General features: G+C 39.0%; 2 protein-coding genes and 1 long non-coding RNA gene across 3 annotated transcripts; 2 read left to right on the plus strand and 1 right to left on the minus strand.

Annotated features, from left to right (window-relative positions):
• The first annotated feature begins 6,110 nt into the window (after positions 1-6,110).
• Positions 6,111-6,725, plus strand: LOC117331253. The gene has a single exon (XM_033889854.1). It carries the CDS (start codon positions 6,111-6,113, stop codon positions 6,723-6,725), a length of 615 nt encoding a protein of 204 aa, XP_033745745.1.
• A 4,882-nt stretch (positions 6,726-11,607) lies between these two features.
• LOC117330988 (DDB1- and CUL4-associated factor 1-like) lies at positions 11,608-236,694 on the plus strand. Its single transcript, XM_033889585.1, has 37 exons — positions 11,608-11,715; positions 12,149-12,263; positions 14,094-14,170; positions 22,695-22,768; positions 23,989-24,108; positions 25,714-25,857; positions 30,183-30,858; positions 33,204-33,337; positions 44,115-44,216; positions 46,097-46,255; positions 64,826-64,866; positions 66,188-66,326; positions 70,025-70,234; positions 73,032-73,201; positions 74,133-74,252; positions 75,961-76,063; positions 80,404-80,523; positions 98,059-98,130; positions 121,885-121,966; positions 122,982-123,121; positions 126,729-126,810; positions 130,545-130,660; positions 134,807-134,995; positions 152,316-152,515; positions 157,627-157,702; positions 163,152-163,213; positions 164,467-164,533; positions 169,669-169,740; positions 170,763-170,819; positions 172,751-172,842; positions 174,286-174,367; positions 182,043-182,276; positions 189,441-189,531; positions 196,306-196,407; positions 219,170-219,246; positions 230,794-231,004; positions 236,427-236,694. Exons 2-37 carry the CDS (start codon positions 12,166-12,168, stop codon positions 236,531-236,533), a joined length of 4,698 nt encoding a protein of 1,565 aa, XP_033745476.1. The 5' UTR covers positions 11,608-11,715; positions 12,149-12,165; the 3' UTR covers positions 236,534-236,694.
• Positions 236,695-273,507: 36,813 nt separating this feature from the next.
• Positions 273,508-282,116, minus strand: LOC117330989. Its single transcript, XR_004533434.1, has 5 exons — positions 281,976-282,116; positions 281,099-281,186; positions 276,804-276,904; positions 274,365-274,589; positions 273,508-273,730 (listed from the first exon to the last, which is right to left on the minus strand). It is a non-coding gene; the product is annotated as an uncharacterized LOC117330989 (long non-coding RNA).
• Positions 282,117-285,134: the final 3,018 nt, after the last annotated feature.

Here is a 285,134-nt window from a genome sequence, read left to right on the forward strand (position 1 = left end):
ATCTACTTTTACCTAACAAACGACGGGAAACAAATGTAATTGTATAGATATATTCATATGTGCCCATATGTATTTATAATTGGGACTTACGACGTATGTTGTATAGATATATGTGTGAAACGAATGAATGTAAATATTGTGATTAATAAACGATCTGTAGCTGTATAGTCTTGCTCAAGTCCTTGAATATGTATGTGTTTGTAAGAGCGATTCTGATTGGTTGATTCCATCCTGGCCGAGGGTATAAATAGAGGCTCCATCAGACGGGCAAGTTCAGTTGTTCGGTTGTTCTCCAGCTTGCTCGGATGAAGGAACACTCAGCGTTACAAAAAGGTAAATAAAGGTAAACAGTGACCGAGCTGAATAAGTTTGGGCCTAGCTGCATAAGTTAGGGTTGCACTGTTGTACCAGTATCACGTATCGTTACAGGGTATCACAGTACAGGGCGACGTACTGTGTTACGGTGACTGTGACAGGTACCGAGACAAGTGTTTGCCGTGTTTTGGTAAACGGGTGACTTGGTCAAAGGGTGTCTCGGTAAAGGTACGCAGTCACGGTGTACGTGTGTCGCGGTCAAGTTGTCGTGATCACCTAGTGTTGCGGTACAGGGTGTACGGGTGTAGGTACATTGTGATACAGTTGGTTTATCTAGGTAATAGGTTGTATTCAGGCTATCATAGTGTTAGATATTTACCAGGCGTAAATTAGGTAATTGTTACATATATATTGAAGTCAGGTAGACTAGCCATTGTTTTGTATATATTGTCGGCAATGTTTATGTTTTCTTACAACAGTTAGATATATATTGGGTCCAAGATGGAACTTGGTAACGGACTGTAGGCACGCAACCGTTACATAAATTGGTGGCAGCGTAGTGGGATCCAGTCACTGTTGTCAGAATATTGTTTTGTGTTATTTTAATTTCTACATGTTTGGTATAGTTTTCGTAGTAAGTTAGTTACGTTATTCAGTACAAGTACGTAGGTATAATCTGTTTATTGTGGTAGCTATATTTCATTTATATATCTCAAAATGGATAACATTGATTTAACCGGAGAGATCGCCGATTTAGATGCGAGGATAGCTGCATTAAAGGACACTAGCATTAGGTTAAAGTCACAGTCAACTCCTCTGTCTAGTAAACATAAGCAGGTGAAAGGTAGTGGACCTAGGGATTCTGGTTTGGATTCTACGTGGCCGTCTGGTAAAAGTGTTGGTTACAAAAACACTAGGGATACTATGTATATGGGTCCGCGGCCTTCGGTTAGGTTTGATGATGATACCAGTAACACACGCGCCCATGATGACGTTGGACTGGGGTCACGGAGTACAAAATACGAGGACTACGGGGATTCGTACTCCAGTCAACAGGGGTCCACACATGATAACCCTCGCACGGACAGAAATAATATCGACGACGGTGTTACCATACGGAGACGGAAAACAATTGACCATGAAAAGGAAATACGTGACGAAGCTGAGATTAGACCGAAACCCATGACTAATTACATGAAGCCAGCGACATACGATGGAACGGGTTCTTGGTTGGATTATCAGGCACATTTTGAAGCTTGTAGCAGTATCAACCACTGGACGGAGTCACAAAAAGGGTTATATCTCGCAGCGTCATTAAGGGGTCACGCACAGACTGTATTAGGTAACATGTCAAAAGACAAACCGTGTCAATATACCTCGTTAACATCAGCACTGGAGGCGCGATTTGCTCCGAAAAACCAAACAGAGCTATATCGTTCGATGTTGAAACAGAAGAGATTGGGACCATCAGAGACAATTCCTGAGCTAGGTGAAGGAATTAAAAGACTGACATATCTGGCTTACCCTACGGTTTCTCGAGATGTAGTAGAGATGATGGCTAAGGATAATTTCATTGATGCCCTACCCGATGGCGATATGCGACTGAGAATAAAACAGTCCAGACCAAAGTCACTGAATGAGGCTGTTGGTTTAGCTGTCGAGATAGAGTCGTTCTGTAAGGTGGAAAGGGATAGACGGGATGAAATGAAATATGTTAGATCTGCCTCGGGTGTAGACCCTGATCATAATCCCAATCACGGAGATGAGGCTATAGAGAACCTTACTAGTATGCTTGGGTCGTTACAGAAATCTATCAAGAAACTAGAGAAAGATATGCATGACTTAAAAGCATGTAAAACAGACACAACGAGGAAGCAAACAAAGGAATCGGACGGCACTCCCGATGACTCACAAAAGGGAAGGTACAATGTACAGTGTTACTTTTGTAAGGAATTTGGTCATATGAAGAGGAAATGTCGCAAATATCTAGCAACTTTGGCTAAGAATACGAACGATGACACCTCAAACGCCAGACACTTAAAATGTGTACAGGAATACAGTGGTGCTGAGTCGGGGCTTTTTGTACACTTGGATATCAATGGAGTCCAGGCGAAGTTTCTGATAGATACAGGCGCTACTGTGTCATTGGTGTCAAAACAGATATTCCGGGACATTGATAGTAAACAGAAAGTAAAGCTTCAGCCCATGACACGAGATATACTTGGAGCCAATGACTTGCCCATGGCTACAGTGGGTAAAGGACGCTTCCAGATAACTATAGACTCTTACAGCTGTGAGTGTATGGCAGTAGTAGTTGATATGAAGCTAGATGGAATTATAGGCTTAGACTTCCTGAAGGAAAGCAGAAGTGTTATCGACTGTGCTCAAGGGAAAATGAGGATTGGTCAGAAGGACAGCACATTGACTTGGCAGGGAACACTGGGATGTTACCGGGTTAGCATGAAAGAAACACTAAGTATAGCTCCGAGATCAGAGGTAATTTGTGAGGGAATTGTACAAGTTCCAGACAGCGAACAACTCCCAGACGACACATTTATCATGGAGTCAAGTGAGAGGTTCATGAAGAAAGGACAGGCTCTGGTTGCAAGGACCATTGTCAATGCAGGTGAAACGGTTCCTTTACGGCTACTCAACCCATCGGATCAAACGGTGAAAGTGTACCGTCATACACATGTCGGACGAATTAGCCCAGTTGATAAGGTACTGGACAATGATGAGTCTGAAATTGGACAAAAGTATCAAGAGTTACCGGACCATCTCGTACAGCTTTATGAAGAAGCTAAAGAGGAGCTTACACCGGAACAGGCAAAACAGGTCAGACAGCTTTTGTTGAGGACACAGGATCTATTTGCTAAATCTGATGATGATTTGGGACGAACGGACATGGTCAAGCATAAAATAGATACTCAGAATGCGAAGCCTATTAAACAACCTCCACGACGGTTTCCCCACCACGCAGCAGAGGAAGTGGATCAACAAGTGCAAAGTATGCTCGACAGAGGAATAATAGAGCCATCGTCTAGTCCATGGGCATCGGGTGTTGTGTTGGTGCAGAAAAAGGACGGAAGTCTTAGGTTCTGTGTGGACTACCGTGCCTTAAATAAAGTGACAGTCAAGGATGCGTACCCTTTGCCCCGAATTGGTGAATCATTGGACAGACTGTCGGGAGCAAAGTGGTTCTCGACATTGGATTTGTTTTCGGGATACTGGCAAGTGGAGATGGACGAGACTGATAAGCAAAAGACGGCATTTGTCACCAGAAGCGGATTTTACCATTTCAATGTTATGCCTTTCGGGCTTTGTAATAGTCCGGCAACATTTGAACGGCTGATGGAGACAGTGCTGGCCCAGCTGAATTGGGAGATATGCTTGGTGTACATTGATGACGTCATTGTCCTAGGGAAAACGTTTGGTGAAGCAATCGCTAATTTAGAAAAGGTTTTCAACAGATTGACCAAGGCAGGATTGAAACTCAAGGCGAAGAAATGCCATTTATTTCGTAAACAAGTGTTATTTCTCGGTTACATTGTTTCAGCAGATGGTATATCAACAGACCCAGAGAAGGTAAAAGCAGTAAGGGATTGGCCACTTCCTGTGACACAAACGGATGTCAGATCATTTCTAGGACTCTGTAGTTATTATAGGCGTTTCATTCACAAGTTTGCTGAGATAGCCAAACCCTTACACCAGCTGACGGAAAAAGGGACAGCTTTCACATGGACAGAAGGGTGTCAAGATGCATTCGACAGACTTAAGAAATGCTTGACCACAGCACCAATCCTAGCGTATCCAGATTTCACAAAACCATTCATCTTGGACACAGACGCAAGTCAGTTTGCTGTTGGTGGAGTGTTGTCACAGTGCATTGATGGTAAAGAACATGTTATAGCTTACAGTAGTAGGGCACTTAGCAAGAGTGAGAGGAAATACTGCGTGACACGGAAGGAGTTATTAGCAATGGTATACTGTATTAATCAGTACCGTCCATACCTGTACAAACACAAGTGCCTAGTACGAACGGATCATAGTGCGCTGAAGTGGCTGATGAGATTTAAAGAGCCAGAAGGACAATTAGCACGTTGGCTCGAGGTCATTTCAACATATGACTTAGATATTCAGCACAGAGCTGGAAAGCTACATCAAAACGCTGACGCTATGAGCCGAATTCCGTGTCACCAATGCGGATTCTATGAAGATTGGGAACGCGACCAGGAGGGAAAACAAGTTCTCGTGCGAACAGCCCAGAAAGATGACAAACCAAATATTGCGGTTGACAAACAAGAGGATGAAACAAACGCACTGCAGAAACAGCAATTGGCTGATAGTGACGTGAAACTCGTTGCCGATTGGGTGAAAAATGGGATCAAGCCCAATTCGGATTCCGTGAGGCGTCGAAGCACCGTGGTGAGGTCACTTGTCGCCCAATGGGATCAATTAACTATTGAGAATGGATTGTTATGCAGGCGTTGGGTAAACCAGTCCAAGCAGAAAAAGTGTCAAGTAGTCATACCATACGGAGAGAGACGAAACATCCTGGAGATGTGTCACGATTCGAGGACTAGTGGACATTTGGGAGTACACAAAACTCTAAGCCGTGTGAGACAGAGGTTCTATTGGCCTGGCTTACAAAGAGACGTACGTCAATACATTGCAGGATGCAAACATTGTACATGCAGGAAGGAATGTGCGAAACGGCGAGCACCTATGCAAATAGAGCCTACCGCATATCCTATGGAGAGACTAGCTACCGACATACTCGGACCCTTACCGGAATCAAGAAACGGTAACAGATACATTTTAGTGGTCAGTGACTACTTCTCTAAGTGGACCGAAGCATTTGCCATGCCAAATATGGAAGCTTCTACAGTTGCTGAGCTGATCGTGGAGGAGGTTATTGTCCGTTTTGGTGTACCAAACACTATTCACTCTGACCAGGGCCGACAATATGAAAGCAGACTCTTCCATGAAATGTGTCTGCTACTTGGCATCAAGAAAACAAGAACTACTCCATATCACCCGAAATCGGATGGTATGGTCGAGAGATTCAACCGTACTCTTGCAAGCATGCTTAGCGCGTATGTCCATGACTGCCAGGATGACTGGGATGAGCATTTGCCATACGTAATGATGGCATACCGGTCTACTGAGCAGGAAAGCACAGGGTTTACGCCAAATATGCTTATGTTAGGCAGAGAGGTTTCAACTCCGGTAGATTTGTTTTATGATGTCCCTAGTGAATCCAAACCAGTCTTCCATAGTCAATGGGCTTGGGAACTTAGAGATAGACTAGTAACCGCTCATAGGGTGGCTAGAGAAAACCTAGAAGGGGCAATGTTAAGGCAAAAACACTATCATGACCTGAAACTGAAATGGGATCATTATGAGAAAGGAGAGTTGGTTTATGTGTTTTTCCCTCAAAGGAAAGTTGGTAGGACGCCAAAGTTGATGAGTTTTTGGCAGGGTCCATTCAGGATAATTGATAAGGTGTCTGATGTTATCTACAAAGTTATCAGTGATGAAACTAAGAAGGAACATGTCATACACGTTGATAGAATGCGCAGATGTCAAGCACAGATTCTGAAGGGTGAAAGTGAGACTCCAGCAGGGCCAGATGTTATCGAAGCTGACGGTAACACAGTAGAGTTGGATGTTGATTATATTCCAGATCTTCCAGAAAGCACGAAAGGTCGTGTCAGGAGAAGACCAGTCTGGATGACTGACTATGTGCTTTAACATAAAGAAAATGATTATGTTCATTTATGTGTTGCAGGAAGATGCCTCAAGTTAAGACAACTCCTAGGAAGCCAGGTTTAGTGTGTCCACTGTGCTCGGAGAGACTCCCTTCTAATGAGGAATGGACAGCTCATTTAGTGAAGTGCGGTACAAATGCAAGAGATAAGAAAAAGTTTGAATGCGACCAATGCAACTTTGTCACAGAGAAGAATGTATGTCTGAAAAGACATGTGGAAAGGAAACATCCAATATGCAATGAACTGGATGAACAGGATCCAGGGAGTGTGCTAGACATACTGGGGTATGTGTCTGAAGATGAACCTGAACCTCCATCCAAGATATCCAAGCAAGGTGAGATGGTCACTATCAGAAAGCCGTGCCGCCCACAGCCGGTATATACACCAAGACAGCCAAGCATTCATAAGAACTCTGAACGTGTCTCAGATAGTGCTGCTACATCCGTCACAGGTAGTGCACGGGAGCAGGAGGTGCAGACCAGGGAGTTCGGGACCCAGTTGGGTAACATTAAAACTTTTGTGGACGCGGCCGTACAAACGAACCTTTTCAGTCACAGACGAACCGTAAAGACAACATCCACGTATATGGAGAATGGGAAGTCGGTGGTGAGAGTTGAAGAAGAGGAATGGTTCGATTAAGACAGTACATAAACTATTTTTGTTTCTGATGTTCACATTTGAAGTATATGGGGAAAAAAAAAAAAAAAAAAACTTTGATGTTTTGATTAATGTGCAATGCGGGACGCATTGAATCAGAGGCGTGGGTAATGAAACGAATGAATGTAAATATTGTGATTAATAAACGATCTGTAGCTGTATAGTCTTGCTCAAGTCCTTGAATATGTATGTGTTTGTAAGAGCGATTCTGATTGGTTGATTCCATCCTGGCCGAGGGTATAAATAGAGGCTCCATCAGACGGGCAAGTTCAGTTGTTCGGTTGTTCTCCAGCTTGCTCGGATGAAGGAACACTCAGCGTTACAAAAAGGTAAATAAAGGTAAACAGTGACCGAGCTGAATAAGTTTGGGCCTAGCTGCATAAGTTAGGGTTGCACTGTTGTACCAGTATCACGTATCGTTACAGGGTATCACAGTACAGGGCGACGTACTGTGTTACGGTGACTATGACAGGTACCGAGACAAGTGTTTGCCGTGTTTTGGTAAACGGGTGACTTGGTCAAAGGGTGTCTCGGTAAAGGTACGCAGTCACGGTGTACGTGTGTCGCGGTCAAGTTGTCGTGATCACCTAGTGTTGCGGTACAGGGTGTACGGGTGTAGGTACATTGTGATACAGTTGGTTTATCTAGGTAATAGGTTGTATTCAGGCTATCATAGTGTTAGATATTTACCAGGCGTAAATTAGGTAATTGTTACATATATATTGAAGTCAGGTAGACTAGCCATTGTTTTGTATATATTGTCGGCAATGTTTATGTTTTCTTACAACAGTTAGATATATATTGGGTCCAAGATGGAACTTGGTAACGGACTGTAGGCACGCAACCGTTACATGTGTTAGAGAAGATATAATTCTATGATGATATATGCGTTAGAGAAGATATAATTCTATGATGATATATGTGTTTGAGAAGATATAATTCTATGATGATATATGTGTTTGAGAAGATATAATTCTATGATGATATATGTGTTAGAGAAGATATAATTCTATGATGATATATGCGTTAGAGAAGATATAATTCTATGATGATATATGTGTTTGAGAAGATATAATTCTATGATGATATATGTGTTAGAGAAGATATAATTCTATGATGATATATGTGTTTGAGAAGATATAATTTTTTGATTTATTGGTAACGGAGCAAAATCGTATATCTACTTATTAATGTATTGGTATGTGTATATATGTATATGTGTGTGTGTGTATGGATACATCTGTCTGCCTATCATGTATGCATGTGTCATGTATGTTCGTACCTGGGTGTATGTATGCATGTGTGCCCATATATGTACATTTATACACAGCCTGCTGTCCAGAATTTAGGTTGTAATCTCACAGCTGTAAGTTTTTTTTAAGTATACCGAACTTTATTTTATGTCTAATAATAATAAATGACTAATGAATAATTTCTGATATCCAGAAACATATATACTAGTACATGTAAATATATCATATGTATGCTGTAACAAAATCTGATTGGCCGACAGGCCAAAGGAATCAATGAATTGAATTGAATTGATTCTTGATTCTTGATTATGAACTATAAAAATGTGTCATGGTTGAATTAACTGATATTAGTGAAGTAAAAAAACATTTAATTTAAAAATATTTTTGTCTGATTAAATAATAAATATTAAAATATATGTACATACAGTTGAGTTTTAGCTAACCTTTACACCTAGTGCACTACATTTAAACTACAGGTAAACTAGTAGTGCACTACATTTAAACTACAGGTAATTATATAAACTAGTAGTGCACTACATTTAAACTACAGGTAAACTAGTAGTGCACTACATTTAAACTACAGGTAACTAGTAGTGCACTACATTTAAACTACAGGTAAACTAGTAGTGCACTACATTTAAACTACAGGTAAACTAGTAGTGCACTACATTTAAACTACAGGTAATTATATAAACTAGTAGTGCACTACATTTAAACTACAGGTAAACTAGTAGTGCACTACATTTAAACTACAGGTAAACTAGTAGTGCACTACATTTAAACTACAGGTAAACTAGTAGTGCACTACATTTAAACTACAGGTAAACTGGTAGTGCACTACACCCTAAGAGGCGATGGACAGCCAAACCCCCATACAATGTCTGTGATTTTTACCTGTACTGTATATATAAGGCTATCTAGTAGTTATATTAAAAGAGTTATTAAAAAGGTTTTGGAAGTTTAGTTTGATGTTATATTTCAACCTTGTTAATTATACACTGTAACTAAGTTAAGATGAATTTACTTTATAAATCCTTTAATTAAGTTAAATTGTTCAAGCCAAGTTTCATTTATCTTTTTGTACTTTATATTTTGTATTGATTAATCAGTTATATATTTCACATGTTTAATTCCAGTAATTTTGTTTTCATCACAAGAAATATATAATGAAACCTTTGAAAACAATTATCGTTACTTGAACATTTTCAATTTGATACATTTAATTTTTATTGTAGTTTTAATTTCAGGTTAAATTCAACCGCATATTCATAATTTCCTTTTTGATGCGATATTATGCTTATTAAAACCTAATTCAGCCCATAATTTATGTTGTACATTCTATCTGTATACATCCAATGCTTAAAGTCAGAAACCTGGACACAAAAAGAAATTAATTAAACATTGATTTAACATGTAAATAAAGAGATTCTTTGAATGTACTGGTAATTAAGTGATCATAACAGTTCTACATTTCAAAATTTTAAGTTTATCAAAGGTACATGTTACTTGTAATACACCTTCCATCTTCCTTTACTGAAAAAGTTAAAATTTCAGTACATGTACCCGTGTGCAGGTATCTAACACTTTGAAGATCTAACACATTGGATCTAATTCCAGGTACATGTATCAGTTACAGGTAACACAGAATGAGATAATGGCCTGAGGGAACAATTAATGTCATTTTTGTTATGAAATACTGGCAAACTTGGGGAGGGGAAGGGCAACAGTTTTAAGCTTATATAACACACATACATGTTCATGTATCTGGAGCTGTACTTGTCATACAACACTTAATTGAATTATACAACACCTATATTATACAACACTTGTATTCGTAATTTCATAATTTTCTTCTATAAAGTTACCTGCTAACAAATATATTACTCCTACATGTGGACCTTAAGTTTTTTATCAGTTGATGCTAACGTGTTTTTCAGCATAGCCGTCTAATTTTGTTTTGGCCCCGGATATGACAATTATACATACAGGTACATAACAATTATACATACAGGTACATAACAATTATACATACAGGTACATAACAATTATACATACAGGTACATAACAATTATACATACAGGTACATAACAGTTATACATACAGGTACATAACAGTTATACATACAGGTACATAACAATTATACATACAGGTACATAACAGTTATACATACAGGTACATAACAGTTATACATACAGGTACATAACAATTATACATACAGGTACATAACAGTTATACATACAGGTACATAACAGTTATACATACAGGTACATAACAATTATACATACAGGTACATAACAGTTATACATACAGGTACATAACAATTATACATACAGGTACATAACAGTTATACATACAGGTACATAACCTGTTGTGTAGATATCATATGTCTCTTACAGAACATAAATGAGAATATATTCGAAACTTCAGATTCTTGATTATGTACTATGAAATGATTTCATGGTTGAATTAACAGATATCAGTGAAGTAACAATACATTGAATTTAAGAATATTTTTGTCTGATAAAATAATAAATATTAAAATATACATACATATACTGTGTACTTGAGAGAAAAAATCTACAGTCATCAAGGCCAAAGGTAGAATTAATCATCAATATAAAATGTATATTAATTACATCTAAAAAAATAAATGAAAAACATCAAAATTTTGAAATCAGAAAGATAAACCTTAATTTTACACAATAATGAAATCTTAAAAAAAAAATAATGATAAAAAACCCACTACAAATCCAATTGATAGAGTGTTTTAATTCCTCTTGTGCAATATATCATATAAGAACTGCAGCCAATTTTATTTTGAGTTAACATTAGATGAAATTTTATCAACATTTAAATATACCTGGTAAAGTCAGGATGACAGGTATAAGGCAGTCAATTTACACAGGTCTGTATATGTAACACAGGTGTCCAGTGGCACTGTCTATTACCTGTATAGAGGGATTTGTGGTCACACCTGACTGGACGTAGTGCACTACTAGTTTACCTTTAACTTAAATGTAGTGCACTACTAATTTAAACGTAGTGCACACTCTACTGTATATATGCTAATATTTTTATAACCAGTCTACAAATTATCCCGTCGTGGACCCCAATAGCCGTCCGGAACTCCTTGTTTTTTTCTTCAAAATACACGGTAGCCATCCCGAGGATGATCCGAATGCGCAATGGGCATACGTTATGGGTGAATTATTGTATCTTGAGCACAGACTGAGCTCGTACCCCAAGTCCGAGCTTTGGTCACATTCGTTTTTCTCCGTAACGGCTTAATTGATAAGGCATTTTTTCGACAAAAAAAATAAATTTTTAGCTAACACTGACAGTGAAAAGTATTATAACATTAGAAATCGACGATTTTGAGTTTACAGGGGTGATCTTGTGCCGCCCGCACTCAAGCGTCACTAATTATGTGGTTTTTTTTTTGCAAATTATTCGAAATATATGCTTAGGTTTTATGATTTGTTTTACATATACAACAAGTACGGTGAGTATTGCTGGTCTTCAACATACTTTTCATGTGATTTCGTGTCAAATCATAGCCCGAGCTCGGGCGCGGTTCGGGATACATAATTTCATCCCCGCATGTTGTTCGAAACTGTGGCTGTTATACTATCGACTCTCTTTACATAAAAATGGAAGACGCATGGTTGAATGCAGGTGGACGTTGTTTTGATTTACTGTTTCAGTAAATTCTTTGAAAAGTAAGAGTCTGCTTTATGATGGAATATGGCAGGAAACGAGAAATGATCTTCTGATTATAGTTTCACACACTAAAAATGGTGTCGATAAGGCTGATTTCACAACGCAATGAAATATCAACACTCGTCGATTTCAGCAATTGATACCAACGAACATGGGAAGATTAGGTTGTTTTTATGGGACACGTCTAAATATGCTCCCCGTTACCAACTCAATAATACAATACTACCCAGTATACTACAATACTACCCAGTATACTACAACACTACCCAGTATACTACAACACTGCCCAGTATACAATAGGATGTAATCTAAAACATGGCGAACTAGTAAATACCGATATTTGAGTCAAAGTGACTTACAGATGTAACTAATAGATTGATGTCATTCATTAATGCACCAAACAATTAATAAGGATAACACTTGCGATTTCAGGTAATATTTGAAGCAAGATGGCGGCATTAGATTCAATGGCAGAACTCACTGGCTTATTGGAACAATGGTTGAGGGAGCAGACAACAGCAACAAGTCCTATTCCGATCCTGACAAGGTATATAATACCAGAGACATATATAGAGAGATAAGTAACATTGCTATTCCGATCCTGACAATGTATAATGTTTAATATATTTGCCTATAAACTGATATTATTCTTACATGTGTCAGATGTCTAGCCATATCAGTGTCTGACAGTGTGCACGTTAAAATGTAATTGGAATCACTGCCTCACCTAGAAATCGAACCCAGGACCTTACTCCTATACGTATATGAGGTCTTATTCCACTTAATTACATTGGTGGATATTGCGACTTCATATCCCCTCAGCGTGTTTTTCTTGAAGCTGCCAGCGCCCTGATTCTGGGGCGCAACGAAAAAGTGTCATAAACATCTAAAACGATAATTCATGTTAACAAATATGTGTATGCTTACTTGTTGATGAAGTATCAATCCATTTATACATAAACTGTTGATGGACACCTCTTAAATATAATTCTATCCATAATAATTCACTTGCAACCTACTGTGTTCAAATATTGGGTCACTAAAACAACTTTGCTGTTCCGGTTATTATAAAATACGGAATACAAATAAAACGGGTAGCGTAACCTAATTTTTTCACAGTGTTTCGTTTGTTTTGTCTATTTCAACTCCAAAATTGGATAAACCGGAAATAAACTAGAGAGGTCACAATCAAAACAAATCTGGCGGTATATACAAATGGGAGCTACGCTAAAACGACAAAAGAGGCTAATAATCACTGATCTTGGATATAGATATGGACACATGTTGTGTAACTTTATAGAATTAGGTAAGTCAGATCATATGAAATGTGAGTAAAGATAACTTTTAAACGACTTTAATTAGGTGGGTCACAGCAACAGGTTTTACGTGCGGTGGTGATTAGAGGTTACATGACAGCCTGTCGAAAGTTTCCTGTTGTGTAAACCTCTAATATTATGGGAGTTCCAGGACCTCTGGTTTACTAGTCTTACGCTCAACTGATCAAAGTGAAGATCTCTCTAACCGAGTTGTATATTATGTCTAGTGTTTACACGATTGTTTTCTAATTTAAGCAGTAGGTTCACTGTTGGGCCTATTTGTAACTCAACATCCTTATAATGATGGCATCAGTGCTCAGTATGTAAAACATCCTTATAATGATGGCCTCAGTATTCATTCACAGGGGTAATATGTCTTTTCGGTACCTGGTCGTTTTGGTACTTAAAAAAATATTGTTTCAACACTTTTTGGAAGTCGGTTCAGCATTTCTTTAAAAGTCATGTCTGTACTTTAAGTGTTGTTTCAGTATTTTGTTTAAATTTCATTGATTGTTGTGTAACATATAGAAGATGAATGAGCGTGTACTGTTCTATATTTATTGTTTGTTTTTTCATAGCTTAACCCGGTATAATTTTGAGGATGATATAGTAATGGACATGTCTTCTGACCCCTGACATTTGTTGTGATGGATTTAAGATGATGATAATAGGAGTGACTTTAATGATTCAACAATGAAGCTTTTCTGTTTACCTCCAACGGAATGAATATAGAATTACATACGTAGTCTATCTCAGGGACATTTATTATTAGAGTTATCTCCCTTTGTTCAGTAAGAATACTGGATAAAATTAGAATTACAATTGTCTAATTCATACAAAAAACGGTCTTAAGATGTTTATTATTGATAAAAAATATCACTTCTAAACAAGTACCGAAACTATTTTGGTAAAAGTACAGAAAAAACTTCTGAAAGTACCGAATCAACTTCAGAAGGAACCAAAACAACCGAGTAGCGGAAAGCTTTCACTGGGTACCGAAACAACTTCCACTTACATAGCCAGTATCCACATCCTTACAAAGTTTATATCAACAATTTCAGAATTTCTGAGTTGATGGAAAAGGAGACAGAATCTTACTACAAGATGGACCCTGATCCATTTGATGATCGCCATCCAGGTAAGTCATTTTACTTTGTTACTAGGAGAAAATTTTAATTTTATTCCTAAAACAAAGTTTTGGGGCATATGGTTTTTGTTTATTTTTTATTATTAGCTCACCTTCCCTTTTCTGTGGTCAACGTTTTCTTTAAATCACTTGTAAAAAACTGTTAAAGAACCATAAGTTGACAGACGAGACATTTATTTTGAGATTTTTTCTCGTTCACCTGAACTCATCATGATATAATGTGATGGCAGTTTTCATCCATTTTTAACGATCGACATACATAAGTTTTCTAAATATGATTTTAAAATATCTTTGATGTAATAGAAATGAACTGTAACTTTTACTTTATCAAAAGATCGACCTATGTATCAAAGAGCCATGAAATACAAAATTTAAGTTTTTCAGCAAACACCTTTGAAATGTCCTACTTGGTGGGGAAAATGTGTTTAATACTTGCCTGCAAAAACTATTCTGATTCAATAATGGCAGAAAGATTTAAGAATGGATTCAAATATGTATATATATATGTAGAATAAAAAGTCGAACCCAGATCTACTGTTTCCCACTATGGTCTACGGCACTCAATCGCCAGAAATACCCGCAGCTTATACCACTACGCCACATCAGCATTCTTAATAAAGAACATTTCAATTGATTGGGTGCAGTAGATCGTGAGTTATAGGCCCGGTCAAGGTACAAGTCATAGAACTTTGTCTTCCTTCGTCAATTGTGTTACTATGTTATACAATGAAACCTATCTAATTCGACACCTGACTTTTCCGACATCCTGTCACATTCGACACTGTACCGTATTCCAGTGAAATTTCATTCTTTCTAATGTATAAAAAACACTGATATGGCCGGGCACTGTCAGTTCCGACACATATTTTGTATAGGTGTCGATGGATGGTCAGTGCAGCAGGGTACAAATTACTCCTATACGTATATGAGGTCTTATTCCACCTGATTACCTGATTGACTTTTATTAGGTCACCTGAGACAAAGTCGTGGGTCGTCCGTCGTCCGTCGTGCGTCCGTAAACAATTACATTTTCGACTTCTTCTCCAAAACCCCTAAACCAAATTCAATGAAATTTGGCAGGAAGCTTCTATGGCTAAAGATCAACCAAAATTGTAAATTATATGGTCCCCACCCCCCAGGGACCTGAGGGGCGGGCTAAAAAGGGTCAAATTGACTAAAACTTCAAAAATCTTCTTCTCTACTCTCAGATATGGTGGAATCAAACACTCTTCATAGATGGAAGGGTCTTAAGGTGCTTTACCAAAATTGTAAATTTCATGACCCAGGGGTCTCACGTTTGCACCTGGGGAGGGGTTAAACTTTACTATAGTTTATATTGGGAAATCACATTTTTGACTTTTATTTGTTTTATTAGCTCACCTGGTCCGAAGGACCAAGGTGAGCTTATGCCATGCATACTGTGGCATCCGTCTGTCCGTCCATCCGTCCGTCAACAATTGAATTATTTGACTTCTTCTTCATAACCGCTGATCGGAATTTCACCAAATTTGGTCAGAAGCATCCCTATGGGTAGGGGACTCAAAATTGTACAAATGATGGGGCTGACCCCCTGGGCGCCTCTAGGGCGGGGCCAAAAGGGGTCAATTTAGCTATTTTGATATAAACGACTTCTTCTCTGAAACCGAGCAATGGATATCGCTCATATTTGCTTGGTAGCATCACTATGGGGTGGGGATTCAAAATTGTACAAATGATGGGGCTGACCCCCTGGGGGCCTCTGGGGTGGGGCCAAATGAGGTCAATCGAGCTATATTGATATAAATGACTTCTTCTCTGAAACCGAGTATTGGATATCGCTCATATTTTCCTGGTAGCATCACTATGTGGTGGGGATTCAAAATTGTACAAATGATGGGGCTGACCCCCCAGGGGCCTGAGGGGCGGGGCCAAATGTGGTCAATTGGGCTCTATTGATATAAACGACTTCTTCTCTGAAACCGAGCAATTGATATCGCTCATATTTGCCTGGTAGCATCACTACTGAGTGGGGACTCAAAATTGTACAAATGGTAGGGCTGACCCCCCCGGGGCGCTGAGGGGCGGGGCCAAACAGGGTCAATTTGGCTAAATTGATATAAACAACTTCTCCTCTGAAACTAAGCAATGCATATCTCATGTATTTGCCTTGTAGCACCTACTTGGGGTAGGAATTCAAAATTGTACAAATGGTGGGGCTAACCCCCTGGGTGTCTTAGGGGCGGGGCCAAAAAGGGACAGTTTGGCTAGATTGATATAAACGACTTCTCCTCTGAAACAAAGCAATGGATATCTCACATATTTGACTGGTAATATCCCCTTGGGGTAGGGATTCAAAATTGTACAAATGATAGGGCTGACCCCCCTGAGGGCTGAGGGGCGGGCCAGAAGGGATCAATTTGGCTAAATTTACATTTTTAGAATTACAATAAAAACAATTTTCATGTAACCATATAAAATGCATATGATATATACTGACATAGCAATACCAGTGGCAAATATACTTAAGCATAGTTCTTGTTTCATATCTCATGAAACCAGGTGAGCGATACAGGCCCTCTGGGCCTCTTGTTTCTATTGGAATTCAATCTAATTTGGTAAACATTGTCAGCATGGGATGACAGTTTGATGGCATGCACATGTTGGCCCTGACTGACCCCCAGGGGCTGATGGGCGGGGCTAAAAAGGGCCAAATTGACTGAAATTTCAAAAATCTTCTTCTCAAGACCAAAATAAGGTGGAATCAAATACTCTTTAAAGTTTGAAGGGTCTTAAAATGCTTTACTAAAATTGTGAATTTCATGACCCTGGGGTCTCAAGTTTGCCCCTGGGGAGGGGGTAAACTTTACTATAGTTTATATAGGGAAATCACATTTTTGACTTTTATTTGTTTTATTTCTATTGAAATTCATTCTAATTTGGTAAACATTGTCAGCATGGGATGACAGTTTGATGGCATGCACATGTTTGCCCTGACTGACCCCCAGGGGCTGATGGACGGGGCTAAAAATGGCCAAATTGACTGAAATTTCAAAAATCTTCTTCTCAAGACCGAAATAAGTTGGAATCAAATACTCTTTATAGTTGGAAGGGTCTGAAGGTGCTTTACTAAAATTGTGAATTTCATGACCCTGGGGTCTCAAGTTTGCCCCTGGGGAAGGGGTAAACTTTACTATAGTTTATATAAGGAAATCACATTTTTGACTACAATTTGTTTGATTTCTATTGGAATTCATTCTAATTTGGTTAACATTATCAGCTTGGGATTGCAGTTTGAGGGTATGCACATGTTGGCCCTGACTGACCCCCAGGGGCTGATGGGCGGGCTAAAAATGGTCAAATTGGCTGAAATTTCAAAAATCTTCTTCTAAAGACAGAAATAAGGTAGAATCAAATACTCTTCATAGTTGGAAGTCTCTTAAGGTGCTCTACTAAAATTTATTAATTTAATGACCCGGTGGTCATAAGTTTGCCCCTGGGGAGGGGTTAAATTTTACTATAGTTTATATACGGAAATTACATTTTTGACTGATTTGTTTGATTTCTATTGGAATTCATTCAAACATTGGTTAACATTTTCAGCATGGGATGAAAGTTTGATAATATGCATATGTTGGCCCTGACTGACCCCTGAGGGCTGATGGGCGGGTCAAAAAGGGTAAATTAAATTAACTGAAATACAGTGTATTTCAAATCTCAGGTGACTGTTAAGGCCCATGGGCCTCTTGTTCTTGAAGCTGCCAGCGCCCTGATTCTAGGGCACGACGAAAAAGTGTCATAAACCATCTAAAACGATAATTCATGTGGTGATTAGGGGTTACATGACAGCCTGTCTAATATTATTGGAGTAGGTATAAAAGTTGGGGGGGGGTTATTGTACCGTCTACACGTATGAGTTTACCTGTTACAGTTATTATCAGATATATATACAGAATCATAATTTGGCAGTGTTTGATTTGCATAAAGTTGTGAACGGACGTTCGGAAATTAATGGATGGTTGGAGAGGTGAAAAACCCGCTATTCTATTGGTTGTTTCAAAGTTTGTGGAGAAAGTGCCGATGTCGATAAAGAGTCTAAATGATTACAAGTGCAAAGTACCGAGTACCGAGTCATCAAGATGTCTTCCTTCGTCAATTGTGTGACTATGTTATATATATCACAATCATATACACTGTGTTTTAGTGATCCGAAGAGAAACATTTGAATTTTCTGTCATGGTTGTACCTAATGAATATATATATATACAGTGGAACTTTGTTATCTCGACGTCGACGGGACCACGAAAAAACTTCGAGTTATCCGAGTGTTCTGATTAAGCGAGCTATCATTTTTGGTGAAGAGTTTGCATTGGTCAATATTTGTCAACATTATATAATCATTATAACTCTGCTCTGTCGCTCATCAGTTTAGTGTGAAGACTGGTCAATACATGTAAATATATGTAATGTTTCGTTCTGTCACTTGTAGTTTGGTGTAGTTTTGCCAATATACAGTCACGATAAAGTTTCTTTCACTTAGTCACTTCAATAACGATCTGATGTGCAAGTCATGTTTGCAAAAGGAATAACGATAAAACGGAATTCCACAGAATAACAATTTATTCATATCAAATCAAATAACCGTTTAAGTTTGACACAGATTGTATGTAAAACGTACGTAACAGAACCATTACCTTTTATTGGACATATACAAATGTAAAATACTTTTTGATAGGCCTACTTACGTTTTATTGATAACCACGCCATTTCCATGTGTATTAGCACCGGAAGTTGGGCTGCGCATGTGCGTATAAAATGTTACTGTTACTGAGTTAGCATGTCATCCGATTTAATAGACTGCGCTGACCGTTTCAGTCTTACTCTGAACACCTCGGCAGTAATTACGCTATTGTTTCAGCGGTTTAAAGATTTAATCGGCACCAGTGACGGTTCTATTTCTACACCTGTAAAAACATCAGCCGAGTAGATCTACCGGTGTGTCAGAGATTAGTTCCGCTTGAGCAAGCGGGTAGATGAGTTGTTGACTATCGTGTGTACTAATATCGGCGACCGCCTTAGGAAATTACCTGATGTAAGTAAACCAGTACTTTATATCACCAAGAGTTGTTGTTATAAGATTCCACCGACAATTTCTTTAATAAATTTATGAAACACTTATAAATAGCATGTAGGTTAGTAGTGCCGATATATTCAGTATTACAAACAGAATTTAGCTGTTAAAAATGTTGGCGTTTAATTACCACCGATCTTTGTCGGACATGAAAATTATACTTCGAGTTATTCGATCATTTCAAATAGGAATTTTTATTGTTGGGACCAAATTTTCATTTCGTATTATCCAAGTTTTTCGAGTTTTGCGAGTTTTCTTTACTAAGATAAAGAGAGAATTCGGCCGGGACCGACGAAGTACTTCGAGTAAAGCGGGGTATTCTAGTTTTCCGAGTTCGAGTTAACGAAGTTCCACTGTATATGCTATGTGTTTTTAGAAATCATGCAGTTAACAATGGATTTTAATTCACTGATATAATACTTGATACAGTGTGATATGTGTGACAATAAGACGCTGATCAAAGTTGTGCTGAATTACAGGCTAAAAATTCACACATGTAGTTGTCAACTTTTATGTTTACGTCTTGATTATTTGCACAAAGACCTTACGTGTAAGACACCACCTGTATACATGTGTCAGATCTAATGACCTTACCTGTATGACCCTACCTGTATACCTGTGTCAGGTCTAATGACCTTACGTGTAAGACACCACCTGTATACCTGTGTCAGGTCTAATGACCTTACCTGTATGACACCACCTGTATACATGTGTCAGGTCTAATGACCTTACCTGTATGACACCACCTGTACACCTGTTTCAGTTCTAATGACCTTACCTGTATTACACCACCTGTATACCTGTGTCAGGTCTAATGACCTTACCTGTATGACACCATCTGTATACCTGTGTCAGGTCTAATGACCTTACCTTCATGACACCACCTGTATACCTGTCAGGTCTAATGACCTTACCTGTATGACACCATCTGTATACCTGTGTCAGGTCTAATGACCTTACCTGTATGACACCATCTGTATACCTGTGTCAGGTCTAATGACCTAACCTGTATGCTTGTGTCAGGTCTAGTGACCTTACCTGTATGACACCACCTGTATACCTGTGTCAGGTCTAATTACCTTACCTGTATGACACCACCTGTATACCTGTGTCAGGTCTAATGACCTTACCTGTATGACACCACCTGTATACCTGTGTCAGGTCTAATGACCTAACCTGTATACCTGTGTCAGGTCTAATGACCTTACCTGTATGACACCATCTGTATACCTGTGTCAGGTCTAATGACCTTACCTGTATGACACCACCTGTATACCTGTGTCAGGTCTAATGACCTTACCTGTATGACACCATCTGCATACCTGTGGCAGGTCTAATGACCTTACCTTCATGACACCACCTGTATACCTGTGTCAGGTCTAATGACCTAACCTGTATACCTGTGTCAGGTCTAATGACCTTACCTGTAAGACACCATCTGTATACCTGTGTCAGGTCTAATGACCTTACCTGTATGACACCACCTGTATACCTGTGTCAGGTCTAATGACCTTACCTGTATGACACCATCTGTATACCTGTGGCAGGTCTAATGACCTTACCTTCATGACACCACCTGTATACCTGTGTCAGGTCTAATGACCTTACCTGTATGACACCACCTGTACACATGTGTCAGGTCTAATGACCTTACCTGTATGACACCACCTGTATACCTGTGTCAGGTCTAATGACCTTACCTGTATGACACCACCTGTATATCCTGTCAGGTCTAATGACCTTACCTGTATGACACCACCTGTATACATGTGTCAGGTCTAATGACCTTACCTGTATGACACCACCTGTATACCTGTGTCAGGTCTAATGACCTTACCTGTATGACACCACCTGTATACCTGTGTCAGGTCTAATGACCTTACCTGTATGACACCACCTGTATACATGTGTCAGGTCTAATGACCTTACCTGTATGACACCACCTATATACCTGTCTCAGGTCTCATGACCTTACCTGTATGACACCACCTGTATACATGTGTCAGGTCTAATGACCTTACCTGTATGACACCACCTGTATACATGTGTCAGGTCTAATGACCTTACCTGTATGACACCACCTGTACACATGTGTCAGGTCTAATGACCTTACCTGTATGACACCATCTGTATAGCAGAAAATCTTGGCAGGGTGCACGTGAAATTAAATCATTAGACACAAACACATCCATTGTAAATCTGATATGTAACAACGGCAGCCTGAACAATGGCGCATTGATAAATAAGTAAAATAATAGCATGTTATTTAATTCAATGTCAATTGATCGTTAAATGTTCTTCATTTCGCGATAATTATGATGGTTATAGCTCAGAGCTGCTCGGGCAATGCGTAGCCATAGGCCCCAAAACAGTACAGTACACGTTTCTTTTGAGACACAAAAGTGAAACATTTGTATGGTATAATCTCCTGATGGTCATATTTTTTTTATTTGAATCAGAAACTACCACTTTATTATTGTAATAAATGGTCTCTTTAATACATCGAAAGCATAGTCTACATAACCTGTTGTGTATATGAAAGCACTACTGTAAAAATAGGCACTATATGTTGATAAAATTAGGTCAGAACATCAACATGTCTGCTTTTAAGTATGCCCAGTCGTATTATCTACCAAACATAGTTGATACCTGCAAAATTATTCATCAATAATTTAGACACATGTGGATTGTTTCCACTGGATACTTATTTCCGAAAGAGCAGGCGGCCGATCCTTTCAACTTTACCGCAAACGACACCTCGCATGGCCTGCTTACCTAAAGTAAGGTCGCGGGTTTCCAGGCAGTACCTTGATCGGCAATAATTAAGAGATGTCCTGTCAAAATTAAATAATCATAATGCTAAGTGAACACTATAGTTGAAAATACACGGATGATTTCTTAGTTTGCCATACAGCGCAAATACAAATGTCACATGGTATTTATACATTGTTGGGGCCTAAATTTGCAATCAGCTGTCTCGTGCGTGGTGTATTTTGCGATTTAAAAATTGAATTAACTCTAAAATATGCGCCATATATTAAATCACAGACAAACTCCAGTGATCACGCATACAATCTTAAACATGACTGTTGATCAAATATAAGTCTTGACATTTTTTCTGGGCCGGCCATCGGGGCTGGGTCGTCGTGAGCTTTCAATAAAGTATGCCGAAAAAAATCTTAATTTATGTTCTTCATTTGACATGTTTGAACTATTCGAAATAGTGTCAGTTATAAACATCCAGAGTTTGAACTATTATAAGCTAAAAAATATTGTTTTTTCTAGAGAAAAACGTGTGTTTGAACTATCCGCGTGTTCGAACTAACCGGAGGTTTACTGTATGTATAAAAGGTAAAATATGAAGGTTGATTAAGAGATGTATTTACCATCTTTAACTTCATATTACAGGGCGAGCCAATCCTACATGTGCTCTAGGACACCTGATGAAAGCCCTGTTTAAAAATGAAGACTTCATGAATAAGGTATTTATCATTAACCTGAGTCATTTGTGTTAGCATTTTCTACTGTTGATAGACAAAAATAAAATTCACAGTAAATTCTGACTGGATCGAATTATTGATTATTCCTTTTAAAGTTTTTAAACACTACAACTGTTAGATACTTCAGTATTGATTGAAAAAAAATGAACGAAAAATGTGTAAAATTATCAGTGCTAGTGTTTAAAGTGAAGAAACCTGTGAAATATTGAAATTTTACAAACGTTAGATGTTCAGTATCTGATGCACAGTCGTGATATAATGTTTATTATTTCAGTTTGTCAGTCAGTATCTGATTGACTGTCGTGATATAATGTTTATTATTTCAGTTGGTCAGTCAGTATCTGATGTACTGTCGTGATATAATGTTTATTATTTCAGTTGGTCAGTATCTGATGGACTGTCGTGATATAATGTTTATTATTTCAGTTGGTCAGTCAGTATCTGATTGACTGTCGTGATATAATGTTTATTATTTCAGTTGGTCAGTATCTGATGGACAGTCGTGATATAATGTTTATTATTTCAGTTTGTCAGTCAGTATCTGATGCACAGTCGTGATATAATGTTTATTATTTCAGTTGGTCAGTCAGTATCTGATTGACTGTCGTGATATAATGTTTATTATTTCAGTTGGTCAGTCAGTATATCTGATTGACTGTCATGATATAATGTTTATTATTTCAGGTGGTCAGTCAGTATCTGATAGACTGTCGTGATATAATGTTTATTGTTTCAGTTGGTCAGTCAGTATCTGATTGACTGTCGTGATATAATGTTTATTATTTCAGTTGGTCAGTCAGTATATCTGATTGACTGTCGTGATATAATGTTTATTATTTCAGTTGGTCAGTCAGTATCTGATTGACTGTCGTGATATAATGTTTATTATTTCAGTTGGTCAGTCAGTATATCTGATTGACTGTCGTGATATAATGTTTATTATTTCAGTTGGTCAGTCAGTATATCTGATTGACTGTCGTGATATAATGTTTATTATTTCAGTTGGTCAGTCAGTATCTGATGGACAGTCGTGATATAATGTTTATTATTTCAGTTGGTCATTATCTGATGGACTGTCGTGATATAATGTTTATTATTTCAGTTGGTCAGTCAGTATCTGATGGACAGTCGTGATATAATGTTTATTATTTCAGTTGGTCATTATCTGATGGACTGTCGTGATATAATGTTTATTATTTCAGTTGGTCAGTCAGTATCTGATGGGCAGTCGTGACCAGCAGGTTGACTTACAAGCTGCAGCTTGTCGGCTCCTCTTGGCGTTACTTCCAGGGCTTGAGCCCTCCATAGTGTTTCAGGAGACGGTAGGTTGTCTGTTTTATAGAATTGTAATGCTGCTATAATATCTCAGGATGCTAGCTTTATATTTGATCGCTGAAATATTTTGGGAGGGGATGTAAAACATGTGCAGGGGTGTACAATTCTGAAAATTTTCCAGTAGCCCAAGGGCTAGTAGCTTGTTTTTAGCTCACCTGGTCCGTCAACAGTTCCTTCATATCGCTACTAGTCAAAAAGTTCTTATTGGATTTTGACCAAATTTGACCGGAAACATCCTTGGCAGAAGGGGAATAGGGTACATAGAGGCACTTCCTTTAAATTGCTACTGGTCATAAAGTTATGAATGGATTTGAACCCAATATAGTCAGGAACATCCTTTGAGGATGGGGATCAGATTTTGCATAAATGGTGACTTTGCCTCCCAAGATGAAAAAGGGGCAGGGCCGAATAGGGTACATAGAGCAGGGATAGACACTAAGTTAAAAGCCTTAGTAGCCTGTAGGGCTACTTAAAATAAATTATTGGTAGCCCGGGTAAAATTGTAGTAGCCCGAACAACAAGTGCCAAAAGTCCTAGGGGGGTCCGGGGGGGAATTTTGATATGTAGATGCTCTGTGGTGCATTGTAGGCTCTTTTTGGTGTATTCTTGAGCTTTTGTATTTGAGATAATTTTAGGATATTTTTTGCTTAAGATGTTTGCATAATTATAATTTGTGGTCAGTCATTTGGGGAAGGGGATCAGATTTTGCATAAATGGTGACTCTGCCCCCCCCAAGGTGACAAAGGGGCAGGGCCAAATAGGGGAAATAGAGGTAATTTCTTTAAAACGCTACTAGTCATAAAGTGATGAATGCATGTTCTAAAAACAATTCTTGAGGTCTTTCAGACCTTAGCGAATCTGGACTTCATTAATCTTTAAAGCAGTTCGGATTCCCACACTATAACCATATATAGCATTGCTAGAGATTTATAAATAAAACAAATTGAAAATGAACATTATTTTGACATTTGGTCTTATCCAACCAGGTGAGCGATACAGGCTCCATGGGCCTCTTGTTTTCACACAATTAGATATAGGCACTAACTGGGAATATTTTGTAGAATACGTACATTTGACTACAGGTAGACTGGGAATTTAATACAGTAGATTACACTTTGTGGATAATATTGATAAAGTCTATGTTTTGTATAGACTGCCGCTATCACTTGGTCAAGCTGTTTGAAATTATACTTATTTAACGTACCTATGTACGTAATTCAAGTGTAAATTCCCGCGTAGAGAATCACAAAGGTTCATGTACAAGCCACGCACAATAATTATAAAAATGTCTCCTGCTGATCGATGAATCGACACAAAAACATATGTCAAGTTAAAAGTGAAAGTATGATCTTTAACAGAGACAAGCTTAGTCTAGGTCAAGCAGACTCTTATTGACTATGCCACACGTCAAGCATCTTTGAGTGAGTCTAACTACTAAGTCGGAACTCATCTGCAGTTATCCTTTAAATACACTATAGCCACATGTAATGGAGTGCTGTGGTGCAAAATGGCACAGGTCACACTCCAGTCATTTTGGTAGAAAAACTGGAACATTAATTAAACCCCCCTGAATTGAGTGATTATTTCTGCAGGAGGGGTTGGTGAGGCGTCTACTACACTGGGCCGAGACGAGTGAGGACCCACTACGTTCCTACGCTATTGGAGTTCTGGCTGGGGCCATGGAAATACATGATGTTGCTGTCAACTTTAAGGATGTCAACAGTGGCCACAAACTTGTGAGTTGTATCAGGTCAAAGTCACCCTAGACATAGTGGCTACAAACCTGTGAGTTGTATCAGGTCAAAGTCACCCTAGACATAGTGGCTACAAACTTGTGAGTTGTATCATGTCAAAGCCACCCTAGACATAGTGGCTACAAACCTGTGAGTTGTATCAGGTCAAAGTCACCCTAGACATAGAAGCTACAAACTTGTGAGTTGTATCAGATCAAAGTCACCCTAGACATAGTGGCTACAAACTTGTGAGTTGTATCAGATCAAAGTCACCCTAGACATAGAAGCTACAAACTTGTGAGTTGTATCAGATCAAAGTCACCCTAGACATAGAAGCTACAAACTTGTGAGTTGTATCAGATCAAAGTCACCCTAGACATAGTGGCTACAAACTTGTGAGTTGTATCAGGTCAAAGTCACCCTAGACATAGTGGCTACAAACTTGTGAGTTGTATCATGTCAAAGCCACCCTAGACATAGTGGCTACAAACTTGAGTTGTATCATGTCAAAGCCACCCTAGACATAGTGGCTACAAACTTGTGAGTTGTATCAGATCAAAGTCACCCTAGACATAGTGGCTACAAACTTGTGAGTTGTATCAGGTCAAAGTCACCCTAGACATAGTGGCTACAAACTTGTGAGTTGTATCATGTCAAAGTCACCCTAGACATAGTGGCTACAAACCTGTGAGTTGTATCAGGTCAAAGTCACCCTAGACATAGTGGCTACAAACTTGTGAGTTGTATCATGTCAAAGCCACCCTAGACATAGTGGCTACAAACTTGAGTTGTATCATGTCAAAGCCACCCTAGACATAGTGGCTACAAACTTGAGTTGTATCATGTCAAAGCCACCCTAGACATAGTGGCTACAAACTTGTGAGTTGTATCATGTCAAAGCCACCCTAGACATATTGGCTACAAACTTGTGAGTTGTCTGTTTTGTCTGTCAGAGCCACAAACTTGTGAGTTGTCCGTGTTGTCTTTCAGAGCCACAAACTTGTGAGTTGTCTGTCAGAGTCACAAACTTGTGAGTTGTCTGTCAGAGTCACAAACTTGTGAGTTGTCTGTTTTGTCTGTCAGAGCCACAAACTTGTGAGTTGTCTGTTTTGTCTGTCAGAGCCACAAACTTGTGAGTTGTCTGTGTTGTCTGTCAGAGTCACAAACTTGTGAGTTGTCTGTCAGAGCCACAAACTTGTGAGTTGTCTTTTTTGTCTGTCAGAGCCACAAACTTGTGAGTTGTCTGTTTTGTCTGTCAGAGCCACAAACTTGTGAGTTGTCTGTGTTGTCTGTCAGAGCCACAAACTTGTGAGTTGTCTGTGTTGTCTGTCAGAGTCACAAACTTGTGAGTTGTCTGTCAGAGTCACAAACTTGTGAGATGTCTGTCAGAGCCACAAACTTGTGAGTTTTCTGAGTTGTCTGTCAGAGCCACAAACTTGTGAGTTGTCTGTGTTGTCTGTCAGAGTCACAAACTTGTGAGTTGTATGTCAGAGTCACAAACTTGTGAGTTGTCTGAGATTAGAGGTCAGTGATGAAAAGTGGTCAGTGATGAAAAGTGCTGGGATTAGGGGTCAATGATGAATAGTGCTGGGATTAGGGGTCACTGATGAAAATTGCTGGGATTAGGGGTCAGTGATGAAAAGTGCTGAGATTAGGGGTCATTGATGAAGTGCTGAGATCTGGGGGTTAGTGATGAAAAGTGCTGAGATTAGGGATCAGTGATGAAAAGTGGTCAGTGATGAAAAGTGCTGAGATTAGGGGTCAGTGATGAAAAGTGGTCAGTGATGAAAAGTGCTGGGATTAGGGGTCAGTGATGAAATGCTGGGATTTGGGGTCAGTGATGAAAAGTACTGAGATTAGGGGTCAGTGATGAAGTGCTGGGATTAGGGGTCAGTGATGAAGTGCAGGGATTAGGGGTCAGTGATGAAAAGTACTGAGATTAGGGGTCAGTGATGAAGTACTGGGATTAGGGGTCAGTGATGAAAAGTGCTGAGATTAGGGGTCAGTGATGAAAAGTACTGAGATTAGGGGTCAGTGATGAAATGCTGAAATTAGAGGTCAGTGAAGAAGTACTGAGATTAGGGGTCAGTGATTAAGTGCTGGGATTAGAGGTCATTGATGAAAAGTACTGAGATTAGGGGTCAGTGATGAAGTGCTGAGATTAGGGGTCAGTGATGAAGTGCTGGGATTAGGGGTCAGTGATGAAGTGCTGGGACTAGGGGTCAGTGATGAAGTGCTGAAATTAGAGGTCAGTGATGAAGTGCTGGGATTAGGGGTCAGTGATGAAAAGTGCTGAGATTAGAGGTCAGTGATGAAAAGTGCTGAGATTAGAGGTCAGTGATGAAAAGTACTGAGATTAGGGGTCGGTGATGAAGTGCTGAGTTTAGGGGTCAGTGATAAAAAGTGCTGAGATTAGAGGTCAGTGATGAAAAGTACTGAGATTAGGGGTCGGTGTTGAAGTGCTGAGATTAGGGGTCAGTGATGAAAAGTGCTGAGATTAGAGGTCAGTGATGAAGTACTGAGATTAGGGGTCAGTGATTAAGTGCTGGGATTAGAGGTCAGTGATGAAAAGTACTGAGATTAGGGGTCAGTGATGAAGTGCTGAGATTAGGGGTCAGTGATGAAGTGCTGGGATTAGGGGTCAGTGATGAAGTGCTGAGATTAGGGGTCAGTGATGAAGTGCTGAGATTAGGGATCAGTGATGAAAAGTGGTCAGTGATGAAAAGTGCTGGGATTAGGGGTCAGTGATGAAATGCTGGGATTTGGGGTCAGTGATGAAAAGTACTGAGATTAGGGGTCAGTGATGAAGTGCTGAGATTAGAGGTCAGTGACGAAGTGCTGGGATTAGGGGTCAGTGATGAAGTGCTGGGATTAGGGGTCAGTGATGAAAAGTACTGAGATTAGGGGTCAGTGATGAAGTACTGGGATTAGGGGTCAGTGATGAAAAGTGCTGAGATTAGGGGTCAGTGATGAAAAGTACTGAGATTAGGGGTCAGTGATGAAATGCTGAAATTAGAGGTCAGTGAAGAAGTACTGAGATTAGGGGTCAGTGATTAAGTGCTGGGATTAGAGGTCAGTGATGAAAAGTACTGAGATTAGGGGTCAGTGATGAAGTGCTGAGATTAGGGGTCAGTGATGAAGTGCTGGGATTAGGGGTCAGTGATGAAGTGCTGGGACTAGGGGTCAGTGATGAAGTGCTGAAATTAGAGGTCAGTGATGAAGTGCTGGGATTAGGGGTCAGTGATGAAAAGTGCTGAGATTAGAGGTCAGTGATGAAAAGTGCTGAGATTAGAGGTCAGTGATGAAAAGTACTGAGATTAGGGGTCGGTGATGAAGTGCTGAGTTTAGGGGTCAGTGATAAAAGTGCTGAGATTAGAGGTCAGTGATGAAAAGTACTGAGATTAGGGGTCGGTGTTGAAGTGCTGAGATTAGGGGTCAGTGATGAAAAGTGCTGAGATTAGAGGTCAGTGATGAAGTACTGAGATTAGGGGTCAGTGATTAAGTGCTGGGATTAGAGGTCAGTGATGAAAAGTACTGAGATTAGGGGTCAGTGATGAAGTGCTGAGATTAGGGGTCAGTGATGAAGTGCTGGGATTAGGGGTCAGTGATGAAGTGCTGAGATTAGGGGTCAGGGATGAAGTGCTGAAATTAGAGGTCAGTGATGAAGTACTGAGATTAGAGGTCAGTGATGAAGTGCTGAGATTAGAGGTCAGTGATGTAAAGTACTGAGATTAGGGGTCAGTGATGAAGTGCTGGGATTAGGGGTCGGTGATGAAGTGCTGGGATTAGGGGTCAGTGATGAAAAGTGCTGAGATTAGAGGTCAGTGATGAAGTACTGAGATTAGGGGTCAGTGATGAAGTGCTGAGATTAGGGGTCGGTGATGAAAAGTACTGAGATTAGGGGTCAGTGATGAAAAGTACTGGGATTAGGGGTCAGTGATGAAGTGCTGAGATTAGGGGTCAGTGATGAAGTGCTGGGATTAGGGGTCAGTGATGAAAAGTACTGAGATTAGGGGTCAGTGATGAAAAGTACTGAGATTAGGGGTCAGTGCTGGGATTTGCCCATGAAGTGCTGAAAAGTACTGGAATTCATACTTTAATACACGCTTTTTAAAATTACTTTAAAATGTGTAATTTATCAAAGACGTTTATAAAAAGATTTTAATCATAAGCATTATTTACTTTATTTTTTTTGATAGCCTGTATGTATTTAATTAAATTCTAATTTTTAGCGAATTTTGTAGTTTGCTTAAAACTTGCTTTAGGTATACTGAAAAAACTGGACAGACAAGACAATATCATTAAATGTAATTCTTTATATACTGAAGGTTTCTATGATGCTGGAACGACTACATGAACTAAAGGGTCAGATGGAACAGGAAAACAAGGAACAGCCTTGTAAACAGGAGGACAACCATCGTTATTTCTCTATGTTTGATGTACACAAAACAGACGGCACTGCTGACAGAACGGACGAAGCATCTGGCAAAACAACTCGCAGTCAAGGGAAATCTGTCTGTGATACATCTAATGATAATTATTGTAGCGCTGACTTAACTGAAGAATCCAATTTAAGGAAAACCAGTGGTTCTAGTATGCTGATAAAACCTGACAGTATTGGTAATGAGCCAGATAAATCTTTGATACCCTCCAGTACACCCATAACACATAATACTAACCAGGAACATTTAAATGTGTCAGTAAATCTAAAAGGTTCTTATATGGCGGCCTCTTCTTCAAGTGGGAGTGCTGAGACTCATCAAGATGACTTAAAATTTGTAAAACCAAATTGTCAGAGAAATGACAAAAGCAGTGTGAAAGGCAGTCCAGAAAAACAGAAAGATGGTAGAAAGGATAGTAAAGATGGTAGGGAGGAAAGTAAAGAAAAGATAGGACAAAAACGATTGTACCGCCAAACGGCCATGAAGAGGGCTCTCTCTCCTAGCTACTACAGCGAAGACATTTATAGATTTAAACGCTCGAGAACTCGAGAGGACTCTGTTAGTGAGTAACTTATCTCTCCAGACATTTTGTAGCCCACCATCATCAGATGGTACAGGATGGTCCGCTCATCCATCTGTCCCTCTGTCCGTAAACAATTCTTGTTATCACTATTTCCCAGAAAGTACTGAAGGGAACTTTCTCAAATTTTCTATGTAAGTTCCTCTTGGTCCGTATTTATGCATACCATTCAGTGGTGGATGTCTCTTGGATCTCAGTCACTGAATGTCAATATCTCTGATATGTCAACATCTCTGATATGTCATCATCTCTGATATGTCATCATCTCTGATATGTCAACATCTCTGATATGTCATCATCTCTGATATGTCAACATCTCTGATATATGTCATCATCTATGATATGTCAACATCTCTTGGTATGTCAACATCTCTGGTATGTCAACATGTCTGATATGTCAACATGTCTGATATGTCAACATGTCTGATATGTCAGCATGTCTGATATGTCAACATCTCTGATATGTCAACATCTCAGATATGTCAACATCTCAGATATGTCATCATGTCAAAATCTCTGATATGTCAACATCTCTGGTATGTCAACATCTCTGATATGTCAACATGTCTGATATGTCATCAATGTCTGATATGTCAATATATCTGATATGTCAACATCTCTGATATGTCAATATCTCTGATATATCAACATCTCTGATATGTCAACATCTCTGATATGTCAATATCCCTGATATGTCAACATGTCTGATATGTCAACATCTCTGATATGTCAACATGTCTGATATGTCAACATGTCTGATATGTCAACATGTCTGATATGTCAATATCCCTGATATGTCAATATCTCTGATATATCAACATCTCCCTGATATGTCAACATCTCTGATATGTCAACATGTCTGATATGTCAACATCCCTGATATGTCAATATCTCTGATATATCAACATCTCTGATATGTCAACATCTCTGATATGTCAACATCTCCCTGATATGTCAATATCTCTGATATATCAACGTCTGATATGTCAACATCTCTGATATGTCAACATGTCTGATATGTCATCATCTCTGATATGTCAATATCTCTGATATGTCAACATCTCCCTGATATGTCAATATCTCTGATATATCAACATCTCTGATATGTCAACATCTCTGATATGTCAATATCTCTGATATGTCAACATCTCCCTGATATGTCAACATCTCTGATATGTCAACATCTCTGATATATCAACATCTCTGATATATAAACATCTCTGATATATCAACATCTCCCTGATATGTCAATATCTCTGATATATCAACATCTCTGATATGTCAACATCCCTGATATGTCAACATCTCCCTGATATGTCAACATCTCTGATATATCAACATCTCCCTGATATGTCAACATCTCTGATATGTCAACATCTCAGATATGTCATCATGTCAACATCTCTGATATATCAATATCTCTGATATATCAACGTCTGATATGTCAACATCTCTGATATGTCAGCATCCCTGATATGTCAACATCTCCCTGATATGTCAATATCTCTGATATGTCATTATCTCCCTGATATGTCAACATCTCTTGGTATGTCAACATCTCTGGTATGTCAACATGTCTGATATGTCAACATCTCTGATATGTCAACATCTCTGATATGTCAACATCTCTGATATGTCAATATCTCTGATATATGTCAACATCTCCCTGATATGTCAACATCTCTGATATGTCAGCGTCTCTTATATGTCAACATCTCCCTGATATGTCAACATCTCTTGGTATGTCAACATGTCTGATATGTCAACATGTCTGATATGTCAACATGTCTGATATGTCAACATGTCTGATATGTCAATATCTCTGATATGTCAACATCTCTGATATGTCAACATCTCCCTGATATGTCAACATCTCTGATATGTCAACATCTCCCTGATATGTCAACATCTCTGATATATGTCAGCATCTCTGATATGTCAACATGTCTGATATATGTCAGCATCTCTGATATTTCAACATCTGATGATATACAATATCTAGTTTTGTCACATCAATCCAGTATTTTTGAGGGTCAAAGGTTCAGGTCAGTTATATTTCAGTCCTAAATAAGTCAAGGCCATTGGGTCAGATTTTAAGTCACTTGATGGCGAATATGTGATGTTATTAGTGAAGTCCAAGGTGATGAAAATTTAAGAAATGAGCAACATCTTTGGGTCAAAGTTCAATGTGTCTGCCATCTTTGATTTCTACCCAATACCTACCTAAAAGTGTGGGAATGGTAAATGGGTGATGTCAGACAAACATAAAGGAAAAAGAATAAATTTTATATTGTAATGCAAGCTCATAGTTTAAATGTTGGTTACAGGTGAATTCAGCAACAGTAGTTGGGCCGAGATGGAGCCATATGTGATTGGAACATTCTGTCTTTCACCACTCTCTACAGCCATGAAGCAAAGATTGATCTTACAGTACCTCACTCCAATGGGGGAATACCAGGAGGTAGGTTTAATGGATGTAGAGTGACTAAGATATTTAATGGATGTAGAGTGACCAAGAGATTTAATGGATGTAGAGTGACCAAGAGATTTAATGGATGTAGAGTGACCAATCAGTTTAATGGATGTAGAGTGACCAATCAGTTTAATGGATGTAGAGTGACCAAGAGATTTAATGAATGTAGAGTGACCAAGAGGTTTAATGGGTGTAGAGTGACCAAGAGGTTTAATGGGTGTAGAGTGACCAAGAGGTTTAATGGATGTAGAGTGACCAAGAGGTTTAATGGGTGAAGAGTGGCCAAGAGGTTTAATGGGTGTGGAGTGACCAAGACATTTAATGGATGTAGAATGACCAAGGGGCATGTTTAATGGATGTAGAGTAACCAAGAGGTTTAATGGATGTAAAGTGACAAAGAGGTTTAATGGATGTAGAGTGACCAAGAGGTTTAATGGGTGTAGAGTGACCAAGACATTTAATGGATGTAGAATGACCAAGGGGCATGTTTAATGGATGTAGAGTGACCAAGAGGTTTAATGGATGTAAAGTGACGAAGAGGTTTAATGGATGTAGAGTGACCAAGAGGTTTAATGGGTGTAGAGTGACCAAGAGGTTAAATGGATGTAGTGACCAAGAGGTTTAACGGATGTAGAGTGACCAAGAGGTTTAATGGATGTAAAGGGACGAAGAGGTTTAATGGATGTAGAGTGACCAAGAGGTTTAATGGATGTAGAGTGACCAAGAGGTTAAATGGATGTAGTGACCAAGAGGTAGGTTTAATGGATGTAGAGTGACCAAGAGGTTAAATGGATGTAGAGTGACCAAGAGGTAGGTTAATGGATGTAGAGTGACCAAGATGTTAAATGGATGTAGAGTGACCAAGAGGTTTAATGGATGTAGAGTGACCAAGATGTTTAATGGATTTAGAGTGACCAAGAGGTAGGTTTAATGGATGTAGAGTGACCAAGAGGTTTAACGGATGTAGAGTGACCAAGAGGTTTAACGGATGTAGAGTGACCAAGAAGTTTAATGGATGTAGAGTGACCAGGAGGTTTAATGGGTGTAGAGTGACCAGGAGGTTTAATGGGTGTAGAGTGACCAGGAGGTTTAATGGGTGTAGAGTGACCAGGAGGTTTAATGGGTGTAGAGTGACCAAGGGGTTTAATGGATGTAGAGTGACCAAAAGGTTTAATGGATGTAGAGCGACCAAGAGGTAAGCGTAATGGATGTTAGTTAATTGTTAGTGGTTGATTAAAGGTCATAACGTAGAGCTAGTAATTTTCGCATGTAAAAACATTCATGGTTTTCATTAAAAACAAAAGAATGAAATTTTGATGATTAAATTTGTTTTGATCTGAGGATGTCTGATTTTAATGATATAAAGTTTTGAACTGGCTCTAAGAGGATGTCTGGTTTTAACATGATTTTAGAATTACATATGATTTAATTAAATAAAATATTGTTATGGAGGTAGATGTGACCATTATATAGATAAAAGTTCACTTTGGAGGTAGATGTGACCGGTTGATAAATTAAAGTTCACTTTGGAGGTAGATATGACACGTAGATAAATTAAAGTTCACTTTGGGGGTAGATGTGACCAGTAGATGAATTAAAGTTCACTTTGGAGGTAGATGTGACTGATAGATAAATAAAAGTTCACTTTGGAGGTAGATGTTACCGGTAGATAAATAAAAGTTCACTTTGGACATAGATGTGACAAGTAGATAAATTAAAGTTCACTTTGGAGGTAGATGTGACACGTAGATAAATTAAAGTTCACTTTTGAGGTAGATGTGACCGGTAGATAAATAAAAGTTCACTTTGGAGGTAGATGTTACCGGTAGATAAATTAAAGTTCACTTTGGAGGTAGATGTGACACGTAGATAAATTAAAGTTCACTTTGGAGGTAGATGTGCCAGGTGGATAAATAAAAGTTCACTTTGGAGGTAGATGTGACTGGTAGATAAATAAAAGTTCACTTTGGAGGTAGATGTTACCGCTAGATAAATAAAAGTGCACTTTGGACATAGATGTGACAAGTAGATCAATTAAAGTTCACTTTGGAGGTAGATGTGACCGGTAGATAAATAAAAGTTCACTTTTGAGGTAGATGTGACCGGTAGATAAATAAAAGTTCACTTTGGAGGTAGATGTTACCGGTAGATAAATTAAAGTTCACTTTGGAGGTAGATGTGACTGGTAGATAAATAAAAGTTCACTTTGGAGGTAGATGTTACCGGTAGATAAATAAAAGTGCACTTTGGACATAGATGTGACAAGTAGATCAATTAAAGTTCACTTTGGAGGTAGATGTGACCGGTAGATAAATAAAAGTTCACTTTGGAGGTAGATGTGACACGTAGATGAATTAAAGTTCACTTTTGAGGTAGATGTGACCAGTAGATAAATAAAAGTTCACTTTGGAGGTAGATGTTACCGGTAGATAAATTAAAGTTCACTTTGGAGGTAGATGTGACCAGTAGATAAATAAAAGTTCGCTTTGGAGGTAGATGTGACCGATGGATAAATAAAAGTTCACTTTTGAGGTAGATGTGACAAGTAGATAAATAAAAGTTCCCTTTGGAGGTAGATGTGACAGGTGGATAAATAAAAGTTCACTTTGGAGGTAGATGTTACCGGTAGATAAATTAAAGTTCACTTTGGAGGTAGATGTGACAAGTAGATCAATTAAAGTTCACTTTGGAGGTAGATGTTACCAGTAGATAAATAAAAGTTCACTTTGGAGTTAGATGTGAATGGTAGATAAATTAAAGTTCACTTTGGTGGTAGATGTGACCGGTTGATAAATTAAAGTTCACTTTGGAGGTAGATGTGACACGTAGATAAATTAAAGTTCACTTTGGGGGTAGATGTGACCAGTAGATGAATTAAAGTTCACTTTGGAGGTAGATGTGACTGATAGATAAATAAAAGTTCACTTTGGAGGTAGATGTTACCGGTAGATAAATAAAAGTTCACTTTGGACATAGATGTTACCGGTAGATAAATTAAAGTCCACTTTGGAGGTAGATGTGACCATTAGATAAATTAAAGTTCACTTTGGAGGTAGATGTGACCGGTGGATAAATAAAAGTTCACTTTGGAGGTATATGTGACCATTAGGTAAATAAAAGTTCACTTTGGAGGTAGAATTGACTGGTAGATAAATTAAAGGTCACTTTGGAGGTAGATTTGACATGTAAAATAAATTAAAGTTCACTTTGGAGGTAGATGTGACAGGTGGATAAATAAAAGTTCACTTTGGAGGTAGATGTTACCGGTAGATAAATTAAAGTTCACTTTGGAGGTAGATGTGACAAGTAGATCAATTAAAGTTCACTTTGGGGGTAGATGTGACCAGTAGATAATTAAAGTTAACTTGGAGGTATATGTGACCAGTAGATAAATTAAAGTTCACTTTGGAGGTAGATGTGACCATTAGATAAATAAAAGTTCACTTTTGAGGTAGATGTGACCGGTTGATAAATTAAAGTTCACTTTGGAGGTAGATATGACCGGTAGATAAATAAAAGTTCACTTTGGAGGTAGATGTGACCGGTAGATAAATAAAAGTTCACTTTGCAGGTAGATGTGACCGGTAGATAAATAAAAGTTCACTTTGGAGGTAGATGTGACCATTAGGTAAATAAGAGTTCACTTTGGGGGTAGATGTGACCAGTAGATGAATTAAAGTTCACTTTGGAGGTAGATGTGACCGGTAGATAAATTAAAGGTCACTTTGGAGTTAGATGTGAATGGTAGATAAATTAAAGTTCACTTTGGAGGTAGATGTGACCGGTAGATAAATAAAAGTTCACTTTGGAGTTAGATGTGAATGGTAGATAAATTAAAGTTCACTTTGGAGGTAGATGTGACAAGTAGATAAATTAAAGTTCACTTTGGAGGTAGATGTGACAAGTAGATAAATAAAAGTTAACTTGGAGGTATATGTGACCAGTAGATAAATTAAAGTTCACTTTGGAGGTAGATGTGACCATTAGATAAATTAAAGTTCACTTTGGAGGTAGATGTGACCGGTGGATAAATAAAAGTTCACTTTGGAGGTATATGTGACCATTAGGTAAATAAAAGTTCACTTTGGAGGTAGAATTGACTGGTAGATAAATTAAAGGTCACTTTGGAGGTAGATGTGGCAAGTAGATAAATTAAAGTTCACTTTGGAGTTAGATGTGACAAGTAGATAAATAAAAGTTCACTTGGAGGTATATGTGACCAGTAGATAAATTAAAGTTCACTTGGAGGTAGATGTGACAAGTAGATAAATAAAAGTTCACTTGGAGGTATATGTGACCAGTAGATAAATTAAAGTTCACTTTGGAGGTAGATGTGACCGGTAGATAAATTAAAGTTCACTTTGGAGGTAGATGTGACAAGTAGATAAATAAAAGTTCACTTTGGAGGTAGATGTGACAAGTAGATAAATTAAAGTTCACTTTGGAGGTATATGTGACCAGTAGATAAATTAAAGTTCACTTTGGAGGTAGATGTGACCATTAGATAAATAAAAGTTCACTTTTGAGGTAGATGTGACCGGTTGATAAATTAAAGTTCACTTTGGAGGTAGATATGACCGGTAGATAAATAAAAGTTCACTTTGGAGGTAGATGTGACCGGTAGATAAATAAAAGTTCACTTTACAGGTAGATGTGACCGGTAGATAAATAAAAGTTCACTTTGGAGGTAGATGTGACCATTAGGTAAATAAGAGTTCACTTTGGGGGTAGATGTGACCAGTAGATGAATTAAAGTTCACTTTGGAGGTAGATGTGACCGGTAGATAAATTAAAGGTCACTTTGGAGTTAGATGTGAATGGTAGATAAATTAAAGTTCACTTTGGAGGTAGATGTGACCGGTAGATAAATAAAAGTTCACTTTGGAGTTAGATGTGAATGGTAGATAAATTAAAGTTCACTTTGGAGGTAGATGTGACAAGTAGATAAATTAAAGTTCACTTTGGAGGTAGATGTGACAAGTAGATAAATAAAAGTTAACTTGGAGGTATATGTGACCAGTAGATAAATTAAAGTTCACTTTGGAGGTAGATGTGACCATTAGATAAATTAAAGTTCACTTTGGAGGTAGATGTGACCGGTGGATAAATAAAAGTTCACTTTGGAGGTATATGTGACCATTAGGTAAATAAAAGTTCACTTTGGAGGTAGAATTGACTGGTAGATAAATTAAAGTTCACTTTGGAGGTAGATGTGGCAAGTAGATAAATTAAAGTTCACTTTGGAGTTAGATGTGACAAGTAGATAAATAAAAGTTCACTTGGAGGTATATGTGACCAGTAGATAAATTAAAGTTCACTTGGAGGTAGATGTGACAAGTAGATAAATAAAAGTTCACTTGGAGGTATATGTGACCAGTAGATAAATTAAAGTTCACTTTGGAGGTAGATGTGACCGGTAGATAAATAAAAGTTCACTTTGGAGTTAGATGTGAATGGTAGATAAATTAAAGTTCACTTTGGAGGTAGATGTGACAAGTAGATAAATTAAAGTTCACTTTGGAGGTAGATGTGACCATTAGATAAATTAAAGTTCACTTTGGAGGTAGATGTGACCGGTGGATAAATAAAAGTTCACTTTGGAGGTATATGTGACCATTAGGTAAATAAAAGTTCACTTTGGAGGTAGAATTGACTGGTAGATAAATTAAAGGTCACTTTGGAGGTAGATGTGGCAAGTAGATAAATTAAAGTTCACTTTGGAGTTAGATGTGACAAGTAGATAAATAAAAGTTCACTTGGAGGTATATGTGACCAGTAGATAAATTAAAGTTCACTTGGAGGTAGATGTGACAAGTAGATAAATAAAAGTTCACTTGGAGGTATATGTGACCAGTAGATAAATTAAAGTTCACTTTGGAGGTAGATGTGACCGGTAGATAAATTAAAGTTCACTTTGGAGGTAGATGTGACAAGTAGATAAATAAAAGTTCACTTTGGAGGTAGATGTGACAAGTAGATAAATTAAAGTTCACTTTGGAGTTAGATATGACAAGTAGATAAATAAAAGTTCACTTGGAGGTAGATGTGACCAGTAGATAAATTAAAGTTCACTTGGAGGTAGATGTGACAAGTAGATAAATTAAAGTTCACTTGGAGGTATATGTGACCAGTAGATAAATTAAAGTTCACTTTGGAGGTAGATGTGACCGGTAGATAAATTAAAGTTCACTTTGGAGGTAGATGTGACAAGTAGATAAATTAAAGTTCACTTTGGAGGTAGATGTGACCATTAGATACATTAAAGTTCACTTTTGAGGTAGATTTGACCATTAGATAGATAAAAGTTCACTTTGTCCAGTCAGTTATTTTATCTATTTTAATTACTCAATGTAGTTTTTAGGTCACCTCATGTCTCAGGTGACCGTTTCTAATTGCCTTTGTCCTTCGCCATATGTCGTGCATCATGTATCATCCATCGTGAGTTACATGGGTGAAAGGCTATCAAAATTAAAATTAAGTGACCTTTTCTAATCGCCTTTGTCCTTCGTCATACGTTTCTCTTGAGTGAAAGGCTATCAAGATAGTTCAAGTTCACAAGGGTCAAATATACTAAAATCTTTAAACAACTTCTTCTCATTAACCAAGAGGCCCATGCAGATACACTATTGAGCCCATAGCATGCTTGGTTGAAGGGCTATCAAGATTGTTCAAATGAATCCCATTGGGTGATCTTGACCTTCATTGAAGGTCACAGGCAGGGGTCGACATTAACGCTTGTCCGATTGTCCGGTACCAGACGAAATTGATGTCGGACAAATCATTAAAGTACTTGTCCGACGGGACAAGTAACAAATCTGTCTTTGTGTTTTATTTATGTTATATTCTGAAGTCAAAACTGATTCAATACTCACTGTAAAATGAGTAAAAACTCCTTTAAATTGTGTTAACCATCGAACGGAAGTGAGTTGATCATGCTTAGTAAAGCTTCATTCGGAACTACATAGAAATGATGGTAGACTTCCGAGGGCTCTCGAAAACATGTAATCGGTATCGTTAGTATGTTTGAAACGCATGCGAATGCTGTACATGTGAGAGCATTGATACTACGACAGATACCGTCTGCTGGAATCGTAATAAAAATGAATCAGTTTTGATATAATTAAGGAGGCTACAGATGAAGCAGACTGCCTTGCCCTAGAACACGGTGACATGTTTTAATGTTTTCACAGTAGTAAGTTTGTTTATAGTTTAGTCCAACAGTTCTTCATGAAAGTTAATTATTTTAAAGTACTTCATTCATCTGCTTTTAGGTAAAAAAAGGATGGTTTTGTAAAACTTAAATAACTTTCTTGCTGTTTTATTGTTGTTAGTAATTATTATGAGTCGAAATTATGGCTTGCAGTGCTTACCTCTACTTTGTAATAAATCATCTCGCTGTTTACACATAACAGATGGAAAGTAGAAACACATGTAGGACAAGTGATTATGTCATTCGGACAAGTGAATTTATCTTATCACTTGTCTGAAGGGACAAGTGCAGAAAAAAGTTAATGTCGACCCCTGACAGGGCTCAAATATGCTAAAACTTAAAAACAACTTCTCATTAACCAAGAAGCCTAGAAACCTGATATTAAGCCTACAGCATGTTGGGGTAAAGGGTTATAACGATAGTTCAGATGAATTAGCATGACCTTAATCTTTATTTATTGCCACCAGGCTCAAATATGCTAAAAACTTTGAAATATCTCCTGGAGTACCATTTTAACACACTTTGAAATCTGATATTTTGTCTGTAGCATGCTGGAGTGAACACATTGACCTCAAATTCAAGGTCACAGAAGTCAAATCTACCAAAATACAGTCAAACCTGCCTTAGCGACCACCTGAATTAAACGACTTCCTTTCATATGCGACCGTATTTTTTCCTCCCAACGTTATTTACTATTCTAGTGACCTGAATTAAGCGACTACCTGTCAGACGCGACTAACGACCATCATTTCTGTGTCCCAAATGCTGAAAAGCGACTTTTTTCAGCGACTTTCCGAGTTTTAAAACGGAAGCAGAAGTCCTAATCAAGAAGAAACCGGACGAACTTGTCTGCTTTTAATGATTAAAAAATACTTCAGAAATGCATGAAATGTCTTATTCTGTCTCAAAAAATGTATTGAATTTATTATCTTTGCCCTGATAACACCCAAAAACGAACGAAACTGTACTTTACTTCTAAAGAATGAAAGAAGGAGATGGGATATGGCGAAAAAACGTCCTCGCCATTCAGACGATTTTCACGAAATTTTGATAGATATAAATAAAAACATTTGCTTGGGAAGTATGAAAAAGAGTGAATAAACAGTCAACTTACTGTTTAACTGAAATTTATGTTCTTTTTGAGACATTAGGACAGATATTTGCCAGTTAAAAACGTCTCCATCGTTATGAAGGAAATGCAGCTACGTGACTAATAATCCGGAACTGAATTAAATTAAAAAAAATAAATATTTTACTACATATGTAGAAATGGGGATATTTTTATATATTGTCCATTATTATAAGCATTTTATTTTATTAAGTGAATGGTGATTTTTCTTTCTTTTCTTTTTTTTCTTTTTTTCTTTCGTTTTCCTCAAGAGGTCTCTTACAGATTTGATTATATTCACAATCTTAATTGATGACTGAGGTAATTCCTTTTCATATACATGTATGTACTAATACTTGTAGCTGATAAATATTACATATGTGGCAGAATAATTATGAACTTTCCTTTTCGGGTCATTTTCTTTGAACCTGTATTAAGAGCCCACCTGTCATATGTGACCTTTTTTATTGACTCCCTTGGAAGGTCACATATGACAGGTTCGACTGTATATCAAAATTCATATGAACGTTAAGTCCCATGCGCCTCTTGATTTTCTTTATCTAATTGTTTGTTATTAACTCCCTCTGTTTAAGTAGGATATAAAAATCCAGAATTTTTAGGTCACCTGAGACGAGGTCTCAAGTGACCTATTCTAATCGCCTTTTGTCCGTCGTCGTCCGTCGTGCGTCCGTAAACTATGTACATTTTCGACTTCTTCTCCAAAACAGCTTAACCAAATTCAATGAAATTTGGCAGAAAGTTACTATGGCTGAAGGTCAACCAAAATTGTGAATTATATGGTCCCCACCCCCCAGGGGCCTGAGGGGTGGGGCCAAAATGGGTCAAATTGTCTAAAACTTCAAAAATCTTCTTCTCTACTCTCAGATATGATGGAGTCAAACACTCTTCATAGATGGAAGGGTCTTGTGGTGCTTAACCAAAATTGTGAATTTCATGACCCTGGGGTCTCACATTTGCCCCTGGGGAGGGGGTAAACTTTAGTATAGTTTATATAGGGAAATCACATTTTTGACCATTATTTGTTGGATTTGTATTGGAACTCATTCTAACCTGGTCAACATTATCACCATGGGATAACAGTTTGATGGAATGCACATGTTGGCCCTGACTGAACCCCAGGGGCTGAGGGGCAGGGCTAAAAAGGATCAAATTGACAGAAATTTCAAAAATCTTCTTCTCAATAGCTATATAAGATAGAATCAAATACTTTTCATAGAAGGAAGAGTTTTATGGTGTTTTACTTAAATTGTGAATTTCATGACCCTTTGGGTATCACATTTGCCCCTGGGGGTAAACTTTAGTATAGTTTTAATATATAGGGAAATCACATTTTTGAATATTATTTGTTGGATTTGTATTGGAACTCATTCTAACCTGGTCAACATTATCAGCATTGGATAACAGTTTGATGGTATGCATATGTTGGCCTAACTGACCCCCAGGGGCTGATGGGCGGGGCTAAAAAGGGTCAAATTGACTGAAATTTTAAAAATCTTCTTCTCTACTCTCATATTTGGTAGAATCAAAAACTCTCCATAGATGGAAGGGTCTTATGGTGCTTTACTAAAACTGTGAATTTCATGACGCTTGGGTCACATGTTTGCTCCTGGGGAGGGCGTAAACTTTACTATAGTTTATATAGGGAATTCATATTTTTGACAATCATTTGTTTTATTTCTATTGGAATTCATTCTAACTTTCTTAAAATTATCAGCATGGGATGACATCGTAATGATAAGCACATATTGCCCCTGACTGACCCCAAGGACTGATGGGTGGGGCCAAAAAGGGTCAATTAAATTAACTGAAATATTTCAAATCTCAGGTGACCGTTAAGGCCCTTTGGACCTCTTGTTATGATTTCCTTCTCTAAAGTTAACATTACCCTTGGCCTATCAAGATGGCTGTCAGTAAAAATGTCTTGATATACTGTCAATATCATGTTTCCACATTCATATCATTTTCATGTGTGTATAAATCATTGTCGATCATTACTTAGTATTTGTTTTTGAAGTGATGGTTTTTAATTATTATCACAGACACTATTAACTGTGTCATTGTGCCGAGAGCGTACGAGACACCGAGTCTGGCCTGGCCGTGCCGAGAGCGTACGAGACACCGAGTCTGGCCTGGCCGTGCCGAGAGCGTACGAGACACCGAGTCTGGCCTGGCCGTGCCGAGAGCGTACGAGACACCGAGTCTGGCCTGGCCGTGCCGAGAGCGTACGAGACACCAAGTCTGGCCTGGCCGTATTATGTCCGACCTCCTTCTTATCGTTGTGGATTCTGAAGTATCACCAATATATACAAGAATAAGAGTGATCGTCTGTAACAGGAGGACCGCAGGTTAAATGTTGATTTCTGTTGTAGCTTATATCTGTACGACCAACAGGAGGACCACAGGTTAAATGTTGATTTCTGTTGTAGCTGATATCTGCTGCATTTGAACACAATGCTGTTGACCTGATTTTCTACTACATTGACTTGAAGTGCAACAAAGACATCAGATTAGCTTTCGTAGCATTGAAGGTGAGACAAGCTTCTACACTTTTTATAAACAGTTTTTAGTCAGAATTCATGTAACATTTGGACTTTTATAAACAGTTTTTAGTCAGAATTCATGTAACATTTGGACTTTTATAAACAGTTTTTAGTCAGAATTCATGTAACATTTGGACTTTTATAAACAGTTTTTAGTCAGAATTCATGTAACATTTTGACTTTTATAAACAGTTTTTAGTCAGAATTCATGTAACATTTGGACTTTTATAAACAGTTTTTAGCCGGAATTCATGTAACATTTGGACTTTTATAAACAGTTTTTAGCCAGAATTCATGTAAAATTTGGACTTTAATAAACAGTTTTTAGTCATAATTCATGTAACATTTGGACTTTTATAAACAGTTTTTAGACAGAATTCATGTAAAATTTGGACTTTTATAAACAGTTTTTAGCCGGAATTCATGTAACATTTGGACTTTTATAAACAGTTTTTAGCCGGAATTCGTGTAACATTTGGACTTTTATAAACAGTTTTTAGCCAGAATTCATGTAAAATTTGGACTTTTATAAACAGTTTTTAGTCATAATTCATGTAACATTTGGACTTTAATAAACAGTTTTTAGCCGGAATTCATGTAACATTTGGACTTTTATAAACAGTTTTTAGCCAGAATTCATGTAAAATTTGGACTTTAATAAACAGTTTTTAGTCATAATTCATGTAACATTTGGACTTTTATAAACAGTTTTTAGACAGAATTCATGTAAAATTTGGACTTTTATAAACAGTTTTTAGCCGGAATTCATGTAACATTTGGACTTTATAAACAGTTTTTAGCCAGAATTCATGTAACATTTGGACTTTTATAAACAGTTTTTAGCCAGAATTCATGTAAAATTTGGACTTTTATAAACAGTTTTTAGCCAGAATTCATGTAACATTTGGACTTTAATAAACAGTTTTTAGCCGGAATTCATGTAACATTTGGACTTTTATAAACAGTTTTTAGCCAGAATTCATGTAACATTTGGACTTTTATAAACAGTTTTTAGCCGGAATTCATGTAACATTTGGACTTTTATAAACAGTTTTTAGCCAGAATTCATGTAAAATTTGGACTTTAATAAACAGTTTTTAGTCATAATTCATGTAACATTTGGACTTTTATAAACAGTTTTTAGACAGAATTCATGTAAAATTTGGACTTTTATAAACAGTTTTTAGCCGGAATTCATGTAACATTTGGACTTTTATAAACAGTTTTTAGCCGGAATTCATGTAACATTTGGACTTTTATAAACAGTTTTTAGCCAGAATTCATGTAACATTTGGACTTTAATAAACAGTTTTTAGCCGGAATTCATGTAACATTTGGACTTTTATAAACAGTTTTTAGCCAGAATTCATGTAAAATTTGGACTTTAATAAACAGTTTTTAGTCATAATTCATGTAACATTTGGACTTTTATAAACAGTTTTTAGACAGAATTCATGTAACATTTGGACTTTTATAAACAGTTTTTAGCCGGAATTCATGTAACATTTGGACTTTTATAAACAGTTTTTAGCTGTAATTCATGTAACATTTGGACTTTTATAAACAGTTTTTAGCCAGAATTCATGTAAAATTTGGACTTTAATAAACAGTTTTTAGTCATAATTCATGTAACATTTGGACTTTTATAAACAGTTTTTAGACAGAATTCATGTAAAATTTGGACTTTTATAAACAGTTTTTAGCCGGAATTCATGTAACATTTGGACTTTTATAAACAGTTTTTAGCCGGAATTCATGTAACATTTGGACTTTTATAAACAGTTTTTAGCCAGAATTCATGTAAAATTTGGACTTTTATAAACAGTTTTTAGCCGGAATTCATGTAACATTTGGACTTTTATAAACAGTACCTGGCCACCTTGATGTGTCATAAGAAGTTTGCCATCGAGTTTCTACAGATGAGTGGGTTACAAAGACTGCTGAATGTGTACCGTCCATCCATCGCCGCCACAGGAGTGTCGCTCTGTCTCTATTACCTCTCCTACTTCGAGGATGTCCTTGAACGGGTATTTCTCTCAAATATTACTCTAGTCAAGCTCTATCTGTGTCAAGTAATACTGATTTAGGTGTTACTTGTGTCATGTAATACCGGAGTGAAGTGTTACTTGTGTCAGGTAATAGTACTAGTACCGGAGTGAAGTGTTACTTGTGTCAAGTAATACCGGAGTGAAGTGTTACTTGTGTCAAGTAATACGAGAGTGAAGTGTTACTTGTGTCAAGTAATACCGGAGTGAAGTGTTACTTGTGTCAAGTAATACCGCAGTGAAGTGTTACTTGTGTCAGGTAATAGTACTAGTACCGGAGTGAAGTGTTACTTGTGTCAGGTAATACCGCAGTGAAGTGTTACTTGTGTCAAGTAATACCGGAGTGAAGTGTTACTTGTGTCAAGTAATACCGGAGTGAAGTGTTACTTGTGTCATGTAATACCGCAGTGAAGTGTTACTTGTGTCAAGTAATACCGGAGTGAAGTGTTACTTGTGTCAAGTAATACCGCAGTGAAGTGTTACTTGTGTCAGGTAATACCGCAGTGAAGTGTTACTTGTGTCAAGTAATACCGGAGTGAAGTGTTACTTGTGTCAGGTAATACCGCAGTGAAGTGTTACTTGTGTCAAGTAATACCGGAGTGAAGTGTTACTTGTGTCAAGTAATACCGCAGTGAAGTGTTACTTGTGTCAAGTAATACCGGAGTGAAGTGTTACTTGTGTCATGTAATACCGGAGTGAAGTGTTACTTGTGTCAAGTAATACCGGAGTGAAGTATTACTTATGTCAAGTAATACCGGAGTGAAGTGTTACTTGTGTCAAGTAATACCGGAGTGAATTGTTACTTGTGTCTGGTAATACCGGAGTGAAGTATTACTTGTGTCAAGTAATACCAGAGTGAAGTATGTGTTACATGTGTAATTTGAAATTTGAAATGGTGTATGTATCAGCAATTACATGGATTTACACTGTACACATGCAATATCACCTGAGTAAATTACCATATTCAGGTCTTAAACGATGTATAATGACTCAATTAACATCAAACAAAACTTGAAATGATATGTCAGTACTTAGTTAATTCATAATTGAATTAAATTAAAATGGTGGCCAGTGTTACCTAGCCTACTGTACTCAGCTAACCAGTCAATCTTGATATAATTGCATACTTGCCAACTTTTTAAAATTCTCATGGGGGAGAAAGTGCGTGAGTGACATTTTTGACTGGAAAACACATTTCACGCGCAACACATTTAGCAAACAAAAACTAATTTGCTGTTGGAAAATAAATTTCTTGCATGAACACTTAAGCTTCATTCCCTCACTGAAAAAAAAGGGGAAAAAAACTTATTTCAAGATTGGCCAATGATCTTTTTTATTTAAGTTTGGAAAGATAATTATATAAGCAACAAGTCACAAAAAAATAGCTGCAAATTTACATCATTTTTAATTATTTCTTGAAATTATTTAACTCACTGTTCACTCTAAATAAAAGTATTTACTTAGATATGTTATAAAAGTTATGTTGGAAGATAGATGTCAGTCAATTAAATGCAAATTATCACAATGATATCACTTTCTATCAAGCTTTCTCTCCAGCAGTAAACTTCAAAAGAAAATACCGAAAATGTCACAATAAATATCTAGAGTACAATATAATATCTGAATGAAATTTCAAATGTTTCCTTTAGTTTACAGCAAAGACAATAATACAAAAAAATAAAAAGGGGTGTACCAGCAGTTGAAATCACTATATATATATACACTGTAGCCTTATAACTTAATGCTTTGTAGGTGGGGACTGATACTTAAATCAATTCTAAGTTTTACCATGGCATTATATAGTTTAAGAAAGTGAGTATTTGTGGACATGTTTTTGTTTTTCAAAATGTGAATTGGGAAAGTTTCTGTCAAAATAAGTCTCTGCTAATTGACACTAAGTATGCTGATGATACGGTGATTGAAACGACATTTTACCTACCGGCAACCAGGCCTTCGGTCTATATGGTCGTTATTGTGAATTTATTTCCTTGTGCTAATTTTCTAAAGATCAGCCAATGTTTAAATGTAGTTAACATTTCAATAAGTAATCTGTCAAAGGGCCTGTTTCCAAAATGGCCCCTTCTCTGATTCAAATTTCCTGTTGGTGGTGCATTGCCCATGCCGTTGTGGTCACAAATCTATAAAGTATAAAGATTTAGGTCACTTGGTTTGTTTTTTATGGTTCCTCAAAGTTGTACCTTTCAGAAGCTGTCTAAGTGTTGATAAAATGTGCATGTTATGTAAAATATTAAAGAAAATCTAATCAAATGATGGTCACCGTAAAGAATACATTCATGGCATGATTGTGACAAAAATTCATGTTTCCATCGCGCCATTTGGCTGTTTTATGGAAGAAACAATCTCAAAAATGCCATTTTCGATGATAACATTTTAGACACAAAAACTGTGTTTTTTAGAGAATACACCCTTTTATGGGCATTGGATGCAAACCAATTTTTATCCTATTAAACAGTACATAATATGCTATATATTGATGAGAGGAAAAATCATCAACATGTAAGTGGTGGAACATTTTCAAATCTTGGGTTGAATTAGCCTATGGTTGAATTGCCGATTTTCGACTTTCTTTAGATAATTAACAAAAACACAAGAGTATTTGCTCGGTATGTTGAGAATATGTACACAGATATGAAAAATAGTGAGAGAAACACTTTTTCATAAAAAAAATCCAAGATGGCTACTTCACAAGTCCCCGTGGTTGAAGACATTGGCTGACAAATAGACAGAACAACAAACAAAACGTGTTCCTTATGATTTTGGTTGGTTTTCGCATTTACGGGAGTGTTCATAGCTACGGGCGATTGTATAATACCTATATTTATAAGTTTGGTTAGTCACATGGTAACGGGGATCTTTCATATCGAGCCCCAAACATACTTTCGACATATGCACTCCGTTGCTGCATGGAAAACTATTTCAAGTTTTGTCGGAATTTCTTCACCTGTGGTTGTAATGGTCGAGGGTTTTCCAGCGCCCTGTAATACCCAAGGTAGTACAAGATACTGGAGATGTGCGCACACATTCCCATCGTTCTCTCTCCAACTGGGCACTGGCAGTAGTAGTCCTTTATTTGGGCCTCATCATCGGGTGAAACGGTGAACCGTATCCAAACGTTATATTTCGTTTGGCTTTTGTGTCAAGAATGTATTTGACATCGGAGAAGGTATGGGGAGTGCTGGTAAAGCCACACCTCGTAGTCTCCGTCATCACTTAAATGTTCGGCGATGTAACCAGGAGCCAGAGATATCTGATACGTTCCACACGTAATGGTTCTCAAGTAATCGAGATCGAGACGGGGAAACAGTACGGAAGATGCATCCATCTTGACAAACTCGGACCTTGCCCGTCTAGATAGATCCGGATCTGTCTTGACTCTCTGAGCTAAACCATTCGGTGTTGTCAAACGGTCCTTCATACGTTCAGCCATTAGCATATCTTTGGCACCTCTCTCTGGAGATCTCTGGTAGATTGGTCATCTAATACCATTCAGACAGGCTGTGACTGTTCGAAGCAAAGCCTCGATGACATTGATAAAGCTGTTAGACACTAATTGCGTTCGGAAGAACGTCCATTGTTTCAGACGACCATGATAGGATTCCACAATCAACCTCGATTTGGTGATAGTTCTGTCAAGATTTGATTGGACGTCAGAATGTTGACTTTGACCGGGTTTCAGGTATGACGGCATGCTAGCATTGAGGCCAGAGGCTTCGAGAACTGGTAGGACATCTCTAAAACCTCGGTCAACGACAACATTGTCATCTGGTTGTAGCCAAGTAACTAGCTTGTCCATGACTTTTTTTGTAATTGTAGCATCATTTTCGCTGCCAGTGAATGGTCCTACTGTGTCCAGAATGTAGCCATCTGGTAAGGCGATGCTCATGAATTTGAGATAGTTTCTCTTCTTCTGGCCACAGTAGGACATTCTCTGGAGCTTGTGGTTGGAGCTTTTCTGGATATAAATATAGGTGCCATCTAATATGGCAGTGGCTTTATCTCCAAAAATGCCTCTGAAAAGACAGTATTGTGCCCGAGCAACTGTTCTCTTGTCAAGTGATCCGGACCTAGAAATTGTGGGACTATCGATGTGTCTAATGCCTGTACTATGGAGTGGAAAGTTTTGGACACACTTGACTTGGAAATTCCAAAAAGAGAAGAACACTGACTCCAGGAAATGTTGGTTGTCAGTTTTACCCAGAACAGTAATAGAGCATCGTTTGTAGTCTTGGTATATATACCAGATGAAAGATATGGGGAACAGTGCGAGTGGATTTCGAGGAACTGATCTTTGGACCAACCTGTCCAGGCCATGCATGCAGAGTCATCAAGAGAAGAAAAGCTTATTGCAAATGCAGACTGGTTCTGTGAAAGGACGTGCGACACCTCTAGGAGGTCATTAATGATTTCGGACGATTTTGATGGTAACTGAGATTCCAAGGAACCTCTACCATCAAGGACAACCTCTGTAGACGGATCTAAGTCGTTACCAATAAGGTGAATGGAGCAGACGCGGGATGAGGTGGGACACCACAGTTTGTGTGAATAGATCAGGTGATGTCTTGCACGTTTTGGTAAGACTGATGATTTTGTTCCATTTATTGAAGGTAACAAGACAGAGACAGCATTTTTTGTGTGAAGATGATCCATTCAAAAGATCATGAAGGGTCAGCAACAGCAGGATATGGGACTGGGAGTCGTCTTCTTCCTCTATTTCCTGGTTCTGCTCGGGTTCAGGTTCAGGTTGATTTTTGTTCCGAAGATACTTCATGTAGCACTTCTGGCAAATAAGTGCTTGTTCCTTTGCTGACATCAATCCTTGTTGCACCAGCGTATCTAGGAGCCATTTATATTGTGGACTATTTACATTGCGTGCACTTCTGTTCTTATTGCCACTACGTTTCTTAAGTATAGTTGACAGCCTTCTCCAACACATTTACCCTCCATCTTGAAACAATAACGTTTGGTTTATGAAGCGTCGATAAAGTAACAAAATAGCAAGCCACCGATGATTGCTGTAAACAGCTAATACTTAGTAGTTTGGTACAATTATGCGAAAATGTGTGATAAATAACGAACAACTAATTACACAAAATAACAAGACAATATAATAAATCACATTCAATACCTCCAAGAAGCGCAGAAATTACTTAGAACAAAATAAAGTATTTCATATGGATAATCTATCTATTCGATGTGGCGTGGTCGGCAGGCACAAAGAAAGTGAGACAAGTCAGGGTCCCAACCCTGACAGAGCCACAACACTTTGGAGATGGGACAATAAAACAAGGAAAGTGAGACAAGAATAGCTAGCGTCGAGTCAATGATTCCGTAAACGTATAGACAAAGACAACAAGATACAGATAAATGTACAAGGCCACACGATCAGAAAATTCAAAAGAGGACAACTTGAGATAGAACAGTATTCATGTATCAGGGTGTCCTCAGTGTAAATCTTTATATCGATACTGTTTATTTAGTCGTTAGATATCATAAAACTGTCATGAAAATATCCGCTTTGATATTCAATATAAAATTTTGTATATAATAAGCCATATAATAGGGTTTCAGACAAGGTTGTTACTCATTTCCCCTTTTCTTTCAATTTACAACCACATTCAGGCGGCGATATGAGAACGTTCCACCACATGGAATTAGCTGATTTTTGGTACACATATGAAACAAGTTAAGCTCTATCCGATTTTGTGATGGAAATTTGCATCCAAAACTATATAATGGGAGAAAATTGCAATTTTATGGCATTTTTCTTCATAATTGTGTGTCTGCAAGTGCATTTTCATCCGAGAAAAATTTTGTTTTATGTTTTATGAATAAACACGATGTTTTGGAAATATTTATCAAAAGAAATTTATACTATGTTGCGAATTACAATTTCGAGATAACCTTCTTTTATATACAACCTTATGTCTTTGATGCTCAAAATGACAACTGTATAAAAATACATTTTCACTGACATTATGAAATCTGGGTGTCGGAAAGGTGTAAAATTATTCTTCAGAAAAGAAAAAAACTGTAGTTGAGCTAGATAAAAAATTATACGGGGGCAGGCTCCTATGGAGAATTAACATTACTGGAAACAGGCCCTTTGATACTCAGTTGATAACATTGCCAGTGTTGTTTTCACTTTTTCTGTCCGAGATATACGTCAAGTAGAGGTCGTTTATGCGCTTGACATCAGAGGCAGTATACGAAGCCAGTTGCAAGCGTGTAATCAACCATGACCGACCTGCTACAAAACCATCACCACACGTCCTCAGCTTAATTAGTTTTAATTAATTGTTTATTTATCGGGGTATTGTCACCCTTGCAGTCAGTAATGTGTCAGAATTTCGTTACGGTCTGTGAGTAGATCAGTTAACTGACCAATGCCCCACACATATGTCTTTCACCAGCCAGCCAGCGTTACCTGTCATAGGCCTAAGTGAATCTAACAAGATAAATAGGGGCTCCATACGGGGTTATCAAGACATATTCTCCAAAATCGGGAGAATACACTATGTTTTATCTATACGATCGGTAGACGGGGCAGGGAGTCTGGAATCGGGAAAGTTGGCAAGTATGTAATTGGGCCTAATTAGCCATGTATATATCATGTACAGATACCACTAATGATCATATACCTGCCTGAAAGTCACAAAATCATTTCAATTGTGGGAATAAGGATTAATAATTTTGTTTGTACAAACAGCATAGATGGGACCACTCCAATTTGCAAGCTGACTAGGTCTGTCACAGTATAATGTTAACAAGCTGACTAGGCCTGTCACAGTATAATGTTAACAAGCTGACTAGGCCTGTCACAGTATAATGTTAACAAGCTGACTAGGTCTGTCACAGTATAATGTTAAGCTGACTAGACCTGTCACAGTATAATGTTAACAAGCTGACTAGGCCTGTCACAGTATAATGTTAACAAGCTGACTAGGCCTGTCACAGTATAATGTTAACAAGCTGACTAGACCTGTCGCGGTATAATGTTAACAAGCTGACTAGGCCTGTCACAGTATAATGTTAGCAAGCTGACTAGATCTGTCACAGTATAATGTAAACAAGCTGACTAGGCCTGTCACTGTATAATGTTAACAAGCTGACTAGACCTGTCACAGTATTATGTAAACAAGCTGACTAGACCTGTCACAGTATAATGTAAACAAGCTGACTAGGCCTGTCACAGTATTATGTAAACAAGCTGACTAGACCTGTCACAGTATTATGTAAACAAGCTGACTAGACCTGTCACAGTATTATGTAAACAAGCTGACTAGACCTGTCACAGTATTATGTAAACAAGCTGACTAGGCCTGTCACTGTATAATGTTAACAAGCTGACTAGACCTGTCACAGTATAATGTAAACAAGCTGACTAGACCTGTCACAGTATAATGTTAACAACCTGACTAGACCTGTCACAGTATAATGTTAACAAGCTGACTAGGCCTGTCGCGGTATAATGTTAACAAGCTGACTAGGCCTGTCGCGGTATAATGTTAACAAGCTGACTAGGCCTGTCACAGTATAATGTAAACAAGCTGACTAGACCTGTCACAGTATAATGTTAACAACCTGACTATGCCTGTCACAGTATAATGTTAACAAGCTGACTAGACCTGTCACAGTATAATGTAAACAAGCTGACTAGACCTGTCACAGTATAATGTAAACAAGCTGACTAGACCTGCCACAGTATAATGATAACAAGCTGACTAGACCTGTCACAGTATAATGTAAACAAGCTGACTAGACCTGTCACAGTATAATGTAAACAAGCTGACTAGACCTGTCACAGTATAATGATAACAAGCTGACTAGACCTGTCGCAGTATAATGATAACAAGCTGACTAGACCTGTCACAGTATAATGTTAACAAGCTGACTAGACCTGTCACAGTATAATGATAACAAGCTGACTAGACCTGTCACAGTATAATGTTAACAAGCTGACTAGACCTGTCACGGTATAATGTTAACAAGCTGACTAGACCTGTCACAGTATAATGTTAGCAAGCTGACTAGACCTGTCACAGTATAATGTTAACAAGCTGACTAGACCTGTCACAGTATAATGTAAACAAGCTGACTAGGCCTGTCACAGTATAATGTTAACAAGCTGACTAGGCCTGTCGCGGTATAATGTTAACAAGCTGACTAGACCTGTCGCAGTATAATGTTAACAAGCTGACTAGGCCTGTCACAGTATAATGTTAACAAGCTGACTAGGTCTGTCACAGTATAATGTTAACAAACTGACTAGGCCTGTCACAGTATAATGTTAACAAACTGACTAGGCCTGTCACAGTATAATGTTAACAAACTGACTAGGCCTGTCACAGTATAATGTTAACAAACTGACTAGACCTGTCACAGTATAATGTTAACAAGCTGACTAGACCTGTCGCGGTATAATGTTAACAAGCTGACTAGACCTGTCACAGTATAATGTAAACAAGCTGACTAGACCTGTCACAGTATAATGTTAACAACCTGACTAGACCTGTCACAGTATAATGTTAACAAGCTGACTAGGCCTGTCACAGTATAATGTTAACAAGCTGACTAGGCCTGTCACAGTATAATGTTAACAAGCTGACTAGGCCTGTCACAGTATAATGTTAACAAGCTGACTAGACCTGTCACAGTATAATGTTAACAAGCTGACTAGGCCTGTCACAGTATAATGTTAACAAGCTGACTAGACCTATTGCGGTATAATGTTAACAAGCTGACTAGACCTGTCACAGTATAATGTTAACAAGCTGACTAGGCCTGTCACAGTATAATGTTAACAAGCTGACTAGGCCTGTCACAGTATAATGTTAACAAACTGACTAGGCCTGTCACAGTATAATGTTAACAAGCTGACTAGACCTGTCACGGTATAATGTTAACAAGCTGACTAGACCTGTCACAGTATAATGTAAACAAGCTGACTAGGCCTGTCACAGTATAATGTTAGCAAGCTGACTAGACCTGTCACAGTATAATGTTAGCAAGCTGACTAGACCTGTCACAGTATAATGTTAACAAGCTGACTAGACCTGTCATAGTATAATGTTAACAAGCTGACTAGACCTGTCACAGTATAATGTAAACAAGCTGACTAGACCTGTCACAGTATAATGTTAACAAGCTGACTAGGTCTGTCACAGTATAATATTAGCAAGCTGACTAGGCCTGTCACAGTATAATGTTAACAAGCTGACTAGGCCTGTCACAGTATAATGTTGACAAGCTGACTAGACCTGTCATAGTATAATGTTAACAAGCTGACTAGACCTATTGCGGTATAATGTTAACAAGCTGACTAGACCTGTCACAGTATAATGTTAACAAGCTGACTAGGCCTGTCACAGTATAATGTTAACAAGCTGACTAGACCTATTGCGGTATAATGTTAACAAGCTGACTAGACCTGTCATAGTATAATGTTAACAAGCTGACTAGACCTATTGCGGTATAATGTTAACAAGCTGACTAGACCTGTCACAGTATAATGTTAACAAGCTGACTAGACCTGTCACAGTATAATGTTAACAAGCTGACTAGACCTGTCACAGTATAATGTTAACAAGCTGACTAGGTCTGTCACAGTATAATGTTAACAAGCTGACTAGACCTGTCACAGTATAATGTTAACAAGCTGACTAGACCTGTCACAGTATAATGTTAACAAGCTGACTAGACCTGTCACAGTATAATGTTAACAAGCTGACTAGACCTGTCACAGTATAATGTAAACAAGCTGACTAGACCTGTCACAGTATAATGTTAACAACCTGACTAGACCTGTCACAGTATAATGTTAACAAGCTGACTAGGCCTGTCACAGTATAATGTAAACAAGCTGACTAGACCTGTCACAGTATAATGTTAACAAGCTGACTAGACCTGTCGCAGTATAATGTTAACAAGCTGACTAGACCTGTCACAGTATTATGTAAACAACCTGACTAGACCTGTCACAGTATAATGTTAACAACCTGACTAGGCCTGTCACAGTATAATGTTAACAAGCTGACTAGGCCTGTCACAGTATAATGTTAACAAGCTGACTAGGCCTGTCACAGTATAATGTAAACAAGCTGACTAGACCTGTCACAGTATAATGTTAACAAGCTGACTAGACCTGTCGCAGTATAATGTTAACAAGCTGACTAGACCTGTCACAGTATAATGTAAACAATCTGACAATTCAATGTGCCAAATCTGACCGGGGATTCCAATTAAATGTTGTAATGTAGCTTTGATAGCTTACAAATCTGACCGGGGATTCCAATTAAATGTTGTAATGTACAGACCCGTGTACGTTCGCTGTTCCGTCTTAAACGCAAACGCTACGGGAAATGGTACGGTAATGCTACGGAAGTGCTACGGAAATGGTACGGTAATGCTACGGAAATGGTACGGTAATGCTACGGAAATGGTACGGAAATGGTACGGTAATGCTACGGAAGTGCTACGGTAATGCTACGGTAATGCTACGGAAGTGCTACGGTTGACGCTCACAAAAAATCGACCGTTTCTGAATAAATTATCTGGTTCTTATAAAAAGCGGATCCTAGACGAAGCGAACTCGTAGAAACGACAGTGAAAGGTGTCTGATGGAGTGAATGTTGTATCGGGAAGTGGAAGAACGTTTTATCAAACTGTACTACTATAGAAAACCTCAGTTTGCTAGAATTTGTACAACTTTTAGAAACCGGAAATATTAAAGTCATAATTTATTATTCTCGGCAACAAAAGACAATAGTATTTAATTTTAAAATAAAATCACTCTCTACACTAGCGCTGCGGTCGCGTATGTGTTGTCTCTGTGTGTCCGAACTTTATCGTTTTGTTTTTATGTATTTATCTATATTTTCACTGCATTTATTCACCACATTTAATATGTACTGATAAACCCTAAGGTTTAAGTAATAAACTAATTGAATTGTTAAACTTGTATCAAAGTGTTAATTTAGGTACAGGTAAACAGATCAAGAATTCTGAACACAGATTGACCAGGCTATTAATAGACCCGCCTAGGGCTAATTGTAAAAAGGAGAAACTGACCAGGTGTGGTTATGACTTACACACCTGAGCCCGGTGACTCCTAATCAAGTGTATATCCATGGCCATCAGGTGAAGTTGATGGTGGTGGGGAGGGGGAATTAGTACCCATGGCAACAAGTAAGGGGGACAATTAAGTCAAGTACATGTACATGCCTGGCAAGTCTATGTATAACAATCACTGGTAATATTAATGGTGTGTAAGCATTGACGATTTGTTTAAAAGTCTGATGTCGGATCAGAGGAAATTCTGGCTGCATGGGGAGGGATAAAAACTAAAAACAAAACATCAATAATTATATACTTAAGACTATACAATGTACATGTGCAATCAGATACGTGTATATCACCAGAGACATATATATGTCTCTGATATATCACACGTCTGCAATGGAGCAGACTCTGTATGTTTACGTGAAAATGGATAACACTCTGAAAATATTTATTAATGGACTACAACTACAGTTGAGTGACAATCAGTTAACCTTTGCACCCTAGGAGAGGTGAGGAGTGCACGAGATTTAAGGTACTGAAGTAAACGTATAATTAGTGCACAATAGTTTTTTTTTTTAAACTTATTATCACAAAGGACATAACCCGGTAATACTTTGATTCAATATATAAAGACTTCAACAGTGTAGAGTGAAGATGCTGTTTGCGATCATTTTAATCATTTACATGCTTCTATTGCAATACATCAGTTTGTGTCAGAGGCCTAATAATGGCTGACTCAGGTGTACATATGCTTCATGTAAATATTTTGTCAGACAAAATATTAATATTTTAAATTTTAATTGAATGTTAATTTACTAAAGTTTCTTTTACATTGTTATTCTCAACTTGAAAGGTTTTTTTACAGTACAAGTCATCTATATGATATTATACAATGTATGTTCTGTCGACAGATCTTGAGACATGTACATGTCCAGACCGGTTTAATCCTGTTTCTCCCAAAACTGAAAATCTAGGTAAAAATTTTTTGGGAGAAACAGGATTTGTTTACACAGGGGTCTAATTATTAAGTAAACACAGAAGGTAATTATCTCTCTCATTCATTTATTGCAAAATCCAGGTAAATAAGGTAAATACAGGTAGATAGGTGGTATAACTACAAAAACTTTAAAAAGTTAAAAATAATGCATTTATATTACACACATATATGTACTTTTTACTGATGATATGATTTACTTGTACAGTGGATAACTAATAAGCACTATATATTATCTTCAAAATACAATATAATAAGCACCACATTTACATTTATACATACATTACAAATGAGCACTATTTATATCATAAATAAACCAATAGTTTACTCTTTCTGTATACTATTTGTACTGTAAAAGACGAAGAAAAGATGAAGCAATGATGATGCATTATTAACAGAACTATGTGTATTTAGGGAGGTACGGACAAAAGCCCCCCCGGATATTAGCCCCCCCGGACATTAGCCCCTAGGACAAAAGCCCCCCCGGACATTAGCCCCTTCACACTAATCAAAAAGTGGACAAAAGCCCCTTCATAAAAAAAATTATATTTATTTTTTTTTATTTTTTATGTTTTTATTTATTCATTTTTTTTTTAAATTACAATATATGTTTTAGCAGTGGTTATATTAAGTGCTACATATATATGTAAGTGACTTCAGTCATCAGTGGCTTCTGCAATGTAAACAACTACTTGAACTGTTACATAAACAATAAGCTGTTACACAGGTGTTTGGTAGGTTTTTCATTGACCAGCCTCCACCAGCACAGCCAGGAGGTGTTCTCCCACCAGTACGTATGCGAAGAACGCCACCGATGTTCCCACCACATCTTTGGAATGTTCATGAAGCAACCATTCAGAATGAGGATCGTACCAACAACCTATGTGAGAGCTGGAATTTTGGGTTCCAGCAGCTGATCGGACACAACCACCCATCTGTGTGGACGGCCATAGATTGTCTCAGGAAGGACCAGGCGCTGGTGGCAGCAGCATTGCTAGCAGACTCCCGTGGTGCTCCCCCTACCAAACGTGTGAAACGTGCAACGAGAGATTTGTGGGAAAACATCCTAATTTATTGTACAAACTTCAAGACATTTTGTTTTAAATGATAAGCTTTCCTGAAATGTTCAGCTTACTTAATAATGTAAAGTTTGAACAAATAAATTATGATGTTTAACCACAGACATATAATGCAGCTCTGACATTGAACCAAGGACCTTCATTTTCCACACAATTATTCTCCAAATTTCAGAGATAAAAACAGCAGTATATATACAGTTTTTGTTTTTCAAAAGTACAGATTTATATAAAGTATACCAGCTAAATTGATAATGAAGGGGCTTTTGTCCGGGGGGGCTAATGTCCGGAGGGGCTTTTGTCCTAGGGGCTAATGTCCGGGGGGGCTAATGTCCGGGGGGGCTTTTGTCCTACACTCGTATTTAGGAGTGAATCTGAAATTTAATAATAAATTCAACAGTATTCAAATACAGCTATCACATCAGGGTCGTAAAGCAATGTTTGCACTTTTTACAAAATGTAATCACATGAAATTAAATAATGAAACTATGCTTCATCTTTTCGATACATATGTTGGAAGTATTTTAAGCTATAGTTGCGAGATATGTGGATCGTCAAAGGCAATTGACATTGAAAAGGTCCACACACATTTTTGCAAAAGAATACTTAATGTAAAAAAAAATCAACCTCAAATGCGATGGTGTATTGTCGTTTTCCACTACAATATTACAGGAAACTAAGGATAATTAAGTACTGGTTTAAGTTAATAACTACACGAAATTGTATTTTAAATCGTGCATATGGATTTTTAAGAAATTGTAATACAAGAAATTGTCTCAATTGGGTAACTTTTGTTAAAAATGAACTTTTTTTCGCTTGGTTTTGGTCATGTGTGGGAAAACCAGCAAATGTATGCAAGTTGTATCGACAATATTTTGCCAGTTATTAAGCAGAGAATTTTTGACCAAGCTCAGCAACACCTACACCATTTATTAGAGTCATCCTCCAAATGTCATATATATAAACATCTTGTGGACAATATAACATTACCTTTTTATCTTACCGAACATATTCCTAAAAGATATAGAATTTGTCTTACTAATTATAAGATACGTCTATCTGTACATTGTTAAGCCATTGAAGCTGGTAGATATGATAATACTCCAAGATTAAGACGATTTTGCAATATGTGTAATAATAGACAACAAATTGAAGATGAATATCATTTTATTCTTGAATGTAATAGTTATAGAAATTTAAGGAAAAGGTACATCAAACGTTATTACTGGAACAACCCATCTGTTTTTAAATTCATCCAGCTATTCAGAGTACAAAATGTAAAGGAACTGTGTTCTCTAGGAAAATATATACATTAAGCTACTAAATTAAGAAATAATTACTAAACCAATCATTGATGTTATGACCTCTCATTCTCTATATGTTATGTACTGTTGTATACGCCATGCTGTAATTTATGTATTTCATGTACAATGTTTTTGTGACTTATAGGCCGTACGGCCGAAAGTAATAAAAGAATTGAATTGAATTGAATATAAAAATAAGTCAATTATATAAAAAATGTTAAGATATATATAAAAAAATGTTAAGATATCAATAACTTTAATTAATTTATCTTATTAAAAAGAAGTCAATTGTAATCACTTCTATAAATCTATTCTGAATTATATAGATAAATTGTTAATACAGTTACACGTTTTATTTTAAAATTCAAACTATCTGTGAATATATGGATAAATCTTTCATTTTATTTATTTGTCAACTGATACTTTCAGTAATATAGACACCTTAATTCACCTGTACAGGGAACAGGAATGTTGATTTACCTGTACAGGTAGAAGTTAACCTAACTGTTAAAACAACACTCTCCCTATATTGTTTACATAAGTTTTTGGGAGAAACAGGATATATATTTTTCAGTTTTGGGAGAAACAGGATGACACCTCCAGACCACATGTACATTTTTTTTGTACATTACATTGAAGCCAAACATCTATGAAAGGCCTGTTGCCAATGGCCAACTGGGCGCAATATGCAACCCCACAGCCTTGAGGACATGCATCCTATCACACTTTACCTGTAAGATGCCGATCAGTCTAGCTCTTTTATGTCTGGCACGTGGTATACCTGGCCAGGTGACCTGTCCCCAATTAACCCCCGGGGTCCAATTATGGCTTATTCTCACTTAGCCAACATACAGAATTTAGAAATTTACCTGTATTACCTGGCCAACATGTCAAATTTTACACCTGAGTGAGTTTAAACTATAGCAGTAGCCTGTTCTTACTTTCATGAAAGAAAATATGAAAATGTCAAGTTGAATATTTATACAATAATGATTCAAATGAATTTATAGAGGTTACTTATAACAAATCTTAGATATTCACAGTAAAAATCGAAATTTATTAAGTTTACATATATCATGAAACCATCACCATCTCAAGAGTTTAAATTACAAATGTATGCTTTTTATAATAGAAGTATTAACAAGTGTCTTGTATGACTGTTATTTAAATCTGTGTATATGTGTGAGGGTGTGTGTGTTATTTCTTTTTTTTTTTTTTATTTTTTTTTTTACAAAATAACAATTTTAGAAAAGACACCAAAGCAAATATTTTTTGTGCACACAATAATTATAAAATTCTATCAAACTAGCAGCGGATGTGTTTCTTAATGAAGTAAAGCAACGTTGCCACGAAGAAAATTTAAGGTTTTGCTATTCCAACTTTGATGATGATGTTAGTGTGATGATACAAAACATATCTGTATAATATCAGTCCTTAAACTACGCGATTCAAATGATTCACCCTCTCTTTTACATCTTTTACGTGTTTTCAATCAAAATTAAACGATCATAGTCTATATTACATGTTTTGTACACAATTCAACTTACCTAGTCTGGTATGTAGGCATTAATACATATATTTTTATTCAAATCTTTACATAGCCTGCTTGATCGAACTTGTACAGGATAATTTAACTTTTTAGTTCCACATCTTTTTTTGACTAGGTCGAGTAGCTCAACCCTGCTTTATCCCTGTAAATTCTGGATTATTGGTAGAAATTGTAATGTTCTTAAAAGAGTCCTAATTGATTAAAACTACGTTTGTCATATTCCTGACAGTTTTTTAATGCTCACTTGAGAGATTTATGTCGGACGAAGATTTGTTTTCAGAATTAAGTCTCTTTTTTACTGTTCATAACAAGACTAACTTGATTATCTGGATGATTTCTATTTAGGACATCAGTTCTATTTCACATGTGTATGCACTTTATATACCGTATTTGCTCTTACTTTGTAATTAATTTACTCTTGTTATACTTTATCAGATACATACATATATATCACATATGATTCGAAGATATAGATTTGAATTTCCTGTCGTAGTTTTACCGAGAGAAATATATATCACATTTATACGGTCTCTGATTTTATCAATTTGTTATCAATTTTGTGATTAGACCTTTGGGTTTTAAAACTGAAATAAATAATGAATAACTCCGTAGATCACGATGACATTCTCATTAATGTTGGAAGCCAAGTTTTATGAAGCAGTCTATAGCCTTACCTGTAGGTCATAATTATCTGTTATTGTTCTACCTTTCGCACCTAGTATCACTTGGTCCACAGAATACCGTACCTTTAGTTGACCAGTGTACAACATGCTGTGTTGTTTGTATCATCGCTGACAATTAAGTCTAACTACCCTAGTTTACCTGTGTGATACTGTCTGGACCATTTGTACCCTATACATGTAGCCTGACCAGTGCATATTACATGGAACTGTTTTAAAGGTTTGACTATAGCACAGTAAAGGAAATATTGTTTATTTGACACGATCTTCATCTTCGTTTCCATCGTAATGCGTCGACTACTATACTAGGATCCGCCATTTTTTTATCACACTAAGATCGATGGACCATGTGACTTGACTTGTTTTTTGTGAGAGTGTTATTTTTTCTAAACAAAGATACAGAAAGATGTATAACCATATATATTTAATTCTCACCTCCTTATTAAATTATTTGCTGTCGCTATTATGCTTTAGTGACGTTCGGTAAGTATATTTAACTAAATTTCGTTTCGATAAAAAATACACTCCGCAAAATTTTCTACCGAACGGTTATGAGACGGTCAGCGAGTGAAAATAGGTAAACGCAAATGCTACGGTAATGCTACGGTAAGTGGACGCAAACGCTACGGAAATGCTACGGAAATGGTACGGTAATGCTACGGAAGTGCTACGGAAATGGTACGGTAATGCTACGGTAGTGATACGGAAATGGTACGGAAGTGATACGGAAGTGATACGGTGATGCTACGGAAGTGCTACGGAAACGCTACGCTTAAATCGGAACTGCGAACATACACGGGTCTGTAGCTTTGATAGCTTACAGATCTGACCGGGGATTCCAATTAAATGTTGTAATGTAGCTTTGATAGCTTACAAATCTGACCGGGGATTCCAATTAAATTTTGTAATGTATACTATAGCTTTGATAACTTACAGATATGACCGGGGATTCCAATTAAATGTCAAATCTGACCAGGGATTCCAATTAAATGTTGTAATGTATACTATAGCTTTGATAACTTACAGATATGACCAGGGATTCCAATTAAATGTCAAATCTGACCAGGGATTCCAATTAAATGTTGTAATGTATACTATAGCTTTGATAACTTACAGATATGACCGGGGATTCCAATTAAATGTCAAATCTGACCAGGGATTCCAATTAAATGTTGTAATGTATACTATAGCTTTGATAACTTACAGATATGACCAGGGATTCCAATTAAATGTCAAATCTGACCAGGGATTCCAATTAAATGTTGTAATGTATACTATAGCTTTGATAACTTACAGATATGACAAGGGATTCCAATTAAATGTCAAATCTGACCAGGGATTCCAATTGAATGTTGTAATGTAGCTTTGATAGCTTACAAATCTGACCGGGGATTCCAATTAAATTTTGTAATGTATACTATAGCTTTGATAACTTACAGATATGACCGGGGATTCCAATTAAATGTCAAATCTGACCAGGGATTCCAATTAAATGTTGTAATGTATACTATAGCTTTGATAACTTACAGATATGACCAGGGATTCCAATTAAATGTCAAATCTGACCAGGGATTCCAATTAAATGTTGTAATGTAGCTTTTATAACTTACAGATCTGACCGGGCATTCCAATTAAATGTCAAATCTGACCAGGGATTCCAATTAAATGTCAAATATGACCAGGGATTCCAATTAAATGTTGTAATACAGATCTGACCAGGGATTCCAATTTGATGTTGTAATGTAGCTTTGATAACTTACAAATTCCTATCCAGGTGTTGTTCTGTAGAACTCTGTGCCGTTAAACACTGAAAAAAAAATAAACAAAAATGGAGACTACAATTTTATATGTTTTATGTTTTATGTTTCAGGTTTGTCTTTTGCCAGAACATGTGTTGACGCATCTTGTTCAGTAAGTTGTCTCAGTTCAACATTTAAGAAGAGTGCATTCTCTATCCGTCATACGTCAGTCAATTTAAAAAAAAAATTACAGTCCCTGTAACCTACCTCAGTCTGTGGGGGACAAATGTGACGGTCCCTGTAACCTCGGTCTGTGGGGGACATATGTGACAGTCCCTGTAACCTCAGTCTTTGCGGGACATCATGTGACGGTCCCTGTAACCTCAGTCTTTGGAGGATATATGTGACGGTCCCTGTAACCTTGGTCTTTGCGGAACATCATGTGACGGTCCCTGTAACCTCGGTCTTTGGGGGATATATGTGACGGTCCCTGTAACCTCGGTCTTTGGGGAACAGATGTGATAGTCCCTGTTACAACAATATTCTTTGTATGGTTTGATCAAACTAATGCAATCATGGCATAAACAAGACCAATCATTCTTACATGTCATCCTTCCAGATATACCCTGTGGTTAATGGAATATTCTTACATGTCATCCTTCCTGATATATCCTGTGGTTAATGGAATATTCTTACATGTCATTCTTCCAGATATACCCTGTGGTTAATGGAAAATTCTTACATGTCATCCTTCCTGATATATCCTGTGGTTAATGGAATATTCTTACATGTCATCCTTCCCGATATACCATGTGGTTAATGGAATATTCTTACATACATTCTTCCAGATATACCCTGTGGTTAATGGAATATTCTTACATGTCATCCTTCCTGATATATCCTGTGGTTAATGGAATATTCTTACATGTCATCCTTCCTGATATACCATGTGGTTAATGGAATATTCTTACATACATTCTTCCAGATATACCCTGTGGTTAATGGAATATTCTTACATGTCATCCTTCCTGATATACCATGTGGTTAATGGAATATTCTTACATGTCATCCTTCCTGATATACCCTGTGGTTAATGGAATATTCTTACATGTCATCCTTCCTGATATACCATGTGGTTAATGGAATATTCTTACATGTCATCCTTCCTGATATACCATGTGGTTAATGGAATATTGTAACATGTCATCCTTCCTGATATACCCTGTCAGGTTAATGGAATATTGTAACATGTCATCCTTCCAGATATACCCTGTGGTTAATGGAATATTCTTACATGTCATCCTTCCTGATATACCATGTGGTTAATGGAATATTCTTACATACATTCTTCCAGATATACCATGTGGTTAATGGAATATTATTACATGTCATCCTTCCTGATATACCATGTGGTTAATGGAATATTCTTACATGTCATCCTTCCTGATATACCCTGTCAGGTTAATGGAATATTCTTACATACATTCTTCCAGATATACCCTGTGGTTAATGGAATGCTCCCATGATTCTAGTCGTTGCCATGCTGCCATGTTTTTTGGGATGGCTTTCCCATTCCGGGTGATATTGGACCTGTTTGATCAGAAGGACGGCCTGAGGAGACTGTTCAATGTGGTGAGTATTAGACATTTTGGATCAGAAGGATGGCATTAGGAGGTTGGTGCTGGAGGGGTGGGGCCCAATAGGGCATACTTGCCAACTTTTAAAAATTCTCATGAAAGTGTGTAAGAGACATTTTTGACCCATTTAGCAAATAAAAAATAAAGGGGTTATAATTTGCTATTGTCTGAACACTTTCCTCCCTTACTTAAAACAAAATTAATGTAGAATCAAATACTCATCATAGATGGAAGGGTCTTTAGCAGCCGGAGGGGTGAGGCCATGTTTTTAATGGAGATACTACATGTCTGTCTGAAGATATGATGGCTAATTTCTGACATTTCTTTTCCTCGACAGAACAGGTAGAGCCTGACAACAAGGTCAAATGATTTGAAATTTTTTCTATCGGAATGAAAGGATTTGATGTATATTTTGTCTTTAGTTGTCTTTAAGGTGCACTGACACTTTAACACTTGTCCTCCACCACTGGGTTGCAAGTTTGAAACCTACGTGGGGCAGTTGCCAGGTACTGACCATAGGCTGGTGGTTTTTCTCCGGGTACTCCGGCTTTCCTCCACCTCCAAACCTGGCACGTCCTTAAATGACCCTGGTTATTAATAAGTGGTATCAGTATTCGAAATAGGAATATGAAAATCTCCCAACTAGCAGATGACACTACTTTATTTATGAGGTATAGGGACATCAGAAGAGTGTTATCAATCGTTGAGCAGTTCGGAAAAGTGTCTGGTCTACAATTAAATAAATCTAAGACCGAAGGTTTGTATTTAGGCTGTAACAAAAACAAAGATAATATGTTTATGGGTATTAATTGGGTGAAGCAAGTTAAGTCGTTGGGAATGTACTTCGGCACAAACTCAAAGGTAAGTTCCAATCTTAATTGGGCAGATAAAATTACAAGCATTGATGAACTAATCAAAAACTGGAAAAAAAGAAAATTGACCATTATAGGAAAATCTGTCGTTGTTCAAGCTATAATATTACCACAGATAACCTACTTAGCAAGTGTCCAATACGTAAGTAAAGAACAAATAAAGGAGCTTGAAAGGAAAATATATTGTTTTATCTGGAACAATGGGCCGGAGCGTGTTAAACGTAGTGTTATGATAAGTGATAAATCGGAAGGCGGTTTATTAATACGGGATATTGAATCCCATATTGATGTTTTAAATGTAGCCTGGATACAAAGGTTAGTATCTCCTGTAGACGCCTGTTGGAAGGTGATTCCAAATTATTATTTGGAAAAGCTTGGTGGCGCCACTGTGTTGTTTCGTATGTCCCCAGGACACATACGCAACCTTCCAAAAAACGATGTACCATATTTTTATATTAACATCCTACAATCATGGTTGAAACTTAGAGAAAATAACGCGCCGATCGTTGATTATAACTTTACAGATATTTGTCGAGAGATCATTTGGGGAAATAAACACATCAAACTTAACGGAAGGTCGCTAATTTTTAAGACCTGGATTGAGTCCGGGTTAATTTTTATCAACGATATAATTGATAATGATAGTATAAATGAAATAAAAATTTACCAACAATTAAAAGAAACGAGAGACTGGATAAGTGAGGTAAGTCAGGTAAAGAAAGCTATTCCTAAAGAATGGAAGGACAAAATCAAGGGAGATAATGCACGGGTAAATGTACAAACTGACTCTGATTTATTAGTCTTTGATAAAGGAGTGGGTGTAAAACTTGATCAGGTAAATAATAAGTTTCTTTACTTAGCATTTATAAGAAAAAAGAAATCAGAGTCATACTGCAGAGGTATGTGGGAAGATTTGTTTCAGTTAGAAAGCAGTGGTTTGATTTTTCATGAATTATTTGAATTTATCAATGATATCTTAATAGAGAATAACGAAAAAATTTTCAAATGGAAGCTATTCCATAATATTCTTCCAAATGGAATCTTACTTAAAAGATGGAATATTATTGATAATGATGAATGTTGTATATGTAAAGTTAAGGATGATTATAAACACTATTTTATTGAATGTCAATGTGTAGACCCATTGTGGAATTTGATACATGATCTTTTACAAAAACATAATTACAATGTTCAGCTAAGAAATATGTATTACATCGTGATAGGATATAAGATTGTTGATAAGAAGTACAAAGAATTTAACATTCTTATGTCCCTGATTGGTTATACAATATATAAACACTACCACATCTCTAATAGAAGGGTAGACAGTTGTTCAATTGTGTCTTTATTCAAACATTTTCTTGAGAGAAAATTACTCCTACAACGATATAGAGATATAAAATTATTGAAAAGCATAGCAATGTATTTAAACGAGTAACATGTAAAAAACGAATAAAAAAGAATGATTAAAAGAATCAATAGAGAATGTGCAATGATGATAAACATGGCTCTGCGAGCTTATTAGCTCTTAAAATGTACTAAAATAGAAAGTTATGATCTATGTGTAAAGATGGGTAAATGAAAGTATTATGTTTACATGAAAAGGGCGTATTGGTGATATATACGCTGCGTGTGTACTGATGGTGATGGTGTTTTTACTGTGAATATTCTCTATTTTTGTGTGGGTCTGTGTATAAACCAGCACGTATATGCAAGTATGCTGCCGTTAGTATAGAGTTTCTGCTTCTGTTTTAAGGGTGTGTGTGTGTGTGTGTGTGTGTGTGTGTGTTTGAAGGAGAGAGAGAGAGAGAGAGAGAGAGAGAGAGAGAGAGAGAGAGAGAGAGACACACACACAGAGAGAAAGAGACAGAGAGAGACGGAGAGAGAGAGAGACACACAGAGAGAGACAGAGAGAGACAGAGAGAGAGAGAGACACACACACACAGAGAGAAAGAGACAGAGAGAGACAGAGAGAGAGAGAGAGAGAGAGACACACAGAGAGAGAGACAGAGAGAGAGAGACAGAGATTATTACTTTCGAGGATGAAATTATGAACACCACGTTTGTATGATTTGTATAACGAGAAATGTAAAAGTATGGTAATGAAATATGAATGAGAAGTTGGACTATATACATATAATATTAAGATATATCTATGAGCCTATATCTGAGCATAAAAAAAAAAAAAAAAAAAAAAAAAAAAAAAATTCTCATGAAAGTGTGTAAGAGACATTTTTGACCCATTTAGCAAATAAAAAATAAAGGGGTTATAATTTGCTATTGTCTGAACACTTTCCTCCCTTACTTAAAACAAAATTAATGTAGAATCAAATACTCATCATAGATGGAAGGGTCTTTAGCAGCCGGAGGGGTGAGGCCATGTTTTTAATGGAGATACTACATGTCTGTCTGAAGATATGATGGCTAATTTCTGACATTTCTTTTCCTCGACAGAACAGGTAGAGCCTGACAACAAGGTCAAATGATTTGAAATTTTTTCTATCGGAATGAAAGGATTTGATGTATATTTTGTCTTTAGTTGTCTTTAAGGTGCACTGACACTTTAACACTTGTCCTCCACCACTGGGTTGCAAGTTTGAAACCTACGTGGGGCAGTTGCCAGGTACTGACCATAGGCTGGTGGTTTTTCTCCGGGTACTCCGGCTTTCCTCCACCTCCAAACCTGGCACGTCCTTAAATGACCCTGGTTATTAATAAGACGTTAAACAAAAACAAACCAAAGTGTTTAGTATATTTGGATGAAGAGAAAAGCCAATCAGGCCAATAGGGAAAGTAAAGGTAATTCTTTGTTTATTTCCAGATAAGTACCCTTGAGATACTGAACGTTGAAGCTCGACGTGACAGCCTCAACGAAGACCAGATCTTCACTATGAGGCAGTCTGCACGACACGTGTCTCTCGCAATGAAACGATATTTCGAAGCTCACATGGCACACAAAATTGATGAGATCCGACGTTCTCACGCCAGAAATGATGGAAGCTCACCAGTCCAGGAAAACCCAGCCTACAAAGTATGTCATAATTAGGTCCCCCCAACGAAGTGGGGGGACATATTGTATTTGCTCTGTTTCTTATTATTGTTTCTTTTCACTTCTTCCACCAGGAAGGTTTCCGTCACTTTTCTCAGAAACTACCGAGCTTATGTCATGGTGCAGCGTCCGTCGTCCGTCAACATTTGCTTCAAATCCCTACTAGTCAAAAAGTTCTTATTGGATTTTGACCAAATTTGGCCAGAAACATCCTTGGCAGAAGGGGAACAGATTTTGCATAAATGGTGACTCTGACCCCCGAGGGGCCAAAAGGGCGGGGCCAAATAGGGGAAATAGAGGTAATTCCTTTAAATCGCTACTTATCATAAAGTTACAAATGGATTTGAACCCAATTTGGTCAGAAACATCCTTGGGGGAAGGGGAACAGATTTTGCATTAATGGTGACTCTGACCCCCAAGGGGCCAAAAGGGTGGGGCCCCAATAGGGGAAATAGAGGTAATTCCTTTAAATCGCTACTTGTCATAAAGTTATGAATGGATTTGAACCTAATTTGGTCAGAAAGATCCTTAGGGGAAGGGGAACAGATTTTGCATAAATGGTGACTTTGACCCCGGAGGGGCCAAAAGGGTGGGGCCCAATAGATGAAATAGAGGTAATTCCTTTAAATCGCTACTAGTCATAAAGTGATGAATGGATTTGAACCCAATTTGATCAGAAAGATCCTTGGGGGAAGGGGAACAGATTTTGCAAAAATGGTGACTCTGACCACAAAAGGGCCAAAGGGGCGGGGCCCAATAGGGGAAATAGAGGTAATTCCTTTAAATCGCTACTAGTCATAAAGTGATGAATGCATGTTCTAAAAGCAATTCTTGAGGTCTCTCAGACCTTAAAGAGTCTGGACTTCAATAATCTTTAAAGCGGTTCGGATTCCCACACTTTAACCATATATAGCATTGTTAGAGATTAACAAATAAAACAAATTGAACATTAACATTATTTTGACATTTGGCCTAATCCAACCAGGTGAGCGATACAGGCCCCATGGGCCTCTTGAATCGAGAACATGGGGTAAAACCAGGTACTAGGTTTGATATCTTCAATTTAAAAATGATACATAGCTTTCGAGTTATAAAATGATCTAGTCATAATAAAAAGGAAACAAAGTGATTCCTGCCTTTGGGGATCATGCCCGTGGAGAAGGCTGATGTTAGGAGTTCACTTGTGGCTTCCACTGGAATACGGAAAAACACTGTGGTTAGTCACAGCGTGGTGAACTACAGTTGATCTTGTTTGTTTAAACTCACCTATGCATACCTTATACTATAAGAATCAGTAGGGGCTAAAAGTAAATCTGAACACAGGTAAACATTGTTTATTTCACACCTGATTACAATTCACACCCCAGCTTACAAGACAGTTGGGAAAGTCATTATTTCACACCTGATTCACACCCCAGCTTACAAGACAGTTGGGAAAGTCATTATTTCACACCTGATTCACACCCCAGCTTACAAGACAGTTGGGAAAGTCATTATTTCACACCTGATTCACACCCCAGCTTACAAGACAGTTGGGAAGTCATTATTTCACACCTGATTCACACCCCAGCTTACAAGACAGTTGGGAAAGTCATTATTTCACACCTGATTCACACCCCAGCTTACAAGACAGTTGGGGAAGTCATTGTTTCACACCTGATTACAATTCACACACCAGCTTACAAGACAGTTGGGAAAGTCCTTATTTCACACCTGATTCACACCCCAGCTTACAAGACAGTTGGGGAAGTCATTATTTCACACCTGATTCACACCCCAGCTTACAAGACAGTTGGGGAAGTCATTATTTCACACCTGATTACAATTCACACCCCAGCTTACAAGACAGTTGGGGAAGTCATTATTTCACACCTGATTCACACCCCAGCTTACAAGACAGTTGGGGAAGTCATTATTTCACACCTGATTACAATTCACACCCCAGCTTACAAGACAGTTGGGGAAGTCATTATTTCACACCTGATTCACACCCCAGCTTACAAGACAGTTGGGGAAGTCATTATTTCACACCTGATTCACACCCCAGCTTACAAGACAGTTGGGGAAGTCATTATTTCACACCTGATTCACACCCCAGCTTACAAGACAGTTGGGAAGTCATTATTTCACACCTGATTCACACCCCAGCTTACAAGACAGTTGGGGAAGTCATTATTTCACACCTAATTACAATTCACACCCCAGCTTACAAGACAGTTGGGGAAGTCATTATTTCACACCTGATTCACACCCCAGCTTACAAGACAGTTGGGGAAGTCATTATTTCACACCTGATTCACACCCCAGCTTACAAGACAGTTGGGGAAGTCATTATTTCACACCTGATTCACACCCCAGCTTACAAGACAGTTGGGGAAGTCATTATTTCACACCTGATTCACACCCCAGCTTACAAGACAGTTGGGAAGTCATTATTTCACACCTGATTCACACCCCAGCTTACAAGACAGTTGGGGAAGTCATTATTTCACACCTGATTCACACCCCAGCTTACAAGACAGTTGGGGAAGTCATTATTTCACACCTGATTCACACCCCAGCTTACAAGACAGTTGGGATTGTGAGTTTTATAAAGGAGATTGGCCTTATGGTAACATTATATGTTTTGTATTTTGATTTTTGCAGAAGTCATTGCCCTGTGTTTATTTCATTATAAGAGTAGGCCCATTATGGGAAATTGAGGTAAATCTACATGGAGTCCTGAAGGACTAGGTGGATTTTGATGAAATTTAATTAATCCTTTAAACGTTAATTACAGGCTATAAAGTTGAGTCCAGAGCTTGTCCAGGAAAACGTGGAGTTGATGATGGAACTAATGCCGGTACGAGCACACTGGGGCCCAGAAGCTACCTTCCATAAACTGGGCGGTATTCAGTTACTCTCACAACTCATCGCCATGGCTCCCAGCTGGAATAACTACCCAGGAAAGTTAGTTGATTTTGTGTTTTGTGCAATCTTTTGTCAAATAGCTTGAAATGTATACCCAGATTATTAGTTAGTTGTAAAAGATAGAATTGACTGAACCTGTTATTGGTGGTCAGATAGCAAAATGCATATCACCTTTCACATAGGGATCAGAAGCTGTCATCCGATGATGTACTTCATTTTCGACCAACATGACGACCTCGTGTGAGCTTCAGTCTGGGCCAACAACAGTGATTGATATACAGGCTCTCTCGGCCTTTTGTTTAATTGATACATGTATCTATTGTTCATTTCGATGTCTACATGATAATGCAAATGTTTCTAGAAAGAAGTTAAACCCAAAATCTGCCTGTTTGAATACATGGCTTAATGGAAAATTTTCACCTGGAAAAAGGCAAATTATATTGTATATACAGAGAGTAAATGAAATGAATTCCACATTATACACAGGAAGTAGATGAAATGAATTCCACATTATACACAGGAAGTAGATGAAATGAATTCCACATTATATACAGGAAGTAGATGAAATGAATTCCACATTATGTACAGGAAGTAGATGAAATGAATTCCACATTATGTACAGGAAGTAGATGAAATGAATTCCACATTATATACAGGAAGTAGATGAAATGAATTCCACATTATGTACAGGAAGTAGATGAAATGAATTCCACATTATGTACAGGAAGTAGATGAAATGAATTCCACATTATGTACAGGAAGTAGATGAAATGAATTCCACATTATGTACAGGAAGTAGATGAAATGAATTCCACATTATGTACAGGAAGTAGATGAAATGAATTCCACATTATGTACAGGAAGTAGATGAAATGAATTCCACATTATATACAGGAAGTAGATGAAATGAATTCCACATTATGTACATCAGAAGTGTTTAGAACTGAAATTGTACGATATTGTTTTACAGGCCGGAGATGATCAGGAATGCGCTGGATGTTATCAACGTTTGTACAGTGACACCAAAGTCACAGCTTGCCCTACTTGACTTGGTACCTATGCCAGAAAATCACCAAACTCCAGCCATCAGGTATGTACCACCAAACTCTGACCATCAGGTGTGTACCACCAAACTCTGACCATCAGGTGTGTACCACCAAACTGTGGTCATCAGGTGTGTACCACCAAACTGTGAACATCAGGTGTGTACCACCAAACTGTGGTCATCAGGTGTGTACCACCAAACTGTGGTCATCAGGTGTGTACCACCAAACTGACCATCAGGTGTGTACCACCAAACTGTGGTCATCAGGTGTGTACCACCAAACTGTGGTCATCAGGTGTGTACCACCAAACTGACCATCAGGTGTGTACCACCAAACTGTGGTCATCAGGTGTGTACCACCAAACTGACCATCAGGTGTGTACCACCAAACTGTGGTCATCAGGTGTGTACCACCAAACTGTGGTCATCAGGTGTGTACCACCAAACTGTGGTCATCAGGTGTGTACCACCAAACTGTGGTCATCAGGTGTGTACCACCAACCTGTGGTCATCAGGTGTGTACCACCAAACTGTGGTCATCAGGTGTGTACCACCAAACTGTTGTCATCAGGTGTGTACCACCAAACTGTGGTCATCAGGTGTGTACCACCAAACTGTGGTCATCAGGTGTGTACCACCAAACTGTGGTCATCAGGTGTGTACCACCAAACTGTGGTCATCAGGTGTGTACCACCAAACTGTGGTCATCAGGTGTGTACCACCAAACTGTGGCCATCAGGTATGTACCACCAAACTGTGACCATCAGGTGTGTACCACCAAACTGTGGTCATCAGGTGTGTACCACCAAACTCTGACCATCAGGTGTGTACCACCAAACTGACCATCCTGGTGACAGAATTAGAGGCCTCATCTTGATGACTGTAGTAATGGTCAACATTTGACTGTAGTAAGGGTCAAATTTGACTAGTAATGGTCAACATTTGAGTAGTAATGGTCAACATTTGACTGTAGTAATGGTCAACATTTGACTGTAGTAATGGTCAACATTTGACTGTAGTAATGGTCAACATTTGACTAGTAATGGTCAACATTTGACTGTAGTAATGGTCAAATTTGACTAGTAATGGTCAACATTTGACTGTTGTAATGGTCAACATTTGACTAGTAATGGTCAACATTTGACTAGTAATGGTCAACATTAGACTAGTAATGGTCAACATTTGACTAGTAATGATCAACATTTGACTGTAGTAATGGTCAAATTTGACTAGTAATGGTTAACATTTGACTAGTAATGGTCAACATTTGACTGTAGTAATGGTCAACATTTGACTGTAGTAATGGTCAACATTTGACTAGTAATGGTCAACATTTGACTGTAGTAATGGTCAAATTTGACTAGTAATGGTCAACATTTGACTGTTGTAATGGTCAACATTTGACTAGTAATGGTCAACATTAGACTAGTAATGGTCAACATTTGACTAGTAATGATCAATATTTGACTGTAGTAATGGTCAAATTTGACTAGTAATGGTTAACATTTGACTAGTAATGGTCAACATTTGACTGTAGTAATGGTCAACATTTGACTGTAGTAATGGTCAACATTTGACTAGTAATGGTCAACATTTGACTGTAGTAATGGTCAACATTTGACTGTAGTAATGGTCAACATTTGACTAGTAATGGTCAACTTTTGACTAGTAATGGTCAACATTTTTCTCACTATAAACCCTCTAGCCTCTACATGGGGTATTGTTAAATGTTTTGTACTGTTTTGTGTTGTAGCGTGTTCATTGGCCTAGCTGAGGGCGAGGTACTGTCTGATCCAGACGTACAGAAGTCCGCTCTCAATGTTATCATCAACTGTGTGTGTGGGCCTGTGGAAAGGGTAAGAAAAAATGAATTCTTTAAGTAAAGAAATCTGGAATATACTGATATAACGGACATTTCAGATTCAGAATTTAAACTAAAATTTACTGTTAATTAGACTTTGTTAATTAATCGGACATTTCAGATTCAGTATTTATACCCCCGCAACGAAGTTAGGGGGGTATACTGGAATCAGGTTGTCCGTCCGTCCGTCCGTCTGTAGACGCATTTTGTCCAGACAACTCCTCCTAAACCGATGGGCCAATTCCGATGAAACTTCACACAAATATTAATGATCATGTGTAGATGTGCATGTCACTTTATTTTTCCAAAATTATGGTTGCTATGGCAACTGGTCACTATAAACAGGTTTTCCGATAAGAACCATAACTTTAAGTTTGTCCGGACAACTCCTCCTAAACTAAATGGCCGATTTCAATGAAACTTCACACAAATATAGAGGACCATGTGTAGATGTGCATGCCACTTTTTTTTTTTTTTTCAAAATTATGGTTGCTATGGCAACTGGTCACTATAAACAGGTTTTCTGATTAGAACAATAACTTTATGCTTGTCTGGACAACTCCTCCTAAACCGGAGGGCCGATTTCAATGAAACTTCACACAAATATTAAGGACCATGTGTAGATGTGCATGCCACTTTCTTCTTTTTCCAAAATTATGGTTGCTATGGCAACTGGTCACTATATTACTGGGTTATCTTAGTTAGCCTCTAATTAACAGTTCCAATTCACCATTGACTCGTGCAGATTGCGGGGGTATTAGTCAGCCATCCTGACGACAGTTCTAGTTAAACTAAAATTTACTGTTAATTAGACTTTGTTAATTAATTGAGCCATGTTAATGTTGTCCGTTTAGCTCCACATTTAGTACATATAAGATATGGTAATGGATCCTCTAAGTACATATAAGATATGGTAATGGATCCTCTAAGTACATATAAGATATGGTAATGGATCCTCTAAGTACATATAAGATATCGTAACAGATCCTCTAAGTACATATAAGATATGGTAATGGATCTTCTAAGTACATATAAGATATGGTAATGGATCCTCTAAGTACATATAAGATATGGTAATGGATCCTCTAAGTACATATAAGATATGGTAATGGATCCTCTAAGTACATATAAGATATGGTAATGGATCCTCTAAGTACATATAAGATATGGTAATGGATCCTCTAAGTACATATAAGATATGGTAATGGATCCTCTAAGTACATATAAGATATCGTAACAGATCCTCTAAGTACATATAAGATATGGTAATGGATCTTCTAAGTACATATAAGATATCGTAACAGATCCTCTAAGTACATATAAGATATGGTAATGGATCCTCTAAGTACATATAAGATATCGTAACAGATCCTCTAAGTACATATAAGATATGGTAATGGATCTTCTAAGTACATATAAGATATGGTAATGGATCCTCTAAGTACATATAAGATATCGTAATGGATCTTCTAAGTACATATAAGATATGGTAATGGATCTTCTAAGTACATATAAGATATGGTAATGGATCCTCTAAGTACATATAAGATATCGTAATGGATCTTCTAAGTACATATAAGATATCTTAATGGATCCTCTAAGTACATAAAAGATATCGTAACGGATCCTCTAAGTACATAAAAGATATCGTAATGGATCCTCTAAGTACATATAAGATATCGTAACGGATCCTCTAAGTACATAAAAGATATCGTAACGGATCCTCTAAGTACATATAAGCTATCGTAATTGATCCTGAATTATACTTGTATCAGTATACAAACATCCAGGCTTGGGCCTCCTCGGGGCCACCTCGGGGCCTTCTGGGGGCCTTCTGGGGGCCTCCTCGGGGGCCACCATGGGGCCTCCTCGGGGGCATCCTCGGGGCCTTCTCGGGGCCTCCTTGGGGCCACCTCGGGGTACAGTCATTGATAGGACTGTTTTATGGACATTATTATCGGGATGTGGTTGAACATGAAACATGGCAAACTATTTAAACATTGTCAATCTAAGAATTAAACACTAGAATAATTTTTCATTAATATGACAAAATTTATTGATGAAAGTCCAATAAGTTAATCAGGTTGATCTCACATATCCAAGAAGTTAACATTAACCAAACCTACTGTAGTAGTAAGTATATATATATATATATGCCAAGTTATTCCTGAAAATAACTTCAAGTAGCCATCAAGGAATGCAGAATTACAAAAAGATAAAACAGCATGTCCTCTTGTTTCCTGCCATTTTTAGCTCACCTGGCCTGAAGGCATGGTGCGGCGTCCGTCGTCCGTCCGTCCGTCCGTCCGTCAACCTTTCCTTTAAATCGCTTCTAGTCCTAAACTACTCAGTGAATTTTGACCAAATTTGATCTGAAGCATCCTTGGGGGAACCAATTTTGTTTAAACAGTGGGTCTGGCCCCCCGGGGGCCTGAAGGGCAGGGCCCAATAGGGGAAATAGGGTTAATCCTCTAAATCGCTACTAGTCATGAAGTTATAAATGAATTTGAACCAAATTTGGTCAGGAACATTCTTGGGAGAAGGGGAACAGAGTTTACATAAATTTTTACTCTGAACTCCCAGAGGCCTGAGGGGTGGGGCAAAATAGGGGAAATAGAGATTAGTCTTTAAATTGCTACTAGTCATAAAGTTTTTAATGGATTTTAACTAGATTTGGTCAGAAACATCCTTGGGGGGAGGGGAACAGAGTTTGTATAAATTTTACTCCGAACCCCCAGGGGCCTGAGGGGCGGAGTCTAAGAGGGGCAATAGGGGTTAATCCTTTAAATTGCTACTAGTCGTAAAGTTATGAATGAATTTTAACCAAATTTGATCAGGAACATCCTTGGGAGAAGGGGAACAGTGTTTGTATAAATTTTTACTCTGAACCCCCAGGGGCATTAGGGGCGGGGCGCAATAGGGAAAATAGGGGTTTATCCTATGAATCACTATTTATCATAAAGTTATGTATGGATTTGAAGGGGTCTGGAGTATCCTTGGGGAAGAGGGGAAAGAAAGTTTATGTAAATATTGACTCTGACCCCCAAGGGGCCTGAAGGGTTGGGCCAAATACCGTATTTGACCTAATAAGGGCGCCCCTACCTTTTTTCAAGGAAATAAATCTTTGACTGAGTGTCAAAATGGTGTCAAAATGGTGTTCAAAAGTAACAATTCATGTGAAATATTTTGCTACTTCATGTGTTCAATTTTCTTCAGCAAATTAAGTAACTGGAACACATGTTTTCGCCACATTTTGTGTATTCCTACAGGCTACAGATGACATGTCAGTGCAAAGAGCACCCAAAACTAAACACACATACAAATAATAACTTACCATCTTTATTTGAAGATAAAGTAAAGACTTCATTCTTGTTGATAAATAACTTTTGTCCAGAACAGAAAGCTAGTAAAAGACATTGTAAATCAATTATTAGGTCAAAGAAAACGATGTCTGATATGATCTGGGAAATCACCTGTTTCTATAAATAGAACACAAAAGAGTTCCATTTGAACATAAATGGTGGAACACACGTTCTCTGGTCTAAAGATCAGCTGGCATGGTTTACAAGTTTACATGAGTATTCAAGTGATGTTTAAGCTTAATATATGATAATGAATCGATATCTTCATCTGGGATATTTTTATGACTGAATATTTTATCGTTTCCACAACCTTTGGTATTCTGCTATAAGGTATAGTCTGTTTTATAAAACTTCAGAATAACTCATCTTAATAAGGGCGCCCCCACTGTCAATTACCCGCGCCCTGCGCCCTTATTAGGTCAAATACGGTACGGGAAATAGAGATATGTCTTTATATCGCTCGTAGTCATAAAGTTTTAAATGGATTTGAAACCAATTTGGTCAGAAACATCCTTGGTGAAAGGGAAACAGATTTTGCATAAAAATGGTTACTGACAGTGACCCTCCATCCCATAACTATGTATAACATCGCTGGACATTAAGGGATAAACACAATTCTGATGTAAAAATAGGCCAAAGGGTCTTTCCTCACCCTAAGGGACTTAGCTTCTTCAAACACAATTAGGTTGTAAATATAATCCATAGGGTTTTTCAGTCCCTTAGAGAGTATGTGTATTAACAAATTGAATATGAACATTATTTTGACATTTGGTCAAATCCAACCAGGTGTGTGATACAGGCCCCATGGGCCTCTTGTATATTTATATGCTACAGTATTTACAGTACTTTGATATGTTTATATGCTACAGTACCTCCAGTACTTTGATATATTTATATCCTACACTACTTGCTTTTCTCCTTTATTTCAATCACTCTCACCTTTAACCTTTAACCTCAACACTTTGATTTACAGTTGGGCGGTGGGGTTGGAAGATACATGGGTACAGGAGCCAAGAAAAAAATCAACCTGAAGACGGGGGAGGATGTCCTGAGTCGCATGTGGAATGGAGTGCGAGTCAACAACGGCATAATGGTTAGATTTGATACTGAGGGTCATCGACATTTCCCACGCAAAGTTTGAACTTAAAACGATATACTAGTATCCTCAATGATATACTAGTATCCTCAATGATATACTAGTTTCCTCAATGATATACTAGTATCCTCAATGATATACTAGTTTCCTCAATGATATACTAGTATCCTCAATGATATACTAGTATCCTCAATGATATACTAGTTTCCTCAATTATATACTAGTTTCCTCAATGATATACTAGTATCCTCAATGATATACTAGTTTCCTCAATGATATACTAGTATCCTCAATGATATACTAGTTTCCTCAATGATATACTAGTATCCTCAATGATATACTAGTATCCTCAATGATATACTAGTATCCTCAATGATATACTAGTTTCCTTAATTATATACTAGTTTCCTCAATGATATACTAGTATCCTCAATGATATACTAGTATCCTCAATGATATACTAGTATCCTCAATGATATACTAGTATCCTCAATGATATCCTAGTTTCCTCAATGATATACTAGTATCCTCAATGATATACTAGTTTCCTCAATGATATACTAGTATCCTCAATGATATACTAGTTTCCTCAATGATATACTAGTTTCCTCAATGATATACTAGTATCCTCAATGATATACTAGTTTCCTCAATGATATACTAGTTTCCTTAATTATATACTAGTTTCCTCAATGATATACTAGTTTCGTTAATGATATCCTAGTTTCCTAAATGATATCCTAGTTTCATCAATGATATACTAGTATCCTCAATGATATACTAGTATCCTCAATGATATACTAGTTTCCTCAATGATATACTAGTATCCTCAATGATATACTAGTATCCTCAATGATATACTAGTATCCTTAATGATATCCTAGTTTCCTCAATGATATACTAGTATCCTCAATGATATACTAGTTTCCTTAATGATATACTAGTTTCCTCAATGATATACTAGTATCCTCAATGATATACTAGTATCCTCAATGATATACTAGTTTCGTTAATGATATACTAGTGTCCTCAATGATATCCTAGTTTCATCAATGATATACTAGTGTCCTCAATGATATACTAGTTTCCTCAATGATATACTAGTTTTGTTAATAATATACAAGCTAAGAGGTGGGGCCCAAAGGGGTCATTTTGGCAGAATTGATATAAACAACTTTTTCTCTGAAACTAAGCGATTGATATCACTCACATTTGTGTGGTAGCAGATTCCCTAATAGGTTGCGCCAAAAGTCAATTTCATTTCAAGAATTAATGTATTTATTGGCATAAAAACCTCACGTACCCATATAAAATGCATATGATATATTGACATAGCAATACCAGTGACAAATTTACTTAATCATCATTCTTGTTTCATATCTCATGAAATCCAGGTGAGCGATACAGGCCCTTTGGGCCTCTTGTACAGGGAAATCACATTTTTGACTATTATTTGTTGGATTTCTATTGGAATTTATTCTAACTTGGTTCAAATTATCAGCATAGGATAACAGTTTGATGGTATGTACATGTTGGCCCTGGTTGACCCCCAGGGGCTGGTGGGCAGGGGCAAAAAGGGTCAAATTGAATGAAATTTCAAAAATCTTCTGCTCTACTCTCAGATATGTTAGAATCAAATACTTTTCATAGATAGAAGGGTCTTAAGGTGCCTTACCAAAATTGTGAATTTCATGACCCTTGGGTCTCACGTTTGCCCCTGGGGAGGGGGTAAACTTTACTATACAGTCAAACCTCGATGATTCGAACTTCGTTGATTCGAATTTCTCGCTGTATCGAACTTTTTGCTTGGTCCCGAATTTTCTCACTATATAACACTACTAACGAAACTATGTATGATTCGAATTTTTATAAATCGAAGTTTTCGATGTATCGAACTTTTTTCATGACCCGTTAGCTATGATATTATAGGTAATTGACATCTCATGATTCGAACAAAAAATTTACCTGTACTGACCACTGGACAGGTGTTTGTCGTGACCCCTGCGGCAAGATTTCACACCTCTCCCCCAAATGCCCTGACTGACAATAGGGATAACGATAGCGTGTGTTGTCACTCCCGGTCATGGGGTTGATTAATAATCAGACCAAATTGATAGATAAAAGGTGTATTTAGAAGCCATGACATTTAATCTCTCCGGTAAAACATTTCGGTAGTCGCCTCTGATAATCTCCGCCGCCATTGAAATCAGCGGTCGGTGAGCAAATTTTACGGAACTGTAAAACAACCGGACCAATTTTAAACACAAACACTTAGCGATGGCTTTACTCATATTCAAAGTGTCACGTTTCAAACTTATACATACATATCCAAGTAAATCGATTATTTGTCATTCAATCATGCATTCTCCAACCGATCGGCATTCCGTATTTTATATGCACATAACGTAAACGCACGTGTCTTTAACGACTTACGTAAGTGTGCATTGTACTTCTTTTGCTTAATCTGTTAAACGCGATATAAGTGTTTTGTAACCGATACAAATTTTGTTTAATTAATAAAATGCTTAGGTATAATTAATAAAAAGAATTTTTATTTTGTTGTGTTTGAGGTATAGATTAACTAAACTTTTCGATGTGAGTCTGACAGGCGACGATCAACACGAAGACACTGAGGACATGTAATGTTAACAGATATGGTCATTATCAAGAAAACATCAATCTATTGTCAACCATGAATAATTCGAAGTCCCGCTGTTTCGAAGTTTTTCTGTTAGTCCCTTGAACTTCGAAACATCGAAGTTTGACTGTAGTTTATATAGGGAAATCACATTTTTGACTATAATTTGTTTGGTTTCGATTGGAATTCATTCTAACTTGGTTAACATTATCAGCATGGGATGACAGTTTGATGGCATACACATGTTGGCCCTGACTGACCCCCACTGACTGACCCCCAGGGGCTAATGGGCAGGGCTAAAAAGGGTCAAATTGACTGAAACTTCAAAAATCTTCTTCTCTACTCGCAGATATGGTGGAATCAAACACTCTTCATAAATGAAAGGGTTTTAAGGTGCTTTACCAAAATTGTGAATTTCATGACCCAGGGGTCTCACATTTGCCCCTGGGGAGGGGGTAAACCTTACTATAGTTTATATAGGGAAATCACATTTTTGACTATAATTTGTTTGGTTTCGATTGGAATTCATTCTAACTTGGTTAACATTATCAGCATGGGATGACAGTTTGATGGCATGCACATGTTGGCCCTGACTGACCCCCACTGACTGACCCCCAGGGGCTAATGGGCGGGGCTAAAAAGTAGTGGTGGGCCGATTATCGATTATAATCGAAAATTAATCGAAATTACCAAAATACAGCGATAATCGATTGTTAAATTCAATAATCGATTAGTGAAATTTCCATTGAAAATATCTCCTGTAAAAAATGCGGCGTTTCCGGAATAAGTGCCCTGTGTTGGTTTCTTTGTTAGTCACTGTTCCGGTCACGAAAACGCTTCACGCACTCATACAGTTATAAAGCGTCTGTTTAACTCATACGCTTGAACAAAATGGAGGCACTTGAGACGGTGACACATGAGGCGGAATTATTCCACCACCCAGACGCGAGTACCTTTATTATGGAAATATTTTGGATTTGGAAAAGTAAAAAAAGGGCCTCCAAATAAAGAAAACCTCGATATGAAGGCGGTAGTTTGTCGCCTTCGCTGATAGGTTTATAAAGATAAGTTGACGTGTTTTTTTTCTCCTGTATGATGGCGTATCAAGTGACTTGTTTCAGTTTCAATTTGAATTTCAACGTTTGCCGGTGATATTCATGCTAAAGTAAACGAAACCAAAAGTTACATACTGACTGGTCTGTTACGTTACAACTTTGAACAATTGCTTTAGTTTTGGATTACGTTGACATCCCACACCGAAATAAAGTACTAAAAAAGTATGGGAAAAAAGTACTAAAAAAGCATAGAAAAAGTATGCTTTTTTTGACTCAATTTGGAACCGATATTCCAACACGGTTCCAAATTGAGTCAAAAAAAGTACTAAAGTACAAAAAAAGTCTAACAAAAGTATACCTTTAGTACATTTTATTGTTTTCATTAAGTACAGAATAAGCACAAATATAGTACAGAAAAAGTACATTAAAAGTACAATAATAGTATAAAGTGCACAGGGCCAAATTGATGGTGTACTTTTTTTGTGCTTTTATACTTTTTCAGTACTTTAACAGGTAAGTCCATAAAGTACAAAAAAAGTACAAAAGTACAAAAAAAGTATGAAAATGGTACAGAAAAAGCAGGAAATTAGTACTGAAAAAGTAGGAAAAAAGTACCAATAAGGTAGGAAATTAGTACTGAAAAAGTAGTGGAAAAGTAGGAAAAAAGTACTAGAAAAGTAGGAAAATAGTACTAAAAAAGTAGGAAATTTGTACTGAAAAAGTATCAAAAAAGTAGGAAAATGGTATTGAAAAGAAGGAAATTAGGACTGAAAAAGTAGGAAAAAAGTACCAATAAGGTAGGAAATTAGTACTGAAAAAGTAGTGGAAAAGTAGGAAAAAAGTACTAGAAAAGTAGGAAAATAGTACTAAAAAAGTAGGAAATTTGTACTGAAAAAGTACAAAAAAAGTACAAAAGTACAAAAAAAGTATGAAAATGGTACAGAAAAAGCAGGAAATTAGTACTGAAAAAGTAGGAAAAAAGTACCAATAAGGTAGGAAATTAGTACTGAAAAAGTAGTGGAAAAGTAGGAAAATAGTACTAAAAAAGTAGGAAATTTGTACTGAAAAAGTATAAAAAAAGTACTGAAAAAGTAGGAAAAAATTACCAAAAAAAGGGACTTAATTTAATGGTGTAGGAAATTAGTTCTGAAAATATAGGAGATAAGCTTAAATGAGAATACTGCATGCTTAAACAATACATACATCAGTCCCATTCCTAAGAGAAATGCACAATTGTATCAAGTGAAAACAAACATTGAAATACAAGATTAGTTATCCAATCACAATTCCACTGAGTATAATTTCATGCCATAGCAAAATCTTGATCTAATAAGCTCGAAATTTGTTTAAGGGTGAGGTTAAGGATTTACAAATTACAGATGGACATCTATGTATAAGGGCAATAACTTTTGATAAATTATTCTAATATTTTTTTAAAGCAGGAAAACACAATTTTATATCATGTGTATGTAGGAGATCCAGACAAAAAAAGTATACTATTCTAAATAAAAAGGGCAATAACATTTGTAAAAATTGTCGAATCATAATTCCTCTTGAGGAAACACAACAAAAAAATGTAAATAAAAAACAATGCATAAATGCATACAAGGAAGTATGGTATATGCATAATGTTGCTTGCTTAAACTGGTCAAATCCAAGTAAGAGTGAATTCGAAAAATAAAATGTCTGATTCTCTTCATTCCTTTTTTGCTTTATGCGAATCATTGCCCTCAATTCGGACCACAATGCAATATCTTCAAGCTTTCCGTCACTTCAGAATGTACTGCATAATCTGTTGGAAGAAAGAGAAAATTTTAAAATATTTTTAATATCAAAACTTAGAATAATTGTGAAGATTTGTTCAATATAATAATGTAGATAATTTTCCTTATATATGCACCTGATCACTTTACTGTCATTTATTACATGCATGTCTGCTTGGAAGTCTTTTTATCAAGAAAAGCTAGCCACAGGTATACAAGTTTAAAGCTACAACATAAAACTTGTAATTATAAGGATAAGTACTTTAATAAAAATCAAGCTACTCCAGAATTCTCTGACAGTTTGTTTCATCTTAAATTATGCAACTAACTATCAAAATACTCCAAAACACAGATTTTTTTTATTCAATCATTTCTTGAGATCATTTTTTTGTGAATTGATCATGATCATGATATACAACAAATTTTCAATGGATTTTATTGACTTCGTTTTTGAATGTATTTTCTTCAAATTCCATATACTATAGTAGACAATTATTAGCTCATTTACCGATATTTTTACATATATTCCCTAAAATAGATATACACATGTTGTCCGAAATGTGACGTTACTTTCGTTCTTATATTCTAACTTAAAAATGTCATTGCTATTTTTTTTGAAATTTTATGCAATATCTCTTGAAATCAACTACAAAAAATTCTGTAAATATTATCAGATGAATAAGCAAATAATTCTTTACATGTAAGTGAAATTTCAATAAATTCCATTGAAAAACGAAGTCATAAAAATTTATTGGAAATTTGTCAAAATGCATGAAATATGAAGTAAAGATATTACGAATTACCGTTACGTGACAGAAATAAAAATGCAATATAACTACGTCGAAGTTCGTCAATAAAGAAATAAAATTCTTCTTGTTCTCAATATTTGGGTGCTATCAATCAGGATGCTTATAAAATCCCAGGCGTATGGTAGCATAAATCTGTAAATTGAATACTTACGATTGAAACACACGTGGATCTAGCAGTTCTTTGTTAATTAAACTCGGGCCGTGTAAACTGTAATCGGTGATGAATTCATTATGAAAACCCTGAAACACGAAGTAATCAAGTATTAATATTAACATGTGTAGGCCCCTATTCACCTATATAATGTGAAACGATGTAGGAACGTGCAGAAGACGAAATAGATTTAAATAATAAAATTGTAAACTTACCTGATCGCGATATCTGTGATATTTTCGGGTGAAAATGAGCATTTGATTTTAATTTATTTAATTTAAGTTTATACAAGTGTGAAAAGTCCATCCTCTTATCGTCTAAACATGTTATTAAATAGGTTAGTATATTGGAGGTAGATCGTAAGGGAGATATATGCTAATTAGGCCAAGAGGAAGTAACTGCTATAGTAGTCACGTGACCTAACTGACCAATGGTCAGCAGGAAGCATCCAGTCAGCCATCTTTGTGATGCGAGGATAAGTCAGACTCTAGAGATAGTTCATCTGCTTGATCGTCAACATATCTCACCGCACGGTTCCTGCCACGATCTTTTTTCCATCACTGCTATAGGGGATACTTTCATACATATTATACATCGTGTGTGCTTGGAACTACTACGATATCGGTGCTTGTACGATGAACTGTTTTGAGCTTTGTTGACCTACGGCTAAATCCTCTCTGAAACAAAGGATCATGATGAGACCGTCACGTAATAACTCGAGATCGGCGCCGTACGACCTTTCTATGCCCGAGAATTGGACAGCAAAGAAATTACGAGAAGAGTTAACTTCACTCGGTGTGGTCGTTCCTTCCAATTACCGTAAGTCACGTTTATTGGCTTTGTACAAAGACAAAACCCAAGTCTCAAACGGGGTTCATTCAACCATGACATCTGACCCGACCCCTGGGCGGATGGAGTTTACGGATTCCCAGAATGCATCGCGCAATACACACCAAGATGGCGGAGTTACGGAGGTGCTTTCACAGCTGACTGATACGCTAACGTCCATGCGACAAGATATGTCATCCATTAGACAGAGGATGTCGTTTCTGGAAGAACGGCAGGTCCCGGCGGCAGCAGCAGCAGCAGGCGGTGTATCGCAAATAGCGACAGATCCTGGCTTAGTACCCGTTCAGGGACCTTCGGGCGGCGAGTCATTCACCCTGCAGTCGGCCATGGCAGCTTTCCAAACGCCTTCCGCCACATCAAGTACGTCGGGGAGGACCCAATTTGGATTTTCATCGGAATCTTTACCATTCGTGGAGACTATCTCACCTGCCATAAGGAAACATATAGTGGAAGGTAAGGATATCAACCTGGCGTGTTTGTTGATCCCATATTTCAACGGCCCAGCATCCGGCCATAACCCCGACAAACCCGACCCCAGGTTAATGAGGAACTTATCCATCGGGGAATTTGTACAGGCATTCAGTATATTTAAACATGTGATGTGTCAGGCCTACCCCAATAGACGATATGAATTAGACATGTACGAGAGAGACGTGGTCGACATGGCGTCGCGTTACGGCGGCCAGGGTTTCTATGAGTACCATAAACAATTTAGTAGTAAGGCTGCAGCTCATTTACGCTTTCAAAACGTTATGGTTGACTGGTCCTTAAGGAACAATACCATGTTTTGCAACATTTTCACAAATCTCCCCCCGTTGGCATGTTCACAGTGCGAGAGTACCAGTCACACTGCTGGTTTTTGCCCTCTTATGACACTTAACACCTTGGATATGAAACAACAGTCTACAAATCCCCAATATAAATCTTCTCCCAACGCAGACAGCTATGGAAGACACAAAGTGCTGTACAAAGGCAGTGAGATTTGTAATAACTTCAACGACAGAGGTTGTCATCGCGCAAGATGTAATAATCTTCATGTGTGTTTGGTATGTAAAAAAGACCATTCTAAACGTGTGTGTCCCCAACACTCTTCTACAAAAAACGACTCGACCCCCTACCACAAACAACATCAGGGAAGACAGTAGGGGGTATGCAGGTTGCTTCGACACCTATTGACATTCAGGAGCTTGAACGAGATCTAGCATTACATCCAGACAGAGACTTTGTTTCTTACCTTTTAACTGGTTTAAGGTCGGGTTTCCACACCGGAATTACTTCTCTCCCTAGAAACTCCATTGAGTGTGCCAATTTGCTGTCCGCTAGGAATCAGTCTGACGTTGTGAAGGAACTGATAGGATCAGAGCTTGACAAAGGTTTTCTGATAGGACCTTACCATGAGTGCCCTTTCGACACTTACAGGATAAATCCTATAGGCATAGCGGAGAGCAAATATTCTAGGAAAAAACGTTTAATCGTTGATTTGTCTTCTCCACACAACAATGATGATAACCCGAGTTTAAACGACTTAATCAACAAAGATGAGTTTTCTCTGCAATATGTGACTGTCGATGACGCTATCAATATCATTAAGCGATTTGGTAAAGGCAGCTATTTATGTAAGACAGATATCTCCGACGCCTTTAAGCTAATACCCATTCACCCATCTCTGTGGCCTTTCCATGGTATCAAATGGGATGGTTTGTATTATTTCTATACTCGACTGGTGTTTGGAAGTAGATCGAGTCCCAAGATTTTTGACTGTTTATCACAAGCTGTGTGTTGGATAGCAGTTCACCGATATAACATTCCGAATATCCTTCACCTGCTAGATGATTTCCTAACTGTGGATCCACCAAACTTTCACCAAGCCACCAGTACCATGGAGAAACTTATGTGTTTGTTCGAATCGTTAGGTATTCCCATTGCTCAACATAAGACGGTGGGGCCGTCACTATGTTTAGATTATTTGGGAGTTACCCTGGATTGTGATCTCATGCAGGCAAGACTACCCGGAGAAAAGATTTTCAGAATTTGTGAGATATTAACTGAGTTTAAAGACAAAAAATGTTGTACTAAACGTGAACTCCTCAGCTTACTTGGACATTTAAATTTTGCGAGTAGAGTTATTCCACATGGTCGTTCATTTGTGTCATATCTCATCAGCTTATCTACCAAAGTCAGAGAATTACATCATCACGTCAAGTTAACTGAGTCATGTAGACTGGACTTAAATATGTGGCTCCTGTTTCTCTCGCGGTGGAATGGGATTTCATTTTTTCTCAACGACAATGTTACACAGGCGGCTCACATGCACTTATTTACTGATGCGACAGATCGTGCTTTCGGAGGGATTTTTGGTAATAAGTGGTTTCAAGGGACGTTCCCCTTGGAGTTATACGAGGGAAAGGATAAGATCTCCATGGCTTTCTGTGAATTGTTCCCCATTGTGATTGCATGTGTGTTATGGGGCAAAGAATGGTCAAGGAAAAGGATTTTATTTCATTGTGACAATATGGCAACTGTGGACATTATAAATAAAGGACGTTCCAAAGTAGAGCTGATTATGAATTTAATGAGGAAGTTGACATTTTGTTCAATGTCTAACAATTTCATTGTTCATGCAAGACATATTCCAGGCATAGATAATTCTATAGCGGATGCTATTTCTCGTTTCCAGATGGAGAAGTTTCGTCATCTCGCCCCACATGCAGATCCATTTCCAACACTGTGTCCTCCACTTTCCAGCCTGATGTTGTTCGGGAAAAGCAAATGAACAAACTGTGGGATTTAGCGGTCAGTCCTGGGACAGCTTCTACTTATTTAGTAGCCATTCAACATTTGTTACGTTTCATCACAATGTGTGGTATAGTGTGTGGTGCAGGACAATTACCACCAATATCAGAAGATTTGTTGATGCATTTTGTATCACATTGTCATAATAGTTTGAACTTGACATTTGCTACAATCAAGCTGTATTTAGCGGGGATACGGTTTCATTATTTGAAAGCTGGTTACAGTAATCCTTTCGCTAATACGGAAAGACTATCTTATATCTTACGAGGTATTAAAAAGAGTCAGCAAGGAAGTGTTTCAATTAAGAGATTGCCTATTACTTTTGACATTCTCGATCGCATGTGTAGATTATTACAGAGTGGTGTTTTCTCCAAAGATTTAGACTTATTATTATTATGTGCATGTCAGATGGCTTTCTTTGGGTTTTTAAGATGTGGTGAATTTACTGTTAAATGTAAGTCCAAGATCCAAGACGTCCTGTGTATTAAAGATATTGTGGTAGCAGACGATCACAAAAGCTACTCATTGTTTTTGAAGGTCTCTAAAACTGATCCTTTTAGACATGGCGTACGGATTGCCATTTTTAGTAATACTGTGTTGTGTCCGGTCATCACCATGAAACATTTCTTACAAATGAGATTCAATCAAGGAGCTACAGTTTCGTGTCCTTTGTTTGCTGAAAGGAATGGGTGTATTCTCACCCGGGAACAATTTATTTCCTACCTGAGGCATATACTTGCAAGATTAGGTATTGATAGCTCAAGTTATAGTGGTCATTCATTTAGAATAGGTGCAGCAACTTCTGCAGCAGCAGCAGGAGTCGAGGACCATCTTATTCAAACCTTAGGACGATGGTCATCCAATTGTTTCACTCGTTATATCAGAACTTCGTCCATTGTTTTAGGTGATGCCCAGCTGCGCATGTGTGATAGGAAGTAGTTATATATATATATAGATGCTGTTTCCACATTTCTACCATAGGCTTGGTCTTACTTTAATTTCTTGGGGGCTCTCTTTTTTGGTAACTTGTGTCACCATTTCAATCGATTTGGCCTTTAAAATTCAATATTTGCTGAATTTTTATCCCCCAATTCATTTTTGAGGGTTAATTTAAGCTATCATGTTCTTTTTCATTATTTAACTTTTATGGATACACCTGCCGGGCTCTCCCCAGGTGCTACTTCTGACCTCCTGGGCTAACCTATAGTGCTGGTACTATAAACCCCAGGCAGAATGTTAGTTTTTACAGAGTAGCCCCTAAGAATGCCAAAATATAGTTAGTTAGTTTCGGTTCATTAATAAATCCAATTAACCTTACTACTGGACTTTGTTGTTTTGTATAAAATTTTAATTTATTTAATTTAAGTTTATACAAGTGTGAAAAGTCCATCCTCTTATCGTCTAAACATGTTATTAAATAGGTTAGTATATTGGAGGTAGATCGTAAGGGAGATATATGCTAATTAGGCCAAGAGGAAGTAACTGCTATAGTAGTCACGTGACCTAACTGACCAATGGTCAGCAGGAAGCATCCAGTCAGCCATCTTTGTGATGCGAGGATAAGTCAGACTCTAGAGATAGTTCATCTGCTTGATCGTCAACACCCGCCAACCCTCCCAAGTTTTATTTATTACATAATTAAGTATACAGGATGCCTGCCGGGCTCTCCCCAGGTCTTCCTACATTTAAAATTTTAGGCTAACATGTACACCTGCCGGGCTCCCCCCGGGTGTCAAAATTTTTTAGAATATGTTTCTATTAGCTTATACACCTGCCGGGCTCCCCCCGGGTGTTAATCTCTTAGAATGTGTTTATATTAGCTTATACACCTGCCGGGCTCCCCCCGGGTGTCAATCTCTGAGAATGTGGTTATATTTGCTTACACACCTGCCGGGTTCCCCTCCGGGGTGTCAATCTCTTAGAATGTGGCATAATATTAGTTTATACATGTACACCTGCCGGGCTCCCCCCGGGTGTCAATCTCTTAGATTGTGGTTATATTAGCTACACACCTGCCGGGCTCCCCCCGGGTGTCAATCTCTGAGAGTTTGGTTATATTTGCTTACACACCTGCCAGGTGTCATCTTTTTATTGACAGCATTTTGCATCTCATATAATTGGTGTGAGCAGTGGTGTTAGTCAGTCACAGACAATGCAAGTTATTGTCATGTTTTATTTAATTGCAATGCTTAGTTTAATTTAGGTGCGAAGTGATTCTATTTTGTATCAGTACAGTTACAACTGTCATATGCTCATTGTTACATGATCGTATATGGTTATACATATAATCGATTGTTTTAAGACAAGGTTATGAAAATATGTACTTGCATGGCAGAGATTGCTTTAACAGTTTCTTTATGAATGAGTATATGTATGTTTGTGTATTCCTGCTGGTTTTACGCATACTCTATTACATTGTTTTTGTATATCATGTCACTTACCATTATTGGGCTACTCTGTAAGATGAATTTTATCATAAGTTCTTTTTGACTGCCTTATTGATATTTACGGATTTCTTTAATTTAGGCCTTTAAAATTCAATATTTGCTGAATTTTTATCCCCCAATTCATTTTTGAGGGTTAATTTAAGCTATCATGTTCTTTTTCATTATTTAACTTTTATGGATACACCTGCCGGGCTCTCCCCAGGTGCTACTTCTGACCTCCTGGGCTAACCTATAGTGCTGGTACTATAAACCCCAGGCAGAATGTTAGTTTTTACAGAGTAGCCCCTAAGAATGCCAAAATATAGTTAGTTAGTTTCGGTTCATTAATAAATCCAATTAACCTTACTACTGGACTTTGTTGTTTTGTATAAATCGCCAAAAACAACAAGAAAGCTGATATTCTTTGGCCACTTTCTGACAGATAGTCGATCTTCTTCAGTTAGGCAAGAAAATGAATTTCGTTTTTAGGCTATTCTATATCAAAATCGTGTTTGTTTATGTTTCTTCCGTAGATAAACATCCGGTGAAATTCAAACATGGCTATCAGACTTCCCGCTAAAATCTCGCTGTTTGTTGCATCATGGGATAAAAAAAAAAGTTTTGTCGGAGATCTACTGTATCGATTTCATTCTTTTATTACTTGTTTTTTTATATTCTACTTCCTTAACCTCTATTGTTCCATACTTTTGGTATTACTACTTCAGCATTTAAAGCTTGCACATTGCACAAAATGATCGCACGAAGCGAACTCGTCAAATCTCGGTAGATTCCGTAAACCGAAGTAAACAAACGAGATCACGGCCCCGAGGTCATAGGTGAACCGACCGATGGTAATCTGACACAGGTATAAGCCTCGTCAGTACCTGTTATGTAATCCGGATGTTTTGTTTAAATGAGGGTAGGCACCTGTGATCTGATCGTAGTGAAAGGCAGTCAAGCTTGACAATATAAATTGTTATAATTAACGCCGCGGGCATAAGACTTAGTCTAAGAGGGGCAATATGTGTACAGGTGAGACGGGAGGTACGCAGGTAACTCCAATAAACAATAAAGCTAGGTATGATTTGCCATTACAGTCGACTGTCGCTTATATTAATTAACACCACGGGTGAAATTAACTTTCGGTACGACGTTAAGCATATATCCTGATCGCTTTGTTAGCTTAACACACAGGTTTCAAGATTTAGTTTAAAACAGTTGAAATATTTTTGATCGATCTTGGTGTTGCAGTTATTCAAGCCGTCTACTATATCAATTAAAATATTTATGATAGATCTTGGTATTGATCTTGATTTTTGTATACAATAGAGTATTTTATTTGTACACACAACACTCCTACGAGATCATTCTACAACAGATTAGAGTACAGCTACATTGTGTCGTTGTCCGAATTATCGTAGGATCTTGCTAAATAAATATCAGACCAATTAAAGTTTTCTTTTTGTGTTCACTTTCACCATTTCAATGAATGCGATGTAATTCTGATTTAAATACCGGAATATTGTTCCTTGATCATGCCTGTTTGTTGTCAGTCAAGCCATATCGAGATCGAGATCATCACAGGCGCTTGACTTCAATATACGTTTTACAAAGAAGCGTCCGAGTGACTATATCAGTATTACACATGTTTATATGAGTATATCGGTGAATATTTTGACAGAACACGACGTGATTTCGGGTGCAATTATCAGATGTAATCTTAAAACCACGTATATCCAGCAAGTATATGATATGCAGACAAAGAGCAGGTGATTTTAATTTCATTTGAATGAATTAAAAGCGTATTACAGGCACGGGCACGTGTGTTTGTAGAGTGATCCCCGATCTGGTAGAGGTTAACGTTTGGATAAACGAAATGTTTTAAACTCCGTTAAAGAGTTTATAATTAAAGCCAAAATACTGTAACTTCAAAGAACGATCTGGAACAAAATTTTTATAGAGCTAAGTTTTGACGTTCGTCACATGAACGTATAGTAACATTCATCAATGTGAAGTTTATTACTTCTGAGATGCATATGGAAATACAAACGAAAAGTGACAAAGAAATCACCGTTAAAATGTGTGAACCTTACTAACAAAGTACATTGAAGTGAAATACTTATGATAATAATTGTTGAATTTTAATTATTTTTAGATAAATTTCTGTGGTACTGATCAAAGTATGAAAAGTATTTTTTAGAACATAAAAAAGACAAAAAAAAACAAAAAAAGAGATCAAAAACATTTAATATTACCAAATGATAATTTTCTGTATCTTATTTGATAGATATTTGTTGTGGTTAATCCTGGGTATTATTTTTTTAGTCTTAGATTTGTAGTCGACTGAAAAAGTCAGATTTAATTTTGAAAATATTAATATGCTATAACCCCTCGCAATGTCTGAAAATATTCTAAGTCCATAATAAGTACAAAAAAAGCACAATGGCATTAGCTGAAAAATTCTAAGTCCCAAAAAAGTAGGAAAAAAGTACATCCATATTTTCACAATCTTTCAAAAAAATTCTAAGTCAGATTTTAGCACAAAAAAAGTACTCTGAAAAATTTCAGAGTCCAAATAAAGTACAGAAAAAGTACCCTGAAAAATTTCTAAGTCCAGAATAAGTACAAAAAAAGTACTCTGAAAAATTTCAGAGTCCAAATAAAGTACAGAAAAAGTACCCTGAAAAGTTTCTAAGTCCAGAAAAGTACAAAAAAAGTACTCTGAGAAATTTCAGAGTCCAAATTTAGTACAGAAAAAGTACTCTGAAAAATTTCTAAGTCCAGAAAAGTACAAAAAAAGTATACTTTTTTGGTACTTTTTCAAAAAAGTAGGAAAAAGTGTATACTTAAAGTAGCATAAAAGTATACTTTAGTGTGCTTTATTTCGGTATGGGATGTTTCAAATACTGGATTTCTGTACCAATTAATATGAGTATGATACAGATTGTGGTGGGAAATAATAACAACAACATCTCGTATGACTTCTTCTATTTCTATTAATCTGGTATGTTCATTGGAAACTTGTTAATATTGTTTAAAACTTTTAATCATGAATTCACAATACATTTTTTCAAATATTCATTATACATTTAATAAATAACTCTGATTTACATACTATCCGATTATAATCGATAATTGATCGGAAGGGGCTCTCCGATTATGCCGATTAATCGATTAGGAAATCACATCCGATTCCCAACACTACTAAAAAGGGTCAAATTGACTGAAATTTCAAAAATCTTCTTCTCTACTCGCAGATATGGTGGAATCAAACACTCTTCATAAATGAAAGGGTCTTAAGGTGCTTTACCAAAATTGTGAATTTCATGACCCAGGGGTCTCACATTTGCCCCTGGGGAGGGGGTAAACCTTACTATAGTTTATATAGTGAAATCACATTTTTGACTATAATTTGTTTGGTTTCGATTGGAATTCATTCTAACTTGGTTAACATTATCAGCATTAGATGACAGTTTGATGACATGCACATGTTAGCCCTGACTGACCCCAAGGGGCTGAGGGGCGGGGCTAAAAAGGGTCAAATCGATTAAAACTTCAAAAATCTTCTCTATTCTCAGATATGATATGGAATCAAATACTTATCATAGATTGAAGAGTCTTAAGGTACTTTACCAAAATTGTGAATTTCATGACCCTGGGGTCTCAAGTTTGGCCCTGGGGAGGGGGTAAACTTTACTATAGTTTATATAGGGAAATCACATTTTTGACTCTAATTTGTTTGATTTTGATTGGAATTCATTCTAACTTGGTTAACATTATCAGCATGGGATGACAGTTTGATGGCATGCATAGTTGGCCCTGACTGACCCCTAGGGGCTGTTGGGTAGGGCCAAAAAGGATAAATTAAATTAACTGAAAAATTTCAAATCTCAGGTGACCGATAAGGCCCATGGGCCTCTTGTTTCTTAGGAGTTGGCCCACTTTCTGTACATGTGTCCTTGCTCTCATCATTTTCGCTGATCTTTTGATGTTCCGGCAGCGGCTGACTTAAAAAATTTGGTTATGTCAGCCATGCTAGCAGATGTCGTGCTTTGTTTCTCGTTTCTTTTCCAATATATTCATGTATATCGTAGTCTTTGAGACGCTTGAAACAAACGAGTGGTGTGTACAAGCATCACCAAGATAATGCATTGTCTGTGTGTCCGCTTTTGTTTCAAGTTTTCGTTCATGTTTTACTATGTGTGTCTGTTTTACCAGGATTTATATGCACTCGCAGAAAAATGCAAGTACCACGATTTTCTACTTGCAAAATGAAAAATCGGCTCGCATTTAGCGAGTGTGCGAGCGTTAAATTCGAACGCTGGTAAATGATATTGGGACAGTAAATGATATTGGGACAGTAAATGATATTGGGACAGTAAGTGATATTGGGACAGTAAATGATATTGGGACAGTAAATGATATTGGGACAGTAAATGATATTGGGACAGTAAATGATATTGGGACAGTAAATGATATTGGGACAGTAAGTGATATTGGGACAGTAAATGATATTGGGACAGTAAATGATATTGGGACAGTAAGTGATATTGGGACAGTAAATGATATTGGGACAGTAAGTGATATTGGGACAGTAAGTGATATTGGGACAGTAAATGATATTGGGACAGTAAGTGATATTGGGACAGTAAATGATATTGGGACAGTAAATGATAGTGGGACAGTAAATGATATTGGGACAGTTTTGTGCTCGGATGAAAGCCTTCCAAATATGTTCAAATGTACTTTTCAAGGTCACAGAGGTCAAATGTGTTAAAAATGAATAACTTCTCAACAACCAAGAGACCCAGAATCATGATATTTGAACTGATCGTGGCTTTCATATCAGGCTTAATTTGTTACATGTGGTACTTTCTTAATTTAAAAATAAGAACTTCTGAGTATGTATTTTTCATTTGACCATAAGGCCCATGGGCCCCTTGTTGTTCTGAGGTGAAAGTCTTTAAAATGTGTTTGAAGAAATTATTGATGGTTCAACTGAGTGAAAATTTAGTAAATAAATACTAAAACTAATCTGTTTTTGACAGGTGCTGTTAAAGTTATTGTCAGTGAAAACGCCAATCACTGATGCGGACTGCCTCCGAGCTCTGGCCTGTAAGGTAAGACTGGATAGCACTAACTCAAGTGATGTCTTACAAATGTAAAATTGTTTGATGAATTTAATGAGGGAAAAAATAGTAGTGTTCATATTTTGAGCAAAACCCTGTATTGTATTACGTTTACAATGATTCTAATAAATAGGAAATGCATGGAAATAGCTGAAATATGGCTATAACTTGATACATTAAACCATGTCACTTTATCAACTCACCTGGTAGGATCCTATATCACAGCATATGTTGTCAGTCATATGTTAACACTTATATTTTATTATCCCCCCGCAGCGAAGTTAGGGGGGTATACTGTAATCAGGTTGTCCGTCCGTCCGTCCGTCCGTCCGTCTGTAGACGCATTTTGTCCGGACAACTCTTTCTAAACCGCTGAGCCGATTCCAATAAAACTTCACACACATATTAATGATCATGTGTAGATGTGCATGCCACTTTATTTTTCTCAAAATTATGGTTGCTATGGCAACTGGTCACTATATTACTGGGTTATCTTAGTTGGCCTCTAATTACCAGTTCCAATTCACCATTGACTCGTGCAGATTGCGGGGGTATTAGTCAGCCATTGTGGCGACAGTTCTACTTCATCTTCCAAACTTCTGAGCAAATTTCGACCAAATTTGACACAGAGCATAACTACGACATGTAGATATGAATGGTTTGAATTGATGGGGTTGTGGGGCCAATTATGATTATAAGTCCCCTACCGGTGAAACCGGGGGGAATGTAGGTTTTGCCTGCATCTGTCTGTCCGGTTAAAGTTTTAGTTAAAGTTTTATAATGGCACACCATTCACTTAATAATGGTATAAGGATGCTGATTCTTTGCATAGAGGTTCATTTGGGTGTGTGGCATTACTTTTGTATGGTTAAAACTGAAAAAAATTATTTTCATTTTTTGAAATGTTTGGCATATTATGAACTTAACTTTTTTCTCTGTATTCTTAAGGTTTATGTTTTCGTTAAAGTTTTATAATGGCACACCATTCACTTAATAATTGTATAAGGATGCTGATTCTTTGCATAGAGGTTCATTGGGTGTGTGGGATTACTTTTGAATGGTTGAAATCGAAAAAAATATGTTTTTTTTTGAAAATTTTGGCATATGAACTTAACTTTTTTCTCTGTATTGAATGCTTCACTGATATGAGATTCTTTTGGAATAAAATCAGTGTACTACTATATATGCAGTGCTATGCAGAATCATCTTCATATTTCAATCTAAGGTTGTTATTACACATTTCAATTTAAATTAAAATAATTCACTTAAGATTTATTTACTCTGTATACAGTAGACTTCCCATACCGAAAAAAGGTACAAAAAAGTTATACTTTTTTAGGTACAAAAAAGTTATAACTTTTGATGCTAGATTGGAACCATGTTTAAACAGCGGTTCCAATCTAGTACTAAAAAGTTATAACTTTTGATAACTTTTCTGTACCTAAAAAAAGTTATAACTTTTATTAGGTACTGAAAAGTTGAAAAAAAGGTATAAAAAAGTTACATTTCACACAAAATATTTTAGGTACTAAAAAGTTAAAAAAAAGTTATAACTTTTTCCAGGTACTAAAAAGGTACAGAAAAGGTACTAAAAAGGTACAAAAAAGTTATAACTTTTTCTAGGTACTAAAAAGTTAAAAAAAAGTTATAACTTTTTCTAGGTACTAAAAAGTTTAAAAAAGGTACTAAAAAGGTATGAAAAAGGTACAAAAAAAGGTATAAAAAAGGTACTGAAAAGGTAAAAAAAAGGTACAAAAAAGGTATAGAAAAGTTACAGAAAAAGTATGGAAAAGGTACAGAAAAATATAAAAAGATTTTGCTTCAGAATGTTTTTTTTATCCAGAAATATACTTTTTAAATACATGTCTACTAGACCACAAAACATCACAGAAATCTCCTTTCACTTTGCACATTTTCTTGAAAGACTAACAAAAGCACGATTTTTCGTCCTCATGGAAAACTTTATTTCGAATAACATTCCTTCCATGGATGAACGCAGCATAGTCATGAACTATTACACTGTCATACTCCTGCTCCTGTACTAAAGCATTATCAACTCTGTTTCTCTAGCTATATATTATAACTACCGTTTAATGTAAACATAAAACCAACATGTCATCAAGAAGTAAGTATTTTTACCGCATAACATAGCACTCTAACTGGACTGTTATTAATACACATTGTATTGTATACTACATAAAATGTGTTAGCTGTTTGAGGCATTGTTACACAGGAATGAAAAAAGTCTGAAATAATGTAAATGTTCCTCTTCTGGGATCCTTTCCTTGAAATTTGACTGACAATACTGCAAGAGCACTGATTTTTCCAGGAGCTGATCAGGGTGCTTCTTCCGGATTGACACTCTAGTCCATCAAAAAGAAAACAAAACAAAACAGTTAGTGATCTATTTACATATTGTAACTCTGTTTTCGGTGTAATAACTAGGACAGGTTGAGAGTTAACTGGGTTATTATAATAATTTATTAACTAGAACACTGAAAGTTTAAAGGACCCCATCAATTTCATCATGAGGCAATAAATATATCCCCCATAATCATCGAGAACCCATCTGCCTAAATCACAGAGTAATATTGGTTGGAATTATAGTGAAACAAAATCTGACCTTGGCCTTTGACCAAGTGACCTTGACCTTTGATCCAATGACCTTTGGTCAGTTGACTCCATGCATATGTTTAATTCTGACCAACTTTGCTTCAGCCTTGAAACAAAATATTCAATCAGTGAAAAAATGTAAAATTTGACCTTGACCTTTGTCAGTTTACACCTAGTTTAATTTCAACTAAATTTGCTTCATCATGTCATAACAAAATATTGATGAAAAGAAAATTTTTGTACCTCGACCTTTCAATCTAATGACCTTGAGCTTTGACCCTGGGTTTTGACGTAATTTTGTGAACTGTACCTGGCCAATTTCGTGTAAATTTGTCAATAAATTCTAAAATTATTAGACAGCAGCAACATTTGAGGGCTGGGAGACAGAAGTAATTACTATAGCCTAACAAACACAACTTATCATGTCAAATCAAAAAGAAGATACCCCCAGAGATATCATGTAATTGTATGATTATTATATATATATTATATCAATTTTATATATATCATATATACAAGAATGTTCTTTAGCCTAAGAAGGAAGAGAAAAGTGATTCCTAAATAAGGAATCACTTTTCTCTTCCTTCTAGATCTTAATAATTTGAAAACAGAAGCCTAAAATTTATCTTTTGAATAAGATCCATAAATAACTTTCTGAGAAACTTCCAAATTATAAAATTCAAAATGACAGCCTGTCAGCCATCTTGCATTGCATACAAGCTAATATATTGGGGGCGGGGATTATCAACTTAAAAGGGAAACTGATAGTGAAAGTAATCAATGTTTGTTAATTCAGCAAAAAAACATTTTAAATGAATTCACATAAAATAAAAAAAAGAAAGATTCTTCTCAAATTTTCCAATGGTCTATGTATAATAAAAAAATGTGCTAAAAATTGTATATAGATTCTACTTTGTAGATCTATTTTAAATACTTTGACAAATTTTCAATTAGGACTTTATTTTATTGGATTTCCTTGAAATTTAATGCACACAAGTAACAATCCCTCTCATTTATATATTTAATTTCCCGTAGCCGATTCCGTAGATATTATATAATTAATTATATAATTGCATATTAATTACATTTTAAAAAAATTAGCGTTGTGCGTATAATTAGGAATAAAGAACAAAATGTTCATGCTTACCATAAATTATGATGCATATATTCTCTATTTCAGAAAAAAATAGTAACAAATTTACGGGAAAACACGAAAAGAATTAACAAATTTACGGGAAAACATGAAAAGAATTATCAGGTAAAATAGCTGACGAAATTATTGCCTACCCCAATATAGTGTATCGAATTTCAAGAAAATCCATTGAAAAACGAAGTATATATATACTTTGGGACGTTCATACCAAACGCCATAAACAAAAAACGTGTATGGCCACATATAATATGTGTGAATCCTGTTTAAATATATCATAATATTGACCCTGAAGTGAAGGTGAAGGATTAAAAAAAAATCACTTGGCAAGCAAATTAAACTTACGATTGAAAGATGCAACATTTATAAATCGACTGTGCGTAAGGGGCGAGTGGTCCGAGGATCGTGAATGCTGGTGAATTTAGTCCTGAAACATGACGTATTTCATATGAACATATTCATTCAATGTTGTTTAATGTATGACGATCGCGAGAGCGACAAAATCTGCGATTCGAAGACAAATGAGAACATAACTTACCCTGATTTCATGTTGTCCGATAATTCAGTGTTCGCCAAAAGCTAGATGAAATTTGATATTCTGTTCCCAGTTTGTCGATTGTATTACGGGAGTGGGGAAATTAAATGTCGCCAATATAAAAAACGTGATTTTGTAGGTCTAAGCTTTCATCACGTTTCCGTAAAGAAACAAAATGGCCGCCACTTGTAATACAAATCTCCCGCTAAACTGAACGGAGCGCCGCCTGGGGGTGGGTACATGTGTACAGTAGTGAACGAAGAAGAGAAATGTCGAATAAAATTATTAGGCCACCTACGATGTCATGAGAAATCCTATCGATATCATTATATATACACTTTTTTTTAATTGTTGTTATATATTGCTATTTAATTATTATTATGATTACTGCAACATCGTACTCTTTCACAGTGCACATGATCGCACACATGCATTTTATAAGTGTCTGTACAGAGAAACTAACGTGTCATATGATCTGTTATATTCTTGATACCGATAATATTGTGCACAGGTGAGATACCCAGGTAAACTGGCCAATGCAACAACTCATAGACAGTCAGGCATGAAAACGATGTAACTAATTAATTAACGCCCCAGGACACCGCTATGTCAGCAGGTGAACTGGACACTCCTCAGGTACACAGGTATTTACAAAATTCAATGAGTTCGGTAGACTGCCGCTAATTGTATTCTAATTAATGCCCCGGGGATGAGGTCTTCGGTGATTAGCTTGTGCCTGACGGGGTCGCTTAACTTTTGGTGCGTGGTCCCACTTTTCGTGAGGTAGGCCTTGGCCTACACACATGATGTTGCACGTTTCAGTAACAGCACTACCGCCACTAGGCTACTGTAATACTACGAGATCAATTCTCCTGCAGATGTCCTTTCTGAATATTCTGACGATCTGGCTTATAGATATCTGACCAATTGATTGTTAGCCCACCATCATCAGATGGTGGGCTATTCAAATCGCCCTGCGTCCGTGGTCCGTGGTCCGTCCGTCCGTCCGTCCGTCCCTCTGTCCGTCCGTAAACAATTCTTGTTATCGCTAATCCTCAGAAAGTACTGAAGGGATCTTTCTCAAATTTCATATGTAGGTTCCCCTTGGTGCCTAGTTATGCATATTGCATTTTGAGACCAATCGGAAAACAAGATGGCCGACAGGCAGCCATCTTGGATTTTGACAATTGAAGATTGTTATCGCTATTTCTGAGAAAGTACTGAAGAGATCTTTCTTAAATTTCATATGAAGGTTCCCCTTGGTGCCTAGTTATGCATATTGCGTTTTGAGACCAATCGGAAAACAATATGGCCGACAGGCAGCCATCTTGGATTTTGACAATTGAAGTTTGTTATCGCTATTTCTGAGAAAGTACTTAAGGGATCTTTCTCAAATTTCATATGAAGGTTCCCCTTGGTGCCTAGTTATGCATATTGCGTTTTGAGAATAATCGCATAACAACATGGCCGACAGGCAGCCATCTTGGATTTTGACAATTGAAGTTTGTTATCACTATTTCTGAGAAAGTACTGAATGGATCTTTCTGAAATTTCATATGTAGGTTCCCCTTGGTGCCTAGTTATGCATATTGCGATTTGAGACCAATCGGAAAAAAACATGGCCGACAGGCAGCCATCTTGGATTTTGACAATTGAAGTTTGTTATCGCTATTTCTGAGAATGTACTGAAGGGATCTTTCTCAAATTTCATATGTAGGTTCCCCTTGGTGCCTAGTTATGCATATTGCGATTTGAGACCAATCGGAAAACAACATGGCCGACAGGCAGCCATCTTGGATTTTGACAATTGAAGTTTGTTATCACTATTTCTGAGAAAGTGATGAATGGATCTTTCTGAAATTTCATATGTAGGTTTCCCTTGGTGCCTTGTTATGCATATTGCATTTTGAGACCAATCAGAAAACAACATGGCCGACAGGCAGCCATCTTGGATTTTGACAATTGAAGTTTGTTATCACTATTTCTGAGAATGTACTGAATGGATCTTGCTCAAATTTCATAAGTAGGTTCCCCCTGGTCCCTTGTATTGCATTTTTGGACCAGTCTGTCCTGAAAACAACCTGGCAAACAAACAGCCATTATCGTTAAATCTCAAATTTCTTATATAGCTAGGATTCCCTTGTTTGAAAAGTACTGGAGGGATGTCTCAATTTGCACAGATTAGTAAAATGAAGGGAAAAGTAGAGAAAAGATCAATCTGACATGGAACTTATGAAGATCATTCAATGGTGGGCGCCAAGATCCCTCTGGGATCTCTTGTTTAGCTCACCTGGACCGAAGGTCCGGTGAGCTTATGCCATGGTGCAGCGTCCGTCGTCCGTCGTCCGTCCGTCAACATTTGCTTCAAATCGCTACTAGTCAAAAAGTTCTTATTGGATTTTGACCAAATTTGATCAGAAACATCCTTGGCAGAAGGGGATCAGATTTTGCATAAATGGTGACTCTGACCCCCAAGGGGCCAAAGGGGCGGGGCCTAATGGGGAAATAGAGTTAATCCCTTTAAATCGCTACTAGTCATAAAGTTATGAATGGATTTGAACCCAATTTGGTCAGAAACATCCTTCAGGGAAGGGGATCAGATTTTGCATAAATGGTGACTCTGACCCCCAAGGGGCCTGAGGGGCAGGGCCCAATAGGGGAAATTAAGGCAATTCCTTTAAATCGCTACTAGTCATAAAGGTATGATTGGATTTGAACCCAATTTGGTCAGAAACATCCTTTGGGGAAGGGGAACAGATTTTGCATAAATGGTGGCTCTGACCCCCAAGGGGCCAAAGGGGCGGGGCCTAATGGGGAAATGGAGGTAATTCCTTCAAATCGCTACTAGTCATAAAGTTATGAATGGATTTGAACCCAATTTGGTCAGAAACATCCTTCAGGGAAGGGGAACAGATTTTGCATAAATGGTTACTCTGACCCCCAAAGGGCCAAAGGGGCGGGGCCTAATGGGGAATAAGGGAATTCCTTCAAATCGCTACTAGTCATAAAGTTATGAATGGATTTGAACCCAATTTGGTCAGAAACATCCTTTGGGGATCGGGAATAGATTTTGCATAAATGGTGACTCTGACCCCCAAGGGGCCAAAGGGGCCAAAGGGGCGGGGCCTAATGGGGAAATAGAGGTAATTCCTTCAAATCACTACTTGTCATAAAGTTATGAATGGATTTGAACCCAATTTAGTCAGAAGCATTCTTGGGGGAAGGGGAACAGATTTTGCATAAATGGTGACTTTGACCCCCAAGGGGCCAAAGGGGCGGGGCCCCATATGGGAAATAGAGGTAATTCCTTTAAATCGCTACTATTCATAAAGTTATGAATGGATTTGAACCCAATTTAGTAAGAAACATCCTTTGGGGAAGGGGAACAGATTTTGCATAAATGGTGACTCTGACCCCTAAGGGGCCAAAGGGGCGGGGCCTAATGGGGAAATAGAGGTAATTCCTTCAAATCGCTACTAGTCATAAAGGTATGAATGGATTTGAACCCAATTTGGTCAGAAACATTCTTATGTGAAGGGGAACAGATTTTGCATAAATGGTTACTCTGACCCCCAAGGGACCAAAGGGGCGGGGCCTAATGGGGAAACAGAGGTAATATCTTTAAATCTCTACTAGTCATAAAGTTATGAAAGGATTTGAACCGAATTTGGTCAAAAACATCATTGGGGGAAGGGGAACAGATTTTGCATAAATGGTGACTCTGACCCCCGAGGGGCAAAAGGGTCCCATATGGGAAATAGAGGTAATTCCTTTAAATCGCTACTAGTCATAAAGTTATGAATGGTTTTTAACACAATTTAGTAAGAAACATCCTTTGGGAAAGGGGAACAGATTTTGCATAAATGGTGACTCTGACCCCCGAGGGGCAAAAGGGTCCCATATGGGAAATAGAGGTAATTCCTTTAAATCACTACTAGTCATAAAGTTATAAATGCATGTTGTAAACTCAGAGAGTCTGGACTTCATTATTTCTTTAAAGCAGTTGGGATCCCCACGCTATAACCATAAATAGCATTGTTTGAGGTTAACAAACAAAAGGAATTGAACATGAACATTATTTTGACATTTGGTCAAATCCAACCAGGTGAGCGATACAGGCCCCATGGGCCTCTTGTTTAATGTGTTCACTGACAAAACATCGTGTGCGCTGTTTTCAGATTAAAATGCCAGAATAGAACCTCGTTCTTTGTTTATTGTAATTTACGTCATATCGAGATCATCAAAACGCTTTACTTAATTGGAGTTAAATCAAAGCGTCTGAGAGTTTCGGACGATCAAAATGACACAAGTGTTACACACGTGTGTTTGTTTACCGCTGGAGTTCGTGTCCAATGCGGCATAATTGTGCATGCTACTACAAGATTTAATGTCAAAAGCGCAAACATCCAGAAAATATGCGATGCACTGACAAAGACCATGCTATGTTAATCCCATTGGGATGAATGAGGCTTGGGTTTTCCGGAAAATGTTTTTGTGGGTGAGCGACCCATCGTCTCATGTGATCCCCTAATTTTATATCATCATGTTCTATGTACGTACGTTTATGAACGTCTGTGTTGGGATTAACGAACTGCTTATCTTTTTTAACAACCGACTTTGTTCATGTCCAGACTTATCAATGTTAAGTTGTAATTATTCACGCCCTCTGAGATAAAAAGATTAACTTAAAAAAAACTGCCCCCCCCCCCCCCCAAAAAAAAAATGCATTTCAAGGGTGTGAATCTTGTACTAAAAATGCAATAAATTAAAAGTGAATACCTTTTTAATTTTAAATCTATATGTATGTTATTTATCAAAATATTTTTGATGCCTCTCTGGAAAGTAAAGTATATCTATGCATGGACATCTCAACACACATTTCGGATTCCAATCACCTGTTACCTAGCTTACCTGTCGTTGAGGTCTTCTAAAGGCGATTCGCCTCTCTGACCCATCACAAATTCCCTACAGTTCACTGATAATTGTATTTTAATTAATTGTATGTACATTATTAAATCAAGATTTCCATTTAAATGGGGATTGAGCTTATATTGATTGAATTCTCTCTGAATACATCAAACTAATTAACCTGTAATAGAATTTCACTGTCACTGTCTTGTATAATTATTTGTGATTACATTTACAGTAATTATTATGAGTCATAAGCAAACATAAGATTTATTTAGTAATCTTATGGTTGTCCAGAGAACATACAGACAAGTTTTGCTAAAAATAATCAGTCTTTTAAGATGTTGTAAATATTTTCTAAGTCCAGAAAAGGTACAAAAAAGTTATACATGCAATTTTCTATGTCCAGAAAAGTTTTGCTAAAATTAATCAACCTTTTCAGATGTTGTAAATATTTTCTAAGTCCAGAAAAGTTACACAAAGTTGTACATGAAATTTTCTAAATCCAGAAAAGGTACAAAAAAAGTTATACCTGAAATTTTCTAAGTCTAGAAAGGTACAAAAAAGTTACATCTAAAATTGTCTAAGTCCCAAAAAGTTATCAAAAGTTACATTCATAAATTCTAAGTTTTCAAAAAGGTACAAAAAAGTTATAACTTTTTTGTACCTTTTGAAAAAGGTACAGAAAAGGTACTAAAAAGGTACAAAAAAGTTATAACTTTTAGGTACAAAAAAGTTATAACTTTTTATAACTTTTTATGGTATGGGTTAATACCTATATATCTTTTAGGGGCAGGAATCATTGTTTATTCAACCCAATAAAGTTGAATTTACACATTGTTTGGAGTGAACTTATTTTCATAAAATGATCATGTTTCAGTTTTGGCTAAACTTTTTTACTCAAATTTGGCTAAAGGTTTAACTTGGGGGCACTCAGGTAGGGGACATGTATTGGTTTAGCAATACTCACAGAATGCTTGTTGATTATGGCATAATTGACTACAATCACCAACTAACCTTTACCTACCACCATCACAAAGTATTGATCTTCATCTGGTGTGTATCCTTTTGAATTAAAGTCTAATATTAAATATTAGGCAGGTTTACAAAGCAGATATGGGGCCTGCCTGTCATCCAAACACAGTCAATTTAACACACTGCATGGCTTCACTTGAAGCTTTTGGAGATTTATGCTCCTCCTTGCTGACCAGTACAGGTCATGCCAAGGCTAAATAAACTGTATCAAAGGACATCTCATGTCCGCTTGTCAACTGCACACATGTGCAAATATATACTCAAAGCACCTGCTTGTCTTTATGTTCTCTGTCTCTCAGATAAACAAACCTTATCAAAGCAACTTCCCAGTCTGAATGTAATGGGCACAGATAAGACTTGCATGCAGATGTTATCTTGGGGAATCTAATTACCCTTATCACCCAGTCTTGACCAGTCTGGCTCTATCCATGACCTCCCTGACCCTACGGTTATCTATGAAGGGAGGTTTCACTCCTGCACCTAATTTACATATTCTAATTAAACAGCCCCTTACTAACAAGGTAAGGATGTCAAGAGATCCAATCAGAAGACCACGCTCGGTCACATGGCTAATGTCAATTTCTCCTCAGAAATTCTATCCAAATTGCCATTGTTGTTCTAACTGCTGGAACAAACAGTCATATTCCAAAACTCTGTGTTTTGTTGGCCTCTCATCAGAGACTGCTACAACTTCATCCATTCACCGAAATTGTCACAACTTAACAGACACATCCTCAGCAAGACATTCTTCCAAAACACTCATCAGTTATAGATATGTCAGGACGTGGAAAAGGTCAGCCTTGTGAAGACAGTAAGGATACTCTCTATTCTGCTGTCAGTACGACAGGTGGTAATGTCAGCAACTGGGACTCTAATAAGCCAGAAAACTGGACTATAGGTGAAATAAGGACACGACTGCTGGAGCAGAACATCAGACCATCAAGTGGTTTTACCAAAACTATGCTGGTCAAACTGTACAAAGAAAATAATACCAGTGTTAGTGATGGTAACAGTGATGTGATGCCACCTACAGATAATGGCCTTACACAGCCTGGCTACCACAGCAGGAATCCCTCATCAAATGAGGCAATGAAGGCTCTACAAGCACACGTAACCAGGCTGGAGCAATTAATACTGCCAAAATACAGTAGCAGCGGGACAGTCCCTAGCTGTACCAGGTCAGGTCCTGACTGCGACCTCAATGACCTCACCAACCTCACCGACCTTAGAGCCCCCAGCTGTAGCAGGAGGCATACCAAACAATTATGTGCCTCAGCCTGATGTCCTTCTACAACAGACAGGAATTTCATCAGAATCTCAATAGAAGTCGTACCTCAAGCCATACGCCAGCAGATAATAGAAGGTAAGGACGTCAACTTAGCTCTACTATTACTGCCATCTTATGACTATGATTGCACACGCTACAATCGATTCACTGAAGTTGGGGGGCGTACTGTCCCGCTCATAACAGACCCGCGTCTCTGTAAATCTCTCACTCTCGGAGAGTTTGTCAAGGCCTTGTCAATATATAGGAGCATCATGTGTGAATATTACCCTAATCGCAGACAGGAGACATAGTAGAACTAGCCACAACATATCCTTGTCCTGTATTCTATGAATACCATAAAGCTTTCGCCACTAGGGCCGCAGCACTTTTACACCAGTGTGGCATTAAGGTCAACTGGGCGATTCGGGACAATCAACTTTACACCACGATATGTTCCGGATTTAGGAGTAACAGCTGCAAACTGTGCAACAACATGAATCATACCGAAGACTTCTGTCCTCTCATTTTGAATGGCCTAGGATCATCAGCAAAAAACCATAAAGGAAACAATAGGAATGGGGACAGCAACACAGACAGTAAAGGAAGGACCAGGGTCATTCACCATGGTAAAGAGGTCTGCAACGATTACAACGACCAAGATGGCTGTAACCGTGACAATTGCCCCTACCTTCACATTAAGAAATCTTCAATTAAATCAACTAAAACACATAAAACCAACGAATCAGCTAAACAATGACAAAAGGCCAACCTCCGGGATTTCAAGGCGTCAAATCCTATCAATATAGCAGCACTGTAGAGAGAACTAAAAAACTACCCTGATAAGAACTTTGTGCAGTCTTTGATTTCTGGATTATCAGACGGCTTTGTCACGGGAATGTCTGCACTACCAGACACATCTCTAATCTGCAAGAACTTAAAAAGTGCCACTTCTTAACCATACGTTGTCGATGAACTTATAAGTAACGAAGTTAACAAGAAATTCTTAACTGGCCCTTATACAGAACCACTTTTTGATATATACAGGATCAACCCAATTGGAATAACGACAGGGAAGTACTCTGACAAGAAACGCCTAATCGTGGACCTTTCTGCCCCCCATGACTCCAAAGGTAACAGCATCAATGAATTAATCGCTGAAGAGGAATACTCATTGGCGTACATTAGTGTTGATGATGCCATAAATCAAATCCAGCATACATGAAGACACTCCAAGCTGTGTAAACTTATACCTGTTTCTCCAAAACTCTGGCCTTTCTACGGTATATGCTGGAAACAACAGTACTATTTTTATACCAAACTCACTTTTGGGTGTCGTACCAGTCCTAAGATCTTTGACCTTTTATCAACCGCTCTCTGTTGGATTTTATCAACTAACTATCAGATAGAATACATAATTCACTACCTGGATGACTTTCTTACAATCGACAGACCAAATGTGGTAGCTGAACGAACAATGGCAATTTGGTGCTTTTTATGACGGTCAGTGGTTCCACGGTCACTGGCCACATCAAATATCCTTGGACAGTTCTCAAATGTCAATTGCTTTCATGGAACTATATCCTATCGCACTGGCCTGTATGATATGGGGACACAAGTGGGCAGGTCTCAGAATTAGACTACACTGTGACAATCAAGCAACTGTTGATGTCATCAGGAAAGGGCGTTCTAAATGTGCTTATATCATGCCATTTATGCGACGTTTAACTTGGTGTACTTTTATCCACAACTTCGTTCTCACAGCCATGCATATCCCTGGAAAACAGAATAATATTGCCGATGCCTTATCTCATTTCCAAATGGACCAGTTCCACGACTTGGCACTAGCAGCAGAGAAGAGCCAAAAAATCCCATTCCAGATTACAACAATGTGCCTCTATACTAGAACCAGCAGTGCGTGACCTATGGAATGCTGCAGTGGCTCATTCGACTAGAACTACCTACACATCAGGTGTTTCCTGTTTCAAGAACTAAATCATCCTCATGAATGGTATAAACAACCAAGCAAGTGTGTTTACCAACGTTACAGAAGAATTATTAATACTCTTCGTGACTCATTGTTATCATAACCTCAGATTGAAATATTCTACAATTAAGCTGCATCTATACGGAATTAAGTTCCATTGTACTATGCAGGGGCTCAGCAACCCGCTTGTGAATACTCATGGGTTACCACTTTACCGACTCCAGACCATATTACGGGGATTAAAGAAACTACAGGGAACTCCGGTAAAACCTAGACTCCCCAAAACTTTCAACATATTGTCTAAGTTATGCTCAGCATTTCGACAGGGTGTTTTCGATCCTGCCACAGACACTACTATGGAGGCTGCCTGCTGTGTGGCCTTCTTCGCGTTCTTACGGTGTGGAGAATTCACATGCACCACTAACATATTTGATTCTTCAATTCACTTGTGTATCAGTGACATACAAGTTGCACCAGTAACAGCATGTCATTGCGCCTCTAGGCGTCCAAAACCGACCCCTTTCGACAAGGAGTCACTATTCACCTGTTCCGCACCCATCACCATGTATGTGCTGTAGCTGCTGTCATCAGAATGCTGACAGAAAGATTAATGAATGGTTGTCGTCCTTCGGACCCCCTATTTTCCATTCATTCTGCTGCCTTGACTCGACATGTTTTCATCAACAAACTAAGACAGACCTTGATCCGACTAGGTCTAAATCATTCACTATACACAGGACATTCCTTCAGAATAGGAACCGCAACTACTGCCACCCAGTCAGATGTCCCCGATCACCTCATCAAAGTGCTCGGACGCTGGCAATCGGATAGCTACTGTCGATACATCCGCACCCCTCATCATATTCTCCGGAAAGCTCAAGCAGAAATGTGCAAGATTTCACCTGATACTTAGTAGCCTAGTGGCTGCCTTCTGTGTTCATAGGAGTCTAAGTGTGTACTCTTTATAGGGCGAGTATATCTATAATGTATATATATTCCACTGGATTAACATGTATATTGATGTGCTAATCTGTCATCATTCACACAGGATATATGTGCATATTCCATTGGATTTATATGTGTGTAAATGTGCTTATCTGTCACCATTCAGATTGGATATATGTGTGTATTCGTTTAGGGCGAGTATATCTAAACGGTACTATTACGGCCCTCATACTCAACAACTAACAGAAACGAAGGTAACAGAACACATTCTGTAGCCATGCAGGCCAGCATTCTTGTAAGGATTACATCTGGACATTCCGAATTGGGATACAGAACCGAACTTAGGTTTACTAGTCATTGACATTAGTACCCTGTTTTCTTTTACACCTAAGTACCTCTTAGGACAATAACTCTATTCAATACTGAGGCATTCTGCCAGAATATGTCTATGACTTGCCGTATATCTTCTCAATTATATCATATTCTCCCGGTGGCGCTGGGGATAAAGGTGTCTCATACCCTACATTCCCTCTTTGGGGTCCTCGTATCATCACATGCTTATAAACCATGTCTCTCATACTCCTTTGGGCCTATGGCAGTAAACTGACACCATGTAATAACATAATAACATGGACTATTAATGATGCCAGACTACTGCTATACACCACAAATCGGTCAATCCAACCCCAGAACCAAGGGTTAGCTGGACTGCATACATAAACTCTATCTGGCCCAGGGTAAGACAGCAAGTCGAACCATAAGCCTAAGTGATGTAACTCCCAACTCTTGCCGACTCCTGGACACTTGAGCGACCAGGCTATGGTACCCATGAGCTTCAGGTCAGCCATACCTCCAAGTCATGTTCTCAACGGGTTGTTGGCCATAGCTTTTCAGCACCATGCTCTTCAGCATTACGGGGTTCAAATAGCCCACGGCTATACCCCACCCAGTCCAAGGGAGGTAACTGCTAAGGTGATATGCACCCCTTATCTGCAAACTTTTTAATAAATACTGTAAATTTATCTTACATCGTTTGTTATTTTGTTGTGTAAATGTGTGTTATCACCATTTTTCAGAGAGCTCTTTATGGATCTTATCAAATTTCATATGTTGGTTTCTCTTGGTCCCTACTTGTGAATATTCCATTTAAAACTGATCTGAAAATAAAAATGCCAACAGGCAGCCATTTTGAATTAGACAGATGAAGATTGTCATTGCTTTTTTTATGGGAGGCGTGCCTCACATTATAGCATCAGCTATAGGATTTCATTGCGGAACCAATCGTTTGGTACCTCAAGTGGCTATCTCCGTAATCACGGGAGACAATTCGTACATACCGACACAATACACAACCAATTTATCTCGATAGTAGATCTATATTTTGAATGTTGTAATTGTTTATTATCATTCTCATAAAATCCCCCAAAAGAAACATATTTCATTTTACATCGACTTTGAATGCCACCAGAGCCTATTAATTATAACAAAAACTTTATATCTACACATAGTAGGCACACAAGTATTCGGGTCAGTTAGTAGGCCAGCTAGTACGCAGGTGACAGACGGTCAAATATTTTACGCGTATCTGATTGTAAGTAAAAACCAACGACCTGCATGAATGAGAAAATAAAGATAAAGATGGATTTATATTGAAGAGATAATAGTTCAACCGCCACATAATGTGTTTATATTTTTATAGGGACGTTTTACTTTACGCCAGGTGCCATGTTGCAATCACCTACGAGATGTGACGTCAAAACCTCTCGCTTTCATTATATTACCATTCCCTTTTTTTTGTTTTTTTTTGTTTGCAGTTTCTTTTGGTTTATATATGATGTAGTTTAACTATATATGCATTTATGAAAAATTTCAAGACTTCAAATAAAGTGCTATTACACGAAAGATGTATATATTTGAGACGTCTGGTGGTAGCCTGTTATCAAAAATTCATCGCAGAGTTCCAAGTGCGAGAAGGGTTGGCAACCGGTATACTTGGTACAAGAACCGTAACGACATTCGTTTCACAAAATACTGGTATTTGCAAGAATAAAAACATTAAAATCTGACGTAAAAAACTTGACAAAACAGTTATTTTGTTCAGTTGTTTCAATCACTTACTAAAATGATGTCGCAACTTTACCGCTATTTTCTATATAAACATCTATCCTAGCTTTACTTGTAGTTTCGTATCCATATGTCTCATTTTTAGCTCACCTGGACCGAAGGTCTATTGCATGGTGCAGCGTCCGGCGTCCGGCGTCCGTCCGTCAACATTTGCTTCAAATCGCTACTAGTCAAAAAGTTCTTATTGGATTTTGACCAAATTTGGTCAGAAACATCCTTGGCAGAAGGGGATCAGATTTTGCATAAATGGTGACTCTGACTCCCAAGGGGCCTGAGGGGCGGGTCCCAATGGGGAAATTGAGGCAATTCCTTTAAATCGCTACTAGTCATAAAGTTATGAATGGATTTGAACCCAATTTGGTCAGAAACATTCTTTGGAGAAGGGGAACAGATTTTGCATAAATGGTGACTCTGACCCCCAAGGGGCCAAAGGGCGGGCCTAATGGGGAAATAGAGGTAATTCCTTCAAATCGCTACTAGTCATAAAGTTATGAATGGATTTGAACCCAATTTGGTCAGAAACATCCTTCAGGAAAGGGGAACAGATTTTGCATAAATAGTGACTCTGACCCCCAAGGGGCCAAAGGGGCGGGGCCTAATGGGGAAATGGAGGTAATTCCTTCAAATCGCTACTAGTCATAAAGTTATGAATGGATTTGAACCCAATTTGGTCAGAAACATTCTTATGTGAAGGGGAACAGATTTTGCATAAATGGTTACTCTGACCCCTAAAGGACCAAAGGGGCGGGGCCTAATGGGGAAACAGAGGTAATATCTTTAAATCGCTACTAGTCATAAAGTTATGAAAGGATTTGAACCGAATTTGGTCAAAAACATCATTGGGGGAAGAGGAACAGATTTTGCATAAATGGTGACTCTGATCCCTGAGGGGCCAAAGGGGGGCATGGCCCCATAAGGGAAATAGAGGCAATTCCTTTAAATCGCTACTAGTCATAAAGTTATGAATGGATTTGAACCCAATTTGGTCAGAAACATCCTTCAGGGAAGGGGATAAGATTTTGCATAGATGGTGACTCTGACCCCCAAGGGGCCTGAGGGGCGGGGCCCAATAGGGGAAATTGAGGCAATTTCTTTAAATCGCTACTAGTCATAAAGTTATGAATGGATTTGAACCCGATTTGGTCAGAAACATCCTTTGGGGAAGGGGAACAGATTTTGCATAAATGGTGACTCTGACCCCCAAGGGGCCAAAGGGGCGGGGCCTAATGGGGAAATAGAGGTAATTCCTTCAAATCGCTACTAGTCATAAAGTTATGAATGGATTTGAACCCAATTTGGTCAGAAACATCCTTTGAGGAAGGGGAACAGATTTTGCATAAATGGTGACTGACCCCCAAGGGGCCAAAGGGGCGGGGCCCAATATGGGAAATAGAGGTAATTCCTTTAAATCGCTAGTGGTCATAAATTTATGAATAGATTTGAACCCAATTTAGTAAGACACATTCTTTGGGGAAGGGGAACAGATTTTGCATAAATGGTGACTCTGACCCCCAAGGGGCCAAAGGGGCGGGGCCTAATGGAGAAATAGAGGTAATTCCTTAAAATCGCTACTAGTCATAAAGTTATGAATGGATTTGAACCCAATTTGGTAAGAAACATTCTTGGGGGAAGGGGAACAGATTTTGCATAAATGGTGACTCTGACCCCCGAGGGGCAAAAGGGGCGGAGCCCCATATGGGAAATAGAGGTAATTCCTTCAAATCGCTACTAGTCATAAAGTTATATATGCATGTTGTATTTCTTTAAAGCAGTTGGGATCCCCACACTATAACCATAAATAGCATTGTTTGAGGTTAACAAACAAAAGAAATTGAACATGAACATTATTTTGACATTTGGTCAAATCCAACCAGGTGAGCGATACAGGCCCCATGGGCCTCTTGTTGTTGTGTGTGTTGAAAAGTCGAAATCAGAAATCAATAACTTACAAAAGAATTAATTGTCTCTTTAGACGTCATATTTCATATTTTTGTATCAAAATAATTATGTAATTAAATCAACGATCACGTGATCCGTCTGTTCACGTCTGATCACATGATCAATCGGTCAAAATGGGAGCTCCTTTTGGATACGGGCTTCATCTGAAACTCTGTAGTGTGATGTTTGTCACTAGAGAATTCATCAACACGATTAAAGGCAAGTTGATTACAAGTTGTTAATCTGTTTGTTCACATGTTTACCTTATTTTTTTCTTTAATTACTTAGGACTAAGCTTTGTTTACGATTAACGTTAGTGATTCAGAGCCTGATCAGACTGCATCATTAGAACGAAGTCATGCCCTTCCTACACTGCTCTGAGGCAGACATATTGTCGTCCAGATCTACGTTATCGCAGCTAGTATTTCATAAAAAAACATGTATCATGGGCCAGTGATAGTATGCTGAAATCCGATCGTTTATCTTATAAAGCTAACAAAACTATCGTATCTGTTAGTCATAGTGGTCATTCCGACATTCATGATGTTGACTGCACTCTTCCCTCACAAAGAATATACAGAATTTGGAATTTTCGGAATAATATTAACTGCAGTTGGTTATAGTATTAATAATAAAGACCCATACCATAGACATCTACATTCAGTTCTCATAACTAATTACAATTGGAATATTTTCATATCAAAATGGTTCATCATTAGGGAGTACCCCAACTGGAAAGGCATTTCATGACAATTTTTAAAACTGATGATTTAACCAGCTTGTCTTAATCTTCAGCTATAAATGTAACCTTTTCAAATTATTTTATTTACACAAAGCTGTGAAACTTTTGTGTTATATTGATGAATAGCCCGAGTTTTCTCTGGTCCTGTTACCATGTCTGGTGTAGGGCCGGAGCGCGCTACTATATGAAAACGTGGAAGTATATCCAACACCGTTTAGTGTTTGGTTCAAATACAATAAAATCAGATGTGACATAACACCTACCTTACATATATGGATAAATCATATATTTATTTACCCAAGAACACCCATTTAGTCCCATCTAGGTGTTTTATTTCGTCCGTAAAATTTATAAATAATGAATTTTTGAATTTAATATAATTCACACAGGTTTTGGGAAATGATAAGCTTATAATTAGTTTTCTTAATTTAAACTACGCAAGAAGAAAAACAATAAAGCATATGTGGTCCTTTCGGTCCATTGCGTTCCGATTCCGGTGGTGACAGGGCCAGAGTAAAATTGGGCTAATTAATAAAATGAAAAATAGTTTTCGATAATCAAAATATTTACCAATTGCATACCATATACTACTTTTTGAAGTATATATATATATATATAGGGTCTAGTAAGTAATAACGACGGTAAAAACCAATATAGGTACTGGATCTTAACAAACAAATGCTGGATGCGTATTACTATAAATGGATATACAGTAAAACTCACTTGTGTCGAACACGGTTGAATCGAATACATCGGATGAGTCGAACGTTTCGTTCGGTCCCGATTTTTTCCCTTCTTTATCTTAGTAAATTAAGCACGGATGACTCGAACACTGTTGAATCGAATACTGCAGGTTGTGTCGAATATATTTTGTGGTCCCTCCCTTCTAAACTATACCAAAATTTCCATTTTTGTGTCGAACATCGAGGCGTCATGCTGTCTCAGGTAAAATTTGCTGGCCTCGTCTGATTGACCGAGTGTGACCGATCACCCGTAACGGTGTAAACAGAGCCTATTATTAGTTTCCGGCTGTCGGTTACGCATCATCCCATTGTTTATACAGGTGCTCAGGTGAAGTAAAACGTTTAGGTATACATAACTAAGAATAAAATGTGCACGTTTTAGTCTACAAACCAATATGTGTTCTGTTTACTGTTTTGATGCACAAGGCCGCCGAAAAAAATAAGGAAAAAGTAAACGATCAATTACATATCTTCCATCGAAAAATGCAAAGAAAAATACCTGTCTGTCATTGATTTATCTATATATGCCTAAATTCTGAATACGACGATGCAATAGTAACAATGATATGCGGGATGTTTTTACTCTGTTCAAAAGATTGTGGCAATGCATGATTATGCAGCCGATAAAACACTGACCGCGGCCTTCACCTTTGATACAAAATCAGCACGCGTATGGTCGATCAATTTTTCCGGACTGTTTAATGTTTAATATTGTTAAATTGGAGAACAATATAAACGGATTTAAAGATAAATAATATGAGTACAATATATACATTTATATTCTTATAATATATGTAACGTTTTCATAGAATATTATGCTGTCATTTGCGACTCCCGTGTGTAAATCGTGTGTCTATGTCAAAGACTATTTTACGCATGAACTTTGTTTTTATCTGTAACTGTGCACAATATTGTTTATTAGATAAAGGAATAATTGTTATCATGTACAATTAATTAATTTCTTTGTTATTATGTATTGCTTATTTTCGACTATGTTATCATGCAAGCACTTGTTCTGCGTACAACCGATGATAGTCGGGTTTTGTCTCCGTATACAAACACGGATAAGTCGAACCATCGGATAAGTCGAATATTTTGCTTGGTCCCGTCGACTTAGACTTATCCGAGTTTTACTGTATGTCAAGTAGTAATAACGACAGTACAGACAAGTAAATTGTCGAGCTTTCGAGGGAATCTGCCCCTTTATCAAGACACAGGTAAATTACATACGATCACATATAGACATAGAACATGGAACAGTTACACAAATATAATAGGTATAAACAAAAAAAATATCGCAATGTTGTAAAAATGATCCCCCTTGGCGGATACGTAATTCGCCGAGGACCTATTATGATTAATTAGAAAACATCTTAGGTGGTGTACATATGCTAAAAGTGAATGAATGAATAAATATACCGCTCAGCTAGAGAGATCTTCTCTTTAGCTAAATTGGTTGAGTGTAAGACTAGTAAGCTAGAGGCACCGGCTTCGATCGCTAGCGGTGGCAGTGATTTAAATTTAATTAAGCATTCGCTCTGTTTACAATATTTATCACAGGGGGCAGGGGAGGACCAACGTCACAAAAATGATTTTTAGATAAATAATCTGATGATGGTGGGCTAATAAATGGACAAAAATGTTTTAGCCAACTCTCAACAACGTTTTAGAACATTTGAATTTATGTCGGAAGCTAACTCCTGTAACGTATGCAGACATTCAGCGTACAATGTGTCTGTCAAAGGTATTGTTCAAAACTGTAAAACTTCTTACATTGTAGAGATGAAACATATATATATATATATATATATACACACACATTTATGCTTACAATGTTATTATAATACAGTATGTACAGGATTAACAAAATATGATCCTTTGACAAGCGGCTCATAAAGCAAAAACCACAATAAAATCATCATAATTATAATTGTATAGCTCTATTTTTTCTTTGAAAGAACATTGTTTGTGTTTGGTATTTCCATCGTTCATTTAATTCATACTCATAAGTTGTAACTATGACTAGGTGCTGTCATGTATTCAACATATCAACAATTATATGTGTTCTTGTTATTTCTGTTTCTAATTGAATTACATGTATACTTATAAGTGCACAGATTAATTCTTAAATGTAAAAATACATTGTAAATGTTTAATAAAAATTTAACCTGTCATGCTAAACAATATTAATAGAACCATGTGAATAACAATACTATTCTAATACACAACAGTATAATTGACAGTTGTTTGTAGATCAGTATAATAATTAGTCTTTGATAATGCAATTCAATAGTACTAGTCTCTGTGAACTGGACAAGTGAAAGTTTGAAACTTAATTAGACAGTTAAGACCGTCATCAGGATGGTTAAAAGCATTATGTTCATCAGGACGGTTTAAACACTTAAGTATGAATGTTAACTACTAAAACAGAAATTTGTTTGAAACACTTAAGTAGAAATGTTTAACTATTTAAGTGGAAGCCTGTTTAAACAATAAGTAGAAATGTTAAACAACCTAACTAAAAGTGTTGATTTTAAACACTTAAGTGGATATGTTTAAATACTTTAGTAGAAGTTTGTTTGAAACTTCAATATGGTTAAAACTATTGTATACATCAAGACAGTTAAACCATTACAGGATAGAAAACCATTTCATCTACATTGTAATTGACTTTAAACTCTTGAGAAGAAACGTTTAACTACTCAAAACCTCACTCTTGAATGTATCTATCAACAATCATGTTGATATCAGTTTAATCATTCTTCTTGCTTTATTTACGCCTCCCTCAGTACCTTCAGTACTTTGATTTTGCCTTAGTATCATCATCATCATCATCATCATCATCAAATTGCTTTTCATCTGGCGTATGTCATCCATCTAGCATACATCTGTCCATCTGTCTGTTCGTCTGTATGTCCTGTATCTGTCTATCTGTCTGTCCTGTATCTGTCCTGTGTCTGTCTGTCCTGTGTCTGTCTATCCCGTATATGTCCATTTGTCTGTCCTGTCTGCCCTGTATCTGTCCATCTGTCTGTCCTGTATCTGTCCATTTGTCTGTCCTGTATCTGTCTGTCAATCTGTCTGTCCTGTATCTGTCCATCTGTCTGTCCTGTATCTGTCTATCCGTCTGTCCTGTATCTGTCTATCCATCTGTCCTGTATCTGTCTATCCATCTGTCCTGTGTCTGTCCTGTGTCTGTCCATCTGTCTGTCCATCTGTCTGTCCTGTGTCTGTTCCTCTGTCTGCCCTGTATCTGTCCATCTGTCTGTTCTGTGTCTGTATTGTATCTGTCCAATAATCTGTTCTGTGTCTATCCACCTGTGTCTGTGTCAGTCTGTCCCATATCTGTCCATCTGTTTGTCCTATATCTGTCCATCTGTTTGTCCTGTATCTGTCAATCTGTCTGTCCTGTATCTGTCCATATGTCTGTCCTGCATCTGTTCATCTGTCTCTCCTGTATCTGTCTGTCAATCTGTCTGTCCTGTATCTGTCCATCTGTCTGTCCTGTATCTGTCCATCTGTCTGTTCTGTGTCTGTCCTGTATCTGTCCAATAATCTGTTCTGTATCTATCCATCTGTCTGTTCTGTTTCTGTGCATTCATCTGTGAAACTTAAAATCACTATCTGATGTATTTTGTTAATAAAACAACAAATGAAATTACTGAAATAATGAGTTTTCTGAAAATACCAATAATGCAGTTTTCAGCTACTGTATGGTTGAAATGTAATTACTATTCTTGATTATTTCCTGTATCTTTCAGGCTTTAGTGGGCTTGTCTCGGTCAGAGACTGTCAGACAGATCATTGGTAAATTACCATTATTTAATAATGGCCAGCTGCAAAGTAAGTCCCACAATATATTGTGTTAGTACCATTAATTACAGAAATATATACTGAGGTGGAGATAAATCTACCCTAAAGGTCAAGATCATCAGGCAAAGAGGTCAAGGTCAAAATTTCACTGATGTTTTTTTTTGTTGGTCAATTAAACAAGGAGTCAATTAAACCCAAACCAAAGATCAAGGTCACTTGGTCAAAGGTCAAGGTCAATCAAAATTAATTACTTGGTTTCTCCTCTCAGGGGCTTGAGAAGCAGGGCCAAAGGGGGGTCAGAATCAACAAAGACTTCCAAATTAGGTAGAATCAAATACTCTTCATAGTCTGGAATTAAATTGTGAATGACCATGGGGTCTCATGTGAGCCTGATTGGGAAATTAGGAAATCACTTTTTTGAGAATGATTTGTTAAATTGATATTGAAGATAATAGAAACTAGTGAGACATTATGGGTTAAATGTTGTCTGATGGGATGATATGTTGTCTGATGGGATGATATGTTGTCTGATGGGATGATATGTTGTCTGATGGGATGATATGTTGTCTGATGGGATGATATGTTGACTGATGGGATGATATGTTGTCTGATGGGATGATATGTTGTCTGATGGGATGATATGTTGACTGATGGGATGATATGTTGTCTGATGGGATGATATGTTGTCTGATGGGATGATATGTTGTCTGATGGGATGATATGTTGTCTGATGGGATGATATGTTGTCTGATGGGATGATATGTTGACTGATGGGATGATATGTTGTCTGATGGGATGATATGTTGTCTGATGGGATGATATGTTGTCTGATGGGATGATATGTTGACTGATGGGATGATATGTTGTCTGATGGGATGATATGTTGTCTGATGGGATGATATGTTGTCTGATGGGATGATATGTTGTCTGATGGGATGATATGTTGACTGATCCCCGCGGACTGATGTATGGGGCCAGAGTGGTCAAATTGACAGAAAATATATCAGAACTGTTAAAGCACATAAACCTCTTATTTCTGTTTCAGTGTTAATGAAGGAACCTGTATTACAAGATCGGCCACAGGAGTTTGTCAAGTTCTGTAAATACGCAAATAACTTGCTGGAACGAGTGTCCGGGAAACACTCACATGCCAATTTTGATGCCTCCCTGGAGGAGATAAGGAGGGTAAGTAAACTCGTTAAGTGCGAAGTGTCTGGCACTAGGTGATCCATCATCCATCGTCTGTCATTACCAAATTGGTTAAAAGGTCTGGCCCAAGGGGCCTGACAGGGTTGATATGTACCAAATTGGTTAAAAGGTCTGTCCCCATGGGCCTGACAGGGCTAATATGTACCAAATTGGTTAAAAGGTCTGGCTTTAGGGGCCTGACAGGGTAATATGTGCCAAATTGGTTAAAAGGTCTGGCCTCAGGGGCCTGACAGGGCTAATATGTACCAAATTGGTTAAAAGGTCTGGCCCCAGGGGCCTGACAGGTTAATATGTACCAAATTGGTTAAAAGGTCTGGCCCCAGGGGCCTGACAGGGTTAATATGTACCAAATTCGTTAAAAGGTCTGGCCCCAGGGGCCTGACAGGGTAATATGTACCAAATTGGTTAAAAGGTCTGGCCCCAGGGGCCTGACAGGGTTTATATGTACCAAATTGGTTAAAAGGTATGGCCCCAGGGGCCTGACATGGTAATATGTACCAAATTGGTTAAAAGGTCTGGCCCCAGGGGCCTGACAGGTTAATATGTACCAAATTGGTTAAAAGGTCTGGCCCCAGGGGCCTGACAGGTTAATATGTACCAAATTGGTTAAAAGGTCTGGCCCCAGGGGCCTGATAGGGTAATATGTACCAAATTGGTTAAAAGGTCTGGCCCCAGGGGCCTGACAGGGTTAATATGTACCAAATTGGTTAAAAGGTCTGGCCCCAGGGGCTTGACAGGGTAATATGTACCAAATTGGTTAAAAGGCTTCTTCTGTAGGAATGGAAGGATCCTTGAGTGAAGGGGAACCAGATTTGTATAATTGGATGGTCTGGCCACAGGGACCTGAGAGGGTGAGGGGCAACTAAGTTTGTTCAAATGAATGAAATTGACCTTAATTCAAGGTCTCAGGAGTCAAATAGCCTATAATCTTCAAACAACTTCTCGATAAAGAAAAGACCTAGATACTTGATATTGGGCCTGTAGCATGCTGGGGTGAAGGGCTTTCTTTCAATGTCACAGGGGTCAAATATGCTGAAATCTTTTAAACGACTTCTTTTTGGGTATGTAGCATGCTTGGGAGACCTGCTACTAAGTTGGTTCAAATGAATGACCTTGACCTTAATTCAACGTCACAGGGATCTAATAGGCTTGATCTTAAACTAAATCTTTTCAACAACCAAAAGACCTAGGGACTTGATATTTGGTCTGTAGCATGCTGGAGTGAAGGGCTACCGAGTTTGTTCAAATGAATGACCTTGACCTTCATTCAAGGTCACAGGGGTCAAATATGCTAAAATATTTAAACAACTTCTTCTCAAAAACCATGAGCCCCAGGGAGTTTATATTGGGTCTGTAGCATGCTCGGGAGACATGCTACCAAGTTTGTTCAAATAAATGACCTTGACTTATTCAAGATAAATGACCTTGACTTATTCAAGGTCACAGGGATCAAATAGCCTGAAACTTTAAATGACTTTTCAATAACTAAGAGTACCAAGGAGCTGATATTTGGTCTGTAGCATGCTGGGGAGAAGTGCTACCAAGTTTATTCAAATGAATGACCTAGACCTACAGTCAAGGTCACAAGGGTCAAATAGGCTAAAATATTTTAACGACTTCTTCTGAATAAATAAAAGGCCCAGAGACCTGGTATTGTACCTATTGTTCTAATGAATGACCTCGACCTACATGCAAGGTCATGGGGCAAATACGTTAAAATCCTTAAATGACTTCTAAATAACAAAAAAAGATGTGATATTGGCCCTGTACCATGCTGAGATAAAGGGCTACAATATTTGATCAAATCAATGGCCTTGACCTTCATTCAATGTCATAAGGGTCAAATAAACCATGATTTATGCATTTAATATGCCAACCGACTTAACAGACTCCTGAAATAACTGTAGGGTCCATATATGAAAGGATCACTGTATTACAGGTGAGCGATTTTGGCCCATTGGCCCATGTTCTCAATCACCGCTGGTCACTTTTGCTCACCTGTTCAATCGATAAATGAACTTATGTGGTGGCAAGATGTCCAACTTCCATGTATCATTTGTGATCAGTATGGCTTTAACTTTTCTGATGAAACAACTTCTCAATACTTAAAAATGCCTGTTGTACTGATATTGGGATTGTAACATGCAGGGATGATAATGAGTACCAAGTTAAGGAAAATGAATGATCTTTACCTACATTCAAGGTCAGATGGCCTAAAATCTTTAGATGACTTCTCAATAACTATGAGGCCCAGAGATATTAGGCATGTAGCATTCTGATGTGAAGGGCAAACAAATCAATTTAAATGAATAAACCTAGCTAACTTTGACATTGGAATGAAGTCCATGGTAATTAGTCTAAATTAGCTTAAAAATGGATTGGAAACAGGTGAGGAATACAGGCTCATTTAGGCTTCTTCTTTATTTGTTTGAATTCAACCCAACCACCCCCATCCCGCACCCCAACCAACACAAATACCCCCACCCCCACCCCACATCCCACACTCCAACCAACACAAATACCCCCCACCCCCCACCCCCCATCCCGCACCCCAACCAACACAAATAACCCCCACCCCCCATCCCACACCCCAACCAACACAAAACACACCAACCCCCACCCACCACCCAAAACCCAACCAACACAATACCACCAACCCCAAACCCCCACCCCACCCACACCAACACAACACACATACCCCCCACCCCCATCCCACACCCCAACCAACACAAATACCCCCCCCCCACCCCACATCCCACACCCAACCAACACAAATACCCCCCACCCCCCACCCCCACCCCAATCAACACCAAATACCCCCCGACCCCATCCCGCACCACCAACCAACACAAATACCCCACCCCCACCCCAACACCCACACACCCAACCAACAAAATACCCCACACCCCCCATCCCACACCCCAACAAACACAAATACCCCCCACCACCCATCCACAACCCCCAACCAACACAAAACCCCACCACCCCACCCCACACCCACCACCCAACCAAACCACAAATACCCCCAACCCCCACCCACACCCCCCAACCAACACAAATACCCCCACCCCCACCCCACATCCCACACCCCAACCAACACAAATACCCCCCACCCCCCATCCCACACCCCAATCAACACAAATACCCCCCGACCCCCATCCCACACCCCAATCAACACAAATACCCCCACCCCCCATCCCACATCCCAATCAACACAAATACCCCCCTACCCCCATCCCACACCCCAATCAACACAAATACCCCCACCCCCCATCCCACACCCCAATCAACACAAATACCCCCCGACCCCCATCCCACACCCCAATCAACACAAATACCACACTTAAAAAAGTTTGACCCAAAAGTCAGGAGGGAGATTATTTGTGAACAAATCTGTTCTTGTACCTGCCATCGTGGTATAATTTTGAAGTAAGTTACATCTGAATTGATTAGGAATTAATCGGGAAGAAACGATTAACAAATGCAATGTATTATATACAGAAATTAAAAAGTAACATTTAACAATGTAAACACTACTCCATCATAGACATTTTAGACTGAATGTTATCATTTTTGTTTACAGGCAGACATTGTTGCTCAAACAAAGATCGTGTTCCAGGAGAGGGAGCTACTCCAGCTGATGTACAGCCATCTGGTATCACAGGGTATGTTGTCCTGTATCCCAGGGTATGTTGTCTGGTATCCCAGGGTATGTTGTCCTGGTATCCCAGGGTATGTTGTCCTGTATCCCAGGGTATGTTGTCCTGTATCCCAGGTATGTTGTCCTGTATCCCAGGGTATGTTGTCTTGTATCCCAGGGTATGTTGTCTGGTATCCCAGGGTATGTTGTCTGGTATCCCAGGGTATGTTGTCTGGTATCCCAGGGTATGTTGTCCTGTATCCCAGGGTATGTTGTCCTGTATCCCAGGGTATGTTGTCTTGTATCCCAGGGTATGTTGTCTGGTATCCCAGGGTATGTTGTCTGGTATCCCAGGGTATGTTGTCCTGTATCCCAGGGTATGTTGTCCTGTATCCCAGGGTATGTTGTCCTGTATCCCAGGGTATGTTGTCTGTATCCCAGGGTATGTTGTCTGGTATCCCAGGGTATGTTGTCCTGTATCCCAGGGTATGTTGTCTGGTATCCCAGGGTATGTTGTCTTGTATCCCAGGGTATGTTGTCCTGTATCCCAGGGTATGTTGTCTGGTACCCCAGGGTATGTTGTCTTGTATCCCAGGGTATGTTGTCCTGTATCCCAGGGTATGTTGTCCTGTATCCCAGGGTATGTTGTCCTGTATCCCAGGGTATGTTTCTGGTATCCCAGGGTATGTTGTCTGGTATCCCAGGGTATGTTGTCCTGTATCCCAGGTATGTTGTCCTGTATCCCAGGGTATGTTGTCTTGTATCCCAGGGTATGTTGTCTGGTATCTTAGGGTATGTTGTCTGGTATCCCAGGGTATGTTGTCTGGTATCCCAGGGTATGTTGTCTTGTATCCCAGGGTATGTTGTCCTGTATCCCAGGGTATGTTGTCCTGTATCCCAGGGTATGTTGTCTTGTATCCCAGGGTATGTTGTCCTGTATCCCAGGGTATGTTGTCTGGTACCCCAGGGTATGTTGTCTTGTATCCCAGGGTATGTTGTCCTGTATCCCAGGGTATGTTGTCCTGTATCCCAGGGTATGTTGTCTGGTATCCCAGGGTATGTTGTCTGGTATCCCAGGGTATGTTGTCCTGTATCCCAGGTATGTTGTCCTGTATTCCAGGGTATGTTGTCTTGTATCCCAGGGTATGTTGTCTGGTATCCCAGGGTATGTTGTCTGGTATCCCAGGGTATGTTGTCTGGTATCCCAGGGTATGTTGTCTGGTATCCCAGGGTATGTTGTCCTGTATCCCAGGGTATGTTGTCCTGTATCCCAGGGTATGTTGTCTGGTATCCCAGGGTATGTTGTCTTGTATCCCAGGTATGTTGTCCTGTACAGAAGACGGTCTGTTGGATCCCAGGGTATGTTGTCTGGTATCCCAGGGTATGTTGTCCAGTACAGTAGACGGTCTGTTGTATCCAAGGGTATGTTGCCCTGTACAGTAGATGGCCTGTTGTATCCCAGGATATGTTGTCCTGTACAGTAGACGGTCTGTTGTATCCCAGGGTATGTTGTCCTGTACAGTTGACTGTCTGTTGTATCCCAGGGAATGTTGTCCTGTACAGTAGACGGTCTGTTGTATCCCAGGGTATGTTGTCCTGTACAGTTGACTGTCTGTTGTATCCCAGGGAATGTTGTCCTGTACAGTAGACGGTCTGTTGTATCCCAGGGAATGTTGTCCTGTACAGTAGACGGTCTGTTGTATCCAAGGGTATGTTGACCTGTACAGTAGACGGCCTGTTGTATCCCACGGTATGTTGTCCTGTACAGTAGACTGTCTGTTGTATCCCAGGGTATGTAGGTTTACTTTACTTATCATACCGAGTTCTGTTCCAGGTTTACTTTACTTATCATACCAAGTTCTGTTCTAGGTTTACTTTACTTATCATACCGAGTTCTGTTCTAGGTTTACTTTACTTATCATACCGAGTTCTGTTCCAGGTTTACATTACTTATCATACCGAGCTCTGTTCCAGGTTTACTTTACTTATCATACCGAGTTCTGTTCCGGGTTTACTTTACTTATCATACCGAGTTCTGTTCCGGGTTTACTTTACTTATCATACCGAGTTCTGTTCCAGGTTTACTTTACTTATCATACCGAGTTCTGTTCCAGGTTTACTTTACTTATCATACCGAGTTCTGTTCCAGGTTTACTTTACTTATCATACCGAGTTCTGTTCCAGGTTTACTTTACTTATCATACCGAGTTCTGTTCCAGGTTTACTTTACTTATCATACCGAGTTCTGTTCTAGGTTTACTTTACTTATCATACCGAGTTCTGTTCTAGGTTTACTTTACTTATCATACCGAGTTCTGTTCCAGGTTTACTTTACTTATCATACCGAGCTCTGTTCTAGGTTTACTTTACTTATCATACCGAGTTCTGTTCTAGGTTTACTTTACTTATCATACCGAGTTCTGTTCCAGGTTTACTTTACTTATCATACCGAGTTCTGTTCCAGGTTTACTTTACTAATCATACCGAGCTCTGTTCCAGGTTTACATTACTTATCATACCGAGTTCTGTTCTAGGTTTACTTTACTTATCATACCGAGTTCTGTTCCAGGTTTACTTTACTTATCATACCGAGTTCTGTTCTAGGTTTACTTTACTTATCATACCGAGCTCTGTTCCAGGTTTACTTTACTTATCATACCGAGCTCTGTTCCAGGTTTACATTACTTATCATACCGAGTTCTGTTCCAGGTTTACTTTACTTATCATACCGAGCTCTGTTCCAGGTTTACATTACTTATCATACCGAGTTCTGTTCCGGGTTTACTTTTCTTATCATACCGAGTTCTGTTCCGGGTTTACTTTACTTATCATACCGAGTTCTGTTCTAGGTTTACATTACTTATCATACCGAGTTCTGTTCCGGGTTTACTTTACTTATCATACCGAGTTCTGTTCCAGGTTTACTTTACTTATCATACCGAGTTCTGTTCCAGGTTTACATTACTTATCATACCGAGTTCTGTTCCAGGTTTACATTACTTATCATACCGAGTTCTGTTCCAGGTTTACTTTACTTATCATACCGAGTTCTGTTCTAGGTTTACTTTACTTATCATACCGAGTTCTGTTCCAGGTTTACTTTACTTATCATACCGAGTTCTGTTCTAGGTTTACATTACTTATCATACCGAGTTCTGTTCTAGGTTTACATTACTTATCATACCGAGTTCTGTTCCAGGTTTACTTTACTTATCATACCGAGTTCTGTTCTAGGTTTACTTTACTTATCATACCGAGTTCTGTTCCAGGTTTACTTTACTTATCATACCGAGTTCTGTTCTAGGTTTACATTACTTATCATACCGAGTTCTGTTCTAGGTTTACTTTACTTATCATACCGAGTTCTGTTCCAGGTTTACTTTACTTATCATACCGAGCTCTGTTCCGGGTTTACTTTACTTATCATACCGAGTTCTGTTCTAGGTTTACTTTACTTATCATACCGAGTTCTGTTCTAGGTTTACTTTACTTATCATACCGAGTTCTGTTCCAGGTTTACTTTACTAATCATACCGAGTTCTGTTCCGGGTTTACTTTACTAATCATACCGAGTTCTGTTCCAGGTTTACTTTACTTATCATACCGAGTTCTGTTCCAGGTTTACTTTACTAATCATACCGAGTTCTGTTCCAGGTTTACTTTACTAATCATACCGAGTTCTGTTCTAGGTTTACTTTACTTATCATACCGAGTTCTGTTCCAGGTTTACTTTACTTATCATACCGAGTTCTGTTCCAGGTTTACATGTAACAGCTTCAGCCCTACAGAAGGAAGCTTCCCTTTTGGTGTATTCCTCTCAACTTCACCCCACCAGCCCTCATTTCTTCTCCACACCCCATCAAACACCAAAAATGGTAAGTTGTTTTCTCATTCTGCTCGTTATCAGGAGTAGTGTTGAGTAGTCTATTAGACCCTGACTTTATTCAATGTTTTTAGCCCACCATCATCAGATGGTGGGCTATTCAAATCGCCCTGCGTCCGTGGTCCGTCCGTCCGTCCCTCCGTCCGTCCGTAAACAATTCTTGTTATCGCTAATCCTCAGAAAATACTGAAGGGATCTTTCTCAAATTTCATATGTAGGTCCCCCTTGGTGCCTAGTTATGCATATTGCATTTTGAGACCAATCGGAAAACAACATGGCCGATAGGCAGCCATCTTGGATTTTGTCAATTGAAGTTTGTTATCGCTATTTCTCAGAAAGTAATGAAGGGATCTTTCTCAAATTTCATACATATGTTCCCCTCGGTGCCTAGTTATGCATATTGCATTTTGAGACCAATCAGAAAACAACATGGCCGACAGGTAGCCATCTTGGATATTGACAATTGAAGTTTGTTATCGCTATTTCTCAGAAAGTACTGAAGGGATCTTTCTCAAATTTCATATGTAGGTTCCTCTTGGTGCCTAGTTATGCATATTGCATTTTGAGACCAATCGGAAAACAACATGGCCGACAGGCAGCCATCTTGTATTTTGACAATTGAAGTTTGTTATCGCTATTTCTCAGAAAGCACTGAAGGGATCTTTCTCAAATTTCGTATGAAGGTTCCTCTTGGTGCCTAGTTATGCATATTGCATTTTGAGACCAATCAGAAAACAACATGGCCAACAGGCAGCCATCTTGGATATTGACAATTGAAGTTTGTTATCGCTATTTCTCAGAAAGTCCTGAAGGGATCTTTCTCAAATTTCATATGTAGGTTCCCCTCAGTGCCTAGTTTTGCATATTGGGACCAATCCAAAAACAACATGGTCGACAGACAGCCATTATCGCTATATCTTAAATTTTATATATAGGTTCCCCTTGTTTGAAAAGTACTAGCTATAGAGGGCTGTTTCTGAATTTTCACAGATAAGTAAGACTTAGAGGAAGGGAAAAGTAGAGAAAAGATCAATCTGACATGGAACCTATGAAGATCATTCAATGGTGGGCGCCAAGATCCCTCTGGGATCTCTTGTTTTAGCCCACCGTCATCAGATGATGGACTATTCAAATCGCCTTGCTTCCGTGGTCTGTGGTCCTTCCGTCCCTCCGTCCGTCCCTCCGTCCGTCCCTCCGTCCGTCCCTCCGTCCGTCCGTCCGTCTGTTCGTCCTTAAACAATTCTTATCTCTATTTCTGAGAAAGTACTGAAGGGACCTTTCTCAAATTTCATATGTAGGTTCCCCTTGGTCTGTAGTTATGCATATTGCATTTTGGGATCGATTGAAAAACAACATGGCCGACAGGTAGCCATCTTGGATTTTGACAATTGAAGTTTGTTATCGCTATTTCTGAGAAAGTACAGAAGGGATCTTTCTCAAATATCATATGTAGGTTGCCCTTGGTCTGTAGTTATGAACATCTTATTTACGGACCAGTTGGAAAACAACATGGCTGACAGGCAGCCATCTTTGATTTTGACATCTGAAGTTTGTTATCGCTAATTCTCAGAAAGTACTGATTCACAGAAGTGATCTTTGTGAATTTCATATGTAGGTTCCCCTTGGTCCCTTATTATGTATAGTGCATTTTGGGACCAATCGGATAACAACATGGCCAACAGGCAGCCATCTTGGATTTTGACAATTGAAGTTTGTTATCACTATTTCTCAGAAAAAACTGAAGGGATCTTTCTCAAATTTGATATATAGGTTACCCTTGGTCCCTAGTTGTGCATTTTTTATTTTGGGAATAGTCAGATAACAACATGGCCAACAGACCGCCATCTTTGTTATGTAGGTACCCCGTGGTCTGTTGTTATGCATATTGCATTTTGGAACCAATCTGACAACAACATGGCTGACAGGACGCCATCTTGGATTTTGACAATGGAAGTTTGTTATCACTGTTTTATAGAAGGTACTGAAGGGATGTTTCTCCAATTTCATATGTAGGTTTGCCTTGGTCCGTCGTATTGCATTTTGGGACCAATATGAAAACATCATTATCGACAGACAGCCATTATCGCTTAATCTAAAATTTCATATGTATAAGTTCCCCTTGTTTGAAAAGTACTGGAGAGATGTTTCTCAATTTACACAGATTAGTAAGAGAAAGGGAAAAATAGAGAGAAGATCAATCTGACATGGAACATATGAAGATCATTCAGTGGTGGGCGCCAAGATCCCTCTGGGATGGGATCTCTTGTTATAAATAGAAAATTAGTTATGCACAATATTTTTAGGTCTGCAGTGCCAATCGAAATGTAACACTCGGGTTAAGTTGATGTTTATGGGGCCCTTTCTGACATGTCTGTGATGTAGTTCAGGTTTATGGGGCCCTTTCTGACATGTCTGTATTGTAGTTCAGGTTTATGGGGCCCTTTCTGACATGTCTGTATTGTAGTTCAGGTTTATGGGGCCCTTTCTGACATGTAAGCATTGTAGTTACGTTTTATGGGGCCCTTTCTGACATGTCTGTGATGTAGTTATGGTTTATGGGGCCCTTTCTGACATGTCTGTGTTGTAGTTCAGGTTTATGGGGCCCTTTCTGACATGTCTGTATTGTAGTTCAGGTTTATGGGGCCCTTTCTGACATGTCTGTGATGTAGTTACGGTTTATGGGGCCCTTTCTGACATGTCTGTATTGTAGTTACGGTTTATGGGGCCCTTTCTGACATGTCTGTATTGTAGTTACGGTTTATGGGGCCCTTTCTGACATGTCTGTATTGTAGTTCAGGTTTATGGGGCCCTTTCTGACATGTCTGTATTGTAGTTACGGTTTATGGGGCCCTTTCTGACATGTCTGTATTGTAGTTACGGTTTATGGGGCCCTTTCTGACATTTCTGTATTGTAGTTCAGGTTTATGGGGCCCTTTCTGACATGTCTGTATTGTAGTTACGGTTTATGGTGCCCTTTTTGTGTGTCGCCTTTGAAAAAGGAGACATATAGGTATTACTTTTCGGCGTCGGTGTCGGCGGCGTCCGGAAAATGGTTTTCGTACGATAACTTTAGTAGTTTAGAACGGATTAATTCGAAACTTCATGGGAAGGTTCATTACCATGATAGCTCGGACAAGTTCGATAACCAAAATTATTCGCACCTTTTTAAAAGAGTTATAGCCCTTTAATTTTTTGCGAAAATGGTTTCCACTCAATAACTTGAATAATTATTACAGGATTAATTTGAAACTTCATTAAGGTTCGTTACCATAATACTGTGGACAAGTTCGTTAACCAAATTTATTCGCACCATTTTAAAAGAGTTATGGCCCTTTAATTTTTTGCGAAAATGGTTTCCACTCAATAACTTGAATAATTATTACCGGATTAATTTGAAACTGCATGGGAAGATTCGTTACCATAATACTGTGGACAAGTTCGTTAACCAAATTTATTCAGACCTTTTTAAAAGAGTTATAGCCCTTTAATTTTTTTTGCGAAAATAGAATGTTCCTTACCATAATACTGTGGACAAGTTTGTTATTGTTTTTTTTTATTCAAGTCCTAGTTTTAAAGAGTTATGGCCCTTTAATTACTGGAATTAATTCAAAATTTCATGGGAAGTCTTTCGCAAGTTTTTAAAAGAGTTATAGCCATTTATTTTTTCAAGTCCTAATTTTAAAGAGTTATGACCCTTTAATTATTCGCATACACAGGCGACACCTCCACTTCTGTATTGTAGTTACGGTTTATGGGGCCCTTTCTGACATGTCTGTATTGTAGTTCAGGTTTATGGGGCCCTTTCTGACATGTCTGTATTGTAGTTACGGTTCATGGGGCCCTTTCTGACATGTCTTGTGATGTAGTTACGGTTTATGGGGCCCTTTTTGACATGTCTGTATTGTAGTTCAGGTTTATGGGGCCCTTTCTGACATGTCTGTATTGTAGTACAGTTTTATGGGGCCCTTTCTGACATGTCTGTATTGTAGTACAGGTTTATGGGGCCCTTTCTGAGATGCCATTTAACTCATTAACATAGGTCAACATGGAATCTTGAAATTAGTAATTTTGATATTGTTTCTCAAATGTGGTGTGAGTTAATTTTTAAGTTGTTAATGATATATTATTAATGTTTTAGGGGCGACAGATTTGTCTGCCAAACAGCCAATCAGGTTCCAGCAGTCATGTGACTCAGCCAATCAGTATCAACACATCGTCCAGTCAGACAGAGAATGGCTCTGCTCAGGGCTCAAGTGGTACATCAGGACACATACGTTTTACCATTGGACGGCCTTCCCATCCCTCTCCCTCTGTCACATACAGCAAGGTAGACAACTCTAGGTTTTCTGTCACATACAACAAGGTAGACAACTCTAGGTTTTCTCTGTCACACACAACAAGGTAGACAACTCTAGGTTTTCTCTGTCACTTACAGCAAAGTAGACAACTCTAGGTTTTCTCTGTCACATACAACAAGGTAGACAACTCTAGGTTTTCTGCCACATACAAGGTAGACAACTCTAGGTATTCTCTGTCACATACAACAAGGTAGACAACTCTAGGTTTTCTCTGTCACATACAACAAGGTAGACAACTCTAGGTTTTCTGCCACATACAAGGTAGACAACTCTAGGTATTCTCTGTCACACACAACAAGGTAGACAACTCTAGGTTTTCTCTGTCACATACAACAATGTAGACAACTCTAGGTTTTCTCTGTCACATACAACAAGGTAGACAACTCTAGGTTTTCTCTTTCACATACAACAAGGTAGACAACTCTAGGTTTTCTGCCACATACAAGGTAGACAACTCTAGGTTTTCTCTGTCACATACAATAAGGTAGACAACTCTAGGTATTCTGTGTCACATACAACAAGGTAGACAACTCTAGGTTTTCTCTGTCACATAAAATAAGGTAGACAACTCTAGGTTTTCTGTCACATACAACAAGGTAGACAACTCTAGGTTTACTGTGTCACATACAACAAGGTAGACAACTCTAGGTTTTCTCTGTCACATACAACAAGGTAGACAATTCTAGGTTTTCTCTGTCAAATACAACCAGGTAGACAACTCTAGGTTTTCTGTGTCACATACAACAAGGTAGACAACTCTAGGTTTTCTGTGTCAAATACAACAAGGTAGACAACTCTAGGTTTTCTGTGTCACATACAACAAGGTAGACAACTCTAGGTTTTCTCTGTCATATACAACAAGGTAGACAACTCTAGATTTTCTGTGTCAAATACAACAAGGTAGACAACTCTAGGTTTTCTGTGTCACATACAACAAGGTAGACAACTCTAGGTTTTCTCTGTCACTTACAACAAGGTAGACAACTCTAGGTTTTCTGTGTCACATACAACAAGGTAGACACCTCTAGGTTTTCTGTGTCACATACAACAAGGTAGACAACTATAGGTTTTCTCTGTCACATACAACAATGTAGACAACTCTAGGTTTTCTCTGTCACATACAACAAGGTAGACAACTCTAGGTTTTCTCTTTCACATACAACAAGGTAGACAACTCTAGGTTTTCTGCCACATACAAGGTAGACAACTCTAGGTATTCTCTGTCACACACAACAAGGTAGACAACTCTAGGTTTTCTCTGTCACATACAACAATGTAGACAACTCTAGGTTTTCTCTGTCACATACAACAAGGTAGACAACTCTAGGTTTTCTCTTTCACATACAACAAGGTAGACAACTCTAGGTTTTCTGCCACATACAAGTTAGACAACTCTAGGTTTTCTCTGTCACATACAATAAGGTAGACAACTCTAGGTATTCTGTGTCACATACAACAAGGTAGACAACTCTAGGTTTTCTCTGTCACATAAAATAAGGTAGACAACTCTAGGTTTTCTGTCACATACAACAAGGTAGACAACTCTAGGTTTACTGTGTCACATACAACAAGGTAGACAACTCTAGGTTTTCTCTGTCACATACAACAAGGTAGACAATTCTAGGTTTTCTCTGTCAAATACAACAAGGTAGACAACTCTAGGTTTTCTGTGTCACATACAACAAGGTAGACAACTCTAGGTTTTCTGTGTCAAATACAACAAGGTAGACAACTCTAGGTTTTCTGTGTCACATACAACAAGGTAGACAACTCTAGGTTTTCTCTGTCATATACAACAAGGTAGACAACTCTAGGTTTTCTGTGTCAAATACAACAAGGTAGACAACTCTAGGTTTTCTGTGTCACATACAACAAGGTAGACAACTCTAGGTTTTCTCTGTCACTTACAACAAGGTAGACAACTCTAGGTTTTCTGTGTCACATACAACAAGGTAGACACCTCTAGGTTTTCTGTGTCACATACAACAAGGTAGACAACTATAGGTTTTCTCTGTCACATACAACAAGGTAGACAACTCTAGGTTTTCTCTGTCACATACAACAAGGTAGACAACTCTAGGTATTCTCTGTCACACACAACAAGGTAGATAACTCTAGCTTTTCTCTGTCACTTACAACAAGGTAGACAACTCTAGGTTTTCTCTGTCGCATACAACAAGGTAGACAAGTCTAGGTTTTCTCTGTCACATACAACAAGGTAGACAACTCTAGGTTTTCTGTGTCACATACAACAAGGTAGACAACTCTAGGTTTTCTGTGTCACATACAACAAGGTAGACAACTAGGTTTTCTGTGTCACATACAACAAGGTAGACAACTCTAGGTTTTCTGTGTCACATACAACAAGGTAGACAACTCTAGGTTTTCTGTCACATACAACAAGGTAGACAACTCTAGGTTTTCTGTCACATACCACAAGGTAGACAACTCTAGGTTTTCCGTCACATTCAACAAGGTAGACAACTCTAGGTTTTCTGTGTCACATTCAACAAGGTAGACAACTCTAGGTTTTCTCTGTCACTTACAACAAGGTAGACAACTCTAGGTTTTCTGTGTCACATACAACAAGGTAGACACCTCTAGGTTTTCTGTGTCACATACAACAAGGTAGACAACTATAGGTTTTCTCTGTCACATACAACAATGTAGACAACTCTAGGTTTTCTCTGTCACATACAACAAGGTAGACAACTCTAGGTTTTCTCTTTCACATACAACAAGGTAGACAACTCTAGGTTTTCTGCCACATACAAGGTAGACAACTCTAGGTATTCTCTGTCACACACAACAAGGTAGACAACTCTAGGTTTTCTCTGTCACATACAACAATGTAGACAACTCTAGGTTTTCTCTGTCACATACAACAAGGTAGACAACTCTAGGTTTTCTCTTTCACATACAACAAGGTAGACAACTCTAGGTTTTCTGCCACATACAAGGTAGACAACTCTAGGTTTTCTCTGTCACATACAATAAGGTAGACAACTCTAGGTATTCTGTGTCACATACAACAAGGTAGACAACTCTAGGTTTTCTCTGTCACATAAAATAAGGTAGACAACTCTAGGTTTTCTGTCACATACAACAAGGTAGACAACTCTAGGTTTACTGTGTCACATACAACAAGGTAGACAACTCTAGGTTTTCTCTGTCACATACAACAAGGTAGACAATTCTAGGTTTTCTCTGTCAAATACAACAAGGTAGACAACTCTAGGTTTTCTGTGTCACATACAACAAGGTAGACAACTCTAGGTTTTCTCTGTCAAATACAACAAGGTAGACAACTCTAGGTTTTCTGTGTCACATACAACATGGTAGACAACTCTAGGTTTTCTCTGTCATATACAACAAGGTAGACAACTCTAGGTTTTCTCTGTCAAATACAACAAGGTAGACAACTCTAGGTTTTCTGTGTCACATACAACAAGGTAGACAACTCTAGGTTTTCTCTGTCACTTACAACAAGGTAGACAACTCTAGGTTTTCTGTGTCACATACAACAAGGTAGACACCTCTAGGTTTTCTGTGTCACATACAACAAGGTAGACAACTATAGGTTTTCTCTGTCACATACAACAATGTAGACAACTCTAGGTTTTCTCTGTCACATACAACAAGGTAGACAACTCTAGGTATTCTCTGTCACACTCAACAAGGTAGATAACTCTAGCTTTTCTCTGTCACTTACAACAAGGTAGACAACTCTAGGTTTTCTCTGTCGCATACAACAAGGTAGACAAGTCTAGGTTTTCTGTGTCACATACAACAAGGTAGACAACTCTAGGTTTTCTGTGTCACATACAACAAGGTAGACAACTCTAGGTTTTCTGTGTCACATACAACAAGGTAGACAACTCTAGGTTTTCTGTGTCACATACAACAAGGTAGACAACTAGGTTTTCTGTGTCACATACAACAAGGTAGACAACTCTAGGTTTTCTGTGTCACATACAACAAGGTAGACAACTCTAGGTTTTCTGTCACATACAACAAGGTAGACAACTCTAGGTTTTCTGTCACATACCACAAGGTAGACAACTCTAGGTTTTCCGTCACATTCAACAAGGTAGACAACTCTAGGTTTTCTGTGTCACATTCAACAAGGTAGACAACTCTAGGTTTTCTGTGTCACATACAACAATGTAGACAACTCTAGGTTTTCTCTGTCACATACAACAAGGTAGACAACTCTAGGTTTTCTGTCACATACAACAAGGTAGACAACTATAGGTTTTCCGTCACATTTAACAAGGTAGACAACTCTAGGTTGTCTGTGTCACATACAACAAGGTAGACAACTCTAGGTTTTCTGTCAAATACCACAAGGTAGACAACTCTAGGTTTTCCGTCACATTCAACAAGGTAGACAACTCTAGGTTTTCTGTGTCACATACAACAAGGTAGACAACTCTAGGTTTTCTGTCACATACAACAAGGTAGACAACTCTAGGTTTTCTGTCACATACCACAAGGTAGACAACTCTAGGTTTTCCGTCACATTCAACAAGGTAGACAACTCTAGGTTGTCTGTGTCACATACAACAAGGTAGACAACTCTAGGTTTTCTGTGTCACATTCAACAAGGTAGACAACTCTAGGTTTTCTGTGTCACATACAACAATGTAGACAACTCTAGGTTTTCTCTGTCACATACAACAAGGTAGACAACTCTAGGTTTTCTGTCACATACAACAAGGTAGACAACTCTAGGTTTTCTGTCACATACAACAAGGTAGACAACTATAGGTTTTCCGTCACATTCAACAAGGTAGACAACTCTAGGTTGTCTGTGTCACATACAACAAGGTAGACAACTCTAGGTTTTCTGTCAAATACCACAAGGTAGACAACTCTAGGTTTTCCGTCACATTCAACAAGGTAGACAACTCTAGGTTTTCTGTGTCACATACAACAAGGTAGACAACTCTAGGTTTTCTGTCACATACAACAAGGTAGACAACTCTAGGTTTTCTGTCACATACCACAAGGTAGACAACTCTAGGTTTTCCGTCACATTCAACAAGGTAGACAACTCTAGGTTGTCTGTGTCACATACAACAAGGTAGACAACTCTAGGTTTTCTGTGTCACATTCAACAAGGTAGACAACTCTAGGTTTTCTGTGTCACATACAACAATGTAGACAACTCTAGGTTTTCTCTGTCACATACAACAAGGTAGACAACTCTAGGTTTTCTGTCACATACAACAAGGTAGACAACTCTAGGTTTTCTGTCACATACAACAAGGTAGACAACTATAGGTTTTCCGTCACATTCAACAAGGTAGACAACTCTAGGTTGTCTGTCACATACAACAAGGTAGACAACTCTAGGTTTTCTGTCAAATACCACAAGGTAGACAACTATAGGTTTTCCGTCACATTCAACAAGGTAGACAACTCTAGGTTTTCTGTGTCACATACAACAAGGTAGACAACTCTAGGTTTTCTGTGTCACATACAATAAGGTAGACAACTCTAGGTTTTCTGTGTCACATACAATAAGGTAGACAAGTGTAGGTTTTCTCTGTAACATACAACACGGTAGACAAGTCTAGGTTTTCTGTCACATCAAAGGTAGACAACTCTAGGTTTTCTGTGTCACATACAGCAAGATAGACAACTCTAGGTTATCTGTGTCACATACAACAAGGTAGACAACTCTAGGTTTTCTGTCACATACAACAAGGTAGACAACTCTAGGTTTTCTGTCACATACCACAAGGTAGACAACTCTAGGTTTTCTCTGTCATATACAACAAGGTAGACAACTCTAGGTTTTCTGTGTCAAATACAACAAGGTAGACAACTCTAGGTTTTCTGTGTCACATACAACAAGGTAGACAACTCTAGGTTTTCTCTGTCATATACAACAAGGTAGACAACTCTAGGTTTTCTGTGTCACATACAACAAGGTAGACACCTCTAGGTTTTCTGTGTCACATACAACAAGGTAGACAACTATAGGTTTTCTGTGTCACATACAACAAGGTAGACAACTCTAGGTTTTCTCTGTCACATACAACAAGGTAGACAACTCTAGGTATTCTCTGTCACACACAACAAGGTAGACAACTCTAGCTTTTCTGTGTCACATACAACAAGGTAGACAACTCTAGGTTTTCTGTGTCACATACAACAAGGTAGACAACTCTAGGTTTTCTGTGTCACATACAACAAGGTAGACAACTCTAGGTTTTCTCTGTCACATACAACAAGGTAGACAACTCTAGGTTTTCTGTCACATCAAACCAGGTAGACAACTCTAGGTTTTCTGTCACATACAACAAGGTAGACAAGTCTAGGTTTTCTCTGTCACATACAACAAGGTAGACAACTCTAGGTTTTCTGTGTCACATACAACAAGGTAGACAACTCTAGGTTTTCTCTGTCACATACAACAAGGTAGACAACTATAGGTTTTCTGTCACATACAACAAGATAGACAACTCTAGGTATTCTCTGTCACATACAACAAAGTAGACAACTCTAGGTTTTCTCTGTCACATACAACAAGGTAGACAACTCTAGGTTTTCTGCCACATACAAGGTAGACAACTGTAGGTTTTCTGTGTCACATACAACAAGGTAGACAACTCTAGGTTTTCTGTGTCACATACAATAAGGTAGACAACTCTAGGTTTTCTGTGTCACATACAATAAGGTAGACAAGTGTAGGTTTTCTCTGTAACATACAACACGGTAGACAAGTCTAGGTTTTCTGTCACATCAAAGGTAGACAACTCTAGGTTTTCTGTGTCACATACAGCAAGATAGACAACTCTAGGTTTTCTGTGTCACATACAACAAGGTAGACAACTCTAGGTTTTCTGTCACATACAACAAGGTAGACAACTCTAGGTTTTCTGTCACATACCACAAGGTAGACAACTCTAGGTTTTCTCTGTCATATACAACAAGGTAGACAACTCTAGGTTTTCTGTGTCAAATACAACAAGGTAGACAACTCTAGGTTTTCTGTGTCACATACAACAAGGTAGACAACTCTAGGTTTTCTCTGTCATATACAACAAGGTAGACAACTCTAGGTTTTCTGTGTCACATACAACAAGGTAGACACCTCTAGGTTTTCTGTGTCACATACAACAAGGTAGACAACTCTAGGTTTTCTCTGTCACATACAACAAGGTAGACAACTCTAGGTTTTCTGTCACATCAAACCAGGTAGACAACTCTAGGTTTTCTGTCACATACAACAAGGTAGACAAGTCTAGGTTTTCTCTGTCACATACAACAAGGTAGACAACTCTAGGTTTTCTGTGTCACATACAACAAGGTAGACAACTCTAGGTTTTCTCTGTCACATACAACAAGGTAGACAACTATAGGTTTTCTGTCACATACAACAAGATAGACAACTCTAGGTATTCTCTGTCACATACAACAAAGTAGACAACTCTAGGTTTTCTCTGTCACATACAACAAGTTAGACAACTCTAGGTTTTCTGCCACATACAAGGTAGACAACTCTAGGTTTTCTGTGTCACATACAACAAGGTAGACAACTCTAGGTTTTCTGTGTCACATACAATAAGGTAGACAACTCTAGGTTTTCTGTGTCACATACAATAAGGTAGACAAGTCTAGGTTTTCTCTGTAACATACAACACGGTAGACAAGTCTAGGTTTTCTGTCACATCAAAGGTAGACAACTCTAGGTTTTCTGTGTCACATACAGCAAGATAGACAACTCTAGATTTTCTGTCACATAAAATCAGGTAGACAAGTCTAGGTTTTCTCTGTCACATACAACAAGGTAGACAACTCTAGGTTTTCTGTGTCACATACAACAAGGTAGACAACTCTAGGTTTTCTGTCACATAAAAAGTAGACAACTCTAGGTTTTCTGTGTCACATACAGCAAGGTAGAAAACTTTAGGTTTTCTGTGTCACATACAACAAGGTAGACAACTCTAGGTTTTCCGTCACATTCAACAAGGTAGACAACTCTAGGTTTTCTGTGTCACATTCAACAAGGTAGATAACTCTAGGTTTTCTGTGTCACATACAACAACGTAGACAACTCTAGGTTTTCTGTGTCACATACAACAAGGTAGACAACTATAGGTTTTCTCTGTCACTTACAGCAAGTTAGACAACTCTAGGTTTTCTCTGTCACTTACAGCAAAGTAGACAACTCTAGGTTTTCTGTGTCACATACAACACGGTAGACAACTCTAGGTTTTCTGTCACCTACAACAAGGTAGACAACTCTAGGTTTTCTCTGTCACACACAACAAGGTAGACAACTCTAGGTTTTCTCTGTCACTTACAGCAAAGTAGACAAGTCTAGGTTTTCTCTGTCACATACAACAAGGTAGACAACTCTAGGTTTTCTCTGTCACATACAACAAGGTAGACAACTCTAGGTTTTCTCTGTCACATACAACAAGGTAGACAACTCTAGTTTTTCTCTGTCACATACAACAAGGTAGACAACTCTAGGTTTTCTCTGTCACATACAACAAGGTAGACAACTCTAGGTTTTCTGTCACATAAAAGGTAGACAACTCTAGGTATTCTCTGTCACATAGTAGAGTTGTCTACATTGTTGGTGAATGATTTAGGTAGTGGGTCTGGGTGATTTAGGTTGTGGGGTGATTTAGGTAGTGGGGTGATTTAGGTAGTGGGGTGATTTAGGTGGTGAATGATTTAGGTAGTGGGGTGATTTAGGTAGTGGGGTGATTTAGGTAGTGGATGATTTAGGTAGTGGGCCTGGGTGATTTAGGTTGTGGGGTGATTTAGGTAGTGGGTTGATTTAGGTAGTGGGGTGATTTAGGTGGTGAATGATTTAGGTAGTGGGTGATTTAGGTAGTGGGGTGATTTAGGTAGTGTGTGATTTAGATAGTGGATGATTTAGGTATTGGATGATTTAGGTAGAATGATTTAGGTAGTGGGGTGATTTAGGTAGTGGGGTGATTTAGGTGGTGAATGATTTCGGTAGGTGATTTAGGTAGTGGGGTGATTTAGGTAGTGGGTGATTTAGATAGTGAATGATTTAGGTATTGGATGATTTAGGTAGTGGGGTGATTTAGGTAGTGGGGTAATTTAGGTAGTGGATGATTTAGGTAGTGGGTGATTGAGGTAGTGGATGATTTAGGTAGTGGGTGATTTAGGTAGTGGATGATTTAAGTAGTGGATGATTTAGGTGGTGAATGATTTAGGTAGTGGGGTGATTTAGGTAGTGGGTGATTTAGATAGTGGATGATTTAGGTATTGGATGATTTAGGTAGTGGGGTGATTTAGGTAGTGGGGTGATTTAGGTAGTGGATGATTTAGATAGTGGGGTGATTTAGGTAGTGGGGTGATTTAGGTAGTGGGGTGATTTAGATAGTGGGGTGATTTAGGTAGTGGATGATTTAGGTAGTGGATGATTTAGATAGTGGGGTGATTTAGGTAGTGGGGTGGTGGGGTGATTTAGGTAGTGGGGTGATTTAGATAGTGGGGTGATTTAGGTGGTGGATGATTTAGGTAGTGGGGTGATTTAGGTAGTGGGGTGATTTAGGTAGTGGATGATTTAGATAGTGGATGATTTAGGTATTGGATGATTTAGGTAGTGGGCCTGGGTGATTTAGTTAGTGGGGTGATTTAGGTAGTGGATGATTTAGGTAGTGGATGATTTAGGTAGTGGGATGATTAAGGTAGTGGATGATTTAGGTAGTGGATGATTTAGGTAGTGGGTGATTTAGGTAGTGGGCCTGGGTGATTTAGGTAGTGGGGTGATTTAGATAGTGGATGATTTAGATAGTGGGTGATTTAGGTAGTGGGTGATTTAGGTAGTGGATGATTTAGATAGTGGGGTGATTTAGGTAGTGGGCCTGGGTGATTTAGGTAGTGGATGATTTAGATAGTGGATGATTTAGGTATTGGATGATTTAGGTATTGGGGTGATTTAGGTAGTGGATGATTTAGGTAGTGGATGATTTAGATAGTGGATGATTTAGGTAGTGGGGTGATTTAGGTAGTGGGGTGATTTAGGTGGTGGGGTGATTTAGGTAGTGGATGATTTAGGTAGTGGGCCTGGGTGATTTAGGTAGTGGGGTGATTTAGGTAGTGGATGATTTAGGTAGTGGGCCTGGGTGATTTAGGTAGTGGGTGATTTAGATAGTGGGGTGATTTAGGTAGTGGGGTGATTTAGGTAGTGGGTGATTTAGGTAGTGGGTGATTTAGGTAGTGGATGATTTAGATAGTGGGTGATTTAGGTATTGGATGATTTAGGTAGTGGGGTGATTTAGGTAGTGGATGATTTAGGTAGTGGGCCTGGGTGATTTAGGTAGTGGATGATTTAGATAGTGGGGTGATTTAGGTAGTGGATGATTTAGGTAGTGGATGATTTAGATAGTGGGGTGATTTAGGTAGTGGGCCTGGGTGATTTAGGTAGTGGATGATTTAGGTAGTGGGGTGATTTAGGTAGTGGGATGATTTAGGTAGTGGATGATTTAGGTAGTGGGGTGATTTAGGTAGTGGATGATTTAGGTAGTGGATGATTTAGATAGTGGATGATTTAGGTAGTGGGGTGATTTAGGTAGTGGATGATTTAGGTAGTGGATGATTTAGATAGTGGGGTGATTTAGGTAGTGGGCCTGGGTGATTTAGGTAGTGGATGATTTAGGTATTGGATGATTTAGGTAGTGGGGTGATTTAGGTAGTGGATGATTTAGGTAGTGGATGATTTAGATAGTGGGGTGATTTAGGTAGTGGGGTGATTTAGGTAGTGGATGATTTAGATAGTAGGTGATTTAGGTAGTGGGTGATTTAGGTAGTCGATGATTTAGGTAGTGGATGATTTAGGTAGTGGGTGATTTAGATAGTGGATGATTTAGGTATTGGATGATTTAGGTAGTGGGGTGATTTAGGTAGTGGATGATTTAGGTAGTGGGCCTGGGTGATTTAGGTAGTGGGTGATTTAGGTAGTGGATGGTTTAGGTAGTGGGGTGATTTAGGTAGTGGATGATTTAGGTAGTGGGGTGATTTAGATAGTGGGGTGATTTAGGTAGTGGATGATTTAGGTAGTGGGTGATTTAGGTAGTGGGGTGATTTAGGTAGTGGGGTGATTTAGGTAGGGGTGATTTAGGTAGTGGATGATTTAGGTAGTGGGGTTATTTAGGTAGTGGGATGATTTAGGTAGTGGGGTGATTTAGATAGTGGGTGATTTAGGTAGTGGATGATTTAGGTAGTGGGGTGATTTAGGTAGTGGGCCTGGGTGATTTAGGTAGTGGGGTGATTTAGGTAGTGGGTGATTAAGGTAGTGGGCCTGGGTGATTTAGGTAGTGAGGTGATTTAGATAGTGGATGATTTAGATAGTGGATGATTTAGGTAGTGGGGTGATTTAGGTAGTGGGCCTTGGTGATTTAGGTAGTGGGGTGATTTAGGTAGTGGGTGATTTAGGTAGTGGGTGATTTAGATAGTGAATGATTTAGGTATTGGATGATTTAGGTAGTGGGGTGATTTAGGTAGTGGATGATTTAGGTAGTGGATGATTTAGATAGTGGGGTGATTTAGGTAGTGGGCCTGGGTGATTTAGGTAGTGGATGATTTAGATAGTGGATGATTTAGGTATTGGATGATTTAGGTAGTGGGGTGATTTAGGTAGTGGATGATTTAGGTAGTGGATGATTTAGATAGTGGGGTGATTTAGGTAGTGGATGATTTAGATAGTGGATGATTTAGATAGTAGGTGATTTAGTAGTGGGGTGATTTAGGTAGTGGATGATTTAGGTAGTGGATGATTTAGGTAGTGGGGTGATTTAGGTAGTGGGGTGATTTAGGTAGTGGATGATTTAGGTAGTGGGGTGATTTAGGTAGTGGATGATTTAGGTAGTGGATGATTTAGGTAGTATGTGATTTAGGTAGTGGATGATTTAGGTAGTGGGGTGATTTAGGTAGTGGGGTGATTTAGGTGGTGGGGTGATTTAGGTAGTGAATGATTTAGGTGTGGTGTGAGTTTAGGTAGTGGGGCGGGGTTTCGGTAGGGATGATTTAGATAGTGGGGTGATTAAGATAGTGGATGATTTAGATAGTGGGGTGATTTAGGTAGTGTGGTGATTTAGGTGGTGGGGTGATTTAGGTAGTGGGTGATTTAGATAGTGGATGATTTAGGTAGTGGGGTGATTTAGGTAGTGGATGATTTAGATAGTGGGGTGATTTAGGTAGTGGATGATTTAGGTATTGGATGATTTAGGTAGTGGGGTGATTTAGGTAGTGGATGATTTAGGTAGTGGATGATTTAGATAGTGGGGTGATTTAGGTAGTGGGGTGATTTAGGTAGTGGATGATTTAGATAGTGGATGATTTAGATATTAGGTGATTTAGGTATTGGGGTGATTTAGGTAGTGGATGATTTAGGTAGTGGATGATTTAGGTAGTGGGGTGATTTAGGTAGTGGGGTGATTTAGATAGTGGATGATTTAGATAGTAGGTGATTTAGGTAGTGGATGATTTAGGTAGTGGATGATTTAGGTAGTGGGGTGATTTAGGTAGTGGGGTGATTTAGGTGGTGGGGTGATTTAGGTAGTGGGTGATTTAGATAGTGGATGATTTAGATAGTGGATGATTTAGGTAGTGGGGTGATTTAGGTGGTGGGGTGATTTAGGTAGTGGGTGATTTAGATAGTGGGGTGATTTAGGTGGTGGGGTGAATTAGGTAGTGGATGATTTAGATAGTGGGGTGATTAAGGTGGTGGGGTGATTTAGGTAGTGGGTGATTTAGATAGTGGATGATTTAGATAGTGGATGGATTTAGTAGTGCTGCTTAGTAGGGGGTGGATGGGTGATGGAGGTAGTGGATGATTTAGGTAAGTGGGGGTGGGTGATTAGTAGCGTGATGATTAGCTAGTGGAGGATTTAGGTTATGGGATTCGAAGGTGTGGAATGATTTAGGTCGTGGGGGATTAGGTTCAGTGGGGTGATTTAGGTAGTGGGTGATTTAGGTAGTGGATGATTTAGGTAGTGGGGTGATTTAGGTAGTGGGGTGATTTAGGTAGTGGGTGATTTAGATAGTGGATGATTTAGGTAGTGAATGATTTAGATAGTGGATGATTTAGGTATTGGATGATTTAGGTAGTGGGCCTGGGGTGATTTAGGTAGTGGGGTGATTTAGGTAGTGGATGATTTTGGAGTAATAGTGGAATGATAGGTAGGCGGGTGATTTAGGAGTGGGGTGATTAGGTAGTGGGAGGATAGGTAGTGGCATCGCGTTAGGTAGTATGTGATTTAGGTAGTGGATGATTTAGGTAGTGGGGTGATTTAGGTAGTGGGGTGATTTAGGTAGTGGATGATTTAGGTAGTGGGGTGATTTAGGTAGTGAATGATTTAGGTAGTAGGTGATTTAGGTAGTGGGGTGATTTAGGTAGTGGGGTGATTTAGGTGGATGATTTAGGTAGTGGGGTGATTTAGGTAGTGGGCCTGGGTGATTTAGGTAGTGGGCCTGGGTGATTTAGGTAGTGGGGTGATTTGTGATTTCGGTAGTGGCGATTTAGGTAGTGGGGTGATGTAGGTGTGGGATGATTAGTAAGGTGGGCATGATTTAGATAGTAGGTGATTTAGGTAGTGGGGTGATTTAGGTAGTGGATGATTTCGATAGTGGGGTGTTTTAGGTAGTGGGGTGATTTAGGTAGTGGGGTGATTTAGGTAGTGGGATGATTTAGGTAGTGGGATGATTTAGATAGTAGGTGATTTAGGTAGTGGGGTGATTTAGGTAGTGGATGATTTCGATAGTGGGGTGTTTTAGGTAGTGGATGATTTAGGTAGTGGATGATTTAGGTAGTGGGTGATTTAGGTAGTGGATGATTTAGGTAGTGGATGATTTAGATAGTGGGGTGATTTAGGTAGTGGGTGATTTAGGTAGTGGATGATTTAGGTAGTGGGGTGATTTAGGTAGTGGGGTAAATATATCCATGCCTAGTATGTATTGTTACTTTATTGATGGGAGAGGGAAGGACGGGTGGGGGGGCTCACTTTTACCATCGCCATGGTAAAGTGAACCCCCCCCCCCCCCTCTGACTCGCATCAAAATATCACTTAACTGATATAACATATAGGGGTCATTAAAAATATAATGCTAACTGATATGTGAAAAAACAAGTTAAGGTAAAAAAAATTTGGAAGGGGGGGGGGGGGGGGGGGGGGGGGTGTCATTTGAGCCATAATGGTATTTTGCCCCGGGGTCATTTCACCATGATTCAAAATACCATGCTACACCGGAATGTTTATCGGAGTGATTAAATGCCATGGCTTCTAAATACACCTTTTATCTATCAATTTGGTCTGATTATTAATTAGCCCCATGATCGGGAGTGACAACGCACGCTATCGTTATCCCTATTGTCAGTCAGGGCATTTGTGGGAGGGGTGTAAAATCTTGCCACGGGGTCACGACAAACACTTGTCCAGTGGTCAGTACAGGTAACTATTTGTTCATGAGATGTCAATTACATATAATATCATAGCTAACGGGCCATGGAAAAAGTTTGATACATCGAAAACTTCGATTTGTAAAAATTTGAAATTATGCATAGGTTCGTTAGTAGCGTTATATAGTAAGGAAATTCGGGACCAAGCAAAACGTTTGATACAGCGGGAAATTCAAATCAACGAAGTTTGAATCATCAAGGTTTGACTAGTTTGAATGAGTCTTACTTGATTAGGAATTGCATTATTCCAGTACATGGATAAGACATAAAACTGTTAATAAAGAGATAGATAAGGGATTGACAAACAATTACCGCATGATAAATCTTAATTCAAATCAAACACAGCTCCCTCCCCTTGTGTAGAGGTTTAGTATTAAAGTTTACAGAGAGCTTTTTTATGAATCTTTTTATTATCTTAAATCTGATGAGTCTACAAAACCAAGGAAGGCGTATTAGCAGAAAAAAAATCTTATATCATTACATGTGAAAAGTTGTTATTATATAGTTGTAGCTTGTTGTACTTATACCCCCGCAACGAAGTTAGGGGGGGTATACTTTAATCAGGTTGTCTGTCCGTCCGTCCGTCTGTAGACGCATATTGTCCGGACAACTCCTCCTAAACCGATGGGCCAATTCCGATGAAACTTCACACAAATATTATTGATCATGTGTAGATGTGCATGCCACTTTATTTTTCTCAAAATTATGGTTGCTATTGCAACTGGTCACTATAAACAGGTTTTCCGATAAGAACCATAACTTTAAGTTTGTCCGGACAACTCCTCCTAAACTAAATGGCCAATTTCAATGAAACTTCACACAAATATAGAGGACCATGTGTATATGTGTATGCTACTTTCTTTTCTTTCAAAATTATGGTTGCTATGGCAACTGGTCACTATAAACAGGTTTTCTGATAAGAACCATAACTTTAAGTTTGTCCGAACAACTCCTCCTAAATTGAAGGGCCGATTTCCATGAAATTTCACACAAATATAGAGGACCATGTGTAGATGTGCATGCCACTTTATTTTTCTCAAAATTATGGTTGCTATGGCAACTGGTCACTATAAACAGGTTTTCCGATAAAAACCATAACTTTAAGTTTGTCCTGACAACTCCTAAACTAAATGGCCGATTTCAATGAAACTTCACACAAATATAGAGGACCATGTGTAGATGTGCATGCCACTTTCTTTCTTTTTTTCTTCAAAATTTAATATGGTTGCTATGGCAACTATAGTCACTATATTACTGGGTTATCTTAGTTAGCCTCTAATTAACAGTTCCAATTCACCATTGACTCGTGCAGATTGCGGGGTATTAGTCAGCCATCCTGGCGACAGTTCTAGTTGTTGTGGTTTGTTGTTATATAGTTGTAGCTTGTTGTGGTTTGTTGTTATTATATAGTTGTAGCTTGTTGTATTTGTTGTGGTTTGTTGTTATTATATAGTTGTAGCTTGTTAGTCCCCTGCCGTTTGAAAAACGGGGGGACTATAGGTTTACCCTCCGTCCGTCTGTCTGTCTGCCCGTCCGTCCGTCTGTCCGTCCGTCTGTCTGTCTGTCACGCAATAGTTGTCCGGACAACTCCTCCTAAAGTACTACTCCGATTTTTATGAAACTTGGTATACATGATCAGTATAACATGTAGTTGTGCATCTCACATTTTTTTTTTCCAAAAACCAATTTTCAAAATGGCTGCCGACTTCTCATTGGTTGAGACTTGTCCGGACAACTCCTCCTAAAGTACTACTCCGATTTTAATGAAACATGGTATACATGATCAGTATAACATGTAGTTGTGCATCCTATATTTTTTTTCTTTAAAAATTCATTTTTCAAAATGGCTGCCGGCTTTTCATTGGTTGAGGCTTGTTCGGACAACTCCTCCTAAAGTACTACTCCGATTTTAATGAAACTTGGTATACATGATCAGTATAACATGTAGTTGTGCATGCCACATTTTGTTTTTCGAAAAACCAATTTTCAAAATGGCCGCCGACTTCTCATTGGTTGAGAATTGTCCGGACAACTCCTCCTCAAGTACTACTCCGATTTTAACGAAACTTGGTACACATGATCAGTATAACATGTAGTAGTGCATCCCAAATTTTTCTTTTCAAAAATTCATTTTTCAAAATGGCTGCCGGCTTCTCATTGGTTGAGGCTTGTCCGGACAACTCCTCCTCAAGTACTACTCCGATTTTAACGAAACTTGGTATACATGATCAGTATAACATGTAGTTGTGCATCCCACATATTTTTTCTTCAAAAATTCATTTTTCAAAATTGCCCCCAGCTTCTCATTGGTTGAGGCTTGTCCGGACAACTCCTCCTTAAGTACTACTCCGATTTTAACGAAATTTGGTATTCATGATCAGTATAACATGTAGTTGTGCATCCTACATTTTTTTTCCAAAAAACCAATTTTCAAAATGGCCGCCAACTTCTCATTGGTTGAGACTTGTCCGGACAACTCCTCCTAAAGTACTACTCTGATTTTAACGAAGCTTGGTATACATTATCAGTATCACATGTAGTTGTGCATCCCAATTTTTCTTTTCGAAAAAAAAAACATTTTTCAAAATGGCCGCTGGCTTCTCATTGGTTGAGGCGTGTCCGGACAATCCTAAAGTACTACTCTGATTTTAAGGAAACTTGGTATACGTGATCAGTATAACACGTAGTTTAAAAAATGGGAAATAAATAGTTGCACTCCTGGGTCAGGCAGGGGACTTTGTATTGCTGTTGCAATACTATCCATCCTTGTTGTATTTGTTGTGGTTTGTTGTTATTATATAGTTGTAGCATGTTTTATTTGTTGTGGTTTGTAGATACAACCCACACGATGTCGATTTAACCGGGAAAAGGAGGGAGGACTGGGAAGTCCAGCTCTACGTAACAGAGGCAATATCGGCAAAACAACAGGAGAATTTGAAACAACCTTGGATAAGATTGTAACTGAATATTTACGGAAACAACATGCTCTCTGTCGGAACCCCGTCTCTACATGTCCTCAGATGTCTCTATTTCAGTAAGGATCAGATCTGTCGTCCGATTTATTTTACCATATGACATTCCTTTTCGATGATATACTGTTTTGATGACTAGAATCAGGTTGTCTGTTCTTCTGTTTATCTCTCTGTCTGTCAACAATTCCTTTTCCAAAGATAACCTCCAGTCCAGAAAACCAAAATTTCTAATGTCAGGATGCCTTTGGCACCTGCCGTTATAGTCGTGGTGGGTAAATTTTGTTAATCATACTTTTGTTTCCGGCTAACAACTTTTCTGTAATACAAATGATATATATCAGCAGTCTAATTCAGTTCCTATTTTAACAGCAATTATTGACAGTGTAACTTTATTGACAGTGTAACTTTATTGTAGCGTAACAGATTCTGCAAACTGCATCTTTTTCAATTATTGTCACACTGACACATTTTAGTCCGAAATGTTCCCATACATTTATTTTTGCCTGATACATATGTAGACCTTCCACCTCAGATAGACCTTCACCTCAGATAGACCTTCCACCTCCGATAGACCTTTCACCTCAGATAGACCTCTACCTCAGCTAGACCTCCACCTCTGATAGACCCTTCACCTCAGATAGACCTTTCACCTCAGATAGACCTTCACCTCAGATAGACCTTCCACCTCCGATAGACCTTTCACCTCAGATAGACCTCCACCTCAGATAGACCTTCCACCTCAGATAGACCTTTCACCTCAGATAGACCTTTCACCTCAGATAGACCTTCACCTCAGATAGACCCTTCACCTCAGATAGACCTTTCACCTCAGATAGACCTTTCCTCTCAGATAGACCTTCCACCTCAGACAGACCTTCCACCTCTGATAGACCTTCACCTCAGATAGACCTTCCACCTCTGATAGACCTTCACCTCAGATAGACCTTCACCTCAGATAGACCTTCCACCTCTGATAGACCTTCACCTCACATAGACCTTTCACCTCAGATAGACCTTTCACCTCAGATAGACCTTCACCTCAGATAGACCTTTCACCTCAGATAGACCTTTCACCTCAGATAGACCTTTCCTCTCAGATAGACCTTCCACCTCAGACAGACCTTCCACCTCTGATAGACCTTTCACCTCAGATAGACCTTTCACCTCAGACCTTTCACCTCAGATAGACCTTCACCTCAGATAGACCTTCCACCTCTGATAGACCTTCACCTCAGATAGACCTTTCACCTCAGATAGACCTTTCACCTCAGATAGACCTTCACCTCAGATAGACCTTCCACCTCAGATAGACCTTCACCTCAGATAGACCTTCCACCTCTGATAGACCTTCACCTCAGATAGACCTTTCACCTCAGATAGACCTTTCACCTCAGATAGACCTTTCACCTCAGATAGACCTTTCCTCTCAGATAGACCTTTCACCTCAGATAGACCTTTCACCTCAGATAGACCTTCACCTCAGATAGACCTTCCACCTCTGATAGACCTTCACCTCAGATAGACCTTCACCTCAGATAGACCTTCACCTCAGATAGACCTTCCACCTCAGATAGACCTTCACCTCAGATAGACCTCCACCTCAGATAGACCTCCACCTCAGATAGACCTTCACCTCAGATAGACCTTTCACCTCAGATAGACCTTTCACCTCAGATAGACCTTTCACCTCAGATAGACCTCCACCTCAGATAGACCTCCACCTCAGATAGACCTTTCACCTCAGATAGACCTTTCACCTCAGATAGACCTTTCACCTCAGATAGATCTTCACCTCACATAGACCTTTCACCTCAGATACCTTTCACCTCAGATAGACCCTTCACCTCAGATAGACCTTTCACCTCAGATAGACCTTTCACCTCAGATAGACCCTTCACCTCAGATAGACCTTCACCTCAGATAGACCTTCACCTCTGATAGACCTTTCACCTCAGACCTTTGACCTCAGATAGACCTCCACCTTAGATAGACCTTTCACCTCAGATATACCTTTCACCTCAGATAGACCTTTCACCTCAGATAGACCTTTCAACTCAGATAAACCTTCACCTCAGATAGACCTTCCACCTCAGACAGACCTTCCACCTCTGATAGACCTTCACCTCAGATAGACCTTCCACCTCTGATAGACCTTCACCTCAGATAGACCTTCACCTCAGATAGACCTTCCACCTCTGATAGACCTTCACCTCACATAGACCTTTCACCTCAGATAGACCTTTCACCTCAGATAGACCTTCACCTCAGATAGACCTTTCACCTCAGATAGACCTCCACCTCAGATAGACCTTCACCTCTGATAGACCTTCCACCTCAGACAGACCTTCCACCTCAGATAGACCTTCACCTCAGATAGACCTTCCACCTCTGATAGACTTCCACCTCTGATAGAACTTTGACCTCAGATAGACCTTTCACCTCAGATAGACCTTTTCACCTCAGATAGACCTTTCAACTCAGATAAACCTTCACCTCAGATAGACCTTCACCTCTGATAGAACTTTCACCTCAGATAGACCTTTCACCTCAGATAGACCTTTCACCTCAGATAGACCTTTTCACCTCAGATAGACCTTCACCTCAGATAGACCTTCAACTCTGATAGACCTTTCACCTCAGACCTTTGACCTCAGATAGACCTCCACCTCAGATAGACCTTTCACCTCAGATAGACCTTCCACCTCAGATAGACCTTTCACCTCAGATAGACCTCCACCTCAGATAGACCTCCACCTCAGATAGACCTCCACCTCAGATAGACCTTTCACCTCAGATAGACCTCCACCTCAGATAGATCTTTCACCTCAGATAGACCTCCACCTCAGATAGACCTCCACCTCAGATAGACCTTTCACCTCAGATAGACCTCCACCTCAGATAGACCTTTCACCTCAGATAGACCTCCACCTCAGATAGATCTTTCACCTCAGATAGACCTCCACCTCAGATAGACCTCCACCTCAGATAGACCTTCCACCTCAGATAGACCTTTCCACCTCAGATAGACCTTTCACCTCAGATAGACCTCCACCTCAGATAGACATAGACCTCCACCTCAGATAGACCTTTCACCTCAGACAGACCTCCACCTCAGATAGATCTTTCACCTCAGATAGACCTCCACCTCAGATAGACCTCCACCTCTGATAGACCTTTCACCTCAGACCTTTCACCTCAGATAGACCTTCACCTCAGATAGACCTTCACCTCAGATAGACCTTTCACCTCAGATAGACCTCCACCTCAGATAGATCTTTCACCTCAGATAGACCTCCACCTCAGATAGACCTTCACCTCAGATAGACCTCCACCTCAGATAGACCTCCACCTCAGATAGACCTTTCACCTCAGATAAACCTTTCACCTCAGATAGACCTTTCACCTCAGATAGACCTTTCAACTCAGATAGACCTTTCACCTCAGATAGACTTTTCACCTCAGATAAACCTCCACCTCAGCTAGATCTTTCACCTCAGATAGACCTTTCACCTCAGATAGACCTTTCACCTCAGATAGACCTTTTCACCTCAGATAGACCTTCACCTCAGATAGACCTTCAACTCTGATAGACCTTTCACCTCAGACCTTTGACCTCAGATAGACCTCCACCTCAGATAGACCTTTCACCTCAGATATACCTTTCACCTCAGATAGACCTTCCACCTCAGATAGACCTTTCACCTCAGATAGACCTTTCACCTCAGATAGACCTCCACCTCAGATAGACCTTTCACCTCAGATAGACCTCCACCTCAGATAGATCTTTCACCTCAGATAGACCTCCACCTCAGATAGACCTCCACCTCAGATAGCCCTTTCACCTCAGATAGACCTCCACCTCAGATAGACCTTTCACCTCAGATAGACCTCCACCTCAGATAGATCTTTCACCTCAGATAGACCTCCACCTCAGATAGACCTCCACCTCTGATAGACCTTCACCTCAGATAGACCTTTCACCTTAGATAGACCTCCACCTCAGATAGACCTTTCACCTCAGATAGACCTCCACCTCAGATAGATCTTTCACCTCAGATAGACCTTCCACCTCTGATAGACCTTCACCTCAGATAGACCTTTACCTCACATAGACCTCCACCTCAGATAGACCTCCACCTCAGATAGACCTTTCACCTCAGATAGACCTAGACCTTTCACCTCAGATAGACCTTTCACCTCAGATAGACCTTCCACCTCAGATAGACCTTCACCTCAGATAGACCTACACCTCAGATAGACCTCCACCTCAGATAGACCTTCACCTCAGATAGACCTTCCACCTCAGATAGACCTTTCACCTCAGATAGACCTTCACCTCAGATAGACCTCCACCTCAGATAGACCTTCCATCTCAGATAGACCTCCACCTCAGATAGACCTTTCCTCTCAGATATACCTTCACCTCAGATAGACCTTTCACCTCAGATAGACCTTTCACCTCAGATAGACCTCCACCTCAGATAGACCTTTCACCTCAGATAGACCTCCACCTCAGATAGACCTTCACCTCTGATAGACCTTCCACCTCAGACAGACCTTCCACCTCAGATAGACCTTCACCTCAGATAGACCTTCCACCTCTGATAGACTTCCACCTCTGATAGAACTTTGACCTCAGACCTTTCACCTCAGATAGACCTCCACCTCTGATAGACCTTTCACCTCAGATAGACCTTTCACCTCAGACAGACCTTTCACCTCAGATAGACCTCCACCTCTGATAGACCTTTCACCTCAGATAGACCTTCCACCTCTGATAGACTTCCACCTCTGATAGACCTTTCACCTCAGATAGACCTCCACCTCAGATAGACCTTCACCTCTGATTGACCTTCACCTCTGATAGACCTTTCACCTCAGACCTTTCACCTCAGATAGACCTCCACCTCAGATAGACCTCCACCTCAGATATACCGTTCACCTCAGATATACCTTTCACCTCAGATAGACCTCCACCTGTGATAGATCTTTCACCTCATTCCCCTCCCTTTCACAATAAGTATTATACATCATTTCGTTACCTAATCTTCTCACTTATCCTGATATAAACCGCTACTCAACATGAATGTCTTGCTCACTCTACCGTTTAATAATCATGCAACCATGTTTCTGCTTGAGGCCGGAAATGATAACTGTTATTGTAAATTCATAGACCGCATCGATGTCCAGAGGCACGGGGAAAGAGGAGTGCTCCAGCTAATTTCACCTCTCGCTACTTCAAAAGTCAGGTAAGATATTGGGTCAACTCACCCCAAGGGTCATGATGACCTAATGCCATATCATGCTTTGACAGTCGTCTGCTGTGCATAAACTATTTCAGTCATCTGACCCAAAGGATCAGGGGTCATCTGGCCCAAAGGGTCAGGATTATTAGTCCCCTGCCGTTTGAAAAACGGGGGGACTATAGGTTTACCCTCCGTCCGTCTGTCCGTCCGTCTGTCTGTCTGTCACGCAATAGTTGTCCGGACAACTCCTTCTAAAGTTCTACTCCCGATTTTAATGAAACTTGGTATACATGATCAGTATAACATGTAGTTGTGCATCCCATATATTTTTTTTTCCAAAAACCATTTTTCAAAATGGCTGCCGACTTCTCATTGGTTGAGACTTGTCCGGACAAGTCCTCCTAAAGTTCTACTCCGATTTTAACAAAACTTTGTATACATGATCAGTATAACATGTAGTTGTGCATCCCACATTTTTAGCCCACCATCATCAGATGGTGGGCTATTCAAATCGCCCTGCGTCCGTGGTCCGTGGTCCGTCCGTCCGTAAACAATTCTTGTTATCGCTATTTCCGTGAAAGTGCTGATGGGATCTTTCTCAAATTTCATATGTAGGTTCCCCTTGGTGCCTAGTTGTGCATATTGCATTTTGGGACCGATCGGAAAACAACATGGCCGACAGGCAGCCATCTTGGATTTTGACAATTGAAGTTTGTTATCTCTATTTCTGAGAAAGTATTGAAGGGATCTTTCTGAAATTTCATATGTAGGTTCCCTTTGGTGCCTAGTTGTGCATATTGCATTTTGGGACCAATCGGAAAACAACATGGCCGACAGGCAGCCATCTTGGATTTTGTCAATTGAAGTTTGTTATCTCTGTTTCTGAGAAAGTATTGAAGGGATCTTTCTCAAATTTCATATGTAGGTTCCCCTTGGTGCCTAGTTATGCATATTGCATTTTGGGACCGATCAGAAAACAACATGGCCGACAGGCAGCCATCTTGGATTTTGACAATTGAAGTTTGTTATCTCTATTTCTGAGAAAGTATTGAAGGGATCTTTCTCAAATTTCATATGTAGGTTCCTCTTGGTGCCTAGATATGCATATTGCATTTTGGGACCGATCAGAAAACAACATGGCCGACAGGCAGCCATCTTGGATTTTGACAATTGGAGTTTGTTATCGCTATTTCTGAGGAAGTACTGAAGGGATCTTTCTGAAATTTCATATGTAGGTTCCCTTTGGTGCTTAGTTATGCATATTGCATTTTGGGACCAATCGGAAAACAACATGGCCGACAGGCAGCCATCTTGGATTTTGTCAATTGAAGTTTGTTATCTCTGTTTCTGAGAAAGTATTGAAGGGATCTTTCTCAAATTTCATATGTAGGTTCCCCTCAGTGCCTAGTTATGCATATTGCATTTTGAGACCAATCGGAAAACAACATGGCCAACAGGCAGCCATCTTGGATTTTGACAATTGAAATTTGTTATCGCTTTTTCTGTGAAAGAACTGAAGGGATCTTTCTGAAATTTCATATGTAGGTTCCCTTTGGTGCTTAGTTATGCATATTGCATTTTGGGACCAATCGGAAAACAACATGGCCGACAGGCAGCCATCTTGGATTTTGACAATTGGAGTTTGTTAACGCTATTTCTGAGGAAGTACTGAAGGGATCTTTCTCAAATTTCATATGTAGGTTCTCTTTGGTGCCTAGTTATGCATATTGCATTTTGGGACCAATAGGAAAACAACATTGCTGACAGGCAGCCATCTTGGATTTTGACAATTAACATTTGTTATCGCTATTTCTCAGAAAGTAATGAAGGGATCTTTCTGAAATTTCATATGCAGGTTCCCCTCAGTGCCTAGTTATGCATATTGCATTTTGAGACCAATCAGAAAACAACATGGCTGACAGGCAGCCATCTTGGATTTTGACAATTGAAGTTTGTTATCGCTATTTCTCAGAAAGTAATGAAGGGGTCTTTCTAAAATTTCATATGCATGTTCCCGTCGGTGCTTAGTTATGCATATTGCATTTTGAGACTAATCAGAAAACAACATGGCCGACAGGCAGCCATTTCGGAATTTGACATTTGAAGTTTGTTATCGCTATTTCTGTGAAAGTACTGAAAGGATCTTTTTCAAATTTCATATGTAGGTTCCCCTCGGTGCCTAGTTTTGCATATTGGGACCAATACGAAAACAACATGGCCGACAGACAGCCATTATAGCTAAATCTTAAATTCTGTATATAGGTTCCCCTTGTTTGAAAAGTACTAGAGGGCTGTTTCTGAATTTACACAGATAAGTAAGACTTAGAGGAAGGGAAAAGTAGGGAAAAGATCAATCTGACATGGAACCTATAAAGATCATTCAATGGTGGGCGCCAAGATCCCTCTGGGATCTCTTGTTTTTTTTTAAATTCATTTTTCAAAATGGCTGCCGGCTTCTCCTTGGTTGAGGCTTGTCCGGACAACTCCTCCTAAAGTACTACTCCGATTTTAACGAAACTTGGTATACATGATCAGTATCACATGTAGTTGTGCATCCCACATTTATTTTCTTTAAAAATTCATTTTTCAAAATGGCTGCCGGCTTCTCATTGGTTGAGGCTTGTCCGGACAACTCCTCCTAAAGTACTACTCCGATTTTAATGAAACTCGGTATACATGATCAGTATAACATGTAGTTGTGCATCCCACATTTTTTGTTTTGGAAAAACCAATTTTCAAAATGGCCGCCGACTTCTCATTGGTTGAGACTTGTCCGGACAACTCCTCCTCAAGTAGTTTTTTTTTCAAAAATTCATTTTTCAAAATGGTTGCCGGCTTCTCATTGGTTGAGGCTTGTCCGGACAACTACTCCTAAAGTTCTACTCCGATTTTAATGAAACTTGGTATACATGATCAGTATAACATGTAGTTGTGCATCCGACATTTTTTTTCCGAAAAACCAATTTTCAAAATGGCCGCCAACTTCTCATTGGTTGAGACTTGTCCAGACAACTCCTCCTAAAGTACTACTCCGATTTTTAGCCCACCATCATCAGATGGTGGGCTATTCAAATCGCCCTGCGTCCGTGGTCCGTCGTCCGTCCGTCCCTCCGTCCCTCCGTCCGTCCGTCCGTCCCTCCGTCCCTCCGTCCGTAAACAATTCTTGTTATCGCTATTTCTCAGAAAGTGCTGAAGGGATCTTTCTCAAATTTCATATATAGGTTCCCCTTGGTTCCTAGTTATGCATATTGCATTTTGAGACCGATCGGAAAACAACATGGCCGACAGGCAGCCATCTTGGATTTTGACAAGTGAAGTTTGTTATCGCTATTTCTCAGAAAGCACCAAAGGGATCTTTCTCAAATTTCACATGTAGGTTCCTCTTGGTGCCTAGTTATGCATATTGCATTTTGAGACCAATCGGAAAACAACATGGCCGACAGGCAGCCATCTTGGATTTTGACAATTGAAGTTTGTTATCGCTATTTCTCAGAAAGTATTGAAGGGATCTTTCTCAAATTTCCTATGTAGGTTTCCCTAGGTGCCTAGTTATGCATATTGCATTTTGAGACCAATCGGAAAACAACATGGCCGACAGGCAGCCATCTTGGATTTTGACAATTGAAGTTTGTTATCGCTATTTCTCAGAAAATACTGAAGGGATCTTTCTCAAATTTCATATGTAGGTGCCTCTTGGTGCCTAGTTATGCATATTGCATTTTGAGACCAATCAGAAAACAGCATGGCCGACAGGCAGCCATCTTGGATTTTGACAATTGAAGTTTGTTATCGCTATTTCTCCGAAAGTAATGAAGGGATCATTCTCAAATTTCATATGTAGGTTCCCCTCTGTGCCTAGTGATGCATATTGCATTTTGAGACTAATGGGAAAACAACATAGCCGACAGGCAGCCATCTTGGATTTTGACAATTGAAGTTTGTTATCGCTTTTCTCAGAAAGCACTGAAGGGATCTTTCTCAAATTTCACATGTAGGTTTCGCTTGGTGCTTAGTTATGCATATTGCATTTTGAGACCAATCGGAAAACAACATGGCCGACAGGCAGCCATCTTTGATTTTGACAATTGAAGTTTGTTATCGCCATTTCTCAGAAAGTGCTGAAGGGGTCTTTATCAAATTTCATATGTAGGTTCCCCTTGGTGCCTAGTTATGCATATTGCATTTTGGGACCAATAGGAAAACAACATGGCCGACAGGCAGCCATCTTGGATTTTGGCAATTGAAGTTTGTTATCGCTATTTTTCAGAAAATACTGAAGGGATCTTTCTCAAATTTCATTTGTAGGTTCCTCTTGGTTTCTTATTATGCATATTGCATTTTGGGACCGATCAGAAAACAACATGGCCGAAAGGCAGCCATCTTTGATTTTGACTATTGAAGTTTGTTATCGCTATTTCTCAGAAATTGCTGAAAGGATCTTCCTCAAATTTCATATGTAGGTTCCCCTTGGTTCCTGGTATTGCATTTTTGGACCAATCTGAAAACAACATGGCCGACAGACAGCCATTATCGCTAAATCTTAAATTTGTTATATAGGTTCCCTTTGTTTGAAAAGTACCAGAGGGCTATTAGTAAGACTTAGAGGAAGGGAAAAGTATAGAAAAGATCAATCTGACATGGAACCTAAAAAGATCATTCAATGGTGGGCGCCAAGATCCCTCTGGGATCTCTTGTAAAGAAGCTTGGTATACATGATCAGTATCACATGTAGTTGTGTATCCTAATTTTTCTTTTGGAAAAAAAACATTTTTCAAAATGGCCACCGGCTTCTCATTGGTTGAGGCGTGTACATGTCCTGACAATCCTAAAGTACTACTCTGATTTTAACGAAACTTGGTATACGTGATCAGTATAACACGTAGTTTAAAAAATGGGAAATAAATAGTTGCACTCCTGGGTCAGGCAGGGGAGTTGTATTGCTGTTGCAATACTATCCATCCTTGTTATTGTGTGCCGTAACATAAACTGCTACTTTACCTAAATGCCAAAGTGGATTTCAACCAAATTTGGTCTGAAACATTGAGGGAGGGTAGTCATATTTTATACGAAGCTGTTATGACACTGGGGACAGAGGCTTGAGGCCCCAAAAAGGGAACTTGGCTGAAATTTTGCTTTAACATGATTGAATGGATTACAACCAAATTTATGCTGGCTTGGGGCGGACAACTTATATAAATGAGGCTGGTGTGATCCTTTGGGATGACGTATCCCTGTTGTAAGTCTTCTGTCGGATGACTGTTCAGGCCCATTGGCCTCTTGTCACATTTTAAACTTCTCCACTAGTAGGGTATAGCTCAAACTGGCCTCAAAATAATCCTGATGTGGTCCTGACCAAGTGTTATTTTTTGGTTGGTCTGAAATCCATGATGGTCGTCATCTTGAAAAATGCATTTTGTTATAAACAGTATGAAATTAGCGCTTTCTTTTTCAGATACAGCCAAGATTCGGAGGTCTTGAAGGTGCTAGTGCAAATCAGAAATTCATCTACAGCAGGTAGGAGCCCTACATACTGTAAAATATTTATTGATTGTTACTGAAAAAATTACTATCCTTATACAACATAAGCCATTATGTGATGATAAAGCCATGCACCCATGTTCATTTAATTTTAGTGAAAACATAAATGTTAATAAGTGAAATTTCATTGTCATGTAATAAACCAACATCCTACTTATTAAATTTCAACTGTTGATCCCCTATGCTTATTACAGGCTTATAATTATACCCTTGCGACGAGATATCGGGATAGGCTCGTCTGTACGTAATCAAACAACATCATTACTCCGCCTTAATTATACCCCTGCGACGAGTGGGCAAGGATATCTGGATAGGCTCGTCTGCACCTAATCAAACAACATCTTTACTCTACCTTAATTATACCCTCGCGACAAGTGGGCGAGGATATTGGGATAGGCTCGTCTGTACGTAATCAAACAACATCTTTACTCTATCTTAATTATACCCCCGCGACGAGTGGGCGAGGATATTGGGATAGGCTCGTCTGTACGTAATCAAACAGCATCATTACTCCGCCTTAATTATACCCTCGCGACGAGTGGGCGAGGATATTGGGATAGGCTCTCTGTACGTAATCAAACAACATCTTTACTCTACCTTAATTATACCCTCGCGACAAGTGGGCGAGGATATTGGGATGGGCTCGTCTGTACGTAATCAAACAACATCTTTACCCTATCTTAATTATACCCCCGCGACAAGTGGGCAAGGATATCTGGATAGGCTCGTCTGTACGTAATCAAACAACATCTTTACTCTACCTTAATTATACCCTCGCGACAAGTGGGCGAGGATATTGGGATGGGCTCGTCTGTACGTAATCAAACAACATCTTTACCCTATCTTAATTATACCCCCGCGACAAGTGGGCAAGGATATCTGGATAGGCTCGTCAGTACGTAATCAAACAACATCTTTACTCTACCTTAACTATACCCTCGCGACAAGTGGGCGAGGATATTCGGATGGGCTCGTCTGTACGTATATATAATCAAACAACATCATTACTCTACCTTAATTATACCCTCGCGACAAGTGGGCAAGGATATTGGGATAGGCTCGTCTGTACGTAATCAAACGACATCTTTACTCTACCTTAATTATACCCTCACGAAAAGTCGGATTAGTTCCATTGTATATAAATAACAGTAACACACTATTAAATGTTTGAAAAAATGTTTGATATGACTGATATTTCTAGGTTATTAACAAACTTTTCCTGTTAACAGATTTCGACCCATCAAAACTTTCAAAGATGGCGATGATAACATGGGCTTTACATGTTGTGCTTTTTCGGTAAGTAAATGTTGAAATTCTGTCATGTGATATAAACCCAATATTAATGTAAATATCCTCAGTATTACATATGAGAGACATGACCTTACTGCATTGTTTGTGATGAGTCCTGAGTTGATCATCGGGGTTGCCACACTCTTGAGATACCAAAATGGGAGGAGATCTCCCGCCAAGAGATTGATCAATGCCAGAGAATTAGCGCGGCAACAGTTTAACGACATGAAATTGTTTTTGTCGAGTGATTTTCATCAGAAAGTACCATAAATTGTTTTATTATTCTGATAAGATTGTCTTTCATTTTACATATACATGTATCTATGTTAAATATTACAGGATTTTTAGCCCACCATGTGGGCTATTCAAATCGCCCTGCATCCGTGGTCCGTGGTCCGTCCGTCCCTCCGTTCGTCCGTCCGTCCGTCCGTCCCTTAACAATTCTTGTTATCGCTATTTCTCAGAAAGTACAGAAGGGATCTTTCTCAAATTTCATATATAGGTTCCCCTTGGTGCTTGTTATGCATATTGCATTTTAAGACCTATTGGAAAACAACATGGCCGACAGGCAGCCATCTTGGATTTTGACAATTGAAGTTTGTTATCGCTATTTCTTAGAAAGTACTGAAGGGATCTTTCTCCGATTTCATACATAGGTTCCCCTTGGTGCCTAGTTATGCATATTGCATTTTGAGACCAATCGGAAAACAGCATGGCCGACAGGCAGCCATCTTGGATTTTGACAATTGAAGTTTGTTATCGCTATTTCTCAGAAAGTACTGAAGGGATCTTTCTCCCATTTCATACATAGGTTCCCCTTGGTGCCTAGTTATGCATATTGCATTTTGAGACCAATCGGAAAACAACATGGCCGACAGGCGGCCATCTTGGATTTTGACAATTGAAGTTTGTTATCGCTATTTCTCAAAAACTAATGAAGGGATCTTTCTGAAATTTCATATGTAGGCTCCCCTCGGTGCCTAGTTATGCATATTGCATTTTGAGACCAATCGAAAAACAACATGGCCGACAGGCAGCCATCTTGGATTTTGACAACTGAAGTTTGTTATCGCTATTTCTCAGAAAGTACTGAAGGGATCTTTCTCCAATTTCATATGTAGGTTGCCCTTGGTGCCTAGTTATGCATATTGCATTTTGACACCAATCGGAAAACAACATGGCTGACAGGCAGCCATCTTGGATGTTGACAATTGAAGTTTGTTATCGCTATTTTTCAGAAGGTACTGAAGGGATCTTTCACAAATTTCATGGTCCCTGGTGTTGCATTTTGGGACCAATCCAAAAACAACATGGCCGAAAGACAGCCATTATCGCTAAATCTTAAATTTTATATATAGGTTCCCCTTGTTTGAAAAGTACTAGAGGGCTGTTTCTGAATTTACACAGATTAGTAAGACTCAGAGGAAGGGAAAAGTAGAGAAAAGATCAATCTGACATGGAACCTATAAAGATCATTCAATGGTGGGCGCCAAGATCCCTCTGGGATCTCTTGTTTTATTTATTGATTTTTTTTTTTAATTTTTGGTTTAGGTCTAATTAACGATTTTTCAATCATTTTATCTAATTCAATTTCTTATTCTAACACGATTTGTTTGCAATGCATGTTTTGATTGGTTACGGACCAATGTTCTAATCTGCGATATAACCATGATCCATCGCCTTAAGCCACGGCCCATTTCTAACCAAAACAATATGGCATCAAGTTCGACTCGTAGCGAAATTCAACAATCTGCACCACTTATGATTGATGACCCATGAGATTGAAATCGAAAGTGAAGAAATCGAAAATAATCATTAAACTGAAAAACACGAGATTTTGTCTCGCATAGCATGAGAGAGGTATTCATGGGAGAAAGCTTTCAATATCTCTCACTAAGGATGTGAGAGGTGGCAACCCTGGATTAGGCCGTATTATTATTGGGGGACTGATGAGGGCGATTGGTGGTTACACACCCTGAACTGTTTTTCCCCACCCCTATTGACATGGTTTCTATGTAATATCTTTGTAAAGATCCCAACCCTATAGACATGGTTTCTATTCTATGTAATATCTTTGTAACTATATAAATCCCCACCCCCATAGACATGGTTTCTATGTAATATCTTTGTAACTATATAGATCCCAACCCCTATAGACATGGTTTCTATCTTATATCTTTGTAACTATATAGATCCCACCCCTATAGACATGGTTTCTATGTAATATCTTTGTAACTATATAGATCCCCACCCCTATAGACATGGTTTCTATGTAATATCTTTGTAACTATATAGATCCCCACCCCTATAAACATGGTTTCTATGTAATATCTTTGTAACTATATAGATCCCCACCCCTATAGACATGGTTTCTATGTAATATCTTTGTAACTATATAGATCCCCACCCCTATAGACATGGTTTCTTTGTAATATCTTTGTAACTATATAGATCCCCACCCCTATAGACATGGTTTCTATGTAATATCTTTGTAACTATATAGATCCCCATCCCTATAGACATGGTTTCTATGTAATATCTTTGTAACTATATAGATCCCCATCCCTATAGACATGGTTTCTATGTAATCTTTGTAAAGATCCCAACCCTATAGACATGGTTTCTATGTAATATCTTTGTAACTATATAGATCCCCAACCGTATAGACATGGTTTCTATGTAATATCTTTGTAACTATATAGATCCCACCCCTATAGACATGGTTTCTATGTAATATATTTGTAACTATATAGATCCCACCCCTATAGACATGGTTTCTATGTAAAATCTTTGTAACTATATAGATCCCCATCTCTATAGACATGGTTTCTATGTAATATCTTTGTAAAGATCCCAACCCTATAGACATGGTTTCTATGTAATATCTTTGCAACTATATAGATCCCCACCCCTATAGACATGGTTTCTATGTAATATCTTTGTAAAGATCCCAACCCTATAGACATGGTTTCTTTGTAATATCTTTGTAAAGATCCCAACCCTATAGACATGGTTTCTATGTAATATCTTTGTAACTATATAGATCCCCATCCCTATAGACATGGTTTCTATGTAATATCTTTGTAACTATATAGATCCCCAACCCTATAGACATGGTTTCTATGTAATATCTTTGTAACTATATAGATCCACACCCCTATAGACATGGTTTCTATGTAATATCTTTGTAACTATATAGATCCCCACCCCTATAGACATGGTTTCTTTGTAATATCTTTGTAAAGATCCCAACCCTATAGACATGGTTTCTTTGTAATATCTTTGTAAAGATCCCAACCCTATAGACATGGTTTCTATGTAATATCTTTGTAACTATATAGATCCCCAACCCTATAGACATGGTTTCTATGTAATATCTTTGTAACTATATAGATCCCCAACCCTATAGACATGGTTTCTATGTAATATCTTTGTAACTATATAGATCCCCAACCGTATAGACATGGTTTCTATGTAATATCTTTGTAACTATATAGATCCCCAACCGTATAGACATGGTTTCTATGTAATATCTTTGTAACTATATAGATCCCACCCCTATAGACATGGTTTCTATGTAATATATTTGTAACTATATAGATCCCCAACCCTATAGACATGGTTTCTTTGTAATATCTTTGTAACTATATAGATCCCCAACCCTATAGACATGGTTTTTATGTAATATCTTTGTAAAGATCCCAACCCCTATAGACATGGTTTCTATGTAATATCTTTGTAATTATATAGATCCCACCCCTATAGACATGGTTTCTATGTAATATCTTTGTAACTATATAGATCCCAATCCCTTTATACATGGTTTCTATGTAATATCTTTGTAACTATATAGATCCCCATCCCTATAGACATGGTTTCTATGTAATATCTTTGTAAAGATCCCAACCCTATAGACATGGTTTCTATGTAATATCTTTGTAACTATATAGATCCCCACCCCAATAGACATGGTTTCTATGTAATATCTTTGTAACTATATAGATCCCCAACCCCTATAGACATGGTTTCTATGTAATATCTTTGTAACTATATAGATCCCCACCCCTATAGACATGGTTTCTTTGTAATATCTTTGTAACTATATAGATCCCAACCCCTATAGGCATGGTTTCTTTGTAATATCTTTGTAAAGATCCCAACCCCTATAGACATGGTTTCTATGTAATATCTTTGTAACTATAAATATCCCCACCCCTATAGACATGGTTTCTATGTAATATCTTTGTAATTATATAGATCCCACCCCCATAACCATATATTGCTTGACATCAAGGCATACTTTGTTAATATAATCTTGATGTAAAAAGGGGGATCTTTTAAACAAAATAAAAACAATCCCTGAGGTAGTTTCCTACCCGTAGGGAGTCTGGACTTTGTTTCTTGGTTTTTATACCTCCGCAACGAAGTTAGGGGGGTATACTGGAATCAGGTTGTCTGTCCGTCTGTCCGTCTGTCCGTCCGTCCGTCCGTCCGTCCGTCCGTCCGTCTGTAGACGCATTTTGTCCGGACAAACAACTCCTCCTAAACCACTGGGCCGATTCCAATGAAACTTCACACACATATTAATGATCATGTGTAGATGTGCATGCCACTTTCTTTTTCTCAAAATTATGGTTGCTATGGCAATTGGTCTCTATAAACAGGTTTTCTGATAAGAACCATAACTAGTTTGTCCAGACAACTCCTCCTAAACCGAAGGGCCAATTTCAATAAAACTTAACACATATATAGAGGACAGTGTGTAGATGTGCATCTCACTTTCTTTTTCTCAAAATTGTGGTTGTTATGGCAACTGGTCACTATATTACTGGGTTATCTTAGTTGGCCTCTAATTAACAGTTCCAATTCACCATTGTCTCGTGCAGATTGCGGGGGTATTAGTCAGCCATCCTGGCGACAGTTCTAGTTACCTTTGAAACAGTTGAATTCCCTTCCCCTTAACCATATATGGCAATGTTTAAGTAGAGCCAATAACAAACTGAACATGGTTATATTTTGATGTCTGGTCAAATCCATACAGGTGAGTGATACAGGCTCTCTGGGCCTCTTGTTTAATTGAAAATTAGAAGTCAGAGGGACAAGTGCTATAAAAAATATAGATATAATTTATGTTTTTGTAGCCAACACAGCAGCATCTGATACTAGGAACATACACCGGGGATCTGAAGTTGTTCAATGTCATGATGGATGAGGTGAGTACACATTTTGACACAATTTACATTTTCAACTTGTCAATTATCAACAGGCCTAGAGACCTGATATTGGGTTTGGAGCATGCTGGGTAGACTGGCCAACAGACCCTAATTTTTTTTTTTTTTTAAGAATTGCCAAGCTAAATTCTAATACCAGATTATCTGCCCCTAGTTTGAAACTAGAATCAGACATATCCTAGGGATCAAAATCATAAAGCACAATTTCATTTATAGTTTTAATATTCTAGAGACAGGGGGCCAGTCTACATGCTGGGATGAAATAGCTTGTTTGTTCACATGGACCTTCATTCAAGGTTACAGGGGTTAAATATGCTAAAATCTTTAAACAACTTCGTCTTGATTACCAAGCGCCCTGAGAGCTGATATTTGGTTTGTAGCATTCTGGGGTAAAGGGCAACAATAATTGACATTGATCTTCATTCAAGGTCACAGCGATCAAATGTGCTAAAATCCTTAAACAATTAACTTCTTCTAGATAGCCCCATGACAAGGCCCTGGATGACCTGTCAGTAATCTAGTGTGCTTTCAGATTTCTTTGGATCCAGAACCCCTTAATTTTGTTTTTAAGGAAAAAGTTGACAGAAATATATGGTACTGAGAGGCATATAAAAAAGTGTGATTTGCCATAATTACTGAAATATTCAACTGAGCAATGCAGGCAAAATGGGCCTCTTGTTATATTAAATGATCACAATGAATTTATTCTTAATATGTACATAACACATTCCTTTAAGCAAGATAGGAATTTCAATTGTATCAATGCTGATAGCAGAAACAAAAAACAGAAAAAAACTCATTGTTAAATAAAAGGGTTAGAAACAAGAAACAGAAAAAAGCAAAAAAATCATTGACAAAAAAGGGGTTCAAAACAAAAAACAGAAAAAAAGAAAAAACTCATTGACAAAAAAAGGGTTCGAAACAAAAAACAGATTGATGAAAAAGTTGCCGGTATCAAGTATAAAACTATAAAGTAGTTTAAGGTTGTTTACTTGTAATTTCAGGAACCAGTCAGCTTACGTGCTCACACTTCACCAATAAATAACTGTCAGCCATCCAGGGTAAGTAACTGAATTATTATCTGAGGATAATGGAGGTGATTTACCAACAGAAGTTGATTGATGATGTTCAAATGTTCTCTAAATACAGTGGGGTGATACGTGTCACAGTATACTAGTGGGGTGACACATGTCACAGTATACTAGTGGGGTGATAAGTGTCACAGTATACTAGTTGGGTGACACGTGTCACAGTATACTAGTAGGGTAACACATGTCACAGTATAATAGTGAGGTGATACATTTCACAGTATACTAGTGGGGTGACACATGTCACAGTATACTAGTGGGGTGACACATGTCATAGTATACTAGTGGGGTGATACATGTCACAGTATACTAGTGGGGTGACACATTTCACAGTATACTAGAGGGGTGACACATGTCACAGTATACTAGTGGGGTGACACATGTCACAGTATACTAGTGGGATGACACATGTCACAGTATACTAGTGGGGTGACACATGTCACAGTACACTAGTGGGGTGACACATGTCACAGTGTACTAGTGGGGTGACACATTCCACAGTATACTAGTGGGGTGACACATGTCACAGTATACTAGTGGGGTGACACATGTCACAGTATACTTGTGGGGTGACACATGTCACAGTGTACTAGTGGGGTGACACATGTAACAGTATACTAGTGGGGTGACACATGTCACAGTATACTAGTGGGGTGACACATGTCACAGTATACAAGAGGGGTGACACATGTCACAGTATGCTAGAGGGGTGACACATGTCACAGTATACCAGTGGGGTGACACATGTCACAGTATACTTGTGGGGTGACACATGTCACAGTAGACTAGTGGGGTGACACATGTCACAGTACACTAGTGGGGTGACACATGTCACAGTGTACTAGTGGGGTGACACATGTAACAGTGTACTAGTGGGGTGACACATGTCACAGTTTACTTGTGGGGTGACACATGTCACAGTATGCTAGTGGGGTGACACATGTCACAGTATGCTAGTGGGGTGACACGTGTCACAGTATGCTAGTGGGGTGACACGTGTCACAGTATACTAGTGGGGTGACATGTCACAGTATACTTGTGTGGTGACATATGTCACAGTATACTAGTGGGGTGACACATGTCACAGTATACTAGTGGCAGGGAGCTTCTATAGCTAAAGGTCAACTAAAATTGTGAATTATATGGTCCCTATCCCCATAGGGGCCTGAGGGGCTGGGCCAATAAGGGTCAAATTGACTAAAACTTCAAAAATCTTCTTCTCTACTCTCAGAAAAGGTAGAATCAAATACTTTCATAGATGGAAGGGTCTTAAGGTGCTTTACCAAAATTGTGAATTTCATGACCCTGGGGTCTCACATTTGCCCCATGGGAGGGGATAAACTTTAATATAGTTATAGGGAATTCACATATTTTACTATCATTTGTTTTATTTGTTTTGAAATTCATTCTAAATTTGTTAACATTATCAGCATGGGATGACTGCTTAATGGTATGCACATGTTGGCCCTGACTGATCCCTTAGACTGATGGGTCAGGTTAAAAAGTGTCAAAATATTTCAAAAATCAGGTGACCGTTAAGGCTCATGGGCCTCTTGTTAACTTCGTCTTCAGTTCCACTGTTGCCATTGAACTGGGAATTGGTGAGGATGTTTAGAAAGGGGAGCCAACAAAGTATTCTTATTTTTCGGCCTTGTTAAAACTTTGACATGGCAGCCACGGTGGCCATTTTGTAACATGATTGCGCAACTAACCTGAAATGACCATGACCAAGTGTTGTTATTTTTTTCTTGTCGGTCTGAAATCCACAATGGCCGCCATACTTGCTGCTGAGTATGTATACTACAACAGTACAAGGGTTTTTAGAGTCAGATGACCGTTAAGGCCCTTGGGCCTCTTGTTGAGATATTGAATGTAGGTATATAACATTTTGATTTGATCTCCAGGATGGCGGCTTGATTCTGACTTCATTTGAGATTGAATGGGAAAACATGCCAGGATCCTGTCTCTGGTCTTATGGAGATAACCTTGACAGCAAGTAAGTCACTTAGAGGTCATTTAGGGGTCATTTAGGGGTCACTTATAGGTCACTTAGAGGTCACTTATAGGCCACTTATGGGTCACTTAGAGGTCACTTAGGGGTCACTTAAAGGTCACTTAGAGGTCACTTATAGGTCAACAGATTTTACTATTACCCAAAAATTTGGGTATAATAGTCAAATCATCTTATGCTTTCATTCAAATATGAAGTTAATTATTTCACTAATGAATATTTTATTGTTACACTATGAAGCTGTATATGTTAGAATAAAACAAAGAGTCAACTGACCAAATGTCAAGGTCACAAAATCAAAGGTCAAAATAGAATTTGGCTTGATGAAAATTTTGTTATGACAGAATGAAGCATATTTGCTCACAATTGTATAAGGAGTCACTGCCATCAGGTCAGAGGTCACTATCATTGGTATTGTGATTGTGTTGTGTTGTGTGTGTGTGTGGGGGGGGGGGGGGGGGGGGGGGTAAAGTTATCTGTGTTGTGGGGATGAGTGTAAAGTTACCTGTGTTGTGGATGGGGGGGGGGGGGGGGGGAGGTAAAGTTACCTGTGTTGTGGGGGTGAGTGTAAAGTTACCTGTGTTGTGGGGGTGAGTGTAAAGTTACCTGTGTTGTGGGGATGAGTGTAAAGTTACCTGTGTTTTGGGGGGGGGGGGGGGAGGTAAAGTTACCTGTGTTGTGGGGATGAGTGTAAAGTTACCTGTGTTGTGGGGGGGGGGGGGGGGGTGTAAAGTTACCTGTGTTGTGGGGATGAGTGTAAAGTTACCTGTGTTTTGGGGGGGGGGGGGAGGTAAAGTTACCTGTGTTGTGGGGATGAGTGTAAAGTTACCTGTGTTGTGGGGATGAGTGTAAAGTTACCTGTGTTGTGGGGATGAGTGTAAAGTTACCTGTGTTGTGGGGGGGGGGGGGGGGGGGGGGGGGGGGGGAGTGTAAAGTTACATGTGTTGTGGGGGGGGGGGGGGGGGGGGAGTGTTAAAGTTACCTGTGTTGTGGGGGGGGTGAGTGTAAAGTTACCTGTGTTGTGAGGATGAGTGTAAAGTGACCTGTGTTTTGGGGGGGGGGGGGGGGGGGGGAGGTAAAGTTACCTGTGTTGTGGGGATGAGTGTAAAGTTACCTGTGTTGTGGCGGGGAGTGTAAAGTTACCTGTGTTGTGGCGGGGAGTGTAAAGTTACCTGTGTTGTGGGGGGGGGGGGGGGGGGGGGGGGGAGTGTAAAGTTACCTGTGTTGTGGGGGGGGGGGGGGGGGGGGGGGGTGTAAAGTTACCTGTGTTGTGGGGATGAGTGTAAAGTTACCTGTGTTGTGGGGTCAGTGTAAAGTTACCTGTGTTGTGGTGGTTAGCATAAAGTTACCTGTGTTTTGAGAGTGTGAAACAAATAACAAAACAATGATTTGAGTTGGTTTATGATGAAATATCTCTTTCTGTTTCAGGTATTCATTTGAAGATTACTATGTCGAGTTTAGTAAGCACATTGAAGACAGGATCATTGGCACCAGGGATGACACTGCACGTGTAAGTCGTTATATTCCTGTTAATGTCACTGTCAGTGTAAGTCATTATATTCCTGTTAATGTCACTGTCTGTGTAGGTCATTATAGTCATGTTAATGTCACTCTCTAAGTCATTATAGTCCTGTTAATGTCACTCTCTAAGTCATTATAGTCCTGTTAATGTCACTCTCTAAGTCATTATAGTCCTGTTAATGACACTGTCTGTGTAAGTCATTATAGTCCTGTTAATGTCACTGTCTGTGTAGGTCATTATAGTCCTGTTAATGTCACTCTCTAAGTCATTATAGTCCTGTTAATGTCACTCTCTAAGTCATTATAGTCCTGTTAATGTCACTCTCTAAGTCATTATAGTCCTGTTAATGACACTGTCTGTGTAAGTCATTATAGTCCTGTTAATGTCACTGTCTGTGTAGGTCATTATAGTCCTGTTAATGTCACTCTCTAAGTCATTATAGTCCTGTTAATGACATTGTCTGTTTAAGTCATTATAGTCCTGTTAATGACATTCTCTTTTTAAGTCATTATAGTCCTGTTAATGACACTCTCTAAGTCATTATAGTCCTGTTAATGACACTGTCTGTGTAAGTCATTATAGTCCTGTTAATGTCACTGTCTGTGTAGGTCATTATAGTCCTGTTAATGTCACTCTCTAAGTCATTATAGTCCTGTTAATGTCACTGTCTGTGTAAGTCATTATAGTCCTGTTAATGACACTGTCTGTGTAGGTCATTATAGTCCTGTTAATGTCACTCTCTAAGTCATTATAGTCCTGTTAATGACATTGTCTGTTTAAGTCATTATAGTCCTGTTAATGACATTCTCTGTTTAAGTCATTATAGTCCTGTTAATGACACTCTCTAAGTCATTATAGTCATGTTAATGACACTGTCTGTGTAGGTCGTTATAGTCCTGTTAATTTCACTGTCTGTGTAAGTCATTATAGTCCTGTTAATGTCACTGTCAGTGTAAGTTATTATAATCCTGTTAATGACACTGCCTGTGTAAGTCATTATAGTCCTGTTAATGTCACTGTCTGTGTAAGTCATTATAGTCCTGTTAATGTCACTGTCTGTGTAGGTCATTATAGTCCTGTTAATGTCACTGTCTGTGTAAGTCATTATAGTCCTGTTAATGTCACTGTCTGTGTAAGTCATTATAGTCCTGTTAATGACACTGTCATTGTAAGTCATTATAGTCCTGTTAATGACACTGTCATTGTAAGTCATTATAGTCCTGTTAATGACACTGTCTGTGTAGGTCATTATAGTCCTGTTAATGACACTGTCATTGTAAGTCATTATAGTCCTGTTAATGACACTGTCTGTGTAGGTCATTATAGTCCTGTTAATGACACTGTCTGTGTAGGTCATTATAGTCCTGTTAATGACACTGTCTGTGTAGGTCATTATAGTCCTGTTAATGACACTGTCCGTGTAAGTCGTTATAGTCCTGTTAATGACACTGTCAGTGTAAGTCGTTATAGTCCTGTTAATGACACTCTCTAAGTCATTATAGTCCTGTTAATGACACTGTCTGTGTAGGTCATTATAGTCCTGTTAATGACACTGTCTGTGTAGGTCATTATAGTCCTGTTAATGACACTGCCTGTGTAAGTCATTATAGTCCTGTTAATGTCACTGTCCCTGTAAGTCGTTATATTCCTGTTAATGTCACTGCACGTGTAAGTCGTTATATTCCTGTTAATGACACTGTCTGTGTAGGTCATTATAGTCCTGTTAATGTCACTGTCTGTGTAAGTCATTATAGTCCTGTTAATGACACTGTCTGTGTAAGTCATTATAGTCCTGTTAATGTCACTGTCAGTGTAAGTCATTATAGTCCTGTTAATGACACTCTCTAAGTCATTATAGTCCTGTTAATGACACTGTCAGTGTAAGTTATTATAGTCCTGTTAATGACACTGTCAGTGTAGGTCATTATAGTCCTGTTAATGTCACTGTCGGTGTAGGTCATTATAGTCCTGTTAATGACACTGTCTGTGTAAGTCATTATAGTCCTGTTAATGACACTGTCTGTGTAAGTCATTATAGTCCTGTTAATGACACTCTCTAAGTTATTATAGTCCTGTTAATGACACTGTCTGTGTAAGTCATTATAGTCCTGTTAATGACACTCTCTAAGTCATTATAGTCCTGTTAATGTCACTGTCTGTGTAAGTCATTATAGTCCTGTTAATGACACTGTCAGTGTAAGGCGTTATAGTCCTGTTAATGACACTCTCTAAGTCATTATAGTCCTGTTAATGTCACTGTCTGTGTAGGTGATTATAGTCCTGTTAATGACACTCTCTAAGTCATTATAGTCCTGTTAATGACACTGTCTGTGTAGGTGATTATAGTCCTGTTAATGTCACTGTCAGTGTAAGTCATTATAGTCCTGTTAATGTCACTGTCTGTTTAAGTCATTATAGTCATGTTAATGTCACTGTCTGTGTAAGTCATTATAGTCCTGTTAATGATACTGTCTGTGTAGGTCATTATAGTCCTGTTAATGACACTCTCTAAGTCATTATAGTCCTGTTAATGTCACTGTCTGTGTAAGTCATTATAGTCCTGTTAATGACACTGTCTGTGTAAGTCATTATAGTCCTGTTAATGTCACTGTCAGTGTAAGTCATTATAGTCCTGTTAATGACACTCTCTAAGTCATTATAGTCCTGTTAATGTCACTGTCTGTGTAGGTGATTATAGTCCTGTTAATGACACTCTCTAAGTCATTATAGTCCTGTTAATGTCACTGTCTGTGTAAGTCATTATAGTCCTGTTAATGACACTGTCTGTGTAGGTCATTATAGTCCTGTTAATGTCACTGTCTGTGTAGGTCATTATAGTCATGTTAATGACACTGTCTATGTAGGTCATTATAGTCCTGTTAATGTCACTGTCTGTGTAAGTCGTTATAGTCCTGTTAATGTCACTGTCCGTGTAAGTCGTTATATTCCTGTTAATGTCACTGTCTGTGTAAGTCGTTATAGTCCTGTTAATGTCACTGCCTGTGTAAGTCATTATAGTCCTGTTAATGTCACTACCTGTGTAAGTCATTATAGTCCTGTTAATGTCACTGTCTGTGTAAGTCATTATAGTCCTGTTAATGACACTGTCTGTGTAAGTCATTATAGTCCTGTTAATGTCACTGCCTGTGTAAGTCATTATAGTCCTGTTAATGTCACTGCCTGTGTAAGTCATTATAGTCCTGTTAATGTCACTGTCTGTGTAGGTCATTATAGTCCTGTTAATGTCACTGTCTGTGTAAGTCATTATAGTCCTGTTAATGACACTGTCTGTGTAGGTCATTATAGTCCTGTTAATGTCACTGTCTGTGTAGGTGATTATAGTCCTGTTAATGTCACTGCCTGTGTAAGTCATTATAGTCCTGTTAATGTCACTGTCTGTGTAGGTCATTATAGTCCTGTTAATGTCACTGCCTGTGTAAGTCATTATAGTCCTGTTAATGTCACTGTCTGTGTAGGTCATTATAGTCCTGTTAATGTCACTGTCTGTGTAAGTTATTATAGTCCTGTTAATGTCACTCTCTAAGTCATTATAGTCCTGTTAATGACACTCTCTAAGTCATTATAGTCCTGTTAATGACATTGTCTGTGTAGGTCATTATAGTCCTGTTAATGACACTGCCTGTGTAAGTCATTATAGTCCTGTTAATGTCACTGCCTGTGTAAGTCATTATAGTCCTGTTAATGACACTGTCTGTGTAGGTCATTATAGTCCTGTTAATGTCACTGTCTGTGTAAGTTATTATAGTCCTGTTAATGTCACTCTCTAAGTCATTATAGTCCTGTTAATGACACTCTCTAAGTCATTATAGTCCTGTTAATGACACTGTCTGTGTAGGTCATTATAGTCCTGTTAATGACACTGTCTGTTTAAGTCATTATAGTCCTGTTAATGACATTCTCTGTTTAAGTCATTATAGTCCTGTTAATGACACTCTAAGTCATTATAGTCCTGTTAATGACACTGTCTGTGTAGGTCGTTATAGTCCTGTTAATGTCACTGTCTGTGTAAGTCATTATAGTCCTGTTAATGTCACTGTCAGTGTAAGTTATTATAATCCTGTTAATGACACTGCCTGTGTAAGTCATTATAGTCCTGTTAATGTCACTGTCTGTGTAGGTCATTATATTCCTGTTAATGTCACTGTCTGTGTAGGTCATTATATTCCTGTTAATGTCACTGCCTGTGTAAGTCATTATAGTCCTGTTAATGTCACTGTCTGTGTAGGTCATTATAGTCCTGTTAATGTCACTGCCTGTGTAAGTCATTATAGTCCTGTTAATGTCACTGTCTGTGTAGGTCATTATAGTCCTGTTAATGTCACTGTCTGTGTAAGTTATTATAGTCCTGTTAATGTCACTCTCTAAGTCATTATAGTCCTGTTAATGACACTCTCTAAGTCATTATAGTCCTGTTAATGACACTGTCTGTGTAGGTCATTATAGTCCTGTTAATGTCACTGTCTGTGTAAGTCATTATAGTCCTGTTAATGACACTGTCTGTGTAAGTTATTATAGTCCTGTTAATGTCACTCTCTAAGTCATTATAGTCCTGTTAATGACACTGTCTGTGTAGGTCATTATATTCCTGTTAATGTCACTGTCTGTGTAGGTCATTATATTCCTGTTAATGTCACTGCCTGTGTAAGTCATTATAGTCCTGTTAATGTCACTGTCTGTGTAGGTCATTATAGTCCTGTTAATGTCACTGCCTGTGTAAGTCATTATAGTCCTGTTAATGTCACTGTCTGTGTAGGTCATTATAGTCCTGTTAATGTCACTGTCTGTGTAAGTTATTATAGTCCTGTTAATGTCACTCTCTAAGTCATTATAGTCCTGTTAATGACACTCTCTAAGTCATTATAGTCCTGTTAATGACACTGTCTGTGTAGGTCATTATAGTCCTGTTAATGTCACTGTCTGTGTAAGTCATTATAGTCCTGTTAATGACACTGTCTGTGTAAGTTATTATAGTCCTGTTAATGTCACTCTCTAAGTCATTATAGTCCTGTTAATGACATTGTCTGTGTAGGTCATTATAGTCCTGTTAATGTCACTCTCTAAGTCATTATAGTCCTGTTAATGACACTCTCTAAGTCATTATAGTCCTGTTAATGACACTCTCTAAGTCATTATAGTCCTGTTAATGACACTGTCTGTGTAGGTCATTATAGTCCTGTTAATGACACTCTCTAAGTCATTATAGTCCTGTTAATGACACTCTCTAAGTCATTATAGTCCTGTTAATGACATTGTCTGTGTAGGTCGTTATAGTCCTGTTAATGACACTGTCTGTGTCAGTTATTAGCTCACCTGGTCTGAAGGACCAAGGTGAGCTTATGCCATACCGTTGCGTCCGTCGTCCGTCGTCCGTCCGTCCGTCAACAATGGACTTCTTCTTCATAACCACACATCAGAATTTTACCAAATTTGGTCAGAAGCATCCCTATGGGTAGGGGACTCAGAATTGTACAAATGATGGGGCTGACCCCCTGGGTGCCTCTGGGGCGGGGCCAAAAGGGGTCATTTTTGCGCTATTGATATAAACGACTTCTTCTCTGAAACCAAGCAATGGCTATCACTCATATTTGCCTGGTAGCATCACTATGAGGTGGGGATTCAAAATTGTACAAATGATGGGGCTGACCCCCCAGGGGCCTGAGGGGCGGGGCCAAATGTGGTCAATCTGGCTATATTGATATAAACGACTTCTTCTCTGAAACCAAGCAATGGCTATCACTCATATTTGCCTGGTAGCATCACTATGGGGTGGGGATTCAAAATTGTACAAATGATGGGGCTGACCCCCCAGGGGCCTGAGGGGCGGGGGCCAAATGTGGTCAATCTGGCTATATTGATATAAACGACTTCTTCTCTGAAACCAAGCAATGACTATCGCTCATATTTGCCTGGTAGCATCATTATGGGGTGGGGATTCAAAATTGTACAAATGATGGGGCTGACCCCCCAGGGGCCTGAGGGGTGGTGCTGAATGTGGTCAATTTGGCTATATTGATATAAACGACTTCTTCTCTGAAACCGAGCAATGCCTGTCACTCATATTTGCCTGGTAGCATCACTATGGGGTTGGGATTTAAAATTGTACAAATGATGGGACTGACCCCCCAAGGTCCTGAGGGGCGGGGCCAAATGTGGTCTATCGGGCTATATTCATATAATTGACTTCTTCTCTGGAACCAAACAATGGATATCTCTCATATTTTACTGGTAGCATCACCTTGGGGTAGGAATTTGAAATTGTACAAATGATGGGGCTGACCCCCTGGGGTCTGAGGGGCGGCGCCAAAAGGGGTCAGTTTTACAGAATTGATATAAACGACTTCTGCTCTGAAACTAAGCAATGGATATCACTCATATTTACCTGGTAGCATCCCTATGGAGTGGGGATTCAAAACTGTACAAATGGTGGGGCTGACCCCCAAGGGGTCTGAGGGGCGGGGCCAAAAGGGGTCAATTTGGCTCTCTTAATATAAATGACTTCTTCTCTGAAACCAAGCGATGGATATCGCTCATATTTGCCTGGTAGCATCACTATGGGGTGGGGATTAAAAATTGTACAAATGATGGAGCTGACCCCCTCCCGGGGGCCTTAGGGGCGGGGCCAAATGTGGTCAATTGGGCTATATTGATATTAGTGACTTCTTCTCTGAAACCAAGCAACGGATATCACTCACATTTGTGTGGTAGCATCCCTATGGGGTTGTGCCAAAAGTTAATTTTATTTCATGGATTAATGCATTTTTTGACATCAAATCCTTACGTACCAATATAAAATGCCTATGATATATTGACATAGCAATACCAGTGACAAATATACTTAATCATTCTTGTTTCATATCTCATGAAATCCAGGTGAGCGATACAGGCCCTCTGGGCCTCTTGTAGTCCTGTTAATGACACTGTCTGTGTAAGTTACTATAGTCCTGTTAATAACACTGTCTGTGTAAGTATGTAGCATGCTGGGAAGATGGTCTACCAAGTTTGAATGAATAGTTGCTGCACCACTGTGTAAGGTCACCTGTCCTTAAGCCTGATGCTGTATCCATCAAAAACCGTGAGGCACAGTGACCTGATATTGATCATGTGGCATGATGGGTATATTAGGTTGGGTTTTCTATAACCCCTCCATCCCCCCCAAACTACACAGGAGTGATAGGGACCATGTGTAAATGTGCATGCAGGTTTTTTCCCCACAATTTTTGGTTTCCATGGTTACATATACAAGGTTTCCATACCCATATTCTGGTGGAATACTTTGTCAAGACAACTCGGACAACTCCTATATAGCTATCAAGCGATTCCATTTGAAAAATTAAAGGAATGTTAGGTACTCATAATGTATGCATGCAGGTTTTTTCCCCACAAATTTAGGTTGCCATGTAACCCTTTCACTAAAAACAGGTTTTGTTGGAAAATCTTCAACAGAGGGGCGGGGGGGTATGAGCTGGCCCTCTGGATGACATTTCTAGTTGGTGTTGTCAAGATATTGTCAGGATTTCAATTTTCAAATAAAAGAAATAAAATCCCCAATGAAATTTTATGCTTTTACAGTTTAGTAGTTTAGTAATTGTTACTACAATTTTACTATCACGTCATCTTGAATCTTCTTGACCTTGTTCCACAGATTTATGACGTAACCACAGGTCGTCAGTTGCTGAAGCTGTATGACGCCAACAAGGCCAACAACTACCAGCTAAATCGTGCCACTTTTAACCCTACAGACGACATGGTGCTCAATGATGGCGTATTATGGGATGTGCGATCAGGGAAGTCTATTCACAAGTTTGACAAATTTAACCAGTTCGTGAGTGGAGTATTTCATCCAATGGGACTGGAAATCATCATCAACTCGGAAGTTGTATCCTTTCCTTACTGTACAATTATACTTTTTTATAATGCTAAAATGGGGGGGGGGGGGGGGGGGGGGGGGGGGGGAGAGGCCCAGGAGGGGAAACATAATAGTTTTCTTCTTGTCCAGGGGCAGGAGGGGCAAGGCCCAGGAGGGGAAACATAATAGTTCTCCTCTTGTCCAGGGGCAGGAGGGGCGAGGCCCAGGAGGGGAAATATAATAGTTCTCTACTTGTCCAGGGGCCGGAGAGGCGAGGCCCAGGAGGGGAAATATAATAGTTCTCTACTTGTCCAGGGGCCGGAGGGGCGAGGCCCAGGAGGGGAAACATAATAGTTCTCTGCTTGTCATGAACGAGTGAACAACCAAATTTGGTCTGAAGCATCCTTTGGGGGAGATGAACAAATTTTGCTTAAATGGTGACTCTGGTCCTTCTAGGGCAGGAGGGGTATAGCCAATTTGGGGAAATATAGGTGAAGTCCTTTTAATCGCTACTAGTTATGAACAACTAATGATGGAATTTGTCCAAATTTATTCAGAAGCATCCTTGGGAGTGGTAAAACCATCACTGCAATAAAAAGGGTGGCCAATATACCAGAACTGTCTGTATAATGTGGCCAGTACCAGGACTGTCTGTATAATGTGGCCAATATACCAGAACTGTCTGTATAATGTGGCCAGTACCAGGACTGTCTGTATAATGTGGCCAATACCAGGACTGTCTGTATAATGTGGCCAATACCAGGACTGTCTGTATAATGTGGCCAATACCAGGACTGTCTGTATAATGTGGCCAATATACCAGGACTGTCTGTATAATGTGGCCAATACCAGGACTGGCTGTATAATGTAGCCAATACCAGGACTGTCTGTATAATGTGGCCAATACCAGAACTGTCTGTATAATGTGGCCAATATACCAGGACTGTCTGTATAATGTGGCCAATACCAGAACTGTCTGTATAATGTGGCCATTACAGGACTGTCTGTATAATGTGGCCAGTACCAGGACTGTCTGTATTATGTTGTCAATACCAGAACTGTCTGTATAATGTGGCCAATACCAGGACTGTCTGTATAATGTGGCCAATACAGGACTGTCTGTATAATATGGCCAATACCAGAACTGTCTGTATAATGTTGTCAATACCAGAACTGTCTGTATAATGTGGCCAATACCAGAACTGTCTGTATAATATGGCTAATACCAGGACTGTCAGTATAATGTGGCCAATACTAGGACTGTCTGTATAATGTGGCCAATACCAGAACTGTCTGTATAATGTGGCTAATACCAGAATTGTATAATGTGGCCAATACCAGGACTGTCTGTATAATATGGCCAATACCAGGACTGTCTGTATAATGTGGCCAATACCAGGACTGTATAATGTGGCCAATACCAGGACTGTCTGTATAATGTGGCCAATATACTAGAACTGTCTGTATAATATGGCCAATACCAGGACTGTCTGTATAATGTGGCCAATACCAGGACTGTATAATATGGCCAATACCAGGACTGTCTGTATAATATGGCCAATACCAGGACTGTCTGTATAATGTGGCCAATACCAGGACTGTCTGTATAATGTGGCCAATACCAGGACTGTCTGTACAATGTGGCCAATACCAGGACTGTATAATGTGGCCAATACCAGAACTGTCTGTATAATGTGGCCAATACCAGGACTGGCTGTATAATGTGGCCAATACCAGGAGTGTCTGTATAATGTGGCCAATACCAGAACTGTCTGTATAATATGGCCAATACCAGGACTGTCTGTATAATGTGACCAATACTAGGACTGTCTGTATAATGTGGCCAATACCAGAACTGTCTGTATAATGTGGCTAATACCAGGACTGTCTGTATAATGTGGCCAATACCAGGATTGTCTGTATAATGTGGCCAATACCAGGACTGTCTGTATAATGTGGCCAATACCAGACCTGTCTGTATAATGTGGCCAATACCAGGACTATCTGTATAATGTGGCCAATACCAGGACTGTCTGTATAATGTGGCCAATACCAGGACTGTCTGTATAATGTGGCCAATAACAGGACTGGCTGTATAATGTGGCCAATACCAGGAGTGTCTGTATAATGTGGCCAATACCAGAACTGTCTGTATAATATGGCCAATACCAGGACTGTCTGTATAATGTGGCCATTACTAGGACTGTCTGTATAATGTGGCCAATACCAGAACTGTCTGTATAATGTGGCTAATACCAGAACTGTATAATGTGGCCAATACCAGAACTGTCTGTATAATGTGGCCAATATACCAGGACAGTCTGTATAATGTGGCCAATACCAGAACTGTCTGTATAATGTGGCCATTACAGGACTGTCTGTATAATGTGGCCAGTACCAGGACTGTCTGTATTATGTTGTCAATACCAGAACTGTCTGTATAATGTGGCCAATACCAGAACTGTCTGTATAATGTGGCCAATACAGGACTGTCTGTATAATATGGCCAATACCAGAACTGTCTGTATAATGTTGTCAATACCAGAACTGTCTGTATAATGTGGCCAATACCAGAACTGTCTGTATAATATGGCTAATACCAGGACTGTCAGTATAATGTGGCCAATACTAGGACTGTCTGTATAATGTGGCCAATACCAGAACTGTCTGTATAATGTGGCTAATACCAGAATTGTATAATGTGGCCAATACCAGGACTGTCTGTATAATATGGCCAATACCAGGACTGTCTGTATAATGTGGCCAATACCAGGACTGTATAATGTGGCCAATACCAGGACTGTCTGTATAATGTGACCAATATACCAGAACTGTCTGTATAATATGGCCAATACCAGGACTGTCTGTATAATGTGGCCAATACCAGGACTGTATAATATGGCCAATACCAGGACTGTCTGTATAATATGGCCAATACCAGGACTGTCGGTATAATGTGGCCAATATACCAGAACTGTCTGTATAATATGGCCAATACCAGGACTGTCTGTATAATGTGGCCAATACCAGAACTGTCTGTATAATATGGCCAATACCAGGACTGTCTGTATAATGTGGCCAATACCAGGACTGTCTGTATAATGTGGCCAATACCAGGACTGTCTGTACAATGTGGCCAATACCAGGACTGTATAATGTGGCCAATACCAGAACTGTCTGTATAATGTGGCCAATACCAGGACTGGCTGTATAATGTGGCCAATACCAGGAGTGTCTGTATAATGTGGCCAATACCAGAACTGTCTGTATAATATGGCCAATACCAGGACTGTCTGTATAATGTGACCAATACTAGGACTGTCTGTATAATGTGGCCAATACCAGAACTGTCTGTATAATGTGGCTAATACCAGGACTGTCTGTATAATGTGGCCAATACCAGGACTGTCTGTATAATGTGGCCAATACCAGGACTGGCTGTATAATGTGGCCAATACCAGGAGTGTCTGTATAATGTGGCCAATACCAGAACTGTCTGTATAATATGGCCAATACCAGGACTGTCTGTATAATGTGGCCAATACTAGGACTGTCTGTATAATGTGGCCAATACCAGAACTGTCTTTATAATGTGGCTAATACCAGGACTGTCTGTATAATGTGGACAATACCAGGACTGTTTGTATAATGTGGCCAATACCAGGACTGTCTGTATAATGTGGCCAATACCAGGACTGTCTGTATAATGTGGCCAATACCAGACCTGTCTGTATAATGTGGCCAATACCAGGACTGTATAATGTGGCCAGTACCAGAACTGTCTGTATAATGTGGCCAATACCAGGACTGGCTGTATAATGTGGCCAATACCAGGACTGTCTGTATAATGTGGCCAATACCAGGACTGTCTGTATAATGTGGCCAATACCAGGACTGTATAATGTGGCCAATACCAGAACTGTCTGTATAATGTGGCCAATACCAGAACTGTCTGTATAATGTGGCCAATACCAGGACTGGCTGTATAATGTGGCCAATACCAGGAGTGTCTGTATAATGTGGCCAATACCAGAACTGTCTGTATAATATGGCCAATACCAGGACTGTCTGTATAATGTGGTCAATACTAGGACTGTCTGTATAATGTGGCATATACCAAAACTGTCTGTATAATGTGGCCAATACCAGGACTGTCTGTATAATATGGCCAATACCAGGACTGTCTGTATAATGTGGCCAATACCAGGACTGTATAATGTGGCCAATACCAGAACTGTCTGTATAATGTGGCCAATACCAGGACTGTCTGTATAATGTGGCCAATACCAGGACTGTCTGTATAATGTGGCCAATACCAGGACTGTATAATGTGGCCAGTACCAGGACTGTCTGTATAATGTGGCCAATACCAGGACTGTCTGTATAATGTGGCCAATACAGGACTGTCTGTATAATGTGGCCAATACCAGAACTGTCTGTATAATGTGGCCAATACCAGAACCGTCTGTATAATGTGGCCAATACCAGGACTGTCTGTATAATGTGGCCAATACCAGGACTGTCTGTATAATGTGGCCAATACCAGGACTGTCTGTATAATGTGGCCAATACCAGAACTGTCTGTATAATGTGGCCAATACCAGAACTGTCTGTATAATGTGGCTAATACCAGAACTGTCTGTATAATGTGGCCAATACCAGGACTGTCTGTATAATGTGGCCAATACCAGGACTGTCTGTATAATGTGGCCAATACCAGGACTGTCTGTATAATGTGGCCAATACCAGAACTGTCTGTATAATGTGGCCAATACCAGGACTGTCTGTATAATGTGGCCAATACCAGAACTGTCTGTATAATGTGGCCAATACCAGAACTGTCTGTATAATGTGGCCAATACCAGGACTGTCTGTATAATGTGGCCAATACCAGAACTGTCTGTATAATGTGGCCAATACCAGGACTGTATAATGTGGCCAATACCAGAACTGTCTGTATAATGTGGCCAATACCAGGACTGTCTGTATAATGTGGCCAATACCAGAACTGTCTGTATAATGTGGCCAATATACCAGGACTGTCTGTATAATGTGGCCAATACCAGAACTGTCTGTATAATGTGGCCAATACCAGAACTGTCTGTATAATGTGGCCAATACCAGAACTGTCTGTATAATGTGGCCAATACCAGGACTGTATAATGTGGCCAATACCAGAACTGTCTGTATAATGTGACCAATACCAGGACTGTCTGTATAATGTGGCCAATACCAGGACTGTCTGTATAATGTGGCCAATACCAGGACTGTATAATGTGGCCAATACCAGAACTGTCTGTATAATGTGGCCAATACCAGAACTGTCTGTATAATGTGGCCAATACCAGGACTGGCTGTATAATGTGGCCAATACCAGGAGTGTCTGTATAATGTGGCCAATACCAGAACTGTCTGTATAATATGGCCAATACCAGGACTGTCTGTATAATGTGGCCAATACTAGGACTGTCTGTATAATGTGGCCAATACCAGAACTGTCTGTATAATGTGGCCAATACCAGGACTGTATAATGTGGCCAATACCAGAACTGTCTGTATAATGTGGCCAATACCAGAACTGTCTGTATAATGTGGCCAATACCAGGACTGGCTGTATAATGTGGCCAATACCAGGAGTGTCTGTATAATGTGGCCAATACCAGAACTGTCTGTATAATATGGCCAAAACCAGGACTGTCTGTATAAAGTGGCCAATACTAGGACTGTCTGTATAATGTGGCCAATACCAAAACTGTCTGTATAATGTGGCCAATACCAGGACTGTCTGTATAATGTGGCCAATACCAGGACTGTCTGTATAATATGGCCAATACCAGGACTGTCTGTATAATGTGGCCAATACCAGGACTGTATAATGTGGCCAATACCAGAACTGTCTGTATAATGTGGCCAATACCAGGACTGTCTGTATAATGTGGCCAATACCAGGACTGTCTGTATAATGTGGCCAATACCAGGACTGTATAATGTGGCCAGTACCAGGACTGTCTGTATAATGTGGCCAATACCAGGACTGTCTGTATAATGTGGCCAATACAGGACTGTCTGTATAATGTGGCCAATACCAGAACTGTCTGTATAATGTGGCCAATACCAGAACTGTCTGTATAATGTGGCCAATACCAGGACTGTCTGTATAATGTGGCCAATACCAGGACTGTCTGTATAATGTGGCCAATACCAGGACTGTCTGTATAATGTGGCCAATACCAGAACTGTCTGTATAATGTGGCCAATACCAGAACTGTCTGTATAATGTGGCTAATACCAGAACTGTCTGTATAATGTGGCCAATACCAGGACTGTCTGTATAATGTGGCCAATACCAGGACTGTCTGTATAATGTGGCCAATACCAGGACTGTCTGTATAATGTGGCCAATACCAGAACTGTCTGTATAATGTGGCCAATACCAGGACTGTCTGTATAATATGGCCAATACCAGAACTGTCTGTATAATGTGGCCAATACCAGGACTGTATAATGTGGCCAATACCAGAACTGTCTGTATAATGTGGCCAATACCAGGACTGTCTGTATAATGTGGCCAATACCAGAACTGTCTGTATAATGTGGCCAATACCAGGACTGTCTGTATAATGTGGCCAATACCAGAACTGTCTGTATAATGTGGCCAATACCAGAACTGTCTGTATAATGTGGCCAATACCAGAACTGTCTGTATAATGTGGCCAATACCAGGACTGTATAATGTGGCCAATACCAGAACTGTCTGTATAATGTGGCCAATACCAGGACTGTCTGTATAATGTGGCCAATACCAGGACTGTCTGTATAATGTGGCCAATACCAGGACTGTCTGTATAATATAGCCAATACCAGAACTGTCTGTATAATGTGGCCAATACCAGGACTGTCTGTATAATGTGGCCAATACCAGAACTGTCTGTATAATGTGGCCAATACCAGGACTGTCTGTATAATGTGGCCAATACCAGGACTGTCTGTATAATGTGGCCAATACCAGGACTGGTCTGTATAATGTGGCCAATACCAGAACTGTCTGTATAATGTGGCCAATACCAGGACTGTCTGTATCAGTGGATCAATATCAGGACTTATGGTATCATTTTGATCAATACTACATGTTAGAACTGTCTGTATCATATCTCACAATACAGAAGTATTTTTAATCCTTAACTGTTGTATTAGTGGGATATCAGGACCTATCACCTTCTTCATACAGTTCCAGCACTCGACCAGTGTCAAATTCATTTTAACAACAATGGCAACATCATGTACGGTGAGTTTGTATTATTATTTTTATAATTAAGCTGTGAAATCAGATAGTTATACCCCCACAACAAAGTCAGGGGGGTATACTGGAATCAGGTTATCTGGCCGCACTCACTCAGATATACTTGTGGGGTGAATTAGCGATTCATTCTGTGCAAAAATCTTCGTCATGCTCCTATAGAAGAGGAAATTTAATGTAAATTTGTTTTCTCCCATAATTTATCATTAAATCTCATTGCGCATGTGCTTTTTTAGCGACAGAATGAACGGAAATTAAATGTGATGTCCATATCAAATTAAAACTTGTGCCTTGCACCCCACAGGTTTTCAGACAAATGACTACACCCCATAAGTCGATCTTGTCCGTATCATTGTCCATCCGTCGTCCGTTGTCCGACAACTCCTCCTAAACCAATGGGCCAATTCCAATGAGATTTCACACAAATATAAATGACCATGTGTAGATGTGCATGCCACTTTCTTTTTCTCCAAATTATGGTTGCTATGGTAACTGGTCACTATATTACTGGGTTATCTTAGCCTTTAATTAACAGTTCCAATTCACCATTGACTTGTGCAGATTGCGGGGTATTAGTTAGCCATCCTGGCGACAGTTCTAGTTTTGTCTGCTTTTATACAAAACAAACAAAAGTAAATACATTAAAGATTACATGACTTGTTGAGATTATTAGTAACACTATAGGTAAAGTTTGGCATTGTTGGGGCTGTTTAAGCTGATATAACTCTCCTAAAACTACTCGTACAAGATAGAACAAACAATACAGAAATACACTATAGATATGTATACAACAATACTGAACTATCAAGTGAGTGATCCACTAAGGCAAAAGTCAGCAGCGTGAATGTAGGTACGTGGCATTGGAAGTAGAACCCTTAGCAGGTATGAAAGTCATACATGGCTTGACATAGGGCTACGTCTGCAGGTACAAAGACTCACACAGTACTGACAGAGAGGAGGAATCAGTCCACCAATACAGAGTCATTGAGGGATCTCAAACGAATGCGAGCGATCTCGCTGTAGTATAAGAGAAGTGACCGTAAAGAATGTACGTGACTCGAGGTGTTTCCCTATGTAGACCTAGGTATGAAACCATGATAGAAGGGGAACTACATCTATAGGTACATAGCTACGGCCTCACTTAGACAATACCTCTAATGGTGTATACGTAACTACATACAGATATATATATATATTTATATATACAAACACAAATAGCCCAAAAATATACATACTGAATTTAGGGTGAAAAATTCCACAAGAATTGAATGGCAAAAGAGAATGCTGCCAGTGTCAATAAAATACATGGTACAGCAGCCTGTATAGACACAAAAGCCCCATAGAAATGTATGTAGTTGTTGAAAAGACGTATAGTTATGTCTGAAATTCAGATATAAGTACCATACAAATATACACAATCACATATTGGGTATCAGGGTATCACCTAAGTATCTGCTCCTATGTGAAAGGAATGATCAGAAAAAGAACTATCAGCTTGTCCAGCCTGTAAGAATCTTTTAACTTGCTCAAGAAGGTATAAATATGTGTTCAAACTAAGGAGATATTAGACCGCGGTAGGAACCTTAGCGTGTGTCCTGGTCAGCTTTCATGGACTTGACAGGATACAAAAAAAAAGATTTTCGAAAATTTCAATATCTACACTATTTCCAAATGGGTCAATTTTTAGCCCACCATCATCAGATGGTGGGCTATTCAAATCGCCCTGCGTCCGTGGTCCGTCCGTCCGTCCGTCCGTCCGTCCGTAAACAATTCTTGTTATCGCTAATCCTCAGAAAGTACTGAAGGGATCTTTCTCAAATTTCATATGTGGGTTCCCCTTGGTGCCTAGTTATGCATATTGCATTTTGAGACCAATCGTAAAACAACATGGCCGACAGGCAGCCATCTTGGATTTTGACAATTGAAGTTTGTTATCGCTATTTCTGAGAAAGTACTCAAGGGATCTTTCTCAAATTTCATCTGTAGATTACCCTTGGTGCCTAGTTATGCATATTGCATTTTGAGACCAATAGGAAAACAACATGGCCGACAGGCAGCCATCTTGGATTTTGACAATTGAAGTTTGTTATTGCTATTTCTGAGAAGGTACTGAAGGGATCTTTCTCAAATTTCATATGTAGGTTTCCCTTAGTGCTTAGGTATGCATATTGCATTTTGAGACCAATCGGAAAACAACATGGCCGACAGGCAGCCATCTTGGATTTTGACAATTGAAGTTTGTTATCACTATTTCTGAGAAAGTACTGAAGGGATCTTTCTCAGATTTCATATGTAGATTTCCCTTGGTGCCTAGTTATGCATATTGCATTTTGAGACCAATCGGAAAACAACATGGCCGACAGGTAGCCATCTTGGATTTTGACAATTGAAGTTTGTTATCGCTATTTCTGAGAAAGTACTGAAGGGATCTTTCTCAAATTTCATATGTAGGTTTCCCTTGGTGCCTAGTTATGTATATTGCATTTTGAGACCAATAGGAAAACAACATGGCCGACAGGCAGCCATCTTAGATTTTGACAATTGAAGTTTGTTATCGCTATTTCTAAGAAAGTACTCAAGGGATCTTTCTCAAATTTCATATGTAGGTTTCCCTTGGTGCCTAGTTATGCATATTGCATTTTGAGGCCAATCGGAAAACAACATGGCCGACAGGCAGCCATCTTGGATTTTGGCAATTGAAGTTTGTTATCGCTATTTCTGAGAAAGTACTAAAGGGATCTTTCTCAAATTTCATATGTAGATTCCCCTTGGTGCCTAGTTATGCATATTGCATTTTGAGACCAATCGGAAAACAACATGGCCGACAGGAAGCCATCTTGGATTTTGTCAATTGAAGGTTGTTATCGCTATTTCTGAGAAAGAACTGAAGGGATCTTTCTCAAATTTCATATGTAGGTTTCCCTTGGTGCCTAGTTATGCATATTGCATTTTGAGACCTATCAGAAAACAACATGGCCGACAGGCAGCCATCTTAGATTTTGACAATTGAAGTTTGTTATCGCTATTTCTCAGAAAGTAATGAAGGGATCTTTCTCAATTTTCATATTTAGGTTCCCCTCGGTGCCTAGTTATGCATATTGCATTTTGAGACTAATCGTAAAACAACATGGCCGACAGGCAGCCATCTTAGATTTTGACAATTGAAACTTATTATCGCTATTTTTCAGAAAGTACTGAAGGGATCTTTCTCAAACATTTTTATAAGTTCCCCTTGGTCTGTAGTTCTGCATATTGCATCTTGGGACCAATAGGAAAACAACATGGCCGACAGGCAGCCATCTTGTATTTTGACAATTGAAGTTTGTTATCGCTATTTTACAGAAGGTACTGAAGGGATCTTTCTCAAATTTCATATGTAGGTTCCCCTTGGTCCCTGGTGTTGCATTTTGGGACCAATCCAAAAACAACAGACAGCCACTATTGCTAAATCTTAAATTTTATATATAGGTTCCCCTTGTTTGAAAAGTACTAGAGGGCTGTTTCTGAATTTACACAGATTAGTAAGACTTAGAGGAAGGGAAAAGTAGAGAAAAGATCAATCTGACATGGAACCTATAAAGATCATTCAATGGTGGGCGCCAAGATCCCTCTGGGATCTCTTGTTAAATGTTGAAGTTTGAGAATAAAATTAGACAAGTCATCTGCCATACAAATATCATTAATTTTTATCAAGTAATCCTGATAATTTTTACATTTAAATACTCCACATCTCAAAAAAACATAAAAAGCAGTTTAAAAAAGACACTCCAGCATACAGTCAAGAAAAGACTAAACATACCTCTTTTCAAACATGATGAAAGATTAGACAATACTATAAAGGTGATGGACAGACATTTATTACCCGTATTAGATTTTTGAGTTGTACGGATTGCTCTCAAAATATATGTTAGTTTGAGAGCTCTGTCAAGTGGGTCATCCAACCTTTTCTTAATGTAATAACAAATTCCAGCAAGATAAGTTATCGAAGTTCAACACTTTGACAGTAGGTCACAAACGAAATCACAATGTCCTTGTGAATAACAGGTAGTTTTCCGGACAACCATGGCATAACTAGAGAGTTCATAGCCAGGGTCGTCAAGTGCTGACTTGTAGGTAGACAAGGTAGCGCTACTCAAGGCAAGGTCCCACCAAAAATCAAAGTTCATGACATTATGACCTGGTCGGCTGGTAGGCACGGGGTAGGCTGCAAGTTGGCGTGTGGGGCCAGAGCACGGAATCGGTCCATCTGCCAACGAGAAAGTGAATCAGCCACATTATTACGTTTGCCCCCAATATGGACAGCATGGACAACATAATTGTGTGTAGCTGAATGGAAAGTTAAATGTCTCATGAGTTTCATAATACTGGTAACCTTAGATCGACCTTTACTTATAATGTCAACAGTAGAAAGGTTATCACAGTGAAATAAGATCCTCTTACGCGACCACGAATGACCCCACAAAACACAAGCAATCACAATGGGGTATAGTTGAAACAAGGCCATTGATGGATCCTCCTCCAGTATAGCAGAAGGAAAATAAACCAGCTGTAGCCAAGAATACCACTAAAAGCACTTGGGGTAGCATCGGTAAACAAATGCATGTCAGCTGCCTTCGTGATATTGTCATCCATAAAGAAAGAAACACCATTCCACGAGCTAAGGAAGATAGACCACATGGCCAGATCTGATCGAACCGCCGCATTAAGTGTTACATAATGATGAAGATCTTTCGCACACGTAGAAAGTTTTAATTAGATGAGAAATGAAAGATCGGCTGGCCAAATAACACGGCATGTGAAATTCATATGCCCTAACAAACTCAGCAATTCACGTTTGGAGCATTTTTTTCTTTTTAGAGAACTCCACAACAATACCACATATTCTCTTCACTTTCACATCAGGAAGTCTTGCCTCCATTTTGAATGAGTCCAGGCAGATACCTAAATACTCCAGACATGTAGATGGACCGTCAGTTTTACGTACAGCTAGGGGCACGTTGAGTTTCTGAAATATTGACAGAAAAACCTGCATAACTTTGCTGGCATCTTCACCAGGTGGCACGATGACTAAAAAATCATCCAGCAGGTGTAGTAGATATTTGATGTTGTAGTTGTTCTCAGTAATCCAGCAGATAGTACTAGAAAGATTGTCAAAGATTTTAGGCTGGAACGGCTACCAAACAATAGTCTCACAAAGAAATAAAAACCGTCCTACCAAGAAATTCCATGAAATGGCCAGAGGTTGAGGTTGATAGGAATATAAGCTTGAAAAAAAGTTGTCACTATTATTATGTGGGGCAGACTTCGACGATCAATCGTTGTTTCCCCTGTATATTTGTGTTCTGCTAAACCAATTGATACAGTAATTGTTGAAAGGAAGTCTGTGAAAAAGGGCCTAGTAGAAACCTTTTATCAACCTCTTTCTGAATAAGTGTCGAGACAGCATCTACATCCTAAAGCGCTGACCTTAGGTTCTTGCACCAAAAAAAAACATTCTGGAATGGATAAACCCTTCAGAGTTGCAGTGTGAGATTTGAACAGGATTTAATTTTGTGTAAACCTTAATTTAGAATAATCAAAAGTACATTCAAATTTTTTTTATTATTGAGTTCATCTTTGTACAACATCTCTTACTGTTCATATATTTTAATCATCATCATTTTCGGTGATATTGTAAATGTCCATATTTTAGTGAGAATCTTATCGGAGTAATCATAGTAATCATTGTGTCTGTCTGTCCGTCCGTCCGTCCGTTCGTTCGTCCGACAGCACATTTATTTCTGTGCAATAGCTTTAGTTTCCTACGGCTGATTGAACTAAAACTTAAAATAGTGCTTTCTTGTTGAAAGGGCTTGCTTTAGACAGCTTTTTTGTGTCATAGGTCAAAGGTCAAGGTCACTGTTAAATATAGAAAATCAGTTTCCAAGCAATAACTTAGGTTTGCTTTTGCAAATCAGACTGATCCTTCAAAACGATCTACCTCAAACTTCATACGGTGCTTCATTATTGGAAGTGCTTGCTTGGGATGGCTTTACAGCATCAAAGGTCAAGGTTACTGTTACTATAAATAGAAAATCAGTTTCCAAGCAATAACTAGTTTCCTTGGGCTTATGTAACTCAAATTCCATACAGTGTTTCCTTATTGAAAGAGCTTACTAAGAATTGCTTTTTAAGCATAAAAATTCAAAGGTCAAGGTCACTGTTACTAAATATAAATAAACAAATCACCTTCCATGCAAAATGTTTCAGCTAATCTAACTCAGTACTTCCATATTTTAAGTGTTTGCTTAGAATTGATTAACAGTTTAAAAGGTAAAAGGTCAAGGTCACTTATTATAAATAGAAAATCAGTTTCCTTGCAGTAACATGAGTTTCCTTTGGGTCGATTGAACTCAAATTTCATACAGTGCTTTCTTATTGAAAGTGCTTGCTTATTAGCTCACCTGGTTGAATGGACCAAGGTGAGCTTATGGCATCAGTCAACACTTCTTCTTCATAACAGCTGATTGGAATTAAACAAAATTTGACTGGTATTAGGCCAAAAGGGGTTCAGCTATATTGATATTAACGACTGATACTAAACAGTGGATGCAGTTGATATCTGACTGGAAGCATATGATGTAAATATTGGTCCTGGGTTCATTCGCCATCCCTAGGGACTTAGTTTCTTGGTTATATTTTTGAAGCTGTTGAGATCCCAAAAGACAAAGGCAAAGATGGTTGAGAAGTCCAATTAGTAGTAAAAATGAAAATCTTTTGCAGCTATTCAGATTGATCAAGAACCAGATGCTTCAGAAGAGAAAGTACGAAGTCCATACGGATCTACATTCCGAACGTTTGATTCAAAGGACTACACATCCATTGGTGAGTATTAACCCACTTGATGAAACAAAAGTGGACTTTTAAAAAACAACAGAGAATATCAACATCATTACAAAACTGTAGCTCTATTAACTCAGTGTTGATAAAACTAAAAAACAATGGAGAAAAAGTACAAAGAGAATAGGAACAGGTCTTCCATTTTATTGATCACATCTAGCTGCCACGAGAATATCATTATATCAAGCATCCAATTTGCAACATGTCTGACTTCATATCGTACAAGGACTGAGAATACAACCACATGGAGGCTTTTGATTGTTTGAAATTTAGACATTGATCAATTTTGATAAAAAAAAATTGTATATAGTTGTAGTGTGGCATATTACATACATGTTGCCATATCAAGTACTTTATTTCTGACTTCAGGGGTTGTTTAGGGAACACATATATACGGTCAATGTTACGTTTTATTTCTGACTTCAAGGGTTGTTTAGGGTGGTCCTTGGTCCCGTTGCATTCAACATTTAATTCATATCATTATTATTATCCTGGGTTGGACATTCAATCTGTTAGTATCTGAAATGTATTTCATTATCTTCTTTAATGATAAGCTTTTCGGTAGCTGCCTCAGTGTTGACAACATTTTGTTGTTTTAGACTTATTATGATAACCTAGACTCATTATGATAACCTGAATGACCATTTGGGAATCCTCTGATTTCATCCATACAGCAAAAGTATGTATGCCGATCCTAAATGTGACTTACGTTTACAAAGAAAATGGCTGATTTTCCATCAGATTTTAACATTTTTAGGTCACTTGAGACAAAGTCTCAGTTGACCTATTGTGATCGCCTTTTGTCCGGTGGCGTCCGTCGTGCGTTGTAAACAATTTACATTTTAACTTCTTCTCAATTACCAACAGGCTCAGAGACCTGATATTGGGTCTGTAGCATGATGGGATGAAGGGCTACCAAGTTTGTTCAAATGGATGACCTTGACCTTCATTCAAGGTCACAGGGTCAAATATGCTAAAATCTTTGAATGACATTTTCTTGATAACCAAAAGGCCCAGAGACCTAATATTGGTCCTGTAGCATGCTGGGATGAAGGAACACCAAGTTTATTCAAATTGATGACCTTGACCCTCATTCAAGGTCACAGGGGTCAAATATGCTAAAATGTTTAAATGACATTTTCTTGATAACCAAAAGGCCCAGAGACCCAATATTAGGTCTGTAGCATGCTGGGATGAAAGGCTACAATATTTGTTCAAATGGATGACCTTGACCTTCTTCAATGTCACAGGGGACCAAATGTGCTAAAATATATCAAAACTCAGGTGACAGTTAAGGCCCATGGGCCTCTTGTTTCTTCTTCCTAATGTCTCCCTTGACAATGCCTCACTTTTGGCCTTTAGTTGAGCGTTCGCCGCTGTGAGGAAGGCTTTGGGTTCTGTCCCCTGGCCGAGACATACCAGAGTCTTTAAAAATGGTAGTTGCTATATATACTCCTGCTTAGCACTCAGCATAAAAGGAGTGGGACGACTGGTTCGCCCGTTGTCAGTATAATGTGACCGGGTGGGGTGTGCTGCTGGGTGTCTTCGGCAGTATGCTCCAGTGAGGTAGCACTATAATCGGTAAAAGTTCCGGCCTATCACAAGGAGACTTAACACCAAATACTGCAGCCTCCCAAAACACACATACGCACTCGCCACACGCATGCATGTCGCACACACGGGAGGCCGTCCTTAAATGACCTTAGCTGTTAATAGGACATTAAACAAAATAAACCAAACCAAACCTCTTGTTTTCATTAACATTTACATTTGAAATTAGTAACAATAGCACTGGTCCAATGGACAATAGCACTTTATTCACTTGCCCAGACTTTAACAGACCCTACAGGACTAGTTTGTAACTGCCAGTTTAAATGTCAGGTTTGTCTAGTTCAATTGAAATTTTTACCGAAAATTTTTTTGATTTTGTAAAAACCTGTGTGATTTGCGCACCAGTGAAATTTGCACAGGTACTTTCTGGGGCTGAAAATGCTGGAAAAAACCTATCTGTATATTTTGTTCATGAAAAATTTGACCAAAAACGATGTCCAGGAGGTCCCAAAAATTAATGTATGGAAATGACACTTAGTCAGATTAGCTCAAAACTTTTCTTAACATTATTCTACTAAAACTTGATGATTAAAATAATTTGATCATTTTGTGTTTGTAATGAGAAAATAGCAAAATTGCGTCTTGTTTATTTTCTTTAAATTGACCATAAGTGGAAAAGCTATCGACCAACATTATTAGTATGAGATGATAGTTTGGTGGTATGCACATATTGGCCCTGACTGACCCCCAGGGGCCTGAGGGGCGGGGCTAAAAGGGGTTAAATTGACTGTAAATTCAAAAATCTTCTTCTCAAGACCCAAATATGGTAGAATCAAATACTCATCATAGACAGCAGGGTCCTAAGGTGCTTTACAAAAATTGTGAATTTCATGACCCTGGTGTCTCACATTTGCCCTTTGAAAGGGGGTAAACTTTAGTTTATATAGGGAAATCACATTTTTAACTATCATTCGTTTTATTATACCCCCGCAACGAAGTAAGGGGGGTATACTGGAATCAGGTTGTCCGTCTGTCCGTCCATCCGTCCGTCTGTCTGTAGACACATTTTGTCCGGACAACTCCTCCGAAACTGAAGGGCCGATTCCAATAAAACTTCACACAAATATTAATGATCATGTGTAGATGTGCATGCCACTTTCTTTTTCTCAAAGTTATGGTTGCTATGGCAAATGGTCACTATAAACAGGTTTTTCCGATGAGAACTATAACTTTAAGTTTGTCCGGACAACTCCTCCTAAACCAATGGGCCGATTTCAATGAAACTTCACACAAATATAGAGGACAATGTGTTGATGTGAATGCCACTTTCTTTTTCTCAAATTTATGGTTGCTATGGCAACTGGTCACTATAATACTGGGTTATCTTAGTTAGCCTCCAGTTAACAGTTCCAATTCACCATTGACTCGTGCAGATTGCGGGGTATTAGTCAGCCATCCTGGCGACAGTTCTAGTTTATATTGGAACTCATTCTAACTTTGTTAACATTATCAGCATTAGATGGCAGCTTAATGATATATGTTGGTACTGACTGTCCCCTTTGACTGATGAATTCGGCCAAAAACGGATCAATTAAATTAACTGAAATATTTCCAAACTTTGGTGACTGTTGAGGTCCATGGACCTCTTGTTTCCGTAGTTTTTCATTTGTTTTATTTGCAAAAATGGTGATCGTGATGACATTACTGTAGAAAACCATGTTTAAATTACATTACTGTAGAGAACCACGATTAAATTACATTACTGTAGAGAACCACGATTAAATTACATTACTGTAGAGAACCACGTTTAAGTTACATTACTGTAGAGAACCACGTTTAAATTACATTACTGTAGAGAACCACGTTTAAATTACATTGCTGTAGAGAACCACGTTTAAATTACATTACTGTAGAGAACCACGTTTAAATTACATTACTGTAGAGAACCACGTTTAAATTACATTACTGTAGAGAACCACGTTTAAATTACATTACTGTAGAGCACCACGTTTAAATTACATTACTGTAGAGAACCACGTTTAAATTACATTACTGTAGAGAACCACGTTTAAATTACATTACTGTAGAGAACCACGTTTAAATTACATTACTGTAGAGCACCACGTTTAAATTACATTACTGTAGAGAACCACGTTTAAATTACATTACTGTAGAGAACCACGTTTAAATTACATTACTGTAGAGAACCACGTTTAATGGCAGCAATGCTAACTTAGGAAGCCACTTCATCAGTCACTAATTGTCCTGTTACCTGTAAGTTGCTGTAACAATGGGCAGTAATTACAAGAGAGTGACCGATCGCCATCGGCAGAGGTGTTTGTTTACTCAACCGGTGACAGCTAAGCTTAGCCATTCAACCATAGCCTAGACAACAAGAATGGTCAGGGGGTAATTAAATCATTATCAAGACCAACAAAAGAGGGACAAAGCAATAGTTATGTCTGTTATAATTGTTTTACTTACAAAATCCACCGTATGCAAATCTGACAGGGCAGGCACATGGTTGTCAGCCGCCATTTTCTCACACTCGGAACTCCTCGGAATATGACTACGTAACCTATTAAGAACAGCCGAAGAGTTCCGAGTGTCTTTGTATACACTATACTAATTTACTGAACCAGAAAACGGTATTTATTAAATTAAATCCCTAAATGGATTTCAGAAAATATGTCTCAAAATAAATGCTTAGGGATTATAATTATCAGAGGAAAATGCACTTTCATTTATAAAGAGTTAATGTTGTAATAGAAAAGATATTTCAAACATATTTATTTTCCAAAATATTGAGGATTAATGAAAATTGTTTTACTATGATAAGAATTACCTTTACATTTTTTACTATGTTGAGTATTTGTCTGAATAGATATTCAGTATAGTATGATATTGTGATGATTGGTTTAAAAACTATAGGCTTAATATAAGTTATTAAAAATATCAACTTCAATTTTTGTGTCAGATGAATGATTGAAAATTAATTAAGCATTTATCTTTAATTATTTGTCTTTTATTCATTTGTTTAAGTGTTTAAATATAATAAATCAGGAGACATATAGTGTACTATGAACAGACTTTGGTTTGTTTCTTTGTTTATAAGGGACATAACTCGTTGAACCTCTATATAAAGGACACCTCTCTATAAAGGACACTTTTGTCTTGTCCCTTAGGTGTCCTTTATAGACAGGTTCGACTGTATAGTATAGAATAATGGTTTTTAAGAAACAGCAGAAATGCAACCTACCTGTGTATTATTTTTGAGACATGTCTCCCTTTTATTAATAGCTATATCTGGAGCTGCATATAATATAAAAAGGCTATTGATATGGAGGGTTAAAAGGGACATAATTTTATGTTTAACTTTTCTTGTTTGTTTAACCATTTAACTTATTGTTTTGATTATTGTTCCTTTATCTTTTGTTTTTTTCATTTCTTTATTTTTACATAGTGATAAGTGTTGATATTTAATTTCTTTTATTCAGCGTTATATAGTTTGTGTTTCTTTGTTTTATATTCCTATTGCTGCAGACTGATGCTGTAAACTAAGTAAAATTGTGTTTAATTTTAGATATTAGTCGGCTATTTCTATTTTGTGACCAAAAACTTTAATTTAACATGTCATTTTTTCATTTTCTGCTTGATAGTTTTATGGTTTTCAAATTTTGCATTTTCTTCTTTTCCTATTTGGTTATTTAAGTATATTTTGTTTCACAACAACAATGTAAGTGTTTCAGAATTATGTCCCAAAAAACCCTTGATGCATTTTTTCAAACTATTCTAACACAAGGGGGCAGTAAAATCTAAACATAAATATATAATCACGGGGCGCTCCCCAACAACCACCGACTGGTAACTTCATATTATGATTATATCAAAACGGTTAAATCCTAGGCATTGTCCTTATTAGATATGTAATTATTAGTATTGAGACACCGTTTGTGTACCAATAAAATGTTTGTTTTTGACGATTTTTCCGTGTCGTTTTACGACATCGCTCAACTTTTGTGACGGAAGTGGGTCAATCAGCTAGACCAGCGTTCATCTTTTCGATAACAAATCTAATCTCTTACGGAGTCGTAGGTTTCCAGTCGGTTTCCTAGGTCTAGTGTAAATGTTACGCGTTCATTAACGTTTTAGAGACAGGCGACGTTTAAATATGTAATATTTAATTTCTTTATTGTTTATTTGTTTGATGAAATTACTGTGTCGTTAGTTTATGCTTTGATGTCTTGATCAGCTGATATTTATGTTGTGGAGCAACGACGTTTCAAGAATCATATCTCATACATATTGGCTTACGATGACACGAACTTTCAAGGAACTACGTATACTGTACATGTACTTCAGTACACACTAGCAGTATATTGAACAATTCTTTTTCAGTAATAGAAATTTTTTTCTCAAATTCTTAATGAAATATATATGTTCTAATGCTTTAAATTTTGAAATTAAAGTCTCTGACCTGCCCTTTATTGAGATGGTTCTTAGGACAGTGTCAAATTACAGACCCGTGTACGTTCGCTGTTCCGTCTTAAACGCAAACGCTACGAAAGTGCTACGGAAATGCTACGGTAATGCTATGGAAGTGCTACGGAAATGCTACGGTAATGCTACGGAAATGGTACGGAAATGCTACGGTAATGCTACGGAAATGCTACGGAAATGCTACGGTAATGCTACGGAAATGCTACGGTTGACGCTCACAAATAATCAACCGTTTCTGAATAAAAAGCGGATCCTAGACGAAGCGAACACGTAGAAACGACAGTGAAATGGTGTCTGATGGAGTGAATGTTGTATCGGGAAGTGGAAGAACGTTTTATCAAACTGTACGACTATAGAAAACCTCAGTATGCGAAAATTTGTACAACTTTTAGAAACCAGAAATATTAAGGTCATATAAGGATCTTTCAAATTGAGACAAATGTATTATTCTCGGCAACAAAAAACGATAGCATTTAATTTTAAAATAAAATCACTCTCTATACACTAGCGCTGCGGTCGCGTTTGTGTTGTCTCTGTGTGTCCGAACTTTATTGTTTTGTTTTTATGTATTTATCTATATTTTCACTGCATTTATTCACTGCATTTGTACTGATAAACCGTAAGTTTTAAGTAATAAACTAATTGAATTGAAAAAATATCAAAGTGTTAATTTAGGTACTGGTAAACAGATCAAGAATTCTGAACACAGATTGACCAGGCTATGAATAGACCCCCTATAGGGCTAATTGTAAAAAGGAGAAACTGACCAGGTGTGACGATGACTTACACACCTGAGCCCGATGACTCCTAATCAAGTGTATATCCATGGCCATCAGTTTAAGTCAAGTACATGTACATGTCTGGCAAGTCTATATATAACAATCACTGGTACATATTACTGGTGCGTAAGCATTGACGATTTATTTAAAGTCTGATGTCGGATCAGAGGAAGCTCTGGCTGGGGAGGGATAAAAACTAAAAACAAGACATCAATAATTATATACTTAAGAATACACAATGTACATGTGCAATCAGATACGTGTATATCACACGTCTGCAATGGAGCAGACTCTGTGTTTACGTGATAATGGATAACACTCTGAAAATCTTTATTAATGGACTTGTTTTGTGATCTAACCTTCAGTAGAGTGACAATCAGTTAACCTTTGCACCCTAGGAGAAGTGAGGAGTGCACGAGATTTAAGGTACTGAAGTAAACGTATAATTAGTGCACAACAGTTTTTTAGCTCACCTGGCCCTTTAAATCGCTACTAGTCATAAAGTTATGAATGAATTTGAACCAAATTTGGTCAGGAACATCCTTGGCAGAAGGTGAACAGAGTTTGTATAAATTTTTACTCTGAACCTCCAGGGGCCTGAGGGGCGGGGCCAAATAGGGAAAATAGGGTTACTCCTTTAAATCGCTACTAGTCATAAAGTTATGAATGAATTTGAACCAAATTTGGTCAGTAACATCCTTGGGGGAAGGGGAACAGAGTTTGTATAAATGTTTACTCTGAACCTCCAGGGGCCTGAGGGGCGGGGCCAAATAGGGAAAATAGGGTTACTCCTTTAAATCGCTACTAGTCATAAAGTTATGAATGAATTTGAACCAAATTTGGTCAGGAACAACCTTGGAAGAAAGGGAACAGTTTTTGTATAAATTTTTACTCTGAACCCCTAGGGACCTGAGGGGCGGGGCCAAATAGGGGAAATAGGGTTACTCCTTTAAATCGCTACTAGTCATAAAGTTATTAATGAATTTGAACCAAATTTGGTCAGTGACATCCTTGGCAGAAAGGGAACAGAGTTTGTATAAATTTTTACTCTGAACCTCCAGGGGCCTGAGGGGCGGGGCCAAATAGGGGAAATAGGGTTACTCCTTTAAATCGCTACTAGTCATAAAGTTATGAATGAATTTGAACCAAATTTGGTCAGGAACATCCTTGGCAGAAGGGGAACAGAGTTTGTATAATTTTTTACTCTGAACCCCTAGGGACCTGAGGGGCTGGGCCAAATAGGGGAAATAGGGTAACTCCTTTAAATCGCTACTTGTCATAAAGTTATGAATGAATTTGAACCAAATTTGGTCAGGAACATTCTTGGCAGAAGGTGAACAGAGTTTGTATAAATTTTTACTCTGAACCCCCAGGGGCCTGAGGGGCGGGGCCAAATAGGGGAAATAGGGTAACTCCTTTAAATCGCTACTTGTCATAAAGTTATGAATGAATTTGAACCAAATTTGGTCAGGAACATTCTTGGCAGAAGGTGAACAGAGTTTGTATAAATTTTTACTCTGAACCCCCAGGGGCCTGAGGGGCGGGGCCAAATAGGGGAAATAGGGTAACTCCTTTAAATCGCTACTAGTCATAAAGTTAGTAATGAATTTGAACCAAATTTGGTCAGGAACATTTTTGGCAGAAGGTGAACAGAGTTTGTATAAATTTTTACTCTGAACCCCCAGGGGCCTGAGGGGCGGGGCCAAATAGGGGAAATAGGGTTAATCCTTTAAATCGCTACTAGTCATAAAGTTATGAATGAATTTGAACCAAATTCGGTCAGGAACATCCTTGGAAGAAGGGGAACAGTGTTTGTATAATTTTTTACTCTGAACCCCTAGGGACCTGAGGGGCGGGGCCAAATAGGGGAAATAGGGTAACTCCTTTAAATCGCTACTAGTCATAAAGTTATGAATGAATTTGAACCAAATTTGGTCAGGAACATCCTTGGCAGAAGGTGAACAGAGTTTGTATAAATTTTTACTCTGAACCCCCAGGGGCCTGAGGGGCGGGGCCAAATAGGGGAAATAGGGTAACTCCTTTAAATCGCTACTAGTCATAAAGTTATGAATGAATTTGAACCAAATTTGGTCAGGAACATCCTTGGCAGAAAGGGAACAGAGTTTGTATAAATTTTTACTCTGAACCCCCAGGGGCCTGAGGGGCGGGGCCAAATAGGGGAAATAGGGTTACTCCTTTAAATCGCTACTAGTCATAAAGTTAGTAATGAATTTGAACCAAATTTGGTCAGGAACATCCTTGGAAGAAGGCGAACAGTGTTTGTATAAATTTTTACTCTGAACCCCTAGGGACCTGAGGGGCGGGGCCAAATAGGGGAAATAGGGTTACTCCTTTAAATCGCTACTAGTCATAAAGTTATTAATAAATTTGAACCAAATTTGGTCAGTGACATCCTTGGCAGAAAGGGAACAGAGTTTGTATAAATTTTTACTCTGAACCTCCAGGGGCCTGAGGGGCGGGGCCAAATAGGGGAAATAGGGTTACTCCTTTAAATCGCTACTAGTCATAAAGTTATGAATGAATTTGAACCAAATTTGGTCAGGAACATCCTTGGCAGAAGGGGAACAGAGTTTGTATAATTTTTACTCTGAACCCCCAGGGGCCTGAGGGCGGGGCCAAATAGGGGAAATAGGGTTACTCCTTTAAATCGCTACTAGTCATAAAGTTATGAATGAATTTGAACCAAATTTGGTCAGGAACATCCTTTGGCAGAAGGGGAACAGAGTTTGTATAAATTTTTACTCTGAACCCCCAGGGGCCTGAGCGGCGGGGCCTAATAGGGGAAATAGGGTTACTCCTTTAAATCGCTACTAGTCATAAAGTTATGAATGAATTTGAACCAAATTTGGTCAGGAACATCCTTGGGCAGAAGGGGAACACAGTTTGTATATTTTTTTACTCTGAACCCCCAGGGGCCTAATAGGGGAAATAGGGTTACTTTAAATCGCTACTAGTCATAAAGTTATGAATGAATTTGAACCAAATTTGGTCAGGAACATCCTTGGCAGAAAGGGAACAGAGTTTGTATAAATTTTTACTCTGAACCCCCAGGGGCCTGAGGGGCGGGGCCAAATAGGGGAAATAGGGTACTCCTTTAAATCGCTACTAGTCATAAAGTTATGAATGAATTTGAACCAAATTTGGTCAGTAACATCCTTGGCAGAAAGGGAACAGAGTTTGTATAAATTTTTACTCTGAACCCCCAGGGGCCTGAGGGGCGGGGCCAAATAGGGGAAATAGGGTTACTCCTTTAAATCGCTACTAGTCATAAAGTTATGAATGAATTTGAACCAAATTTGGCCAGGAACATCCTTGGCAGAAGGGGAACAGAGTTTGTATAAATTTTTACTCTGAACCCCTAGGGACCTGAGGGGCGGGGCCAAATAGGGGAAATAGGGTTACTCCTTTAAATCGCTACTAGTCATGAAGTTATGAATGAATTTGAACCAAATTTGGTCAGTGACATCCTTGGCAGAAAGGGAACAGAGTTTGTATAAATTTTTACTCTGAACCCCCAGGGGCGGGGCCAAATAGGGGAAATAGGGTTACTCCTTTAAATCGCTACTAGTCATAAAGTTATGAATGAATTTGAACCAAATTTGGTCAGGAACATCCTTGGCAGAAGGGGAACAGAGTTTGTATAAATTTTTACTCTGAACCCCTAGGGACCTGAGGGGCGGGGCCAAATAGGGGAAATAGGGTTACTCCTTTAAATCGCTACTTGTCATAAAGTTATTAATGAATTTGAACCAAATTTGGTCAGGAACGTTCTTGGCAGAAGGTGAACAGAGTTTGTATAAATTTTTACTCTGAACCCCAAGGGGCCTGAGGGGCGGGGCCAAATAGGGGAAATAGGGTTACTCCTTTAAATCGCTACTAGTCATAAAGTTATGAATGAATTTGAACCAAATTCGGTCAGTAACATCCTTGGCAGAAGGGGAACAGAGTTTGTATAAATTTTTACACTGAACCCCCAGGGGCCTGAGGGGCGGGGCCAAATAGGAGAAATAGGGTTACTCCTTTAAATCGCTACTAGTCATAAAGTTATGAATGAATTTGAACCAAATTTGGTCAGGAACATCCTTGGCAGAAGGGGAACAGAGTTTGCATAACTTTTTACTCTGAACCCCTAGGGACCTGAGGGGCGGGGCCAAATAGGGGAAATAGGGTTACTCCTTTAAATCGCTACTAGTCATAAAGTTATGAATGAATTTGAACCAAATTTGGTCAGGAACATCCTTGGTAGAAGGGGAACATAGTTTGTATAAATTTTTACTCTGAACCCCTAGGGACCTGAGGGGCGGGGCCAAATAGGGAAATAGGGGTTTATCCTTTAAATCGCTATTATTCATTAAGTTATGAATGGATTTGAACCAAATTTGGTCTGGAATATTCTTAGGGGAAGGGGGAAAGAGAGTTTATAAAATATTGACTCTGACCACCAAGGGGCCTGAAGGGAGGGGCCAAATAGGGGAAATAGAGATTTGAGTTTTAAATGGATTTGAACCCAATTTGGTCAGAAACATCTGTGGTGATGGGGGAACAGATTTTGCATAAATGGTTACTGTGACCCTCAATCCCATCACTATGTATGGTAACGCTGGGCATTAAGGGATAAACACAATTCTTATGTAAACATAGACCAAAGGGTTTTCCCCACCCTAAGGGACTTAGTTTCTTTAAACACCATTATGTTGTAAAAAATAATCCATATGGTCTTTCAGAGAGTACATTTTTGTATAATGTATTAACAAATTGAACATGAACATTATTTTGACATTTGGTCAAATCCAACCAGGTGAGCGATACAGGCCCCATGGGCCTCTTGTTGTATAATGTATTAACAAATTGAACATGAACATTATTTTGACATTTGGTCAAATCCAACCAGGTGAGCGATACAGGCCCCATGGGCCTCTTGTTTAAACTTATTATCACAAAGGACATAACCCGGTAATACATTGTTTCAATATACATAGACTTCAACAGTGTAGAGTGAAGAATCTACTTTTGAAATTAATTTTGATGCTGTTTGCGATCATTTTAATCATTTACATGCTTCTATTACAACACATCAGTTTGTCTCAGAGGCCTAATAATGGCTGACTTAGGTGTACATGTACTTCATGTAAATATTTTGTCAGACAAAATATTAATATTTTAGATTTTTATTGAATGTTAATTTACTAAAATTTCTTTTACATTGTTATTCTAAACTTAGAATTGTCTTTTACAGTACATGTCATCTATATGATAGTATACATTGTATGTTCTGTCGACAGATCTTGAGACATGTACAGACTACATGTACATTACATTGAAGCCAAACATCTAGGAAAGGCCTGTTGCCATTGGCCAACTGGGCGCAATATGCAACCCCACAGCCTTGAGGACATGCATCCTATCACACCTTACCTGTAAGATGCTGACCAGTCTAGCTCTTTTATGTCTGGCACGTGGTATACCTGGCCAGTTGACCTGTCCCCAATTAACCCCCGGGGTCCAATTATGGCCCATTTTCACTTAGCCAACGTACCGAAATTTACCTGTATTACCTGGCCAACATGTCAAATTTTACACCTGAGTGAGTTTAAACTATAGCAATCATGAAACCATCAACTCAAGAGTTTATATTCCAAATGTATGCTTTAATAATAGAAGTATTTACAAGTGTCTTTAATGACTGTTGTTAAAATCTGTGTATATGTGTGAGGGTGTGTGTGTTTTTTTTTGTTTTTTTTTTTAAATAACACTTTTAGAAAAGACACCAAAGGAAATATTTTTGTGCATACCAATAATTATAAAATTCTATCAAACTAGCAGCGGATGTGTTTCTTAATGAAGTAAAGCAACGTTGCCACGAAGTTTTTGCTATTCCATCTTTGACAAGGTATATTCGGTGAACTCCGCGATAGAGACTTTGATGATGATGTTAGTGTGATGATACAAAAAATATCTGTATAATATCAGTCCTGAAACTACTCGATTAAAATGATTCACCCTCTCTTTTACATTTTTTCAAAACTTTCCTTTTTGCCGGTAATGGCAAATTTTGTAAAGCAGCACGTTATATTCAAGACTGTGGTGAACTCCTATCCGATATTGACAGAGTCTATGACTGGTGTAAAACATATGTGATATATACGTCTCTGATTTTATCAATTTGCTATCAATTCTGTGATTAGAACTTTGGGTTTTAAAATTGAAATAAATAATGAATAACTCCATAGATCACGATGACATTCTCATTAAAGTTGGAAGTTTTATGAAGCAGTCTATAGCCTTACCTGTAGGCCATAATTATCTCTTATTGTTCTACCTTTCACGAGGTACGGACAAAAGCCCCCCCGGACATTAGCCCCTAGGACAAAAGCCCCTCCGGACAAAAGCCCCTTCACACTAATCAAAAAGTGGACAAAAGCCCCTTCATAAAAAAAAATGATATTTATTTTTTTAATGATTTTTAATTGCTACATATGCATATGTCATCAGTGGCTTCGGCAATGTAAACAACCGGTTCCAACAACAACTACTTGAACTGTTACATAAATAATAAGCTGTTACACAGTTGTTTGGTAGGTTTTTATTGATGTTGTGTTCTCCTGGAAAAAAATATATCATTAATGGCTTCATTGTTTCTTTGATTTCAATTATTCCTAAAATTAAACTTTTCTTATTACAACGCAGAGCAACATGTTTGGTTAGGTACTTATTATATTATAATTTGAGACACTGCAAATAGGGGTCAAATGTTTATTGCTTTTGTAGGCATTTCTTTGATTATCAATATTTGCAGTATATTGATTAGGAAGTCAAAAATTATGTGTAATCAGTAACAATATGTTCATCATGGAGAGTTTCCTGAAATTTTTAGCTTACTTAATAATATAAAGTTTGAAAAAATAAATTATGATGTTTAACCACAGACATATAATGCTACACTGACATTGAACCAAGGACCTTCATTTTCCACACAATTATTCTCCAAATTTCAGAGATAAAAACAACAATATATATATATATAATTTCTGTTTTTCAAAAGTACAGATTTATATAAAGTATACCAGCTAAATTTCTAAAGAAGGGGCTTCTGTCCGTGGGGGGGCTAATGTCCGGGGGGGCTTTCGTCCGGAGGGGCTTTTGTCCTAGGGGCTAATGTCCGGGGGGGCTAATGTCCAGGGGGGCTTTTGTCCTACACTCACCTTTCACACCTAGTATCACTTGGTCCACAAAATACCTTACCTTTAATTAACCCGTGTACAACATGCTGTGTTGTTTGTATCATTGCTGACAATTAAGTCTAACTACCCTAGTTTACCTGTGTGATACTGTCTGGACCATTTGTACCCTAAACATGTAGCCTGACCAGTTCATATCATATGTAACTGTTTTAAAGGTTAGACTATAGCACAGTAAAGGTAATATTGTTTATTTGACACGATCTTCATCTTGGTTTCCATCGTAATGCGTCGACTACTACTAGGATCCGCCATTTTTTTTATCACACTAAGATCGATGCACCATGTGAATTGAGTTGTTTTTTGTGAGAGTGTTATTTTTTCTATACAAAGATACAGACAGATTTATAGCCGTATCTATTTAATTCTTTAATTGATTAATTTAATTCCTTATAAAAATCATTTGCTGTCGCTACATTTCTTTTTTGACGTTCGGTAAGTATATTTAACTAATTTTCGTTTCGATAAAAAAATACACTCCGCAAAATTTTCTACCGAACGGTTATGAGACGGTCTGCGAGTGAAAATAGGTAAACGCAAATGCTACAGTAATGCTACGGTGAGTGGACGCAAACGGTACGGAAATGCTACGGAAGTGCTACGGAAATGGTACGGTAATGCTACGGAACTGCTACGGAAATGGTACGGAAGTGCTACGGTAACGCTACGGAAGTGGTGCGGAAGTGCTACGGAAACGCTACGCTTAAATCGGAACTGCTAACGTACACGGGTCTGTATATCATCTTTTGCATTGATAAATAAATGAAATAAGTTTTCAAATATATTTAAACCCTTCACTTTTAAGCACCAAAGAAAGCAATATGCAAGAAAGCTGTTCTGACAAATTTTAAGCTAAAATATTGTCAATTACTATGTTGCATTAGGAAAAATTCTGTTGCTTTGGGTGTATAGAAAGATGTCATGCATTTTTTTTTTTATCTTTTAAAATTAAATCAATTTCAATTTATTACAAAAAAGTATAAGATAGAAAATTATTTGACAAAATCAAAGAGTTGCCACGTTTTAGCTATCACAATTTTACAAAATAGTTGACTTTGAAATTTCATGAATTAGTAAATTTTCAAATATCTATAAGTTGCTTTATTATCAATTCCATATCAACATATTTCAACCCTTTGCTTACATGTGCCAAAGAAAACCATGTGCGAGAAACCTGTTCTGAGAAAATTTTACTAAAATTATGTTGATTGTTATATCACATTAAGTTAATTAACTAATTTAGGGTGTGGAACCATGTTGTAGTTTTGTTTTGTCTTTTGAATTTGTAATCAGTTTCAACTTATTACAAAAGGTATAATAGAAAACTATACTTGTCAAAATTAAAGAATTACTAATATTTTGTTATCACTATTTTACAAAATAGTTTTTCTCCAAAATTTCATCTGCACATAGGTAGCAATTGGTAAATTTTGAAATATCTTTGCTTTAAATACCATTCCGACATATTTCAACCTTTCGCTTACATATACCAAAGAAAACAATGTGCAAGACACCAATTCTGACAAATTTATACTTAAGTTTTTGGAACTATTATGTATTTATTGTGTTGCACTATGTTAAATTCAATGTTGGGGAACAATGTAGTTGTTTTTAGCTCACCTGCCCGAAGGGCAAGTGAGCTTATGCCATGGTGCGGCGTCCGTCCGTCGTCAACTTTTTCATTTAAACAACTTCTTCTCAATAACCAAGAGGCCCTGGAACTTCATATTGGGCCTGTAGCATACTGGGGTGAAGGGCTACCAAGTTTGTTCAAATAATTGACCTTGACCATCATTCAAGGTCACATGGGTCAAATAGGCTATAATCTTCAAACGACTTCTTCTCAATTACCAAGAGGTCCAGGGACTTGATATTGGGTCTGTAGCATGCTGGGATGAAGGGCTACTAAGTTTGTTAAAATAAATGACTGTGACCTTCATTCAAGGTCACATGGGTCAAATAGGCTATAATCTTCATACCACTTCTTCTCAATAACCAAGAGGCCAAGGCACTTGATATTGAGCCTGTAGCTTGCTGGGGTGAAGGACTACCAAGTTTGTTCAAATAAATGACCTTGACCTTCATTCAAGGTCACACTGGTCAAATAGGCTATAATCTTCAAATGAATTCTTCTTAATAACCAAGAGGCCCAGGAACTTGATATTGGTCCTGTAGCATGCTTGGGTGAAGGGCTACAAAGTTTGTTCAAATGAATGACCTTGACCTTCATTCAAGGTCACATTGGTCAAATAGGCTATAATCTTCAAACAACTTCTTCTCAATAACCAAGAGGCCCAGGGACTTGATATTGGGCCTGTAGCATGCTTGAGTGAAGGGCTACCAAGTTTGTTCAAATAATTGACCTTGACCTTCATTCAAGGTCACATGGGTCAAATAGGCTATAATCTTCATACGACTTCTTCTCAATAACCAAGAGGCCAAGGCACTTGATATTGAGCCTGTAGCTTGCTGGGGTGAAGGACTACCAAGTTTGTTCAAATAAATGACCTTGACCTTCATTCAAGGTCACACTGGTCAAATAGGCTATAATCTTCAAACGAATTCTTCTTAATAACCAAGAGGCCCAGGAACTTGATATTGGTCCTGTAGCATGCTTGGGTGAAGGGCTACAAAGTTTGTTCAAATAAATGACCTTGACCTTCATTCAAGGTCACATTTGTCAAATAGGCTATAATCTTCAAATGACTTCTTCTCAATAACCAAGAGGCCCAGGGACTTGATGTTGGGTCTGTAGCATGCTGGGGTGAAGGGCTACCAAGTTTGTTCAAATCAATGACCTTGACCTTCATTAAAGGTCACATGGGTCAAATAGGCTATCTTCAAACGACTTCTTCTCAATAACCAAGAGGCCCAGGAACTTCATATTGAGCCTGTAGCATACTGGGGTGAAGGGCTACCAAGTTTGTTCAAATAATTGACCTTGACCTTCATTCAAGGTCACATGGGTCAAATAGGCTATAATCTTCAAACGACTTCTTCTCAATAACCAAGAGGTCCAGGGACTTGATATTAGGTCTGTAGCATGCTGGGATGAAGGGCTACTAAGTTTGTTAAAATAAATGATTGTGACCTTCATTCAAGGTCACATGGGTCAAATAGGCTATAATCTTCAAACGACTTCTTCTCAATAACCAAGAGGCCAAGGCACTTGATATTGAGCCTGTAGCTTGCTGGGGTGAAGAACTACCAAGTTTGTTCAAATAAATGACCTTGACCTTCATTCAAGGTCACACTGGTCAAATAGGCTATAATCTTCAAACGACTTCTTCTCAATAACCAAGAGGCCCAGGGACTTGATGTTGGGCCTGTAGCATGCTCGGGTGAAGGGCAACAAAGTTTGTTCAAATAAATGACCTTGACCTTCATTCAAGGTCGAATGGGTCAAATAGGCTATACTCTTCAAACAACTTCTTCTCAATAACCAAGAGGCCAAGGGACTTGATATTGGGCCTGTAGCATGCTACGGTAAAGGGCTACAAAGTTTGTTCAAATTAATTGCCTTGACCTTCACTGAAGGTCATATTGGTCAAATAGGCTATATTCTTCAAATTACTTCTTCTTAATAACCAAGAGGCCCAGGGACTTGATATTTGGCCTGTAGCATGCTTGGGTGAAGGGCTACAAAGTTTGTTCAAATGAATGACTCTTGACCTACATTTAAGGTCACAGGGGTGAAATCGGCTTAAATCTGTAATGAAGGACTAGAAAATTTATTAATATGAATAAACCTAGCTTACTATGATAATTAGCATAGTATCTGTAGAAATGACCTCAATCAACTTCAAAGTTTCTGTAAAGCCAAGTGAGCGATACAGGCCCATTGGGCCTCTTGTTTTATCTTTTGAATTTAAACTTTACTTATATAAAGGTATTATTGAAAATTATTTGATAAATTCAAACAATGACCAGGATTTAATGATAACCGTTCTACAAAGATAGTCTTCTTCATAATGTCATCTCCACACAGGTGAAATACAGTAACACTACAGTAGGACTAGTGTACATGTAAATAGTTTATATGTTTCTTTTTTTTAGGCCAACACCACCATATGCAAACATTTACATTAGGAAGGGTGTTACAAATTGTTGGCCAAAGACTGCAGTTAATTTCCCTCTATATTCTACTGAAGAAACAAATTCAGGATTTTGAAACTTTACATAAAATCTGGTTTTAATTTCATATTGTAGAACTATTCTCTCAATATCAAACTATTTTGATATTGGGATAACACCATTTTCTTTTATTTTCACATCTTTTACAATTGCAACTGTGACAAATAAAAATTAAAAAGTTTTAAATAGGTACTGAAATTGCAGGCCTTAGACCGCAAGTAATTACCCTCTATGTTCTACTTAACAAAAAAATCCATTAAAATGTTTTTGAGACTTTGCATAAAAAAAAAAAATCCATTAAAATGTTTTTGAGACTTTGCATAAAATACTCTCTCAGTTTCAAGCCATTTAGATATTAAGAAACAAATTTTCCACAATTTTCACTTCTTTGGTACTATTGCCACTGTAAGATAGTTTATTAATTATTTATTATTGAGGGGCTGCGGTGGCAGAGTGGTTAAGGTGTCATGACACTTAATATCACTATAGCCATCCACCTCTGGGTTGCTAGTTCGAAACCTACGTGGGAAGTTAACTGGCCATGGAACTGACCATAGGCCGGTAAGTGTTTCTCCTGATACTCCGGCTTTCCTCCACCTTCAAACCTGACACGTCCTTAAATGAATTTAGCTGTTAATAGGACGTTAACCCAAATACACCAAGTATATTAGTATTACATACTTTGAACAGTTATCCTGCAGAAGAAAAGGGAAGCTGACAATCAGGCCGGTATGTGCTGTCATGGTTATGTCTTTGGGCAAGACCACTTTACCCTTTTTGTTCTGGATGGCATGCATGTATGTTGTTCAGTCAGGTAGTCACCAACTACTACAAGGAGACCCAGCCTCAGACTTAAAGATGCTACTTATTTTTCAGAATCTGGGCAAACTGGTCTACACTGCTACCTTAGAAGTTTAAATCATTTATTTGAAAAGAAAATATTATTTATTTTGCTTGGTATAGCTCCATTTCCTGGATGGCATGTGGACAGACAGTCTCCTGCATGTTGTTCAGAGGTAGTCACTAACTACTACAAGGAGACCCTGCCTCAAACTGACTCAGCTGGCTATTCAAAGGGTGATAAACAAAGCTAACAAATAACAAAGCAAATATATAAGAGTAAGAGATAATTTGCCACTTAATTTTCAGAAACTCCAGGGCAAACTGGTGTACACTGCTACCTCATAAAAGGTTGAAAAAAGTTATTTAAAAATAAAAATATGATTAATTATGCATGGTTAAGCTTCCTTTACATGAATTATTGTTCAAATTCACATAAATAATTTAAAACTTGCTAATTACTTAATTTTCATCTGTGATAGAAAAAGGGAGATAACTCGCTCACCTGTTCTTGATATTAAATTACCTGGGTAATAAGATATTTCCCTAAAGTTCTATTCATGATCGATCAATTATCGATATGATGATGATTGATAATGAACTTATTAGTGATTCCCAACACTACTGAAGAAGTTTTCGAATAAAAAAAAAAATAGACAATCTCTCAATTTGCTCTACACGGACCACTGACAAAGACGCTTGATACTGACTTTGAACTATGGGGAAAGTCCCGAAATGAAATTTACAATTTAATATATTGAATCAATTTTCGGCAATATCATCAGTTGATATATCCGAAGTCTTGGAACTGGCAGCACGGGCGCTGTATGATATGCGGAACTACGAAGACCAGTCTAGTACTTCGAGCTCTAGGCCTACTGCCTGTGCCATTCAACCGGAGCAGACACAAAAAAACGGGCTCAGTGTCGTAAACACTTTTTTTTCAAACTAGGATTTTATCATCTGAGGATATAATATTGATATTATTTCAAATATTAAGGATAAAAAGCAGTGAGTGTATAATTTAGGGCCTAAGCTTAATCCAAACAATGATGAAGTATTTCAGTCGGGCATTGGTAGGAATTTGAGAGTCACTGCATGTTGCCATGGCTGCTGTAGGGAGTAATCCTTACTTCCGAAGCGATTGATTTGAGCACGCTCTGGCGTTAAAATGAAGATGAAAAATGCATAAGGGTTTTTTGGGACATAATTCTAACTTTCTATTTCTTACTTTTTCCCCTTTCTTTCTCTCTTCGTTTTTAGGTCACCTGAGACAAAGTCTCAAGTGACCTATTCTAATCCCCTTTTGTCTGTCGTCGTCCGTCCGTAAACAATTTACATTTTCGACTTCTTCTCCAAAACCCATGAAGCAAATTCTATGAAATCTGGCAGGAAGCTTCTATGGCTAAAGGTCAACCAAAATTGTAAATTATATGGTCCCCACCCCCCAGGGGCCTGAGGGGCGGGGGCCAAAAAGGGTCAAATTGACTAAAACTTCAAAAATCTTTTTCTCTACTCTCAGATATGCTGGAATCAAACACTCTTCATAGATGGAAGGGTCTTAAGGTGCTTTACCAAAATTGTAAATTTCATGACCCAGGGGTCTCACGTTTGCCCCTGGGGAGGGGGTAAACTTTACTATAGTTTATATAGGGAAATCACATTTTTGACTTTTATTTGTTTAATTTTTATTGGAATTCATTCTAATTTGGTTAACATTATCAGCATGGGATGACAGTTTGATGGCATGCACATGTTGGCCCTGACTGACCCCCAGGGGCTGATGGGCGGGGCTAAAAAGGGCCAAATTGACTGAAATTTCAAAAATCTTCTTCTCTACTCTCAGATAATATGGAATCAAATACACCTCATAGATGGCAGGGTCTGAAGGTGCTTTACCAAAATTGTGAATTTCATGACCCCGGGGTCTCAAGTTTGCCCCTGGGGAGGGGGTAAACTTTACTATAGTTTATATAGGGAAATAACATTTTTGACTTTTATTTGTTTGATTTCTATTGGAATTCATTCTAATTTGGTAAACATTGTCAGCATGGGATGACAGTTTGAGGGTATGCACATGTTGGCCCTGACTGACCCCAGGGGCTGATGGGCGGGCCTAAAAAGGGCCAAATTGACTGAAATTTCAAAAATCTTGTTCTCAAGACCGAAATAAGTTGGAATCAAATACTCTTTATAGTTGGAAGGGTCTTAAGATGCTTTACCAAAATTGTGAATTTCATGACCCTGGGGTCTTAAGTTTGCCCCTGGGGAAGGGGTAAACTTTACTATAGTTCATATAGGGAAATCACATTTTTGACTATAATTTGTTTGATTTCTATTGGAATTCATTCTAATTTGGTTAACATTATCAGCTTGGGATGGCAGTTTGAGGGTATGCACATGTTGGCCCTGATTGACCCGGAGGGGCTAATGGGCGGGGCTAAAAATGGTCAAATTGGCTGAAATTTCAAAAATCTTCTTCTCAAGACCGAAATAAGGTAGAATCAAATACTCTTCATAGTTGGAAGGGTCTTAAAGTGCTCTACTAAAATTTATTAATTTAATGACCCTGGGGTCATAAGTTTGCCCCTGGGGAGGGGTTAAATTTTACTATAGTTTATATAGGGAAATTACATTTTGACTGATTTGTTTGATTTCTATTGGACCCCTGAGGGCTGATGGGCGGGGCCAAAAAGGGTAAATTAAATTAACTGAAATATTTCAAATCTCAGATGACCGTTAAAGCCCTTGGGCCTCTTGTTAGTTTTCATCTTTCATGTAACATGTTTTTATCAATAATAGTTATTTTACAAGTTGTAAAATTGGAGAACAATACAGTTACACAAAGATAAAATGCGAAATTGAAGATAAAATGTTAAAATAAAGAGTTTTGAATTCAAAAAAGTAATAACGTAAAATGAAGCATTAAAATTGTGAGAAAAAAAGCAGTAATGACAAATAATGAGAAGTTGCAATTAGAAAAGTAAAAAAAAAAAAGTAAGAGAAAATAATGAAAATATTATGTTTGACTTATGTCGGGGGCCGCAGTGGCCGAGTGGTTAAGGTGTCCCTGACACTTTAACACTAGCCCTCCACCACTGGGTTGCGAGTTCGAAACCTACGTGGGGCACCACTGGGTTGCGAGTTCAAAACCTACGTGGGGCAGTTGCCAGGTACTGACCGTAGGCCGGTGGTTTTTCACCGGGTACTCCGGCTTTCCTCCACCTCCAAAACCTGGCACGTCCTTAATTGACCCTGGCTGTTGATAGGACGTTAAACAAAAACAAACCAAATTGACTTATGTCCCTTTTAACCCTCCATATATTGAAAGTAGCTATTGTTAATTATTGAATTTATGGCATGTACATGTATAAGGCAGGTAATTAATAGAGTTATCAAAAAAGAAATAAAGGATTTTGTTTTTTTCCCTTATTGTTTACAACATTTAATACAGCTTTCACACTCACTTTCACACATTTACTGAATGCACATATATATATATATATATATACTTATACAAATAAGTGGTGTATTTTCAGTTAGAGAAAAAATCTATTTTATATGGACCATTTATTTTCAAACTTATTGTACTCCATCTTATTTCTAAATACTACTTCTTCTATTTTTTTAAAGTCATTTATATTACGAAGACAGTTTCTAAGTCTTTGTATTATCTCCCAACAGCGACAGTCGACGTGAAATCCGGCAGCATCGCAGATCTGTGCTGTGACCAAGCTGACTGCTTTCTGGCTGTAGTCGAGGTAGGTCTTACTGAAACCTACACTACTAATGTATACTCATGGACTGTTGAAATTCTCTTTTATCCATAGTCTGTTGCCCTTAAACAATTGTTTGGCTGACAATGTTAATGTTTGAAGGTGTTTATTAGGGATACAACATGGTATTTACCCTATAAACACCCTCCCCTAGTTATACCCTATAAACACCCTCCCCTAGTTATATCCTATAAACACCCTCCCCTAGTTATATCCTATAAACACCCTCCCCTAGTTATATCCTATAAACACCCTCCCCTAGTTATACCCTATAAACACCCCCCCCCCTAGTTATATCCTATAAACACCCGGACAACTCCTCCTAAACCGAAGGGCCGATTTCAATTAAACTTCACACAAATATAGAGGACCATGTGTAGATGTGCATGCCACTTTAATTTTTTTCAAAATTATGGTTGCTATGGCAACTGGTCACAATAAACAGGTTTTTTAATAAGAACCATCACTTTATGTTTGTCCGGACAACTCCTCCTAGACCGAAGGGCCGATTTCAATGAAACTTCACACAAATATAGAGGACCATGTGTAGATGTGCATGTCACTTTAATTTTTTTCAAAATTATGGTTGCTATGGCAACTGGTCACTATAAACAGGTTTTCCGATAAGAACCATAACTTTAAGTTTGTCCGACAACTCCTTCTAAACTAAATGGCCAACTTCAATGAAACTTCACACAAATATAGAGGACCATGTGTAGATGTGCATGCCACTTTCTTTTTTTTTTCAAAATTATGGTTGCTATGGCAACTGGTCACTATATTACTAGGTTTGCTTAGTTAGCCTCTAATTAACAGTTCCAATTCACCATTGACTCGTGCAGATTGCGGGGATATTAGTCAGCCATCCTGGCGACAGTTCTAGTTATAGAGATGCGGGTGCCCTATAGTAATCAGGTTGTCCGTCTGTCCGTCTGTCTGTCTGTCCGTCTGTCCGTTTTTTTTCTTCTGCACAAAAATGATTGAAGGAAATGAAGGATTTGTATCAAATTGGAACTGATGATTCCTCATGCATTCTAGATCAGATGTGTAGTATTTCATGCAAATCGGATTCAAAATGGCTGTTAGGCGGCCATATTGGATTTTAACATTAACATGAAAATACTGGATCTTTGTTGTTTTTAACTGTTCACTATTCGATTATGCAAAGTTGTCAAGAAATAAACCAAGAGTTAACTGACAGAATGATCAAACTCATAGTTCAAGGTCACAAGTTCAAAGGTCAACGGTCAAGGTCATCCTGGGTCGGCTTCAAAATGCCAGGTAATCGACCCTTTTGGATTTTAGCAGTCAAAACAATTTTGACATTTTCTTGTCAATGAATGATCTTGTTTTTGATATGCTTTTATATAAATTTGAAACATTAGTTATAGCAGATTGCAGAATTGTTTATTAGGGCCCCGCATCAAAGATGCGGTGCCCTATAGTAATCAGGTTGTCCGTCTGTCCGTCTGTCTGTCCGTCTGTCCGTTTTTTTTCTTCTACGCCAAATTATTGACAAGAGTTGGAGGATTTCGGTGAAAATTGGTACATAGTGGTATTTAGGGAAGCCAAACACAATGGTACCACTTACAAAATCGTCTGTTGCCATGGTAACAAATGGAGGTTTCTGATTGGTTGAAATTTCGATATTGTTCGATTTCGGTGAAAATTAGTACATAGTGGTATTTAGGGAAGCCAAACACAATGGTACCACTTATGAAACCGTCTGTTACCATGGTAACAAATGGAGGTTTCTGATTGGTTGAAATTTCGATATTGTTCGATTTCGGTGAAAATTAGTACAAAGTGGTATTTAGGGAAGCTAAACACAATGGTACCACTTATGAAACCGTCTGTTACCATGGTAACAAATGGAGGTTTCTGATTGGTTGAAATTTCGATATTGTTCGATTTCGGTGAAAATTGGTACATAGTGGTATTTAGGGAAACCAAACACAATGGTACCACTTACGAAACCGTCTGTTGCCATGGTAACAAATGGAGGTTTCTGATTGGTCAAAATTTAGTTATTGTTCGATTTTGGTGAGAGAATTGGTATATAGGGGTTTTGAGGGAACAATGGTTCACCTTTCCAAAACCTGTGTTGTCATGGGAATGAAACAGAGGATTCTGATTGGTAGAAATTTTGATATTATTTGATTGCGGCGAAAATTGGTACATACAGGTATTGAGGGAAGCCAATTTTCGATGATGTAACATTTTACATATTGACATAAAACCACAATACACACATACATATACAATACTATTACAGTCTTCCATTAGCATAATTTATGACTTATGCAAAGTTGGTCACAATCAAACAAGATATCAACTGACCAAAGTTCAAAGTCAATGGGTCATATGTTAAGGTCGGATTGACATTTTTTAAATGGTAAATCTTAAGTTGGTCACAATCAAACAAGGTATCAACTGACCAAAGTTCAAAGTCAATGGGTCATATGTTAAGGTCAGATTGACATTTTTTAAATGGTATTAAAGATTTTGTTATGACATTATGAAGGTAAGTTGGTGTCAAGCGACCAAATTTTGAAGTTGATTGGGTCTAAATATAAAAAGTTTTAAAACAAAAAAAGGTGAAAAAAGTACTGGTTTGGATTTCTTATACCTCAAATGACAAAAAAAGGACATTATTAAAATATTTAAAAAAAATCCTTTTTTTCTCCCCTTTTCTTCACATTTGGTATGTTTTGTTTTTCAGAAAACCCTCTCAAGTTTACCTTATTAGAATAACTGCATTGAGTTTATATCAGTTTGTGTGCTCCTTGATATTAGATTTGAAACAAATTTGAAAAGTGTAATGCTTGTAGAATTCTTTTAGCTAGCTTTTCCATACAATAATAATAAGCAGTATTGTCAGTGGCCCTATTAATGCTAACATTAATGAAACAATAGCAAAGGTTTATCAAAAACATATATCTAATAGTTTAATGTCAATATATTACAATCAGTGTTTTTCCTGGGTATTTTGGGAAAACTTCAATATGCCAAATAAACACCCTCCCCTAGTTATACCCTATAAACACCCTCCCCTAGTTATACCCTATATACACCCTCCCCTAGTTATACCCTATAAACACCCTCCCCTAGTTATACCCTATAGACACCCTCCCCTAGTTATACCCTATAGACATCCTCCCCTAGTTATACCCTATAGTCACCCTCCCCTAGTTATACCCTATAGACACCCTCCACTAGTTATACCATATAGACACCCTCTCCTAGTTATACCCTATAAACACCCTCCCCTAGTTATACCCTATAGACCCCCTCTCCTAGTTATACCCTATAAACACCCTCCCCTAGTTATACCCTATAGACACCCTCCCCTAGTTATACCCTATAGACACCCTCCCCTAGTTATACCCTATAAACACCCTCCCCTAGTTATACCCTATAAACATCCTCCCCTAGTTATACCATATAGACACCCTCCCCTAGTTATACCCTATAGACACCCTCCCCTAGTTATACCCTATACACACCCTCCCCTAGTTATACCCTATACACACCCTCCCCTAGTTATACCCTATACACACCCTCATCTAGTTATACCCTATAGACACCCTCCCCTAGTTATACCCTATAAACACCCTCCCCTGGTTATACCCCTGCAACGAAGTTAGGGGGGGTATACTGGAATCAGGTTGTCCGTCCGTCTGTTCGTCTGTTTGTAGACGCATTTTGTCCGGAAAACTCCTCCTAAACCGATGGGCCAATTCCGATGAAACTTCACACAAATATAATATATAAAATATAAATATAAAAATTATGGTTGCTATGGCAACTGGTCACTTTAAAAGGTTTTCCGATAAGAACCATAACTTTAAGTTTGTCAGGACAACTCCTAAACTAAATGGCCAATTTCAATGAAACTTCACACAAATATAGAGGACCAGGTGTAAATTTTTTTCAAAATGATGGTTGCTATGGCAACTGGTCACAATAAGCAGGTTTTCCGATAAGAACCATAACTTTAAGTTTGTCCGGACAACTCCTCCTAAACTAAATGGCCAATTTCAATGAAACTTCACACAAATATAGAGGACCATGTGTAGATGTGCATGCCACTTTTTTTTTTTTTCAAAATTATGGTTGCTATGACAACTGGTCACTATATTACTGGGTTTTCTTAGTTAGCCTCTAATTAACAGTTCCAATTCACCATTGACTCGTGCAGATTGCAGGGGTATTAGTCAGCCATCCTGGCGACAGTTCTAGTTATACCCTATAGACACCCTCCCCTAGTTATACCCTTTAGACACCCTCCCCTAGTTATACCCTATAAACACCCTCCCCTAGTTATACCCTATAAATACCCTCCCCTAGTTATACCCTATAGACACCCTCCCCTAGTTATATCCTATAGACACCCTCCCCTAGTTATACCCTATAAACACCCTCCCCTAGTTATACCCTATAGACACCCTCCCCTAGTTATACCCTATACACACCCTCTTCTAGTTATACCCTATATACACCCTCATCTAGTTATACCCTATAGACACCCTCATCTAGTTATACCCTATAAACACCCTCCCCTAGTTATATCTTATAGACACCCTCCCATGGTTATACCCTATAGACACCCTCCCCTAGTTATACCCTATAGACACCCTCCCCTGGTTATACCCTATAGACACCCTCCCCTAGTTATACCCTATAGACACCCTCCCCTAGTTATACCCTATAGACACCCTCCCCTAGTTATACCCTATAGACACCCTCCCCTAGTTATACCCTATAGAGACCCTCCCCTAGTTATACCCTATAGACACCCTCCCCTGGTTATACCCTATAGACACCCTCCCCTAGTTATACCCTATAGACACCCTCCCCTAGTTATACCCTATAGACACCCTCCCCTAGTTATACCCTATAGACACCCTCCCCTAGTTATACCATATAGACACCCTCCCCTAGTTATACCATATAGACACCCTCCCCTAGTTATACCCTATAGACACCCTCCCCTAGTTATACCCTATAGACACCCTCCCCTAGTTATACCCTATATACACCCTCATCTAGTTATACCCTATAAACACCCTCCCCTAGTTATATCCTATAGACACCCTCCCCTGGTTATACCCTATAGACACCCTCCCCTAGTTATACCCTATAGACACCCTCCCCTTGTTATATCCTATAGACACCCTCCCCTAGTTATACCCTATAGACACCCTCCCCTAGTTATACCCTATAGACACCCTCCCCTAGTTATACCCTATAACCCCCCCCCCCCCCCCCCCTAGTTATACCCTATAGACACCCTCCCCTAGTTATACCCTATAACCCCCCCCCCCCCCCTAGTTATACCCTCTATAACTAAGTGAATCATACCTTGTCTGGACTACATACTCCTCCAAACCTTATACAGTGGTTCCCATTTATAGTCCCATTGTTCTGTCATCCCATTTATAATCCCATGGTTCTGTCATCCCATTTATAATCCCTTGATTCTGTCATCCCATTTATAATCCCATGGTTCTGTCATCCCATTAATATTCCTGTGGTTCTGTCATTCCATTTATAATCCTGTGGTTCTGTCATCCCATTTATAATCCCAAGGTTCTGTCATTCCATATATAATCCCGTGGTTCTGTCATTCCATTCATAATCCCGTGGTTCTGTCCTCCCATTTATAATCCCAAGGTTCTGTCATTCCATATATAATCCCGTGGTTCTGTCATTCCATTCATAATCCCGTGGTTCTGTCATCCCATTTATAATCCCATTGTTCTGTCATCCCATTTATAATTCCGTGGTTCTGTCATTCCATATATAATCCCGTGGTTCTGTCATTCCAATTATAATCCCGTGGTTCTGTCATTCCATTCATAATCCCGTGGTTCTGTCATCCTATTTATAATCCCGTGGTTCTGTCATCCCATTGATAATCCCATGGTTCTGTCATTCCATTTATAATCCTGTGGTTCTGTCATCCCATTGATAATCCCATGGTTCTGTCATTCCATTTATAATCCCATTGTTCTGTCATCCCATTTATAATCCCATTGTTCTGTCATCCCATTTATAATCCCGTGGTTCTGTCATCCCATTTATAATCCCGTGGTTCTGTCATCCCATTGATAATCCCATGGTTCTGTCATTCCATTTATAATCCTGTGGTTCTGTCATCCCATTTATAATCCCATTGTTCTGTCATCCCATTTATAATCCTGTGGTTCTGTCATTCCATTTATAATCCCGTGGTTCTGTCATCCCATTTATAATCCTGTGGTTCTGTCATTCCAATTATAATCCCGTGGTTCTGTCATTCCATTTATAATCCCGTGGTTCTGTCATCCCATTTATAATCCTGTGGTTCTGTCATCCCATTTATAATCCCGTGGTTCTGTCATCCCATTTATAGTCCCATTGTTCTGTCATCCCATTTATAATCCCGTGGTTCTGTCATCCCATTAATAATCCCTTGGTTCTGTCATCCCATTTATAATCCCATGGTTCTGTCATCCCATTTATAATCCCTTAGTTCTGTTATCCCATTTATAATCCCATGGTTCTGTCATCCCATTTATAATCCCTTGGTTCTGTTATCCCATTTATAATCCCTTGGTTCTGTCACCCCATTTATAATCCTGTGGTTCTGTCATTCCATTCATAATCCCGTGGTTCTGTCATCCCATTTATAATCCTGTGGTTCTGTCATTCCATTTGTAATCCTGTGGTTCTGTCATCCCATTCATAATCCCGTGGTTCTGTCATTCCATTCATAATCCCGTGGTTCTGTCATTCCATTCATAATCCCATTGTTCTGTCATCCCATTTATAATCCCATGGTTCTGTCATCCCATTTATAATCCCGTGGTTCTGTCATCCCATTTATAATCCCGTGGTTCTGTCATCCCATTTATAATCCCTTGGTTCTGTCATCCCATTTATAATCCCGTGGTTCTGTCATCCCATTTATAATCCCTTGGTTCTGTTATCCCATTTATAATCCCTTGGTTCTGTCATCCCATTTATAATCCCTTGGTTCTGTTATCCCATTTATAATCCCTTGGTTCTGTTATCCCATTTATAATCCCTTGGTTCTGTCATCCCATTTATAATCCCTTGGTTCTGTCATCCCATTTATAATCCCATGGTTCTGTCATTCCATATATAATCCCGTGGTTCTGTCATTCAATTCATAATCCTGTGGTTCTGTCATCCCATTTATAATCCCGTGGTTCTGTCATTCCATTGATAATCCCATGGTTCTGTCATCCCATTTATAATCTCGTGGTTCTTCCAACCCATTTATAATCCCTTGGTTTTGTCATCCCATTTATAATCCCATTGTTCTGTCATCCCATTTATAATCCTGTGGTTCTGTCATCCCATTTATAATCCCGTGGTTCTGTCATCCCATTTATAATCCCGTGGTTCTGTTATCCCATTTATAATCCTGTGGTTCTGTCATCCCATTCATAATTCCATGAATCTGTCATCCAATTTATAATCCCATTGTTCTGTCATCCCATTTATAATCCCGTGGTTCTGTCATCCCATTCATAATTCCATGAATCTGTCATCCAATTTATAATCCCATGGTTCTGTCATCCCATTCATAATTCCATGAATCTGTCATCCAATTTATAATCCCATGGTTCTGTCATTCCATATATAATCCCATGGTTCTGTCATCCCATTTATAATCCCTTGGTTCTGTTATCCCATTTATAATCCCTTGGTTCTGTCATCCCATTTATAATCCCTTGGTTCTGTTATCCCATTTATAATCCCTTGGTTCTGTCATCCTATTTATAATTCCGTGGTTCTGTTATCCCATTTATAATCCCTTGGTTCTGTCATCCCATTTATAATCCCTTGGTTCTGTCATCCCATTTATAATCCCGTGGTTCTGTTATCCCATTTATAATCCCTTGGTTCTGTCATCCCATTTATAATCCCTTGGTTCTGTCATCCCATTTATAATCCCATGGTTCTGTCATCCCATTTATAATCCCATGGTTCTGTCATCCCATTTATAATCCCGTGGTTCTGTCATCCCATTGATAATCCCATGGTTCTGTCATCCCATTTATAATCCCTTGGTTCTGTCATCCCATTTATAATCCCATGGTTCTGTCATCCCATTTATAATCCCTTGGTTCTGTCATCCCATTTATAATCCCATTGTTCTGTCATCCCATTTATAATCCCATGGTTCTGTTATCCCATTTATAATCCCGTGGTTCTGTTTTCCCATTTATAATCCTGTGGTTCTGTCATCCCATTTATAATCCCGTGGTTCTGTCATCCCATTTATAATCCCGTGGTTCTGTCATCCCATTTATAATCCTGATCTATCATCCCATTAATAATCCCATGGTTCTGTCATCCCATTTATAATCCCTTGGTTCTGTCATCCCATTTATAATCCCATTGTTCTGTCATTCCATATATAATCCCATGGTTCTGTCATCCCATTTATAATCCCTTGGTTCTGTTATCCCATTTATAATCCCTTGGTTCTGTTATCCCATTTATAATCCCTTGGTTCTGTCATCCCATTTATAATCCTGTGGTTCTGTCATCCCATTTATAATCCTGTGGTTCTGTCATCCCATTTATAATCCCTTGGTTTTGTCATCCCATTTATTATCCCTTGGTTCTGTCATCCCATTTATAATCCCATGGTTCTGTCATTCCATATATAATCCCGTGGTTCTGTCATTCAATTCATAATCCTGTGGTTCTGTCATCCCATTTATAATCCCGTGGTTCTGTCATTCCATTGATAATCCCATGGTTCTGTCATCCCATTTATAATCTCGTGGTTCTTCCAACCCATTTATAATCCCTTGGTTTTGTCATCCCATTTATAATCCCATTGTTCTGTCATCCCATTTATAATCCTGTGGTTCTGTCATCCCATTCATAATCCCATGGTTCTGTCATCCCATTTATAATCCCGTGGTTCTGTTATCCCATTTATAATCCTGTGGTTCTGTCATCCCATTCATAATTCCATGAATCTGTCATCCAATTTATAATCCCATTGTTCTGTCATCCCATTCATAATTCCATGAATCTGTCATCCAATTGATAATCCCATGGTTCTGTCATCCCATTCATAATTCCATGAATCTGTCATCCAATTTATAATCCCATGGTTCTGTCATCCTATTTATAATCCCTTGGTTCGGTTATCCCATTTATAATCCCAAGGTTCTGTCATTCCATATATAATCCCATGGTTCTGTCATCCCATTTATAATCCCTTGGTTCTGTTATCCCATTTATAATCCCTTGGTTCTGTCATCCCATTTATAATCCCTTGGTTCTGTTATCCCATTTATAATCCCTTGGTTCTGTCATCCCATTTATAATCCTGTGGTTCTGTTATCCCATTTATAATCCCTTGGTTCTGTCATCCCATTTATAATCCCTTGGTTCTGTCATCCCATTTATAATCCCGTGGTTCTGTTATCCCATTTATAATCCCTTGGTTCTGTCATCCCATTTATAATCCCATGGTTCTGTCATCCCATTTATAATCCCTTGGTTCTGTCATCCCATTTATAATCCCATTGTTCTGTCATCCCATTTATAATCCCATGGTTCTGTTGTCCCATTTATAATCCTGTGGTTCTGTCATCCCATTTATAATCCCGTGGTTCTGTCATCCCATTTATAATCCTGTGGTTCTGTCATCCCATTGATAATCCTGATCTATCATCCCATTAATAATCCCATGGTTCTGTCATCCCATTTATAATCCCGTGGTTCTGTCATCCCATTTTTAGCTCACCTGGTCCGAAGGACCAAGGTGGGCTTATGCCATACCGTTGCGTCTGTCGTCTGTCGTCTGTCATCCGTCCGTCAATTGACTTCTTCTCCATAACCACCGATCAGAATTCGACCAAATTTTGTCAGAAGCATCCCTATGGAGTGTGGACTCAAAATTGTACAAATGGTGGGGTTGACCCCCTGGGGGCCTGAGGGGCGCCCCCAAAATGGGTCAATATACCGATATTGATATTAACGACTTCTTCTCTGAATCCAAGCTATGGATATCGCTCATATTTGCCTGGTAGCATCACTATGGGCAGGGGAATCAAAATTGTACAAATGATGGGGCTGACCCTCTGGGGGTCTGAGGGGTGGGGCCAAATGTGGTCAATTTGGCTATATTGATATAAACGACTTCTTCTCTGAAACTGAGCAATGGATATTGCTCATATTTGCCTGGTACCATCACTATTGGGTGGTAATTCAAAATTGTACAAATGATTGGACTTACCCCCCAGGGGCCTGAGGGGCAGGGCCAACTGTGGTCAATTGGGCTATATTGATATAAACGACTTCTTCTCTGAAACCGAGCAATGGATATTGCTCATATTTGCCTGGTAGCATCACTATTAGGTGGGGATTCAAAATTGTACAAATGGTGAGGCTGACCCCACGGGGGCCTGAGGAGCGGGGCCAAGAGGGGTCAATTTGGCTAAATTGATATGAACAACTTCTCTGAAACCAAGCAATAAATATTGCTCATATTTGACTGTGAGCATCCCTTTGGGGTTGGGATTCAAAATTGTACAAATAGTGGGGCCGATCGTGACCTCCCTTGGGGCTGAGAGGTGGGGCCAAAATGGGTCATTTTGGCAGAATTAACATAAACAACTTTTTCTCTGAAACTAAATAATGGATATCTTTAATATTTGACTGGTAGCATTCCCTTGGGTTAAGGATTCAAAATTAAACAAATGACGGGGCCAACCCCCTTGGGGCTGAGGGGCAGGGCCAAAAGGGGTCAATTTGGTTAAATTGATATAAGCAACTTCTTCTCTGAAACTAAGCAATGAATATCACTCTCATTTGTATGGTAGCATGGTCATGGGGTGGGGATTCAAAATTGTACAAATTTTAGGGTAGACCCCACCAGGAGGCTGAGGGGTGGGGCCAAAAGGGGTCAATTTGGCTAAATTGATATGAACAACTTCTTCTCTGAAACAGCTCATATTTGACTGGTAGCATCCTTTTGGGTAAGGATTCAAAATTTTATAAAGGAATGAACTGACCCACCGGTGTGCAGAGGGCGGGGTCAAAAGGGGTCAATTGGTTTAAACAACTTCTTTTCTTTTAATCCCATGATTCTGTCATCCCATTTATAATCCCATGGTTTGTCATCCCATTATTCTGTCATCCCATTGATAATCCCGTGGTTCTGTCATTTAAGCAATGAACAGTGATTTTTAATGTTGTTAATTTGTTATAGTCGATATGGCAGCAAGATTTATGGTGGGCAAATGCCATATCGACTATAACAACATTAAAACCACTGTTCAGTACTTATATTTACATTGTCTTACTATTTTCGTTAACTTTCAAGAAAACTAAACCAACACCAAAAAATCTCGCCTTTTTTTATGTCACATGACCCACTGGGTGTTATAGCCTGAGGGACTGTGTGTTATAGGCGTATGGTGGCAACTGCCTCTTACCATTGTGTCAATGGGGAAATGCGGAGCAAATGTAAATATTCTTTTTTTAACACAGAACCAAGACTTTACGGAGACAGGAACAAAGGAAAGCGTGTGTAAGCTGTATGAGATCGGAAAATTACGCGACGCAGAGGACGACCTGCAAGAAGAGGAGGAAGATGATGGACTAGAAGATGACGATGATGATGATGATGATGAAGATGACATCCTAAATATGGAGGACTCTCTAGATGATTCCAATGACTCTTTTGATGTTGACAGGGATGGTATGTGTATTGTTTTGATGTTGACAGGGATGGTATGTGTATTATTTGTGATGTTGACAGGGATGGTATGTGTATTATTTGTCATGTTGACAGGGATGGTATGTGTATTATTTGTCATGTTGACAGGGATGGTATGTGTATTGTTCGTGATGTTGACAGGGATGGTATGTGTATTATATGTCATGTTGACAGGGATGGTATGTGTATTATATGTCATGTTGACAGGGATGGTATGTGTATTATTTTAATGTTGACAGGGATGGTATGTGTATTATTTGTCATGTTGACAGGGATGGTATGTGTATCATTTGATGTTGACAGGGATGGTATGTGTATTATTTGTCATGTTGACAGTGATGGTATGTGTATTATTTGTCATATTGACAGTGATGGTATGTGTATTATATGTCATGTTGACAGGGATGGTATGTGTATTATTTGTCATGTTGACAGTGATGGTATGTGTATTATTTGTCATGTTGACAGGGATGGTATGTGTATTATTTGTCATGTTGACAGGGATGGTATCTGTATTATGCCATACCGTGGCGTCTGTTGTCCGTCCGTCCGTCTGTCAACAATTGACTTATTTGACTTCTTCTTCATAACCGCTGATCAGAATTTGAACAAATTTGGTCAGAAGCATCCCTATGGGAAGAGGACTCAAAATTGTACAAATGATGGGGCTGACCCCCTGGGGGCCTCTGGGGTGGGGCCAAAAGGGGTCAATTTGGAGCTATTGATATAAACGACCTCTCTGAAACCAAGCAATGGCTATCGCTCATATTTGCCAGGTAGCATCACTATGGGGTGGGGATTCAAAATTGTACAAATGATGGGGCTGAACACCCAGGGGCCTGAGGGGTGGGGCCAAATGTGGTCAATCCTGCTATATTGATATAAACGACTTCTCTGAAACCAAGCAATGGCTATCACTCATATTTGCCTGGTAGTATCATTATGGGGTGGGGATTCAAAATTGTACAAATGATGGGGCTGACCCCCCAGGGGCCTGAGGGGCGGGGCCGAATGTGGTCAATCCAGCTATATTGATATAAACGACTTCTTCTCTGAAACCGAGCAATGGCTGTCGCTCATAATTGGCTGGTAGCATCACTATGGGGTGGGGATTCAAAATTGTACAAATGATGGGGCTGACCCCCCAGGGGCCTGAGGGGTGGGGCCAAATGTGGTCAATCGGGCTATATTCATATAATTGACTTCTTCTCTGGAACCAAGCAATGGATATCTCTCATATTTTACTGATAACATCACCTTGAGGTAGGAATTTGAAATTGTACAAATGACGGGGCCGACCCCCCTGGGGCTGAGGGGCGGGGCCAAAAGGGGTAAGTTTTGCAAAATTGAAATAAACGACTTCTGCTCTGAAACTAAGCAATGGATATCGCTCATATTTCCTGGGTAGTATCCCTATGGGATGGGGATTCAAAATTGTACAAATGGTGGGGTTGACCCCCCCAGGGGCCTGAGGGGCGGGGCCAAAATTGGTAAATTTGTTTAAACAACTTCTTCTCTGAAACTAAGCAATGGATATTACTCACATTTGTATGGTAGCATGGTTATGGAGTGGGGATTCAAAATTGTTAAAATGTTGTGGTTGACCCGGGCCGCCAGGGGGCTGAGGGGTGGGACCAAAAGGGGTCAATTTGGCTAAATTGATTTAAACAACTTATTCTCTGAACCTTAACAATGGTTTGACTGGTAGCATCCTATTGGGGTAGGGATTCAAAATTGCATAAAGGAAGGAGCTGACCCCCAAGGGGGCAGAGGTCAGGGTCAAAAGGGGTCAATTGGTCTAAACAAGTTCTTCTCTGAAACTAAGCAATGGCTATCACTCACATTTGTGTGGTAGCATCCCTATGAGGTCGCGCCAAAAGTCAATATCATTTCATGGATTAATGCACTTTTTGGAATTTTCAGTATTAAAATAAAACCAATGTACATGTACCCATATAAAATGCTTATGATATATATTGACATAGCAATACCAGCGACAAATATACTTCAGCATCATTCTTTTTTCATATCTCATGAAACCAGGTGAGCAATACAGACCCTCTGGGCCTCTTGTTTGTGATGTTGACAGGGATGGTATGTGTATTATTTGTCATGTTGACATGGATGGTATGTGTATTATTTGATATTGACAGGGATGGTATGTGTATTATTTGATGTTGACAGGGATGGTATGTGTATTATTTGATGTTGACAGGGATGGTATGTGTATTGTTCATGATGTTGACAGGGATGGTATGTGTATTATTTGATATTGACAGGGATGGTATGTGTATTATTTGTGATGTTGACAGTGATGGTATGTGTATTGTTCGTGATGTTGACAGGGATGGTATGTGTATTATTTGATATTGACAGGGATGGTATGTGTATTATTTGTGATGTTGACAGTGATGGTATGTGTATTATTTGTGATGTTGACAGTGATGGTATGTGTATTGTTTTGATGTTGACAGAGATGGTATGTGTATTATTTGTGATGTTGACAGGGATGGTATGTGTATTATTTGATGTTGACAGGGATGGTATGTGTATTATTTGTGATGTTGACAGGGATGGTATGTGTATTATTTGTGATGTTGACAGGGATGGTATGTGTATTATTTGTGATGTTGACAGTGATGGTATGTGTATTGTTCGTGATGTTGACAGGGATGGTATGTGTATTATTTGATGTTGACAGAGATGGTATGTGTATTATTTGTGATGTTGACAGGGATGGTATGTGTATTGTTCGTGATGTTGACAGAGATGGTATGTGTATTATTTGTGATGTTGACAGGGATGGTATGTGTATTATTTAATGTTGACAGGGATGGTATGTGTATTATTTGTCATGTTGACAGGGATGGTATGTGTATTGTTCGTGATGTTGACAGGGATGATATGTGTATTATATGTCATGTTGACAGGATGGTATGTGTATTTGGATGTTGACAGGGATGGTATGTGTATTATTTGTGATGTTGACAGTGATGGTATGTGTATTGTTTTGATGTTGACAGGGATGGTATGTGTATTACTTGTGATGTCGACAGGGATGGTATGTGTATTATTTTGATGTTGACAGAGATGGTATGTGTATTATATGTCATGTTGACAGGGATGGTATGTGTATTATATGTCATGTTGACAGGGATGGTATGTGTATTATTTGTGATGTTGACAGTGATGGTATGTGTATTGTTTTGATGTTGACAGAGATGGTATGTGTATTACTTGTGATGTCGACAGGGATGGTATGTGTATTATTTTGATGTTGACAGAGATGGTATGTGTATTATATGTCATGTTGACAGGGATGGTATGTGTATTATATGTCATGTTGACAGGGATGGTGTGTGTATTATTTGTGATGTTGACAGTGATGGTATGTGTATTATTTTGATGTTGACAGAGATGGTATGTGTATTATTTGTGATGTTGACAGTGATGGTATGTGTATTGTTTTGATGTTGACAGAGATGGTATGTGTATTATTTGTGATGTTGACAGGGATGGTATGTGTATTATATGTCATGTTGACAGAGATGGTATGTGTATTATTTGTGATGTTGACATGGATGGTATGTGTATTATTTGTCATGTTGATAGGGATGGTATGTGTATTATTAGGTCATCTGACCAGAACGGTCATAATGACCTATAGCCATTGTGCTTCGTCCGTCGTCGTCCGCCGTCTGTAAACTTTTCACATGTCAATCTTCTTCTCAAGTTCCACCAGTGGGATTAAGCTGAAACTTGCCAGAAATGATCCTGAGATGGTCCTGACCAAGTGTTGTTATTTTTTGGGTCGGTCCGAAATCCAAGATGGCCGCCATTTTGAAAACACATTTTAAACTTCTTCTCATGTTTCACCAGTGCTATTGAGCTGAAACTTGCCTGAAATGATTCTGATATGATCCCGACCAAGTGTTGTTATTTTTCCTGTCGGTCTGAAATCCAAGATGGCCGCCGTGGCCATCTTGAAAAACACATTTTAAACTACTTCTCAAGTTCAATCAGTGCTGTTGGGCTGAAACTTGCCTCAAATGATCCTGATATGATCCCGACTAAGTGTTATTATTTTTCGGGCCGATCCGAAATCCAAGATGGCCGCCATAACCACCATCTTGAAAAACACATTTTAAACTTCTTCTCAAGTTCCACCAGTGTTGTTGGGGCTGAAACTTGCCTTAAATGTTCCTGAGATGATCCCGACCAAGTGTTGTTACTTTTTGGATTGATCTGAAATCAAAGATGGCCGCCATAATCGCCATCTTGAAAAACACATTTTAAACTTCTTCTCAAGTTCCACCAGTGCTATTGAGCTGAAACTTGCCTGAAATGATCCTGAAATGATCCCCACCAAGTGTTATTATTTTTCGGGTCGGTCCGAAATCCAAGATGGCCGCCATCTTGAAAAACACATTTTAAACTTCTTCTCCAGTTCCATTGGTGCCATTGAGCTGGAAATGGTTGATGATGTCAAGGAAAGCAAGCCAACATAGTGTTGCTATTTTTTGGACCTCGTAAAAACTTGACATGGCAGCAATGGCGGCCATTTTGTAACATGATTGCGCAATCATGGTTTTCCTGAACAACACCTATTTCAAACTTCTTCTCAAATTCCACCGGTGGGATTCAGCTCTAACTTACCAGAAATGATCCTGAGATGGTCCTTACCAAGTGTTGTTATTTATTGGGTCGGTCAACAATCCAAGATGGCCACCATGGCCAACAGTGCCACTATATACTTGCTACAGAGAATACATACTACAATAATATAAGGGTTTTAATTTATAATCAGATGACCGTTAAGGCCCCTGGGCCTCTTGTTTGTGATGTTGACAGGGATGGTATGTTAATTATTTGTGATGTTGACAGGGATGGTATGTGTATTATTTGTCATGTTGACAGGGATGGTATGTGTATTATTTGTGATGTATTTTGATATATCTTCTGCATCCTAAATGTGTTAACATCTTTCTCATCCATCAACCACTGATCTTAGTTCACTCCAATAATGTGTTCTTAGTTCACACCAATAATGTGTTCATAGCTCACACCAATAACGTGTTCATAGCTCACACCAATAACGTGTTCATAGCTCACACCAATAACGTGTTCATAGCTCACACCAATAACGTGTTCATAGCTCACACCAATAACGTGTTCATAGCTCACACCAATAACGTGTTCATAGCTCACACCAATAACGTGTTCATAGCTCACACCAATAACGTGTTCATAGCTCACACCAATAACGTGTTCATAGCTCACACCAAACATGTTTACAGTGCTCTCTATCGCAGTGTTACTTTAATTTATTGAATATTTCAAATTCAGTTTTGAATATTGTAATTATTTAAGATGCTTCAAATAATTTTGTATTTTCATTTTGCAGATGATGAAAATGAAGATGATGATGACATTGATGAAGAGGATTTTTCGATATCAGACGTAGATGATGAAGATGACCTTGATGACGATATACTTTTTCAGTTAGTGTGATAATATTCGGTGCTGAAGACTTCTACAGATCTAGAGACAATAGCTGATCTATTTTTACCTGCAATATGTTGTTGACTGAGATACGTATTGTATAGATACCGGTTTTTATCATCTCTTATAATTCTACAGTTTCTAAATAAATATAACGCAATTTTATAAAATCTCTTCATTTTGATTTGTCGTAACTTTGCTTCTATTCCATTTAAAAAACTTTTTTCAGAATTTGAGATATGAAGCAAATATTTTGGTGAATATTCAGGCAAGCTTGAATTGTTGGTGAATATATAGAGACGATACTGTAATACCACCAGTCTCCTTGGTTCTATAATACAGTAGAACCTGACATTACCGAACACTGACTTAACAACCTAGTGCAATACCACCAGTCTCCTTGATTCTATAATACCGTAGAACCTGACATTACCGACCACTGACTTAACCTCCTGTAATACCACAAGTCTCCTTGGTTCTATAATACAGTAGAACCTGACATTACCGACCACTGACTTAACCTCCTGTAATACCACAAGTCTCCTTGGTTCTATAATACAGTAGAACCTGACATTACCGACCACTGACTTAACCTCCTGTAATACCACAAGTCTCCTTGGTGCTATAATACAGTAGAACCTGACATTACCGACCACTGACTTAACCTCCTGTAATACCACAAGTCTCCTTGGTTCTATAATACCCTAGAACCTGACATTACCGACCACTGACTTAACCTCCTGTAATACCACAAGTCTCCTTGGTTCGATAATACAGTAGAACCTGACATTACCGACCACTGACTTAACCTCCTGTAATACCACAAGTCTCCTTGGTTCTATAATACAGTAGAACCTGACATTACTGACCACTGACTTAACCTCCTGTAATACCACAAGTCTCCTTGGTTCTATAATACAGTAGAACCTGACATTATCGACCACTGACTTAACCTCCTGTAATACCACAAGTCTCCTTGGTTCTATAATACAGTAGAACCTGACATTACCGACCACTGACTAACTACAATGGGTACCGCGGAGTTATCGAAACCATCAGATATAACAATATCGGGTACGTAACTACAATGGGTACCGCGGAGTAGTCGCCTGCGGAATCGGATACGGTAATCAGTTGTGACAAAACAAAATAATGTATTGAATCTCTCATTAAAATGAGGAAAAAATGAAAATAATTTAGCTTGAGCTATGTAATTGGCGGTATCTTTTTTTGTTTAAGCCGATTAATCCAGAAATCATTGTCATGCTTAAAGGTGTGAACAACTACCAAACTGTAACGTGTCGGGGGTCCGTACCCAAGTTACTTCTTGGGATCCCTTATATGTGCTCTTACCGGGTGCTCAAAAAGTGCCGATATATACAAAAATATATTCTGAGCATGCCTTGCTCAAGAATGGTAGCAATAATAAAATATATACACACCCTTACTGAGCAGAACTAACTAACAATAATTACAGATATTAACTATATGTAGAGCAAAGGGCAAAACGTCTCTACCTATATCTGCTCACTACTGGAACAACACTAAATATCAACTATTAATACAAGGTAAATTATAAGAGAGAGCAAGTAATGTTACGGCTATGTCAGACCCCAGTACTCGATCCCCGAGTACTCCCACCAGACTACTACGCCAGTACGCCTGTCCGCTCAAAGGGACATAACTCCTATAACACCGACCAGCACGCACACACACACACACAACAGCTACAATGCACCGCTGTTCACAGTCACAGCCAGCCTCAGGTACCAGTGCTCAGAACACTCCAGAGCACGCGTTACAGCGTCTGCTCACTACAGCAGGGCAAGTATATTATTTACTATACGACCGCTCTAACCTACGGGATGCATGTGAAGAGAGCAAGACTGAGGGAAAGCACTATTTCAGCTACGTCTACAGTCTGCTCACTCACTTCAACTCGTAGTTTATTACCGTACCTTTTTAGGTCATCTGACCCAAAGGGTCAGGATGACCTATAGTCATCGTGCTTCGTCCGTCGTCGTCCGCCGTGCGCCGTCCGTAAACTTTTTCTTTCAAAACGCTACTCCTCCTTAACGCTTGGGTGGATTACTTCCAAATTTGGTTTGAAGCATCATTGGGGGAGGGCAATCATATTTTATATAAATGAGGCTGGTCTGACCCCTGGGGCCAGAAGGGCGGGGTGCCGAAAAGGGAACTGAGGTGAATATTGCTATAAAATCCTACTCCTCCTTTACCCTTGGGTGGATTACAACTAAATTTGGTGTGAAACATCATTGGGGGAGGGCGGTCATATTTTATATAAATGAAGTTGGTGTGACCCCTGGGGCCTGAGGGGCGGGGCCCCAAAAGGGGAACTTTGATGAAATTTTGCTATAAAATCCTACTCCTCCTTAACCCTTTGGTGGATTTCAACCAGATATTGTGTGAAACATCATTTGGGGAGGGTGATCATATTTTTAGCCCACCATCATCAGATGGTGGGCTATTCAAATCGCCCTGCGTCCGTGGTCCGTCCGTCGTCCGTCCGTCCGTCCGTAAACAATTCTTGTTATCGCTAATCCTCAGAAAGTACTGAAGGGATCTTTCTCAAATTTCATATATAGGTTCCCCTTGGTGCCTAGTTATGCATATTGCATTTTGAGACCGATCGGAAAACAACATGGCCGACAGGCAGCCATCTTGGATTTTGACAAGTGAAGTTTGTTATCATTATTTCTGAGAAAGTACTGAAGGGATCTTTCTCAAATTTCATATGTAGGTTCCCCTTGGTGCCTAGTTATGCATATTGCATTTTGAGACCAATCGGAAAACAACATGGCCGACAGGCAGCCATTTTGGATTTTGATGATTGAAGTTTGTTATCGCTATTTCTGAGAAAGTACTGAAGGGATCTTTCTCAAATTTCATATGTAGGTTCCCCTTGGTGCCTAGTTATGCATATTGCATTTTGAGACCAATCGGAAATCAACATGGCCGACAGGCAGCCATCTTGGATTTTGACAATTGAAGTTTGTTATCGCTATTTCTGAGAAAGTACTGAAGGGACCTTTCTCAAATTTCATATGTAGGTTCCTCTTGGTGCCTAGTTATGCATATTGCATTTTGAGACCAATCGGAAAACAACATGGCCGACATGCAGCCATCTTGGATTTTGATAATTGAAGTTTGTTATCGCTATTTCTGAGAAAGTACTGAAGGGATCTTTCTCAAATTTCATATGTAGGTTCCCCTTGGTGCCTAGTTATGCATATTGCATTTTGAGACCAATTGGAAAACAACATGGCCAACAGGCAGCCATCTTGGATTTTGTCAATTGAAGATTGTTATCGCTATTTCTGAGAAAGTACTGAATGGATCTTTCTCAAATTTCATATATAGCTTCCCCTTGTTTGAAAAGTACTAGAGGGATGTTTCTCAATGTACACAGATTAGTAAAAAGGAAGGGAAAAAAAGAGAAAAGATCAATCTGACATGGAACCTATAAAGATCGTTCAATGGTGGGCGCCAAGATCCCTCTGGGATCTCTTGTATATAAATGAGGCTGGTGTGACCCCTAGGGCCTGAGGGGCGGGGCCCCAAATGGGGAACTTTGATGAAATTTTGCTATAAAATCCTACTCCTCCTTAACCCTTTAGTGGATTTCAACCAGATATGTTGTGAAACATCATTTGGGGAGGGCGGTCATATTTTGTATAAATGAGGCTAGTGTGACCCCTGGGGCCTGAGGGGCGGGCCCCAAATGGGGAACTTTTATGAAATTTTGCTATAAAATCCTACTCCTCCTTAACCCTTTAGTAGATTTCAACCAGATATGTTGTGAAAAATCATTTGGGGAGGGTGGTCATATTTTATATAAATGAGGCTAGTGTGACCCCTGGGGCCAGAGATGCGGGGCCCCAAAAGGGCAACTTTGATGAAATTTTGCTTTAAAATACTACTCCTCCAAAACCCAAAAGTAGATTATTACAAAATTTGGTGTGGAACATCGTTGGAGGAGGACAATCATATTTTATATAAACGAGGCTGGTCTGACCCCTAGGGCCAGAGGGGCCGCGCGGGCCCTAAATAGGGAACTTTGGTGGATATTTGCTATAAAATCCTACTCCTCCTTTACCCTTTGGTGGATTACAACTAAATTTGGTGTGAAACATCATTGGGGGAGGGTGGTCATATTTTATATAAATGAGGCTGGTGTGAGCCCTGGGGCCAGAGTGACGGGCCCAAAAAAGGGAACTTTGATGAAATTTTGCTATAAAATCCTACTCGTCCTTAACCCTTTGGTGGATTTCAACCAGATATTGTGTGAAACATCATTGGGGGAGGGTGGTCATATTTTATATAAATGAGGCTGGTGTGGCCCCTGGGGCCAGAGGGGCGGGGCCCCAAAAAGGGGAACTTTGATGAAATTTTGCTATAAAATCCTACTCCTCCTTAACCCTTTGGTGGATTTCAATAAGATATGGTGTAAAACATCATTGGGGAAGGTGGTCATATTTTATATAAATTAGGCTGGTGTGGCCCCTGGGGCGAGAAGGGCAGGGCCCAAAAAGGGGAACTTTGATGAAATTTTGCTTTAAAATACTACTCCTCCTAACCCCCATAGTGAATTATTACCAAATTTGGTGTGAAACATCATTGGAGGAGGACAATCATATTTTATATAAATGAGGCTGGTTTGACCCCTAGGGCCAGAGGGGCGGGGCCCCAAAAAGGGGAACTTTGATGAAATTTTGCTTTAAAATACTACTCCTCCTAACCCCCGTAGTGAATTATTACCAAATTTGGTGTGAAACATCATTGGAGGAGGACAATCATATTTTATATAAATGAGGCTGGTTTGACCCCTAGGGCCAGAGGGGCGGGGCCCCAAAAAGGGAACTTTGGTGAATTATTGCTAGAAATCCTACTTCTCTCTAACCCTTGGGTGGATTAATACGAAATATGGTGTGAAACATCATTGGGGGAGGGTGGTCATATTTTATATAAATGAGGCTGGTGTGAGCCCTGGGGCCAGAGTGACGGGCCCAAAAAAGGGAACTTTGATGAAATTTTGCTATAAAATCCTACTCGTCCTTAACCCTTTGGTGGATTTCAACCAGAAATTGTGTGAAACATTGGGGGAGGGTGGTCATATTTTATATAAATGAAGCTGGTGTGGCCCCTGGGGCCAGAGGGGCGGGGCCCCAAAAGGGGAACTTTGATGAAATTTTGCTATAAAATCCCACTCCTCCTTAACCCTTTGGTGGATTTCAACAAGATATACAAGTAAACAGGTATTGTAATATTATAAACTGTATAACATATGTACAAATAAACAAACAGCTGGATAGGTGAAAATATGCTTGTCACACTACCCACGCCTCCGAGGAAAGCGTCCTCGCGTCCAAAACTAAAAACAAAAACACTTTCAAATTTGTATTTGAGTAACAACTTGTAATAACGATTGGAACACATATTGTTGATAAAATCACATTATGAGCAAAAGGACTCGCGCTGCATGCCGAAGTCTAACACCTATCTGGAGTTGCGAAATAATAAAATCATAGCACATTGTCTTTTCAAATGTTATGGCTCACATAGAAACACAGTTTCAGCTAGTACCCTTACTGCAGCTGGACACATGTTGGACAATAGGGCCGGGCCTCCTCTACTTCAGTTTGTTCCACTTCTATTTCACCTTCCCGAAACCTTCTGATTGTTTTGTGCGTTAGCGTTATCATCATCAGGTCGGTTTGTACCCCGGTGCTTCTGGTGGTGATGGTTGCTGTAGATCCCACCATCAACCCCACCTTAGGAGCAGACTGGGTAGTGCGAGCATAGTGCCGAGCCAGTTTCTTCTTAACTTCCCTCATGTTGGGCGCTGGTTTTGAAACTTTTGCTACTTTCTTCGGAATAGTACCCGCCAGGTATTTGGCGGACACGGTTGCAGGACAACTTTCATCTTTCCTTTTTGGAGAAAATACTTGACCTGGCTTTGTTGGCTTTGAAATGATTCTCCCCAGCTCAACAGCTTCGGGAAGTTCTGTTCTATCAGGCTGAGGGGATACTACATGAGCCTGGGGGTCCTGCTCCTCCTCATCCTCGCCAGATTCTTCGTCACTAGGCTCGCTTGAGGTGATGTACCCAATTACACTTCCAAGATCTCCCGGGTCGGCTCCCTTCCATGATTCCACATCTGAGTCTACTCTCACTTTCTGCGACTCAGGATCTGACTCATCTGCTAGGGACGTGATGGGATCCTTGATGTTTCTTCTCGTGTCTGGTTAAGTTGTTTTTTCTCATTGTAGTAAAACTACACTGGGGGCACCGGAGTTGCTTACTCATTTGTTTCAAGCCACAGTCAACCATGTGTGCTTTCAACTTTTCCATGCCAATTGTCTGATACCTGCACATGGGGCACTGGTGCTCCTTGCGGGGAGTGGTTTTTGTCTTCACCATATCCACTGGAAAGACATAAGACAGGCAATTATTTATTGGTTGTACAGGAACATCAGCAAAACATACTGAGTTAACACAGAACGCGGAAGTTAATTCAGAATGCCATCGAGGCGGTCGACGTGTACGCCTGGGGCTGACTGGGACTGTTTCGTTCTGATTATTCGCACTCTTTTTGTCGTTATTTTCACTTGGAAGTGCCTCCCACTTTTCAGCATCAACGCTTTCGTAACAATCAGTTTGCTTCCCACATCTCTCATACCTCTTATCTCTTCCTGCCCCTCACCATGTAACACTTGCCAGTGTTTCTTTCTCATTCGGTCAGCATGCACAACCTGCACTTTCCCTTTGTACCCACATCTAACTTGATAGTTGACCTCAGACATTTTCCTGACAACCTTGACCACCTACTTGCTAATTTGGAAGTGGTGCCCACTTTAACGTTTGGGAAAAAGACAAATACAGAGTCCCCTGCTTAAAGGTATCATAGGACAGTTTCAGGTCATGATGCTTTTTCTGTCGAAGCATGGCGCCTTTAATATTTTCCCTTACAGTCTGATGGGCATCTTCCATTCGTTCTTGGAGTTTCCAGGACCATCGATTCTGAGGTATACTCTTTAGATTTCTTGGCATGGCAAATTGGACATCCAACGGAGTGCTCACCTCTCTTCCCAACATGAGATAATTTGGGGAGTTCTTTGTGGTTTCATGCTCCGTTGATCGGTACGCCATCATGACGTAGGGCAAATGCTCATCCCAGTCCGTTTGGTGCGTGTTAACGAACATGCTCAGCATATTCACGAGGGCCTTGTTAAATCTCTCCACCATCCCGTCGGATTGTGGATGGTATGGAGTGGTGCGAGTTTTGTTGATTCTCAACAAGTGGCACATTTCCTGAAACTCGCTTTCAAACTGAGAGCCCTGGTCAGAGTGCAGACTGCTCGGGACTCCAAATCTTGCCACTACTTCCTCTACAAACACTTTTGCCACGGTCCTGGCTCCATGTTGGGCAACGCAAAGCATTCTGATCATTTGGTATAATAATCTGCAATTACTAAGATATGCTTGTTGCCTCGAGAGGTAAGTGGAAGCTCGCACAGGATGTCAACGGCCATCCTTTCCATGGGATACCCCGCTGGTGCTATTTGCATAGGAGCACGTTTTGTTTGAACGGGATTTTTCCGTCTATTGCATTGATCACAGCCCTGCACATAGTTCTTAACATCCGCTTGGAGCTTTGGCCAATAATAGCTTTGTCTAATTTTGGCAAGGGTTTTGGTGACCCCCAAGTGTCCAGACGTTTTGTTGTCGTGGCAGTGAGTCAACACGACCCTTTTTTCGGAAGCTGGAACTATGGCTTGAAGACATTGCTTCTTGTTGGGGTTTTCCCGATAGAGCAAGTCATCCTGGAGAATCAAGGATTCAAACTGTGACCAAAGGGTTTTTGTCCCAACATTGCAGCTTGCAACCTCTTTATACGGAGGTTTCTGTCCATTCTTGACCCACTTGCGAATCTCTGCAATGTCTCGGTCGTTCTTCTGTTTCTCTGCCAATGTTTCCACACTTTCTACTTAAGTCTGAGCATCTATCTCCCTGTCCTTGATGGTACAGACCATCGCCTCCTCGTTTTTATCATCCCAATGAGGATCAAATCCACAATCTTTGCAAGGAATCCTGCTCAGAGAGTCAGCATTCTGATGCTTGATTCCAGGTCGGTGTTCTATCGTCATTTCGTATGAGCTGAGCACCTGAAGCTATCTGGCCATTTGTCCTTCAGGTTGCTTAAAATTCAACAGCCAACGTAACGAACTATGATCAGTGCGAACCGTGACTGTCCTTCCATAAAGGTAATGGCGGAAATACTTAGTAAAATGCACCACCGACAGAAGTTCCTTTCTTGTTACGCAATACCTCCTTTCTGCCTTTGTTAGTGTCCGACTTGCATAGGCAAGAGGCCTTTCCATGCCGTCAAAGACCTGTGATAACACACCTCCTATTGCGTCGTTGCTCGCATCAACATCCAGAATGAACGTTTTTGTAAAATCGGGATGAGCAAGCACTGGAGCGCTAATGAGCTGCTGCTTCAGGAATTCGAAAGACTCCTCGCAGTCAGAGCTCCAGTCGAAAGTCCTGCCCTTCTCGGTTGGTTAACCGATGCAGACATTTTGCTATTCGGGAGAATTGTGGTATAAATCTTCTATAGTAGCTGCAGAAACCCAGGAACGAGCGAACATCTTTTACATTGGTTGGTCTCGGCCAGTCCTTTACACAAAACTTCGGATAGAAATCTTTGCTGGAATTCATACTAAGATAAGTTAAATATTCCGTGGTGTACTGGTTTTTGTTAGAATGCAAAATATGGAAAATCCTTTCTGGAGTAATAGCCGTCACCACTGGGTAGAGTGAGAAGTGCAAAGCTCCCACAACAGTACTTAACCTTGCTTAATTAGTCACCAACATTTCGATTATGACGGTGAATAGCAATGACCGAGAGCGTTGTCCTACCAGATAAAACTCGAGTAAGGCTTCTAAATCACGTCAAACAATGCGCTGGTGTATCTAAATTTATTAAATCAAAAACCACCTTGCGGGCGAAATTAACCGTTTATCCATGCAGGCGTCATAAATTGAAAAATGCCAAACCTATGTTTCTAAATGATACGTCATTGACTTCTATACTTTTGATTTGTATTGAATGTAAAAAAAGACAAGAAAGCTTTAAGTCGTAGTATCTCCTATTTTGAGGGTAAAGACTTACTCAATATAATTAATTTAAACTATACATAATGTATTGACCATTACCTCTGTAATGAACTGTGAGGTATGGGGAACTCGCTTTACGTTACATATCGCAAGCAAAACCAGACACGTCTTTCCAGTTCTAAGTTTTTTATATGAATAATCAAAAAAGTATCTCACAAACGAAGGGAATCACAACAAAGGGGAATAACTCACATATAGAGTTGGATTATCTCCCCTAGACTGTATAATTATGTGATCTCGTAACACCCATACAACTTACATACACAACATCCCCGCCCACAAAATAAAATTTGGCATACACAATTTTTGCTATGGGTGAACGAGATTATCATAAATGATGAAAGGGTAAAAATAATATCGAACTAAAAAGACAGACTGTATTTGACCTGTTACGAAAATGTTAGAAAATTGTTGAAGTACTGTAACCAGAAGACAATGTCTAAAATTTGCATCAATGATATGTACCTGGTAGTATAAAAATCATTCTCATACAATGAAATTCCTGATAACTAACTCTCACACTTGTACTTTCCATTGAGCTCAATATGGATCACACATACAACATCCAGACAACAATAGCAAAGATGAAAGAGATTTTACATACAGATGACATTAGATATTCAGCTAAGCATATCAAGTTAAACTTCTGTAACATTCTATCAAGCTCAAGATTCAATAAAATTATAAGACAATATCGATACATGTTAAAAAGATATCCAAATAGTTTGTTCTGGCATTACTCAACTAGCTGCTTATATCATTGCAGCATCATCATGTTGCGTCATAAGACCATGTGATTAAAAGTTATAGAGTAATGAACCGTAATAAAACTTTCAACTAATCAAACAATATATAACATTAACCTGTCAGCTTTATACTTATCCTTATCAGCCTTGCCGTAGCTTCATATACGCGCTGAAAAATGTCTCGGCATGGCCTTATGGTTCTTCAATCAAAATAGAAATAGAATATCTAAATATTACTAAATACATACCAAAGCACAGAATTCCATGGCAAACTACATGACATACAACATAATACCATCCTAAATCTATCCAATGACATATGCTCATCCTAGTATAAATTGTTAACCAATATGACATGTTATCACAGTAATATCAGCAGAGATTTCGCTCTTAATTGATAGTGTATTTCTGATATAATTAATCTGAGAAAACATTTATAGTATTTGGAAAACAAAGATGTTGTGCTATATCATTAAAACATGGCAAAAGAGCAATAATAATCAACACTAATGAATCAAGAGCTAGATAAAAGGTACATAGTTTTTGTTAAATATAATAAATGTCTAGTTCAGATTCTTCATTTGTTGCAAGTCGAACGTCACTGCTAGCTATAGTAGGTTGAAAATAAGTTCAAATATTGGTATGTAGTCCAGATATCTGTAGGTAGACCAGTATAATATAAGTTGAAGTTGTCAGACTGGAACTGGAACCGAGATGAAGTGTTAATGGAAAATTAACTGCAACAACCTGAACAAGCCAACAACTGAATTCAGCGAAATACCGTCAGCATTATCCTGGGGTCATGGTTAGACGCTAGGTACAATAATCAGGATCGTTTAAATGTACAGATCAGGATAAAGGAATACTTTTCCTTGGAAGAACGAAGTAAAACAAGTGATACCGCGGACCGTAGTCACACTCAGATCCTCCATCTATCATCATGTTGTGATATATATATCCGATATACATTGTATCATAAATGTCACTAAGTGATACATGCTGTCAGTGGATATAATAGTGTGAATACGTCAGAAGTCCACATGTACATCTTCCCGCAAAAAAGCACATGGCGTGAAATGTCTGATGTCTGGCCGACGAGCCGAGACTGACTCGCCGGCCACACCGGCGAATATACAATAAAAAGCTACATAGTAGATGGACACCAAACCGGATTTAGATTCTCCACCACGTAATGAACTGTGAGGTATGGGCAAGTCGCTGTACGTTACATATCGCAAGCAAAACCAGACACGTCTTTCCAGTTCTAAGTTTTTTATATGAATAATCAAAAGGTATCTCACAAACGAAGGGAATCACAACAAAGGGGAATAACTCACATATAGAGTTGGATTATCTCCCCTAGACTGTACAATTATGTGATCTCGTAACACCCATACAACTTACATACACAACACCTCAACGCGTGCATATCGGTACATGTACAGGATATGGTGACACTTGGAGACACAAAATCAGACGTGGAAATTGAATTTCGTTCTGGCTATTGTTGTACACAAGACAAGTAGATAGTTTTAAGCTCACGAACAGGGCAATGCCGTAATAAAGCGAGATGGAAGCTGAGTGGGTTTACAATTGATAGTCTACTAGCTGTCCAGCTATGGACAATAGCAGGCCCCGAGATGACGGGAGGAAGCTGATACCAGAATATTCGCACATTAGACGCTGATGTGGTAGTTCTTGTTGCACAAGCCGTTCAGAAAAAAAGAGCTCGATAAATTAAGGATTGCAGCTGACACAAGAAACATTGTTCGACATATCTGTACAGATTCTGTTTAAGGTATTTTGTCACCAAGAGCCAAACACTACCTGCATTCCAAGCATTTACAGACTGCGATAATGTATCGTTATTTGGCGGAATAAAGGGAAAAGGACTCGTGACACGTGGACAGAAAGCGAAGGCGTGACAGATCCGTTTACACAGATGATTGACTCCTAAACACACGTCCGCTGTCATCTCGACGGAAGGCCGAGCTAATCAGGAATCAGATTTACAGTTTTACAGTTATGACCTACCTATATCCAATATAGCGGCAATTTGAACTTAGCGCTTTTTGCGCTTTACTTACACATAATCTATTTACTAATGTATATGTTGTGACTAAAATATGCCCGTAAATTTATTGAATTACCTCTACCAGAGTAAACGAGTATCAATGAAAGTAACAGCCATGTGTTTCAATCGCTATCTTAAAAAATCACATGACTCCGATTGAAAATAAACATGATGTGGTCGCCATTGCAGTGTACCTTCTAGACAAAATGTTTTCATACAAAGTTAAAAATCAAACGCAAATTGCGCCACTATTGAAACTGTGATTGGAAGGAAAAGTGGTAATACACTTTCACTTAGGCGGTCGGCCGGGGTTCGTTTTCCTGATCGAACGTGAAAGGGTATGGGGCCACTTGGCCGACCACGTAGGCTTTCTGTGGGTACTCCAGTTTCCTCCCTGAGTAAGACCCCTGGCGTGCTTCCATCCGAGCCAAGAAAAGAGTTGAAATAAGTTGATACAAAATGTAAAATAAATAAAATTTGTTTTGATAATGTACCTCTTGAATCTTAAATCAATTTAACCCATAGTTTCGTAATATGATATGCACATACAAATGTATCAATAGAAATTCTACTATTGGCTTAAGCTCAAGTTTAGAAATGGTCACTCTACAGGGGCATTTCTGATGTGTCAGCATCATAATTGAAGACATTAACTGCAATACGTGAAACGGCAGACATACCGTAGGTTAATTAGACGGTTGCTAAGGATGCCTGTCCTATATATCTATAGCTCTGAGAGATACAGACAGATATACATGTATACTAGTGTACTTATACGGTTACTAGGGAGACTTTACGGTTACTAGGGAGACCTGTTCTATATATCTATTGCTCTGAGAGATACATACAGATATGTATATTAGTGTACTTATACGGTTACTAGGGAGACTTTACGGTTACTATGGAGACCTGTTCTATATATCTATAGCTCTGAGAGATACATACAGATATGTATATTAGTGTACTTATACGGTTACTAGGGAGACTTTACGGTTACTAGGGAGACCTGTTCCAATATCTATAGTTGTTAGGGATACAGATAGACTGGGGCTAGTGTAATTATTCGGTTACTAGGGAGACCTGTTCCAATATCTATAGTTGTTAGGGATACAGATAGACTGGGACTAGTGTAATTATACGGTTACTAGGGAGACCTGTCCTATGTATCGTATAGGAGGTATATACATATATTGGTTTAGGAGGTGACTACCTCGTTGAACAACACTCAGGAGGCCCTGAACTTATGCTTGGATAGATGCCAATTGATGTCTCGTAATCAATTTAAGTGTCAGATTCCAGAAAACTGTAGAATTGTGAGAATTATCACACTGATAACCCAAAAACCTTCAATTTCCGCGCGCCAGTATTAATTGTTAACAGTTATTGAGGGTTTTAAATGTAATTTTAAATTTATACAAACCATCACTCCAACAGAAAACGTCCATATGAACTTAATTCATTTACATGTATTCTTCGGAATCCCTCTCCTTTTTGGAGAATTTATCGAGGAATCTAATATATTGTAACCACTGTCTACTTTACAGTATGCAAACATAGAGGGCACAATACCACCAGGACGGAATACAATTGCTGCAGTGCCCATTCAAATGTGAACTTACATTTGAATGAGCACATTCATTTTTGAAGGAACACTAGTACTGTCGCTGCAGGTAGATGAAAGTGTATTGTTAGCACACTTTATCAACCCACATCAGTACAGAGCAAGTATACGGGAAGGCCGATTGGGACTTAGGGGACCTTTGATTACACGACGGTACATTCGTACCTGTGTTTGAAAAGTGAAGTACATTCTTCTTTCAAAAACATCCCACTTTATACCAAAGAAAAACGATTTTCCCAGGTGTACATATTTTCTGCACATGGTATATATAACTGCAAACGTTTCAAGTTGAAAAAACCTATATATAATTGTTTCCGAGTATTCTGGACATTTACATTTTAATTTCGGTTCAAAAGTTTGGAGTAAAGTACTGGTATATATAGAATCTTAATTCGTTCCCATGGAAGTTTGTAGGAGGTAACTCTTGATTTGTCTCCTCAGGTAGACTAAGTACAGTTAACCCCTCCCCAATACAGTTACTATATTCCCTATCTAAGCCAGTACATCCCGATAATTATCAAGCAAGCGTACCGGCAATGACATATGTAATGTCCAAAATTATAATATACTCGTCCGACTTTTAGGGTGTTATCATGATGCAAGTGACACCAAGTTCGAAAACAGTATGACTAGATAGTAAAAATAAAATAGAATCAAACTAGCGTAGTAGATGGAATACATTCACTGCTACAATTGTTGACTTTGGATATTGGTTAATATGATTACCACCGAGGCCGTTTCTAGGGTTGATAAGTACTGGGGTTAACCTCATCCAAGGTAATAACAACCCCTCACCCCACCCCCAGTAAGCAGTATATACTCTGTCGGCGGTTATCAGCATTAACTATCAATAGATATATGTATTACACACCTGAAGTGGAACATCTAGTGTGGTGACGACGGAACCTCTAATGTGGTGACAGCGGAACCTCAAGTGTGGTGACCACGGAACCTCTAATGTGGTGACGACGAAACCTCTAGTGTGATGACACACGGGACCTATAGTGTGGTGACGACGGAACCTCTAGAGTGGTGACGACGGAACCTCTAGAGTGGTGACGACGGAACCTCTACTGTGGTGACAGCGGAACCTCTTGTGTGGTGACGAAGGAACCACTAGTGTATTGAAGACGATACCTCTAGTGTGGTGACGACGGAACCTCTAGTGTGGTGACGACGGAACCTCTAGTGTGGTGACCACGGAACCTCTAATGTGGTGACGACGGAACCTCTAGTGTGGTTACCACGGAAACTCTAATGTGGTGACAACGGAACCTCTAATGTAGTGACGACAGAACCTCTAGTGTGGTGATGACGGGACCTCTAATGTGGTGACAAGGAACCTCTAATGTGGTGAAAACGGAACCTCTAGTGTGGTGACAACGGAACCTCTAGTGTGGTGACGACGGAACCTCTAGTGTTATGACAACGGAACCTTAAGTGTAGTGACGACGGAACCTCTAATGTGGTGACAACGGAACATCTAATGTGGTGACAACGAAACATCTACTGTGGTGACAACGGAACCTCTAATGTGGTGACAACGGAACCTTAAGTGTGGTGACAGCGGAACCTCTTGTGTGGTGACGAGGGAACCACTAGTGTGTTGATGACGATACCTCTACTGTGGTGACAACGGAACCTCTAATGTGGTGACAACGGAACCTCAAGTGTGGTGACAGCGGAACCTTTTGTGTGGTGACGAGGGAACCTCTAGTGTGGTGACGACGGAACATCTAGTGTGGTGACGACGTAACCTCTAGTGTGGCGACAACGGAACCTCTAGTGTATTGGCAACGGAATCTCTAATGTGGTGACAACGGAACCTCTAATGCGCTGACGACGGAACCTCTAATGTGGTGACAACGGAATATCTAGTGTGTTGACAACGGAACCTCAAATGTGGTAACGACGGAACCTCTAATGTGGTGAGAACGAAACCTCTAGTTTGGTGACAACGGAACATCTAATGTGGTGACAACGGAACCGCTAATGTGGTGACGACGGAACCTCTAGTGTGGTGACGACAGAACCTCTAATATGGTGACAACGGAACATCTAGTGTGGTGACAACGGAACCTCTTTTGTTGTGACGACATAACCTCTAGTGTGGTGACAACGACGGAACCTCTAGTATGATGACCAGGTAACTTCTAATGTGTTGACAACGGAACCTCTAGTGTGGTTACCACGGAACCTGAAGTGTGGTGACGACGGAACATTTAGTGTGGTGACGACGGAACCGCTAGTGTGGTGACCACGGAACCTCTAGTGTAGTGACCACGGAACATCTAGTGTGGTGACGACGGAACATCTACAGTGGTGACGACGGAACATTTAGTTTGGTGACGACGGAACATCTAGTGTGGTGACAACGGAACATTTAGTTTGGTGACGACGGAACCTCTAATGTGTTGACGACTAAACCTCTAGAGTGGTGACGACGGAACATCTAGTGTGGTGACGACGGAACCTCTAGTGTGTTGACGACGGAACCTCCTGTTTGGTGTCCAAGAATGCTCTAGTGTGGTGACGACGGAACCTCTAGTGTGGTGACAACGGAACCTCCAGTGTGGTGACAACGGAACCTTTTGTGTGGTGACGACGGAACCTCTAGTGTGGTGACAACGGAACCTCTAGTGTGGTGACAACGGAACCTCCAGTGTGGTGACAACGGAACATTTAGTGTGGTGACGACGGAACCTCTAGTGTGGTGACAACGGAACCTCCAGTGTGGTGACAACGGAACCTCTAGTCTGGTGACCAAAGAACCTCTAGTGTGGTGACGACGGTACCTCTAGTGTGGCGACAACGGAAACTCTAGTGTGGTGACGACGAAACCTCTAGTGTGGTGACGACGAAACCTTTAGTGTGGTGACGACGTAACCTCTAGTGTGGCGACAACGGAACCTCTAGTGTATTGGCAACGGAATCTCTAATCTGGTGACAACGGAACCTCTAATGTAGTGACGACGGAACCTCTAATGTGGTGACAACGGAACCTCTAATGTAGTGACGACGGAACCTCTAGTGTGGTGACCACGGAACCTCTAATGTGGTGAGAACGGAACATCTAGTGTGGTGACAAGGGAACCTCTAATGTGGTGACAACGAAACCTCTAGTGTGGTGACAAAGGAACCTCTAATGTGGTGACAACGAAACCTATTGTGTGGTGACGAGGGAACCACTAGTGTATTGACGACGAAACCTCTAGTGTGGTGACGACAGAACCTCTAGTGTGTTGACAACGAAACCTCTAATGTGGTGACGACAGAACCTCTAGTGTATTGACGACGAAACCTCTAATGTGGTGACGACAGAACCTCTAGGGTGTTGACAACGAAACCTCTAATGTGGTGACCACGGATCCTCTAATGTGGTGACAACGGAACATCTAATGTGGTGACAACGGAACCTCTAATGTGGTAACCAATGAACCTCTAATGTGGTGACAACGGAACCTCTAGTGTGGTGACAACGGAACCTCTAATGTGGTGACAACTGAACCTCTAGTGTGGTGACAACGAAACCTCGAGTGTGGTGACAGCGGAACCTCTAGTGTGGTGACGAGGGAAGTACTAGTGTATTGACAACGATACCTCTAGTGTGGTGACGACAGAACCTCTAGTGTGTTGATAACGGAACCTCTAATGTGGTGACGACGGAACATTTAGTGTGGTGACGACAGAACCGCTAGTGTGTTGACCACGGAACCTCTAGTGTAGTGACCACGGAACATCTAGTGTGGTGACGACGGAACATTTAGTTTGGTGACGACGGAACATCTAGTGTGGTGACAACGGAACATTTAGTTTGGTGACGACGGAACCTCTAATGTGGTGACGACGGAACATCTAGAGTGGTGACGACGGAACATTTAGTTTGGTGACGACGGAACATCTCGTGTGGTGACAACGGAACATTTAATTTGGTGACGACGGAACCTCTAGTGTGGTGAGAACGGAACATCTAGTGTGGTGACAAGGGAACTTCTAATGTGGTGACAACGAAACCTCTAGTGTGGTGACAAAGGAACCTCTAATGTGGTGACAACGAAACCTATTGTGTGGTGACGAGGGAACCTCTAGTGTATTGACGACGAAACCTCTAATGTAATGACGACGGAACCTCTAGTGTGATGACAACGGAACCTCTAATGTAGTGACGACGGAACCTCTAATGTGGTGACAACGGAACCTCTAGTGTGGTGACAACGAAACCTCTAATGTGGTGACCACGGATCCTCTAATGTGGTGACAACGGAACATCTAATGTGGTCACAACGGAACCTCTAATGTGGTGACCACGGAACCTCTAATGTGGTGACAACGGAACCTCTAGTGTGGTGACAACGGAACCTCTAATGTGGTGACAACTGAACCTCTAGTGTGGTGACAACGAAACCTCGAGTGTGGTGACAGCGGAACCTCTTGTGTGGTGACGAGGGAACTACTAGTGTATTGACAACGATACCTCTAGTGTGGTGACGACAGAACCTCTAGTGTGTTGATAACGGAACCTCTAATGTGGTGACGACGGAACATTTAGTGTGGTGACGACGGAACCGCTAGTGTGTTGACCACGGAACCTCTAGTGTAGTGACCACGGAACATCTAGTGTGGTGACGACGGAACATTTAGTTTGGTGACGACGGAACATCTAGTGTGGTGACAACGGAACATTTAGTTTGGTGACGACGGAACCTCTAATGTGGTGACGACGGAACATCTAGAATGGTGACGACGGAACATTTAGTTTGGTGACGACGGAACATCTCGTGTGGTGACAACGGAACATTTAATTTGGTGACGACGGAACCTCTAATGTGTTGACACTAAACCTCTAGAGTGGTGACGACGGAACATCTAATGTGGTGACGACGGAACATCTAGTGTGGTGACGACGGAACCTCTAGTGTGTTGACGACGGAACCTCCTGTTTGGTGACGACGGAACATTTAGTGTTGTGATGACGGAACATTTAGTGTGGTGATGACGGAACCTCTAGTGTGGTGACTAAGGATGCTCTAGTGTGGTGACGACGGAACCTCTAGTGTGGTGACAACGGAACCCCCAGTGGTGTGGTGACAACGGAACCTCTAGTCTGGTGACCAAAGAACCTCTAGTGTGGTGACGACGGAACCTCTAGTGTGGCGACAACGGAAACTCTAGTGTGGTGACGACGAAACCTCTAGTGTGGTGACGACGTAACCTCTAGTGTGGCGACAACGGAACCTCTAGTGTATTGGCAACGGAATCTCTAATCTGGTGACAACGGAACCTCTAATGTAGTGACGACGGAACCTCTAGTGTGGTGACCACGTAACCTCTAATGTGGTGAGAACGGAACATCTAGTGTGGTGACAAGGGAACCTCTAATGTGGTGACAACGAAACCTCTAGTGTGGTGACAACGGAACCTCTAATGTGGTGACAACGAAACCTCTCGTGTGGTGACGAAGGAACCACTAGTGTATTGACGACGAAACCTCTAGTGTGGTGACGACGGAACCTCTAGTGTGATGACAACGGAACCTCTAGTGTGTTGACGACGGAACCTCTAATGTGGTGACAACGGTACCTCTATTGTGATGACAACGAAACCTCTAGTGTGTTGACGACGGAACCTCTAGTGTGGTGACAACGGTACCTCTATTGTGATGACAACGGAACCTCTAGTGTGTTGACGACGGAACCTCTAATGTGGTGACAACGGTACCTCTATTGTGATGACAACGGAACCTCTAGTGTGTTGACGACGGAACCTCTAGTGTGGTGACAACGGTACCTCTATTGTGATGACAACGAAACCTCTAGTGTGGTGACCACGGATCCTCTAATATGGTGACAACGGAACATCTAATGTGGTGACAACGGAACCTCTAATGTGGTGACCACGGAACCTCTAATGTGGTGACAACGGAACCTCTAGTGTGGTGACAACGGAACCTCTAATGTGTTGACAACGGAACCTCTAATGTGGTGACAACGGAACCTCAAGTGTGGTGACAGCGGAACCTTTTGTGTGGTGACGAGGGAACCTCTAGTGTGGTGACGACGGAACCTCTAGTGTGGTGACGACGTAACCTCTAGTGTGGCGACAACGGAACCTCTAGTGTATTGGCAACATAATCTCTAATGTGGTGACAACGGAACCTCTAATGCGCTGACGACGGAACCTCTACTGTGGTTACCACGGAACCTCTAATGTGGTGACAACGGAATATCTAGTGTGTTGACAACGGAACCTCAAATGTGGTAACGACGGAACCTCTAATGTGGTGAGAACGAAACCTCTAGTTTGGTGACAACGGAACATCTAATGTGGTGACAACAGAACCGCTAATGTGGTGACGACGGAACCTCTAGTGTGGTGACGACAGAACCTCTAATATGGTGACAACGGAACATCTAGTGTGGTGACAACGGAACCTCTTTTGTTGTGACGACATAACCTCTAGTGTGGTGACAACGACGGAACCTCTAGTATGATGACCAGGTAACTTCTAATGTGTTGACAACGGAACCTCTAGTGTGGTTACCACGGAACCTGAAGTGTGGTGACGACGGAACATTTAGTGTGGTGACGACGGAACCGCTAGTGTGGTGACCACGGAACCTCTAGTGTAGTGACCACGGAACATCTAGTGTGGTGACGACGAACATCTACAGTGGTGACGACGGAACATTTAGTTTGGTGACGACGGAACATCTAGTGTGGTGACAACGGAACATTTAGTTTGGTGACGACGGAACCTCTAATGTGTTGACGACTAAACCTCTAGAGTGGTGACGACGGAACATCTAGTGTGGTGACGACGGAACCTCTAGTGTGTTGACGACGGAACCTCCTATTTGGTGTCCAAGAATGCTCTAGTGTGGTGACGACGGAACCTCTAGTGTGGTGACAACGGAACCTCCAGTGTGGTGACAACGGAACCTCTAGTCTGGTGACCAAAGAACCTCTAGTGTGGTGACGACGGAACCTCTAGTGTGGCGACAACGGAAACTCTAGTGTGGTGACGACGAAACCTCTAGTGTGGTGACGACGGAACCTTTAGTGTGGTGACGACGGAACATCTAGTGTGGTGACGACGGAACCTCTAGTGTGTTGACGACGGAACCTCCTGTTTGGTGACGACGGAACATTTAGTGTTGTGATGACGAAACATTTAGTGTGGTGATGACGGAACCTCTAGTGTGGTGACTAAGGATGCTCTAGTGTGGTGACGACGGAACCACTAGTGTGGTGACAACGGAACCTCTAGTCTGGTGACCAAAGAACCTCTAGTGTGGTGACGACGGAACCTCTAGTGTGGCGACAACGGAAACTCTAGTGTGGTGACGACGAAACCTCTAGTGTGGTGACGACGTAACCTCTAGTGTGGCGACAACGGAACCTCTAGTGTATTGGCAACGGAATCTCTAATCTGGTGACAACGGAACCTCTAATGTAGTGACGACGGAACCTCTAGTGTGGTGACCACGTAACCTCTAATGTGGTGAGAACGGAACATCTAGTGTGGTGACAAGGGAACCTCTAATGTGGTGACAACGAAACCTCTAGTGTGGTGACAACGGAACCTCTAGTGTGGTGACAACGAAACCTCGAGTGTGGTGACAGCGGAACCTCTTGTGTGGTGACGAGGGAACTACTAGTGTATTGACAACGATACCTCTAGTGTGGTGACGACAGAACCTCTAGTGTGTTGATAACGGAACCTCTAATGTGGTGACGACTGAACATTTAGTGTGGTGACGACGGAACCGCTAGTGTGTTGACCACGGAACCTCTAGTGTAGTGACCACGGAACATCTAGTGTGGTGACGACGGAACATTTAGTTTGGTGACGACGGAACATCTAGTGTGGTGACAACGGAACATTTAGTTTGGTGACGACGGAACCTCTAATGTGGTGACAACGGAACATCTAGAGTGGTGACGACGGAACATTTAGTTTGGTGACGACGGAACATCTCGTGTGGTGACAACGGAACATTTAATTTGGTGACGACGGAACCTCTAATGTGTTGACACAACCTCTAGAGTGGTGACGACGGAACATCTAATGTGGTGACGACGGAACATCTAGTGTGGTGACGACGGAACCTCTAGTGTGTTGACGACGGAACCTCCTGTTTGGTGACGACGGAACATTTAGTGTTGTGATGACGGAACATTTAGTGTGGTGATGACGGAATCTCTAATCTGGTGACAACGGAACCTCTAATGTAGTGACGACGGAACCTCTATTGTGATGACAACGGAACCTCTAGTGTGTTGACGACGGAACCTCTAATGTGGTGACAACGGTACCTCTATTGTGATGACAACGGAACCTCTAGTGTGGTGACAACGGAACCCCAGTGTGGTGACAACGGAACCTCTAGTCTGGTGACCAAAGAACCTCTAGTGTGGTGACGACGGAACCTCTAGTGTGGTGACAACGGAACATCTAATGTGGTGACAACGGAACCTCTAATGTGGTGACCACGGAACCTCTAATGTGGTGACAACGGAACCTCTAGTGTGGTGACAACGGAACCTCTAATGTGTTGACAACAGGAACCTCTAATGTGGTGACAACGGAACCTCAAGTGTGGTGACAGCGGAACCTTTTGTGTGGTGACGAGGGAACCTCTAGTGTGGTGACGACGGAACCTCTAGTGTGGTGACGACGTAACCTCTAGTGTGGCGACAACGGAACCTCTAGTGTATTGGCAACATAATCTCTAATGTGGTGACAACGGAACCTCTAATGCGCTGACGACGGAACCTCTTCTGTGGTTACCACGGAACCTCTAATGTGGTGACAACGGAATATCTAGTGTGTTGACAACGGAACCTCAAATGTGGTAACGACGGAACCTCTAATGTGGTGAGAACGAAACCTCTAGTTTGGTGACAACGGAACATCTAATGTGGTGACAACGGAACCGCTAATGTGGTGACGACGGAACCTCTAGTGTGGTGACGACAGAACCTCTAATATGGTGACAACGGAACATCTAGTGTGGTGACAACGGAACCTCTTTTGTTGTGACGACATAACCTCTAGTGTGGTGACAACGACGAAACCTCTAGTATGATGACCAGGTAACTTCTAATGTTGTTGACAACGGAACCTCTAGTGTGGTTACCACGGAACCTGAAGTGTGGTGACGACGGAACATTTAGTGTGGTGACGACGGAACCGCTAGTGTGGTGACCACGGAACCTCTAGTGTAGTGACCACGGAACATCTAGTGTGGTGACCGACGAACATCTACAGTGGTGACGACGAACATTTAGTTTGGTGACCGACGGAACATCTAGTGGTGTGACAAACGGAACATTTAGTTTGGTGACGACGGAACCTCTAATGTGGTGACGACGAAACCTCTAGAGTGGTGACGACGGAACATCTAGTGTGGTGACGACGGAACCTCTAGTGTGTTGACGACGGAACCTCCTGTTTGGTGACGACGGGACCTCTAGTGTGGTGATGACGGAACCTTTAGTGTGGTGACAACGGAACTTCTAGTCTGGTGACCAAAGAACCTCTAGTGTGGTGCGAGGGAAACCTTTTATGTGGCGAAAGGGGAAACTTATGTGGTACGACGAACCCATGGGGTGCGACGGAACCTTTGGGTTGGTGCGAACGTACCTCTATTGGGGCGACAAAAACCCTCTAGTGTGGTGACAACGAAACCTCGAGGTGGTGACGCGAACCCTTGTGGGGTGACGGGGGAAATACAGTTATTGAAAACGATACCTCTATGGGGTGACGACAACCCAGGGGTTTGATAACAATCTCTAATGTGGTGACAACGGAACCTCTAATGTAGTGACGACGGAACCTCTAGTGTGGTGACCACGGAACCTCTAATGTGGTGAGAACGGAACATCTAGTGTGGTGACAAGGGAACCTCTAATGTGGTGACAAAGGAACCTCTAATGTGGTGACAACGAAACCTATTGTGTGGTGACGAGGGAACCTCTAGGGTGTTGACGACGAAACCTCTAGTGTGGTGACGACAGAACCTCTAGGGTGTTGACGACGGAACCTCTAGTGTGATGGCAACGGAACCTCTAGTGTGGTACAACAAACCCCTCTATGGGGGTGCCCCGGGATCCTCTAATGGGGTACAACGGAACATCAATGTGGTACAAAAACCTAATGTGGTGACCAATGAACCCAAATGTGGTGCCAATGAACCTCTTGTGGTGCAACAAAACCTCTATGGGGTGAAAACGAACCTCTTGGGTGACAACTAAACCCTCTATGTGGTGAAAACAACCTCAGTGGTGACAGCGGAACCTCTTGTGTGGGGGCGGGGGAACCTATGATTGCAACGACCCCCTCTAGTTGGTCGACAAAACCCTCTATGTGTTGATAACGGAACCCTAATGGGGTTACGACGGAATTTAGTGGGACGACGGAACCGCATGGGGTTGCCCCAACCTCTAGTGTGTCCCCGGGAACTCTAGTGTGGTGACGAGGGAACTTTTTTGGTGACGACGGAACATCTAGTGGGGGTGACAAGGGAACATTTATTTTTGGGTGACGAGGGAACCTCTAATGTGTGACGAGGGAACATCTAGATGGTGACGACGGAACATTTAGTTTGGTGACGACGGAACATCTCGTGTGGTGACAACGGAACATTTAATTTGGTGACAACGGAACCTCTAATGTGTTGACACTAAACCACTAGAGTGGTGACGACGGAACATCTAATGTGGTGACGACGGAACATCTAGTGTGGTGACGACGGAACCTCTAGTGTGTTGACGACGGAACCTCCTGTTTGGTGACGACGGAACATTTAGTGTTGTGATGACGGAACATTTAGTGTGGTGATGACAGAACCTCTAGTGTGGTGACTAAGGATGCTCTAGTGTGGTGACGACGGAACCTCTAGTGTGGTGACAACGGAACCCCCAGTGTGGTGACAACGGAACCTCTAGTCTGGTGACCAAAGAACCTCTAGTGTGGTGACGACGGAACCTCTAGTGTGGCGACAACGGAAACTCTAGTGTGGTGACGACGAAACCTCTAGTGTGGTGACGACGTAACCTCTAGTGTGGCGACAACGGAACCTCTAGTGTATTGGCAACGGAATCTCTAATCTGGTGACAACGGAACCTCTAATGTAGTGACGACGGAACCTCTAGTGTGGTGACCACGTAACCTCTAATGTGGTTTGAACGGAACATCTAGTGTGGTGACAAGGGAACATCTAATGTGGTGACAACGAAACCTCTAGTGTGGTGACAACGGAACCTCTAATGTGGTGACAACGAAACCTCTCGTGTGGTGACGAAGGAACCACTAGTGTATTGACGACGAAACCTCTAGTGTGGTGACGACGGAACCTCTAGTGTGATGACAACGGAACCTCTAGTGTGTTGACGACGGAACCTCTAATGTGGTGACAACGGTACCTCTATTGTGATGACAACGAAACCTCTAGTGTGTTGACGACGGAACCTCTAGTGTGGTGACAACGGTACCTCTATTGTAGATGACAACGGAACCTCTAGTGTGTTGACGACGGAACCTCTAATGTGGTGACAACGGTACCTCTATTGTGATGACAACGGAACCTCTAGTGTGTTGACGACGGAACCTCTAGTGTGGTGACAACGGTACCTCTAGTGTGATGACAACGAAACCTCTAGTGTGGTGACCACGGATCCTCTAATGTGGTGACAACGGAACATCTAATGTGGTGACAACGGAACCTCTAATGTGGTGACCACGGAACCTCTAATGTGGTGACAACGGAACCTCTAGTGTGGTGACAACGGAACCTCTAATGTGTTGACAACGGAACCTCTAATGTGGTGACAACGGAACCTCAAGTGTGGTGACTGCGGAACCTTTTGTGTGGTGACGAGGGAACCTCTAGTGTGGTGACGACGGAACCTCTAGTGTGGTGACGACGTAACCTCTAGTGTGGCGACAACGGAACCTCTAGTGTATTGGCAACGGAATCTCTAATGTGGTGACAACGGAACCTCTAATGCGCTGACGACGGAACCTCTACTGTGGTTACCACGGAACCTCTAATGTGGTGACAACGGAATATCTAGTGTGTTGACAACGGAACCTCAAATGTGGTAACGACGGAACCTCTAATGTGGTGAGAACGAAACCTCTAGTTTGGTGACAACGGAACATCTAATGTGGTGACAACGGAACCGCTAATGTGGTGACGACGGAACCTCTAGTGTGGTGACGACAGAACCTCTAATATGGTGACAACGGAACATCTAGTGTGGTGACAACGGAACCTCTTTTGTTGTGACGACATAACCTCTAGTGTGGTGACAACGACGGAACCTCTAGTATGATGACCAGGTAATTTCTAATGTGTTGACAACGGAACCTCTAGTGTGGTTACCACGGAACCTGAAGTGTGGTGACGACGGAACATTTAGTGTTGTGACGACGGAACCGCTAGTGTGGTGACCACGGAACATCTAGTGTGGTGACGACGGAACATCTACAGTGGTGACGACGGAACATTTAGTTTGGTGACGACGGAACATCTAGTGTGGTGACAACGGAACATTTAGTTTGGTGACGACGGAACCTCTAATGTGTTGACGACTAAACCTCTAGAGTGGTGACGACGGAACATCTAGTGTGGTGACGACGGAACCTCTAGTGTGTTGACGACGGAACCTCCTGTTTGGTGTCCAAGAATGCTCTAGTGTGGTGACGACGGAACCTCTAGTGTGGTGACAACGGAACCTCCAGTGTGGTGACAACGGAACCTCTAGTCTGGTGACCAAAGAACCTCTAGTGTGGTGACAACGGAAACTCTAGTGTGGTGACGACGAAACCTCTAGTGTGGTGACAACGGAACCTTTAGTGTGGTGACGACGTAACCTCTAGTGTGGCGACAACGGAACCTCTAGTGTATTGGCAACGGAATCTCTAATGTGGTGACAACGGAACCTCTAATGTAGTGACGACGGAACCTCTAGTGTGGTGAGAACGGAACATCTAGTGTGGTGACAAGGGAACCTCTAATGTGGTGACAACGAAACCTCTAGTGTGGTGACAAAGGAACCTCTAATGTGGTGACAACGAAACCTATTGTGTGGTGACGAGGGAACCACTAGTGTATTGACGACGAAACCTCTAGTGTGGTGACGACAGAACCTCTAGGGTGTTGACGACGGAACCTCTAGTGTGATGACAACGGAACCTCTAATGTAGTGACGACGGAACCTCTAATGTGGTGACAACGGAACCTCTAGTGTGGTGACAACGAAACCTCTAATGTGGTGACCACGGATCCTCTAATGTGGTGACAACGGAACATCTAATGTGGTGACAACGGAACCTCTAATGTGGTGACCACGGAACCTCTAATGTGGTGACAACGGAACCTCTAGTGTGGTGACAACGGAACCTCTAATGTGGTGACAACGGAACCTCTAGTGTGGTGACAACGAAACCTCTAGTGTGGTGACAGCGGAACCTCTTGTGTGGTGACGAGGGAACCACTAGTGTATTGACGACGATACCTCTAGTGTGGTGACGACAGAACCTCTAGTGTGTTGACAACAGAACCTCTAATGTGGTGACGACGGAACATCTAATGTGGTGACGACGGAACCGCTAGTGTGTTGACCACGGAACCTCTAGTGTAGTGACCACGGAACATCTAGTGTGGTGACGACGGAACATTTAGTTTGGTGACGACGGAACATCTAGTGTGGTGACAACGGAACATTTAGTTTGGTGACGACGGAACCTCTAATGTGGTGACGACGGAACATCTAGAGTAGTGACGACGGAACATTTAGTTTGGTGACGACGGAACATCTCGTGTGGTGACAACGGAACATTTAATTTGAGGACGACGGAACCTCTAATGTGTTGACACTAAACCTCTAGAGTGGTGACGACGGAACATCTAATGTGGTGACGACGGAACATCTAGTGTGGTGACGACGAAACCTCTAGTGTGTTGACGACGGAACCTCCTGTTTGGTGACGACGGAACATTTAGTGTTGTGATGACGGAACATTTAGTGTGGTGATGACGGAACCTCTAGTGTGGTGACTAAGGATGCTCTAGTGTGGTGACGACGGAACCTCTAGTGTGGTGACAACGGAACCCCCAGTGTGGTGACAACGGAACCTCTAGTCTGGTGACCAAAGAACCTCTAGTGGTGGTGACCGGGGCGACAAGGGAAAACTCTATGGGGGGGGGGTGACGACAAAAACCCTCTAGTTGGTGACGACGAACCCTAGTGTGGCGACAACGGAACCTCATTTGGGGAAAGGGAATCTCAAACTGGTGAAAACAAAAACCTCTAATGTATGACGACGGAACCTCTAGTGTGGTGACCACGTAACCTCTAATGTGGTGACAACGGAACATCTAGTGGTGGTGACAAGGGAACCTCTAATGTGGTGACAACGAAACATCTGGTGTGGTGACAAGGGAAACCCTCAATTGGGAAAACGAACCTCTCTTTGGGGGACGAAAAAACCAGTTTTACGACAAACCTCTATTTGGGACAGGGAAACCTCATGTGTGACAACGGTACCTCTATTTTTGAGACAACAAAACCCTCTATGTGTTGAGACGGAAACCTCAGGGGTGCCCGGGGCCCTCTTTTTGGGGAAAAAACGAACCTCTTGTGTTTTACGACGGAAACCTCAAAATGTGGTAAAGGGTACCTCTATTGTGAGACAACGGAACCTCTATTGTTGACGAGGGGAACCTTTTGTGTGGGACAAGGGAAACCTCTTTGTGAACAACGAAACCTCTATTGTGGTACCAGGGATCCTCAAATATTTTAAACGGATTTAAAATGTGGTGAAAAGGGAAACCTCTAATGGGGTGACCAAAACCTCTAATGGGTGACAAGGGAACCCTCTATGTGGTGACAAGGGAACCCTCTAATGTGTTGAAAACGGAAAACCTCTAGTTGGTGACAACAAAACCCGAGTGGGGGTGACACGAACTCTTTTGTGGGGCGGGGAACTCTGTGAGTATTGACGACGATACCTCTAGTGTGGTGACGACAGAACCTCTAGTGTGTTGACAACGGAACCTCTAATGTGGTGACAATGGAACCTCTAATGCGCTGACGACAGAACCTCTATTGTGGTGACAACGGAACCTCTAGTATGGTGACCAGGTAACTTCTAATGTGTTGACAACGGAACCTCTAGTGTGGTTACCACGGAACCTCAAGTGTGGTGACAACGGAACCTCTAGTATGATGACCAGGTAACTTCTAATGTGTTGACAACGGAACCTCTAGTGTGGTTACCACGGAACCTCAAGTGTGGTGACGACGGAACATTTAGTGTGGTGGCGACGGAACCGCTAGTGTGGTGACCACGGAACCTCTAGTGTATTGACCACGGAACATCTAGTGTGGTGACAACGGAACATTTAGTTTGGTGACGACGGAACCTCTAGTGTGGTGACGACTGAAACCTCTAGAGTGGTGACGACGGAACATTTAGTTTTGTGACAACGGAACATTTAGTTTGGTGACGACGGAACATCTAGTGTGGTGAAAACGGAACATTTAGTTTGGTGACGACGGAACCTCTAATGTGGTGACGACGAAACCTCTAGAGTGGTGACGACGGAACATCTAATGTGGTGACGACGAAACCTCTAATGTGGTGACGACGGAACCTCTAGTGTGTTGACGACGGAACCTCCTGTTTGGTGACGACGGAACATTTAGTGTTGTGATGACGGAACCTTTAGTGTGGTGACCAAGGATGCTCTAGTGTGGTGACGACAGAACCTCTAGTGTGGTGACCAAGGATGCTCTAGTGTGGTGACGACGGAACCTCTAGTGTGGTGACAACGGAACTTCTAGTGTGGTGACAACGGAACCTCTAGTCTGGTAACCAAAGAACCTCTAGTGTGGTGACGACGGAACCTACAGTGTGGCGACAACGGACCTCTAGTGTGGTGACGACGAAACCTCTAGTATGGTAACGACGGAACCTATAGTGTGGTGACGACGGAAACTCTAGTGTGGCGACAACGGAACCTGTGAGAACGGAACATCTAGTGTGGTGACAAGGGAACCTCTAATGTGGTGACAACGGAACTTCTAATGTGGTGACAACGAAACCTCTAGTGTGGTGACAACGGAACCTCTAATGTGGTGACAACGGAACCTCTAGTGTGGTGACAGCGGAACCTCTTTTGTGGTGACGAGGGAACCACTAGTGTATTGACGACGAAACCTCTAGTGTGATGACAACAGAGCCTCTAGGGTGATGACGACGGAACCTCTAGTGTGATGACAACGGTCAAATGATCATTTCTCGCTTTTATTTTTATTGATTCTAATTATTAAGAGTATGGATATTGAAAACAATCCAGGTCCTCTATGCAGTCTTGATATTGGTCATGTAAATATCCGTTCAGTTAGAAATAAACTAGATATAGTTGAAGCTGAATTGAGTGACAAAGACATAGTATGTTTAACTGAAAGTCATCTTAATGACACTATACCTGATAATGAACTGTTAATTGAATATTTTTCTAAACAACATTTCAGAAAGGACCGTTGTCTGCGACCTGGGGGAGGCATTATAATTTATCATAAAGATAACATCAGTATGAGGAGAAGACTGGATCTTGAGGTGCCTGATTTAGAATTATTATGGTCAGAAATAACTGTTGGTAATAATAAAACCTTATTAGGTTGCATATATAGACCTCCTGACAGTAACATTGACTATTGGAACAGACTCGATAACTCCCTACATTATGTAACTGACAATTCTAGACAATCAAATGCAGACATAATTATTACAGGTGACATAAATGTAAATATGAGCAATATCCAACCAAACTCTCGCTTAAGTAGACTTCTTGTAAAATATGGTATGTCTAGTTATGTAAAAGATCCTACTAGAATAACTCCAGATTCTTCTACCTCAATTGATGTTATCTTCTCCAACAATGACAATATTGTGAGAAATGTAAGTGTTACTCCTCCAATATGTAGTGACCATTCTGTGATCAATTTTAGCATTGCCTACTCTATATTTAAACAACATGCATACAGTAAATATGTTCTAGAATATAATAATGCTGATGTCATTAAAATGAACCAAATACTTGATGATATGAACTGGGTAAGTATAAGTGATGAGCAGGATGTTGATGATCTTAACACTATACTTGTTGATACTATTAACAAAGCTGTAGATGACTGTATTCCAAGGAAAAAAATTATTATCCGTCCTAATGATAAGCCATGGATGTCGAACGAGATAAGGCTAAAGTTAAGACAGAGGAATAGAATCCATAAAAAAGCACTTCATACCAATAGTCCAAATCACTGGGCCAGCTTCAGAAATATAAGAAATGAAACTATCAGATTGATACGTGATTCTAAATCCTTATACATTGAAAAGTTAGAAAACTCTCTGAATGACTCAAATCTCTCATCCTCAAAATGGTGGAAAACTGCTAAATCTATTCTTAAAATTAACAACAAATCAATTACCATTCCACCATTAAACTACAATAACACATCTCTGTTTCACCCATTTGATAAAGCTGAATGCCTTGTTGACTATTTTACATCTATTTCTACATCTTCTGATAATATTGATCCTTTGCCGCCTGTTCCTGAGTCTCCAAATATACTTAACAACATTTTATTTCATGAACAGGATGTGAGAGATCAACTTTCAGTTCTTAATGCTAGGAAGCCTGCAGGGCCTGATGAAATGATACCTAAAGTTATAAAACTCCTTACACCATCTATAGTAACTCCGCTCACTATGTTATTTAATAAAACCATGTCAACTGGTTCTGTTCCTCGGTCTTGGAAATTGGCTAATATTAATGCTATATATAAAGGCAAAGGTGATAAAAATGATGTTTCAAACTATCGCCCAATTTCTATCACTTCCTGTTTCAGTAAAATATTAGAAAAAATAATTTTCAAACATTTATATAATCATTTATTAGAGTTTGAATTATTAACAAAATACCAGTCTGGGTTCATTCCAGGTGACTCAACTGTTTATCAGTTATTATCCATGTATGATACAATTGTAAACAAACTTGATAAAGGAATGGAAATTAGGTCAATATTTTGTGATGTGAGCAAAGCGTTTGATCGTGTCTGGCATCCTGGTTTGTTATTTAAACTTGAAATGTATGGCATTAAAGGTAAGTTACTTAATTGGTTCTAGAGTTGTCTAAGTAATCGTAAACATAGAGTGATGACAGAAGGTTACAGCTCCACGTATAGACAGGTAAGTGCCGGTGTCCCCCAGGGATCAGTCCTCGGTCCTTTTCTGTTTCTAATTGATATAAATGATATTGTTGAATGTATAACAAATGAGAAACGGCTATTTGCTGATGATACTTCAATTTCTAAGGTAATACAAACCAATTCACTTGATGCAGCTAATAGTCTAGCTAGTGATCTCGAAAACATTAATATATGGTCCAAAAAGTGGGATATTAAATTCAATCCTTCTAAGACAGAATCAGTAACCTTTAGCAGGAAAAGGGATATAATATGTCCAGATATCATATTTCAAAATGAAAAAATATCAAATGTGCCAAATCATAATACAGTAAGGGATATACCACTTGACATTGCTCGAAGCCCTGCTTATATTAATGCAGGTAATAGAAAATATAATATCTTACTCTGTCAGCTTCGAAACTCGTCTAGCAATATAAACTCTGATCTTTACAGAGATCATCTTATTGATTCACCATCATGTACATGTGGGAATGAATATGAAACTGTTTTTCACTTTTTTTCTAAGTTGTAGGAACCACAGGGGCTTGCATAGAAAATGTGAATTTCATTTTTTTTATTTGACAGTGGTGTGTGTAATCTGTTAAGCACAAGGCCGGAAACTCCGTCACGAGAAACGGCACCCCAGCTCACTTCAATCGACTAAAAAAACACATTTATTCAAACTGACACGGTGCATACTATATACTACCGTCATCTGGAAACATTCATCTTTAACCTACCGTGTCACTCAATACGAATTGTTACATCCAAAACACAATAATCCGTGAAAACATTGCCGAATTCCTCGCTCTGAACGCCATTTTTCAAACGGCTCCCTCAGCCTGTCCAGATTCTTCATTTACATACGGGGTTGAAAAGTCATGCGATTATATAATCGACAGTCACCAGGTGCACTTTTGGGGGTCATCTCGGCATACTTTATTTTACATGTGCATGTACAGGACGTCGTTTGCGAGATCACGGACTAATAAGATAGCATGTTTTAATGCCAGTGATGAGATCGTCCCTTTCTTTTCTTCAACTGCATCATTTCGGTAGTTGTTGAACTTCGTTTTTGAAAACGAAAGATTGCATGTAATGATGCTCAGTAACTTGTTCAGACAGGGCCGGGGCATTATACGTATACCATGAACTAGCAGTATCAGTTGAACTTTTTCGAAGTTAAAATTTGGATGGGGTAATAGCTGATAGTTGTTTGATATTTTGTTTTTTATTGAACTTGCCATCTATTTAGGGTTATGCCTATCTTCAATTAAAAAAAAGGACCACTACATGACTAGTTAAAAATATATTGACCACACACAATATCGGTAAGAATACGAGGTTATTCTGAGTATTCTGGCGTTAGCCCTTAATACTATAAAATTCTGGCGTTGACACAAAATAACTACTACTACCCCTCAACTAATCTCTTTTCTTTCTCATTTAAATCCAGTTTCTTTATTCTGTAAGCACTTCAGCCAGCTTGATCATTATTAGAGTAACGTTGGATGTTTACACCTGACTCAATTAATCAGATAATTCATTAATTAAATATTATATATGCGATGTAAAGTGGAATTACATAGATAATCGGTATTACGAAGAATACTTTACAATGCGTTAAACTCTTTGACGTTGTCACTGGCGGATTTAAAGCCCCCCACCCCCACCCCACCCCATCCCCTAAAATTGTCAAAGTAAGGGTATCTCAAAAAGCGAATTCCCTTATCAATCAGCAAAATGATAGTATAAAATCATTAAAAATATCTCTCATATACTGTACTTGTTTTTATAAAACACACTAGGTATTAATCTATCGTGAAATACACTAGAATGCAGGATTTTGCATTTACCTGCTAACAAATTTAGCTCCCTAATTGAAAATCCTGTGTCCGCCCCTGATTGTTGACACTAAGCGGCCAAATGTAATCAAGTTTATTAAAATCGCAATGAAGTAAGTAAGTAATACTGTTTCGAAAATGTGAATAAAAAGGGGTTTAAAATAAAATGAAACTCCTCAATATTTCGATAATCATACAGTGATAGATCTATAGATAAGTCCAGAGTCTTGTATGTACTCAAACAATTTTGATTGAACTCGAAGAATTTCTGGCAAACAGTAAATCTAACATTGTGGGTAATGAAAATAAATTGATGATAGATCATCGATCACAACGTACAAAACGTTTGGCAGGTCTGAAGTATGATTTCGTATTTGACGACAACATGATATTTGTAAAATGTGTAGAAAGAAATGAACAAGTCTGAAGTACGTAATGTTGGTAGACATGTATACGTTCCGGTAACCTGATGACAGTCTTATTCGTGATTCACTTTTCTTTTTGTTCGTCCAGATTTCAGTAAACTGACAAAAGTAAATCTATAAATAAGCATTGTGTTCTACCTTTGTGACAAAAGTATGCGAATCCATTTCCCATTTATCCTCTTTTTTTTTTTTTTTTTTTTTAATTTTCAAGTATAAAATGTCTAGGCCTACTACGCGAATGTGATTGCAGAATAGGCATTCTTGATTTCGTTTGCTTTTCCTGTGTACTGTCATTTACGGTGCATGGTACTCTCACGTTCAAAATGATAAATAATTTATGATTATAAATCATCATTCATTGACTAAAGTCTTCAAATAATCGTAAATTAGACAAAACTCTTCAGCGAGCCGAAGCGTTTTCCGGACAAAATGCACGCGGAGATGACCCCCAAAAGTGCACCTGGCGGCAGCAGATTATATAATCACATGACCTTTCAACCCCGTATGTAAATGAAGAATCTGGACAGGCTGAGGGAGCCGTTTGAAAAATAGCGTTCAGAGCGAGGAATTCGGCAATGTTTTCACGGATTATTGTGTTTTGGATGTAACAATTCGTATTGAGTGACACGGTAGGTTAAAGATGAATGTTTCCTGATGACGGTAGTATATAGTATGCACCGTGTCAGTTTGAATAAATGTGTTTTTAGTCGATTGAAGTGAGATGGGGTGCCGTTACGCTCGTGACGGAGTTTCCGGCCTTGTGCTTAACAGATTACACATACCACTGTCAAATAAAAAAAAAAAAAAAATGAAAATAACATTTTCTATGCAAGCGCCTGTGGTAGGAACTACAGTGAACCTCGAGATATCCTTAAAGAAAAATTGTTTGATGTAGATCACAGTCACTTTAGCCTTGACATACTCTTATCAGGCTGTGGTGAGTGTGATCATCAAACTAATTTATCTATCTTTGAAGCTACTACTGAATATATCAGAGATACTAATAGATTCTGAACCCTAAAATTGAAAATACTCGTCTTTCATCCATATATATACATTTATCCTGCAAGGAAGTATATAGTTATAGTTATTTACTACATGCGCCCCCCCCCCCCCCCCCCCCCCCCCCCCCCCCCATCCGATGGACGTATATTATTCTATTTTATATTATAATTATGATGATAGTATGAATGTTATGAATTAGTACACTTACTAGATGAAATATAGTATGGACAACCTTATTAATTAGTGGATTAAAATTGGTTGCATATTTACTGCTTACATATTTCTATTGCTCATAGTCGTGCCCTATATTAATTATTTTTCTTATAATCATTTCTCAATCATACTTCTATCAAATTCAAGTAATCACTCTCCAACTATGCAACCTTACGGAATCCACTAAATATATTATCTAACTAATTTTGCCTTTCTTAACTGTCATTATCAAATTAAAAATCAGAATGTTGTATCCATGACTGGTCCCCAAAGCTTATGGGTGGATGACCAGCAGCTACCTAGCTGTTATGGACTTTACTGGTCGGTATCCCACAGGCGGAGGGAATCCTGTTTTGGTTACAGGATTTTAAAATTTTCTATAAAAATAAACTGGATGAAATATATTAAATAAAATCGACTAATTATACTCGATTCAGAGTTGTCCCTACTTAACTGATATCTCACTATATTATATATTATATATTATATGAATTATGTTAACATGTATATACTCATTGTTACTAAATGGAGAGAACTTACATAGGCTATGCCTGTTGTTCAATCCTTTTTCTTTCAGAAATATCTTCTTTGAGAAATAAAATTTGTTGAAATGAAATGAAATGACAACGGAACCTCTATTGTGGTGACAACGAAACCTCTAGTGTGGTGACCACGGATCCTCTAATGTAGTGACAACGGAATATCTAATGTGGTGACCACGGAACCTCTAATGTGGTGACCACGGAACCTCTAATGTGGTGACAACGGAACCTCTAGTGTGGTGACAACGAACCTATAATGTGGTGACAACGGAACATCTAGTGTGGTGACAACGAAACCTCTAGCGTGGTGACAGCGGAACCTCTTGTGTGGTGACGAGGGAACTACTAGTGTATTGACGACGATACCTCTAGTGTGGTGTCGTCCCACTCCTTGTATGCTGAGCGCTAAGCAGGAGCAGCAACTACCATTTTTAAAGACTCTGGTATGTCTCTGCCAGGGAAAGAACCCAAAGCCTTCCTCACAGGGGCGAACGCTCAACTAAAGGCCAAAAGTGAGGCAGTGTAAAGGGAGACGTTAGGAAGAAAAAGTTCTTGAGAAAGAAGAGAAAAGATAAGATCCCAAATTTAGTCGCCTCTTACGATCATGCAATTGGGGCATCAGGTACAATTCTTACTCCCTACCTGCAGGGCTGTCAATGCCAGGAAATGTTGATGTGGCCTGATTGAATTGTCAACATGACGTCATTGTGTAGTCACCGTGACATCATGGTATTGTTGATGTGATAAAATGAAAGTGTTGAGAACATGCAAAAAGTATATATATGTAGCTTATATTTTACCTAGAGTGAGATAAGGAAATCTCACCCCAGTAAAACTGTGGATATCCCTGTCCAGAGTAAGAGATAAGGAAATCTCACCCCAGTAAAACTGTGGATATCCCTGTCCAGGGTAAGAGATAAGGAAATCTCACCTCAGTAAAACTGTGGATATCCCTGTCCAGGGTATGAGGCAAAGATTATCAAACCTCTGGATGTGGCTTTACTGGTTTGAATTAATGACAACAGAATCTACTAATCTGCACAATTCGTTTTCAGTCCCTACAATAGGAAACTATAATATATTGCTGCATTAACTTTATAACAAATTGACAGATTGTACAATGGATAACTGGAGTACTAAACCTCTTCAAATCTGCCCAGTAGTTCTGTGGTGTCCATGGAACAGTTCATTGCTAGAACATGTAGGTGATAGCCGGTCAAACTGGACAGTAGCTGGACCAAGCTGGTCTTACCACAGGACTGAGGCCCCACCTGGTGTCAAATTATAAATTTATAATATTTACAATATTTATCATATCTTAATATTTGTTATACTATTCACAAAAATGGAGGAAAACATTATGGGTTATTCCAGTAAAACATCTATCCCACTCCAGGTTTGGTTAAGGGGTACCAACTATAGAATTTATTAAACGTAGAAGTAATAGGAAGGAAATCCAACCATGGATACAAGTGATTTATTTTGGAGTCCTGGAGTCAGGTAGATATCTTAATGGAATAGCCCTAATCAAAAGACTTCCTGCTGGAACTGACATAACTTGTTAGCTGGACCAGGCTGGTCTTACCACAGGACTGAGGTCCCAACTGGGCTCAAATTCAAATTTGCATATTGCATTATATGATATTCATTATATCATAATATATGTTATACCGCTCACAAAATGGATGAAAACACTTATCAATGACTGCTTGCTGGAACTGATATAGCTTGCTTCAAAGATTGGTAAAGTTAATATGGAAACAAAAATGGCATCCTCTTACACAAATATAAATACCAATGATGACAGCACTATCACCGTAATTATTAACATCACTCAGCCATTTTTAAATAATTAAACTGACTACATTGACATATACATGTATCTGTGGAATACTTTTTAATTACAAGAATGGGCATCCAGTTCATCTGGACGCACTTCATCACAGCTTCCATACGCTCCAGGAGGTGGTGAAGGAGGTACAGTGACCGAGTTGTCTCCCTTGACACATACTCTTCACGGCAGAGAAATGAGTGTCCTGCCTGTATTACACTGTTGGAAATGGTTACTTGTCTACTGGGCACATAAAATGGCAGACTATCAGGAAATATCCTCTCGTACAGATCCTTCACCTAGACAAGACAAAGCAAGCAATACAAATTCTCAAATGATGTGGTGTCCAACTTTAAAAAGTGCATGTTTATCCATTTTTCTTGGTGCAGACATTAGGGAATAATGAGATAACTTGCACATCTTAAGGGGAAGATACATTTCAAAAGATTAAACAATTTATTGAAGATTTTCTGATTATAATTTTTTTTTTCAAGATGTAACAGAGACACTAGATAATAATCTATTTATTTACTTAAACATTGACTGTGAAAAGATTCCCAGTGGTGTTTTCATGATGAAATAATTAGTCTTGTCAATAAAAGTATAATGCAAGTACAAAAATATTAAATAAAAAAAAAATTCCCTTAGGTCCCAATTGAACAATATGTGAGACAAAAATCTGTTTAGAATTGAAGTCTGATAGTGATGACGAAGATTTTCTACCACTAATACATGTACTTGTAACCATGATTTTGACTTTAATACCCTGAATCATGAACTCTGTCAAGGCATTCTTATACTTGAATTTTACGAATATAAATATAAAGTTTGATTCATATCCATTTAAAAATGAAGTCACTAATTCATATATGGAGAGAGCAATGAATATGCCATAAGAGGATAAAATTGTGTCTTCAGATCTCTTTTGCATGCAGTACATATACACTAGAAAAGCTGAGAAAATCTGTACTATATTTTGAATTATTTCATTTTTGGCCGATTGTCATGCTTCAAAAAGACACGAACAATCAATTATTGCATCCTGAAACAATTAATACTGCGGAATGGATTTAATCATAAAAATTACAAATAATTGAGAGACAATCAGGGCTAAAAATATATACCCAGTAGGTATTCCTTAACATTAACACCAATTGATTACCCAGTAGGTATTCCTTAACATTAACACCAATTGATTACCCAGTAGGTATTCCTTAACATTAACACCAATTGATTACCCAGTAGGTGTCCCTTCACATTAACACTAATTGATTACCCAGTAGGTATTCCTTAACATTAACACCAATTGATTACCCAGTAGGTGTCTCTTAACATTAACACTAATTGATTACCCAGTAGGTATTCCTTAACATTAACACCAATTGATTACCCAGTAGGTATTCCTTAACATTAACACCAATTGATTACCCAGTAGGTGTCTCTTAACATTAACACCAATTGATTACCCAGTAGGTGTTCCTTAACATTAACACCAATTGATTACCCAGTAGGTGTCCCTTCACATTGACACCAATTGATTACCCAGTAGGTGTTCCTTAACATTAACACCAATTGATTACCCAGTAGGTGTCCCTTAACATTAACACCAATTGATTACCCAGTAGGTGTTCCTTAACATTAACACCAATTGATTACCCAGTAGGTGTTCCTTAACATTAACACCAATTGATTACCCAGTAGGTGTCTCTTAACATTAACACCAATTGATTACCCAGTAGGTGTCCCTTAACATTAACACCAATTGATTACCCAGTAGGTGTTCCTTAACATTAACACCAATTGATTACCCAGTAGGTGTCTCTTAACATTAACACCAATTGATTACCCAGTAGGTGTCCCTTAACATTAACACCAATTGATTACCCAGTAGGTGTCTCTTAACATTAACACCAATTGATTACCCAGTAGGTGTCTCTTAACATTAACACCAATTGATTACCCAGTAGGTGTCCCTTAACATTAACACCAATTGATTACCCAGTAGGTGTCTCTTAACATTAACACCAATTGATTACCCAGTAGGTGTCCCTTCACATTAACACCAATTGATTACTTACAATATATCTCTTTTCGTGAGCATCAATTCATTACTGAGTTGGATACCCCTAATATGAACATCCTGAGTAGGTATCCCTTAAACTAAACACTCTTTTATTATCCAGTAGGTTTCCCTTCACATAAAGATCCATTTATTGCCAAGTATGTATCCTTTCACATAAACATCCATTTATTACCAAGCAGGTATCCCTAAGCATGAACATCCATTCATTACTGATAAGGTATCCCTTAACATGAACAATATTTAATTACTCACGAGATATCCATTAATATGACCATCATTTTATTAAACAGTAGGAAATCCCCTCTTATCCTCCCTCAAGGTGAAAGTTCACGGATCAATTAAACTCCTTATGCCCCTTATGATGCAATTAAACTCCTTATGCCCCTTATGATGCAATGCTTTGTCTCTGTAAACGTCATGTGATACGTACCAGTAGTATGTCTCTCTAAACCTCCCACCGGGTACTATGAAGGGGTTCGGCAAGTAGAGTAAAGAGTATCTATCACTCTTGTTCAACAAATCGGGCTTTATCTGAAGTAAATATATGCAAAGGCAAGATTTCTTGTGGCTTTTTATATATACTTATTCACATTGTTGAATTTTCATGTTGAAGTCATCTGAACTTGTGTGCGATTTTTCGGCGTTGAAGTTATTTCTAACTCTGTGGCGGTTTTCTATCGATTCCTCAACTTAATCTCAATTGAGAGATGATAGGGATTATGTAATATTTATAATCCCAAAGAAAAATATTATCAAACTTACTGATTTGTCAAATGTTCTTGTTGGTTTTGTTAAAATATTTTGATATGTGTTTTATCTTGTTGTAATAAACTTGTCATCTTGTCACCTTCTGTCGGAATTTTTTAGTTCTTATCACTCTTTTATTTTCTGTGTGTTGAGTGTAAAGAAAACACGATATTTAACGATAATATCCCATGTCATTTATTCTTAAATTTTGAACAATGACCATACAAAACCAAGAAAATGTCAAACTGTTATAGCCAACGAGAAAGGGAAACCTTAATGTGAAGTAAGTGGAGAGAGAAGTACAGCAGGACAGCGGGAAAATAGTGGGATGGCAAAAGGAAAGATGTAGTAGGGCAGGCAAGACAGTTTGTTTGTTTGTTTTTGTTTAACGTCCTATTAACAGCCAGGGTCATTTAAGGACGTGCCATGTTTTGGAGGTGGAGGAAAGCCGGAGTACCCGGAGAAAAACCACCGGCCTACGGTCAGTACCTGGCAACTGCCCCACGCAGGTTTCGAACTCGCAACCCAGAGGTGGAGGGCTAGTGATAAAGTGTCGGTACACCTTAACCACTCGGCCACCGCGGCAAGACAGAGGGGAGGAGGGAGATAGAGAGGGGGAAAGGAGATGAGGTAGAAGAAAGGATATATATTGATATTGAGAGAGGCACAAGTTAGGGGAAGATGTTCTTGTCCGAATATGATTTGAGAATCGAATGATAAATTCAAAAATATTATATCCTTATTACCAAGGCGACCATATGGCTGATAGGTAATAAATACTAAGGGATAGTTTTAGCTTACAAGTAATCTGTATGATAAACTACGATTTATATATCCAAATTGTTTATTTTCCATTTCTTGATAGTAACTTCACTCCTTCCTCTATCTACCATGCTTACATATTAATTACAGAGCAAGACATCAGAGATCAAATCTTTCTTTTAAATGGGAAAAAACCAGCAGGACCAGATGGCATAGTACCTAAAATAATAAAAAATTTGGAATCTTCTCTCACTCTCCCACTGACTTTACTTTTTAATAAAACAATTCAAAGTGGAGTTATCCCCCTTTCTTGGAAAACTGCTAATATAAGTGCTATTTACAAAGGGAAAGGCCTCATAAATGATGTAACAAATTATAGACCAATATCTATCACTTCATGTTTTAGCAAGTTAATAGAAAAAATAATTTTTAAATATGTTTTCAATTACCTTTTAGATAATAATATTATTTCCAAACATCAGTCAGGCTTCATGTTGAATGATTCTACGGTCAATCAGCTTTTATCAATTTATTATAATATAGTTCGATGCCTTGATCAGTGTAAAGATCTACGATTTGTATTTTGTGATATAAGCAAGGCGTTTGATAGAGTTTGGCATATAGGTCTTTTACATAAATTACAATTATATGGTATTAAAGGGAGACTTTTCAACTGGTTTAAAAATTTCTTAGAAAGTAGAAAGCAAAGAGTCTTAACAGAAGGATATGTCTCAACATTTAGATCTATACAAGCAGGAGTACCACAGGGCTCAGTTCTCGGTCCAATGATGTTTTTACTATATATAAATGACATAGTTGATTGTGTAACCAATTTTATTAAATTATATGCTGATGATACATCTTTGTATGCAGTAAATAATGATAATCCTGTTGAATTGGCACAAAAATTAAATAGAGACTTGAATAATATTGAGAAATGGGCTAATAAATGGGATATAAAATTCAATCCAAATAAAACAGAATCTATAATTTTCTCTAACAAACATAATATCGATCATCCTAATATTTATTTTTATAATGAACCTGTGAAGACTGAAAGAATACATAAACATCTTGGCCTAACTTTCAGTGATGATGCCAAATGGAATGACCATATTCATAATATTTATCAAAAGGCTCACCAAAGACTTAATATTTTAAAATTAATGAAAAATAAACTTGATAGAAAAACATTAACAACAATTTATATTTCTTACATTAGGCCAATTCTTGAATATGCGGATGTTGTTTGGGACAATTGTTCATTATACTTAAAAAATTTACTCGAGTCTGTACAGCTTGAAGCTGCACGAATAATATCTGGACTGCGCAGAGGTACCTCACATCATTTGTTGTATACTGAATTAGAATGGGTTCCTCTTGAACAGAGACGAAAACAACACAAGTTAATTATGATGTACAAAATTTTTAATAATCAAACTCCGTATTATCTTAGAGAGATAATTGAACCATTTATCCATGACCCCTCTTTAGACAGATATACCTTACGTAGTTCTAGAATATTTGATCCCCCACTATGTCGGACAGTTAACTTCTTTAATTCTTTTTTCCCATCAATGCTTAATGAATTCAATAATATTGCTTCAAATCTTGAAAATATCCAATCTCTTTCACAATTTAAGAAATTAATTTCTTCCAGTCAGCTGATTAAGTCTAAAACCACTGAAGTTTTCAAATACAGTGGTAATCGTCATATTAATATTATTCTTTGTCAACTGAGGAATAGTTGTAGTAATTTAAACTATGATCTATATAAAGATCACCTTGCTGAATCTGCTGTATGCTCGTGTGGTCATGGTCCTGAAACATCATCGCATTTCTTCTTTAATTGTGTTAACTTCGCTAATTGTCGTGTCATTTTACATAATACTATAAGTAATATAATGTATGATAATGAAAATCATAACCACTTCTCTTTAAATATCCTTTTGAATGGATGTGAATTGTGTACTATTAATGAAAATACGAATATTCTATCTGCTGTCTCTAACTTTATCACAAGCTCAAAAAGATTCATTTAATCAACAATAATCACTTTTTTGATACAATTAAATTTTAAAATTTTAACAAAACACATGTACAGAAATTCTATTTCGAGATTTCCAATGGGTATATTCATTCATTATTTAAATATTTTCATTTCTATAATAGACTGAATAATATAATACATATTGTTATGAATTATTCATTTCAAATTGTTATTTACATGTTACCTTTTTTCTTTGTTTGTTTTTTACTCTCATGAAGTGAAACTCCAATATAAATTTATAAAAACAATGTCCCATTGAAACGAAAATACTAAATAAACCTTGATTCCTTTTAAAAAGCTAACTGTTTTGTGTAGTTGTGTCTCCTTCCTCATCAGTGGATGGCCTACTTAAAGTGAAATGGACAGTCCTTGGCCTGTATCTGTATGTGGAGGGGGCCACAATTTCACTACTTATTTGCAAAATATAATCAACAACTAAAAAAATTGAATCATTTATTCAAGTTATTATGTTAATGAAAAATTTTTGAATTATATATTTATTTTCTTGCACCATTTAAATCCCATTTAATTATGATAATCATATTGGAGTTATCTCCCTTCAATTGTTTACATTTTAATTTAGATGACTATTATTGTTTTGTTGTGTGTTGAGTATGTGTACTGTTAATGAATGTCTGTATTTTGTACCACTGTGTTGTTCTTAGGGAGAAGACTTATATAGGCAATGCCTGATGTCTAATCCCTTTGACATTTGTATTTTTGTCAATAAAATTATTTGAAATTGAAATACCATGCTTACATTTACAAGTCCATTCGATTGTGAGGGGTTCGTTCTCATTATCGTGATTTCCCTGTCATAATCTATCGAATACCGACAGGAAAAAAACAACACAAAGTATTGATAGATGCAATTTGATAAGACCATTGGAACAACTTGATACATTTATTGACAATATTATAATCTTGTTTGGAAACAATTTATTAGAAGAAGGTGATTTTTCCCAAGGGTCTCAATACAAATCTGTATTTTTGTTCGTATTTTGTTCTCGCTTTATCAATTTTGATTGGTTTCGTTTAATGTAAGAATTATCTGTTGTTTTGAATCGACAAGTTTGTTCGATACTTTTAACCTGTCAGTTACTGGTTACCGCCATTTCTGTCGATCGTGTCATTTCTTAATACAGGTGATAAATTTTAGCACTGACCTTTCGCCCGAGATCTTTCCAAATATTACATAGATCCCATCCAAAGTCATAAAGTAAGGGATCTGTGACGTTGTCTAAGAATGATGGTCTGCAACATTTAAAAGCATGTCATGGATCACCTGTAAGACTTATATTTCCGATTTACTCCAGATATCAAAATATAAAGATAGTGTATTATGTCTTCTTCTGATATTTCCATGTAAGCCGGTAAAACAGCCCGTCGGAATTACAGACAATGCACAGAAAAACATGTGCAATTTGGCACGGAGCTCATGTAGGATTTTGCGAATTATAATCTGCCAACATATACTAATGACATGTTTGGATTCATTGAGAGTTAAGTTTCAAAGTCATTTTGTATATTACTTGTTGCAGGTCCTATTCATTCCGTCAATGAAGAATGCAGTCGATTTGATTCTATCTAACGACACTTAAACAGACATGTCATATAGCTTTTAACGCAAAATCAAGAAGAGATCTTAGAAGGATCCTTTCGTCCGAAATGAATTGTGTTTTTGGGTCCTAATTCAGTATTTTGATATGTTTCTACATTGTCTTTCTTCGCCTTTCTCCTTTACATCCTTAATCTACATGAAGAAACTTGGGAATGATATATCAAGTATTTCCTACAACTGTCAAACTTAGAAAGCCTCTATGTTGTTTCCCAAATCAGACTAAAATTCGAATCGGCACAACTACAATATACAATATTCTGCTTGGAAAAGGAGAAATGAGCTTGATGGGTTGAGCGAAAGATAAGTAAGCTTTAGATCCCGAGTTCAATTCATGGGGGAGACAGTGATATTTGCATAACCTGTTCATATGTACCATTGTTATAATTCACTGTTGTTTCTGTACCTTTATAATCTGAACTTACATACGAGGTATATCCGTAGGCGCCCATTGTATGAACTCATCTCCAGGATCTGAGAAGTACGTGTTCACAAATTCAGTCAGTGTTTCTTTGGGCACAGCATCCTCATACCGCGTTTGTAGTTTGTGATATTCCGACAGAATCGTCTCTAAAATGAAGATGTCAGTTTTTCATATTTGTAACAGACTGAATCACGTAATTATACTATCAAGAAGGCGATCTTTATCCGATCGCTTTATACCGTTTTATTTAACGTAAATTAAAGATTCGCTTTTGCATATCTAGGACACTTTCCTGAAGTTAGTAAACAATCAAATTTCAGAGAAACGACCGCACAACTAACACCGAACACTCCAGCTAAAGGGTCATAAGCTGTGGTATTTTGTTATAATAAAATCAATAGAATGGGGAATTGTATACAATGTACCTTCGGGTAACACAGAAATAATGGCAAACTTTATCTACAGCAGTAAAGGTTCACACTGCAATTAGGAAAATGCGGGAAGATGGGGATTTATATCGAGTAATACTGAAACACGTAAAATACGAGACTGTGTCTACTGTAATATAGGGTTACACTAAAATCAGATGTAATGTAGGGTTACACTGAAATCAGATGTAATATAGGGTTACACTGAAATAATCGGATCACACTGCGATCGGGATCATTTAAAGTTTGGTCTAACGTAGGAGCGGGTCGCACAGGAATGATAAGAAATTGAAAGTTTATCTACTGTAATGTCTGGTGACAACGGAATAAGGAGAAGTGTAACTGTATCTACAATAGTTTCGTCTCACACTGGTATTAGAAGAGAAATCTACAGAAGTATAGGATAAGCGAAATATTTCTACCTTGTTTCATATATTATCCATCTGTTCATCTTCTGAGTGGGTTTTAGCTCTCCAAACGGATGGCAATCGGTGGCCGAACGTAGATTTATTGATAATTTGTGGAGTCAGATTCTCAAAAAACGGCACCAAAATAAAAGGTCAACATACTTACAAGCATTTATCATGCAGAAAGTTTAAGTTATTGTGTTTGTTAATAGCATTTGTTGTAAAAGCAGCATCACAGGGACTTGTCGACTGTATGACTCGTATGACCCTTTTAAAAAGTCCTTCAAATGCCAGCTATTATTTATTTATTACATTTTTACCAGTGAAATATCAAAAATTATTCATTCTATAAAAGTGATATTTTTCACTAGTGAAAAATATCACTTTTGCTGATTTGACCAATCAAATTAATGATTAGAAAATACCAAAATATTTGACCAATCAGAAAGCCCGACATATATGTCAGCACCTGGACAGGGGGAACTACTTTTTTTTGTATGCAAACATTCGGTAGGCCTAGTTAGCATACGGGGTAGTTTTTTCGTTGATAAAAAATGTAATAAACAGAATATCTAACAGTGTCTTCAGTAATGCCAAATATATTTCACTCGTGTGGCTAATATATTGATATATAATATATATAAAGTATTAGCCCCACTCGTGAAATATATTTGGTACTACTGAAGACACTGTTAGATGCTTCGTTTTTCTGTTACGCCGCTTGATATTATTGCATAATGGGCCTACAGACGCTTGTGTCTGCTAGAGGCCACATATGTGTTATATTGTAGCTTAAAGATTGAACAATTAAAAAGAAAGAACAATAATATTTTGTAAGGAATGTGCGTGTGCCGTGATACACTGATATTTACAAAGTCAATCCAAACGAAGTCGGGTGAATTATTGTTATTGTTCCGATTTTTATTCATTTTTCTTATGATTATTATTGTTCCGCCACATTTGCTTTATTATGCCTGGTTTATTATCGCTATAACTAGTAATATGACTTTTAGGCACACATAATGCTATATAATAGGTTCTACGGCAAAGGGCTCATTAAATTCCCTCGAAACGATCTCATTTTTAAGGCAAAATGAATATGTAATCCCATCTGCAAAATGATTTCTACGCCCGTATAATATATAGTATTACCTTCATATACATTTGAAACATGGAATGCATAAAAACTTATTATGTTATCGAAAACCCATATTTTAGACTTCGAATTCTGAAGAATTGATCATATCATATAATATCTTTAGCTTTAGTCTTAAACGTTAAAGCAACAACCACACAGAAATATATAAACCAAAATTTAAAAATTTCGATGTACGAAAAGTGTGAAACAAAGAATAAACCATCAAACATATAGTAGTAGAGCTAATACGAAATGGGAAGGTAAGGATTTTATGTAAAATTAGCAATACTGGAAACAGTCAGCAGCTACGTAGTCATCTGAAGGGTGACTGGGTAATCCATAAAGCTAAGAGGTCGCTGACCCCTTTAAATAAAGAATTCTGCCCGTCTTGGGTTATTCATAGAGCTACGAGGTCGTTGACCTCTTGTTGCTTAAATAGTAATGTTTGTAATTAATAGGCTTTGTTATCGCGTGTCTGCTATGTATATGAATGTTTTACTTCAAAGCAACAGCGTTATCTGGAAATGAGTGACCAAACATTCGTTATCGTAGCTATGTTAACAGAATAAAGGGAATTGCACATGTCATGCCTATGTCATTAATATATAGTGCAGGAGTCTGTATGCATATTGTCTTATTTAATTAGTGTGGATAGTTATATTTTGCATTAGATAAGTATTCATTAACATTATATGACATTGATCATGTTAATGTGAATAAAAGCTAAACATTTCAACATAACTAATTTGTAAGAGGGGAGAATTTACACTATAAAGGGAATAGCGATTAATTTGTATGATGCCGTATAGTGATGAGGTAATAATAATGGTATTGCACGTGGTTTCGACTGATGAGCCTGCTGTTACAACATGGTTTGGTTGTTGGTAATATGGTTTGGTTGGTCTATTGTTAATTTAATATGACCAAATTGGTTGGCAGTATGGACTGGTTTGATGCTAATATAATGTGACCGGATGGCTGTTATGGACTGGTGCCGAAACTGTCATTATGATATGACCGCATGTTTGGCGGTATGGATGGGTTAATCTGTTGTCAGTATAATATGACCGAACGGTAACGTATATGGACTAGTTAGCAAGTAGTCAGTTTAAAATGAGGATTCTGGTATGGACCGGTTATATAACCGCATGGTTACTGGTATGGAGTGATTCCTGTCGTCAGTATAG

Source organism: Pecten maximus, chromosome 7 (assembly GCF_902652985.1).
Source record: "Pecten maximus chromosome 7, xPecMax1.1, whole genome shotgun sequence".
NCBI classification, from domain to species: Eukaryota; Metazoa; Mollusca; class Bivalvia; order Pectinida; family Pectinidae; genus Pecten; species Pecten maximus.

Coding starts and splice junctions, on each gene's coding strand:
- LOC117331253 (XM_033889854.1), top strand. CDS start 6,111: ATGCCTCAAGTTAAGACAACTCCTAGGAAGCCAGGTTTAGTGTGTCCA.
- LOC117330988 (XM_033889585.1), top strand. CDS start 12,166: ATGGCGGCATTAGATTCAATGGCAGAACTCACTGGCTTATTGGAACAA. Junction 22,769..23,988: donor ATGAAGACTTCATGAATAAG/GTATTTATCATT, acceptor TTATTATTTCAG/TTGGTCAGTCAGTATCTGAT. Junction 157,703..163,151: donor CTCGCTACTTCAAAAGTCAG/GTAAGATATTGG, acceptor TTTCTTTTTCAG/ATACAGCCAAGATTCGGAGG.